The 254,977-nt window shown below is 38.7% G+C and overlaps 1 protein-coding gene and 1 long non-coding RNA gene across 8 annotated transcripts; both read right to left on the reverse strand.

Moving 5' to 3' along the window:
• Nucleotides 1-9,206: 9,206 nt before the first annotated feature.
• On the reverse strand, nucleotides 9,207-18,360 carry LOC129145313 (uncharacterized). Its single transcript, XR_008550712.1, has 3 exons — nucleotides 18,305-18,360; nucleotides 16,620-16,723; nucleotides 9,207-9,292 (listed from the first exon to the last, which is right to left on the reverse strand). It is a non-coding gene; the product is annotated as an uncharacterized LOC129145313 (long non-coding RNA).
• A 4,082-nt stretch (nucleotides 18,361-22,442) lies between these two features.
• Nucleotides 22,443-192,876, reverse strand: SLC25A13 (solute carrier family 25 member 13). Of its 7 annotated transcripts, none has more exons than XM_037508135.1 (18): nucleotides 192,729-192,876; nucleotides 165,555-165,608; nucleotides 153,859-154,001; nucleotides 123,510-123,625; nucleotides 106,908-107,047; nucleotides 89,907-90,053; nucleotides 87,700-87,838; nucleotides 86,841-86,934; nucleotides 86,563-86,647; nucleotides 83,151-83,235; nucleotides 82,517-82,675; nucleotides 71,482-71,534; nucleotides 70,075-70,155; nucleotides 51,348-51,488; nucleotides 33,878-34,016; nucleotides 24,054-24,212; nucleotides 23,869-23,959; nucleotides 22,443-23,583 (listed from the first exon to the last, which is right to left on the reverse strand). In XM_037508135.1, the coding sequence occupies exons 1-18, from the start codon at nucleotides 192,741-192,743 to the stop codon at nucleotides 23,397-23,399; spliced, it is 2,028 nt and encodes a 675-aa protein (XP_037364032.1). In that variant the 5' UTR covers nucleotides 192,744-192,876; the 3' UTR covers nucleotides 22,443-23,396. The 7 variants fall into 7 exon arrangements, with proteins under 7 accessions (XP_037364032.1, XP_054548350.1, XP_054548347.1 ...); XM_054692375.1 differs by having other exon boundaries at nucleotides 123,498-123,625; nucleotides 192,729-192,808; XM_054692372.1 differs by lacking the exon at nucleotides 192,729-192,876 and adding an exon at nucleotides 178,437-178,572 and having other exon boundaries at nucleotides 83,151-83,232; nucleotides 123,498-123,625.
• Nucleotides 192,877-254,977: the final 62,101 nt, after the last annotated feature.

Consider the following 254,977-nt stretch of genomic DNA (forward strand, 5'->3'; position numbering starts at 1 on the left):
TGGTCGTGGTGAATTATCTTATGGATACATTGTTGGATTCTGATAGCTAAAATTTTATTGAGCATTTTTGCATCAGTGTTCATTAGGGAGATTGGCCTATAGTTTTCCTTTTTTGTGTTGTCCTTATTCGGTTTTGGTATTAGTGTAATATTGGCTTCATAGAACGTGTTTGGTATTGTCCCTTCCTTCTCAATTTTTTGGAAGAGTTTGTGAAGGATAGGCACTAATTCGTCTCTGAATGTTTGGTAGAATTCATTTGTAAATCCATCAGGTCCTGGGCTTTTGTTTTGGGGAGGTTTTTAATTACCATTTCAATTTCGCTGCTTGTAATTGGTCTGTTTAGGTGTTCTATTTCTTCTTTATCTAGCTTTGGGTGATTGTAGAGTTGTAGGAATTTGTCCATCTCCTCTAGATTGTTGAACTTGTTTCCATATAACTGTTCATAGTAGTTACTGATTATTCTTTTGATTTCTGCTGTGTCCGTTGTGATTTCTCCTCTTTCATTTATGATTCTGTGTATTTGTGCTTTCTCCCTTTTTGTGAGCCTGGCTAGGGGTTTGTCTATTTTATTTATTTTTTCAAAGAACCAGCTCTTGGTTTCATTGATCTTTTGGATTGTTTTTTTAGTTTCAATTTCATTAATTTCTGCTTTGGTTTTATTATTTCTTTTCTTCTACTGGTTCTGGGGTTTTTTGTTGTTCTTTTTCTAGATCTTTGAGCTTCGAGATTAGGTTGTTTCTTTGAGTTCTTTCTTGTTTTTTGATGTGGGCTTCTATTGCTATATATTTTCCTCTTATTACTGCTTTTGCTGCATCCCATACATTTAGGATATTGGTGTCCTCCTTGTCATTCAATTCAAAGAATTTTTAATTTCTTCTTTGATCTCCTCGTTAGTCCAGTGGTCTTCCAGTAGTGTGGCTTTTAATCTCCATGAGGTAGGATAGTTCCTTGCCTTCTTTTTATGATTTATTTCTAGTTTGATGCCTTCGTGGTCAGAATAGATGGTTGGTATGATTTCAATCTTGGTGTATCTGTTGATGTTTGTCTTGTGCCCCAGTATGTGATCGATCCTGGAGAATGATCCGTGTGCGCTTGAGAAGAATGTGTACTCCGTTTTTTTTGGGTTTAGTGTTCTATAGATGTCTGTTAAGCCCAATTGCTCTAGGTCCTTATTTAGAGCTTTAGTTTCTTTACTTATTTTTTGTCTTGTTGATCTATCCATTGTTGATAGTGGTGTGTTGAAGTCTCCCACTACATATGTGTTTTCTCTGATGTCTGTTTTCAGAGAGGACAACAGTTGTCTGATATATTTTGGTGCTCTTTCGTTTGGTGAGTATATGTTAATGAGTGTTATTTCTTCTTGAAGTATTGTCCCCTTAATCATAATGTAGTGACCATTGGGGTCTCTTTTTTATTTTTTTGAGTTTGAAGTCTGTTTTATCTGATATAAGTATAGCTGTTCCTGCTTTCTTTTTTGGCCCATTTGCTTGTAGGATTGTTTTCCATCCTTTGACTTTGAGCCTATTTTTATCTTTTGTAGCTAAATGTGTTTCCTGGAGACAGCAAAAGGTTGGGTTTTGTTCTTAATCCAGGCTGCAACTCTGTGTCTTTTTATTGAAGAGTTTAGTCCATTTACATTTAGAGTTAATATTGATATGTTAGCAACTGTATTTGCCATTATGTTTGTCTTTCCTTTGATTTTATTTATTTATTCTTTTAATAACTTTTTTTTTTTTTGGTCTTCTTTCGTTGTTATTCGTCCCGCTGAGGTTCTGGCTTTAGGATTCCTTGTAGTATTTTTTGGAGTGGGGGTTTAGTCGCAATGAAATTCCGGAGTTTCTCTTTGTCTGGGAAGGTCCATATTCTTTCTTCATGGAGGAAAGAGAGCTTTGCGGGATAGAGTATTCTTGGTTGGCATCTGTTTTCTTGGAGTCTGTTGACTATGTCCCTCCACTCTCTCCTTGCCCGTAGTGTTTCTTCAGAGAAGTCTGATGTCAGCCTGATTGGTTTTCCTTTGAATGTTATCTGTTTCTTCCCTCTTGTCAGCTTCATTATTTTTTCCTTGTCCTGGATTCTTGGGAGCTTTACTATTATGTGTCTTGCTGTGTTTTTCCTTTCGTCGTGGAAGTTTGGTGTTCTTCTTGCTTCTTGTATATCAATTTTCAGCTCCTTCTTCTCATTTGGGAAGTTCTCTTCAATTATATCCATGAATATTTTCTCTGTTCCTACATCTCTCTCCTCTCCTTCTGGAATTCCTATAACTCTTATATTTCCTTTCCTCATGGAGTCAGATAGTTCCCGAAGTCTTTCTTCATTCTTTTTCCTTCGTACTTCTCTTTCCTTTTCTGTTTTGGTTCTTTTTATTTCTGTGTCTTCAAGATTACTTATTCGTTCTTCCATTTCATCTATTCTGCTTTCATTGCTTTTCCAGAGTTCTTTAGTTCCTCCATTAATTCTTTGATCTCCTGCATTTCTCTTACTTCCCTCTTTAGGGACTCAATTTCCTTCTTCTGATCTATCACTTTTTAATCATGGCAATTTTAAATTCTCTTTCTGAAGGCTCAGAAGTTCTTCCAAGTTGCTGTCGTTGCAATCTGGGGAGTGGTTTTCTTTTTGTGGTGTGCTTCTTTCCTGAGGAGTTTTTAGGTTGCGTGTGGTTCTTCTACTCCCTACTGTCTGTTTTCTAATTTGTCGTATGCGTTGGGACACTGTGTTGCTCGGACTGACTGACATCTTGGGTGAACTTCTCCGCTCCCCTCTGGCTCTTCCAGGAGCCATCTCTGTCTTCTGGGGGAGCTTTCTGCTGGTTTTAGGCAGTTTTTACTGAAGAAATGTCCCTGTTCTCAAATGGCGAAGCGGGATGCAGTCCCTGCGCCTCCGGTTTCAGGCACACTCTTCTGCGCACCCGGTCTGCCCCGGACGTGGGTGCCTGCTCCCTCTGTGGGCTCAGACTGCTGGTCGGAAGGGGCCTGGCGTGGAATAACTTCCCGGCTGGCCACTGGGTCCTCCAGAAACCTTCTGCCCTTTTCAAGCAGTCTTAAGAAATGTCCTGTTTTATAGGGTGTTAGTGACTTTTTTTTTCCTGGTCGCTAGGTGGCGCCAGAGATCTCTCCTATTGTCCTTGGGGGGCTGTTTTTCGCCTCCCCCACCCCGTGGGACAGAGAACAGAGCGGGAATGGTAGGGTACACCTCAACAGCTTTGGGGTGCTGTGTCTGCCTTGTGCCCCACCGTCGTGGAGAAACCACGCCCCGGATTTTCGTGCCCTGGGTCTCAGTTCAAAGCCCTCAGTTCCAGGACGCGGGCTGTAGCCCAGTTCAGTGGCGCGGGAATGGCGCCTTTTGCACCGCTCCCGTGCCTGGGCGCCTGGTTCCTGCTCACTCAGGGAGGGACCTTCACCTCCGTGAGGACCTCCGCGCGTCTCCCCGCAAGCCTAGGTCGTCTCCCCGCAAGCCTAGGTCGCAGGCGCGGGGACCTGGGCAGCCGCGATCCAGGTCTGCACTTGCTTTTCAAGCTCCCCGAGCGCGCCGCGTTTCCGCGCCAGCTTACCAGCAGCCCGGGCTGTGTGCGCGTCTCCCGGGGTCTTTGTTCTTCTCTAATGGCGCCCGGAGCCGTTCGCTCACCGCCGGCGGATCCTGCAGGGTTCGCCTCAGCTCCCGTTCACGGGGTGTGGTGGCTGCAATAGTTCCTTTCCACTCCCAGTCCCGCTTGCTGTGTCGTTTGTTCTTGTGGGCCGTTTTGGTTTGTTGTTTCCTCCTCTCTGCCGTTCGGAGAGTGCGGACTCTGTGGGCGGGGGAGGGGAGCAGGGTTCTGCGCTTCCTCCCTTCTAGTCCTCTTTTATGGCCACTTTCTTCTTCGGGCAGTTCGCTGGCGTCACCCGTTTATCTTCCGTGTCCCAGTTCTCACTGGGACCTGCCGCTTTTCCTCCCTATTCACTTTTTTTAATGGGAGATCTTACTCGCAGCGTCTCCTCGCCGCCATGTTGCTCCGCCCCCCTCCTCTTTTTTGTTTTTTTTAAAGATTTATTTATTTATTATTTATACAAGCACTGGGTACAGTCAGAAGCGCGGGAGGGTGAGAGAATCCACCAGAGCCAGAGAGGGGAGCAGAACAGGCAGACTGATGAAGTACACTGCTGGGGGGAGCAGCGGGCAGCAGGAGAGGTCTGCGCACCATGTGGGACCCTCCTCCGGTGGCCGGGAGCTGGGGATCGAACTGGCGCTGCAGAGGCTGCAGGCAGCTTCACAACCCAGCGCTCAACCGCTGCGCCACTGGGGAGGCCCGGCTTCTTTGGATTCTGAAGGTAACACATTCCATATTCTTTTTTTTTTTTTTTAAATAGTAAAGCTTTTTTTTTTTTTTTAAGATTTATTTATTTATTTATAAATACAAGCACTGGGTAGAGTAAGAAGCACGGGAGGGTGAGAGAATTCACCAGAGCCAGAGCAGGGAGCAGAACAGGCAGACTGACGAAGTACACTGCTGAGGGGAGCAGCGGGCAGCAGGAGAGGTCTGCGCGCCATGTGGGACCCTTGCCTGGCGGCCGGGGATGGAACTGGCGCTGCAGAGCCTGTGGGCAGCTTCGCAACCCAGTGTTCAACCGCTGCGCCACCGGAGAGGCCCACATATACCATATGCTAAGAATACTGTTTTGACCCTTATACCAGATAGAATGCAATGTTTTGGTGGAGGGCAGGGGGAGGGCAGTTTCAAATGGGAAAAAACTTTGCAACAATTCCAAACCACAATGCAAGGAGCTCTACTTCTTGGGCCATGGAACCAGTAGACGTCATGATATTGGAAATGTCAATGGTGGGGAAAGATGCAATATGGGACTTACAGTAAGCCCCCGTAAGAAATTACAACAGTGACTCATGCGACTCTGGAGGAAGGAAAGAATTGTGTGACTTTTGAGAAATAACTCCTGGCGTGTTACTGGGTCCTGAATAAAACAGAGCTCTTACTATGGGATGTAAAGATACCAGATATCCAAACACCCCCCATTATTAGATAAATCTTATCAGCCACACTAAGTCATAAAGTTGAACAGACCTAGCAGAAACCCCTTTATAAAACAGAAACTGCATTTAGAAGTTAGCATCTGAGTAGGTCCACAGGGCATGAGTAAGCTGCAAGAGCCCAATGTCACCTAATAGGATTTTACCAACACCCCTTCCCATACTTGCCTGTGTGGAATATGTACAGAGTGTGGTTCTGTACGACCAGCTGAAAAAGGGGACCAGAGGTTAGCGTACATATGGATTGACACAAGCTAGGAGTGAAAATGGAAAATGGATGACAACTACATCATAGCCATATTCAAGGGTGCCCATGAAAGACATTTAAAAGGGAAAATCCAATAGAACTAATAAAAGTTGTACACCAAGTCATCTACTTTGTGTGAAAAGAAAAGTGCCAGAGTAAGTACATAAACATACTACCATCCTCGTCCAAGTCAACATCATCTTTCTCATGAACTCTTTCAATAATTTCCTAGCTGATCTCCCTACATCAACCTTTGACCTTTCAGCATTTTTTCAACATAGCTGTTTGAGCGAAGCGGTTACAACACTGAACTCCTTAGCTCAAAATACACCAATGTCTTTCACAACATTTGGAGTAAAAGTGAAAATTATTACAGTGGCCCACAGGTCCTACACGATTTGATTTTAACTTCCTGTCTGATCTTATATTCTAGTACTGGAATCTTTACTAATTCACTCCATCTACACCAAACATGTGTAATCACAGGACCTTTCTATTAATTACTTCTTTTGTCCAGAATGCTGACAACATGGAGCTGACAAACCTTCATGCACATATTTTAAAACTTCACTCTTTAATATAATTAACATCATTCCTCTGATTGATTTTTTCTAACATTTCATCTGTGAAAATGACAGGTTCACTTAAGGCACAATGTTAATGACAATATGAAGAAGCCACAGTTAAAAGAGTAACAACAGAAGTGGAGCTTAAAAGCATCTGATGTTCCCCATTAGAAAAGGCACTGAGAATGAGGCATTAGACATTATAAATTAATTAAAATAAGAAAAAGTATATGTTTCTGTATTCTTATTAAGGTATAATTTACATACAATAATACTGTGTTTGATACAGTGTTTGATTCAACTAGTTTTAACAATTATGTACATTCATGTAACAACAGATAAAACAAGACAAAGAACATTTTCAGCACAGAAAATTTTCTAATAGTTTATTCTAGCAATCATTGTTTTGATTTCTACCTACATAGATTTATTTTGCCTGCTCCGTGATATCCCAGAGTAGATCTTATTTTCATGTCTGGATTATTTTGGTGAACATAACTTTTAACATTCATCCACCTATTATTTCACTAATATTTTACTTTTTATTGCCAACTAATATACCATCCTATTCTTATGCTGCCAGCAATTCATTTATTCATTCGCCATATGATAAGCAGTAGTGCTATTTCAGTTTTAGACCACTGTATAATGTTGCTATGCATAATCTTGTCCATTTCTTTCTGTAGCCATATGTTTTCTTAGATAAATACTATGAGTAGAATTTGGGTTTTATGGTCAAACTTCAATAAGAGATTTATAAAGTGGTTGTACCATTTCAAATTCTTTTTTAAAAAGATTTATTTATGCATACAAGAACTGGGGTACAGGTCAGAAGTACAGGAAGTGAAAGGATTCACCAGAGATAGAGTGGGGAACAGAACAGGCAGACTGACTGAAATACACTGCTGAGGGGAGCAGTGGGTGAATCAGGAGAGGTCTGCTGCGCCATGTGGGACACCCCCCTAGGTGGGGACCAAACTCGTGCTCCAGTGGTTGTGGACTGCTTCATAGTGCTGAGACTTAACACCTTGTGCCACCAGGGTGACTTCCATTTTAAATTTTAACAACACATCACAGTTATAGTAGCTCTACAGCTTGTCCACTATCTGGTACTGTTGGTCTTTTTAATTTTAATAATTTTGGTGAGTATGAAACAATATCTAGCTGTGGTTTTAGTTTTGCATATACTTGATAACTAATGATTTTGAGCTGGAGGTGTTTTTGGCCACTCTTGTATGTTTTATTATATCTTCTGTGTAAAAGCTACTCAAATATTTTGACAATTTTAAAAACTTGGACTGCTTTCTTCATTTATGCTCTAGACATTAGTCCTATTTTTCCAGTCTATGGCATGGAACTTCATTCCTTTAACAGATTATTTTGATATCCAGAAATTCAAAATTTTGTTGAAGTCCAATTTACCTATTTTTATCTTTTATGATAGCATTTTATGGTTCTTTCTAACAAATCTTTGCCTGTCACAGGTCACAAAGATACTACATTATGTTTTTTACTGGATATTGTATCGTTTTGAGCTTTTACATTTAGGTCTATACTGTATCTTAAATTAATTTTTATATATGGAAAGAAGAAAAGCTGATTTTTTTAACCTATGGATAGTCAATAGTTCTGTCAGTATTTGCCAAAAAGATTACTTTCTTCTTGACCATTAAAATAAAATTAGCAGGCCTCCCTGTTGGCTCAAGGGGTTAAGTACAGTACTGTGAAGGTATCTGCAGCCTCTGCAGCATGAGTTCGATCTCTGGCCACCCAGGGATCTACCCACATGGTGCAATAGACGTCTCCTGTCTCACCTGCTGCTCTCCTCAGCAGTGTATTTCAGTCAGTCTGCCTGTTCTGTTCCCTACTCTGTCTCTGGTCAATCCTCTCACCCCCACACCTCTAGCCTGTACCCCAGTTCTTGTATGCATAAATAAATCTTTAAAAAAATAAAATTAGCAACCTTAGTTTAAAAAAAAGTAAATTTATGATACATACATAAGTATAGTTATGGACCCACTATTTCATTTAATTAAGCAATTTGTTTATTCTTATACAATGACGTATAGTCTTGATTGTTTTCAATCTTTGCCAAGGAGCTCACGCGTGTGTTGAGACACACCTTCAGCACTCAGGCAGCTTACAACTTATCATTAGTCTTCACTTCCTGTTGCTATTTCTTTTCTGAAGAATGTCAAGCAAGGACCTTTTCAGGTCTTTCCTGAGCATGTGTACAGTTTTGAGTAAGTGTGCATTCTTCCAAATTCCAAGGAATCTGGGCTATTAAAAGCCCTTACAGACTACTCATTTCCCAGTCTGTCTCTCCAAGTTTTTGGTTATTCTGTTGTTTTCCCTGTTACTTACGACTTCAGTCAGCAATACAAAGATATTAGTCTCTGAATATTTCCTACAAATGCCCCCTAAAAATCAGCGTTAGCACTGTGCCAGTTCTAAGTGAGGTGAAATAAAGACAAGCATTTTGTGATAGTCTTCCAGGTAGGCATCAGACAGGTCAGAACAAATAATCAGAATTCCTTCTGAGTGAGGTACTTTCTGCTTCCTATAGTACCATAAATGCAAGCTGTTATTTTCAAGGGTTTCTGCTAAACTAGGTAGTAGGGGATGGGACTAAGTTAAAATGCCACAAAGTTCACTATCCTTGCTAAGAATCAGCATTTTTTCTTAGTGAATGCTACTTATTTGCTACAAATCTTTGGTTTCTTTCCAGAGTTCAAGAACAAAAGTTGATTTTGACACTTTTAGCCTTTTTTTTTGTTGTTGTTGTTGTTGCTTTTATGGAGAGACAGAATTTGGGGTGCCTTACTTTGCCATTTTAGAGATCATTCCCATCCTTTTACTTTTAATCTATCTGTGTTTCTTTACTTAGTGTTTTATAAACAGTTTAAAGTTTGGTCCTTTTAAAATGCAATTTAATAATCTCTGCCTTTAATTAGACAATTTAGTCCATGTATAATTACTGTAATTTTCAGCATAGGTGAATTTTTTTTTGTATTGTTATTTGCTTTTTATTGATTCCATTCATTTTTTATTATGATGTTCTTTCTCCCCAACCATGTTTTTGAAGGATCAAGTAATTTTCAGTATTATATTTCATTTCAACTTCTATTATTTTTAGTGATTTCATGAGAATATTCACACTTAACTTAGCTCAGACTACCTTCGGATGATGTTATACTCTACACATCCAAAAAAACTAACAAAATAATCCCATTTATCCTTTATCTGTCCGTTGTTCCCTGTTTGTAATGCATCTTCTATATTTCCTATAAATCCCATAATAATTATTTTTGCTTCAATGAAGTCTTTTAAGGATTCAAAGATTTTGTAAAGATATTTTTTAAATAAACTTACCCTAATATTTTCCTTTACTGGTCCTCTTCATTTCTTTCTGAAGCTCTGACCTTTCATCTCTCTTTGGCCTGATGAAATTCTCTTGGCATATCTAGTAATGAAATTCCATAAGAGAATAATTTTTTCAGGTTTTCTATACCTGAATATTCTTTATTTCATTTATGAAGCATGTTTTTTGGTGGGATATACATATAATTTCTTACTTGAGATTTTCTACTTCTTTAAGCATGTATTCTAAAATCATGTCTTATCTAATCCAACCAGGCTGTTACCTAATCTAAGGTCGCCAAAGTTTCCTCTTATGGTTTCTTATGGAATATTTATAGTATTAACTTTTAATATGTATACGATCCATTTTTGGGTTAATTTTGTACATTATGGAGTTGTGGACTAACTTTAGCATTTATACATATAAAATATTCCAGCATTATTTATAGGAAAAAATTGTTTTCCTCTTGAAATACCATAAAATCTCTAACAAAAATCACTTGATTACATATATGTAAGCCTATCTCTGGACTTTATTCTGTTCCATTTTGTCATGAATAATTATTTTATTTTTTTAATTGAGGCAATACTGGTTTATAATACCTAATATGATTCAAAGGTATAGGTTTACACCTCTTCAGATCTATGTTACAACATAACACCTACCACCAAAGTACCCATAATCTTCCACCATAATCCATTGGGCTCCCTTGTCCTCAGGTAGCCTTAATTCGACAGTCAGATTTCTAGCATCTATTATTGGTGTGGTTTTGTCTGACCCTTCATTTTGTCTTTATTCCACATATAAGTGAAACCACAAGGTTTCTGTCTTAATCCTCTGACTTATTTCCCTTAGCATTACCCCTCCAGTTCCATCCCCTATAGAAAACAATATGGAGGTTTCTCAAAATATTAAAAATAGATCTACTTATGATGCAGCAGTTCCACTCCTCAGTAACTATCCAAAGAATTCAAAATCACTAATTTGAGGGAATATATGCACTCCCATGTTCACTGCAGCATTCTTCATAACAGCCAAGTTATGGAAATAATTTTATTTTTTAATGTTATTGTAGTGGAAATTATTTAAATTTTATCTTTAGGTATTGTTAGTAGTATAAAGAAGTATAGTAGGTTTTTATATAATGACTTTCTAACCTATGGTGTTGCAAAATCCACTCCTTACTTCCAGCAATTATTTTTTAGATTTCTTAGAATTATCTTCTACACAATTAGAAGGTACCTTCTATACCTTTCTTAATAATTACCTTCTATACAATTAGAGACTTTTTTGCTTCTTTTCAACAACCTTTATGCTTTTTTTTTTCCTTTATTTTATTGTATTGGCTATGACATCAAGTCTTTCACATAAAGTGGTTTATTAGCTAGAAGACTTTTAATAGATACTCCTTATCACATTAAATTTTATTTCAGGTTTAGAAGACTTTTTTTAAATGGTAAAATGGCTGTTGAATTTTGTCAAATGCCTTTTCTGAATCTAATTTAAAGAATCATGAATTGGTATTGCAACAAGAACAGACACACAGACCAATGGAACCGAATAGAAAATCCAGAAATAAACCCACATATTGATGAACAACTAATCTTTGACAAAGAAGCAAAGAATATGCAATGGAGCAAAGAAAGTTTGTTCAATAAATGGTGCTGGGAAAACTGAGTTGCTACATGAAAAAGAACGAAGCTTGACTACTACCTCACACCATGCATAAAACCCAACTCAAAATGGATTAAAGAACTAGACATGAGACCTGAAACCATAAAATATATAGAAGGAAATATAGGTGAAACACTACATGACATACACCTCAGCAACATCTTTAATGACTCATTACCCAAAGCAGTGATAGCGAAGGCAAAGATAAACAGCTGGCACTACATCAAATTTTAAAGAGCTTCTGTATAGCAAAAGAGACAGTAACCAAAACAAAGAGACACCCCACCAACTGGGAGAAAATTTTTCCACACAACACTAATGATAAAGGACTGATTACAAAAATCTACAAAGAGCTGACAAGACTCAACAAAAACAAAGTAAATAATCCAGTCAAAAAATGGGTAGAAGAGCTAAAAAGAAACTTCTCCGAAGAGGAAATGCAAATGGCCAACAGGCATATGAAAAAATGTTCAACATCACTTGTAATCAGGGAAATGCAAATCAAAACTACAATGAGATACCATCTTTCACCAGTGAGAATGGCACATATTAAAAAAAACTATTAACAACAAATATTGGCAAGAATGTGGAGAAAACGGAATTCTCCTGCATCGCTGGTGGGAGTGCAAACTGGTCCAACTACTATGGAAAGCTGTGTGGAGATTCCTCAATCTGCTAAAGATGGAGCTTCCATATGATCCAGCAATTTCACAACTAGGTATTTACCCAGTAGACACAGAATCATTAATTCAAAAGGGTACCTGAACCCCGATGTTCATAGCAGCACTATTTACAATAGCTAATGAAAAATGATGTAAAAAATATATTAAAAAATAAAAAAGACTCATGATTTTTCTTTTTAACCTTTATACTGCTTTAATCAATTTTTAGTTTAACTTACATTCTTGTAATGAAACACATTTGGTCAGAATAAATTCTCCCTTTAATGTTTTTTTCCTTTTTTTTTTTAATTCATTTATAAATTTTCTTACATTGTTAATTTTTGGACAGTATTTGATTTCTCCCCTCAGATGTAGTACACATAGTTCTCCCACCACTACAGCACACATGATCCATCACCAGTTTAATTTTTTGTTTAAAAAAAGGATGTTTGTGCCTTTGTTCACAAAGAAATTTAGACTGTTTTATTATGTTATCTTCAAAAAATGAGTTGAGAAGTAATCCTTCCCCTTTTACGTTTGCTAAGATTTAAAAAAAAAGTCATTTCTTCCTTAACTACCAAAAATATTTAGGAAATGATAGAAATCAACAGAAAATGCATGTAGACTTGGATTTTTCTTTGGAACAAGATTTGTTTTAACTGAGAATTGTATTAGTTACAATTAACTTCAAGTTTTCAAGCTATCTTTTTTTCTTCAGTGAATGTGCTAGTGTCTATCTTTCCAGGAATTCATTTAATTTATAAAGTTTAACTTATCAGTATAAATTTGTTTGTAGCATTCCCCTGTTATCACTATAATGTCTATAGAAAATGTAATGGTGCTTCTGCCTTAAATTTCAGTATCAATGATTGTTTACTCTTTCATTGTAATCAGTCCAACTGATGGTCTTCAATTTTATTGATCTTTTTAAAGTACCAGATTTTGGTTTCATTGTTTTTCACTAATATTTTCCTGCTTCTAGTTCACTGATTTCTGCTTTTTTTTCCCTATCTTTTGTATATTTGGGGTTTTTTCTTTTTTCCCCTAGTTTAAGATGGATGGCTTCATAATTGATTTGAGGTGTTTCATCTTTTCTAACATAAATATTTAACGATATATAGTTATCCTTATAATTTCTTCTTTGACAACTTGGTTGCTTGATATATATTGTTTATTCTTTAACTATACAGAGAATTTCCAAATATCTTTAGTTTTGATTTCTAGTTTGGTTCTGTTGTGGCCAAAGAAAATATGTTTGATTTTGATCCTCTTAAGTTTACTGAGACTAATTTTATAGTTAGCCTTTGTAAAATCTATTTCATACTAAAGAATGTATATTTTTTAGTTGTTGAATAGACTTCTATAAATAAGAATTAGGTCGATTATTTGATCAACTTGTTTGAGTCTTCTATATAACTACTGATTGTCTACCTACCTGTTATATCAAGAGCAATGTGTTGAAATCTAGGAGCATAATTGTGGATTTCTCTATTTATCCTTTAGTTAGTTTTTGCTTCATACTTGAAAATCTTTTATCAGGCACATACACATTTATGACTTTAAGTCTCTGCTAAATTGACCCCTTTATCATTATGAAATGTTTCTCTTTAACAACAGTTTGCTTTCCAAACTCTACATTGGTTAATATAGCCAACTCCACCTTTTCTAAAATTTGTGACTGAATATCTTTCTCCATCAACATACTTTCCATCTGTGTTTTTATATTTAAGGTGAGTTTCATTAGATAGCAAAAGTTGCACTTTGCTCTTTTAAAAAAGTCTGATCTGACAAGTTCTGCCTTTTATTCAGGTATTTCAGCCATCTGCATTTAATGTGATTATCAACCCATCTACCATCTTGATCTTTACATTTTATTTGCCTCCATCTGTTTGCTTATTTTTTCCCCCTTCTTTCTCTTCTTTTGGAATATTTTTCTTTCTTCAATTTCCACTAATGTTTTATTAGTTAAATCTGCTTTTTAGTTTTGCATCTGCTTTATGGGTTTACAACACATATCCTTTATTATACTTTATGTTTGGGTAGTAATATACTATTTCATGTATAGCATAAAAACATTTTGACAATATATTTCCATTTCCCCATTCTTTTGTGCTAGTATTGTTATGTATTTTACTGCTACATATGATATAAATGTTAAAATACATCCACATTGATTTTGCTTTAAAGAGTCAATTATCTTTGAAAGAAATTTTAAAAATAAAAGTTTTTAAAAATGTATCATTTGTTTCTAATTCTTGAACTCTTCATTTCTCTGTATAGATTTAAATTTCCATCTGGCATCGTTTTCCTTTTGCACCTATCTTTAATGTTTCTTTTAGTGCAATTCCAGCAACAACATGAATTCTCTTGTCTGTCTTAATTTGCCTTTGACTATATATATATATTTTTTTTTTAAAGATTTATTTATTTATTTATACAAGCACTGGGTACAGTCAGTAGCGCGGGAGGGTGAGAGAATTCACCAGAGCCAGAGAGGGGAGCAGAACAGACAGACCGATGAAATACACTGCTGTGGGGAGCAGCAGGCGGCAGGAGAGGTCTGCGCACCATGTGGGACCCTTGCCCGGCGGCCGGGGATCTAACCGGTGCTGCACAGGCTGGGGGCAGCTTCACAGCCCAGCGCTCAACCACTGCGCCACCAGGGAGGCCCTGGCTATATATTTTTAATGGGAATATATAGTTCCTGGTTGACAGTGTTTTTTCAACCATAAAAGATGTCACTCTGTTGTTTCCTGCCTTAAATAGTTCCACCTAGAAATTGGCTCATCTTTTTCTGTAGATTATGGGGGCTTTTCCTGACTTCTTTTTTTATTTTCTGATTATTACTGGCTTTCATCATTTTCATTATGATACACATTGGTGTGATTTTCTTTATGTTTGTTTTGCATGGGCTGCAAGGAATTTTATGAATTTGTGAGTATAAAGGTTTTCTTAAACTACATATATTTTCTTAAAATATTGGAAATATTCCAGCTATTATTTCTTTACACACATTTTTTGGCTCTCTTTTCCTGGAACGTCAATACATACTTAATACTGTTCACAATTATTTAAAAATTTCTTTTGTCTTTCTGCCTCACTTCAGAGATTTTCCTTTGCTGTGCTTTCAAGATCACAGATATTCACTTCTGCACAATCTAATACGTTTTCAGTTTATTTTTCATTTCAGATACTACAATTTTTTTGTATCTTTCATTTCTCTACATATTGTATATATGTTTCCCCCTACTTTATTGATATTATGGAGTATTTATAATAGCTGTCCTAAAAACTTTGTTGCTGGAGCCATCATTTATAATTTCTAGTTCTATTTTTAGCGGATTGATTTCGATTTTTTATTTTTTGATTTTTGAGTTTTCAGTTTGTTAAGATTTAGATTTTCCTTCTTCATATAACTGGCAATTTTTATTAGATTTTTAATGTGTATTTTATGCTGTGGGTTGTAAAATTTTGTTATATTATTTTAAATAATATTGAAATGTGTCCTGACAGTTAAGTTACTTGGAATCATCTCCCTATGAGGTCTACTATTAAAGTTTGTTAAGGTCAAAACAAACTATGTTGTAGGACTAATTTTTGCTCTAACATAACTTTTTTTAAAGATTTATTTTATTTATTTATGCATACAAGAACTGGGGACTAGGCCAGAGGTACAAGGGATTCTAGGCCAAAGGTGAGAGGATGCACCAGAGACAGTGTAGGGAGCAGAACAGGAGGATCCACCGAAATATACTGCTGAGGGAGGCAGTGGGCAAGACAGGAGAGGTCTGCTGCATCATGTGGGTCAGCTTCCTGGTCAGGGATCGAACTCATGCCACAGTGGCTGGTTTGGCTGGTTTGATAGCGCTGAGACTTTAACCCCTGTGCACCAGGGAGGCCCTCAACATAATTCTTTAGATTCTACTGAATGGGGCATCCCCTAGTTGCGCAGGCAGTTAAGCACCACGCTGTGAAGCTGTCCCCAGCCTCAGCCTCTGCAGTGCCGGTTCGATCCCAGCCAGCCAGTGAGGGTCCCACATGGCGCAGCAGACCTCTCCTGTCTTGCCCGCTGCTCCCCTCAGCAGTGTATTTCGTCAGTCTGCCTGTTCTATTCCCCGCTCTGTCTCTGGTGAATCCTCTCACTCTCCCACGCATTTGGCCTGTACCCTGGTTCTTGTATAAATAAATAAATAAATCTTAAAAAAAAAAGGCTTAAAAAAAAAGATTCTACTGAATGTCCTTTGTATAGTGGAGGACTTTGCTTCTAGCGGTTTAGAATACAAACCATTTCTCCAATGTGAGCTCCAGATTTTTTCTTACCACTATTCCAGTGGTTCTTAGATCTATGTGAGATCTAAGTCTTACATAGATCAGTATGCAGCCACCGTCTTAGCAATTCTCTGCAAAACTCCAAAGTTGCCTCTCAGAGCAACTCCCTGTTGTTGGCACTCTGTCTTACAAATTATAGCTACCTTCACATCCCTGATTTCTGATCATCACCTCTTTAATTTGGGGAGACTGCTGGGCCCTGTTTGAGTTCCCCTTCCCCTGAGCCCTTGCTGGAAACTGCCTCTAGGCAGTAAACTGTGGAAGGTAGGGCTAACTTTGTTTCTTTTTTCACAGAGTTCAGAGTTCTACTTTGCCTTCTATTCAATGCTTCATGTCCACTGTATCATGTATTTTGCCTAGTTTTTTCTTGTTTTCTCTACCATTCCATCACTATCATGTGCAGAAATTGCCCAAGGGTATAATCTTTAACTGGGGCAAAAGTAAACTGAAGTGTCTAGTAAGGCCAAAGCATTTATTTTTCATTTTCGGGATTTGATGAAACATTGTTATGGTTATTTTGATATTTATTTTTAAACAGCTTTGCTAAAAGATATCTAACTTAGGCCAAATGCAATTATGCTTCTAATAACAGATATGAGTGATATTAGAAGGCTTAATTAGCTAACCAAATCAAAACACTTTCTAAATTAACTAAAAGAAAGGAATGCCATGCTTAACTTCAGGTATCAAAAAGAGAACAGATGGTTTCATAACATTCACTCTTATACAGATGAACTATTTCAAAAAAGAAAGAAATCACTTACTTTACAAGTAGTCATCACAGGTAACTTGATGTTCCAGGTCAATGTGAACTGCTTCTCCAATTAGAAAGGAGGAGGAGCACGGTGAGACAGGACAAAGGCTGCAACTGAAAGTGTGAAGAAATCTCTACTTTCCACAGGAGCAAAATTGCATAAACATCACAATAATTTCACTTCTGTCTGAAGATAAAAAAGAGGCCTGCTTCAATTTTCTTCATTGCCATTTTTCATTTCTCTGATTTTACTATAACAGCATATAAGCGTTCTGTAATAGGAGTTGGCCCAAATAAAAAGGTTACCATAAAAAGTAATCTCTTACATAAAGTGGTTAGTTGTCATAAGATACAAATTCTCAAATTGATAAATTATACCTCTATACTTAGAACTTGTGCAGGTAAATTCTACTTCATGATAGAAACTGACACTATGAAATACATGACTATTGAAAAGGGAATGAGAATATCACACACACACATAAATATTTCCCTTTTGCTCAGGAAGAAAATGCTATAAATTTTTGGTGTTGATCAGCCAGCAATCTGCTTTTATTTATACGAGAATGGGGGAAAGGGTAGCAAAATATAGTGGTAGGTATCCTCTCCTTTAACTTTAGAAGTAGCAGGAAACTTGTCGGTAATAGAGTAAGACTTTTCCACCATTAGTGGTGATGGAGATTTTTATGTCCAAAAGTAATTCCAAACCCCACATTCTGTAAACTGTCTCCATTCCATCCAGACACACTTTGAGACCAAGGACTCATAGATATTTACTTTTAACTTGGTTTTCCATTATTTCCAACTTTTGTTAAAGAATGGCATTTTCTAATTATAGTAGAGATTTTTAAGATGGCCCAATTCAGCTTGCATCATATCATGTTACACTATAGCAGTTTGTAAATCTACCTCTGCTTTTTCCATATTATCTGCCAATTTTTAACCCGTGGGGCAAATGCTTCAAGTTTACCTTAATCTTCTCTTTACCTACATTAATAGGTTGTAAAACAGTTTAAGATGAACCTCAAAAAGCTCATCTGGATCCACCCCATCCTCAGGCTTTACAATTCTATAAGACAGCAAATGTTCTTACTGTGGTAAACAAGCAAAGGTCACCCTTCCTCTCTCGCTATACTGGGAATGACACATCCGATACTGAGAACTGGGACAATTAGGAATTCTGGGGGGAAACTACCCTAAGAACGTTCTGTATTGAGCTTTGTTAACACATCGTCGTAGGGAAAGTACAGGGCTGGGCCGCCATCAGACTCTGGATTCAAATCCCAGTTCCACATTTGCTAACTGAGAGACCAGGAGACCGCTCTGAGACTTGCTTTCCTTATCTGTAGCTCAGGGGAAAGAAAAATACCTGCTTTAAGGGCTGTGGGAGAGATGAAGTGAGGTTATGCCTGGCATGTAATACCAAATGTTAAGTGAGTCTGTGGTGGGGGGGAGCGAGGGAGAGAGAGAAAGAGAAATTGTGTGTGTGTTGACATGTCCCTGACTCACTTGACAGCACTCACGAGACAGGGCGAGAGCTGGGCTAAGTGGCAGAGGATGGTGCCAGGGAGTTCTTTAATCAGTCATTATTTTCATTAGGCTGTTTTCCCATCTCGGCCTTGTAGGGCGGACTGTAGTGTGTCTTGCATAAGCCTGCTCTAGGAGCTTGAGAGCTTGAGTCTATTCCACAATTACCTGAGCCCCGTGAAACCGCGGCAAAGCCATGGCCTCCTCCTGGCGCAAAGCGAACTTCCTCAGGGCTGCCGCGGGTGGAGGCAGCCGGGCCCTGGGCGTGGCTGGGGGTGCTGAGGCCGACTCCGTGCTACAGGGTGTGGTCAGCGCGGTGACAAGAGTCTTCGTGTGCACGGGAACTTGAAGACTACAGAGGAACGCGCGGGCGCCCATGGAGCCGAAGCATAACCGGGAACATGGCCGAAGCTCCCAGCATGCACCGCGTCTGTAATTAGGCGCCCGGGGGGCCCCACCTGAGCGCAGGTGAGCCACCAGCATTGGTGAAGCTTTAGAAACGGTGGCTGCTTTGGCCAAAAGGAGTTGAAAGGAAGGGTTTGCTGCTGTCCTGATGGAGGGAAAGGAGCCCGAAGGCATACTTTGCAGAGCTGTGCATTTCCATGGAGAGGGACAGGCACACCGCCTGACTTTGAGCAGTGTGTCTTACAGAAAGGCATTTCCTCCCTGATGATCATAACTGAAATAGGAGCCAAAAAATAGTCAACATTGTGTACGTTTGATTTGCATTCGTGTTTATTTACATCTTGGTGTACATGCATGAGAGACAGGGCCTCTTCCCTCACATCTCACATGGAATGTGCAAATAAAGCTTGTGCGGTGATCAAACACAAAGAAAGTTACCTTAAAACTGCTCCACTGCAAAATCAGGCCTCCTCCAAAGGGGCAGGAGTCCTGCCCAACAGAATCAAAGCAGCAGTGGGCACTGGGAGCCCCGATGACCAGACCTGTGTGCTGGGGGTGGCTATGAGCTGGGAGCAGCAAGCCTCACACAGGCACAATTAGTGTGTCTTCTTAACTTTCCTTCTAAAGTTATTCGAGGGGACTGTGGTTTTGCCCTGAGCAAAACCCCCTTAACAGCAGGGAATCTAAAAACAAACAACATTATTTTATTAGGTTACCCCAGCAGATGAAAGCAGAGTGTTCCATTTGGACTCTTTTTCGAGTAAATTAATGCATTAGCTAAAAAGAAACCCCTCTGAAAGAGAGTAACCGTTGTCCTCTGTAGCTTCTAAAGGAAAACTTACACTGTGCTTCTAAGGACACATAAATGTTAAATGGTGAGAAGAACAGAGAAAATGAGTTGTAAGTAATTAATATCCATTGACAAGAAAAACTATTTTAATGATATATTGCAGCTCCAATGCATCACTAATTCTAAAAGACATGATTTTTTAAAAAGTATTATTTTTAACATGACCAGGAAATCAAAATATCTCAGTTTATGTGACATTTCCTGACTCAAACTAAGCAACCAATTAAAACCCATTTATATAGTTGCATTAATAAAATATATATTTACTTATGAATTCTCCATACATAAGACTGTGATTGTTTTCAGCTATGGTTTTAACTCCAGAAGTAGAAAAAGCCTGTAAAGTAAGAACCTAATAAATTGCTTATTGGAAAAAATATGTTCCTCAAAAGTCCATCTGTTCCATCAGTCCGTCCATCCATCCATCCAATCATCTATCTGTCCATCCGTGTGTCCATCCACCCATCCATCCAAATCATAACCAAAAGCCCACTAAATTCCTTGCATGTGGAACATGATCATACACAGATCTACTCATGTAGCCCAATCTGCTTTCTAACTGAAGATTATCAATATGTTCAAAGAGAAAAGTGTCTTTAGCTGCCTCAGCTGTTAAAATGAAGCAGCAAGCCCCCTGTGATCTTCATGGAAAGTAGAACTCTGGTAAGGTTGAGTTATTCCCCAAAGGTAAAGCACACAGCACACCCCTTTTGTGCACAGTACCATTTGTGGAAAGAACATTTCACTGCTCTTAGCAGGGAACGAGTCTTTTAAAAATCTTTGGAAAAATCCACATTCTGAAAGCGTTTGATTACCCAGAATTTAAAATGGGATTTTGCTCAGTGGCAAGGCTACAAATTCATCCCTACAAGTATGGCTTCTGCGGTAAAGGACACATGATGATGACATTTAGAGATGCTTTATCTAGAAAGGTTGATAAATGGGGTCACAACATGGGATTCATCAAATTCCATTTGGAATATTGAAGACTTTCCTCCTTCTACCTGAAGTATTCCAATGTGACTTGCTGAATACCTAGCCAGAGGAGGTTACAGTTTCAGGCACAATTTGTTCCTGTTTTTATTCCCTGCTCACTGAGTTATGTGCTGTTAAACATTTCCAGAAGACTGTCAAAATGTAAGCATCCTGAGGTTTACATAGGCCACACCATTAAATAACATATAAGCACAATATTTTAAACATTGTTTTCCAGCAATGGTAAATATTTTAGCTAAGTAAAAACTGAAGCTTGAAATGCAATAAGCATTTAAATGACTCCTATCTGTGCCAGAATTCTTATTTTCCCCCGTGCAACCCTGGCTGCTGGGATTAAGGCGACCCCAGGGAGCTCAGCAAATGGTTGTGGGTTATGAGGTGTAGCATGAGTTTGGCGACAGCGTGCCACCCAGCCTCAAGAAACCCAGCCACGATTGGAACCCAAGAATCAGTGTGTTCACTTTGTGGTCGGGTTCACATTTTTTTCCCTCCTTGGAAAAAAAAAAAACCCTGCTACATAAGTCAGGCCTCTCCCCCAATCCCCAAGCAATCACTACATGGACCAAGGGCAGAGCTGAAAGACTCCGGAGCTGGCAGAGCAGGGGGAGGCTGGCCCCTTTGGGTGGGTGGGCATGCATGCAGGAGTTACACGTTTTTCAGTTTCTCAGTACTAGGGAGGCAAACGGCCAACTGCATGAACAGCAGCCACAGCACTGGCAGCCTATTGTGCTGTCACTTCAGGAAGAAGAAAAACCCAGAACAAATTTGACGTGGTTTTGACCACACTGTGATTGCAGCCCTATTCAAGGATGTCACAGTCACACCACCCACTGAGCAGAACTCAGATGAAATGAGGCCTCCTTCAAAGTGTCTCAAGTCTCTGCTTATCCCCTAACAGAATAAGCCAAGGATTTTAAAGAAATACAGCCTTTTGACCATATCTTCCTTGATGTCCTGATACCTATTGCATCTCATTTACTAAAGAGAAATGCCCTCAGCTACAGGTTAAGTCCCACCAAACACCAACAGCGCCTATAGAAGATAGGGTGATGCACCATTATTGAGATTTGGGTCAGTGTTTCTATCATGAAAATTTGATCTTCAATAAAATTTTAAGCAAGCGAAGAGAAGGAAAGCAAGAGGTATACACTCAGGGACTTTTCTCCATATTCAAAGGAATAAAGCTTTAGTGCTTATTGTACCACCAGCCAAATGTCTAAGATACCTTTTGAGTTGTGTGACTGGTCTTTGAGATTAAAATATATTTGTTATTTATCACATTGCACAGGGATTGGGGGTGACAATGGGTAGAGTGAGGGGTTTTCTCTTTGGCTTTGTCATACCAAAACTGTAAAGGAAGCCAAGTGTGCATTTTCCCTTTCTCTGGTGAGGATATAACAGAGCTTCTGTTTACTTAAAAAAAAAATAATAATTCAGACATGGATGGTGCTGACATTCTGATTTTGAACATTAACTTCTGAATGTCAACCTGCTGACCTACAGCAAGATAGAGACTGAAAAATGGTTCTCTTACAGAGCGAAATTTTGGAGACTCAGAATGTGTAAAATGACTACTGAAAGATTACAACCAGTAGCCTGTTGGAGAGCATGCTTACACGAGAACCCTAAATTTTTTTCAAGACTTAGCTCTTTTCCCAAATCATTATGGTGTGGCCAAATACTACCAAATGTGAGATACAGTGGCAGGTTTTGGGAATGATAGACAAGATTAAAAAATACAATTGCCACTATTTTATATCAATTCTGATGCCCAACTATTAGTAAAATAATTCTCAAGAGGCTGACAAAGGCACTGAGATGACTAGCACGAAATGTCAGCTTGCCAGGTTCCTTGTCTTCCTCTATTGAATGCAATTTCTCTCATTCTGAACATGGCACACTTGGAAGCAAGGAATGCACTACCTTGAAAGAACAGGAGGATATATCCATGTCAACAGGTGCAAAATTTCCCTCAAAGTAAAACACAGAGTCCAAGAATGACAATTATCATAGTCATCAACCACATGACATACACAAGCACAAACAATTCCATAGCTTTAAAAATAGTTTATTTTCTTCCTCACAAACACACAAGCCTTCTGGCCATTATACAAGGTACCACAAATTAAAAGCTATTAAAGTGTGTTTGTCTTACATGATTCAAGATAAAATGGATTTTAAAAGTAAATGGGCGCCAATAACAGGGGGTTGTGTGGGGATACAGGTAGGTCCCAGTCACAGGGGCATGCATTTTTCTACATTGTTTATTGATATAGAAGAATCACCATTTGTGCATCATATGAGCAGTTACCACACTAGCACTTCCAGGAGAGAAGGGGCATCTCATAGTTTCTCTATTAATATAATAAAATGCCAAGAGCACTTCCATAAAGTACAAAGACTTCTCCCAAGTAGTCTTGGCACCAGTAACAGAATATGATTATTAAACATCTTCAATGTGGTTTTCGTTACAAAAAAAACATGTTTCACATAAGAGCTTCATAATATAATACAGAGACAGAATTAGTGCATATTTAAAATGTGAAACCAGGCTGGCTATTTCTGACAATATTTTCATTGCTTCCAGTGTTTTTTATTGCTATAAATATGCACCTAGTTTCCTACCAAGTCAAACACATGCATGAAACACTTTGCTCTGAGCACCATGATTGCCTTTTAGTAACATTCTTGGGACTGAAATCCTAGTCTAAGGAGAACAGCTCTCATTTCTATTCAGCTTCAGTTCTCCTAAATCATGTTAGTGCTGACCAAATCCCAGCCAATGTGAGATGCAAACAAAGGTTTGTGAGCAGAGGCCCAAATAATAATTACAAATAATTTCACAATGATCTGGTTATGAGAATACAAAGAAAACGAATGATTTCACTTCATAAAAAGCCTCAAATTGAATTGTAACTAGAGATGGAGATGAAAGGAATGAAATATTGCTTCATTCTGAGATGTGCATTCTTTAGCAACAGCTACAGCAATCTCCCAGCGCCAGCCCTGCTATGGGCCTCCACTGGGCACTTTTGAGGTAGATGTTGATGGCTTGAAGAGAGGTAGGTAAAGTCCAAATTTGTTTTCAATCCCTGCAAATGTTGCGACTGCCAGTTTATAGCCTCCAACATGATCAGGATTGGGAGCAGGCAGTGTGAGCCTGGATTTAGAAACCGGCTCTGATCTCACGGCTTTTCTGTAAGAAGAGAAAATAGAGTGTAAGTCTGAGTTTTGTTTTATTATTTCTTTTCACATGGTAAAGACAACATTCAAAACCTTGAAATCTACATCGTACAGGAGATGAGGAATTCTAGCAGGTCATATGCTCTCCTTTGACATGAGTTTGTAACATATTTTAGTGTTTTTCTACATTTTCTATTTTTCCACATTTTTATTTCCACTAGACTGATGCACCTTCCTCAAGGGCGACTGAGTATGAGAAGCAACTGACATTTAGCTGCAGAGTTAGCAGGATACTTACACTCCTCCAAAATCAATGTTGAACCATCGCTGTAGCAATTCATATGTCAGCAAAGTGACACCAAACTGGGGTGAGGATCGAAACACACGAGCTTTGACAAAAATGGAGAAATAACAGACATAATTAGATTTTTTAAAAATTTACCTGATACCAAGGGTTTAGTTAAGAACAAATTATTTCCATACCACCAGCTCCTTTCCACAAAGCCTTTGGGCCTTCTTGCCGCAGTATCTTCCTGAAGCAGTCTATCACTCCATTGTAAGTGGTTTGGCCAGCCCGGGCAGCCACCTGTAATCGAGTCTTGATAACATCAGCAGGGGTCACTAAAGATGCCGCAGGCATACCTGCAGGAAAGACAACACAGCGGAGGCCAGTCACATTCTCACTATATAAAAATAACTGCTATGAAATGCCGGCCATGGAAAGAAAGTAAAGAAGCTGATGAAATCAAATGCCTATTTCACTATCCTCTCTGAGAAGCACAGTGGTTGACTATCTTGTCAGCGTGATAGAGACCCCTCGACACCTACAGACACCCCTCATTTTCCCTGCCCCAAAGCACCCATTCCTTACCTTTCTAGTCTTACATAATTTTAAGGAATGATTTTGCAGTAGCACCGCTCCAAGTAGTCGAGAGCAAGTGGAAAGTTGTTTTCTTTTTCTTTTTAATTTGCCTTTCTATTGAAATCTGATCAGAAACTAGCAAAGTTATTAAGTCCGATTTTTCAGAGGTGAAGCTTGTTTGCGTTTCCTTCTCATGCTTTTCTGTGGCTGCCAGCAGTCCTGGGAGGTGCTTCTCCACACATGCAGCCACCAGCTAGCCTCCAAACCCTAAGCTCTCCAGTTACACCAGAAAAAATCTTTACTGATAGCTACATACTGTTTGTGTGTGGGGAGGGGGTGAAAGGGGAGTAGGGGGGGTGATCATAGATAGCACGTTAGGATTTCTTTTTCCTAACAGTGACATCTCTAGAAAAAATATTTGACAGAAAGCTTAAAATTTATACTGGCTGTTAATCAATGAAAAAGAAACAACAACAACAACAACAAACCCTCCCCAAATTACCAATGGGAAATTTTTCTACAGTCATTTTATCCAAAATGGGGCAGTCCATGTTTAGATTTTTAAAAGCGAGACTGTACTCAGAAGACACTGTCTCTTATGGTTTTATTACTTTTCCATTATGAACCTATTCCAAACCAAATTGGTCAAATGCAGATGCATAAATCTCTTTTGCTTTTTTTAAGGCTTAATAATTCTGTAAGAATTTCTGTCCAAACCAACGTGGTCTGGCTTACAACTACATCTCATCCTTCTAACAGACAGCTTTAAAGTTACAGTGTGTGCATGTGTGTCTGGGGAAATCTGCATGCTACACGTTTGCATTTATATGACTAAGCTGTATCTCTTCCTCGTCCATCTTTACTCGGTTGCCCAAACATTCATCTGAAGTAAGAGTTTTCATAAAATGCATCATGTTTTTGCATGTGAAAAAGCTCATTTTATATTCAGTGTTTTGCTGGATAAGTCAAACTGAATTTCCTATTAGCTTGGAGGAATTATTTTAACTTTGAGCCAAGAATTTATCCTCCAACATAATGGAAGGAAACAGAAAAATGCTTAGAAACCCACTGTGTTCACACCACTGATTTTGTTTTACTTCCTGGTTTAGAAAGAGTTTAGCAAGGCTGTCTTGCTTTAGAAATGCAATAAAACCCTCCTTACAACAGTGAGCAGGCATGTCAGAATGTGAAAGACATACAAGCAATAAAATGGGTAAAAAATGCCATTCAGATAGGATAGTTTTTATAATAGTTTCATGGTATAAAAGAGAGAAGTGTAGGGATAGGGGTGGGGTGAGAAAGAAAGATAATGATGAGTGGAATTAAAAATGTCCAAAACCCCCCTGCCATTAAAATACTTAGTAAATTGTCTGGCAAAACTGACTGGTGTCGTGAGGGTGCTAAAAACAGACAGCCTGCACAGAACCCCTTCTGGCTCCCATCTCTCCAGGGCAGAGAGCTGCGAAGACCAAGGTGGGGACTTGGGATTTCTGGTGTGGAGATTTGCTAAATTAACCTGGGGAACAGCACCAAACTGTTGATATTTAGGGCTGGGGTTGACAAAGATTACAAGTTGATTTGCTTGGTGTTCCAAAGGCTAAGACAATGTTGATCATGTTTTCAAGTTTTCTCTATTTCTATATTGGGGGAGCAAGAAGAGGATAGGACACAGGGAGGCTTCTTAGGTGTCTCAACACAGAGGAGACCAGTAGCCTATTGACTCTTCAGTGGTGAGACAAATGTAGAGCCCATGGGGCCACCCACTACCTGAGTGACAGGAATATTTTGGGATGTAAGAAAATTTTAACTCTTTAAGTTTTCTCAGACTTCAAATGATTAGATTTTTTTTTAAAGAGACCGCTTCTAAAAGTGTGTTTTTACCAGGATCGTTGATTTCATTCACATTTATTACAGATTTTGTCTGCTAGCCCAGGTTTTTATTTTCTCTGCTTCTAGTTTTTTCTTTTGATCTCTACCCTTTCCTGCTTAAACATATATATTGAGATACTATATGCATTTATTACCTAGGTGTAATATTCACAATGTGTGCAATTAATTAGCATTTACTTCTTCTAGGTGAGGTGATGATGAGGTGAGGACTTCAGTGCACTTTTACTTTTGTTCTTCCTTCCCTATAATTCTGCCTCCGAAACAACCACTCTTGTATTAATCCTTACATCGAAGTTAGCAACTCTTTAGAATGATTCTCAGGTCTGACTTTTATTTGCTGTGTATCATATAGCCCACATTTTACTCTTTCTTAAACTCTCCATTTTGCTTCTGAGAAGATCTGGTGGAGGAGTATTTGAGTTTGTGCGTGGAAGAAAGTGACTTGAGGTTTTGCCCTCCCTCCTAAATGCTAGTATGCCTGGGAATGTAATCGAGGTTCAAAACATTATCTTCTTGGCATTTTTAAGGTATCCAGGATTGTGGATGAGAAGTCAATCTTCTATTATTGATATGTTTTCTATCTCCCTTTCCTTATTTCTTTTGCAAAGGGAACTTCTGTTAAATAGATATTAGATCCCCTGCCATTATTCCTACATGTCTCTCAATTTTTTTCTGATCTTTCATCTCAATACTTCTATTCCATATTCTAGAGGTTCTTTTAATCCATGACTTTATTTCCAGATGCTTAATTTGGTCTTTGGGCATATCTACACTATTATCCAGGCTACCCATGGATTTTAAATTTTGGTAATCTTATTATAAATTTTCAAGAAAGCTTTCTTATTGATTGCTTCTTTCAGATGCCTCAAAAGGCCCTAATTACAGTTCTTAAAATTTTTCTTCTGTTCCAAGAATTGCCTGTTTTCTCTGTAATTTCCCCTATTTACTTAGCTTGATACTCCTTTTTTGTCTGAGGACCTCTGGCTGTTTATTGATCTTCAAGTTCAAAGGACAGGCTGGTTAGTGTTTAGGACGGTTCCTACCACACCCTCATCAATCTCACCCCCAGGAGCTTCCCTGAATGGACAGGTGCAATGGCTCCATGAGGGGGAGAGACCTGTTAATTGGGCACAGAGGCTAAGGTAGGCTGCCAGGATGGGGACTTGCCAAATCACTGAAATGTAGGGAGCTTCACTTTGGAAGCAAAAGGAATTATTTTCTCCTCCTCTTAGGAAGAGTGGACATCAGTTTATTATTTTCTCTGTGGTCAAGGCTGAGAATTACTGGAAGACTTGCCCTGTTTTCTATTCAGTTCCTTTCATGTGTCCTCTTGCTTAAGAATACAGCACTGGGATTTTAACCAGGCTTCAAGGCAACCTGAAGCTCCAGATAAAAAGGAGAGGATACAGGAAAAAAAAAAAAAAAAAAAGAAGAAGAAGAAGTGGATAGGACCAAGCTAACCTCACTGCAGTGAATGCGTTCTTCAACTCTTGTTAATGATTCGTCCTAAAACCTCCACTCCTCACTCCAGGCATTCTATTGTTCATTTAGAGGCTAACATTCTCTGCTTCTGTGTTTATATTAAGAGTAGTTTTTCCTGCTCATATTTTGGGTTGTGGCATATTTCAGTCCAACTTTAGAGCCGATATGGTTCTGTCTCCTGTCTTCTGAGGGCTGGTGCTAACCGTTTTATGCCAATAAGGAGTTTTGAAAAAATGTATTTTCTAACATTTTAAGGTATTTGGGAATAGAGAAGTGGTGGATGAATATGCTCAGTCTGTTACCTTCCTCTAAACTCTCTATTACTCTTTTTAAGGATCTAAGAATTTCTTTTAAATTATTTTGAGCTTCAGGGGCCTCCCTGGTGGCACAAGGAGTTAAATCGCAGCACTATGAAGCTATCCGCAGCCACTGCAGCATGAGTTCCTTCCCTGGCCAGGGAGGTGACCCACATGGCACAGCAGAAGTCTCCTGACTCACCTCCTGTTTCCCTCAGCAATGTATTTCAGTCAATCCGCATGTTCTGTTCCTGACTCTGTCTGTGGTGATTCCTCTTACCCCCCACACCTCTGGCCTGTACCCTAGTTCTTGTATGAATAAATAAATCTTTAAAAAAATAAATTATCTTAAGCTTCATATTCATATAATCAACACATTTGTGCCAACAGTATTTCTCTCTTAATAATACACATTTGTGACAGCATCATGATCAGTCACACATACACAAGACTTCATCTCAGCATATTCCATTACTTTTAAAGATATTCCTGAATTACAACTGAAGTCTAAGCAAGTAATTCAAAGAAAAGGTCATTGCTACAGTTTGACTTGTTCCTGTATCTCATCACTCTCACAATTAAAATCATGGAGTAGATCACTCCCCTCTATAAAGTTTGAGGAGTATTAGATAACCTTTATTTGATATTTTACATAAAACAAATTTACTGCCCTTCATTAATCCAAAAACAAGTTGACTGGAGGAAATTGAAATATGATTTTTTAATTTCAGGTTCCTGCTTCAATCCTCACCTTCTGACATAGTGAGACACTTTGGCCATTGAACATAAGTTCAAATATTGGTTATCCTGTGAAATAATGGTGTAGATGATTTATTTATTTAATGATTCCCAGCTTATAACTAGATAGTAAATCTAAAAAAAGTTCTCTAGGTTTTGACATACCAACAACTACCTCTGTTATATAATCTGTTAACTATCTGCATAGTTACACAAAATCAACAACCTAATTTCAAGTGAATCCAATGTTTGAAAAAAGATCATACATGAGTAACAGAAATTACTATCAGAATACACAAAGTACAATGTTATTCATTTTATACCAGTTCCATCTTATTTATAACAGGTTCAACCAAAAAATGTATATATCTATGTAAGAGATAAACTCAAAAATAAAATACAAAAGTGTCTTCTTTCCTTTTAATCTCACTGGCATCCATAAAGAATGTGGGAATCTGGGACTCCCTGGTGGTGCAGCGGTTGAGCAATGGGTTGCAAAGCTGCCCGCCGCCTCTGCAGCGCCAGTTCGATTCCCAGCTGCTCCCCGGCCACGGGAGGAGGGTCCCACATGGCGCGCAGATCTCTCCTGCCGCCCGCTGCTCCCCTCAGCAGTGTACTTTGGTCCTTCTGCCTGCTCTGCTCCCTGCTCTGGCTCTGGTGAATTCTCTCACCCTCCCGTGCTTCTGACTGTACCCAGTGCTTGTATAAATAAATAAATAAATAAATAAATCTTTAAAAAAAAAAAAGAATGTGGGAATCTGATAAAACTTCCACTCAACAGTCCCTACAAGCATGGTGCATTTTTGTACTTGTTGCTACTTCTGAACTAATGTTTTCTTGCCTTTCCGCACAGAGAATTCAGCAATCCAGCTGAGCAGGCCAGCAGGTCCCATACTTGGCAGCTGGTTGCCCAGCTCTCTCCCATGATATCAGTTAACTGCATATCACTGGATATAGATTTCTATGTTCATTATAATAAAATCCAATACTAATTTTTCTTATTCCTTGTAATACATTAGGCATTTTAATGTGGATTTCAGGTACACAACCATTTGCAAATGAGGACAGCTTCATTTTTTTTTTTTTTCCTAATATAATGCCTCTACTTCTTTTTCTTATTTTACCACATTGACTGGGACCTCCAAAATATGATTGAAAACTGAAATGATAGTACAGCTTTGCCTTATCCCTAACTTTTACAAGAATGGCAATTATAACATTTGACATTGGTTTCTGATATCTGTTATTAACAAAGTAGGTTAGTTTTCTTAGTTTTACATAGATTTGTGAAATATGCAACCATATGCTTTGTAGTTGATCTGTTTTTTGGGAAAAAAAAAAAAAACACTGATGGGACAAGTTGTCTTATATTTTTCCTATCTTATAGGGAAGGGAAGATGAGGGGAAGATGGACAATAAAATGTAAATAAACGTATAGTAAGTATGCAGCTAGCTCTGTAAATAGCCTGCAATGATCTTTATATTCTGGTATTTGCACCTCTGCCTCTGTGTCGTCTCTATGCATAACCAACAGGACCTTGTGAAAATGAAGGAGTGTGACTTTTAAGGTTAGGCCATAAAAGACATTACAGCTTCTGTTTTGCTTTCTCTCTCTCCATCCTTCTTCCCTCTTCTGCTTCCCCACCCTGACTCTGATCTTGCTCTGACCCAGCTGCCCTATGGTGAGGACATCCAAAGTAACCTATGGAGTTCCATGTGGCAAGAAACTGAGGCCTCTTGCCAATGGCCATGTGATTCAGCTGCCTGGAAAGTGAGTCCTCCCATTCAGAGAACTTGACTGTCGTCTCAGGTCAGACCTTGAGCCCGAGGCACCAGGATAAGCTCCTGAGCCACAAAAACTATGAAATGATAGTTTGTTGTTTTAACCTGGTAAGTTTTGTGGTAATTTGTAATGCCACAATAGATAACTAATTCAAATGGTATCTGGAAAAGAACTCTGAAAGACAAAAGGACTAAGATAATAGCAGCATGAGTATCTTAAATATTTCAAACCTTCAAGAATAATGTGGCAATGCCTTGAATGCAATCATATTTTTTTCCCCAGCAAACTGATTTTAGAGAATATATTTCTCTAAAGAAAATGATCCAAAATAGTGAAAAAGCCTTTCAGCATAAAGATTTTTAAAAGTAACACCACACATTTAAACTTTTCTGAGAAAAATTTAAGTATCTAAAATCGAGGATAGAATGGTATGCAGAATTTAAAGGCCATATTTACAGAGTTTTAAATGCCATATAACATTAATATTATTATTGAATATTTAAAAATATTTACTATTAGCCAAAAAACAAGCAGAGAGGGATTAAATAATTTGTGTAGGTAACACGGTTCTTTTTTTAAAATTTTTTAAACAATATTTGCTTCCCCCCACACCCTCTGATTGAGTCCCCACAGAATTTCATTCCCCAAGGCACCCATGCACCATCACCACAGTCCTCTGTGCTCCTCCCTCTTTCCTTCCCTTCTTCTAATTCCTCTCCCTCCTCCTCCCCTACAGTAATATAGGGAACCAAATAAGACATCAGTGTAAAAAAAAATAATAACAGTACAAAACACAACAAAGCAAAAACAGACAATTAGGTAACATAGTTCTAAGTGGGGAAACTGGGATTTGAACCTGGATAATCCGATGAGCAGCACCTGCCACTAAACACTTTTGCTGTGATGGTTAACAATGCTTCAGACATAATATTAAGTGAAAACCACGTATACATAGTGTGATCACAACTCTGCTAAAAACCATTCATTCAAAGGGAGGGTAATTGGCAAATTTTCTTAGAGTCATGGAGTAATAAATTTTTATTTAGCCCTTCTGATATTTTCTAAACACTCTACAATGAGCAATATTATTTTCAGAATCATTAAAAAAAAGAAAGAATAAATAAGAAAAGAGAAAAAAATTAAAAGAGAAATAAATTTTACTAGTAGTTTCTACTGCTCTGGTAGCATGCATCATGCAGGTATTTCCTACCTAGAGCTGAAATCGCTTTTGGGTAGAAGTGAAAGGCAGTATTTTTGTGTTGTAAAGAAAACAATGCTTGTAGAGGGTTCTAGACTCTGAACTGAGCATTTACTATCTGCTGGGACCTGTGCTAGGTCCTTCACGTGGGTATCTCACTTGAGCCTCACAACCACACTCTGAAGACAAAACAATGATCATCTCCATTTACAGCCAAGGAAACGAGGACTTAGAAGAGGTTAAGTAACTTGTACACAATCACATATTATTAATCATTATGTTAGTTTTCCCCATTTGGTCTTTCCTAATTTCAACTAAATAATGTGAGACAAAATGTATTACTATAAACTTTTGGTTCAAAAGCTATCATTTATGCAATGTCGAAATGGCATATAAAGGACACAGTTAATCAATGGACAGGTTGGGGATCAAAATTGAGAATTTTATATTCTAGTCTTCAAATCATGATATCTTCATGTAAGAATGGTCTCACAGCTATTTAATACAAGTAGGGTCTCTGAGCATCCAGAAAAGGACAGCCCTACTTTATATACGAATATCACTGCTTTTGAAAAAAAGAGATCAAGTATGAATTAAAGAACTGCCTCCAGGGGTTCCCAGGGCTACAGGCAGGATAGAGGTCCATGCAGAGCAAACAACTTCTCAAAGCAGGGGGTTCTCAAGAGACTCAGGCTACAAATCTATGAAAACAACACCTGTATCAAAACTGTTTGGCCAAGCATCCCATGACTGCCTTAGGGTCTGTTTACTCATTAAATGTTTGTCACCACCTGGAGAGTTAATCCAGATTGCTCCAGTCTTTCTAGTCTCTGGACAAGGAAAGGCATAAAAGAGTGAACAGATTCCTGCTGTGGGAACAATCAAAATTTCTCTAGGGATTTACATTAGGATGTAGAAGCCAGCTTCAGTATCTATTTTTTCCTATTGATATTTTCACTGTATCACTGAATAAAAGACAGTTCTCTCTATATTTAATTAACAAACACACCCTATCCCTATAACCTTACACATATAAGAAGACTCAGAATGGAACAGGCCTAAGTCAGTTCTGATTCTACCACATTTATTTAAATGATAACCACTGCTTAAATTTAGGACAAGCTTTTATACTACCCTATTTTTCTTAGACACCTTTAAGGAACAAGATTTTTAATTTTAAAAAATTTTCAACTGAACTATGCTATAAAGTGCAACTATAAAATGATCTGGAACTTGATTTGAAATCCAGTAATACCACAAAATGCACCAATTTTCCATGAGTCTTTTTCGGAGTAAGAGTTGCTTGAAAATCTAATCTGCCATAAGTAAGATTAATTTCTTTTTTTTCAGTAGCCATTCAAAGCAATCTATTGCCATCTCATAAGTACCCCGTCAAGACTACAAGCAAGTATTCCAGCACAGGAGGAGGGCAGGTAGTGTTATAGGACAGGGAGAGGGGCAGCCCAAACCCCGCAAACCTGCCTATTCTAAATGGGTTCTGCCATCCGCCGCATCAACACAAAACATATGAGACTTTAATGGGAAGGAACTTTAATAAAACTAGGAAACAATACAGGTAAGGCAAAGAGTCTAGTTTCTAAATGAAGCACCCAAAGTTACCCGTCCCCTCGTGGGTAAAAGTCCATCCAAATGGGATTGGCCCAGAACAAGGCCCCAAAGCCTGCTACAAGTCTAAAGCATCTTCCAGTGGGGACCCACAGAAAAGGGTCACAAACAACCAGACAAGCCCGGAAGGAAAAGAGCAAAATCAACATCAAGATAAAAGCTGCCATTGTCACCTCCCCACGGGTCTCACCCACATCTGTGTCACCCCGTCCACGACCAAAAGACAAGCACAGTTTCTTCACGTGTCTCTAGGCTCCACGCTCCTCCTCCAGGTCTCCTGGCTCCATCCTGCTTCCTTCCTTCCTCAGTCTCTTCTTCAGCTTCTCCCTCTTCCTGCTCAGCTCCACCCTCCCTTGGGTGGGGCAGGGAACCTCCCCCTTTCCTGGGGACCACCCTGTTACAGTAGTACAGACCTCTGGAAGAGACACTCACCAGCTATGGCACCAGCCAGGAGCAGGCTTCCAGGGCTGACTTGCCCTTCTTCATTCGCGAAGGAAGCCTTCACATGAGCATAGCATGGGAAGTAGATGGCCGAGAAAGGAATGTCCCGCAGAAAGCATGCTTTGGCACCCTTCAAGTTTGAAAAGGAAGAAAAACCACATGAAACACATATCCCATTGAGGAGATCAGCTTCTTTGGAACTTACCTCAGAACAAAATATTCCTGGAGAAGACCAAATTTGAATTCCCAAGTTGAAAGGGAACAGAAAAAAAACAACAACACCCAAGTTATGCAAGTAATAAATCTAACTTTTGTTTTTAAAAATCAATTATTTTACCAAGTTTGCATGAGCTAGACGGATAGTTTAATTTTTCTAATGGTAAGGTTTGGATGAAAATATTTTTGGAGCTGCCTGTGACATCCTTTTATGTTCTTACTGATGGCATTTCAAGGAGGATCTGTTCTGGGATGATGGGCAGTAAACAAATATGTTAGCTGTCGAGAGACGTGGTTTTGTTTTTCATACTATATGAGAATCTAGTGACAGTACTGGACAGTACTGGACACTCAAAAATCACACATATATAAAAAACTATATACCTTTTCATGAGGTTCAGGGATCTAATTTATTCACAGGCACACCCCTAACCCCCCCGGGCTGATAAAACATTGACACAAGTTTATTCTAAAGTCTTAAATATTTGCAATAATTCTTCCACATTTAAGAGCTGTGAGTACAACAATCAACAACTAGAGCAAATTTTTCACCAAATTATTTCTGGTGCCAAAGTAATGCCACATAGAAGCCTTGAGAATTGATGCATGTCCAAAAACAAACATTGTTAAAAAAAAATAGACATACATTGTGCTTAAAGTATATTAAATGGGAAGGAAGTAACCCCTTTTCAACACTTAATGATTTAATACTATTTCTTTCACAGTTATCTAATACCTAAAAATTTCCACCAAATTTAGAGATTCTTCAGAGAAAGTAATGACTCCATCTAGACACAACAGCTCCAGCCAAGCCCTGTGACATTTACTGAGGTTTAGGGATGTTAGATCTTACAATCTGTCAAAGTTCCTTTTCCACTCACTACATATCTGTTACTTTAGTCTTTGCTTTTCTGACACCAGTATTATACTCTTGATTCAAACTGAGCTTGTGGGTAATAAATCCCTTAGTCTTTTTCATATGAACCACTACTAACCTGGGTCTACTGTAACTTATTAGTTGCTTTAAACAAGTAACATAAGCAGGACTTTATGTTTAATCCTATTAAACTTCATCCTATTTTGGACCATCCTTCCAACCAGAACAAATGCTTGGAATCTGGATTCTGTCATGTTGGCTATTCCTCAGTCAACTCACCCACGGATGTGTTAAGATGCCTCTGTTCACTCTGAATGCAGATATTAAAAAAGACAGACCCACATCATTTACTATGGCCAATGAGCCCACACTTCTGTATCTTGTCTACTCCCAGACTGTTAGATGCCTAAATGAAATAAGAACCACAGTCCACCACACCCAAATCCTCATTTTACACATATGCAAATGGTTGCCTAGGACAGTTAATCAATTGCACGGGTAAGCACCATGATGTTGGCTTTCAGGGGGCAAACTTGGAGGTAGTGGCAAAGATGGGTCCAAAACTCAGAACTCCTGAGTTTTCCCACCTCCCCCAGTTTTTTCAAGGGAGAGAGTACAGGATATCACCAATATGCAAATATAGTATACACTCCTATCTTATGATTATATTAAGTTATACAAACGAGGTAGTTACTGTGTAAGGGCAACATTAGCACCCATTTGTCTATTTTCTCTTCCTCGCCTATATCCTGCCTCCAAACCTTCCTGTACAGACAATTCTGTTAGCTATTTGCAGGCCTGATTCAGGAGATATTCATATTAGACACCAAATAACCAACTCAGATCAAGTTCAGTTAATCCGTCCACTCCCTCAATATAATAAAAATCATTGCCATATTACTGACTTTCTAAGCAAATCACTTTGGAGTAATTTTTCTGGCATAACTCCTCCTCCCACAAATTCTGCTTTTTAACTAAATCCATTAGTTTCCACTTTTAACCACATCTCCAAAATCTTTGCATCTTAGAGTTGAACTAACTTCTAAATGTTTAAAAAAAAAAAATCAGGACTATTTGCCCCGATTATAAAATACTGAATGGTTATTATAAACAATATAGATGAGTATAATATTTTAAATGGCTCTTAATTTGCTCCAGCCTGAGATAATCGCTGCAGCTATTATACATGTTCTGGAGCACTTTTTTCAATAGTAATACCAACAACTATTTCCATAGTTGGAATCATGCTCATGGTGGTTCTGAGTTCTATCTTTTCTTTTCCTTAAATTCACTGTGTATTTTTTGAGGTGGGGGGAGGAGTATCGGTCAATATCTCCTTCATTCCTCAGCCATGATGTTAAATTTCCTTTTCCTTTCTATTTTTGTTCCAGAAACTAATGCCATCTTTTTCTTGGCTGTCCTATGGCACAGGTCTTCTCGAAGCTTTGTAATGATTTCACTTCCTATTTTCCTCTCCTTAGTCAACATGATTCCACTCAGGTAAAGCTACTCAATGCTCCATTCATCTGGCACATCAAGGTATACCCATCACTCTGCATCTTCTTTGATGATGCCTAAGCTGGGAACATCAGCCTTTTAAGCACCACCCCTTCATTCATTTAAAGCCCAAATACTACCCCTTCCACTGAGGATCTTTTAACTAGGAGATAGGGAGTGGCTTCCTCATGGCTCCACATTGTCTACACTGTCTCACTGCTATTCTGAATTCTCTTCATGTTCTTCTATCTACGTCAACGTAGATTCTTTCACAGTGTAAGCAAACAAGAGTCAGGAACTACAGTCTGATTAAATTTAGAAAACACTTAACAAAATCTTCAGCTGTCCGTTAAAGCCTAAGGCATGTTCCTGGTGATAGAGACTTGGTTTTGCAAATTCCCGTAAAAATAAATCACAACTAAAAAGAGAAATGATAGGCTGTGGGATATGTTGTCAATTTTCTATAAGGAAAACTCACTGATTTCTTGAAAAAGTATATTAGAAACCCAAACCAAACTTTTAGTTTTTCAAGCAAGGATATGTTATTTGTTGTCAGTATAACAGAGGTTAAAGACAAAGTAGTTGGTAAATCTGCAGTGGAATATTAAAGATAGAAAAAAAGAAGAGACAGAGATTAGCTCCTCTTATGCTATGTGGCTTCCACATGCCCAGAAGGCCATGGGAAGACACGATCTGAAATTACAGACATCCTTGCAAGAAGGAACTCTCCTTCCTTTTCTGAAATAATAACAAATCATGTATCATCGTGAGGACTGCTTAGCAAGGGGTGTCATGTGCTTTAAGAGGTCTGAAAACAGCTCCAGATGACTAAGAAAGATGAAGTGATCAAAACAAACAAACAAACAAGGGCAAATCTAAAGGAACGTGGAGTGCACTGAGAGCGATAAAAGAAAAATGGTTAGGAGTATGTTTTATTTTTCTTACCCGGGATCGGACCACTGTGGTGGAAGAAATGCAAACTAGGGTAAATATCAGACAGGTCTAGGGTTTCTGATTATTTGAGAAAAGGGAAGAAAAGGAAGTCAAGAAAGAAAAAGTTGCGGAAGAGCCACCACTCCCATTCCACAGAGGCAGGCCAGCTTTGCCAGAAAGTTAAAACATTTAAAAACTTACATGTCACAGAAGGAGATGTGAAGAACAGCTGGGACAGCGACTGTATAGCCACGTGATGAGCTGGGGAGAACTTGGTTCTGATCCCTCCTCCCACATTAAAAATACCTTTTTTGACCACCCGCATCAGGGGTTTAGATAGTCAGGAGTTTGGGCATGAATGAGGTAAAATCTGTGTAAGCCCTGTGTGAAGTTGCAACTGCAGTACAAACAGAAGGGGCAGTGCAGAGGAGGTCCTTGCCTCCCAGCCTCCCTGGCACCTGCCTGGTCCCACAGCCCGGCACCTGCCCAGGCTCTCCCCACAGCAAATCACTCTCACACCTTGGCATCAAAGCCCAATTCCCAAAGAGAGCTAACTTTGCAAAGGGTTAGAAAAAAAGGCAGAGACTTATTAAATTCCCCTAGCCTCCTTTCCCCACCACTCCCTCAGGTCTAAGGCACAAAGGCAGGTGCCAATTTGTAAGGCTGCCTCAGGCAATACCTGACCTGTGGCTCCAGTGCAATGAAAAGAGAGGCAGGATGTGAAAAAGGCTTTTAAAGTTCCAAAGGTGAAAATGCTTCTCTCCCAGATTCCTTGATAAATCCTTCACTTTGTGGTGAACACCCATTCTCCAGTCCTACATCAAAACATAAACCTGTTTGACTTGAATGCTACTTGCCCCCCCCCCTTACAATTTTGACTAAGTGAATAGCCATTCCTCACAGCAACTTTATAATAAAGGGAAACATTCTGTGCTGCCCAAAAGCTTACATCAGCAACACAAAAATAATTACTTTGGTTATTAAAAAATTAATAAATTATTAAGTGTGTGCCACCTTAAATAAATCTGTAAATGTTCTTAACCCATAAGAAAATCCACACATTTTCCAGCCTTCAGTCTTTTCTCTAAGCAGTGCTGCCTCCAGAAATCTCTAGCTGGCCCTAAATTTTCTTTGTAAACAGAGTAAGATCACCTGGGAAAATTAATAAATAGAAAATGCAATCACCAAATCTCTTGCTATTCATGCAAGCATTCCCTCTCTAAAGTGGGGAAAGTGGGGTTTCTTTGTTTAATAAAAGGCCTACTAATAACAGATAACTACAATAAAAGGCACATCAGGGAAGATCTGTATGTAAAAAAACTTGGAATCCAAACTGAGATGTAGTTTAATTATGGACTCTGGCTTGATTCCAATTCTGTATCATTTGGAAGTCTCTCCATCATCCTACTATATAAGGTCTGGGATAGGTTCTCTGAGGGTAGACCTCACTTAATTTCAAATCAGTAGTCCACAGCAGACACAGGCCAATTAGACAGGCTTAGAAGAGCTGGCCACAGTGTCACCACGGCAAAGGAATTATTTAGTTTGCCTTTTTGATGTGGACATTGTGTTGAAAGCCCAAGGAAACTTTAATCAAGTTTCAAGTTGCTGGAATCATTCATTCAAATTTACTCTGGCAACTCTGTTTGGCAGGAACTTGTCAAAAGGTATAACAGGATTTGTATTTTACACACACACACACACACACACACTCTCACACACACACTCAACTGCTATGTCTTTTTTTCTTCTTTTAAAACTCTCCATCTTGGATGGTATCACACCTGCCCAATCAATTTGAAAAAAACATAGTTCTGAAGGATGGTTGCTGATAAAGAAGTCAGGGACAGGGCAGGTCTTTTCGCATGCTAATTCCTGCTTATCCTAGCTGTACCTGCAAATACAGCTCTAAACAGACTACTTCTAATACAGGGAAAGGTAATTACATTCACAAAGGCACCTCTGTGTCGGGCCAGGCACCAGGAGCCAGCAGGTCTGGGAGACGGAGGCTTAACAGAGACTCCTGCAGTGAATGCACATTGTCTGGCATGGGGGAAAATGCCAGACTGGGGGACCCTGCAGCATTCAAGACAACAGTGGTGCACCTTGTCTGAGAAGGTTATTTAATGCTGCTGGCACCTGTAGTCAGAGCCACCCCTCTTTTCCTACCTTACAGGTTTAGAATTTATTTGGCATGTATAATTGTATATTTTGATCCTGGAGCTACAAACAATGGGCAGCATGTCATGTCTTGATCCCTTAACATTCCTCTTGGTTTTTCCCAAGCGAGTTAACCCTTGTATACACAGCCTGGCAGCACCAGTCCTGCCCAGTTAAGGGATAGTTAGGCCCCACGTGCCTGGGATTTGAACAGGGTGAGTTTCAATTTCTTGCTGAGAAATATTACGGGTGCCAAGACCTGTTATGTGATTGTGTCATTGGTGGTTAAAACCAAATAAACCAGCCAACAATGGAAGAATCAATTTCAGTGGAATTGAAATGACTTCAACTTGAATATAAAATATCAATGCCTATTATTTGGTTTCTTTTGCCCAGGGATGTTTAGGATATTGGTTTTTCTCCTTACTTTTATTGCAATTCTAACAAAACTTGCCAACTCAAGATTCTTTTGAAGGAAATGCTACTCTTATGTCGGTGCTAGTTCCCCATCATTTTCCTATTGTACACTGCTTTATCATCAATGATGTTTAGCTGGGTTGGAAATGCAGTTAATGGTCCAGACACTTATTGTATGGAATTCAGTCTCTAAGCATGCAGTCATGTCACCTTCACAAACCTAATCTGTAATAAAACATATACCATCTTTCGAATTTTTCTTCCCTTTCTTGCCTTCTTTCCCCTATCTCTCCTCTGTTTGGAAGTGGTGCAGTCTATTTCTAGTCTAAGAGTTTAACCTAGAAATTTTAACACGCACACTTAATCTACAGTTTTTGCTATCTTTACTTTGCTCCTTTACATTGCATGCAATTTAGACTACTTTAAATTATAATTAACCCCACCTTATCATTGTTATATATTAAAAAACCAGCATTATAATTGTCATTATTATTCAGGCAGTGCTATTTAAACTAAGCATTTACCATTTCCTTTGTTCTTCATTCCTCATTGCATCTCAAACCTACCATCTGTGGTCACTTTCCTTATACCCGAAGTACTGTTGAGAATTTCTTCTAGTAAGGGTCTACTACTGTCTCAGTTAGTATAAAATTTCTTTATTTTACCCTTGTTTCTGGAAGATACTTTAAAGGTTATAGAGTTCTAGATTGAAAGGCTTTTTCCTTCACACACCGAAGACAACATTCAAATGTCTTCTGCCATCTACTATTCTTGTTTGTAATTTAGCTGTGATTTCTCCTTTTTTTTTAAAGATTTATTTATGCATACAAGAACTGGGGTACAGGCCAGAGGTGTGCTGGGGGGGTGAGAGGATTCACCAGAGACAGAGTGGGGAACAGAACAGGCAGACTGACTGAAATACACTGCTGAGGGGAGCAGCGGGAGAGTCAGGAGAGGTCTGCTGCTCCATGTGGGGAGCTCCCTGGCTAGGGATCAAACTCGCACTGCAGTGGCTGCGGATAGCTTCATAGTGCTGTGTCTTAACCCCTTATGTCACCCGGGAGGCCCTTAGCTGTGATTTCAATGGTACTCTATTGAAGGAACTCTACTTTTCTCTCTGACCACTTAAGAGCTTCTCTTAGTTTTGGTGTTCAGCAGCTACACACTAATGTGTCTGGTATGGGTTATTATTATTTATTCTGTTGGGATTTGTTGTATTCCATGAATCTGTGAGTTGACAGTTCTGGAGAGATTTTAGCCATCCACTCTTCTTTCTTCCTGCTCTTCATTTTACTATTAGACTAACACATTTTATCCTCTGTCTCAATCTCTCTATTTTGAGCAATTCTCCTATCTTCCAGCTCACCAATTCTCTCTTCAGCTGTGTTTAATCTGCTATTCAATTGATAATTTTAATATTATAGATATATCCACCCTTAATTTTACAAAGCAAAGGCATTCATTTTATATTTCTAATAATTTTACAATTTTAAATCTTTGTAGGTTTAAAACACTGCCTAATGTTTTTGTTACCTCTCTTCAAAGTGTCTTGTTTCTTTCTGTAGGTTCAACTTTTTATTGTGAATTGCTCATTTCCCTTGGAACATTATTTATGAAAAGTCTTTTGAATCTGGGTTTAAGGTAGTTTCCTTTTTTTTTTTTTTTTAAAGATTTATTTATTTATTTATACAAGAACTGGGGTACAGTCAGAGGTGTGGGAGGGTGAGAGGATTCACCAGAGACAGAGTGGGGAGCAGAACAGGCAGACAGACCGAAAACACTGCTGAGGGGAGCAGCGGGTGAGGCAGGAGAGGTCTGCTGCGCCATGTGGGTTTCTCCCTGGCCGGCCAGGAATCGAAACCGGCATTGCAGAAACTGCAGACAGCTTCATAGCATGGCGCCACTGGGGAGGCCCAGGGTAGTCTCCTCTTGAGAGGATTTGTTTTACTTTTGTTAGTACTGGGTACACTACCAATTTAAAACTATTTAAGTTTCTTCCCTTTAATCCAACCTTTAAGTAGAATCATTGCATGATTTTTAATATTATTCAAAATTTCACACCATTAAATTAGATACCAACCCTTTGAGGCACATGCTAACTCTCCTTAATTTCTAAAATTCTGCTTTATAGTAAGTAAAATAAGATAAAATGACTGAAATATTAATTTTATGCCAAGATATACTTTTATGGCAAGTTATCAAGAACACACAAAATGATTTTTCAATGCACACAAATAGAAACCACGTAGAACAACAACATGGCTCCAGCTGTCACATGACTCTCTGTTTACCAGATGTGATTTGTACTGTTACTCTGGTTAATGAAACAGTTAAGAAAATAAAAGGGCCCTCTTGCCTCACAATGGATAAAATAATTTTAATTTCTATAAAGAGTTGATATAAGATCTAAGGTAACATGTTTGTATTCTAAAAGACAGAATGGCAAAAAACTAAGTTCTCCTGTAATCCCTGACATTTGAAAAATAGCATTGGGTACTAAAATCAATTAAAAAAAACAATCTTATAACTTGGTCAAAGCTATCATGTGTTCGATGATGCTTAATTGCCCTTTAAATTCTTTTTATTTCCATTTCCCTTGCACATTTACTGTCAACAAGGACACAAAACCTGCCAACCCTTCAATATCTATATTTAGCATGTAGCCTTGATTCTGAACTTCCCTCAGTCGTCAGGCATATATTCATTCCTATCTTGTCCAGCAAATCTTTATGTCACAGTTCAAATTTTAAAAAGAGATTAGTTTGATTTTGAAACCCAGTGCCCTACTTACAAGATACCGAAACCAACCAAGGTTTCCTACACTCTGTTTGAACTTAGAGTTTAAAAAAAAAATCAATCAATCAATCAATCAATAAAGTATCTTCCTCACAGGCTGCAGTAAAGATAAAGTGATATAAAGCATATATAACTTTAAACATAGGTGTGCACAGAGTAAGCACTCAATAAACATTAGCTCTAATGAGATCACACATACTTTTAGGCTTGGATCCTAGCTCTGTTTTCTGTGTCCCTTCTGTCCCATATTCAACCTTTCTTCTTCAGAGGCTTCAAATCCTTCCACCTTGGTGATTCCTCTCTGTGAGCAGACAGGAATGGTTCTCCCAAACAAAATTAAAACGAATCTCTCAACCTCCTCTTCTTACCTCTTGTTTTTAATCTTTCTTCCAGTTGCTGTATTCTTTCCCCTTAGAACCTTTATGCTTGGTGGTTTGTAAGGTTTCCCCATCCCTCTTCAGGGGTCAAGTCCTACACTCAACATGGGAACCTATGAAAAACCTGAAGAGGTAATCAGGAGACAATCTCAGTAGGGGTTATTAAGTCACCTCACCAAGTCTTGTAAGATTTCTGGGCTTCTATTCCTCAATTAGAAAGGTAACATCAGAACAAGGTATTTTTAGGTTTCGGCTGGTTCTCAAATACTATAAAATTCTAAAACTTACAGTATCACCATCCATCTAAGTCTCAAGTCAGAATACTAGGAATCTCCTTTTAATCTTTACTTTTTTCTTTTCATCACATTCTAAGACTTTGTGAGATCACATCTGAATATTCTCCAAGTATATTTCGGCTGGTTCTCAAATACTATAAAATTCTAAAACTTACAGTATTACCATCCATCTAAGTCTCAAGTCAGAATACTAGGAATCTCCTTTTAATCTTTACTTTTTTCTTTTCATCACATTCTAAGACTTTGTGAGATCACATCTGAATATTCTCCAAGTATATATCCCTTCTGTCTCCACCCTCATGGCACTACAGTTGAGGTGAACATCATTCCTTCTCTCAGCCAAAGTTACTCCTCTTCAAAACTGGTTGCCCAAGCATTGGTCTTACTCTCCCACATGGCATTCTCCACTCTGAAGTTGAATTACACTTTCTTAAACAGAAACTTGATCATGCCATTTATCTTACTTCTATCTAGTTAACTACAACTCATCTTCTGGGACCACATCTCCTCAGAAAGCCTTCTGGGGCTTTTTGCTATGAGTCAGTTCCACCTCCCCTACAACCTTGTGCACACCCCTCTGATAGCCCTTCTCCACTGTACAAATGTGGTATTCCAAGGACCTGTTTATTTTTCTGATGGCCTCACAAGATGGTTAAACTCCTTGTAAAATCATGCCTTATTGATTTATTTTCATAACCCCAGTACATAGGGCAGAACTTGCTGGGTAAATGAATGGATGCCTCTAAAACTGAGAAAGCAATCTCTCATATAATTAGCTACTTTCTTTACATTCAACTTCCCCAGTATCATGTTCTTTTTTGGTCATTACTTTCTAATTCACTCATGTTCTGTGCTCTAGTATCCTTGTTTAAACTTAGAAACACCTGCCTTTTTTTTTTTTTTTTACAAAACGTATTGAACAAATATTTATCAAATGTCTGCTTATGTGCCAACAAATGTTACAAGATAGGTGTCTGGTATCAAAGTACACTCTAGATAAGGGAGACACACACACATGCTAAAAATGTCAGATGGTGATGGGTGCTACACAGAATCCTAGAATGGGGGACAGGATAGGAAATGACCTGGTTGTCTTTTTGAGAAGGTATCTATCTGTTGGGTTAAAATATGAGATTCTAGGAAGACTAAAAAGCAAATGGGAATGAGCTTGCAGAATCAGAAAGCATCTTATCTGAGAGGCCTTCCCTGACTACCCTATTTAAAACATTGCCCTTCTGGATTATGCTCAGCAAAATAAGCCAGAAAGAAAAAGAAAAATACCGGATGGTCTCACTCATAGCAGGAATCTAGGAAACTTAAATAAGGGACCAGGAAAAAGAATAACTATAAGAAAGTGAAAATCAAAATCAACAAACAACTATGAACCAGAGACACTGTATGGGAGGTGGGGGGTGGGGAGGGGAGGGATTGGGGTCAAAATAAGGGGGTTGCAATTGTATGGGGAATATAAAAATAAAAAAAATTATATTAAAAAAAACAAAAAGCATTGCCCTTCTGATGGAGTAACACAGCATATGTCACTCTCTGTCCCACCAGACAAGCTCTCTCATTTTCTTCTTTTCCCTCTAAGCTTAATAAACCCTACTTTTTTTACATTCTGTGGGAGAACAGCTTTGCTACAAAGATAACATCAGAGTTGCTGATCACCAGATGATGGCAAAAGCAAGCTGGCATCAAACAGAATCACCAAAGGCTTCTGTTTGAAAGATGGACATGCTGACCCTTGCCCACTCCCACTTCTACTCCCTTGTAACTCTGGATAACTGCCCTGCCCTCTGCCAAAGGGCAGGGCAGTGGTTGTGGTACTTCAGACACAAGTCTGCTGCCCTCCTCAATTTGTCAACAAATTATAAGAAACTACTTTCCTTCACCTTATACAATGTTTCCTTTTATTGGCCCAGGAAACTGAGGCCTGCCAGCATCTGGGAATTACCTACTCCCAATTCCATCATGCCTTTGCCCTCATCCAGCCTCTCACCCTGCCTTCTTTCAGGTTCTTAGCACTGACTGATGTCATACATTTTTCCTTTTTTTTAAAAATTTACTTTTTTATTTTAACATTTATCATTTTTAAAATTTTTTAGACAATATTTGCTTCCCCCCACCCCCTCAGATTGAGTCCCTATAAAATTTCCTTCCCCAAGGCACCCATGCACCATCACCACAGTCCCCTGTGCTCCTCCCTCCCTCCCTCTGATCCCTCTCCCTCCTCCTCCCCTGCAGTATATCTCTGGTTCATACTTGTCTGTTTTTGCTTTGCTGTATTTTGTACTGTTATTAAAGAATGGCACATATCAAAAAAACAAGCAGCAACAAATGTTGGTGAGGATGCGGTGAAAAAGGAACTTGCAGCACTATTTACAATAGGTAAAACCTGGAAACAACCCAAATGCCCAAAAATAGATGACTGGATCAAGAAGATGTGGTGTATATACACAATGGAATATTATTCAGCAATCAAAAAAGATAAACTCATGCCATTCGCAGCAACGTGGATGGAGCTAGAAGGAATTATGCTCAGTGAAATAAGCCAGAAGGAAAAAGAAAAATATTGGAGGGTTTCACTTATAACAGGACTATTGGGGAACCAAATAAGACATCTGTTTTTGTTTTCTTGATGGCAGACTTTTTCCACCCACCAAACTGTGACAGCAACTTGGTTTTTCAGAGTAACATCCTAAATGTTTAGAATAGTGCTCAGCACAGAGATAGTCTCACCAGGAGTATGTTGAGTGAATAAATTCATCTGATTTACATTTTTAATGGCTCACTCTGGCTGTGGTGGGGACAATGGATTTGGGGCAATCTACAATCAAGAAACAGAAACCCATGAGGAGGTTTTCACTGAAAGACTTTTCACTGAAGTCCAGATGAAAGGGTGACAACGGCAGCTATGGTGGTAATAAAATCATGGAAGTTTCCGTGATGTTAGAAAATTAGCATGGCATTTTGTCTTCAAAATAATGACTAAGCATTACTTTCACTGTTTACCTTGTGCGGGTAAACATAAGCTCTCAGAAAGAGATATATTTAAAAGCTGCTAAAAAATTACTCTTATGTACTTGTATATTACCAAGATAAAATTGATAAACTGAGGCAATTGGACAAAATCTCCGTCACTAAAAATTGCGTACATTCCTTGATCTAACAATTTCATTGCTAGGAATGTATCATTTGTATGTACTTACAAAAATATCTCAAAATATATGTAGGGATATTAACCCTGTCACTGCTTGTAATATCCACAAACTGAAAAACCAAAAAACAAAAAAAACACAAACCATCAATAGGATACCACTTTAAAAAACTTTAAAAAATTATACAGCTATTAAATAAGATGTGGAAAGAGTTTTAAGACATATTGTGTTTGGAAAGATTCTATTGTATTAAAACACACACAACACATTGATATTTTCAAGGGTTTAATTTGTGATGTACAGAAGGCTTTTTATTCTTAAGTATATCAAATAAATAAAAGCAGTGGTTATTCTTTGAAGAGCATGGTTATTCTTTGAATAAACCTTTTAAGGTTTATTTATTTATGCATACAAGAAATGGGATACAGGCCAGAGTTGTTAGGGTGAGAGGACTCACCAGAGACAGAGTGGGGAACAGAACAGGCAGATTGGCTGAAACATATTGCTGAGAGGAGCAGCGGGTGAGGCAGGAGAGGTCTGCTGCGCCATGTGGGCAGCTCCCTGGCCGGGGATCGAACTCCTGCTACAGTGGCTTTGGACAGCTTCGTAGGCTGCGTCTTAACCCCTTGTGCCACCAGGGAGGCCTGAGAATTTTACTTTCTTTCACATACCTGAGTTACTTGATTTTTTGGAAACACAAACTTGTATTTTATTTCTAAAAAACAAACAATATCCCTTTGAGAAAACTAACAAAATAAACAAGAATGAATGAAATATCATTATTTGCTTTCTGATTTTATGGACAGTAGCTCTAACCATTCAGTTACATACACACTATGAATGAATACATATACAGGACATGTACGTATGTGGACAAAAGATTGTATTTGAATACTCTGTCAACTACAGTGAGGCAAAACACACGGCTTTGATTGGAACACAGTAGAGACAGTAGAGATAATCCTAAGTATCTCTCCATGGAGAGCCAATGCTTAATTTGTCATGTTATAATCTGGCACCGGTGTTCAACAATGCTTGATAGACCCTCCTTGTCACTGCTTCACTGATCAGATTCTGCCCTCAAAGAGACACACAATACTCTATTGCTTCTTAATGAAGCATCTTTTAGTTACATTAGCTGTACTTCCACTTAATGTTAACTGATAAGTTTATTCTATCCCTAAGGTTATAAGCCATCCTTTCATTAAAGCTCTGTTGGTTCCTTCGGAAAAAAGTAGATATTTCTCTTACAGAATTTATTTTACTTATGTTCCACAGGCTTATGCAAGGAAACTAAAGTTACTTAGTCAAAGGGAAATAAATTTTCATACATTCTTAAGAAAAGTAGTACAAACTGCAGATGAAAACAACAACAACATCCAAAGAGTTCTTTCAAAGACAATTAATTATCCTGCCTTTACTTCAATAACCTATTTACTCTGAGCTATAACTAAATCTCTCTAAATGTTACCAAAAGAGAAGGGCTTTGTTTACATAGTCCACTGTATCTGCTCCATACTATTTCTAACCCCAGGAATGTGAAATGTTTACACCATCCACTTTTTTTTTTTTCAGTTGTAAATGTATTTCTAAAGAAAAAATTCTAATTGCCATTTACTGGGAAATCACAGCATAGTAGGATATTTTGCAAGTCAATTCAGGGGAAAAATAGAGAGCCCAGTTAGCCCAATTTAGGTAAGGTTAAGCACTGCAGGCCTAAACACACATACAGAGCCAACCACTCACACCTCCTGGGGCCTGCATTGTAATGTTAACAACAGCAAACAGAGGGCCCCAGTAGAGGAGAATGAAGATTACCTGTCTGTCGTAACTAACTCTAAGACAGAAGTTCTCCTTTTTAAAGACCTACAGCTTTTGAAGTATTAGGTCACTCCAGGTCATCTGCCTTTGCCTACCCAACTAAGACTAGAAACAGAACAGCCTGACTACTAAAGAGCCCTCCTGAAGCAAAAACACATCAAACTGCAGCAATACTAAAGCCAAGATGCTCCTACAAGGATGGCTCTTGAATTGCTGAAGTGATTGCTGACCTGGAAGGGTAAGGCAGGCGAGCCTGGAGAAGAAAGGTCCACAAGAAACAAAGCCTGAGGCTGGAGGCTGGGATACCATAAACGATAACCAGAGGTGGTAATGCCAGAGCTGATCTGACTGAATTGAGAGGTGAACGCAGATGAATGAGGTCCAGGCTGACAGGTCTCAGTGAATGTAACTGATGATACCAATGGCTAGCAGAAAGGAGACTGCCAGGTCAAGCTCTCACAATGAAATCAAGTTTCCAGCAGCTCAAAGTGTAAGGACTTCACTTGGTAATTACCAATACACCAAAAGCAGCATTTTGTAAGGAAGCACCAAGCCCTGTGGAATGCCTCTGAACTAGATTAAACCACCAGACTAGTAATTAAACTAACTTTATATGGGAGAGGTCTCTTGCTCAAACTTGAGCAATCCTGCTCATTTCAGGAAAGCAATTTTAGCACAAAAGTGGAAACAAGAAACTTCTGAGCCTTAATTTCAGCTCAGATACCATCGTTGGCAGCCTCTGTTCTCCTAACTACAAAATCAGGAGACCAGCTACTTCCAAGAGGTGTTAAAAAGGATTAAGATTATGAAATACTGTGAAGATGAAAAGGACTAAGTCTCAGTCTTGTATCATTTGCAGGTAGTTTAACAGTCTCTGTTTCTGTGTCAGCAAACAAGTTTTTACCATTTTATCCATCCAGACATTTCGATAGCAGTCACTGCCACAGAACCTAAGTGCTTTTTACCAGACAGCCCGTTGAAAGACTGCTTGGCATCTTGTCAAAATGACATGCTGCTACATCGTGTTATAGTCTGCAAGAGTCTAAAAATTTAGAAAAGGAGATAATTTTTCCTCAAATTGATCAATGCTATGCCTCACGACAAAGCTGTTTATTTCTTGCTGCTGGATAATGATTTGGTACGTGAAGTAAGTGTATTACTGTGTTCTGCCACACAATCAGATTGTGCATTTTACTGCCACTTAAAAAGAAATCAGCATGTTTATTCCTAGACATTACATATACATAATATATAAAGCAAGCCCCCCCCAAAAAAAAAACACTAACCCCAGAAAAGAAAGCATCATACTCTATTTGAGCCTTACAAAGGCCCAGCAGCATGTTCTTCTAATCGCTTGACCTGAGAGGTACGACGAACTGGTTGGGAAAGGAAAATTTGCCTGAAACAACCTCAGTTATTGTTAACAGTGGATGCTTGCCAAGGTTACCTACAAAACTTGAGTTGAAAAGAAAAGGGTAGGGTCTCCCTGGTGGCACAAGGGGTTAAGCACCACATTATGAAGCAATCCACAGCCTTTGCAGCACAAGTTTGATTCCTGGCCGGCCAGGGAACAACCCACATGGTGCAGCAGACCTCTCCTGTCTCGCCCGCTGCTCCCCCAGCAGTGTATTTCAGTCAGTCTGCCTGTTCTGCTCCCCACTCTGTCTCTGGTGAATCCTCTCACCCCCCGCAACTCTGACCTGTACCCCAGCTCTTGTATGCATAAATAAATAAATCTTAAAAAAAAAAAAAAAGAAAAGGTAAAAAAGTATTCCTGGGGATAGGAACTCGAAAATGCTGTGCTGAATGTTTAGGTTCACTTTAAAAAATTAGCAGTGTGGTAAGCTGGGGCCAGTTCTATTCATGCAGGATGAACTGGGAATAGAAAAAAAGAAAACAACTGTCCCAATGTTATGTGACAAAGTTTCCAGGGACAATATACTGCGCATGAAAAATGCTGTCTTGGGATAAAAAAGATGATGTACTCTGCAAGACTGTGCAAGCAACTGATGAAAAAAGTGGATTAGGAGGTGATCCGTGCACTGATTTAAAATTCATCTGAAGAGTTTCAATAAACTATTTCTTGATATATGTGCTGAAAAGCAGTATTAATTTTATATAGCAGGATTTTATCTATTTATGTGTAAATAAATTAAAAACTATTTTAAGTAGACATTTGACTCCCCCGTCCCTCCCCATCCCTAAAGGCTTACTTAATGAAGCTGGCTCTAAAAAATTATTTTTGAATCTTGTCAGTGAAAAATGGTGAACACAATATGTTTGACAGAGGCTTAGAGCCATGCAAAGATGATGCTCATTCTAGTATATCCCATGACTGTTTTGGTACGAAGTATGAATGATGAATTTCACGAATTTTCTTAAAGTTATGTTTTGCAATTATTCTGAAACACTATTTTCTAAATGATAAATGGTTAAGATTCAAGATAACTACAACAAGGCACACATATTGATAATGGCTGTAATGTATAGAATTAGAAAATAAATCTACCATCTGGGATGGGCATCTCTTGAAACTGAGCTCACCAAATCTTCTGAAAAAAGATGTCCCTGGGATCCTTGTCTCTGTTATTCATGAGGAGCATTAAGAATTAGGTTTTCTTATCAACAGCAAATCCAAATAAAGCTCCTGCCAGTGTTGCTGCAAAGAGCTGTGTAGTGAAACATCCAGTGGGCATGATTCACATCATAGTCATCCTTGATTTGCCTATTTCTTAATTTTTTGGCAGATGCCAGGAAGAGCACCTCCTTCTAACTGGCAGGAAGGTGTCCAATGGGTTCCAGGAGAACAGCTTCTCTAGGCATAGAAATATGAGGAACCTATTTCACGTTGATGAGCAGTTTCCAGTTTAGGAGATGAGCACATCAGCACAAAGCAACTAAAAGGAAAATTACCTTGTAGATTCCAAAGAACCCCAGGTCCTTTAAGACAGACAGGGCACTGACTCGGGGACCAGTAGTTATTTCTCCAGCCACTTGCAAACGAATCTTGACTATTTCCAAAGGATTTGTGAAAATCACCTGGGAACCTCCTGCCTAAAAAAAGAGAAAAAGAAAACATTAGGATCAAAGTAGGGTTAATGGTAAAGCAGATCAGGAAGAAATGAAAGATTATACTAAACTGGGCTCAGAATATTCTGTCTTCAAGAGACTGTAGTTTCAGTCCTTGTCCCATCAATTAAAACACAGCGATTATGCATTTGAATCAAAACACAGTTACTGCTTAGGAGGTCTTGAGTAAAAAAACTCCTTTTCCGTTCAGCAGAGGTTGAAAGAAGGCAAAAACCAGTTCTTCTATTGGTCTCACCAAAGTCCTTACACTAAAATGACAGATTCCTTCATATACAAACAACCGTCTCCACTGGGTTCAGAGTCAAGGGCACAAAGCCAGCAATAAAATGACATAGTATCCGATATGGTACCCAAATAAAGAGACACAGATCTGCCTAACAAAACAGGAGAGGGCAGGGTAGGCAAAGATTCTCCCATGATGGACTTTATAATTCTGGCAGTGAATAAAAAATTGCCAGAGAACATATAAACATAGATGAGAGCTGATTTTTCTTCTAGAAACTCAGGTCAATCATCAAACACCTTTTCATGGAGTTACAAATTCTTACAATTTTACTTATATGTTACCTGTACCTAGAATTGTTCTTTTCATAATAGATAAACATTAAAGTAGTAAAAATATGCATTAAATCAATTATGGTCCAGACTTTGAACAATGTGTGTTATTTCATTCCAGCAGTGGCTGGGTGCCACACCTCCGAGATCATCAGTGGAAATCTTTAAAGAGCACTATAAGGGAAATTTTAAGCTGGTTATTTTGAAGCTAAGCCTATATTTATTATAAGCAATTATATTCTTTCCTGCTGTACTCCAACTTGTTATTCCTTGTCACAAATACATTAAATTTTTATGTCATCCAAAGTAAACATACAGTATAATTCAGAATCTTTATTATACAGTGATGTCACCAAACCAAATTGCAGATATGATACTGACATTTTACAACTTAGTAGATACTACCTGGGGAACAGGCACAATTTAGGTCAATATCATACAAAACTATTTCTTGCTAGATTCTCTGATTCTCTTAACCAATATAGGCATCCTCACAAAACAACCTGTTAACTAATCAAACAATTTCAAGGATGATCTTTGAAGCACTGCTTATAATACATGGAAATAAAAATAATAAACAGTATAAACAGCCAGAGATAAGGGATAGATTAAATGAATTTGAGTTGGACTGTCCAATGAGATAGTGTGCTGCCAATAAAATTAATGTGGAAAATCTTCTACATCTACTGTCAGATTAAAGCTCTCATACATTTACATGATGTACACCTTTCCCCCTTACCAGCCCTCACCATCAAGTAGAAAACACCAATATGATACTTGGGAGGTGTTGCATTTTTAATTTCTTCTACATAAAACATGGGTTACAGCTATAAAGAAAAAGTAATACTTCTGCATAATTTAGCTAATAAAAATAGCAACATTAACCAAAAAAAAAGAAAGAAAATTGTTCATCCATTAACTCGCTAAATCAAATTGTTTCCCATTTTTACCCACCTGATACATTTTTCAAGACACACTTTTCTTAAAACAGATGAAGACTTTCCCTCCCTCCACATGTTAGAACTGTGCAGAGGGCAGACATGTTCTCCCCTACACAGGCTGCCACACAGAGGCCTCTCCTAGCTCTACTATGTGTTATCCAACACCTTCTGGTCTCCTATGTGACCTAAAGACTGGCCCCAGAATGTTTTAAGAAAGATCCTTCTAAAGTGGAAGTACAGTACGAGGTGACCCCTGCAGCCGCTGGAGTGTTCCGTCCACATGAGGACATTGTGCTCCCACTGTTCCTCAGAACAGCTAGCTATGTTCTGCTCCTGTGCTGTTGTGACCTGCAGGTAGAGAGAGAGAGACCCAACACCGTCCCCCACTCCCAGCCCCACCCCATGTGCAGTCCTTGAGTGTCTTGTGGGTTTGCACCTGTGTCTTTCCAAAGACACTGAAGGAGATGTTCAGGGTTGGCAGAATGAGGAGATGAATGGACGTGGCCTACTAACAGTGCTAAAGGGCACTGTAAGGGTTATGTCTGTACTTCTGGACCAGAGCTAAGTTGCAAAAATGAAGGAAAATTAAAAATTAAAAAATTGTTTGATAGGGACAGAATTGCTGAGAAAGATTTGCTGAGTTGAAATTAGCCTGAAGGCCATTATTCAGAAGTTCACAAGTGGGTAAGACCACCTCTTCCAAGGGTAGGATGTCAAGCAGAGAGCACAGGAACAGAACAGAAACACAACGCATACACACCATGCACTGCCAATGGTGGGTAAGGAGGCAGCTGAGTGTCACACACGAAGACCGAGGCTCAGTCAGTTTGTAGAAGTATGGAACTTACTATGTGCAGACCAGAGACAGTGCGTGCACTGCAGCCAGTTCAGTACTCAGACAGCAGTTACTCCAACATATTGCTTTCTTTTCCTCTATCCCCTACATTGATGATTCCCTTTCCTGACTGCATGTTACAATCACTTAATAAGCTTTTAAAAAGTAATGACTTTAGACCCACTCACTGAATGAGTGTATCTGCCCCTAAAGCAAAACAAACAAACAAACAAAAAGCCTTTCCTATGTGACTAAAATATGAGATGAAAGTTGACGATCACTTTATTTCAGTTAGATCCTTTTCAATTCTGAGCGGCTACTCATACACTTATTTAAACTGAGATCTCTAGTGCCAGTTTCCACATTGTCTCAGAAAGTAGATTTAATGTTTTACATCTGATCCCTTGAAAATGTATACTTGTCCAAGTGTTACCATTATTAAAGGGTATGATTTTTAGGTACAGAATTTTTGTCTTATTTTCTTAAATTGTTACTAACACCTGTAAGAGCTGTTAATGTCATATACAATCAAAGAAGAACTTATCCTCAATTCCCTGACCCCCAAACCAATCATTGGATACCAATATTTTTTAGCCTAATAAAGTGAATTCTAATTAACAAGCATGGTGCAAAAGTCAAATCCACTCCAGCAAAGTGCAGGAAACTAAAGCAACAAGAAGAAAGAGTGTAGTGATACCAGGAAAAAATAATGACACATCCATTATTTGTGGTGGACGCAGAAAGAAAGAACCTATAGATTCAAAATGGCATATTGTAGAGGTGCCAGAGATGAATCGGTCCTTTGGAGTCAAGCTGGAAGGAAATGACAGACTCCAAGGCACCATGAGAAGATGCTTATCATCAGATGCACAGTCTGGGTATCACCACGCCTGGATCACTGAGCAGCACACTGCCTGTGGCTCTTCTGATTCCTGGACTATTGTCCATTCACAGTACCTTGCCCGTGTCTTGCCTTCGCAGAGATCAAAGACAGCCGAAATGCAGACAGGGGACAGGGACACCTATTGTGCCAGTGTCTTTGTGTCCCTCATCGCTTGAGAGCTCTGGCTGTGTGAAGATTCTGGTTTTTTGTGTGTGCAATTTTGTCACAAATCATTTTCTATGACTTTCTGAAATCTGTAGCTGGGAGGACAGAGGAAGATTTTCCATACTAGAACTGACTCCAGGTAGCATACCATACTTACAACAGAGACACTAATTTCTCCACTGGTTTCTTGGATAGTTTTTGTTACAAACACCTCAGATATTCCCCAATATCTGGATCCATCTAAAGAGAAACACATACACCCTACCACAGACTCACATCTGTTAGTTGATCATTCATTCACATATTTCACCAAATATATGTAAGTAATTGTGTTTAAAGTTTGTCCTCGGAACTGTACACAATATGAGAAAACACTCCTGTTCTCAAGGAGCTGAAAATAGGAGAAGAGGTAATAGTCATTAACATTCATTAGATACTATTAATGTATTGCTTTGCATCTATTACTTGTCTTGGTCCATACAAGGAGAATTTATTTCCAATTTTATGTAAGAAGAAATACTGAGGCATAAAAAAAAAAAAATCCAAGGAACAGTTCTGTGTTGAACTGTATTCCACCAAATGGCATACATTAAATTTTAATCCTCAGTACTTTAGAATGTGACTGTATTTGGTGATGGGGCCTTTAAAGAGGTAATTAAGGAAAAATAAGGTCATATGGGTAGGTCCTAATTCAATGTGATTGTTGTCCTTATAAGAAATGAGATACAGACGCATGTTTGTACAAAGAAAAGATCATGTGAGGACTCAGCAAGAAGGTGGCTATCTGTAATTGGAGTGAGGTCTCAGAAGAAATCAACTATGCCAAAACCCAACCTCTACAAAGGCGAGAAAATAAACTTCTGTTGTTTAAGTCATGTAGTCTATGGTATTTTTTATGGCAACACTAGCAAACTACCATAGCCACTTACCTAGGACTTCACAGTCAGCAAGCATAAGATTCTCTACCGAGTTTGATAAACATATCTTACAAAGAGAAAATGTGGCACACAAAAAAATATAATTTTAAAACATAGTAAGAGTTAAGTTCCAGACAACTGGCCATGGCATTTCAAAGGAGGGCAAGGTTTCTGCTGGATGGGATAATCTGGGGGAGGTGGCAAGGCCTATAAAAAGCACATCAGTTGGTAACTGAAGTTATAATGAGCATTTAGGTAATCCAGGCAAAGACAGGCACAAAGGCACAGTGATTTATATTTGCCACATTTATAGGGTAACAGACCCAGCACCATATCTGTCCTGTGAAATTTTAATAAGAATAATTATGAGATCAAGCTTATCATTCACTAGCATTTACTGAGTGCTTATGTACCAGGCATTGTGCTAAGAGCTTTTAAGAATTTTCTCTTTTGTCCTCATAGCACTGTAAAGTAGCTAACAATATCATCCCAGCTTTATAAGTGAGCAAATCTACCCTAAAAAGGGTTATGTAACTAGCTTGAGGTCACACAGCTAGAATGGAGGAAAGTGGATTCAAAGGTGGACCTGCTGGGCACCAGACCTGAGCACTTGCGCTGCTTACTGTGACAGCAGGGAAAAATGAACTGTTCATTAAAGAAGTCTTGGGTGGAGTATGAGCAAGGAGAGCTGAAAGTAAGACTACTATTGCCAAACTATGGAAGGCAGAGAATGTCACTGTGAAGAATAGGGTTGCATACTGGAGATGGGGTGTGTGTGTGTGTGTTTGTGTGTGTGCATGTGTGTGAGTGTGTGTGTGTGTAGGGGGCAGTTGGAGGGGAGCTGGTAAATAAAGTTTAGACATTGGAGAGTGTGTTGCTTAGTACCTATGCCCCGGGGAGATGACAGGGCTGAGGAAGAGGAAGAATTTATTAGGGAGAGAGCCCTGAGGTGCGAATAACAATTAGGGTTTTAGGAGATGAGTTGAGAGACAGAAAAAGCCAGAATTAGAACAATTACATCAGTAATGAGGTGGGGGTAGGTGGGTGAGTAATGGATGCACTAGAAATCAGCGGGGCTTGGTTGCTGGATAAGGTACAGAAAGAGTGGGTAGGGTCAAAGAAGAATCCAGGTTTTGCATTTGTGTAGGGGGAACAAAAGGACATAAAGAGAAATATGACACATCCAGCAGGCAATGAAAGGGACTGACACAGAGAAGAGGGTGTCATCCCAATACATGCTAACTCAAAGCAGGAGCTTATATGGGGTGGAAGGAAGCTGAGAAACTAAGAGCAGCAACCTAAGAGGTGATGAGACACTTCAGCTCTACTCTGCAGTGTGTAGCAACCTAGGCAGAAAGTCAGGAAAGGGGCTTCCGAAAGGAAGAGGGGCAGCAATGAAATAGTTAGTCCAGGGAAGCAACTCCAGCACATGGGGTGGGATGTGATGGGGCTCCCTGGGAAATGCATAGCAAGGAATAAGAGAGAGCTTGTGTGATTTATACTTTCAAGGGAAGAGAAAAAGGAGAGAATGATAGTCATTTATGGAGGCCAACAAAAGAGAATGCAATCAAGAAGAAAAGAGCTAGGGAGAGTGAAAAGATAAAACAGAGCTGGGACAATTATGTTATGCTTGAGCAAAACAGCACAAGTTTTGAGTAGAGGAGAAGGAGAGGAAGGCAGAGCAGGAATGTGCTCTAATGACACACACTGCGTTGTGGGATAATTTTTTTTCGGAACAGAAACTGACGATTGTCCTTGCTATTTATGCTTCAATGATTCAGTAAAATAGAATCAAATGGATGCGACTTTGGCACAAGGACACATCACTGAAGTTCTGAAGTATAAAATCCCATTCAACTACAGTGACAAAAGACCCTTCAGAATCAGCAGGAAAATAATATTGTGGATCTCCAGAAGGATTATGGTGATCTGCCATGCAGACGAGAAGACGAAGGGGCTAATGTCCTCAAAAGATGAATCAAGTACTACTGCATTCTATCCATGCTATATGAAACGAACAGACTGGAAGACACCACCACGGGTGAGGGTTTGTTTAAACACCAGGACTGTAGATCTGCACCTGACCCAAGGGGTCCAGAGTCAAAGCAAATTTTCTACAAACTGCCTACCACGTGCACAGAACATAGGCAAGGGATGATTGTTCACACTATCATTGTTCACACATGATTGTTCACACTATCAGACTCTACCAGTCTGTGAGAATGTCTTATTGCCACAGCCCTAGTATTGCAAATCAGCATCACTGTACCTTCAACTTTCATTGGGGTTTTTTTTTTTTAAGGAACTTAAACATTACATCTTCTAAAGAGAAATATGGAACTGTTCAGCAAAAACATCTTACACACAACTTGTTTTATTTTTACCAGTGGGGTTAACAGGAATTTCCTAACAAGAAATCTATAGAACTAAAATGAAGGAAAATGAAAAAATTTTTAAGGGACATAAAGGGCTTGTTCTGAGCCCTTACACTTACAAAGTATTGTTCTCAGACTGGGAGACTCGATGTTATAAAGATGTCAATTTGTCTATAATGATTTGTCTTGATTGTCTGTAATCAATTTGTTTAAAGTGGTTTAAGATGCAAATGTAGAAAATGTCAATTTTCCTATAAATGAATATGAGTCCCAAATATTTTAAATGTGGCAATTTTCCCCCATAATTTTAAAATTCAAAGCAATCCTTCTAAATAAAATTTCAACAAATTGCTCTGAGGAAGCTTGAAGACAGGAATATGCTGGACAAACAAAATATCAAAGGGAGAATTGTGTGTCAATACACATGAATACATATTTCATGGTAATTTTTACAGTTTAGTTCAGGAATAAATAAACAAAAAGACCCAGATATGCAGTCACTGGGAGCCTTGGAAAGGAACAGAAGTGCTGTGTAGTGGCACAATCAGTGGTAAACAGACCCTCTTCTATCTGTAACTCCTGCTACCTCTTTGCCAAATCACTTATCTGCCATTGTGGTTCCTAATCATTTTTTCTTTAAAAGATGATGAAGGATGCTTTTGATCTACTTTCATATTCACTGCATCAACTGTGAAGTGGACATCAGTCTTTCTGGGAGAGTGTCTATTGGTCTCAGTTTCCCAGAGTTCTTGTCTTTTTATTTTTTGTTGAGTATGTAATTAACTAAGAGGTCTCATAGGCTAGAAGAACTTGAGACTGAAGTAGACGACTACAGGGATGTCAGGATCTTGTAGTGTAACATTCAATGGCTGGTATGAGAATTCTCTCTGACCAGTTTTGTACATTTTTTTTAGTCTTTATTTTGAAGCCATTGTTCACAATCTATCCTAGTATTGGACTCCATTGTTTCTTTCCACTTGGGTGCTTCCCCCCAGCTTTCCTTTCTCATATCTTTGCATCCTATTCTTCTGACCTTTATGGGATGTCCAATCTGGATACAGCCTTTTCCTCTTGTCTGTGGCTCTCACCTGTGGGTACCATTTCCACAGAGCTCTCCAATATTGCATTTAACATACATCTATCTTCCAGATTCTTTTCTGGAAGGATGTGGTTTCCCAAGTACTGGATGGGGGTAGTCATCTTGAGAGTCACTTCTCAAGAAATGACTGCCCCATGAGTGTGACCAGAAAGAAGATACAGTTCTTTGAGCGACTAAAGCCCTGCAAATCCTTTCTCCTCTTATCCTGGGGAAATGAGAGCCATTTATTGAGTACCTCTGAGAGAGCAGGCACTGTGCTAAACCATTCACAAACATTATCTCCTTCATGCTGATACAGGTTATAGATCTCATTCTGCACAGAATTCTTTCCAAGAGAGAGGCAGATTTTGAGCCAGGCTGGTCTGATTCTGAACCCAACTTCAGACTATTACTTTCATTTGCCAATTGCTAAAAGGCGGTGCTTAAAAAAATAAAAGATTCATTTTCAGTTTTTCTTATTTAAATAGAGTATCTGCCTGTGTTTTTGGCTAGATTTTAGAGAACCTCTGTCTAGAAGAAATAAATAAAGGATTCAGAAACACTAAAGTACATCAAAAAATATAGCAGAGAGTTATTTTTCCAAGAATCATATAATCGATATTCATCAGATGCATCAAAATTTTCTTTGTAGATTAGTCAATAAATCATAAGAAAACCAGCACTAAAATCCCTGATTAATGCTAAAACTATATCCATAAGGAATACTTTAGTCTCAGAAATATGTAACCAGTAAACTATTTTTGATTTTATTCAAATAGACTTATCAAGTAATTATATTGGTAGAGGTTTTACCTAAATATAGCAGAGTAGTTCAGGATAGTAGTAACTGAATCAGATAGATATGTATTTTAATTCAGGCTTTATCCTTTCCTTATATGTCCTTTCCTTATATGCCCAGTTCTTCAAACTATCCGGCTTAGATTTCTCACTTATAACATAAAGATGACATCACTTCACAGACTCACAGAAAGGACTAAATAAGTGTCTAATTGGGTAAATTGGGGGGCACTACTGGGCATCAGTATAGAACTCTGGGTGACAGTCTAAGCATTAGCAAACTTCTTAGTCTAGTCACTCCATACTTTTTCCATCTATAAAACGGGCATATTGAAGGTAATGCTCTGCATGATTTCAACACGTATCCACTGTGTGCCAACTCTACAGCAGGATTCCCACCCTCCCAGGACTAAGGGAAAATGTGTACGTGAAGCAGCTATCCCAGTGCCCAGCACACCCTAGTGCTCAATCAATGGGAATGACTACCTAACAAATAGATGACAGAACTCAGCTTAGGTGAATTCAGTCTACCAAATTCCTTCAAAATCAGTACAAACAAATTCTCAAATTTTTCTTTCCCTAGAAACCTTTAAATCAAACTTCCTTATTGAGGAAAGCACAGTTATACTAAGGACTGACAGGAAGTAGTTGCGTCAGCTAAAAAATAAAAAAATGAAAAGGACTCACCTCAGTGAGTGATGGGTGAGATAGCAGAGCTCAAGAGAACTAGATGGTTTTAATGTAAACTCATTTGATTTTACTTAAATTCAAGCTGACATTCAGTGAAATGTATTTTTAATTTGGAGAACCTTTTGTTATAGAGAAATGGTGTCCTACTGTAAGAGCTGGTACAGATGACAGTGGCCAGATAATGACTATAGAGCTTAGTTCACTGTGCTCAGGCACGGTCTCTGGTGTTCCATTCAGGTCGAACTGCCTCCGACACTGGCAAATCTCTGTGGAAATGCACAGCACTGGTCACAGAAGGACTGAGAGGGAGATCGGCTGGGTTGTAGCTGATCTCCTGCTGCTAAAAATGAAGCACAGTCCATAGTCCATGTCCTCCTGACTAGGTAAGAAGACTGGGGAGTGAAAGGCAACACAAATGTCCTTAATGTTTAAGATAAACATCTGATGTTTTGGACCTTTAAAACAGTCCCAAGTGAACGCTGGATGCCTCATGTTGCTACCAATAAAAATGAAAATTCGCATTGCTGTATGAGTTTTAGCTGTTGTGATGGCTGTCTAAAGCCCATGATCTTCATAAACCCACCTTTGCATCCAGTAGGGCTGGGACTAATAGCAAGGGAAATGGTCCTGTGGAAGCTGAAGTATGTCAGAATGCAGCCCAAGCACCAAGTTTCTCAAAGAACAGGGTTCTAGAAATACAGAGCATCATTATTTCCAAATGCTCTAATTTTTCACACAACACAGTCCTTATGGCTCAAAGGAAAATAAAGGTTTTTTTCCCTTCTAATAGCCCCTCTCTCTGAAATGGGCTACGTCTGAAATGTGGAACCTGAAATGTGTCTGTGTCACAACTTTTGCTCACTGCCCAGAAGCTATTCTATGCTTGCTTTTCTTTCGCACAAATTACCACTGAAATTATAACGAATGATTTCCTTCATTATTAACACTTCTGATTCGGCATAGGTAACTTTAATGGAGGAAGTGATATATCTGTTTCGTTTTTAAATCAGAATTTCATGAAATCAAGTATTTAGAAAGGCAATATAATCCAGACTCATACTGTACTACCTAATTTCTCTAAGTACTACAAATAAAATGACACTCGCTAAAATGACTTTAACATACTTTAGGTCTAATAATCATGAACAAGTAGGTTTTAAAGTTCCATGTGCCTTAAAAGTGACCTGCCAAGGCTGTTGGGTCATTGCTGTAACTATAGGAACAATCAGCACCTAAATACATTTATCTACAGGACCAACTCGGGAGCTCCAGTTCATATTTCCCCATAATCATTTTCTTTCTCCTATTGTAAACTAAACTAACCTTTCTCCAATATTTCTCTACTAACCAAGATAATATCCCTGAACATACTTTCTTCAGGATCTGGGGAAGCAAGTCAAAAGATTTCAAAAGAAGAGAAAGCAACTGTCTGGGCAACAGTTTTGAGAATAGTCAGAAAATATTAACAGTCTTGCATTAAAAAAAAATTAGTTCTGTCATCAATCTGTTGTCCAAACGAAAACAGCAGTGTATTTTTTTTAACATAGTGTAATTCCTGCTATATTTTATAATGAAAGCATTAAATATAACTGTAATTTAACCACCTCCTTTTAATTTGAATTCACATGGTAGATACTTATAGCTACTTAAAAAATTAAGTGGCAAAATGTATATGAAGAATATGTGTCTTGATATTTTAATTATGCTCAGTTGAATGTATTCAGATTTAAAGTGCTTCTCACAAATGACATGTGCTAAGAATATCTAATTGCACACTGACATTCTAAAATGTGTGCTTACATGTCAAAAATAGATTAATGTGAAGTTATGGAATATGACTTTTTTAAACTAAACCCAAATATATTATTTTGATTATTCGGCTACAAATAAAATTGTAACCCAAAAACTGTCTACACTAGTAAATGTCTACAGATTTATGTTACATATAAATTGAATATTCAAGTGATAATCATATTTGATATTTGAATAAATTGGAAAATAAAGATTTCTTAGGAAATCTAGCATCAACTATGGTCCATTCACTTTCTTACTAACTCAATGCTAAATGGAGAAACGAAAATAATCCAACACACATAAAGTATTATCAACATTAACATAAAGATCATAGGTACAAAAGCAGTAATTAGCAAAGATTTAGAAATTCAACAAACTCTCAGAGAATCCGGCTAACATTAGACCAGGAGGCCACTCATGCCACTCATTTTTGAAGAGAAAATGTCAGATCCATTGCTGCAATAAGGAAACTGAGTGTTTACTCCAAATTAAGAAAAGAACTTTTATCTTAACCTTTAGCATTAAGGGCTGAATTGTGTCCCTCCAAAATCCATATGGTATACTCCTAACCCTGTACTTCAAGACGTGACCGATTTTGGAGACAGTGCCTTTCAAGACGTAATTAAGGTAAAATGAGGTTATCTGGCTGTGCCTTCATATGACTGAGTCCTCCTCCATAAGAGGAGGAAATCAGGAAACAGACAACACATAGACTATGGGGCAACCATATGAGGATGGAGCAAGAAGACAGCCATCTGCAAGCAAGAGAGAGAGGTTTTAGATGAACACCAAAACTGCAGACCTCTTGATTTTGGAATTCAAGCATCCAAAATTGTAAAAAAATAAATTTCTGTTGTTCAAGCCATGTGGTCTGTAATATTTTGTTATGGCAACCCTGGCAAAATAATATACTTAATTAAACTGACTAAATGCACAGCTTTAAACATGAAGCAATATAGGACTTTCCACCTTTGAGTTCATGTATAAATTAAGCTCTTAAATGAAAGAAAAAAATCTGTAACAAGATTATTAAGAACTTGGAAAAGAGAACAGATTTTACCATTTAATTATTTTGGAGTATATATTGAAATTTCCTATTTTTAATTTCTTTTTTTTTTTTCATATTTATGCATACAAGAACTGAGGTACAGGCTCGAGGTATGGGTGGTGAGAGGATTCACCAGAGACAGCGTGGGGAACAGAACAGGCAGACTGACTGAAACACACTGCTGAGGGGAGCAGTGGGCAAGACAGGAGAGGTCTGCTGTGCCATGTGGGCTGCAGAGGCTGTGGATAGCTTCACAGTGCTGTGCTTAACCCTTGCACCACCAGGAAGGCCCTATTCTGAATTTCTTAACTACATGGTAAGACAGAAAAGGCTACTCTGCTTACATATTTTACAAATATTATTTTATATCTTCAACTTCAGAGGATCTTAAATAGGCCTACAAAACTCTGGTCAAGAAACCAAGGCAGAATCTGTTTGACTGACATTAAAAAGCAATTAAGTTACAGACCTGTCAAATATGTTCACATTTGGGTTCTGCCTGTTATACATGTCTATTTTGACTACTATGACCAAAATCATTTAATGATTTACAGACCTTCAATGTCTAATGTACCTTAACTATATGAAAGCTGTGACCCAATCTTTCTTCATATTTCATATCATAACAAACCCCTCCCTTATTTATTAGAAAACCAGAAGGATGGCCCAACATTTGGACTATGTTGAGTCCAAACAACTCTGAGACATTTCTGAAAAAGGAAAAGAGAAGAACAGAGAAAAGAAACATATGGCTGGCTCAGTGTCTATTGTGACTCAGACTTTCCCTAATAAGATGACATTTCTGAGCCTCCAAAGGCAGTCCTCAGCCAGGTAGAGCATCAGACATATGAACCCGTAGTGCCATGAAATATTTCTTTCATTTTGTACCCAAATTCAAGCAGAAGTTTGGAGAAAGAACTTTCCATAGAATCAGGCATGTCGCAAGATTCCCATTGCAGTCCAGGACCTTAGTCCCATTCCCTAGAAGACTAGCTGTGCGAGCAGTGATGGAGCATCTCAGAAACCTCCAAAATTAGATACTGCGAGTTGACACTTTTTGCTCTTGTTAGGCTCTTTTTCTTTTTTCACTTTATTTTTTTAGAGTAGTTTTAGATTCATAAGAAAATTGAGAGAGAAGTACAGAGATTTCCCATAAATCTCCTGTTCCACACATGTATAAATTCCCCCTTAATCGACAACTTCCCCCACACAGGACACAAATGATGAACAGATTCATCACAATTGATGAATCTATGGGATGTAGGATGAACCTAAATCATCATCATCCAAAGTTCACAGTTTACAGTAGGATTCAGCATCAGTGTTGCACATTCCATGAGTTTGAATAAATACATAGATATGTATCTACCATGATAATACCATGCCAAGTTGTCTCACTACTGTAAAGAGTCTCTGTGCTCTACCTATCCACCCCTCCCTCACCATAAACCATGAAAATCTTTTATTGTTTCCATCACTTTACCTTTTCTAGAATGGCCCATTGTTGGAATCAAAGTTTGTAGCCTTTTCAGATTGGCTTCTTTCACTATGTACTTATACATTTTAAGTTCTTTCTAAGTCTCCATAAGGCTTGATAGCTTATTTTTTTAAGGACTGAGTAATAGTCCATTATCCAGATGTACCACAGGTGATATGTCTAATTACTGAAGGACACTTTATTTGCTTCCAACTTTTGGCAATTACAAATAAAGCTGGTTTAAACATCCTGATACAGCTTTTGGTTAAAACTGTGTGTTTTTTAACTTTTGGGGCAAATATGAAGAAGTGCAATTGCTGGATCATATGGTAAGAGCATGTTCAGTTTTTAAAAAACTTCCAATATTTTCTGAGGTCGCTCTACCATACTGTATTCTTCACCAGTAATATAAGGGAGTTCTTACTGTACCGCATCATCAACAGCATTTGCTGTTTTCAGTGTCTCAAATTTTAGTTATTCTAATAGGTATGTAACAGTATCTCATTGCTACTTGCTCCTTTTTGCTAAGTCTTTCTTTTGTATCTCTTCATGATTCTCACATAATTTCATATCAATCATTCAATATCTTTTCTACTAAAATTATAAGCAATAATAAATAAACCATAACAAAAGCTCAAGTTTTTTTTTACCTTTACCCTGTTCTTAAGGTTCTGAATATATTTGGTGGTTGTTGCCGTTCTTAGAAACAAAGAAAAATAAAATAGTAGCTTCATAAAGGCTGGTTCTACTACTGAGAGATCATGGAAGATTTTTCTTGTGAACTGTTTTCAATATGTAGCTATATAGGCAAGCTTAATGCTACTCCATCAATTCATTCACCTACCTCTATTATTTTTTAAAGATTTATTTACTTATGCATATAATAACTGGGGTACAGGCCAGAGATGTGGGAGTGAGAGGATTCATCAGAGACAGAGTAGGGAGCAGAACAGGCAGATTGACTGAAATATACTGCTGAGACGAGGAGTGGGTGAGTCAGGCGAGGTCTGTTACGCCATGTGGGTCACGAGTGAGGCATCTTGGACATTCACTGCAATGCACTGCAATCAAACCTTCAGATGACTCCAGTCCCAGTCACTATCTGCCTAAAACCATATGGAGACCCAAATGAGAAATGCCTCGCTGAGCCCAGTCAACCCACAGAACCATGAGAGATACAACAAGAAATTGCTGTTTGAAGCCATTATATTTTAGGAGGACTTACTGTACAGCAATTGGTAATAGTAACACCCTTCTTCCTCAATGGAGAAGCACTAAAACTGTTTCCATGGGTAGGAGGGGACAAGGCTGAAGTAAAGCAGACGGGAACCATGTGTGTTAGCAGTGAGGAGGGTTACCGTTTTAGATTTGCTCTGTTTTGGAATGAGTTTAAATTATGACTGAAAAAAATGATTATAGTTTAGGGAAGAAATCCCAAGTTACCAAAATCATGGTTTAATACACTATTCCAAAATATCTATATAAAATCCTTTAAATCCACAAATCCAAACATGCTCACTCATACCACATTACAACATCTGAAAATAGTACTCCCATTTACTATTCTTTTCTGACAAACAAAGCACTAAGTTTTACTAATAGGAAAAAGCAAAGGCATCAATCTGGAAATTACACAGGTTGTTTCTACTCTATTGGGTGAGAATGAGGCATCCAATAGCAAACACTGCTATTGCTAAGGATACACTCCGATGCAATAAAAAGGATGAAAACAAGCACCAGTAGGGTTATCTCCTGTGAGGCAAGGGCAGGAAAGCAAGGATAGGTACTCAAGATTTAAGTTTGACATCTTAAGCTAATTGGTAGGCACATGGTTGCCATTATCTTTTTGATTTTTAGAATAATACATATTAACTACAATGAACATGACGTTAAAAAAAAGTTACCTCTAATAAAAAGTTACTGGATACACAGGTGAACAAACAGGCATAAAAATATCACACATATGGGAATCACCATAATAATTTAGGGTCACACTTACTTGCAAGGAAGAGCAATTAAAGATTGCTCTTGATTCCATGATTTTCCCAATGGTGATATTCTCACCAATCCCTTTTAGAATCAGTGACTTGAGCATATCAATTATTTTTCCCATTTAAAATAAATATAAACTCCCAAAGCATTAGCTGTATTTACACATGCACACACACAAATGTAGGCATGTATGTATTTGTGTGTGCATCTCAATGACAAAATATTGAGGGCCCATTATCAAAGGACTATTGTTCAAAAGCATATTCACTTGTCAAAACTCCTACAACTACAAGCTTCATTTAGAAAGTAAAAGAGCAACTTTTGGAGAAAATATAAACCACAAAGAACTTTTCAAACTCAGGTTTTGTAAACTGCAGTCTCACAATCTAGCTTGGTTTTAGACTGCACTGAACATAACACTATTATTGTGTGAACCAATAAAAATGCTCAGAAAACTAAACTCAAAATTTTAACAGTTTTCTAAACTAAAATTAATCTCAGTGCCAAAAACAAGTTTGAAAATAAAGCTGAATCATCCTTTTATATACAGCAATGAAACAAAATATTTTTGTAATCTCTTCAGTTACAGATATTATTATATCAACAATAAATTAAGAATGGGGTTAATATTACTTTTTCAGCGCTAATTATTTTTTCTCCAAGTTTATTATCACTTCTGTTGTTTTCATGTAATAATATATAATAAAAACAGACTATTAAGTTGAGCTAGTTGCTATGAAGGTAATGAGACAAAGACTTCACTGCGTATTTTCCCTTTTTGGAGAAAACATAAAAAGTCTTCTTCAAAGAAATGAGCAGCTTTGGTTACAAGTGCAAAAGTCAGCCATGTGTATTAATTCTCAGCAATAATGAATAAGGTGAGCTCCCCAGGGACTTAAAAGTCAATGCCTCGCAATGCTTGGGTGAGCTAAGACATGGAACGCTCACATGACACACAACCATTCAAAACTCTTTGTATTTCCAATCAGATGGACAAGGCTGTGGAACTCACAGTGACTTTCCTAGGTGTGCAAATGGATCCAAAGTCTACAAACAGAAATGCTGCTACTACTTAAAAAATCCACATTTCAAAAAAGCATTCAACCCTCTACTCACAGACGGAAAGGAGCCTGGATTGATTGCTGCCTACAGAATTGCCTACCTGAAAAATAAATTCTTACTTCTTATAGGAATGACTGGAAAAAAAAAGGGGGGGGGGCACAAAACAGGAGACCTGAAACACTGAGGACCACTGTCTACCCACCTTGGAGATGAAGGATGGCAAACCTCATTTCACAGATATTTTAAGTAGGTGTAAAGCCAAGTGGCTCCAATTTTAAGCCTGTGTTTAGATCAGGTTTGAAAAAGGACTACATCTCTTTACAATAACTTCTGATGCCAATCTGTGCTTTGTGTTTGAAATGGGCGACCACATGTGAGAAAACAAGACCACCTACGGCAGACAATACACGCCACAACCCATCTCCTTGGCACCCAGATCCGTGTGCAGGCAAAATGCTTTCATTAAAAAGAAAGTAAATCTCAAGACTATTGCCAAAATCTTGAGTAGTACCACATAATTAATTTCACACTTCAAATTCTTCTTACAGAGATATATAATCATGTCTTTTCAGCAGGTCTAAAACCTAACTTGAAAAAAAAAAAAAACAAAAAACACAAATCCATCTGACCTACTGAAATGCCCAGCTATTTCAGACCCCCTCACCAGTCTGAAAGACTGTCTGGACAGAGCCTATGGTGTGCCTACTTAAAATCTAGCTACTCAAAAAGAAATTATAATTGCTTTAAATAAAGAGTATGTACTAGCAAGAGCAGTTTCTGCTAATATTCTTTTTGACAATTATTGTGTGCCCTTTTTATTTAGGACATTAAAGGCTCCCTTTTTTCGCCCTGAATGCTCCTAAAGTTACAGAACAAGGGGACTCTACCTGGCCTTCTCTGACAGGTCAGTGATCAAACAGAAAGGGAGTCAGGCAAGAGCCCAATTCCTCCCATCTCCTAAGAATTACCAGGAGCTGGATCTTCCTACCGCCGGCTACATTCAAGGAACAGTGATTCAGAGTTAGGCAGGACAATAAACCCTTTCCAAACAAGTGTTTCATATTCTCAAGTGTATCCCCAACTTCTAAGCTCAGTGATTTTCAAGAAAAAAATATCTTATGAGTATCATTTCCAGCACAGAGGAGGCTAATTTTTAAAAGATATGGTCATCTTACTTATAAGAAACCAAGTTTAGATAAAAAATATACCAATACTATATACAAATACCATATTGTCCTAGTGATCAAAGCCCATTTATTTAACTAACCTTATCTTTAAATAGCACCAGTCTTTGTATAAATGTTTAATTTACTTAAAGTATTTACATTCACATGAATAAACCTGTATGAGAAAGAAAACAAGGCATAATGTTTTGCTCAGCTTAAGAACAAGATGCAGGTTGTCCATTCATGTAAAGACATAATCATTCCAAGCACTTTTGACAATGCAAAGCACACTCAGCCAGTTATTCCCCAAAGGCCTTTTTCCAGAAGCACTGGGAAGCTTGAAGAGCTGCCGGCACTTGAAAAATAAAGCAAAGCAGAGAGCTATGGCTGCTGACTTCGAACTACACATTTTAGTGCCTGACCCAGCAGAGGGTGCCATGAGGAAAGAATGTATAAAAATTAACTTTAGAAAAGGTTAGCAAAGATTTTTCAAAGGCCAAACACTTCTGCTGCCAGTGACTTCCATTGCATTACCAACCGCAAGCAATGACGAGTCGAACAGGCATGACTTATCAGGCAATTAGATCAGGAACATTTACCCTTCCACCTCAGGAACGGTTCGCCTGTCTAGGAAAGCCGAGTTGCCCTAGTAGACGCTGCCCTTGTACAGGATCTGTGGTTAAACAGAAGCCTTAGTCCACACTTGTTTATCACGGTTGTGATCTGCATGTGAAACAAGTCTCTTTGATGGGGAGATGTGCAAATGGTACTTACACAGCCTCCAGCCAGAATTTCTGCTGCAAGTGGAAGTGAACCATCTTTGTTCGTACATTTATCCCTCACAAAATCATTCACCTTGAAGAAAAATATTTATAGAAGCTGATGAAAAATATAAAGAAAGCCATTAAACAAATATAAATATATATGAAAATGTTATTTTTGTCAGTCTATTGGAGTAGTCACAAACTGAATAAATTAACAGATTTTAAATGTTGAGAAATGGCTCTTAATGGCATAGGTGCAATTTTTAAAAGGTCGATGCATATATTCCCAATATTTCAGGAGAAAAATGAAAAAATAGAAGGCTTATAAGGCAAAAATTCAAATATGTCCTTCAATTACAATTGCATGAGATATGTAACAAGAGACAAAATAAAACCACATGTTTATAGTTCAAAAACTACTTTATAAGGTTTGATTAAAAGTCACTTCAAGTTTTCTAATAAGATTTAATCTAAAATAGCACTTATCATTGAGATAAATTTAAGGTTTTTCAGCTTAGTAGAAATTTCATATCTAAAAAACTCTCAAGGGTTCTCAAAGAACATCAATAGCATTAATTAATTAAGTATAACATTCTCAAAAATGGTACACACTACAAGCAATTTTAAAAATCAATCATGTTTTTGGAAGACACAAGCCAGAGAGGCTCAGCTGTCCTAAAGTCACATAACATGAAGATAGAAGAATGTCAGGCAGCAAGGCTACACAGCCCAATCTAAGACTTGTGTTTAACTGTCTGGGGCTTCATGACCTTGGTGGCATAAATGCAGTATCTACCCACTCTATACACACTGATTTACCACCTACCATCTCTCAGCTGAGACCAGGCACTGGAGGAACAAACTTCTGGAGGATGAACTTCAACTAGAGTTCACATCACTCAACATGTGGTTTAGCAAATACTTTGAGAATATATTCTAAGCATGAATTCTATAAACAACATGTGTAAGTGAATGAACACACGCTTTAGAGTCAGAAAAATCTGATTTTGAATTCTGTTTTTCCACTCACGAATCGTGTGAACACAGGTAAATACTTAAACCATTTGGACTTTCCATATTTGTAAACTATGGGTCATACTTTGCTGGAGATTCAAAAGTAGAGTTGAATATTCATAAACAGTAGGGAGTGAAGGAAATTTAGGTGCTGCTGCTGCCACTATGAAAATGTTGATGGTGGTAGTGAAGGTAACCATCAAAAATTTTCTTTAAATATATCATCATATTTTTGGATGTTCAGTGTTAAATGGGAAGTAATAAAAAGCTGTGTGCTGAGTTCCCTATATTCAAGTTAGCTGGCACCCCTGAGAAACACAAGTCTGATGTTTCACGTAAGACTATCTGACAGATTCTTAAGTGCAAACCCCTTTAATAAGAAGTATCAACTCAAAAGACTTACTGTAAGTTTTATGGCCTTCTCTGGGGCTACACCCAGTAACTGTGGCAACAGACCTAAAAACAACAAAAAGTAGAAGTATATTAAATAAATTAGCATTAACTAAATAAATCAGCAGCTCTAAAGAGGGGATCACCATCTAAAAACTGGGGCAATCTTTGCTGCAATTTTCTGCTATTACCTTTAATGAGAATACTTGAAATGGAATGTGTAAGTACTAATGTCTAACAGCCACATCAGGACCAAATAAATTCCCTTCCACATTCTGGATCATTTGCACTTTTGGTGAATCAACAGTATTAGTGATATAGGAAATCTCATTATTGCACAACTTTGCTCTATTCCTTCCAGCCTCATAAATAAGTGGATTTTAGTGAACATACATTTTTTTCCTCTAATACTCTTCTCATTCCCTCACCTCTATATCCCCACATTTTATTCATTCATTCATTTAGCAACTCTGACTTTGTGATAAGCACCACACAACCAAGGTACTTGCTCTGAATGGTCCTGGGTATAGGAAGAGGTGAGGCCTTTCTGAAGGGGCAGCTTGGTAAAAATACAGATTAGGAACAAGTCTGGCATGTTAAAAAATGAAGCAGGCACAGAAGACGGAGGAGAAGCTATAGCCACATGATAGGCCAACATGAGCTTGATTTATTCTATGTTAGATGAGAATTAGAGACTTTTAATCAGGAGGAGAGTGATGTGCCAATTCATATTTTTAAAAAACTGCTGTGTAGAAAACAGAACATTCTGATCATAAAAGGGTCACTTTCTAGAAAGACGGTTGTAACAGTAATGGAGCTACAGATCTGAACCAAAAAGTGCTGTTATTTTCATTTGCTGTTTTCAAGAAAATAAAATCAAAGACAAATGACTTTCCTTGGAGATTCACACTAAGTTAATCCCAAGGATCAGGATGTGTCCTTCCCCGTGTCATATCACTCTCCTTGAAAAGGGTCTCATGGTATTATCCATCATCAGTTAGCACAATTTTCTAGTTCATATATTCTAGAAGGTCTACTTGCAGCCTCTTCTGAGTGAACAGTCCTGCACGGTGTCTTCTTCAAGATGCAGCCTACAGCCAAAGTCATTCGGTTGACTAATCAAGGTTGTAAGTCTCCAGACTGTGGGTGTGTTTTACTGAGTAGCAGAGTTTCAAACACAATTTGAGTTTATTGTAAAGACAAACAGATCAACTGAGCAATCTGACAGCCTGGGCTTCTTTCTGACATCACAGCAAATTGCTCCAATAGGGTGCACCTCACTCTTTGGGCAGGATCCATGTGCATCAGTTCACCTCTGTCCCCACCAGCCCTTACTGACATGCAATAAGGACATAGCCCCGGGGCCACTCATTTTTCTTGCTCTGTTGATATCCTCCACAAGAGAGAAATGTTTCTCTGTGCCCAGAATTCTATGAACAGGTAGACACTAAATGATCAAGAAAGTTCCATGTGTTAGGAAAAATGGGATAAATCTCATTTCATTGTGAAACTGCATGATGAATAGGATCTGATACAAATAAAATTTTTCTTACAAACAAAACAAAACAACCGAATCTGGTGACCTAAGGGTTAAGTCTCAGCACTATCATCCCTGTGGCCTGATGTGATTTCTGCCTAGAGAGCTAATCTACATATGGCACAGGAGACCTCTCCAGTCTCAGCCTCTGTTCCCCTCAGCAGTGTATTTCAGTAAATCTCCCTGTTCTGTTCCCCACTCTGTCTCCGGTGAATCCTCTCACCCACTGCACCTCTGGCCTGTACCCCAGTTCTTGTATGCATAAATAATAAATAAATCTTAAAAAAAAAAAAACACTCTCTCCTCCTAAACTATACTGACTTATATTATCTATGCCATAAGATAATACATATAATATTAGAAGAATAGCTTTATTATTACTTTATTAAACTATAATTTCTATAAATAAAATGCTGGGATAAGCCGTTTAAACTACACCTTAACATTTATAATTTTCATTTTACTCTCTGCATTCGGGTCAAGTACCAAAATGTTTAGTTAAATATTTACTTGCTAGATGTTATTTTTCTCATCATTAAATTGTAGACCAAAACCATGGATCGGCTGAAAGCACTGTGATTTAAATGATGATCTCTTGTCTCTATAACTACCCTGTGACACTCTTTTTAAATGACTAATAAAAAACAGCTCACAGAGCCAAATGACTACAGTGTTAGATATGATCACTGCAGTCTGCCTTTTAAGCTATCGAGATTTGTCTTTCTCGTTATAAATTTGGTAATGCACTGTGAACAGAAAAAAAAAGAAAAAAGAAAACCCTGTATTTAAGGCTAACTAGAGGGAAACAAATATTTATTTGTTCAGCAAACATTTACCAAATGCCTTCTGTGTGCTTGGTACTGAAAGCAATTGGAATAAATAAGCAGATCTCTGGAGAAATTCTGTTTAGAGAAAAAGAGGAACTCTAAGTGTCTGTGAGTGCCAGAAAGGGGACAAACCATCTACCAAACAGAGTGGTGAGCAAAGTACTATGGGAACACAGTGAAGAAAACTAGTTATTCTGCCTGCAGGGAGGAGAAAAGCATCAAAAGAGGAGCTACTTGACCTGAGTCTTTAAGGATAAGCAGAAGTTCACTGGAAAAAAAGAAGCATGAGCGGAAGAGAAAGCAAGGTGGTACAGGCAGAGGGAAGAGTATGTGCAAAGGCACCAATACTTCAAGATCATGGCATATTCAGGATTGAGGTAAGATCATAGACCTTGTAACAAATAAAGGTAATGATAATGACAACAACCAATATTTAGGGGCTATTACTACATGCTAGGCACTATTCTATGTGCTTTATATAAATTAACACATTTAATCCATATAAAAGTAAGTCAATAATAACTCAGTGCATGTTATTTTCATCCCCACTAACAGGTGAAGAAACTGAGGCAGACTTTGTGGGTGGGCTTAAGTCCTCTCAGCTATTAAGTGTGTGAGTGAGATTCAATCGAGGCAGTCTGGCTCTGGGTGCTACCTGGTACACTGCACTGCTGCTCTGCAGCCACACTAAGGAGCTTGGTCCAAATTCTGTAGCTGCTCAGGGTTCTAGAGGTGCAGGCCAAAAGGCAAAGGCAGAGATCGGAGACAAAGGACAGTATTTAAAGTAACATAACCAGAAGGCCTGAGTTTCACTGAATATAGTTTAAATGAAAAACTTCAAGTCAGAATAAATCCCAAGTACAAATCTTATGACTGGGCCAGAAAGTACAACTCTTGTGGTGAGTACCTTGGCTAAATAGGGAAACAATGGTGGCTGTGTATGACAATCTGAGAGCCACTACAGACGTTGGCCTTGGCACCAATCGTCCTGGGGAAACATCCTTCAGGAGGGATTATGATCTGTGGGACACTGAAAAGTCACACATCTGGGAATTTCAATAAGCTTCCTAGTACCTTGATCTCAGAGGAAGAAGGGAAGGGGATATGGGGTTTGGTAATGTCGAAAACAGTCAGTCTTGTGAAGGCACTTCAATATGATCGTGCTGAAGTTTAATGTACATATATGTTTGACATCTGGATAACTCAGCAGAAAAATTAGGTTTCTAACATAAGATGTTTCTGTTGGATTCTGGAAATTCATTTTAACTATTAAAAACAGAGAATGGATGTGTGTGTGTTGTTTTTAACTTCTCAAAACAGCAGTCTATTTTCCAACAGCCCCAAATGAAATTTATTAGTGTGGTTAGTTTTCTAATCTTCTCTTTTTAGTTCAGCTCCATCAGCACATATGGCAATGCTTCCTTGGCAAACTTTACCAGAAGGCTGCTAATGCGAGAAAAGATTTAAAAGGTACAACATTAATGTTGTATTTTGTCTTCAAATTTCATGGGATTGAGATATAAATCACACTATCCCCTCTGATTCCAGTCCCCTTTGCAATTCAGTGAGAACTGGGGCTAGAGGTGTGGGAACTGAGCATCAGGAACTTCCAACTTAAACCAACTTCAGCTTTATACCATACCCCTACAGGCAGTTCCCATGGGGAATGCACAGCTACTCTGTACTTATGAACTTTTTGGAAATGAAATTCTGAGCTCTCAGAGTTGGAAGGGACTTTGAAAGAAACTCATGAATAATTAAAGCTATTTATTTCCAAAGGCTTGGCCAAAAAATGAATGGCCTGGAGCATGGGCTTTGGAGGTAGAAAGACTTGGAAGGTTGGTATCCTAGATCTGCATCTCTCCCATGCTGAGCGATCTCAGGGTCATTATTCTTTGAACTCTAGGTCTGACATTGGTACAACGTGGATGCTAATTGTGATCATTGGTTTATTATGGTAATTATGAGTGAATATGTACAAAGATGCCATTCACAACCCTCATTTTGTATTCCAAAACTGTGTTGTTACTTGCTACCTACCTGTTCAAGGGATATTTTCTTTTAAAAGATTTTATTTATTTTTGCATAGAAGAACTGGGGTGCAGGCCAGAGGTGCGAGGAGGTGAGAAGATTCACCAGAGACAAAGTGGGGAGCAGAAGAGGCAGGTACACTAAAATACACTGCTAAGGGGAGCCACAGGCCAGACAAGAGAGGTCTGCTGCGCCATGTGCGTCCGTGGCAAGGGATTGAACTCAGGCCTTCACATTTGCAGCGCTGAGACTTAACCCCTAGGCCAGCAGGGAATCACTTTCCAGGGTACCTTTGATTCCCTTCTTCAATACAAAAGGAAATTCAGCCTATATAGGCTTCCTAGTCCAGCATCAGGTAAGGACTATAATGCTGTCCCCATGGTATCATGCTCAGCTTAGAACTGTCCCTAAGCAGTGAGGATAGATCTGGTCTGATAGTATCTAGTGGCCCTGCTAACTTATTAAGGCAAAGTAAAACAGACATAACAACACATCTTCAACTACATTTTTAAGTGAAAGTAAAATATTTTAGCTAAGAACTTATACATCTTTATCCTCTAATGATATGCAACTTTTTATAATGTGATTTCTCTTGAGTGGCAGAAGGGCCAGGTGATTAAAAGCATGGCGTCTGGAGTCAGGCTGCTGGATGCAAATTCTGAGTCTGCTTTTTATTAGCTGTGTAACTGTGGGCATGTTTCCCAATCTCCTTAGGCCTCAGCTTCCACATCTGTGAAATGGAGATAAACATGGTTCCATCTTTACAGGGCAGTTCTGAAGAGGAAATGAGTTAATATATACAACGTCTCAGAACAATACCACGCACATAGTACATAAATACTACAGAAGAGGTGTTTTTAGTTGTGTTTTCTGTTTATGAAGCTCAATATCACCATCATCATCATCACTATCCTCCTCCCTCTCAATGGAATCTAGAGGCTAACACCCTGTCCCAAGTCACTACTCAGTGACTATGCAGTGGCATCAGAGCTAAATTCAGGCCTACCCTACTCTCAAACAGAGCTCTCCATGCCTATTGTTCGGCTCTCCTCTGCTCTGTGGAGTGGACTTAGTGCTCCAGCTTTCTTCTCAGCTCTAGAAAGGCATTCCTTCCAGCCAGACTGTTCTGCAACTATTCCCTGGACCCTGGTTCATGCTGAGCCAATATCCTGAACTGACTGTTCCTTTCACATGAATGGTGGTACACTTCCCCCTCTTTGCAGATCTTGCATATTAGGCTTTTTAAGGCACTGAATACCAAATCCGAGATGATGGACCAAATCCGAGTTGATGGGGGAACAAGTGAGTCAGGGGGCAGAGCAGGAAGAGGGTGAGGGAAAGCAGTGGGGTGGGTCCGAGTGGATGGTCCATAGACAAAGCAGCAGGAGTCCCAGAAGACCATGCTGGACAAGTCGAGTAGGAGCACAGATAGAGATGGGCCACAACAGAAGAAACTTGATAACCAAGATAGCATTTCTGTCTTAAGTCAGACTCACATGTTCAAGAGTGGTCAGTCAGCTCTGAGAACCATAACTTACAGCACATAAAGTTGGGTAGAAAGCACTGAGGGTAGACACAAGCAATAGAGTTTGGGAGGGGGAGTTAACACACGAGACACACCTATTCTGTAGCAAGAGCCACATTCAGCACTTTTTTGTGTTATCTAGTTTCAACCCGGAGGCAAGCCCTCTGACGTTTAAATTCTTACCCTCCTGACCTCATCATTGAGGCCACAACACGGGGCCCCCTCTTCCCAGAGAGCCCTTCTGCTTTCAACATCAGATTAACCTTCATTCGGGAGCTATCAGCACTCTGAAGGCCCTCCCTCACAGCTTTTATTCCTGCTCCTATTTCCATGGCCTTCTCTCTTCACTTGGTCAAGCATTCTTTCCTCCCTGCTCCTCCTCCCATTTGTCTGTACGCTTTTGACTCAAGTTGCCCTTAGGCATGAGGCCGCTCTACCTGCCCGACTACACTATCCCCTTTCACAACCTCATGATCCAGTTCTCCACCCTAAGGGAACTGTACAGAGAAGCTGGGGAAGTGGGGGGTAGGAGGCAAAGGCAGAACTTAGCATCTAACTGCTTATTTATCTGGGTTAAATGTTTTATTCAAAATATGAAGAACCATCAATTACCTCAGCTATGGCTCAGGATGCCTTTGGGAGACTGAGTGGGAAAGCATAAATGAATGATACTGATTATGATCTAGAAAAAAAAATAGTTCCTTTGACCCCTCCTCTATTTGGGGGCTCTCCAGAAGTAAAGATCACTGGGAAGAAGGAGCATATCCTCACATTCAGTTTTTCATCTAAACAGCTCAAGCCTCTGACAACACCCCTACATACCTTAGTTTGACTTTGCTGCCTGAGTCTCGTTATTATAACAGCCTTCACTCATTGGAGAGTTCTGAAGATTTGATTATCTAGCTCATGAACTTTCTGAGTCTTTTGTTCATTTTTGCTGGGTTTCCTATTACCAAATTTCTGCATTTTGACCAAAAACTGCACCTTAATATCCTAAAGAAAATGTGCATAAGTTGGTTGAGAAAACAAGATTCAGACCATTTCACTTTGGTCTCCTTAAAAGCTCTGGCGGACAAGATGAACACCCACGACTCAGTGCAGTTCACAGATAACTGTGGCTTGTTCCAGGACACATGTGTTCAATCATTTTGAAACTTCATTTTATTTTGATGTATGAATATTTACCTTTGATTTTATCTGCAGGAATTAGGCAAGTAGAAGCTGACTGCAGGTTCATAGAGTTTGAACACTCCCTTCCACAGAACCTTAACTACAAGAAGAGACCTAAAGCTTAACCCAGCTATCTGACAAAAAAGTCCCTTCTAGAATGCAAAGGTATCAATAACTTCCTGAGATATCACTGTTATATCCTCTAGATGTCACCTTGAGAACATTCCAGGATGGAAAAGGACTGTTTTTGAACCACACAGACAACTTAAAATTCACACTTCTAAAACTTTGCATATCTGGATCAATGGGCTGATTAAAAATTTTTTTTTTTTTGCTAATTATCTTAAAGATTAAGTAGTGTTCCTTATTAAGTTTAATTCATAAAATGATCTAGTTTCTCTTTGACAGGTTTTCTTTAGGGTTTCTCCCACCAAGAGAAACACAAAAACCCTCTCTTAAGAAGTAGTTCCTATGGACCTAATTTCTCTTGAATACAACATTCTTCCCTGAAGAGCCTCCTGAAAACATTTTCCAGTTTCTAAAGCTGTTCATCTTCATTACCTGAAGCATTTGAGGGAGGAGAGTGTAGAAAAGTTTCAAGGTAGAAATTAGTTATTCCTGGAACCTTAAGAGCTTTTAATTATGGATGGTTGCCCAATCAATTGTTTCTCTTTAATATGCCAAGACTATAACAGGCCAATAACCCACTCATTTGGTCATTCAGTTCATTCAATCCGAATGAGCTGTCAGGTAATTCATTAAGGATTTCAAGCAGCTGAGTGCATTCAATCAATCTGGAGACTGGGGAGGATAGAGAAAAACTTTTACAAGTGATTTAAGGGAAACTTGGAATTCCGGGTGTTATTTCTCTTAATAAAAGATTTAGTTTGGGGTCTGATTTTCAAAATTTTCAGAAAAACCTGGGGCAATCATTTTCTTGTTAAGAAAGTGTTCTGCAATACAGAAAAAGTTTGCAGAGCCAGACTGATAGGATGCCCGAGACAATCTTTTTTAACAACTTAACCTTACTTTCCAAAAATAGGAGACTCCTAGAGACAAAGAACAGACAGGAAGCCCATGAAGGAACCAACTCACAAAAGTGCAATTACTGTGGCTCCCTGAGGCATGGCACTAGGTGCTAAGAAGACAAGCTCTACCTATCCCCACAGCTGTGTGAGAGGTCTCTTCTGTCCTATGGGGCAGTGACTCAAACGTGCTCCCTGATCACCCCTGGATCACTTCCAGGACTGTGCGCAGATCCTGGCAAGTGCTGGAGAAAGGAAAAAGAAAGACAACTTTTGGTGAAATGTGGAAGAAGAACCTTCACTTAAGCAGTTCCACAAGGAACTACTTCTAAATACAAAAACAGTTTCCTATTAGAGATGTGTATCTTGTTATAAGAAGGGAAAAAAGAGAGATGCTTAGTAACCTTACAATAAGGACACCTACTGGAAGCATCTTCTTTCAGGGTCAATTGCCACTATTTCTCCAAAATAAAGATACGGGTAATTTTAGAATGGGAGAGAGGCCTGCTATGTGACCTTTATGTAAACTTTCCAAATTATACTATTCAGGAAATATTAGCAATTATATATCACTTGATGCAGAAAAATTACATGTTAAACAAAACTCCGTAACTGGGAAAAATAAGCTCAGTATTTCGAAACGTGTTTATAAATCAGAGCTGTACTCTGACTCAGATGTTGCCAGGTGAAGTATTATCAGTAGCAATTCTAAATTCTCAAAATTAACGGCCTTCTTCTGGACTAATAAAATTTTAAAGCAATACAATTCATTTAATGAGAAATGTGCAAAGAACCACACATCGAGCATTTTATATTTTGACTTTGTGCTTAAGAGTTAGAACACTGATTCCCAGAAATAGTTCAGTGAATTGGGCTGCAATCAATTCAGAGTAGGAATAAATCATTTAGGAAGCAAGACTGTAAATCATTTTTTAAAACCTGATCTGTTGATCGTCTTTTTGCTCTCAAGACCCAGACTAGAGAACAGAACTAAACTAAGTTTTTACAAAACAGTGTTTTATGGGTAATCTTTTGTTTTAAAATCATCTACTGGAAAAGATAAGAAATCAAGGAGAAATGAAAGTAGGTGATTCTCAGAACTCTACTCATCATCCTCTAACAGAGGAACCCTTAGGTTCAGGCACCCTAAGATATAGTGTCAGAAAAAAGGTGAGACGCTGTCTCTGGTGTTCAAATGAGACTTGGTATCTATCCCACTCTTTACCTGAAGAGTCAAAACCAGTAACTTGCACCTCGCAAATGTCTCTTGAAACACTAGGAGGTTTATGGGGTGACTTATATTAATTCAGCATTCAGTACTCAGTACTTTTTAAGCTTTCTGTCTAAAGGGTCAACAGGACAGGTTGAACAGGGAAAGCCAGATGAAACCAAGAATCAAGAATCAAGGTCCAAGAAGAAAGAGAAGGGACTCAGCATTAAAAGCAAAACAGGTGAACACAAGCATATAAGAGAAGACACCAGCAGGACAAAGAGCATTTCTCACAATTCCGAAGGCACCCTCGACACCTAAACCGACACCAAGGAAAGCCCATAAAAGCAGTTTGTAGAGCAATGCCAACGCTTTGCTTGTCCAACTGAGGTCAGGGCTCTCGCTGCAGAAAGCAACTCCTGGTGAATGGGTAAGGTGGTCACTTCTGCCCAAATCACTGCAAAGCAGGAACAGTGACATTAACCTTGTGCTACTTGGGAGACGTTTCAATTGTGAGGTTTGTTGTCACCAGGAGGGAAAAGTATTTCAACTGGAAGGCAGTGACCCTGTAAGGGTCATCATCAATCACCTAGGGTCAAAGACCTTCCCAATTGTAAGAAGAGGCAGGGGGTAAGGGAAAGAGGGCAGAGAGAAGATCAAAAGCCCTTTGATGGGGTTATCTACCTACACAATAGAACCTGCAAAATGGAACTCTCTGGAGTTTGAAACCTCCCAGATTCTAAGGTGAGAGATTTCAAGAGGGATTTAAAAAAAAAAAAAACAAACTTGGATTCTTAAGATGAAGAATGAAGTCAGCAGATGGCAGAAGAGGCCTAGAGGCACAGGTATTAATATGGCTGCCAGTTTCAAGGTTTGTAACAGCAGAGAACCTAATATTATTTTCTTCTTCTACAGTATTAGTGGTAGAAAGGAAGAAACCCTGCTACCTTTGTAGTTGCCAAATGGCAAAGTAGCTCCACTTGAACTGCCAGTGGTACTAGATTTTAGCTGCTGCAAATACACTTATTTGTCTTCTCTTTGTACAATGCAATCACAAAGAGGGAGGCTGGGAAGTAGTCTTCGCTCTTCAGTACAACCACTGGAAAAGCAGTCAGGGTCTGCAGGACCCTTTCTATTAGTGATGACACATTCTTTGCTACTGTTATGTTGCTTGATGAACCTTAGAAGATTAAAGGCAATGCTGGATACAGAGGACTCTCCTGGTTAGAGGGGTGTGGATCAACTTCATTGGGTATAGACTCAGAGGAAGAGAAGGGGCAAATTTAACTCAGAAAGAAGCTCCACTGAATTCCTGGTTACTCACTTGATGCACTTTTTTGTAGTATTTTCAAAAAGAATCATTAATATCGAGTAGAATCTATCCTATCCCCGGGATGCCTTTCCCTATTAGCTGGTGAGTGGAGTTATTTCAGGAACACAAACAATACGAGCCTTTTAAAAACTCACTGAAGATGTTTATAAAAATAATTATTTTAAGAAATAAAACATACTACAGAGCAATATAAATGGCTTTCAGATTATGAGCTGTTTTGATTAGCCATGCCCTAGATGCCTGCAGCCTACTCCCATTAGCATGGATAATTGAGAATCTGCTGTATTTCCATTTTAACGCAGTCTCTCTAATACATTTCAGGCATTCAGATGGAAAACCAAACCTCTGATTATTATTTCACCTTACATGAATTTAGCACAAGGCACTAACCTCTATATAGTCCAAAGAAGCCTTCATAGCGTAGCACTTTCTTAAAACAGTCAAAGCTGTTTTTATACATTAGTTCTCCCACAAAAGAGCCAGTTGATCTTTGGTTCTGCATTCGAGTTTTTACAAGATCAATAGGATACACAGCAGTGGCTCCAACAGCTAAAATCAAATGATATCAATATTTCAGAAGGATTAAGGTTAATCAGGAGGAAAGAGGGAGGTGGTTTAAAGTCAAAGAGAAGACCAATAAAAGAATGAAATTTTGCATGTACAGATTATAAATCTTTACTAACTTTTGATACCTTAATTAACAATTGTGGATTTTCAAGTGTCTCCTAATAAAAGGATGTCACAGACAGTTAAAAAGCCCATCACTAGAGCCTAACCCCATTATTAACCTGACTTTAGAAAGCCTATCTACAGATACACAAGAGCAAAAGTCACTCCCATGACCCTGATCATGCACAGGCATGGGAAAAATGTGCCTTTTGCTCTTGTCCCATCTCATGAACACAGACTGGTAACTGGTTTGGGGAAAGACTAGACACATCTTGTCTTTTAACATTTCAAGGTGAAAATAAGAAAAAGAATAGAAGAATGAAAATAAAACATTTTTCACTTATTCATGACTAACCTCCAGCAATAGAACCCAGACCAAACCTATAGGCCGACTCTGCAACTTGTAGAAGAACTGGTCGAGATGAATCGACTGAGGACTTCTTTGCATGCACAGGAATTGGAGAACAGCAATGCAGGGGACAGAAAAGAGGACAGAGCAAAATTGAGCACATGTTATTTGAAAATCACCCAATGGGCTCTAAATTCATGATGTAACTTAGAATGTCAAAGAGGAAAGTAGGGTTAGATACTTTAAGTGCTTATTAATGAAAGGTTATTACTGCTATTACTATTTAAAATCTAATCGAACATAATGAAAGCCATTATGTACCCCTCAAAAAACACTATAAACCTATCTTCAAATGCTTGGTTCTCAGTAGTGAGCAAGGAGATACAAATTTAAAAACATTAATGAGACATCATTCTTAATCAAAGTGGTAGAATTTTGCATATTTTATATATATATATATATATATATATATATATATATATATATACACACACACACATATACAGCAATTCCCAACTTGGCAAGAGTTGATAAAAATGGTGCTTCTCAAACCTGCTATTTAATCAAATATAAAATAAAGGGGAACTTGGTAATAACGGTCAAACTCTTAAATGTATATAATCTCTGATCCTGCAATTCTAAGACAAGGAGACAAAGTTAGCTAAAAAATAAATCATGTATGAAAAGCCAGGATCAAGCAATGTGAAAAGCAGTACTGTTTTAAGAGCAAAAACTCTGAGAATAACCTAATTGTCCAATAATTGAGGATTATTGCAAATAGCATAGCCTTTAAATTAAATAATATGTCACTAAATATGACATTGGTAAATAATACATGATGAGAAGTAAAATACTCATCCGGTATTATAAGTGAAAACAGATAAAAAAAGAATATGGCAGATAGACAAGGAATTCATGACATGATTCTCTTTACCTTTCAGTATTTGAAATATTTCTTGATCATCTTTAACAAATGTTAAGGACTATGTGCAACATGTTCTGTTTTTTTAAAATTAGTTATTGGTGTAAATTGATAAAATACATGTTACAAACACATATATACAACTAACATTATGGCTATTCCACCATCCAGAGGTATTTAGAATATTTACAGTGGCTACAACAAGAGGGGGTTGTATTATAGGAGATTGTGACTATCTCATTTAGTCCATCTTTTCTAAATTCATACTTTTGGTTAGTCTGTTATTTTGTTTTTTTTTAATCTATTATCTTTACAGTATCTTTTATGACAGCAATTTCTCTGTCTACATAAATAAAGTAGTAATTTTATGTCACACAGAATTATCAAATGAGGGTGGCATACAGTTAGTGCTTAATAAATTAACTGCTGAGTGAATAAATACATTCAATAACATTTGTTTTTCCAAAAGTCATGATAATTAAAATTGGTGAACAATGAAAATAATTGCCATCCCCAGCTATCAACCCACTGAATTTTAGTGGCTGTCAATGTAACACAATTCTAATATGAGATCATTTGGAATTTCCTTCAAAGCCATTTAACTGAAAATAATCTTACACAGAAAAACGCATTTTTAAGAATGTAAAAGACTTCCACAAATTCCATGGGGTGTTTCCAACTCTACCCTAGCACAGAAAGAAGCAATAGTAACTCCATGTTGACAGATACACCCATAAGAATGACCCTGTTTTATTTACATGAATATAAATATGCAGTACTAGGGAAGTTCTGGCATCAAAAGATAAGTGAAAATACTTTGGAAATAATAAGGCGGGGGGTGGGGAAGTGGAAGGGAGAAACCACTTTGACAAATTCCTTATTTCAAAGATAAAGTAAATGACATCCCAGACTTTTAAAAACTTTTTTTGAGCTAGAAACACAGTCTGCTCATGAGATGAGACCAGAGAGGCTACAATTCCTTTGCTCCGGTATGGAGCCAGGGTGTCAGGCAGCCCACAGGGTGATGACCTCCCTCGCTGGGGCCTGTCAGTGTTGCCCAGTCCCTGGGGATTGCAGGGTAAAGCATATTCCAGACAAATACGCTGTGAATCACTCTAAACTTCTAAGCAGCAGCCAATCATTTCCTGTTTTAAATCTCACCAATCCATTCTAACCCTTTCATAGCTGTATCAATGAGCACCCATCAGAAACTCTCAAAAGCTGCAGACGGTGGAAGGGAAAAAACGTGGGCTATCACTGCCAGCTAGAAAATAAGCAGAATCTAAGAAAAACAAAAATGAAGGAAAAAAACCTATCTGCTTTTTCTTAATTCCCAAATTTCTACCGCAGTTAATAGCACAGAGCCAGAGACTCTCTAGCAAGCAGTGTTTAAAAATCAAAGGGAAGGGAGAGCAAGGTTGCCTCCACCTCTGCCTGGGACTATACAGTTCTCTCCCCGGCTGGCTTCCTCTTTTAACAACAGCTGCTGGTTTTCCAGAGGTGCCTAGTTTGGATTTACTGAGTGCACACCCACTACTTTGAGTTATACACTGCACACAAAATTCAGCCACTGCATTCGGGTGGGAAAGAACTGGAAGGAGGGGGTCCTGGCTCAAGGCCTGCCAGTCCTAAAAATGTAGCCCGCATCAACCCATTGTGGTCACACTGGCGTCTCCGCGCAGACCCAGAGCTCCGAGCCAAAAACTGCTAAGTCTCTCGGGATTCAGAGATGGCTTCGCCTTAAAGGAGGTATTTTTCTAAAACGACGACGCTCGTCTGTGAGTGGATTTATTTTACAAACATCATGTAAGCACAACACACACTCTGAAGGCTTTTATTCTCTAATCCTGATCTATAGAAAGTCGGGCAAGAGTTAAATGAGGAGGTCCCATGTCTTAAGTTTCTGACTCCCACAACTTCAAGAGATCGGTTTCTGTTAACCATAAAATAAAATTTAGCATTCCTCAAATTGTTTCCACATAACTTATGAATCCTTTCACAGAGAAAATAGGTCTAAAAGCCTTCAAACTATGACTCCAGACTAAACAAAATTATCTCATTTTGATATTCAGAGAAACGGAAGGCATGGCAGTTAGACAATGTGCGGACCGAGTGCCTTTCTGCCGAGCAGATGCAGCTTTCATTTAGGAGTGCACCGCAGGGCCAGGGACAGCGACACCAAAACAGGAATATGCTCCTCTCAAGAACAGATTTAGGGAAAATGAAAAGATCTGCCTATTTTTGGAGTGTTAGACTTCCAATGCAGTTGGGAAATCAGCCCATCTCTGAAAGAAACAAGCAAATGCCAATTATCTGTTAATCAGAACATTCCCAGGTAATTTCTCTTTTCAGCCTTTTGTGATTGTCTTGATTTTTGGGTGCAAAATGGAAAGACAGCAGGTCAGCTACCAATGCCAAAAAGGTAATCACAAATGAGAAGTGTTGGTGTATTCTACTAAGAGCCACGGAAAATATGGTTTTTTCCTTCTTGCCCACCTGCCTCTGGGTCTCAGCCAAGTTGAAAGGTAGAGTTCCCTCTTCCAGAGGAGCAATTCGTTCAATGTCTGCTAAGGTCATACGTCTGGAGGGGAAAAACAAACAAAAGCAGCAACAAAATACCAATTTATTAAAATTCACAATATGGAATTTTAAAACATTCCCTTTTTTATTTCAGAGTTGTCTTATTTTCTCAAAGATTGCTGAACTCCCCTGCTAACCTTCTTTTATTAAGCTAATTAAAAAAAGAAAAGAAAAAAAATGAGAGGCCAACTTACCCCCGTGGTTCATATAAATCTGCTAACTGAAACAAGATGTCAACTTCCATGGGTGTAACCTGACCAAATTTCTGAGCTGCCAGAACAAACTCCTCTGTATGGAAAAAGAGTTAAAAGGGAAAGATTCAAGAAGGAATAGCCACTAAGTCTTGCACTAACTCAAGGCACTGGAATGAGTGACTATCACAGAACTTTATTATAATTATCGGTCCTAGAATTCTACTCCATCCAATTAGGGCAACATTTTTGCGGTGCTTTCATTCATTAGAAAGAGTATGCATCATGTGTTCGCTGATGTTGGCTTTGAAATACTAGTGTCATCAGAAGCCTTAACTAAATGACACAGGAGAAGGTCATTCAAACTGCAGGTCAGGGAAAAAAATGAGAAAGCAGAAATGAAATTTTGTTTGTATGGATCTCAAAAGGTTAATGAAGCTGTGGAATTCCTAAGGGAATTCTCTATTTTAAAAATTCCCATTGAAATGCTGATAATAACTTGCTCCAAGATTGTAGGTCAACTCATATTGTCACCAACATAAGTTTATGGAATTCTTCATGTGTTTCTGAAGGCCACTTTTGAGGTTGTCAATTTAGCTCAGATTTTAGTAGAATTTGAAAATATTTAAGAAATTCCACATGGTTCCCTAATTCAATGGCTGTCTTCAATTTATTTAAAACTGACTAAAGACTGTTTTGTTTGCTTTGGTTTGAGCAAGGGATGGAGAACACATATGTACCATATAGTTAATATATGTCAATGGGATAGAAAATCTCTCCATAAAATCTTGGTTGTCTTCTTCCCCTAATAATAATACACCAAGATATTTGTAGACAAGAATTCAGATTTATTCTCACTCACCCTTAGTCACCTCTACATCTTTCCTGCTGCCAGCCAGAGTACTGTAGATCTTTCTAATGAGTTCCATGTTGTTAAGGAGCGAGTTAAATCCATTAAAATAGGAGAAACTAACTTGATGGGACGTGGTACCACCAGCAGCCTTGAGTAAGTTAAAAATAAGACAGGAGAAGAAAAATAAACAAAGGGATTTATAGGATGAAGAAGATTCAGAAGTACATATATCAAATGTTACTTTTGGAAGTAATCAAGAACACTTGGATAAGAAGAAATGGCCATAAGTATTTTTCTTTCACATTAAAAAAAAAGCTATAAATGATTTTTAGAAGTAACTGCAACTAATCATGACCAGAACTTGTCCTCTACACACACAACTCCTAGAAAACTAAATAAATACATGTGTAGGATTATAACAGGACCAGTAGTAATTTACAGAGTTCAAATTTCAATAGAAAATGTTTTATAAGCTTGCTTATTTCATCTAATGAGCAATTCTTAAAGGCTCATATATGCAAAATTATACACATGTACACATGTGGGTGCTTAGATATACAGAAGTATATTATACCAACACAAATATACTATACAAAGTGAACAATCTAACATTAATATCACAACTTGTCATGTTATTATAACTAGTAATAAATAATCATTTAAGTGCAGACTTTACATTAGTAGGATTTCCAGCAAACAAGCGCATTATGGTGAAATTATGAGATGTCATATGCTTTGATGGGGGTTAAGACTGAATTCTGATAATCAGAATTTGCAAGAAACCGTATTTCCTCACAAGGAACAAGGGAGACAGACAGCATGTCCATTCTGAATGGAACTTCAGTTTGGGGTTTCAAATTCAATCCTTCCCTAACAAGGCAAAATAGTTTTATTAGGAAAGCACTTCTTTATAAGGTAACTACATAAATCTTCACTTAGTAATCATTTAAAATAGCTGACATGAGCGTTTAGAATGGAGTTAAGGGAGGGGGGCCAAGAAAAGGAACTAGATTAACAACACAGTGCCAGAATGGAAAAGGCCTTGTGAGAATGCCATGTCTCCAGAAAGAGGCACCAGGAAAAAAGGAAAAATGAAAAGCTATCCTGAATTCCTGCCTAAGGTGAGCATTGTGAAAAACTCAGATATGATGAAAACACTGAAAAAGTCCTCTCTCTGGGATTAAAAACAAAGTTACCATTGAGTAATGATTCCCAAATCTGAATGACCTGCAGGATCATCTAGGAAACTTTAGAAATTAGATTTTAGGACCTCACCACCCACACTTAGTGATTGAGCAGGCTTGGAAAAGACCACAGGATGTGCATTTTTAATAGTTTTCCCAGTGATTCTTATGCACTTTGACCAAGGTTTGGGAACCACCACCATAGAATGCTCCAGGACACCCTGTATCCATGGTTAGGACAGTGGCTGGAAATCCACTAGGACAGATGCTCCCGGACACAGGACAGCAAGGGTCCCACCTCTCACATGTGCCACTATCATCTCACATGTGCATGTTGAATGAAAAAAAAAAAAAAAAAAAAGCATAGGCTTTAGAGTTTCTGTTCTACTGATGACTCAAACAGACCTACCTGTACGCTTTCATTTTTTTTTAAAGATTTATTTTTATTTTTATATAAGAACCAGGGTACAGGCCAGATGCGTGGGAGGGTGAGGGGATTCACCAGAGATAGAGCGGGGAACAGAACAGGCAGACTGAAGAAATACTGAGGGGAGCAGTGGGCAAATCAGGAGAGGTCTGCTGCTCCATGTGGGATTCTCGCAGGCTGGTGGGGATCGAACCCGCACTGCAGAGGCCGCAGACAGCTTCACAGTGCAGCGCCCAACAGCCTGCACCACCAGGGAGGCCCCTACTTTTTAAATTTTTTGCCTTGCAGAATAGATGAAAGCGAAGACTAGCATTTAACATACCTCAAAATATATAGCAAAGCTAAAATGAGGCCATACATTTGTTTTTCCTTTTTTAAAATCAGTTTGGTTTCTTTAATATAGTCCATATTATCCAGATAACAAATTACCTTGCTCACTAAAATTAGCCAAAACATACTCTTTGTAGACTTGGGAATGTATATGACCACAATGTTAGTGTTTTAAACAGAAAAAAAAAACGCTACTTTATTTATAGGAATTGTTCTATAATTCCTTATGAAGTCAGGTAGAATAAACTACTTTATCAGGGCAAGGTACAACTTACAGCTACGAGGCATTCTTCCACAAAGGGTGTCAACACATGGGGGCGGATGGTGACCATGATGTCTCGAAAGTCTATGGCTGTGACTCTTCCCGTCTTGGCACTATCCCTTTGCACAAAGGCCTGCTTTGCATGCTCCAGTTGTATTTCCTGCAAATAAAGATGAAATCCTTAACTTATAGTTCTCACTTAATTACTATAAATGACAGCTCCATTTCAAGCCAGGGTGAAGAAATCTAGTTGACATCTTGATTTAACAAGCCCCAGCCCTGTCTCCAAACTACTGTCTCCTTCCAAAGAGAGAACTTCGTTCAGATCAGTGAACATGTCTTGAGGAGGTGCACTCCACCTTAAATCTCTTACCCAAGGAAACCAAATCACTTCCATGCTCTGCTAGAGTCCAAGCACACAAAGAAAATAAAGACTGGAATGAAGTTTGGTAGGCTCAACAATCTGGCCAAATCCAGCTTAAGTGATGCAGGTGATCAAAGGAAAAAAAAAAAAACCACCTACAAGGACATTAACTTCTGTCCAAAGAAGAGAGAAAAAAATCTTAAAGGTAATAATAACCTGGTACACAAAAGGTGATATAACACGAGGATGAAAAGGGCAGTTCTCTAGAAATGCTATTCCTCTCACACCACCTTAATTCTACCAATATTTGGGTCAGGTGAAACCTGGGGGTGCTCTCTGGTCCCCACCCTCTCTCATCCTATTTGATGAGGGTGGCCCCTTCTACCCAAGGCCATGACAATCAAAAATATCTCCAGACAGAGCCATATGCCCCTACTGAAGACCACTGCTCTAGAATTAGGAGTTGGCCGGTATGCGGGTCAGAGGGAACACAATTGGGGCAGTACTATTGGATGAGTGTTTTCATCCATATGATCTCAAGACAGAAGGCCCAATCTTAGGTTTCTAGTATTAATCCCAGGGGTATCCACAAAATAAAACAGCCTTGCATCAAAACCTATCTTCCATGGAGAGGCATCCCTTTTGCAAAAGAGCATCTATCATTTTCCTCATGACACACTGCCCTATTCCCAAATATGCGAGTGTGAGAGCAAATCTCTGCAGTTAAAATACATCACTGATGTGGCTCTCACAAACTTCAAGTTATTTAAATGAAAAGAAGTTTTATTAGATTATATGATATTGAAGAATTAATTGTTTAAACTTTGGTGAAATAATGATATAGCTGTATAAAAACTAATTGCCCTTGTGAAGTAGACCAAAATTAAGTATGAGAGACTTACATGAGTCTGAGAATGTTTCTAACTCCCTTTTCTTCCCTGAAAAAGGTGGGGAGATGAAGGAAAACAGATTACTCATAATAATTGAAACTGGATAATGGGGACATGCTGGGTCAGTGTACTTTTCTCTATATTTTTGTGTACTGCAAAAGTGTCTATGATAAAAACTTAAAAAAGACAATATAAAGTTAAGAAGCAGAGTTCTTAATCTATTCACAAGCCTCATCTCAGTTAAAGCATTTGCCAGTTTGGGGCTAGCTTGCCACTACTAAAACTCTCTTTGAGACCCTAATCTTTCAGTGCCTCCTCCACTCACTCCTTACCTGAGAAGCAAGTATCAGCCCTCCTCACTGTACCTTCCCAGGTAAAGGCCTCCCTTCCCAATAGCTTAAAGATTTCTTGCAAGGCTGGACTCCCAGGTCCCATCCCTCACTCTCATCTGCTAGACTAGAACTTCTAATTGCTTAGAGAACACATTCAGGTAGGTATTTTATAAAGGCAACAAAACTCCATGCCACTAAATCCACTATTAAATGCTGTTCCACCTGCCCTCAAGTCTGGTCCCTTTCCTCTGTTCAAAGCTTAATTACTGCCATGTTGTTTTTCTGATCATTTACCCAAGAAATACGTCATCTTCAGTTTTTCAAAATCCCTTTCCCCAGGGTAAAAAAGCAGTTACCTAAGTTAACCAACTAAGTCACTTGGACTTTGAAAGTTCACTCAAACGATCTCTAACTTCTCACCCCTGATGTCACTGGTTCCGGCCATCCACAGACCTCCCCTGAAGTACCACCATGGGCTCAACTGTCAGAGTGGCACTTCTCTGACTTCTGCAGGCCACTTTGTACACATCAATAGCTGCCTTTTAGAATCTCAGCTCTGACCTCAATCCTCCTCCACAGAAGCCTTCAACCGTCTTTCATCATAAAGATTCATCCCAGAAGCACAGCACTCAAGATCTAGAGGGAGCAACTCAGCCTCATCTCCAGTACCTCAGGTCAGCCCTGCCAGACCCTCCCCACAGCTGGGTCTTTGTACACACTCCTCCGTCTACCTGGCACAGCCGTGCCTCTTCCTCCAGCTCCTCCAGGTTTAGCTCAAATGTCAGCACATATGTAAATATAACTAGGCTTCTGAACTGAAAATAACTGATCAGAGTTCACGTGACACACCCCCCCAACCCTAAACCTTAATTATAAGACTTGTCTTATTTCATCTTACATGAAAACCAGTTGTTTACATTCCTAACTCTTTCCTACCTTGCCAGGGGAGAGACTACGTTGTGTTCACCCCAGGTATGGCGTGAATGCTTTAGATCTAGCAGACACTCAATAAACAGAAGACATACTCATCAGTGTCAGGTACTCTATCCAACAAACCGAATGAACAAATCATGACCTATTGAACAAAAAGGGGTTCTCTGTACAAGTGCCTTCAATTTAAGAGGAAGGAAAAAATGGATTGCTAAACATCCTGTAGTGAAAAATGACCACAGTATGTATTCAATTGAAAGTAAATGAACAGTCTCCTTTGAATTGCCAGACCCACTGCTAAAGCCATCATGAGTGACGATTACTCTCAACAATGGTGGAAGGTATGTTCAGTTGAGAGTAGAAGGTATGTTTAGTTATTTACCATTTCCCCTAGTTTAAAACTCAAATTGGGTCTTGGGGCCCCTCAAAATGTCATTAAAAAAACAACATCATTTTCACTGTCCACCCCATCTCCTCAGAAAGGAGGAAGCTGGAACATATCTGAAACACCAAATTGGAAAATGAACACCAAAGTGGGGGCCCATGCTTACTCCGCAGGCCAGGAGTTGTGTCTGTAATGGTGTCAGCACACATTCCTGTCCCTGCACTTCCACAATGAAACCCTCCCTAGCAGGGACCCTTGATCATGAAACAAGAAATACTCCCAACCTCAAAGATGAACAACTGGACACCATCTTTTCAACAGTGCTTCAAGATTAGGCACATTGTGGATCTATATAGTTCTCTAAATAGTAGGATATATGAAAACACTTAGTTAGGTATTTCCCCAACTTTAGAAGCAGCTGGCTGTAGTTCACCTCCTAAGAAATACCTGTTTATGTCATTTCTTCTTTTGAGTGAAGAAATGAAACTATTAACCATCACAACTGCCACAACAGCGACATCTAGTGAGCATGGATTAGGTGTCAGACACCGCTCTGATGTACATCATAAGGATCACCCACCTAATGCTCACAGCAACACTGTGCACTGGTCCTATTGTTAACCTCCTGGCAGCAGCTGAAGAAACTGAGGTCTCACAGACAGCAGCAAAGCAGGAATTCAGACCCAGACAGTGCCACCCCACTTATATGCCGCTAACACTTCACTATACTGCATGGGGGTGCCTGAGTAATTTCTACTACTGCCAGGAATTTGATTACAAAATAGATTTGACACTTAAGAATCTTAATAGCTATGAAAAGAGAAAAATTCAATTTGCTTTTAAATTATTCTTAGTGCTCTAGATTTTTCTGTCACCTATTTTCATGAGAAAACAATTCCTAAAAGTTTCTCATAAAGGCAGCCGTCTTCTGTGCCCTCAGCACACCAAGAAAGTTCTAGCAACAATAGAGAGACCATGGAGGAGAGAGAGCAAATCTAAAAGGCAGCCTTCTGCCCTTACTATATGTCTTCTTGTGACTCTGAGAGACCAAGAAGACAGGTAAAGAAGAATACTTAATTCAAAAATGAATGACCTTTGAAATTAACTACCAGGTTTACTATTTAAAAAATCAAAGTTCTGGGCCTCCCTGGTGGTGCAGCAGTTGAGTGCTGGGTTGCAAAGCTGCCCGTGGCCTCTGCAGCACCGGTTCGATCCCCAGCTGCTCCCCGGCCACCGGAGGAGGGTCCCACATGGCGCGCAGACCTCTTCTGCCGCCCGCTGCTCCCCTCAGCAGTGTACTTCGGTCCTTCTGCCTGCTCTGCTCCCTGCTCTGGCTCTGGTGAATTCTCTCACCCTCCTGCGCTTCTGACTGTACCCAGTGCTTGTATGTATGTATGTATGTATAAATCAATCAATCAATAAATAAATCTTTAAAAAAATAAAAAAAAATAAAAAATCAAAGTTCTGTACTGGTACCTGTAAAGCTATTTAAGGAAAACTGAGGGTTACTGAGACAGGAATGGTTCCTACATCTGAACTCAGAAGGACAAAACTGGGGCAGAGCATTTCAGAATGCATGAAATATGGTGTATATAACATTATGATCATTACAGTCCAAAATGAAAATCATTACATACATGCAAGAGAGGGAGCAGTGGGAGAAGCAACAAGTACAAATTGCATTTAAACTTAATGTATAATTGCAACAGGTTAAAAAAGAAAAGACTGGTGCTCTGAAGTTCTTTAAAAAAAACAATCAGTGGAGAGAAAACAGAGGGATCAGATCTTAGCATAAAACACAGAAGAATTTCACCTCAGAGCCACACAGCAGTGAAATGGGCTACCTTGCAAAGTAACAGATTTCCTGTTACTGAAAATATTTGTTCAACTCCAGGCTGAGGAACATATGTGAAGTAGTTTGTTTTATTTATTTCAATAGAAGGTGTTATGAAAGCAGTATGTTGCACAATTTGACAAAAATCTGAGTTTTGGAACAGGATTGGGCAGAGCCCAAATAATCAGTCATAACACTGTCAGCCGGGTAGGTTTAGGGGGAATGTGCTTGCATCTGAGAGCATTACATTCTCTCCTCCACAAACAAGGCCCAGAAACACCTACTGTGTTGGGTTGTAAAAACTAGCCGTTACGCATGACAGACAAGTAATAAATGACCCCTCTGACTTTTGTCTACGTGAATGGTTAAAAGACCTTTGAAATCTCTTCCAATATTAGTTGAGCCTTTTCAAACAAATCACTTAGTGAGGAGCAGCATTCTGTTGAGACATTTTGAACTAGTCACAGGAACACAGAGATGAAGACAAGATAGATAGAGCATAACAACATGAGCTGAATGCTTAAACACAACAGTTTTGTCAAGAACTTCAGAAACAGCATTTCATTTAAGCCTCACAATAATTCTGGGAAGCAATCATTATTACTTTCATCTTACGGAGGGGCTCCTTGAAGCTCAGGGATGCTAAGGAACAGGTCCAAAATCACATGGCCAAGAAATAACACAACTGAGATTTCTACTAATAACCAAGGTCTGATTTCAAAACAACTACTACCACTAATTTATGCTGAATTGGGTAAAATCATAAGAGGGTCATAAGTAGATCTGAAGGATAACTGGAAAAGAGATTTTAAGAAAAGTATTTTTGACTTGCAAACAAAAATGGAGCAAGGTATATCTTAAAGAAATCTTACCTTGGATGATGGGGGAGATAGGAGACTCTACCTACCACAAAGCAAAACATTTAACAGTAAATGTTAAAAGAAATAGAAGAAGACACAAAGAAATGGAAAGACAGCCCCTGCTCATGGATTGGAAGAATAAACATTATTAAAATGGCCATCCTACCAAAAGCAATATACAGATTCAATGCTATTCCAATCAAAATTTCAATGTCATTCTTCAAAGAAATAGAACAATTATTGATGAAATTCATATGGAATCACAAAAAACCCCAAATAGCCAAAGCTCTCCTGAAAAAAAGAGAAGGGAATGGAGGCATCACACTCCCAGACTTCAAACTCTACTACAAAGCCATAATCATCAAAACTGCATGGTATTGGAACAAGAACAGACATACAGACCAATGGAATCGAATAGAAAATCCAGAAATAAACCCACAGATTTATGGTCAACTAATCTTTGACAAAGGAGCAAAGACTATGCATTGGAGCAAAGAAAGTTTGTTCAATAAATGGTGCTGGGAAAACTGGGTCGCTACATGCAAAAGAATGAAGCTTGACCACTACCTCACACCATACACAAAAATCAACTCAAAATGGATTAAAGAACTAGACATAAGACCTGAAACCATAAAATATATAGAAGGAAATATAGGCGAAACACTACGTGATTTGCACATCAAAGACATCTTTACAGACACATCACCCAAAGCAGTGATAGTGAAGGCAAAGATAAACAGCTGGGACTACATCAAATTAAAGAGCTTCTGTACAGCAAAAGAGACAATAACAAAAACAAAGAGAAACCCCACCAACTGGGAGAACATTTTTGCACACAACACTAATGATAAAGGACTGATCACAAAAATCTGCAAAGAGCTGATGAAACTCAGCAACAACAAAGAAAATAATCCAGTCAAAAAATGGGCAGAAGAGCTAAAAAGAAACTTCTCTGAAGAGGAAATGCAAATGGCCAACAGGCATATGAAAAAATGTTCAACATCACTTGTAATCAGGGAAATGCAAATCAAAACTACCATGAAATACCATCTTACACCAGTGAGAATGGCACATATTAAAAAAACTAGCAACAACAAATGTTGGCGAGGGTGTGGAGAAAAAGGAATTCTTCTGCACTGCTGGTGGGAGTGCAAACTGGTCCAACCACTATGGAGAGCTGTGTGGAGATTTCTGAACCTACTAAACATAGAGCTTCCATATGATCCAGCAATTCCACTTCTAGGTATTTACCCAAAGGACACAGAAACATCAATTCCAAAGAACACCTGCACCCCTATGTTTATAGCAGCACTATTTACAATAGCTAAGCTTTGGAAACAGCCCAAATGCCCAAAAATAGATGACTGGATCAAGAAGATGTGGTACATATATACCATGGAATATTACTCAGCATTCAAAAAAGATAAACACATGCAATGTGCAGCAACATGGATGGCGCTTGGAAGGGATCATGCTCAGCGAAATAAGCCAGGAAGAAAAAGAAAAATACCGGATGGTCTCACTCATAGCAGGAATCTAGAAAACTTAAATAAGGGACCAGGAAAATGAATAACTATAAGAAAGTGAAAATCAAAATCAACAAAAAACTATGAACCAGAGACACTTTTTGGGGGGTGAGGGGTGGGAGGAGAGGGATTGGGTCAGAATGGGGGGGCTGCAATTGTATGGGGAATATAAAAATAAAATTTAGTATTTAAAAAAAATAAAAAATAAAATGATTCTAATGACAAAAAAATAAAGAAAATATGAAAAAAAAAATTTAACAGTAAAGAAATAAGGTGGCCAACCAAAATGAGAAGTGTGGAGTGAGAAGAGTTTAAGTTATAAATCTTATATATAAATCTTATAGATAACAGGTAGAAGTACAAATGTAGGAAATGTTGGTAATAGGATGTTAGGGAGAAACCCAAAGGCTAAGTGTTATTAGGTGCGTGCCATCCTCCAGAGACTGCTGTGTTTTGAATTCATGGATTTGAATCATCCCAATAACTGTATCAGGTAGGGCTGATCATCACCTCCATCTTACAGATGAAAAGTGATGTAAAGAGTAGATGAGGGTCACATGACATTAAGGATGAAACTGGGTATGCACCGGGTGGCTTGGCTCTGAAGTCGCAATCTGAACCTACAAGGACTGCCTGTTCTTTTAGAGGGAGGCATACCCCAAACCACAAGAAAATAACAGTTGTGAAAATAGATTAAATCAGCCCGCAGAACATACAATGAGCAAGCAGACAACAGAAATAGAACTGATACCTAAGTGTAGACAGAACATAAAATTGAGGATCTGAGTGAGGCCTTGTCAAAATCCCAAAAGATGGCACACCTCTGAGCATGCCCAAATGAAAAGGCCTATTAACTGCTGCAGTGTCGGAGACCAAAGAGAAAGGGCCCCTCCTTCACCTGAGGCCAGAAGGTCCCGGAGCATGGAGCTGTGCAGCCCTCTCGGGCAGTTCTGCGCAAACACATGAAAGGAGGCCCAATTTCTCTTTAATATTTGCCAGTGAACTGTTTTCTGTTCCCTCTATTCTGGTGCATGATGATTAATGGAATAGGCTTTTATTGCAGCAGTTTCCAACAACTTCAACACACCCATTCAGATTGCTGTCGGGGGAAAAAAAAGCCAAACTCTTCAAAATTGCTAGCTGTACAGAAATAAACGTATATAGGGGTTAGACCACTTTAGGCCCAATGTTCATGCTTCTAATAGCTGCAGGCCTATCATTTCCTTAATAATCTCCAATTGTCAAGTGGGTATTTTTGAATGCAAAAACTCTCTCCACCTTTATTCAGACATGCAAGTTTGTGCTTCAGCCTGAGAACAATTTATCAGGAACCAAAAGAAGAAAAAAAAAATAGACCAATAGACCCTCATAACAAGCAGCAGATCCAGATGATTTGTATTATAAACACCAAAAGGGACCCCTGGGTAGTTTGCATTTTTGTGCTTTGTACCATTTTGAAATTTTAAAAATTGAAAACTTCAATAAAAGCATGGAGCCACCAGTAAGGAAATGATACAAAAGAACTTCCATTTAGGAATGACGGTAAAAAATATTCTAGGGAAAATGCAGGTAACTTACGAAAACTAGGAACAAAATATAATACTTTCTTTAAGAAAATATGCTATCACATGTAGTCCAATTTCAAATATACTCTGTATTACTTCAAGTATCAGTACTCATATGGCTTATTTGATATGTGTATTTTATAATCTTACACTAATTTAGAGGGAAAATTATGATTAAAATAAAGAACGACGTATTTTTCAACAGAGAAAATATGGAAATTAGCAATGAAATAATAAGTAGAGAGATGAGTAGTTTCCATTCTAAACATTTTTTGTGCTACACATTTCAGTCCATGCAGTCAGATGCTCAGGGTTCAGGGTGAGATTTCATTGCCAGCTCACTGGGTGACGCTTTAATTCAAAGCGTCTTTAGAAGAGGCATGTGGGACAGCATGCACAGCAACACCTTGACAGAAACCGAGTACAGAGCTTTTCCATTTCAGTTTCCCCATTCTTGTGATTTAACAGTAAACTTCGCAGTGGTTACCAGCCAGGGAAATATGGAGTGTTCATTTTTACCAGGATATTACTACAAGAGCCTGCACAACAGGCTGCTGAACTAAACAGCAAGCCAGCTAACAGCACGGACACAACAGCAAGCATGCATTCTGATTCCTTGCCCAGAGCAGTGCAAATAAAACACGTCCTGCATCGAAAGCTTCAATGACCAGTATATTACCACACTTCTGGTCACCCGTTGTCAAACTCGCAATGACTTCCATTTGGACACAAAACACAATCAAATCTATTGGAGGAGCTGACAGTAATCCAGATTAGCCATTTTTATTAATTATTTCACTTTGGAATATCAAGTGGTGCTGTGCATTATGAAGTAGTAGCAAAGCTGTACTGCAGACCGCATCTGGTCCAACTTAAAATCAACATAAAAAGCACTCACATGTTAAAAATGCAAATATAATCATGGTCTCTGGCTACTAAAGATCCATGGTCTAGATACTTTTAACTAATACAGATGGCAAGTTGGGGGACAAAGGGCAGGCACAAATGGCTCAGGTTACTCAAGGCTAAGCAGGAACCTTGTTAGCTGTTCACTATTATATTTTAGGAAGTTTTATAGCAAATAACTTTTTTGACTAACACCTAAAATGTTTTTTATCAGTTCTAAACCTTATAAATTTTATGTTGCCCTGTTTTCTTTTGTTTGGTGATGGTTGGTGATAGGGAACAATTTCTTTTTTTTAACACATAGAGCATTTTATGTTGAAATTTTTGCCTTGTATCAGGATGCCACAAAAAAATATAGTAGCAAGTCTTTTTTTTTTTTTTAAAGATTCATTTATTTATTTATACAAGCATTGGGTACAGTCAGAAGTGCGGGAGGGTGAGAGAATTCACCAGAGCCAGAGCGGGGAATAGAACAGGCAGACTGATGAAATACACTGCTGAGGGGAGCAGCAGGTCTGCGTGCCATGTGGGACCCTCGCCAGTGGCCAGGGATCGAACCGGCACTGCAGAGGCTACAGGCAGGTTCGTAGCTCAGCACTCAACCACTGCGCCACCAGGGGAGGCCCAGTAGCAAGTCTTAAGTGATGGTGACTTACAGAGTAGAGCTAACTGGAAGCTTGAACCTCTGGCTCTAGGGGGATGGCAACCCTGCATTAGAGGACAGAGGTTGCCAGAGTCTTACCTTCTAGGGCTCAGATCCTGAATAACTAACATGTCTGTTTTATACAGACAAGAGGTGAACTTGTACTTGAGGCAAACCATAAGTCAAAATTAAAAACAAAACAGGTCAATTTGATTTAACACAAAGAACCAAAATCAGTCAGTTGCATTACTATATGCTTTGGCATTCAAGAAGGTTGTCATGGGGTTCACGTGCCTCACCAATATGCACCGCCAGCCCACTAGACACAGCCCTGGTTCCCAGGCTCTAGTCCCAGCTCTGTCAACTATGATTCACCTTTCTGAATTTCATCATCTTTTTCTGACAAAGGGAGTACCTGAATAAAGTATGGTAAAACACTCACACTTTGTAATTAGGGATCTCTTACGGTAAAACAATAAATCTTACTTTGTGATTATGGTCCAGTTACTTCATTCTTAAACTCTATTTGATGAGACGACACTAGAGAGGATTTTTTACCTCCACTAGCTTCCAAGTCAGCTATCCTTTCCTTGGCTAACTAATGGAACTCCAACTTGAAACTCTGGCCTCTCCACCAATTTTTTTAATGTATCTATTTTTTTAAAAGTACCCTTTTTAAAAGATTTATTTATTTATGCATAGAATAACTGGGGGGTAGGCCAGTGTTGCAGGGTGGGGGATAGGCTGGGAGGTGAAAGGATTCACCAGAGACAGAGTGGGGAACAGAATAGGCAGATCTACTGAAATACTCTGCTACAGGGAGCAGTGGGCAACACAGGAGAGGTCTGCTGTGCCATGTGGGTTAGCTCCCTGGCCGAGGATCAAACTCAGGTGGTAGTGGTGATAGCACTGAGACAACCCCTCCACCACCAGGGAGGCCTCTCTCCACCAATTTAGAGTGTTACTCACTTCTGGGTAATTCCTCCTCTGAGAGCAGTATGAGGAAGGCCTTCAGAAACAGAAGAAATGGACTGCCTTCATTAAATGGGGAAGAGAATTCCTCGGAAATGCCCTATGGGCCAGAATTCTGGGAGGTTCCAGTAGTATCATATTAATTCTAAGGAACTAAAAAAGGAAGAAATAACCCAACAACACATATGTGAACAGTGACATGTCAAGTACCACTCTGTAGCCGCTAATAAAAACTCTCTTTCCCTGTGCTCCTCATTTGAGTAAAACAACACTATTTTCCCCATTTGCAGAAGCCTAAAACCCAGGAATCAGTCATGAATCCTGCACCTCCCTAACTGTCTCCATGATAGTCGATCACCAAGTCTTTTCAGAACTATCCCTTGAACTTCTCTTGAACCATCTACTTATGCTCATTACCATGGCCCTACAACCCTGGCATTGTTTCTCTCTTAGAGAGTAACCAATTAGACTCTCTCCCCTCAGCCTTTTCTCACATACCAGGCAGATAGCTCCTTTTAAAACACAAATCTGCTCAAGTTTGTCTCTCCAAGCTTCCTATCATTCTTACAGTGAAGACCTGAAGACTGGATTCCACACTTTTAACAGTCAGGGTCATGCGGTCCACATTTCCCAGTGTGTGGTCCCTAACCCATCCGGAGTATCACAATTCAGGATGCTTGTTGGAAAGAGCATTTCTTACGCCCTATCCAGAACGACTGAATCATACTCCTAGGGAGAAGGAGGCCCAGGACTCTATACGTCTAAGTAATCATCTCAGAAAAATTTTACACTAAAATTTGAAAAAATAAACTGCTTGAGATCTAGGAAAATTAAAATCAATTTCAATTCCACTTTTCTGATGTTGAACAAATCCATAAAATTTCTCCAAGCTTCTGTGTGTTCATCTTTCATAGAGAACTGATAGCAATTACTTAACACATAGGGTGATTAGAAGGATAAACACAAGTAAAAGCACCTTCTAAGCTGGAAAATGCTACACGTGGAGGAGTTAATAGCAACTGTTCTCTAGTTAACAAGCATATTGCTCTTGAGAACAAGCCTAGACTTTTCAATGCTGTGATTGGGGCATTTGAAAATGCATATGTATAGATTATTTTAAAAGTGTAACCATAAGCTGTGAAATATATACCCATAATTATAAAATATTATCAAAAAGTAATTGGAAATGACACTAACATGCACACCTACTAAGGGCTTTCTTATCATATCTGGCAATTAGTGGACTTAGAGACAATGCAACATAGAGATAATAGCATCATATTTTTCAATCCCCCACACATCTGTGATCCCATGGAAGAAGCTTAGTTCTAGAGCAGTGCTCTCTATTCTTCTGAGAACCAAATGAAAGTATTTTCCCTGGAAAATTGCCTTTAAGTGCAAATTCTTACCTTAAAGTCTGCTTATTTTTTTGCAAATAGCAGAGGAAAATGATAATTATTTCTCAGGGTATTAAGGGGACACTATTATCGAAATATTTAAAAGCACTTTGTAAATTATAAAGATTACTTGCTTCTATTATTATTTCTTTTTTTGAGAGTGACTCTTAGTGTTGACTTTACAGAATAATTTGGCTCAAAAGTTGAAGAGGCCTTTCACAGTTGCTTAAAATGCCAACCCAGTAAGAAATGGGTAATGCATCTGAAAAGACATTTCTCCAAAGAAGATACACAAGAGGCCAACAAGCACATGAAAAGATGCTTGACATTATTAGCCATTAAGGAAACACAAATCAAAACCATAAATGAGATACCACTACGGGCCACTGAAGTGAAAGGCCTCGTGTAAAATAGGACAGTTAAATAGTCAACCTTATGCTGATAACTGCCTATTTACATTTATATTTTGGATGACTTCTCTAACCAATCTTTGAATGTTGTTTTCAGCTTACATCTGCCACAAGGATTTATGCTCCAGATTTATTTAAGGGAGGGTTTTTGCTACAAAAGAGTAACCTCGCAGGGCGAACATTTTATACCTGCTTGCAGTTGTTCTTTTGAGCTATCAGGCAAATAAATACAAGAACCCTTAGACTTGTACACTCTAAATGTCTCAAAATTGCTATCTCTGTACCTCTTGGCCCTTTGCACAAGGTCTTTCTATAAACCCTGCACACTGAGCAAACACTGCCCAGTTGGGTGGTTTGCCCCACTGGAGTAATAATCACAGCATACACATACACACAAAACTTGCAAATAGGGTACAGAGTTTTATTTTAATGTCATTTATGAACAGATCCATCACCTATAAAATGGGAAAATTTCTCCAAATTGTTTTCTAAGTCATTCAGCATATTAAAATCCTTTTTTCAACTAGCAACCATAAAAATCAGAGCTTTGCTCTAGGAACTGTGAGAAGTTATATGGAAAGGTTCATAGAATATTACAAAACATACATATCCACATACCGATCCATATATAAACTGCTATCACATTCATACACATATGTTATCATGCACAAAGTTCAGTGAGGTATGAGGACTGTGGCACCACTTCCTTCTGAAATCCTTCCCCAAGTAGGAAGAAGTCTTTGTAATATTGCTACTTGCTTCAACACTATCATTTGGACACAGAAAACAAAGAAAGAGAGTTAGCTCAAAGACTATCAAATGGATTCACTACTTTATGATTTTTATTTTTTATTTTATTTATTTTTTTAAAGATTTATTTATTTATACAAGAACCAGGGTATAGGCCAGATGTGTAGGAGGGTGAGAGGATTCACCAGAGACAGAGCAAGGAACATAACAGGTCGATGAGCCGAAGTACACTGCTGAGGGGAGCAGCAGGTGAGACAGGAGAGGTCTGCCGCGCCATGTGGGTATCTCCCTGGGCAGCCGGGAATCAAACCTGCGCTGCTGAGGATGTGAACAGCTTCACAGTGCAGCGCTCAACCATCTGCGCCACCAGGGAGGCCCACTACTTTATGATTTTTATGACCAAAGCACAAAAATGGCAAACTAGCATTCCAACTGTCTCTATGACCAGCACCACCTCAGGCAGTGGGCAGCCCATCCAGCCCACACACCAACGAACATGTGAACACACAAACCATAGTCACATATGACTTATAAACAAACTCACACTTAAATAGAGAAGACACAACACCTATAAATGAAGAAAAAAGAAATATGATCTTGCAGAGAATGGCACTGCCCACCAATCACAAACACATCTACATTACTTAAACATGGGTTTGACACACAAGTGTGAGGCTGCCACTGGCTGGGACCAACCTGAACTAACTTCTAGGATCATCACTGGGACAAGCACTGTTTTCTCAATTTTTTTTTTTAATCGCAGCAACACTGGTTTACAATATTGTAAGTATAGGAAGTGTAGGGTCCCTCCCTTTAGGCACACCCACCACAGTGCACCCACCACCAAATCACCCATAGTCTCTTGACACCACACAGGCCCCCTGAAACTACAAGCTCCTCTTCTCAGTTGTCCCCACAGCTGCTCCTCTTCCTCAGGGGACAGGCAGCAGCATGCACAATGCCAGACCTTTCAGGTCTCAAGCAGCCACACATCTGCTTTCACAATCTTGGCGCCAGCCTGGGAGCTGGTGCCTGTTTCTGAGCCCTGCCCTAGAGCAGAAAGGCGGGCACATGCTTGACAAAGCAAGGGCCTGAAATGTAGGAGATTAAGTTCTCTTATATCTTTAGGAAGTTCCCTGTATCCAGAAAAGAGCCCAAAGGAAGCAAACAAAGCATTTGAAGTAGAGGTCTGAAGCTCTACCTGCATTAAGAGTTCAAAGGCAGCAAAGGAGATATTTGAACGTAGAGGGGGGCTAGGGGTTAGAGAGAGAAGCAAGGATAGACAGACATCAAGACTGACATTTCACTGGCATTCATATAAAGTCTATCGTGTTACAACCATTCATTCCTTTACATCTGGGCCTGGAGTGAGACACAAAAGCAAGGCCCTAACCTAGATAATTATCTACCATACCCATTTTAATCTAGTAAACGTTTAGCACTTGCATTCTGGCTACAAAGTCAAAATCATCCCATGGAGGACACTGTGAAATTAAAGAATGGAGTCAAATACAAGTGAATGCCCTACAAGTTGCAGCTGGAAACAAACAGCAGTCCCTGAGTCATCTAATCTTTGACTCTGGCTTCTCCACATCTCTAGAAAGGCCTAGAAGCCGCTGTGAGTGGTTTACAGACTACTCAATTCAGCATAATTGATACTTGCTTAAAGGGAAATGCGATCATCCTTACTATCGCTAACATCCCATTAAGACTAAAAGTTAATTAGGCTGTGTTCCATAAAGTCAATTTGAAGCATTTGTCTCAATAGCATTATTGTAATTATTCCTCATCAAAATGACTATCACCTCCTACTGCACGCCAGTGTCTTATGTAAACAACAGCAAAAATCCAACAACTCACATTCCATTCTCCACCTGAGTTATTTAAGTTATTTAAGTTTATGTTTATATAGAATTGAAAATAGGGAATCACAGACATTAACATGCATTAAAAAATGCAAAGGCAAGTTGAGGACATCTTGTTTTAAGTTTCCCAAGACCAAGAAAATATGAGCAAGCTAAATAACCTGGCTACACTTCTGTATTATAACAATTCCAGTAAAAGTCCAAAAGAAAAGCACCTACTAAAGTCAACCTATTACATAAAAGTGGGCCTCACAAGATGCTGACAGAGGAGCAAGGGACACAATGCACATGACTGCACCCTGGGACCTTCCACTACTACCCGTAACAATTTCCAACCACTCCTTAGAAGGTTCTGGATAGGGGTTGGGGACATGAAAGCAGCGGAGCCACCAGGAAATGCACTGACAACATAACTGGTGACAAACAACAAAGACGATGCCCTGGCAACTTTTCCCACAGATCCAGAATTTAAACATAGCAAACCAATGTCCTTAAATGAGTCTTTTAAAACATTACATTTAATAACAAAATTTAAATTTATTTTGTTAGGAAACAAAATAAATTCATAAATCCAGAAGAAGTGAGTCGTTTGTCCTATAAAACTACAAATCGTAGAGTTATTGACCTCTCATGACTTAATGCTAACACTGGAATTAAAACATTAAAAAAGTATGCTTCATAATGAAGAGGGAACAGTAATCATATTTTGTTACTACTTCCATCAGCATCATTGGTGGCCCAATTATATGATTATAATTAGGGAGGGAAAGAAAGGTAGGAGGGACTGGGCCAGAGAAAATGCACCCAGGAATTAGATACTCCCACAGTTCAACCCTGGATATGGACAGCAAGCGCCTCTCAAACATGGCTGCAGAGCAGAAGCACCTGGGAAGCTTTAAACATCCCACAGCGCAGGAGTCTAACCTCTCTACCCCCTCCATCAAATAAAATCTCTAAAAAGGAGACTTAAGCAACAATAGTTTTTAATTTACCTCCCCAGGTAATTCCAGACCCTGTGCCTTGTCTGTTAAAGAACTCAGGTGAAATGATTCTATGCTTCGATGCTGATGGTGAGCTCTCCATTTCTCAGGGGAAAACAAAATTAAATTAGTCAGCAGTAGTGGAACCAAATATAAGAGTTCCCCTTCTAATTCTGGCCCTCCTGACTTCTGAGCAAATCACTTGATTTCCTGGGACCTCAATTTGCATTTCTGTTAAACTCAAAGGGTTTCTAAGTCACAGAGTTCACTTAATCCTATGGTTTCTACATTCTAATAAAGAAATATTTTCAAATGGGATAGTTTGGTCAGGGTTAGCAAGTCTGAGTTAAGTCAGGATCCCAATTTTACTAATTTACTCTATATAATTTTAAATATTAGACCCACCAGTAAAAACTGAGTGAATTCCGCATATGTCAGGTGTCTTTTTCTTTCTTTTCCAAAATGTAGTTGCACAAATTCTGAATCCCAGTTAAATGGAATATGCTGGTGAATTGTGGTCTGTCCAAAAACTTGCTTAACATCCTCTGGAAAGAGAAAAGAAAGGTTGATTAAAACAAAACAAGCTGGTTTCCTCCTTATAAAATCTATTATTTTTATTTTTTTTTTAGAGGCATGTTTTATTTATTTGTTTGTTTGTTTGTACATGCACTGGGTATAGTCAGAAGCAGCGCGGGAGGGTGAGAGAATTCACCAGAGCCAGAGCTGGGAGCAGAGCAGGCAGAAGGACCGAAATACACTGCTGAGGGGAGCAGCGGGCGGCAGGAGAGGTCTGCGCTCCATGTGGGACCCTCCTCCAGTGGCCGGGGAGCAGCCGGGGATGGAACCAGCGCCTCAGAGGCCGCGGGTAGTTTCGCAACCCAGCGCTCAACGGCTGTGCCAGCCACCGGGGAGGCCCATAAAATCTATTATTAAAGGAACATTGCTACCTTATTAGGAAATGCAACTCAACTTGAAAAACCCACACAGATTATAAGATCGTGATAGAAATAAAATTCAGAATCCTCATGGAATCAGTCAAGAAATAAAAATTGCTAATTCCACCAAACAAAATAAAGAGGTGCAAAAAGGCCTTAAAGTAGGAAAACAAACTAAAGCAATAAGCTAAATCCAATATCACCAACTCATTTGTTTTGTTTCAACATACATTCTTTTCTAGGCATAGGGGATATAACTGAATCTTTAGTGGCAGGAAAGACACAAAGAAACACATATAGCACATTACAGCTCTTAAATATAGTCCTTTATCAAGTTAGCAGAAAGTTTTTAAGGATTTTGCAATCAGATGACTAAAACCTGAAGCGCATATTCAACATCACTAAGACTCTGTTTGAGCTTTAAACAATCCTGTTGTTAATCAAATCACACTTGCAAATGAAGGTGAAGGTTCCTGTATTCCTCCTTCCTCACTTTGGAAGACATTGTAGTATCACCTCAGGTCAATAACCTTCTCTGCTTAGGAGGCACAAGTAGTTTTCTCACTTAACATCTGATTGGTTAGGATTTCTCCATGCCTGTAAGTCACTGAGAGGTATGACTATATAGCTGGAAAATCAGAAAATAAAAGCCAATTTTCAAACTCTGCTCTGTACTTTGGCTCCCATGGGAAATTCCTTGAGTTTTACCACAAGGCTCCAGAAGTTAACCATAAGGCTGCCATAGCACTAAACCCTTGCCATTCCGTCATCTTTCTAAACCAAACATGTAGTCCTGGAGAGGAAAGAGGAGACACAAAAAGTTCTAGTCTTTTGGTTACTTACTTGGTTCATTTAACTATACACACACACACAGAGACACACATACATACATACATATATGTGTGTCTGTGTGTGTGTGTATATATATATATATATATATATATATAATAAAACTGAAATAACTGATTAGCTGAGGGTTTCCAGTCAAGCACCATTTGACAGATTTATCATTAACTTAAAAAGAGTTCAAAGGTATCTCCTAGTCTAAAACACAAGGTCTTAAAATCTCAGCACTAGGTGGTCATCTGGACACAGACATAAAATAGGCTAGCACTAAAATATGAAAAAAAAAGCACTAGATACGCATTTGGGGTATTTAAAGTCTATTTTTCTTACTTTAGCCTTTCTTCTTGGAATTGAAAACAAATTGAAATGCTTATCTCTTAAAGTAAAGTGTAAGTATTGCTATTTCAGTCCGTGCCAAACAATCCATGTTTGGAAGGTCAATCAAATAATGGTGAATTATTTAAAGCAAGACTTGACCAAATAAGCACAAGAATCCTTTCTGTGTGGGACTTTGCCTTCTCCGCAAAACGTTTCCAGTCTAAAAGCCTGCTGTCTTTTTTTTTTTTTAAATCATTACAGATTAACAGACAATTATAAAATGACAATTGTTTCTTTGTTAAAGAAAAGCTCAAAAAGCCAGCATATTTCTCCTAAAGTTAATAAACTTTCCAGCTTATGGAACATGACTGTAGAGGAAAAGGTTGGGATTTTTAGGAAATGGGGGACAGAGAACATGATCTTGTGTAGACAAAGTAGCATGTCCTCGAACAACAGAATATTATTCATCAATAAAAGGGACTATAGCTGTTACATGCTACAATGTAGATGAACCTTGAAAATTATGCTAAGAAGTCGGTATATTATATGATTCCATTTACATGAAATGTCCAGAACAGGCAAACAACAGCAGACAGCAGATTAGTGATCGCCTAGATCTGATGGGATTGCTAGAAAATGTTCAAAAATTGAATGTGGCAATGACTACACAAATCTTAATATACTAAAAATTACAGAATTATCTACTTGAAATGAGTGACATACAGTTCAGTCAAGCTTGTTTTTTCAAACCTGGTACTGTCAGATCAGTCTCTTCCCAATGGGTGTCATTAGCCAAATTACCTACCCTGACTCAACTCTCTCAATCTGTAAGATGGGAATAAAACATCATCCTAAAGGCTCTGGATCTAAGTGTGCCTACTGCAATGTTCTAAACAAAGTACGTGACCATTAAAATGGCAAAGCTCCAAAATCAAAAGCTTTAGTTATAATGAAAATTGCTATCTGGGTACCAAATATTTACAAATGATACAAAGAAAAATCAGGCACAGTGTGATTTGGAAATATCATATTTATACATTTCTCAAAAAGCAATAATTTTCCTCAAATATTTAAAATCCATCCTTCTCTTAGCTCATAGACCAAAATTTTGAATGAAAAGTGATCAAAAACTAAGTAATTTTCCATTATGTTTCTGAAAGTATGAAATTAAGAAAGATTAAGAACCTCCACTCTTTACTTTGAAGATCTTTCAGATACTAGAAATATTTAATTGGCAAATTACTTGCACATGCCATTAAGTGGTTAGACTGAATTTGTTTTTACAAATTCTATGGGCTCTTATTCCTTAACCTCCACTGCACTATAATCTGAAATCATCAAGGTCTTCACTTATGCAAATTTTAACTTTCTAGGTTTTTGTTTCCATACAGAATAACTAAATTAATGCACTTTAATTTCTAAAAGATTCACTTTTTGAAGCTGCAAATCAAAGAAAACAAGTTTCCCATTAAAATAAAAAAGGTTCATCAAGCTGTATTATTTCAAACACTGAACCATAATATCTCTCACAGATCTTAAAAATTTCATTAATACAATAAACACAAAAAGGATGTTTCTGTTAAACCCAAAAGTATATCCCTCTTGGATGCAAAAAGACACTCACTATATAGCCGCACTTATTTCTGACCAGCTTCACTGGGGTGCTTCTTTCCAATATGTGCTAAATCCTCATAGAAAGTTGCGGTTTTGCTCTGAGGGAAAAAATATTCTATCCTGCTGATATGGTTAACAACAGCTTATATGGCCATCGTCTTTTAAGCAGGGAGCAAAAGACAAATTGTTGAATTCGTAAGTTAAATAACATAATAGACTAAGTGGATGCAGACCTATCTCTACTGCCACAAGCTCCAACATCAAGGTTGCCATTTCAAACCCTTTTGACAAGTGCCTTTTTATATTAATCACAGTTAAGGGTCTGAAGAGGAAAGAAGTATTCTGGCTACAATTCAGATTCGCTCAAGGAAGTTCTAGGGGGAAAATGGATGCCATTAAAACACAGTAAGTACAGAGCAAGTACTTCACACATGAAGCCCTTCTCATTAAAACTGAGTTCTTTATAAGTGCCTGTAAACTTGTTTGTATTACTATTCTGAACATGTAGGTACAGTGGTGTTAAATATCTTTCAAAAAAATAAAGCATACATAGCCACGCGTGCACTGGGCAAGTAGAGCTGAATATTATTTTAAAATCATATATGCTATTGGCTATGTAAAATTAAGACTTTGGGGTGGAACTACTGTGATATGAGTTCATGTGGCATCCTAGAAATAAACACTGTCCTTCCAGAAGCACCAGAAGACACGGTGGTGGTTCCTATGAAACCCAGCACCTCCCGTCTCTGGACCTCCTTCTACATCTACCAAAGAAAGCAATAAATTACACTAGGCATTGTTCAACTGCACTGCCAACCATATTCACTTGCTCAAAATATTCCCAAGCCCCACACCCAAAGATTTTGATTCAGCAGGTTTGAGATGGAGCTAGAGAGTCCACAGTTGTAATGAACAACTCCCCCCTCCCCCAATCAGAAACCATCATCTGCCTTATTCATAAGAATTGTTCCTATTTTAAAATCTGATGGCTCTATAAGTTCTCAAGATTAACACACTACTTAAGTCATCAAGGTAAATGTTGGTTAACTACAACAAAAAGGTTAAAGGCCAGCAGACATTTAGCCCTAGATATTAATCTTCTATCATATGCATTAGCTAAACCAACAGCAAGAGAGGCCACTGAGGTGTTTTCAATCTATCTCCTAGAAAAATTTATTTGCAATTGAATAGAATAAATCATTAGCAGCCTTTCATAATTGTGAAAAGTAAGTCAGCTAAAATGGTGAGTGGAGTCATACCCCAGACTGTGGTCACTTTCCAGATGTATAAGCTTGCTTTAATCATCTGGTGTGTTAATTATTGTTAACTTTCATCACTACTAGAAAAGAACACAATCAAAAAACTCCAACTCTTTGAAATTCTAAAAGCAGTAGAAAGAACCCTAATTCATTCTTTAAATGCAAGTGTAACATCTATATTGTTTAAAAAACCAATTTCCTAAGCTAGTTTCCTTAGACGGATGTTATCAAAAATAATTTTCTTGCAAAAGCATTAACATACATTTAACCCTACTTAAATGCTTCAAGAGCAGATGTACTACAAATGCACACCCACAGTGATCCCATATTAGTATAAAACTGTTTTATTTCAATTAAAATGTCTAACTATCCACCCCCAACATATACCTAAACTGTAATTTTCTCTGAGAACTTCCAATATGTTCTTGATTTTGTTTCCTTTATCAACCTATCAGAGCAAAAACTGCCTTGCAACTGTTGGAAGAAATCAGTCATTAGCAGCAAGATTACAGCAAATTTTCCAATTTAGAAAAACTGTATTTTTATCTCTCTCTCATACTGAAAGAATAATGGTATAATTTTACTATTTTTAAATGAGCAGTACAGTTTAAAATAGTCAAATTTTCTCAGTGCTCCAAGTTTTTGGATTTACTGTTAGCTTTCTGTTCTCTGCACCTCCTTTCTATTCACAAGTTCTCTTTATCTTAAGTGCACTCATGTACACACACACACACACACACACACACACACACACCCCACCCCCAGGGGCAGAAGCTCCCAATTGGGCCTGTCTACACCCTGATAGTCTAAAGAGCAGTTAACCTTCAGGCAGTAGTTAACTAAGGAGTGACTTCACATGGTTATTGTGATTTACTCTTCAATTGACATTCTTCCACCTTCTCAACAGGCCTGCTCCCCCTGCAGCCCACCCCCCCCCCATTTTTAAAATGGAGCGATGAAGTAGCAAAAAGTACAATATTTTAGCCATTTGAGCATGGACGATTCTCAAATTATCCCACCAACTGGAAGTGCTCTCTGATACTACTATCTTTCAAAATTGAAGCCATTATGGTCAATCGTGCAAATCTGTATTTAGCTTTTCGTAAATAGTGGATTTTTGACCCAATGAACTGGAACAGCTCTGAGCAGTCCCTAGGACCACAGACAAGCCATTCAACACACAGCCATGCCTCAAATCTTAACAATGTTGATGTTCTTTACTTTCAAAGAGCAAAAAAGAACACACCTTTCTTATTCAGAATCCTTATTCTCTATTCGAATATGTACAGGCATAAGAAAATATATTCAGTTTCCAAAATAAAATGCAATAAAATCTCACTCTAGGGCTGTAAGTTTCTTTCACCACAAGAACACATTTTTATGAAATGCCCAAATAGGAATCAATATTAACAAAGAACATTTCCTTAAATAATGTTCCTCTTGACTCTTAATCATTTTCCTCCCTCTGTCATCTTCCTGAATATTTCATTTTCCAAATGTCTTTACAAAGATAACAAAAAAAATAAACATCTTTCCAGTACACTTAAAAAATCATGGCTAAAGTTTTTGGCATCTTCTAGTATAATATTGACATTGCTTATATTTAACATATTATTATTTATTGCTTATATGTTGTTTATATTTAACATTAAATTTGGGTGCTTACCTGCAAAACTACTCATTTCCATACTTTTTAGCTCTCATCATTTCCTGCAACCTGAATCAAAAGACTGAAGTGGATTGTTCCCATTTATTTCCTCACCCCAGAGCAAAGCAACTTCATTTTCATCACAGCAGGTGTTCCTGGACAAATACCTAAGTGACCCCAGAAAAATGCCCTCCAAACACCAACATGTCAGAGAATTAACTAGAGAAGGACATTAGAAATCGCCTCATTGGTTCTGTGGATTTCGTTTGGGTGTTATGTACAAAAGAAAGGTCCTGTTCCAGTAAGTCCGACAAAGTTAAATAGATTTATTTTTTTTTGCAGGATACTCAGAGTCTTAATAAACTAGAAATTTTAGGCTTTATGATCGTCTAATGGGAGAACCCATTTTCATACAACACTTACTAACAAAAACAGGAAAAACCACTTTAAAGTACCCAAGCTGACAGTATCGTACAACAGTGAAGATTAAAGGATAAGAGGCCACTGTAGTTTCCAATAAAAGAGCAAGATCAGGCTAGTTTCTTCTGGACTCCAGGTCAACCACCAGAACAGCAAGCCAGCTGAAGCCTCCCGGTGTGACACAAGGCACGGTTTGCCTTACAATATGAAGTTTCTAACAGTCGTATTGGAAAGCCTTAAAGAAGATGTATATGTCCACTCATTCACATGCCCCACTATAAAAAGCAGTCCTTATCTTTTTGACAAATCACTGGACCCTTTGAGATTTCCACAAAGTAAATGCTCATTTATGCATACTACTATCATCAATTGTGGCCAAATTATGGGCTGACACTTATTCAGAACCCCAGAGTTGGGAACCCCTTTCTTGAAAGTCCTATTAACAACTGCAGTCCTACACACATCACCACCACTGCTGCTGCCACCACCACCTTGGTAATGAAATTGGGTGATTATATTCATACAGTAAGAATGGTAACTTTTAAATTGCATATAAAACATAGCTCATAAAATTTTGTTACTGAACTGAAAAAGATAAAGTCTAAGAGAAGAAAAAACATTCAATCGCATTATGCAAATATAAATGTTATATTTTAACTTAAGGAAGTGCTATAACATAGGACATACTGTGAATTTTCAGGAGGACGATTATGACTTTCACTAGACAAAATAAGATTCAGGTCCCCCTCTACTGTTGAAAGAGGCTGTTAGAGTCACCTATTGCAAAAGCAACAGCTGAAAAAATGTGAAAAAATAGGAATAGTTAATGTTAAATCAGTGTCATGAAAACACTACTCACTGGTGGATGAACAGTAGTTTTAAAAGTTTTTATTATTTTTTTTTTCCTTGTATCATTGTTCATTTTGGTACACTCTTTGATTTCTCTCCTCAGGTGGACTCCCCATAATTCTCCCACCATCGTGGCACCCGTGACCATCACCATAGTACCTTGTGCTTTTCCCTTCCATGTTTAGACCCTTCTTTCTCCCATTCCCATCCTGTATGCCTTACATCTATGGTTTGCCTGCCAGTTTCGTCTTTTGAACTAAGTATTTGAGATAAACAGTTTCATTAAACTCATACGTAAAAACTCAAAATGAAAATGCTCTTCAAGCATCATTTAATGGAAAACACCGGAAAATGAAAGTGTCTGGGAAACTACCACTCACGAGGTGTCTGTACGAACCTGCCAGAGGCCAGGAAAGTCCTTTGACACCTGACTTGGGGTTCCTCCACTCACAAAATAGGAGTGATCACCAGCTGCTGCACAGAAGTGCTGGGAAGCAGGGAGGCCGCTGTTTTGCCCCATTCCTATCAACCCAACAAAACTCATCTTTTCTAAGTATTACTTGATCCTGTGCCCATCCTCCAAAGAATGCTGCAGGACTCCCAATGGTCTCTATCACATAACACCTCCTGCTCAGTGGTGTGTGTGTGTGTGTGTGTGTGTGTGTGTCTCGGGGGTGGGGAGAGGGGGGAGATATGGTGGGGGTGCTCCATCACAGGGCCCCCTCTCTGCCAGTGCCCATGTCTCTAGCTGTATAGCTCAGTCCTGGGCTTTCTCCACTATGCTCAGCCTGTACCAAGACCACCTTCCCACACCTTCCACCACTTTGATTCTCCCCTCCACTCAGAATTCCATTCATATCAAAAGAAGCTTTCCTGTGTAAAGCCCACATCAAGTCATTTCAAAACTACCTGTATATCTTCAATTCTTGGAGGCAACTTTCTATGTACACTGAGAACTCCAATCCTGGACCACTCTTCTAATTCCCACTATGGTCATAAAGTAACAGCTTAATTAATCTAATAGCTAACTGTTCTTTACTTCTTCATGAAAAACGATTAAACACCAGATGCCCCTAACACCAGATGCAGATGAAACCACAGTGAGCGGAGTGATCCTCTCTTGGGCCCAGGGCACAGAGCACGAAACCGCCAGAGGGAGGCAGTACCGCACAGCGAGAACACTTGCCATCACCAGGTTGCCACCTGGGCTTCACCATGGACATGAGTGGCCTAGTTACTTAACTTCCCCCAGGTCATTTCCTCATCAGAAAAACAAGAATTACAAAAGTACTGACCTCCCAGGTAGTGAGGATTAAGTAATAAATTACATACAAAGCATTTAGCCCAGGAGCAGGTATGCAGTAGTGATGAACAAACTTAAACTTCTTTCTCTCTAGAGACCATGCAAACCACAAGCTTCTGCAGCAGAACAAACTCAAAAGCTGTGACCCGGTTGGTCCTTCTTTCTTACGTTGATGTTGATCCCCCTTTAACCCCACAGCCAATCAAGTCAAGTCATGTAGACTCTTTCTCAGAATGGCCCTAGGGGCTTCCAGAGATGAGTCCAGTCCAGGCCTCCATTACTTTCCCCTAGACTGTCACAGCACCCCCAAGTGACTGTCACCTCTAAGTCTTCCTGCAGCACAACCCATATCTTATAGCATGGCATACTGGTGTTGATCTAATTTCAGATACTTTTAAATCTACTCCATTTCTCCTATCCTCACCTGTTATACATTATAGATAGTAAATCTTGATGTCATACATAAGTGTATATGTATGTGTATATATATATTTGCATTTATTTTATATGTTTAAATATACAGCATATTTTACTGTCTTTTTCCATAAAATGTATAGTTTCTGAAGAGAGGAATATTTCAGTCTTGTCACTGCAGTATCTTCACTCTCACACATGGTAATCAATCAAATTAGAGCCTTATCTTTACTTATTATCTCAACCAGTGAAATGGCTTCTTACAATTACTGAATTTCTACCTCTCAAATTGCATATTTACATTCCTATTTGACATTCTCAGTTATACAAGCAGGATCAAACACATATACAAAAGTGACACCCTACTTTCTGCCCCCCTCCACCCTAACATGCCCACAAGCCTCCCATTCTTGGTTGATAAATCCACCCTCCCAGTGGTCTAGTCAAAGATTTTGGAGTCATTTTTGCCTCCTCTCTCCTTTCACATTCCAGATCCAATGCGAAAGTAAAGTCAATTGATTCTCTCCAAAATATATCCAGAAATTAACTCCTTCTTCCCAACTCCACTGCTACCCATATTCACATTCTGGTCCAAGCCACTATGATCTCTCACCTGGATAACTACCAACAGTGTTTTATTCTCTTTTCACTCTGATCCTTCAGAGGTCTATTCTCAACACAACAGTCAGAGTGATACTGTTAAAACATAAACTAGATCAACCTGAGGTGGGAGGTCCTATACTTCTAATACACAAACAAGATGTAAACCAATGCTACCTCAATAAAAATAAATATATAAACCAGATCATATCACTCCTCTGGTTTAAAAAAACCCTAATGGCTTTGGGGCCCAAGTCCTAACCTTAACCTACAGGGTCCTACCTGAACAAATCTGAGCTCCCCTCCTACTTGTTTCTCCCCATCCTACTCAGTTCACATGTCTCCCTCCTTATTGTTCCTCAAATGTGCCAAAAACACTCCAGTCTTCAAACATGGGCTATAGTCATTCCTTTGTTCTGAGACATTCTTTCCCCTTCTGTATCCCCATAACTATAACACCTTTCCTTCAACTCTTTCAAATCTATTCACCTAAAGTCACTTTCTACATGATGACAAGTCTGAATATACTACTTAAGATAGAGGTCCACTGCCCAGATCTATTCCAGAATTCCTGATCCCTCTTATCATACTCTATTTTCTCCATATATCATCTAACAAACTGTGTAACTTCTTTATTATGTGTGTTTATTTTGTTCCCCCTGCTAGATTGACAGCTTCAAGAGAGGAAATATTTGTTTTATTTATCATGTATCTCAAGTGATTAGAACAGATGTGGTACATAACAGTTGCTCAATAAATGTCTGCTGAATTAATCTGTGGGATAAATACATGCATCTGTGGAATGAAAAAAATTAAGTAATCTCTTTCTCAGATATTTAAGGTCATCTTTATCAGGATTTTAATTTACCTTCATGTTGTACTCTTCCCTGAGTTCCAGTCACAAGACCGCCCCGTGAGGCCCATCCCCCACCACAGTCCCTCCACTGTGCTCACATGGTCTCCCCATCTCAAACCTGCCTATCTCCATCCACTTCCAGGTCTATTTTTGAACATCGACAAATTTTGTCTGCAAGAGTCTTGAAAATTTTTATGAACTTCCTTTTTAAGCCATGAGGAGGCTCACCACCTTAAAAGATGGACCTGGGTCTGTCTTACTTTTGAAAGCAAGCAACACTTAGCAAAGTATTTTACACTAAACAAATGCTAGGTACAGTTGCAAAACCTCCTTTGACAGATGGGGAAAGAGCCCATCTGCTGGTAAGGATGGGATGGTCAGGTATTCACTGACCCAGTGAATCCTGGCTCTCAATCCAGTTCTCTTTAAATAACACCACCCTGTTTGCCAGAACCTTTACTCACACTCCAGCCCTGTATCCTATCACAGGAGAGAGTCCTAGAACATACAAAATTCCTAATTGCAAACAGCTGTGAACATATGCAGTAGGATTTGGGAGAAAAAGTGCCACATTTATCTCACACCATCATACTGCCACCTGCAACCAGGCTTAATCATTTTGAAAGGTTGAAGGCAGTTAAGGGTTCACTGGAGACAATCAGGCCTAACTGGATTTCTTGGAACACAGACACATCTACCACCTACATCTTAAAGAATAAAGAGGAGCACTTACCAGATATCAAGGCTTACTATAAAGCTGTAGTAGTGCAGACAGTATAGCACTAGTAGTTCTAGGTGAAAAAGATATCCATGGGGAGGCTGGGGAGAGTTTGACCCCCACTAAATGCATAACAAAAAAGTTCTAGGAACACTAAAATCTAAATCTGAAAGGAAAACAAAAACCCAAAAAGAATATAGGAGAATATTTTCATGATTTGAGGGTAAACAAAGATCTCTAAACAGGACATAAAAAGCACTACCCATAAAAGAAAATGCTGATAATTTGTACCAACACTGATAATTTGTAAAATTAAGAACTGATATTTCTCAAGACTCCAATAACAGAACATATAAGTCACAGAGTAAAGATGTCTGTGAAGTAGATAACCCACACAGGCCTTTTATCTAGAAAACAGGCATACCACCACAGGAGACATACAAATTGACAAGAAGTGTATTTTTAAAAGTTATATACCCCATTAATAATCATGAAAATAAAAATTAAAGTCACACAGTGAGGTATCGCTAAAATAAAAGTAGTTGGTGGACCTCCCCTGGTGGTGCAGCAGTTGAGCACTGGGTTGCGAGGCTGCCCACAGCCTCTGCAGCGCCAGTTCGATCCCTGGCCACTGGCGAGGGTCCCACCAAAAAAAAAAAAAAAAAAAGAAAGTAGTTGGTCAAGTGTTGTCATAGACCTGGAATAATTGGAACTCTCTGAAAATGAACTGGTCTGATCACTTTGGAAACTGACTGATAAAAACATTTCCTATGACCCAAAATTCAAAAATTCCGAGAAATTCCTACAAATACACACACACATACACACATACAAAAATGTAAAATACAACATTTGCAACAGCTAAAGCTGGAAATATGCAAATGTCTATCAACAGAACGAGAAGATAAATTAGGATGGGATCAAAGAGATATTATATAGCAAAGAAAGAGACTAAACATCCTGTAAAGGTGCTAGCTTTTAATTACACAAATCTAGGCAGTATCGTCTACGACACATCTAGGCTATATGATATAATATTGGGACCATCATCACATATGAAGTTTGCCATTAAGCAGAATGTCATCAAGTGACATGTAAAAGAAAAAAAAAGATAAAAACAATTACTATTATATAAAATAGGTTACAATGTAAAATTCAGAACAATTTTTTCCTCTACATATACAGAATCACAAATTAATAACTAGAATTCTCACTTTATAATGCTTTCCTGTTATATACCTGTTGGTATCTCAAAATACAAAAATCAGGCATCAAAATAAGAAAACATGATGAGAACAAGAGTATTGGAGATACATTTTCGCTCAAAGGAAACAGGAGAATATAATGAGCTAGATATCAAAGAGATAAAATTGGCCTAATCAAGATCTTTTCATTGTAGCAAACATAGGGAGTGATCTAGACAGGAAAAAATGGTAAATATAAACAAAGCCTCAGAGAACACAGGGCAAGGTCTTACTGAAGTGTGACACTCGATTATATGCCCCTTTACTCCATCTGATTTTTGTTTAGTGTGTAGCAGAATCAGCCTTAGTGGAACTTGAACACCGCCAGCTTACTGACAAACACTGGTGCTGACGGAGCGTAGTCATCGAAGCCCTGCTTCAAACAGGCTCCGATGTGGAAACCCAATATACAAACAGATAAAGAGTGTAACCACTCCCCTCCTCCCCACTGAATGAAAGGCAGCCTGGCTGACCCCGGGGATCTGAGTCCATCCCTGCAGCCCACAACATGAACCTGTCTTGGTGCAAACACAAGGCTCTCGATACCACATCTGACTGAGACAATCGGAAAGGCGAGACAGCCCATCCTCTCTCACCACCTGCACTTACCTTTCCCAAAGATGCATACTCAGGTAGACAGCCTTCTGAAACGCAAAAAGGTTATTCTTGGGAAGGATTTACAGGGACTGAAGGCAGCACCCATGGTCAGAGTGCAAGTACATTCACCTCAAAAAGACTCACAAAAACAGCCAGTCAAGTCACACATAGACTGGCATGATCTAAAACTGTGGCTTTATGAGAGCAGAATTGACGGGATAAGTCCTTTTTTTGGTCCAACTCATTTTTATTTATTTATTTTTTTATCTTTTCAACGCCATATGAGTTCCTGGAAAACACAGTTTTTCTACAAAGATACCTACTGTCACAACACTCATTAGGCAGCCTACCCCACCCTCCCATACGCTTTTAAGTTACTTGGGCAAAGACTGTTCTGATAGCACCTACATTTGATGACTCTACCCCACCCTATGAGAAATAGTAAAGGAGAGTTATTATTTTGCAATTTGATGGCCATTGGGGTAACTTCTTTATATTATGACTATCTCTTTCAGATTAATCCTAAATAGGGATTAATGGCTCACTTGTTTATGTTTTGTGAGACAAACAAAACTGCCAATGGAAGAAGGGTCTTGGAAGGAAGCAATGCATTCTTCTGTAACAGCTATATGCAAATGATGATGCAACCAGAATTTCAACTCTTTGGAAGCTGCAATTTTTCATTTCCATCTCTTATTCCTTCAGAGACAAACCAATGTTCAAATAACAAAGATGACAAGCAAACCACTGGCTAACTGGTCAGTAGTTAAGTTGCAAGTTAAAAATAAAGGGCTTCCCAAAAAAACAAAAGAAGGAAAGAAGAAAAAAATTCTCTTTTGTTCTCTCAAGCTGCTTTTTTTTAAAATATTATTTTTATAAAGGCCTTTATTTCCCACCTTTTTAGGTGGTAGATCTATTAATCCTCATATAGTTCTGTAAGACAGCCATTACATCCCTGATTTCACAGGAAAGGAAACTAAGGTTTAGAAAATTGAAATGCCTTCTTCATCAACAAACTCCTAATAAGAAGTAGAAACAGGACTCTTACACCATCACCTGCTTCTACACCTCAAAGATGACTCATTTCCTGCCTGTGCTTTTTCACCTGTTTTATTCTTCTAATCACAGTAACAAGTATGTACCTCTCTGGACCCCTGAAATGTCTTCCTTCCTCCACCAGGGCTGGTGGTATGGCTGGAGCCACCAACTTCCCTGCCACACACTGGCAGGACTTCATTCCCAGGAAGGGAAGACTGGCTAGAATGAAGGAAAACACCTGCAGTACATGTCTCAGCCCACCATCTCTCTCCCAGCTTTCTCCCATTCCTCTATCCCCACTTGCTGTGGAAGAAGATGTGAAAGAAAACGCCAGAGCTGAACTCACTCAAACTTACTGGATTGTCTTTGCTCATCTCAAGGAAATGCTACCATAACATTTTCATCAAACTGGATTCCACCGGGTACTTCAATACCACCAGGAGCTAGAGGCTCATTTATAATGAAGATTTCAATGGCAGGCATTTTTTACTGGTGCTCCATTGAAAAGTTATGATTACAGTGATGCTAAGAGGAATTAAGTGATGGACAAGGAAATAAATGAATCATTCTAGGCATTTAAAAATGTTAAATAATCCCCAGAAAGCATTAGTGAGAAGCAGCTGGGCTTCTAGATTATATGAAACAAAACCTATTTTGCTGCTGCCCTCCCTGATATAGCCTAAAAGACTTGGCCATGTCAAAAGATCACAGAGAAATGGGTGAAGGGGATGAGGGCTGTTAGAGTAAATCTATTATACTGCTTTACCTATACTTGATGTGGTTATTATCTTCATTTCTGATAAGGAAAATGAGAACCTGAGAGGATAATTAACTTGGTTCAGAGACAAAAGTGGCAGAGCTGGAAAGTGGCTAAGAGTCTCTAAGAACTATTTCCAGAATACATGGTGCTGTATTACACCATCTGTATTTCCCCCACCCCATCTGTACATTTCCCACAAACCATCAAATTAGACAAGCCCAAAGGTCTGAGTGAATCAGAAACTAGGAACAAAAACATTTAAAATGGGCACATTAGCCATCTCCTCTGGAAGGGCAACCTGTATGCAAAAAAGGGCTCCCAAATTCTCCACAGACAATAGTCTCTATAAGACGCATATGACATATTCAGGACACGAGATGGTCCAAGGGAAATGTTACATTTTGCCAAATCTTTGTTTGGAGGCCAATTTATTTTTTATAAAGTAAATGCCATTGCCCCCTACTTCCTGGTCTTCCCTTTCTTCTAAAACTTAAAATATTGCAAGGCTTTCTGTAGCTCTGCTGCTAATCTTGGTGAAGATGATTTGGTCTTTTAAATTAAAGAAGGCAGCAGCTCTGCAAGCAGTGCCAACACAGCTGTGGTGGAACAGTGTTCAGAGGAACAGGCTCTTCATTTATCACCCTCAACTAACACCTCAGGCAGAGCCTGTGGTCTCAGCTATTCCATGAGGACCAGGTAAGGACAACAAGTACAGCAAATTACATGAGTAGCTTCCATTCATGGAAAACTTATTAACTTCTTCATTCTGGCAGTAGACAGCCCTATCGATTATGAAGGGGATGGACAGAAGTCTGTCTACTTCTCAAATTCCACAACCCTGTGAAAAGATCATGCCACATCCTCCCTTATCTTAAAACCAAGCCAGATGTCTTATTTGGTTCCCCTATATTCCTGCTATAAGTAAAACCATCCTATATTTTTCTTTTTCCTTCTGGCTTATTTCACTGAGCATAATTCCTTCTAGCTCCATCCACGTTGCTGCAAATGGCATGAGTTTATCTTTTTTGATTGCGGAGTAATATTCCATTGTATATATATGCCACATCTTCTTGATCCAGTCATCTATTTTTGGGCATTTGGGTTTAAGACATCAGTGTAAAAAGATAATAACAATACAAAACACAACAAAACAAAAACGGACAATTATAAATCAGAGACATCCTGTAAGGGAGGAGGCGGGACAGGGATCAGAGGGAGGGAGAGAGGAGCTCAGGGGGCTGTGGTGATGGTGCATGGGTGCCTTGGTGAAGGAAATTCAATGGGGACTACACCTGGAGGGGCGGGGAAGGGGGTGGGAAGCAAATATTATTTAAAAATGAACAATTATGTAAACAAAAATAAATAAATTAATTAAAAAAACCAAGCTAGAGAATCAAAACTACTTAGCCAGAAATGAATCCTTTTTAAATAGGAAGGCATTTGAACTAAAGCACAAAATTAATGAGTTATCTTTGTTAGGAAGAATATACTAACAATCATTTCCATACACTATACGGATGTGTGTGGGGGGGATGTTCACACATACCAGCACTTATGTAACTGCACACGCACTCACCACGTCCCTTACCAAAAGTAACTTCTCCTTTGCCAGCTTTGTCAAACAGCTGAAAGGCCACCATAAACAAAGCATCCGGTGCACACAGGACAGATTCAAATGCTACAAATTCTTGAAATGATATTAATCTGCAACACAAAACAAGCACAAAACAGAAACTCAGTAATTTGTGGAAAACAAAAGCACACACAAATATATACTAATGAAAAAAAAAAAACAACAACAGAATATTATTGTCAAATATAAAATTAAAAATTAAAAATACTTTCAAACACTTAGCATTTCTGTTTACATATAGTGGACTGAAATGATGATATACAGAATCTAAAGGGCTATGATAATAAGTTAAACATAACCATTTGACCCAAAATACCATTTTTGTTTCAGATTCAGACTTGGCTTTAGGCGTGCTGTTGTATTCTAAAAATAATACTTACAAACATTAGATTAAGATGTGATTGTGGAAAAGCAAAGTAAAGCAGATTTGTCATTCATTAATACTTCCACGCAATATTTTAAAAATGATTCATGAGATTCATCCATTACTGCTATCTAAAAGGACTGAATGATGGTGATATGGAGGATACAGGAAGAATACAGATAAATCAGATGTAAAATTGACCCCCAAGGGACTTTCAGTCTAGTAAGGCAGAAATAGCAGCACACAGGAAGGACAAATCACACGACAGGAACAATACGATGCTAAGAGAATTCTGGTAGGAAATCAAAGACAACTACCACACAAATGGGAATGTAAGTTGGGCCTTCAAGAAAGAGTGAAACTCATATGTTTCGTGATGGACAAGGTACAGAGGGTACTTTAAACAGAGGAAACACTGGAGAGAGCCAGGTTCACGAGAGCTTAGAAGCATACAAGGAAAATGGTGAGGACACAACTTTGGATAGTAGAGGGCACAAAAGAGAACGCTGTGAAAAAATACTGGAAACACAGGACCAGAGGTGACTTTGAGGTCAAGGGGGCCTGGTCAATCTTCTCTAGGAAGCAGGGAGTGATTCAAGCGTCTGAGCAAGGTCAGGACATGATCACATGTGTCCTTCAGGAAGAGCACAACAGGCCGCAGATGCTTTGACTTCTAAGAAGTAAACAGATCCATAAAAGCTTTTCCAGGAATGGTCTTTGCCACTATTTTGTGTTTTTAAATGTCCACACATCCAATGATACATTGAGATAGTTCACGTGTCTGGAAGATAGTTATACAGGTAAGAAAGAAAATGTTTCTTTCTGCATGCTCTGCATATTTCACAGAACATTTCATTACTTCTGAACAGCTAAGAAAGCACATTTTTATACAAAGTAAGTTAACTAAGCCCTTTTCTAGTATGTCACCTGATTATACTAATGTCATAAAGGAGAAACTGCATGGTGGTTCAATATGCTATATTGTATCATTCACAATCCAAAACACCTCCTTATGCATAGGAACATCTAGAAACAGCATTTGTTACAGGACAGTACCTATCCAGAACAGTTGTCCTATTTCACTGGGAAACCTAGGTTTAAGCAACACTGGCAAAGGGGAAGGCAGACAAATTTGAGTCACACATTCTTGGCTGGCCTCAAGGAGATTACGAACTGTCAGGGGAAGAAGAAGAATTATATGCATATATATCAACTAGAATGCAAGGGCTGAAAGTCAAAACTAGAAGAAATCAAGCACTATGGCGCACAAAAGGAAAAGTGGTTCAATTTGCCTAGAACTGAGGAATGTTTCATGCAGGTGTGGCATTTAAAGGACAGATTTTAAAGTTGGAAAGATCTTAGACATCAACTTCCTTATTTTACCTTTGAGAAAATTAGAAGGTTATGACTGTAAGGTGAGTTTCTGGCATTTTGGGCCATAAACCAGGTGTCCTAATTTCCATTTAGCTGAGATAGAATTCTAGCTGGCTTGCAAAGATGAAAAGAAGAAAGAAAGGAGGAGAGAGGGCATTCCCCAATGGGGAAAGGCAGAGCAAAGTTCACAGGTGAAGACTTATGGGGACCCACTCTGTGTCTACAAGATCACCAGAGAGGCAATGCAGTAGGACCAGGAATGCCAGCCACCCATAGAAAACCTGTAAGACCAAGTTACACAATCTTGACTTTCATGCCAAGAGTGAGAAGTCACTGAAGGCTTTGGGGTTAATAAATATTAGATTCAGATCTTTGTTTCTGATAAGGAACTGAAGTGAAAGAAAAATCTAGCAGAGGGAAAACAAGATGTGGGCTGTTTAGCCTGGCAGTAGGAGCCTAATCCAGAGCTAGAGCACTGAGAATCAGAAAAGGGAAAAGGTCCGAGAAATACAGTGACAGCAGGAATTACAAAACTTGGTCCCAAAACTTCTAAGTTGTATAACTGAGTGGGAGGATGATAATATCACCAAAATTAAAGAATAAAAAAGAGAAAGAGAAAGAGGACTTGTGACAGGGTAAGACCAAGTCTGACTCGTAAATGTGAGGTACCAGGGACAATGAAGCATTGTGTCCAACAGGAAACCAAATGGACCAGTATGGAACCCAGGAAAGAAAAGAGGCTAACATGGATAGAATAGTGCTCCTACCCTGCCCCACCTAAAATAGTTCTCATTGCAGTCCTTTCTACTTCAGAATGTCATCTTATTTGGAAATAGGGTTGTTGTTGCAAGTGTAATTAGTTAAGATGGTCTTTGACAGAATCAGGCAAGCACCTATTTCAATATGACTTATTAAAAAGGGAAGTTTGGACACAGACATGCACACAGGGAGAAGCCCAGTGAAAAGGAAGCCGGAGGTGAGAGGGAGGCTTATAAAAACCAAGGAAGACCAGAGATTGCCAGCAAAACACCAGAAGCTGGGGGAGAGGGGCACCACAGGTTCTCCCCGACAGCTCCTAAAGGTACCATGCTGCTGCTGACATCCTGATTGCAGGCTTCAGAGATGACACATATCTGTTGTTTTTTTAAGCCACCTAGTTTGCAGTACTTTGTTAGGACAGCCTGCACAAACTAACAAGGAGGCCAATATCGGAAACACAGATTTGGGAGTTTTCAAAGAAAGGCTACTTAAAGCTGTGGAAGAACCTGCCCAGAAGCATTTCCATTAGGGGTGATGCTCCCCACACTCACCATCACAGCAGCATGGACGGGAAATGTGTTTCTATTTCTGATTGTTTACTTTCTTCTCGCCACCAGCCCTCACACCCACTACCCCTACTGAGGGGGCATCACCAACCACACAGCGACACTGCCCAGCAGCTTAAGTTGCTGGCAGTTTGTCCAGGCAGAAAACAATTATATTTGCTAAGTTATCCCTGCACAGACATTAGGTTTAAAGCAAACCACACAGTGCTACCTACAAAAAGCACATTAAAAAAATTAATCGCACGAATAAAGAACAGCTTAAATACAATGAAAAGAACATCTAACCTCTCTCAAAATAGTATAAGAAACCTGAAGATTATCTATATGCATGAACAAATCCTCCTCTGGCAATGTCATTGTGGTTTCATAACCATAACTGGCCAATGAATGCACTGGTATTTTAGGCACGTTACAGATACCAAAAAGGTATGTAATTTGGTAATCCTGTTAGATACAAGTATACATCTATGTAGGAGGCACGCAGGTAAACCATGAAATCATAACGTCTTACTGTTCATCAAGATCATTTCGGGTTTTCAAGGTAATCTGACTAGAACACTATCAGAATAATTACATGGTACTATATTCATTTACAGCAGGCTATCTAAAAACATTTATAAACATATATAGTTTTTTTTATATAAACAGTTCTTTAGTCTTGCTTTACAGATTTAATGGGTATTAGCAGAAGTTACAACAAAGAATACAAGCTTAATCAAGTTCAGACCTGGCTGGTGAGCTCACTCAGTTCCTTTTCCACCCTTACCTTCCAATGCTTCTTTGACAATTAGACGCCCTTTAAAACAAATCACATAACTCTGATGAGCTCTGACTAGTACCTAAGGAACAGTACTTGACACTCCAGTATGAGCCACCACTAGTGGCTCACCTACAGCCACTAATAGTAGAACTTGGGTCAGCGACACACAAGCAGAGGAGTTACCTGCTCACAGGCCTATGGCACTCAGATCTAGGGAGAGCGGTTTCTAAGGACCCCATTCCATGACTCTGAGGCTACCAGAGATTTTTTTTTTTTTTAAGCAAGTCATGTTTGTTTTCCAAATCACTGGAGTTACTGTTCTTTCTGAAAGCCATTTATTACAGCAGCAACTTTACAGCTCCTTTAAAGTTCAGATAAAACACTGCACTCTACTATCAAATACTGAGCCAAAGAGTAAAGGGATTAAAAGTGGATTACAAATCTGTACACTATGCTTGGGGCAATGTAAGATCATATATCTCCTGAACACACAGACACTAAAAGGATACATGCCAAAATGATGACCTAAAGTAGTATAACCCAGTTCTCCCCACCCCAACTCAACTTTACAAGGGACAGCTCTGAGCTTGGAGATACTCAGAACAGAGTATGTGGACAAAAAAATATATCCTGCAAAAAGTCTTTAAGGGATACAAAAGAACTGGAGATAAGTTACTCAAAGAATTCTGAAAAGATCGCTAAATCTCCCCTCCTACAAGAAAGGAGGAGGCAGAGAAAGTCAGTGAAATTAGGAACAGGACATCAGAGGGAAGCCAGGACAAATGGAAAAGAATGTCTGCCCGGCAGGAGAGGTCAAATGTGATCAAGGAGAGTTGGAGGCGGGAAGGGAGGGCCAACCACCAGAGTGGGGTCTCAGCGTCTCCTCAGGCTGGACATGGGCCAGTGCTAAGAACACACAGAAGTGCAATCTCTGCTTCCTATGAAACGGTTGTCTAGGGGGACAGAGAGCCAGGAAGCCAAAAGGAACCCTGGAGACAAAGAGCCACAAGTAGTGCGGACCCAAGCAGTGGGCGGTGTGTGCTCACATCAGGACAGGAGACAAAGATCTGAAATTTTTAGTGACATGAATTTGTACTTCAGACTGTTTAACCAGGATGTTCAGTGAATTGAAGGGAAAGGAGTTGGGGAGATGTGTTGGCTGAACCCAGGAAAAGCCGTGAGGACCTGAGGAATAAAGAAGAGCTCCTCATGGCAACGAGACGGATGTGTGTGGCGCTGGGCTATCGGAGGACAATTTGACAACACAGCAGGAGCCTAAAGTTGCCTTCACCCCTTAACATCAGAATCCCACTTGTAGGAACATATCCAAAAGAAATTATTGAGTGTGTACAAACTTCTATCAACAGGGATGCTCATACAGCATCAATAACAACAGTAAAAAAAGGTAAACCACCTCCATAGGTGACTGACTAAAGGAACATTCATACCTAGGACTACTCGCCAAGTATTAAAATTTTATAAACATAAAAGTTCATGTTATCAAGTAAAAATTCAGTTAAACAAATGTATATAAACAACCCCATATTGTTAAAAGTAGACAAAAATAAAATTTTATACAACACAGCACAATGAGGTATTGGCAGTGGTTATTTCCAAGTAGTTAAATTATTATAAGTTTAAGCTTTTGCTCTTTCCTGCTCATATTTTCTAATCTTCTCCATCATACACATAATGTATTATATTTGTAATGTGAAGAAAATAAAACTTTACATGAAACAAAACAGCAAAGGACCTGAAACTTGAGTAGTAGTGGAAGGAGACTAAGAAGTTGAGGGGGAAGGGAGGAAGTGGGTTAAAAAAAAAATGAAGGCAAGAGTCACAGAACTCTGGCTACCCAAGGTGGATAACATCCAGTTCTCTTCCTCCCTGCTGTTGCTTATTCTTGCTCAGCAGTGGCTTATACCCCATGTGGTCCCTTTCATCTCCTGCTTGGCTCCTATCTCCAGGCCAACTCTGCGGCTATGAAAGTTTAAGCAACTGCACATAAGGATCTGATCTGTTCATACTTCAGGAAGTCTGGTCGTAGACAATGCACCATATCAAAATTCAATTACCACTTTTACTTAAGGTTCCTAACCGCAAGAGTGATTTGCAAAAATAACTTCTTCTTATAACCTTCTTCCGTGTGTTACAACAGAAGCCAAACAATTGTTCAGGATTAATGGCGGAGATAAAAGTAAAATCTAACTCCAAAAACAGAGTTCCAACCACCAGACCACCCAGGTACAAGTAACTATGAATGCTAAGGGGGAAAAAAAAAAAAAACAAAAAACCCAGAACTGGGTTCTCCTATGATCACCAATTTATCAAAGAGCTTTAGCCCCCATGATTTTAACATCTTTATTAGCTTTTGGGGCTTTCTAGCTCTTTTATCTTCCTCCCAAATACCCTGCAAATCTATACAGTTCAGGCCACCAAGCACATGTGTACGCTGCACCTATTATATGCCAGGCAATGCCCTAGGCATTAAGGAGACCATAAACTTAAGGAAGGCTGACAAAATCCATGTCCTCAAGGAATTACATCCTAATGGACAAGGCAGGCAGTAAGCACAAACACATGGACAGAAAGAAGATGACTACTATACTGCTATAGACAGGATAACATCTAGGGATGCTTTAAAGCCTTGCTTCTCACTCCCCGTGGACCTACCGAATTAACTTGAGGAGACCTAAGCAGCCATTTGTTTTTGTAAACTTCTCAAGTGATTCCACCTTGCAGGCCAGGCTTAAGAATGATAGGGTTGAGAGAGAGGAAGCTGCTTTATCTAAAGTGGTCTGGAACTACTTCTTAGGAGGAGGTGGCGTCAAGATGTGAATGATGAAAAGAAAGAAGCACTGGGAGGGCCTGAAGGGGGTTTTGGACAGAAGTAACCTCAGCACCAGGGCCAATACCAAGATGAACCCGTCTTGGCAGGGTCCATGGGGCAGGGAGACACCAGAGGAGTTGTCTGGCAGGAAAGCAGAGGAAGGGGAAAGTGCGGAAGGAGGTGGGATGAAGGAACATGCAGGGGTGGTGTGACCTCACTGAGGGAACACCAGGGACAAGGTGGAGCCTGGTGTTCAGGGTGCAGCAGTCAGTTCCCTCAGAAGTAGCTGCAGTGGCTTGGGGCTGGGTTGTAGCAGGAGCAATATAAATGAGAAGTGGTAAAATTCAGGTTACATTTCTCTTGACTGGGGTAGTGTTGGTGGGGGTTGGGGTGGGGAATGGGGAAGGCTTGTCCTAGAAGTCATAGCAGTTTCTAAAGCTCAGAGGCAAGTCAGGGGCCTACTGGGGTGGCCTAGGGCAGCGGGGGTTATAGCAGCCAGAAGCAGAGTGGAGGCCCTGAAGGAGGAAACCATAAATAAATACTTTATTTAATATGCTATTAGATGGTCAGTGAGCAAACAAATTAAGCCTCACAGTCCAATTACCTAACTGTGCCACAGTTGTTCTTATTAACATGCTCTAGAAAGAGACAATGGCCTATTACCAAATCTTATACTCTAAATCTTATACTCTTATACTCATATACTCCAATATGTGGAAAGAGATCCAAGTGTTAGTTTTCCTCTGCCCAATGGCTGAACAACCTTGCTGGGTGAGCTGGAGCAGACCTCCTTTCCTGACCTATAAAAAGGTGTTCTCTCTGATGCTTTCCACTCTATAATCCCATGTCTCCCACTTCAGGTAATGGTGAGCCATCCCGTGCCCATCTGGCTCTTCCACCCGCCTGGCATTCCCTGAGTGCATCTGTTCTGAGGCCAGCTGGGCTGCTCGGCGCAGGCATGCACTGGGGTTCAAGTCTCACTGCAGCTTTTGCCAAGGGCCTATTTAAATTCACTGACTCCAATGAAATCTGGCAGATTGAATATTGTTCAAACAAGCAGGCTACTGCCTGGCTTTAAAAACCTATTAAAGATTTTATTAGCAATTTTACTGTATTGTTATCATGAATTTCAGCTATAAATACCACCTCTGCAAATATCGCTGGTTCCATATTGCCAAAAGATGATAAATGTTTAGGTTCTCCTAACTGCTAGCTTAACTTGGCAGGTGACAGACCATACTTCCAGATCGACCTGTCCTGGGCTGCCTCACAGTTCACACCAAGCAGCACTCAAGCCACCCAAGGTCAAGGGTGCCAACTAGTGGTTTATAGGGGGCATTCCTGTGCCTCCAACATTTTCTTTCTTATCAAAGGGATCAACACATTTAACAGGTGTAATTCATCCCTATCCCACATTTATTCTGATAATAGTTATTTAATTACACTACAAAATTCCTTTCACCTATGCATCCACTTACACCTCATTCCTCTTCCTCTCTTGTTAAACAACCACTATGTGTTACCTCAGGAGAACCTATCCTCATGACTTAACATCTCCCTCTAGCCCCATCTTTTAACCTTTGAGTTCTAAGAAAGTTTGTGGCCATCCCCCATAAGAAGTGGTACAATACTAAAGAAAAGAGCGCTCCATGCTTTTTAAAACTAGAGACAAATCATATTTTTGATCTTTGCAAGTCTCTATATGAATGTCCTGTTATTTCCTAAATACTAATAGATGTCAAAAATAAATAAAAAGCTATCTTATTATACTGTTGTTGCTTTGTGTAGTTACCAATATTAACCGCAGAATTTAATAACATTCATCACAAATATACTATATTTAACAATATTGTGCATCATTTTGAGAAGTACACAAAGATTCAAAGTTTTTTAAAAGGAAACATATACTAAGTGAAAAACATGAACAACTCATTTTAACTTGGGGATTGCCTTTGGGGGATGACAAAACCTTGCGGGAGGGGCAGGAGGCAAGCAGTGGTAAACCATTTTTGGGAAATCAACTTAGGTGAGGCAAACATAAATCTCGGCTTCCTATATTTCCCTTTGTTCTTTTAATTAAGGTTGAATAAGAAGACTTCAACTTTATTAAAATGGTAATTAACAGAAGCATTAAGCTATACAGATGCTATTTTATCATGATGCACACCTGAAACTTATTAAATGTTATAATGCAATGTTGCATGCATTAAAAAGTGCTTAAGTAAATAAAAATAAAAAAGCAAAAGAAAATGGTAAATGAAGGATCGTGGGGGAATAACCTGCAGACAACAAACCAGTAAGTGAAAATCCAGCAAGGACACAAATTGTCAGCTAACATTTTTTCAGTGCCCGTGGTGTGCTGGTTGGTCACTGCATGATGTAGCAGGTCGCCTGTTAGATTGCACTGCACAGCAGCTCCTTTCAATGTTTCTTGTGGAGCGCACTCTGCCAAATCCTTTGTGTATGTGACTTCAGTCTCCAGTCTGATCGCTCCCTTGGTTTACAGCTAAAATGCATATAAAGAAACTTTCCACTCGAGATTCTGACCTAAACAGAAGACAGCTTGAGGAACAGAACTGTCCCTTGTAGACTTCCAGCAGCAGCCCACATCACCTACGGATGTTCTTTGCTCAAAACATTATTTTAAAATACCAAAAATTGATTGAGTTGAATGATCTTTTACTAGGAACACAATGTCTTTCCCAATGTGTTTTTCTAACTCTCTGAAGCAAGGTAATGATGATTAAAATGGTATTCGAAAACAAGTAAAGGGCATCTAAGAACAGACACAAAAGTGACAGAAATGAATGTGCTACATTTTTGTGTCTGTCAATGCCAGATCCCTAGTTAGTCACTCTGTTAAAAAAAAAAAAAATCAAAATTAATAAGTAATCTAAATTAAAAAAAAATACATGAAGTCAAGTTTTACTGATTCCTCTTCAAGAAACACATAAACATTTATTTTCCATTCAGTTATAAATCGTACATTTTGGATACACACCAAAAACCTTTTTTGATGTGATCATAACATAAGGCCCTGACAAAGCAAAAGTTAAATGACTGAAATAGCCTTTATTTTTAAAAATAAAATTATTCATGGTGTAGGCAAGAAGAAATAAAAGTGCAGAGGCTTGAGCCAATATATCACATACACACACCAAAAAAAAAAAGCCAACATTAATATCTGCTGTGCCAGCTGAATTCAAATTAACCCAATTTTACATGTTAATTAAACCAGTTATTTTCTTCTTATTGTATTTTTGCTTCTTAAATAGTAGAGTCTACAAGTGATTCCCAACAGACTCGTTCCAACAACAATGACGTATTCATTTACTTCTATTATGACCATACAATACAGTAACTGAGCAGTAATTTTTCACAGTCAATTACATGTGTGGTTCTTTATGCTTAAAGATGCTGAAATAATGTGTACTATAGAGCCATATGCCTGAATCTCGAGTCTGCCTGAGGCAGTTGCCTGGGTAACACATTTTCTCTCCGGTTTAGCATAACCCTTCATTGAATATCATTAGATGTCATTAAGTAGCAAACATTAACATGAACTTCAATACACTGCTTAGGTAGAGTCATTTTATCCATGTAAACAAGTGCTCCATCATTTATAAGAAGCTTAAAATGGATTATGATTTTCTGTATTTAAGACCATGAAAAAGAAAAAAAAAAAGTATCCACATGTTGATTCCAAATTGAATTTGCAGAAATTTCCAATAACATAAGAGAACTCGGAAATTCAGAAGTAACACTTCTCATCAATAGGGTTACACTAGTCAATGTAAGCAATTTTTGATTAGGTTTTTAAAATTTGCTCAAAGTTGAAAATTAATTCCATCAGCTGCCATCTCAGACCATCAGTTTTATCCTCTTCTAACAAGCAGGAGAGAAAGTACTTGAGTTCAGTAAAGAACTTGATTTTAAAGAATAAATTGCTTAAAAATCAAGGCATATAGTAGTAAAGAGAAAGTATAGACTGTATCATGCATTATTTAGGATGCTTTAAATATTAAAAACTTAATGAAATGTTATCTAGTTTTAGAAATGGCAATCTGTGGTTTATACAGGATGTTCTAGAGTAATGCCTACATTAGGAGTCAATCATTCCCAGTAATCTCCATCAGTCTTCCACCCATGCCACCCCAAACAAATAGCCAACTCTGCTTGTGCTATAAACACATTCTCCAGTTCAGGTTCCCCTCTTCCACCTTCCCAACCAGACTGGCACTCATAAACCATGGAATTATGAATTTTCTGAGATACATCATCGTGCCATTTAAACCTAAACTCAGCCTATAAATAATTACAATTTGTTCTCTATCATTTGCATGAGAAAGGGTCTCCAAGTTTTCAATGTTGATCTTATAAGAAAAGAAAATGAATCATCAACTGTCACTGCCACCTGCAACATGCTTTTTCACCTTTCCCATTATAGCAAGCATCCAAAAACTGTATGTCAGGGCAGAAGAATTCATTGAGGTTTGGAAGGCAGCCCCCAAACTGTCCACAGTCAACCTAAGAGTAACTAAAGAGAAAGCACTAACAGGAATACATGAGTTCTTCCTTCTTCACACACCTATTTGCTAATCTAAAATAAGATACAAATAGCCACACAAAATGAAGAGATTTAACCTGGGGAGGCCATGCCTCTTCTTCCCACTGGTCCACAAATATTTATGTAGCTATTTACAAAATTCAATAAAGCCTTAATCACCATGCTCAGTCAGTCAAGGGGCTGAGATGTAGTTGACAAAGAAAAAATTATGATATTAAGTGTATACTTCATTTTAGATTCAGCAGTCTGCTCTAAAATGAGGTGAATCATGAGAAACAAATTGATAGCAAGGCTGGATCATTAAGCAAAACATTTCAAGACAGACTGGGATCACTGCAGACTCAATAACATCTTTGATGCTTCCATAAAAATTTGTGTTCTGAACAATTATCTAAGATACTCTAGGGGTTCAAATAAAAATTAAAACTAAATTATATATAACTGGGAAAAGGAGCCTAATACTTGAAGAAAGATTGTTAATTGAAATTGAATTAAAAAGTAATTTCTGCTTAAAATATTTATGTAAGTAGTGTTTCTAGGTTTTACCCAGCATCCAAAACAAACTAAACGCTATTTCCATCCCTATCCTCAACACAGTAAATTAACATTTACTACATGAATATAATTTGCTTAAGAACTGGTACAAAATCTGGTAAAGAAAAAACATATTTCTCAGGTTTAATTATGTTTGGTATTCAAATAATCATGAACAAAATACAATGAATTTCACCTATTAACAGGCCACCCATGAAATGTAGATTATTATTAAAATAACCAAAAGCAGGGCCTCCCCGGTGGCGCAGTGGTTGAACTCTGGGTTGCGAAGCTAACCTCAGCCTCTGCAGCACCAGTTCGATCCCCGGCCACCGGGCGAGGGTCCCACATGGCGCGCAGCCCTCTCCTGCCTCCTGCTGCTCCCCTCAGCAGTGTACTTCCTTGTTCTGTTCCCCGCTCTGGTTCTGGTGAAATCTCTCACCCTCCTGCGCTTCTGACTGTACCCAGTGCTTGCATAAATAAATAAATTAATTAAAAAAAATAAAAATAAAAAATAAAATAACCAAAAGCATTTATTATAACTGGGTCAAGTCTACCTAGGTATATATTTAATTTTTTTTATCTAGAAGAATCTATACAAATGTTGAAAAATAGGTATGAACAGAAAAATGATCTGTTCAACATGTTTCCACATCCCAATCCACACTATCTCTGCATTCATTAGCAAGTCCTATTTCTAAAAGTCTCATAACAATACTAAGCTTTTTTTAAAGCAGGCAATTACAACACAGAGCAGCAATTGTAAAGAATAATCAAAATTAGAAACTGTTGGGAGTACTTTATATTTTTGCAAAAGCAAATTAAGCTACAAGACTTTTGAGACTCTCTTGCTTTTTCTAGGTACAATTATTGCTAATTGTGGAAAAGCAAAATCAGCGTTTTTAATTTTCAGTAAGTTGGTTACAATTTTACTTCCTGACTTAAAAAAAAACAAAAAATAGAAAAAAAAATCCCTAAAAACTCTAGAAACACCCATCAGGAAATCTTAAAGCCATAGAAACAGATTCAATATGAACTACATGTTCAGCCAAGCCTCAGTTCTTTCAAAGCTTTTCCACAGATAGAAAGGCAATGCCATTAGTGAATTTTTAAAAATTATATTCTAAATTAATAACTGGAAAAAAGAAGATATATGGTTGCACTTATTAAGCCTGCTGTAGAAAAGTGTAACTTACCAGACCATCTGCAGAGATGGTATGAATAGACACTAAGGGGGATGGGAGTCAGCACCCAGTGGTATCTGTTTAAAGTCTTGGCACCTGCTTCTAATACCCAGACTTCACAGGGTGCTGAAAGAGAAGGGCAGGAGTCTCAAAAAGGATCAAGAGCCTAATCCTATGGGTAGTTTCCATGATACAAAGAATTCCTCAGAGTAATTTCACAAAATTAGAATGACCCCAAACTACTGTGGTACCAGCCTATTTGAAGGGGATAAAAGTGAAAACAGGAGAAGAAAATAGGTTTGCTAAAAGTTTCAGCAACTGTTACCTAGACAGACTGCATAAATTGTTACAGTGCTCTTGGGAGAAAAATGACAACCAGGGATTTTAACATGTTGAATTTTAATACTGAAACAGAAAGAGACCCTGAGAATCTTGTTTCCTTGTCATCTTAATAATACCTCACATACTCACGGCATTTTATGTGTCCAATCCATTCAAATTCATTTAAAAGGTATTGATGGAGTGCTATTATGTGCCAACTACACTGCTAAGGTCTGCAGATTCAGCAGTGGGAAAAAAGAGACAAAATCCCTGTCTTCAAGGAGCTTACAGGCAAGTGTGTATGAGAAGGTGGAGGGAGAGACAATAAAGTAATGAATAAAAGTCTTACATTCCATGATAACCATTATGAGAAACACCACAGAAACACCCAAGTAAAAGGGGAAAAGGAGTGTTACAGGTATAATCTAACATAATAAGTCCAAAATATAATTAAAATAAAATAGCAAGCTAAAGGACAGCTCCCCTAAGAAGCTGAGTAAATGTCCTGGGGGAAGAGGAAGGGCTAAGGACTGCAGGTGAGACTAAGAATGGTTCGTTCAAGATGCAGTAAGAAGACTAATGGGAATGGAACGGAAGAACATCAAGAGATGAAGTAGGAGTAAAGGAAGGGGGGAGTTGGCACTGTTAAGGGCTTGATGGCTTGGGCAACGCAGTGAGGACTATTGCTTTTACACTGAGTGAAACAGGGAACCATAAAGTATGGTAAGCCAGACAGAGATCCAAGGTAGATTTTATATCAGGACCACTGGCTGAATAGAGTGAAGGGAAGCAAAAGCAGAGGCAGGGAGACCAATCAGGAGGCTATTACACTAATCAGAGTGATAGTCATGACTTGCACAATGGCAGCAGCAGCAGAGGTGGTAAGATGTGGTCACATTCGGGATATAGGGTAACATTCCTCCATAATGATAGACATAGGATCAAAAGTACTAAATCACAGAAAATGCCAGGTTCTACTGTTGGCAGTTCAAGTATTTTCCAGGAGTGAATATGAAAGAGAAGCCAACTGGGGGCACACACCAATGCCCAGTTGCACTGCATCTGAGTGTGCAATGCTATAGAGTAAATTAATGAGATTTTTAGTATTTTTTCTCCCTTTTTGGGGGGGTCATTTAATAGTTTTACTAAAAATGTACATTTAGATGAATCTGAAGGGAAAATAAAAGTGAAGGAGAACTACAGTGGTATGTACATGTGTTACCCTGTTGTCCCTTTTAAGCATCTTTACCAGCAGCTGATGCATCGCCACCTTTTCTGGTGTGGGCTGAGCAAGGGCTCTACACTATAAATCAACATGGTAAGTCTTTTTCTAAGCATCGCCTAAAGGCATGCCCTGGTCAGAGAGGCTCCAACAGTCAGTTTTTCAGAGAAAAACTGTCAGTTTTTTAAGTTTATGAACTTAAAATTGGATATTTCTTTATAGTTTGTCCTGTGCACCCTTCAGAAACAAGACCAAGTAATTGAGCTTGTCTAAGAGTTGCCACTGGAACTTTTCTTATATTGGAGGCTTGGGTCCTTCACCTCTGGGACCCAAGACTATTTCCAGGTAGAGAGGGTCAGAATCAAGTTAAATTGTAGGACGCCCTAATTGTAGGACATCTTAGTGCCACAGGACTGCTTGATGTGGAAAAATATACAGACATGTTTGGTGACATGAAATGTTCTTTGTGAGTAAGGAGAGACACGCAGGAGGAAGTGAATTTTTCTTGCTTGGGATCTTACCAAGAGCAGACTCAGTAGAGCAGTGGCAGAAAACCTAGGGAGAGTGGAATCCAGCACGAATGGGCAGAGAGGAACTGTAGAGGGGCCAGAAGAGACAACACGCTAGATGAACTTTGCAGACAGAAGTTGGGCAGAAACCTGGGCTGGGGGAGGGGGAGGGAGAGGTAGCAGAATCTTGAGAAGTTTTTCTTAATATGGGAGGCATACTGGAAGGTTCATGAGCTGCCAGGAAAGATCCCGGTCATGGGAAATAAGAGGGTGAGAATGCAGGAGAGAGAGAAGGATTGCTGGAAGTAAAGTGAGAAGGAAAAGCATACAGATGTTATTTCATTGGGTAACAAAACACAAGTGTTCACAGAGCAAGAAATAACCCTGTTTAATCGGATGAGAAAGTTGACTCAGAGAGGTTTGGTCACTTCTTTAAGATCCCAGAGCTTTGAAGAGACTTAGTAAGATATTAAATGTGGTTTTTTCATCCACTATCAGTATATCTTCCATCGCATGATGCTTTTCCCATTTAAACAATCTGCTCTGAGGGCAGCAGCTACCAGAGAAAGGAGAAGGTGGATGAGACATGTAACAATGAAGCACTACTCCTATGTGAGTGGACAAGGGAGACATCTAGCCTTGGAGGTGTTTGGTACAAGAAAGAAGGGAAACAATAGGAAATAAAATATCCTGAATGAAAGTTGATCTAGTTCATGATGGTGTATCCAGTTTTCTTGACAAGAACCCTAGTAATAGATGGTCTTGAGAAATATTCTTATGATTCAAGTAATGTAAGCATTAAAAGCAACGGTACCCAAACTTTACTGGGAAAATGATTCAAAATGTATATTCTCATACTATGCAGCCATTAAAATGAATGAAAATTTCTTTACATATTTATACAGAATCATTAGTATAGTTAAGTAACAAAGCAAGCATGTATGTGCATGCATGTGTGTCTCCTGTAGACTAATATTACACTCATATTGTGATGGTTAGTTTTATGTATCAACTTGGCTGGGACCCAGGATTAACCATGTCCAGATTAAACATTACTTCTGGGTGTGTCTGAAGGAGTATATGCAGACATGATTGGCATTTAAATTAGTGGACTGAGTAAAACAGCTTGCCCGTGCCAACTCGGATGGGCATCATGCAGTCCCTTGGGGAACTGAACAGAATAAAAAGGCAGAGGAAAGAATTTACTCTCTCTGCCTGGCTGAGCTGGGATAGTCATCGTATTGCTCTCAAACTGGAACTTACACTTATGGCTTTTCAGGTTCTTAGATCTTCAGATTCAGACTGAACTACATCACTGACTTCCCTGGATCTTCAGCTTGCAGACAGCAGACAGTAGGGCTTCTTAGCCTCCCCAATCACATAAACCAATTTCCCTACTAAATCTCTTCCACACTCTCCTCCCCCTATCTCTCTCTCAATCTCTCTCTCTCTCTCTAATCTCCTATTGGCTCTGCTTCTCTGGAGAGCCCTGAAAAACACACATGTCCATGTGCATATTATATATATGAACACACACATATATAGCCTATGCACATGTATTTAAAGGAGTACATACATCTATATATATATATGTTTACAAAGCTGCCTTTTGGACATAAGTGAGGAGAGAAATATGATTATGAATATATATACATACCAATATACTTATAATGGGGGAAGAAATATCCTGTGGAGGAAAACTCCAAAACTAAAGGAAAATGGAGTAACCTAAAAAGTGGGAGTGGGCCTCCCTGGTGGCACAAGTGGTTAAAACGCATCCTATGAAGCTGTCCGCAGCCTCTGCAGCATGAATTTGATTCCCGGCAGCCAGGGAGCAACCCACATGGTGCAGCAGATCTCTCCTGTCTCACCCGCTGCTCCCCTCAGCAGTGTGCTTCGGTCAGTCTGCCTGTTCTGTTCTCCACTCTGTCTCTGGTGAATCCTCTCACACCCCCCACCCAACACCTCTGGCCTGTACCCCAGCTCTTGTATGCATAAATAAATAAATCTTAAAAAAACATAAAATAAAAAGTAGGAGTAAGGAAACAGGGTGAAGGGGACAGGCATATCAGGTCAAACTTCTCTGGGTATACCAAGCTCCTGTTATATAGATTTGACTTGGGAAACATATGTTTTACATATTCAGAAATTAAATTAAGTCTAAAAGAAAAAAAGCAATCCCTAAAAATTAAAAACAAACTGAAACGAATGAACCTAACCATATATCAAGTTGGTGGCAAAACCACACAGAGAAATGAATTATTTCAAATAACCTTAGAACACAGTATTTTAACTGTATATATTTAGTGGGATATAATCTAAGCACAAATAGAGCTGAAAAGAAATCTTAAACTTCATTCAGTATCTAATTATTAGCAGTAACACTGGTGTTATTATTTTGAATATATCCCATGTATAGCAAATATGTAATTCAATGAATGTTGCTGGTAACCAAGATTTTGATGAAAGAGTAGAGATAAATACAGAAATAAAAAGATTCTTTGAACTTAATTTTGTCAATTTAGTTTAAGTTTGAATTCGAAATACCAGTATGAACTGAAGTTTCCTCAACTTCTCCACCCCTACTAGCCATTGAAAATGTTTTAAAGCAATGGCAACTCAAAAATAAGAAACACATCTCAAACCCATATCGTGGCCTCTAAATATAACTGCCCATGGAAAAGAATAAGGACTCCATGGAAAAGTAGTTGATTCCCAGTCTGGAGTAAGAATACATTAAATAACATCTTGTTTTGTCAGAAAGCAAGAAAGCTATCAAACATTAATTGAAACTATCAAAAAAGGACAAAGGAAAACATATAAAAAGTTTCCCACTGGCCAAAGATAAATATAACTGAGTAAAACATGTCAAATGTATTTTTTTAAAAAACTATGAACTCATAATACTCAGTGTTAAAAAAAAAAAGGTCTCCATTCCCACACACACACATACAAAAAAAAAAAACCCTAATTCATTGAATCCTTGGAAGTTATTACAGTAGCAACTCTTTATGATGAAAATTGGCTCAGATCAAGGAAGTAATCTGGTCAACTCCTGTTCCTAACCCAACACCCCCCAACCTCCAGAAATCCAGACCCATACATCTAACAACCTAACTTCTCCAATTGCATGTTGAACAGGCACCTCAGTATAAACAAGTCCTAAAGAATTCTTAGTTTTGCTTCCAAATCTACTCCTTCTCCTAGAATTCCCTCCATTGCTTAAACTGCTCTCTTCCATAACTCATGTTCAATTTATCAAGGAAACCCCAACCCCAACCACTTCTTACCATCGCCACAACAAGCCTGCTAGTCTTCTTCCTTTCTTCCACTGTTGCTACTTCATTCTCTTCTCTACAAATCAGTCAGGAAGATCCTTTCAAAATTTAATTCAGATCAGGTTCATCCTATACTCAAAACTCTCCAAAGTCTTCTACTACAACTTAGAATAAAATTCTACAAGATATATATACTCTGGCCCTTGGACACCATTATGACGGCTCTACTTCCCTGCTCACCACTGCTCTCTCACCAAAATGGTTTCCGTGTTGATTCTCAAACACGCAAACACCCTCCAGCTTCAGGTTCTCGGCATCTGTTATTCTCTCTACCTAGAAAGCTGAACTCAGATTCTCACATGGCTCACTTGCTAATGAGATCCCTTTTCAGAGGTCATTTTTTAAGAGATCCTACCTGCCCACCCTACAAACCACAGTATTCCAGAGTCCACAGTCACTCACCAACTCCTCTGGCTTTAACAGATACCCGCCCCTATAGTACATGTCTATGACTCACATTGTCTATTTGCTATATGAGAGCAAAGGCTTATTGCTTGTTTAGAACAGTGCCTGGCATATATGGGCCTCCCTGGTGGCCTAGGGGTCAAGTCTCAGCTCTACCATAGCTACTGCCTGAGTTCGATCCCTGGCCAGGGAGCTGACCCACATATGGCTCAGCAGACCTCACCTGTCTCGCCCGCTGCTCCCCTCAGCAGTGTATTTCAGCAAATCCGAATCTGCCTGTTTCTGCTCCCCACTTTATCACTGGTGAATCCTCTCATCCCCTGCACCTCTGGCCCACACCCACACTTCTATGCAAAAAAAAAAAAAAAAAAAAAAAACCCAAAAACAGTGCCTGGCACATAGATTGATATTTGTTAAATAAATTAACTGAAATTAACCTGGATTTTCTTGCATTAAGGTTCTTGCAGATGTGTAAAACAGACCATTTTACCTTACCATACATCCTTTATTACAAAGACTAAGTTGCTTTATAATTTCTATAAAAATTAAACAGTGGTCTTATCCCTTCTTACTTTTTCAGACTGAAGATCCCAAAATCTTTACATTAGATTGAGAGAAGCCTCACCGTCAAAAACCTTCATTAAAGTCTGAGAATCTCACCTATTTACTAGGAAGTGACTCATTGACAAGTACGCCACAATCAATGGGAATATTAATAGGTACTAAATCCCCTCACGTTTTCCTTTAGGAATTCCTCACAGCTTAGTGCAAAGACTGTTTTAATTTAAGCAACTGCCACATCCTGTGCCTATGACACTGACATTGGTACAGAAATAGATGTGCACAGAGCCAGGAAATAGCTGACATTTGATTTTCTTTCTTTTAAAATTTTAGATTTGAGTTTAAAATGCCTATGGTGCAGAAAAAGTAAGACCAGACAACCAAACAAGGGAAAAGGAATAGAGTTTGCTCTTTCAAATATTTTCTGAGCACCTTGACATGCTAGAATGTGGAAAAATGGTTGGTATTGTAAGTGGCCTAATAAAGATAAGACTTCTGAGAATATGGTTTGCAATGGCACCCCAAGGTTGTCTAAGAATAGTAGAGGGGAAACCTGTTTCAAAAACTTTCGCTGGTTTAAAAAAAAAAGTGAGAAACTTGAGGATGACAGTTGGGGTAACTCTCACAGAGGTTTTTGGTCCACCTTAAGTTGGACAAATAATTAGTCCCAGGGGTAAAGAATCTTGCAAAGGACCTCAGCACTTCTAAGCAAAGACACATGCAAAGTACTTATGCACAGCTCCATTTTTAATATTTTTATCTATATGAAGGAAGTTTCTCAGTAGAATAGACTGGGCACAAGTCAAAAGGAACTAGGTTCAAATCCTAGTTCTACTACTCACTATCTATAATATGACTGAGTAAATTATCTAAATTTTGATACTGTACCTCCCTTTGTAGGTACATGGTGAGAGTACCTAATTTGAGGGTTTTTTTTTAAAGATTTATTTATTTATGCATACAAGAGCTGGGGTACAGGCCAGAGGTGTGGGGGTGGAGGTGAGAGGTTTCACCAGAGACAGAGAGGGGAACAGAACAGGCAAATCGACTGAAGTACACTGCTAAGGGGAGCAGTGGGTGAGTCAAGAGAGGTCTGCTGCACTATGTGGGTAACTCCCTGGCCGGGGATCGAACTCATGCTGCAGTGGTTGCAGATTGCTTCATAGGCTGCGTCTTAACCCCTTGCACCACCAGGGAGGCTCTAATTTGTGGATTTATAAAATAAGGATTAAATAAAATGGGTGGAAATTGCTAGCATCAGATCTGAAACGCTGTACATGCTCAGAAGCTATCTGTTTCCTTTACCCACTGACTTAGCCCTCTAGTGAGAAACATCAGCTGAACTCTAGTCCCACAGAATATTTTTGCTTTAGAAGTTATTCAAGTGATAATAATATTGTCCCTTCCCAGCACGCCCCCCTCTCAGCAAAGATTCCTCTCTCCCAGAAATCATAATCTAGAGTTCACCAAAACTAATTCACTCACAGCTCACCCTTTATTACCCACAGGTAATCCCTACAGGGTTCTACACGCCCTCTATTCTTTCACCACCTCCCAGAAACCTTTCCACAGTGCCCTCTGGAATTCACAGTGCATGGTGAGCAAAATCTCACACTCAACCTCCTCTCCAAAGGGATTCCTTTCAGAGGAATGATACGTAAATATCCCTTCACATTCTTGCTGTAACCAATATCCGGCTCTTCTGAGGCTAACGCTTGCTTCTGCCGTCCCTCTTAAGCAGTGATGGACTTTCCTCTGCAGTCCAGGAGTGCACCAGGTTTAAATGTAGGGTAGGTATATTCCTCCTTCCTCACAGCTCTTCCAAGCTTCCATCCTTCTGAAGCTCCCACTTAAATACTCACATCATCGGACTCACTACACCACCCAGCAGCCCTCCTTGTTTCGTCACCTTATAATTCCGAATTTGCGTTCCCCTCCCCCTGACCATGCTTAGCTCCTGGTTCAGAGACTGTTCTCCAACCCTGCTCCTGACTTAATTCTCAATATTTTCAGTGTGCTGATCATTCAAACACTGAGGCCTCCCATTACTTGAAAGATCTTCCAATATGCCCGTCTCCACCCTTTTTCAGTCACTCACTCCAAGGCTCAGACTCCAGACTTCTGCCATTTCCAGTAACTGCAATACTCCTTACACTTTACTTCATGATTCTCACTGTCCTCAGTGACTTCACAGTCTTCAACCACAACAAAATCTACACAATTCCTTAAGTTTATCATCTTTCTCACTGTCTCCTACCCTGAGGTCCTCTCTTTGCTCTTCCAGTTTCAATCTCTGGCTGATCAGTACCATGCTCTCTTTCATGCCCTCACCTCCTTGGCACCGCTTCTACGCTCGATTAGTCCATCACCAAAGCCCTCAAACCTGGCTATATGGAACACTTCCCACTCCATGACAAGAGCTAAGCAGCTGACTTCATCTGAAAACACACAGCCACACTCACTGGTCTCTGAATTTCATGACCACAAACCCTTAGGTGGGCCCTGCCTAGTAGTCATGCTAGGTGCCCTTGTCCGTTCACCCTCGCAGTCTAGATGATGACTATTTAGTACATTCTCATCTCTCAAATTGCCAAAACCTTACTTGCATATTTCTTCTCATCAATATCCTAGACAAAACCCAAGGAAACAAGAAAACTGCCCCCAGGCCCTTGTACCACATCTCTACCGCTGTTATTTTTCTAGCTCAGTGTTTCTCAAACTTTTGGATCTCGGAACTCCTTTACATGTTTATGAATTATTAAGGACTTACAAGGAGCTTTTCTTAATGTGGATTATTCTTATCATATTTTCTATGTTAGAAATTAAAAAGGATACATTTTTAAAATATTAATTCATTAAAAAATGAATAAACCTAGTCCATGGTGATATAAATATATCTGTATGAAAAATAATTATATATTCTAAGGCAAAAATATATTGTGAGTAAAAAAGCGATTTTATGTCTTTGTAAATATCTTAAAAGTCTAACTTAATGGAAGACAACTGCATTCAATCTGTTAAAATTTCATTGAAGGAAAGAAGGATTTCAGCCTCATATAAATTCACAGTTAGAAATGGAAGAATTATTTTAATAGCCTTTTTAGATAATTGTGAATATTCTTCTATGACACAACAAATCTCAACCACTGATAGCTTCCTTTTTAAAAAAAGTTAATAGGGGCACCAACTTATTTTTCCAAAACTTGGTAAATAAAAGGAAAGTATAGAGCATTCAAGTGATAGTTTTTTAAAGATTAGAAACTGAAATTGTATCAGAGAACTTTTCTCACTGTTATATTAAAATCCAGAATCTATCTTGCACTTTGTATAGACCTTTTATCCACACAGGATTCTGTAACAGCCTGTACTGACCAACTGGAAAACATGTGTCCCTAACTTACACAGATCTTCCAAATGTTGGCACATTTACACTATATGAAAATATAATCACATTCATTAATATCACCACTATTTATATCAGGAAAGTCTAAGTATCAGGAAACTGTCATATGAAAATTTCAGTTTGTTCATATAAAAATGATGTTCCATGAAAAATATAGCAAATTCAGGAAGTAACTCAAAACTACTGCTCAAGCTTCCTCAGACCACCTGGCAGAAAGCAGGGGCTGTGCTCATGCACAATTCCCATTTAGTGAGTCCCAATTTTTAAATGCCATGTACTCAAGGGTGAGATTTAATAAAAATTCAATAACTTTTACTGCTTCTTCAAGGACATTCTGAAGTGGAATTGGATTTATAATTTTTATTCTTATTCTTGTTACTGTGAATGCCCGGTAGTGAAGAGCATGATGACCACTCACCCTGCTTGGCCCGGTGTCACCGCTCAGCTGGCGTGAGCACATCAGCAGCCCTACCCACTGCTGCCTTCAGATCCAGCCATTCAAATACAACACATGGAAAATGCTCAAGTCTCAGGATTATTGTGAAAATAAATGTGACTGTAGGCATTCCTGACAAATTCTCAGACTCCCAGGGATCCAGTGACCACACTGTAAGAGCAGCTGTTCTGGATGAACTCTCCATGCTCCTGCAAGAGGTCACCTCCTTCTCAGACAATGCATCAGGTATTTCTTCCTTTTCTCTCCTACATCGTCAACTTTCTCCACTCTCTATGGAGTCTTTGCCACTAGCATACATTATGCTGTTATCTATCCATCTTCAAAAAGCCACCCTCCTCCTCCCCATCCAGCCATGGCCCCATTTCTTGCCTTTCCTTTACAGAAAAACTCTCCAGAAGAGGGCCTGGCATGGTATGCAGGAGTAGAGGCAAGGGGAGGAGGGCTCTCCGTACATATGAATGAGAAGTGAAATCAGCACCCACTCATTAATCAACCCGTTCTGGAATTAAAAAGAAAAATAAACCCAGGCACCTGACATTCCTAAAGGTTTTCTAATATACCAGCAACATAATACAAACCTGTTTAAGAATTCTTTTTAATTTACTCCTTGCAGACAGTGTCTAGCCACCACATTGCACACACCCCCCTATGATTTCAGACATCAAATATTAACACAAAGTGAGTAATGCAAAAAGAAAGGGGGTTAATCAGACATCTTGAGAGAAAGAAAAAAATAACACTGATTCAATGAGAGCTGCTAATGAGGCTTTTTGTTTTGGTAGATTAATTTGGGAGTCTGATGACTAAGAAGAAAATGTAAGCGTCTCAGGTGACTGCTGTTGATTATTATCAAGTTTTTTTTTTTTTAATTAAAGAGATACCTTTGCTTAATTCTATAGTTTATGAATTTCAGATATTTGTCTGAACTCTGTGTCCACCCTAGTAGTATGGAAAAGTTTCCTCATTAGCAAATTGAAAGACCTCTTCTTATTGATTCTGGATTAAATTTGACAGATGATGAGCATTTGAGACTGTGAACTGCTGATGTTTAAATACATTACCCTAATACTCTTTAAGCATTGCCAATTGTAAACCTCATTAACTCCCAGCATGTGGCCAAGGCCTGGATTTCTTCGCTACAGCCTCACAAAGTGAAAACAGGTATATAAAAATGATTTTATCATCAACAACATTATTATATCCTCCTTCACCTTGTGAAGTATTTTAAAGGCCATATTTTTTCCCTAGACAGATAAAAAGCAAACACAAGAAAGGGAGAACACACTATTTACAGAGTCACACATTTTAAAACCCTAGATTTCACTTTTTCTCTTTTTGATATCCTTACTCCTCATGCCTGAAAGTGAGTATCATTCCAGGTCTGATTCTCTGTATTCTGAAGAGAAAGTAGGGATGCTGATTACAGGGCTATCATTTCAACTCAACAGAACTGAAGGGCAAGGGAGTAAGTTAGATGTATCAGCTGGGCACTAAGAAATCAGGATTTCAGAACTTTCCTTTTCCAAAAGAAGAGCCAACTGTTGTCCTCACATAGGGTGCAAAGAGATTCCATACCTGAGAGGGAGAATATGTATGTAGTTAATTCATACATGATTCCAGGAAACTGATTAGATGCCAGAGTCACCCAGTGCCCGGACCGGACAGGCTGGGCATGGACTTAGAAACAGTAGAAGCATCCTGAGCTCAAGGCTGGCCACCCATCTCTTAGCTTATGCCAGAGAGGAAGTTCAGGTATCAGGGGAAATAGCCTTTAACCTAGTCCTCTCAGTTAATAACTGAGACATAGGTTAATAACAAAAGCAAACCACAAATAGAAACACAGACCCAAAGCTCAAAGGACACACACAAAACTTTTTTACATTGTAAACGGTCATGTGAACAATGTATAAAACTACACTCAGGTGACATAAAAAAAAAAGCTTCATTTCCTCTTTAAACAAAAATATAATAATGATAATCAAATCTAAAAGATACATCAAAAAAATCAAACAAGTCAAACAGTATCAGGCAACTCGCACTGTTTAGCTAAGGTAAGAAGTCTAGGCCCTGAGACCTACTTGCTTCTCCACAGAGGTGGTGGTGACAAGTTCTCCCAGCCCGCGAGGCCATCAAAAAAAAAAAGCTTCCAAGTCCTGAGCAGTCTCTTTTCATCTCCCTCAAGAAACCATAAATTGATGAAGCCCACTACTAACTTGATTAAAACAATGAAATGGGGAAATCTCAACATAACAATCAAAGGGAAAGGTGGAACAGTCAAATTAACCATGATCAATAGTGGAATGTTGTTGCATAGTCAACTCATGCCAGTCCAGTACCCTGATTCGCATCACCCACGATAGCTCTCCCTGGATGGTAAAATGAAGACCCCAATCCTTAATATGAAATCTAAGTTCCTACACAGTCTGACCTCCGCCTCTGTCTTCCACCATCATGCCCTGAACTTTCCATGCTCTAGGCATACTGGTCTCTGCATTTCAGAATGTGACTAGGGCCTTTGCAACCACTGTTGCCTGTCTACAATGCTGTCTGCTCTCTCCCACCCTCTTTTACTACCACCCCTTGCCCACACACACACTCCTAGAGCTCAAATCTCATAGGGGAATCCTTCTTGACCTTCCAGAACTCATGAAACCCCTTCATTATCTCTCATACCATGCCCTTCCTTCATTGTACTTTACACATCAGCTCACATATATTTGTGGTGCTCTGATTAAATTTAGAAGCTCCAAGAGGGCAAGCACTATGTGATTTCCACCCACCATGTGACCTTCAATCAGGCACAGACAGTGGATTCTGTGCTGAATGACTGACTGGACAGCACGGGAGGCTAATCAAGTCACAATCTCATGAATTACTACATTAGAACCAAGGGAGCTCCAGGAAAAAATTAGCCTTTTGCCCCGAGTCCATGCAGCACACATGTATTTAACTTCCATGCCTGGAGTTGAGCTCAACTCTACCCAGAGCTGAAATTGCTGGGCAGGGCAGTAACCTCATGGAGGAGCAGGGGTCTCTAATGACTGGATCTAGTCAAAGGCTCCCAGTGGAAAACAGCTGTTTTCAGACTGATTTACCTGTCTCCCCCAAATTCTTTGTAACTAGAGGCTTTTTAATTCCCCAGAGAAAATAACTACGTGGTGACAGGCTACTAAGGTTGTGTAACAAATTGAATGGCTTAACACAACAGAAGTTCATTCTATCTCAACCCTGGAGAACAGAGATTCAAAATCAAGCTGTCAGCAGAGCTGTACTCCCTCAAAAGGGAGGTTCTTTAGGGGACAGTCTTTCCTTGTCTCTTCCAGCTTCTTCTTCCACATATCCCCTGGATAATGGTCATATCACTCCTCTATGCCCTCACCGCCTCCTGCTCTTGTCAATATCTGTTAAATCTCTCTCTGCCTCTGCTACCTATGATAGCATTTAAGGCACAGATAACCAGGGTAATTTCTTCATCTCAAGATCCTTAATTTGACCACATCAGCAAAGACACATTTTCCAAATAAGATCACATTTCCAACTTACAAGGATTATGACTTACTATCTTTCAGTAGCCATTATTTAGCCTACTATAGTGAATAACCAGAATTTGAAGTACAGTGTCCATCCCCAAATACTCTTGGGCTTTCATAACATAAAAGGATAACAAGTCCTTCTTAGAAGAATTATTCTAGTTAAATTAACATGAAACAAAGACCAGATATTGGACTGGACACTGGAGATACTCAAATATACAGAAATGGTCCTTGCACTCAAGAAAGCATAGCTAGCAGACCAAAACCTATCAAAAAACTAGAACTTGCCAATTCACTGTGACAACTGGGTCAGCAGTGCTACCATATTTTCAAACCCTAAGGCTGTCAATCTGCAAATAGTTTTTCAAATTTTAATGAAGTTATGGACTCAAATCCCTTCAGTCAGGCAGGGTAGGAGATGACAATGCAGAAGAGCCTGGTCAGATGAATGGAGGCCACACCAGCGCTTTCCCATTGTTTGCTGTGTCTGTGGAACTTCCATTGGCCAACATGTGGCTTCTGTCCTGAAAAGTTTTCAAGGAACAGTAGTTGATTTGGGAGGATGATGTGTGACTTGTTAACTTGACAAATGTTTCCAAAGAAAGGGAAAGGAAGGGGAAATGAAAGCATTTGCAGTTTTACATTGAGACAGATGTATGGTTATACCTATTTTGAAGTACTGAGGAGCTGTGCACCAGGGTTAGGCTTAGAGAAAATGGCAAGTGAACTTCTGAAGGGGCCAAGTATGAGCCCAAACACTGGCCTATGCTACCAGCACAACAAGGGTAAATGCCTCGGATGTGTTCTTCAACTTGCTTGCTCTTTTTGAAAAGAAATATCCAATATGTATAGTAAAACATAAAATATTTCTACTTTTAGTCCCAGGAATCCTTCTCTAAGTTCTTCTAAGGAAGTATTTAAACAGAAAGGGAAAATACCAAATGGATAAAGATATTCAGATCAATATTATCCAGTGTAAAAAACTAAAAATTTAAATAACTTTATAAGGGAATGATTTCATAGTTAGATTAATTTGATAGAAAGTGACAAAGCTATCTAACATTGTTAATATGAACAGCAGAAGGAAACATTAAAATTGATTGATATGCTCTAAAAATTATTACAATGATCTCAAATTCTTAAAACTACTGATGCAAGTTAACTAGTCATGGAAGATAACAAAAAAATTCAAAATATTTGTGTGATGGTGAGATAATAAATGGTATTTTCCCTTCTGGAATGAGGCATTTATTGTTAATACTGTATTTGCAACTGAAAAAATGAGTTAGTCATAAGGCAAAGAATTGGGCCATCTAAGGTTTTCTCTGTCACAGTATAACCTGAAATTTAAGATAATACAAATTCTGAAAGAAAATGTCAAGTTAAAAGAGGATTGTGAGATTATGAGGGAAAAGGCAGGTCAGAACAATAAAAAGATCAAGGTTGTTGGAATCAGAAAAGCCTGGTCACCTTCTGGCAGCAAACTGCTTGATTACTGAATGCCTCAATTATCTCACATGCGAAACTGGGAAAACAAAGCCAATACTTCAGATTTGTTATAAACTTTGGAAAAAATATACTTATATTATATAGTTTAATTCATGTCATATCATATAATATCAAAAGTTACTAATAAAATGTCTTACTTTCTTGGCATCTAATGCATTTAAGGTTGAAAATTCATAGGTTGTATGTGAAAAAGCATGTGTTCATGGCAGTAAAGATAGAAAAAACAGCAAAGTATACTAGAAGGTATTATCAATTACATAAAATTAATGCCCATAACTGTATTAATGTCATTAGAAATAAAAATGGTTCACCAAGATGACAAAACCAAATTAAAAAATCCTTCTATTCTAAATTTAAATAGAAAATGTGATTTGAACTTTTGATTTTTTAAAAGTATATTTCCCCATTCTTCACTGAAGTCAAAATAATAGTAATAGGTCAGTACCCACTTCTTTATATCTAAGTACCATTTCTAATTAGAAGGAACCAGGGATTATGAAATAAAATTGGTTTCCATACAATGGGAATATATGGCAGACACCACCTTCACCAGTGGTTCACCAAGCAGCATCAAGGCAAAAACAACATGCCTCCAAAGGAGATATGATTGGAAGTACAGAATCTCTCCTAACTTATTTACCCAAACAATTAACATGAACTGTCATTGGGAAGCAAGTAGACAACTCCACAACATGGGATCTTCAAGAAAATAAGTGGTCTGGATTTTAAAGGTCAGTGTTATGAACAAACAATAAAAGGGTATGTTCTAGATCTAAAGAGTTATAACAACTAGATGTAACACAACAACCTTGACTGGATTCTGGATTAAAAACAAAAAACAAAATGCCACTTAAAGTGGGGAGTGTGTTGAGAGATCTGGTATACTTGAGTGTGGACTGGATATTAGATGATGTTTGACAAGACTAGTAACTCTTCTTAATATGATTATGACACATGGTGTGGTGGTTATGAAAGAGGATGTGCTTATTTGTAGAAGATAAATTCTAAAGTGTTGCAATGTCCACAATTTAGCCAAAAAAGGAAATTACCTGCATATGCTTGTGTATAGAAAGCATATGGATAAAAGAAAGCTCACAGGTGGCAAAATGTTAACAGTCAATCGAAGTGAAGTTACATTTTGGACATTCATTGTACTCTTTCCATTCTTGTAGTTCAAAAAAATTTAACCTATCAAGAAAATAATTCATCTCACACTGAGTCAAATAATCTGAGTTGCATGCAGCCTGGTCACATTTCTTAGCATCATAAGCACAGGGGTGTTGCTCAGAAAAGTATCTACCAGAATTTCTGTGTTTTAGCTAGATTTTCTTGCATGGACTATAGTGAATTATATCTCAGTCTCTCCACCTGCTAAGACTTTACATTTTCCTATCCAGCAAAGAATTCCACCTTGGATGGAGGTTCTTGCCAATTATACTTGGCTACTAGAGGACGGTGGTGTTCACATCAGCCAGAGTCTGGGCACAAAATTCCACACTAATGGTAAAAACCAAGCGTAATCTTAAAAAGATTAGGTAATTCTCCCTTTAAAAATGTAAACAGAGAAGACTGATGGGTTGGGGGAGGTCTGGAGGGAGAATCCAAAGGTATTTTGCAAAGTGTCCTCTTGAATTTTGGATGGTTCAGTCTTTCTCTTCCAGCTTCGGCAGAACACCTTTCTTAGAGATTTGCAATCATCATATTATTCTGGCATAGCATTTAATCACATGAGATTTAAAAGTTTTTTTGAGCAGAAAGAAAATGAAACAGTTAATATTCATAGATAAATTTTATATTTACTCAAAAGTTTTACAGTTGCCTTGAAAAGAACTTACAAACGTGCACATATCTTCACATTCATCAACTACAATAGTTGTGAAACTACAAATAGTTCTTTAAGCTATGTAAAAAAAAAAAAATTGCACATATCAAATCCCCAGTTGTAATGAGAACACTGAAATGTTAAGGATGTATATCTAAAATAATATATTTGTTGCAATGGGTCAAGAAAATGCTGAGAGATGGAAGGTATACAATGATTTCCAGATCATGAAAATAACAGAAAGCTGTTTCAAACAAAAAAATTAAATAATTAAAAATAAACATACCCATCTTTAGTCTGATCCACCACACCACTTAAAAGTTCCACAGTTTTTGGATTAGGCTGGCTTTCTCCAAAAATGTTCAAATATCGAGTGACGAAGTCATTGGGAGACATGAAAAATTCACCATTTTTTTCAATGCTTGCATACTGTGTTAAAAAAGAGAGAGAAACATATTTTATCCTCAAAACTATATAATCATGAGATCTTCGCGTGAAAAAACTGAAAGTAGTTAAAGGATGAAATATCAGGTATTATAATAAACTCTTTACAAGGACAGTTATTTCCCATCATGTCAAAAAAATAACAAAAGTCTGCCAAGTTTTGTTTATCTACCCACGGCTCTCAATGGGGGGCAACCTGATCTGTTTGTCCAGCTTACAAACACCAATGTTCCCTAGCAGCCAAGTACAACCTCTGAGAAGTAGCCTTTGTCTATATGCTCCCTGCCTCTTTCCGAAGAATCTTCTAGGGTTACAATTCCTCTGTTTGGAGGGCATTAGGTGGTGTCTGAAGATAATTTGATTGTCATAACTTGGGAGAAGGAGGTGAGTTACCGGCATCTACTTGGTAGAGGCCAGGGATGCTAATAACAGTCCCACAGTGAACAAGACAGTTCTTACAACCGAGTGATCCAACTCACAATATCTATAATGCTGATGCTGAGAGACTCTGGTTGATAGATATTTGGAAATACAGTCTAAGCCTTGTCCTTCAACAAGGGCATATTGGTTTTTGGTTTTATGTTTTTGGTTGTTTTTGTTTTGTTTTGTTTTTTTAAGTAGAATTAATTATGAAGTCATAGATGAAAACAAGCTAATTCTTTGGCCCCATTTCTGCTCCAAGGGCATCAACGATACAAGAAAGATTGATAAACAGGTAAAGTTGGAAAACAAACTATATTAACTGTGTGGTTTCTTCTGGAATTTTGTGGATGCAAATATGAAATGTTGCTTCAGTTAGTATCTTCTCCATCCTAGAGCAGCAATGGCCAGTGAAAATTAAATGCATGCCATCACGGTTCCCCCATGTGAGTGCGGGTGTGATTCATTCCGGCTCACACATTCCTATTCTGTGAATGCCCATGATCTTAGGAAATATTGAGAAATATTTGGGGATCATGTGGTATCCTTATTGAGCAGGAAAGGACCTCAGAATCTGGGAATGGAACAGTGATTTAGGGCTGTGGAGGTGGGGACAGGGAGCTACAAGAAGGGCTAATGGGGTGACAGAAACCAATCTGATGGCCCCAGTGATGGCGGAGCACAGGAGAGTAACTTGCATAATGATGGCCTCTCAGTTCCCTCTGTAACCCCAGAGTTGAGTCCTACTGAAACTATTTTTTTAAAGTCACTTTTTATTCCTACATTTTAATTCCAAAGCAGGAGAAGCTCTTGTTTAATTACTCATCTTTGGAATCCCTTCAGGCCTGGGTTATCTCTGCTTCTTCCCACCTGTTTGACCTCAAGTAAGCAGCTAGACTTTCTGGGCCTCTGGCTCCCCTGTAAAATGGGCATAAGATTGATGCCAGAAATAACTGAATAATCATGTGATATACTCAGCAAAATATCCTGTACACAAGAAGCTCTTAAAAGTTTTGCATTATTGTTTTTTTTTAAACATTTTCTTAGTATGGTACAAAATAAAAACTCAAAGATTGCCCAATAACCTTGCTATTCTTCAGTCAGAATTGAACTAAACTTTTGGAAAGCATTTAAGAATCAATCACATTTTGATTTTCCTAACTGAGGCAAGACGAGTATGAAGAAAATGTTACTGTTAATTACAATCTTATAATTTAGAGATATACTTATAGTTGCTCGTAGTAGTGAATAATTTATTTAAAAACAAAATTTAGCTTTTTTCCCACCAACAGACATTTACATTTTTTAATAAAGCCTTTCTGGGGTATTTTTAAATAAAACTAATGTAACCAGTTTTATATATAGCATTTGACTCAATTCCTGGCAACTTGCAAAGGCTAGACTCCTGGAAGAAAAATTTGTTGAGTCAAAGGAGAAGGAACTTTCAGACTCTTCATACTTATTATCACACTGCTCTCCAGAAAAGACTGTACCAATTTACACTCCCACCAGCAGTGAGTGTACATGCCCTTTCCCCCCTTTGTCCATCATGTTTGTTGCAAATACTTTTCCGGTTTGATATTTTTATATAATTGAGCCTGTAGATTTTTTTCTCCTTTACAGTTTCTTCCATTACCTTTAAGTATAGAAAATAATCCTTTCTTATCTCAAAATTAAATATTCACCCAGATTTTCTCTTAGTTTTCTTTTTAAGTACATTTTGATTTCACATCTATATATAACTTTAAATGGTACTTTATTTTTAATGGGGTTTGAAGGAAGAAATCTACAGTTTTGTTTCCCACGAGTGAGTGCCAGGATGGACAGACCATTCTTGTCATCACTACAGTAGGAAATGCTTCAGGACTTTCCTTGTCAATTAACCTGCTGACTCTTGCAAGATCATACGCACCTTAACTGCTGTAAGTAGAGAGCACACTTGTGGTGAGGAATTTTTCCTGTCTTTCTTAGTGTTCAAGTTCCTGGGCTGATGCCTGCCTGGCAGGCAGTGAATTATGTTCAGCAAATACTTGTCAAATGAATGAAAGATAAAATATTGTATTACTTCCTTCTTGTAAGTTCACTTGGTCATGTTCACTCTCTGTCCCCAAAAGACCTTTGGAATCATTGTCAGGTTGCTATATAACATAAAAAAAAATTCCAGAGGAAATGCAAAATAAAGCTATAATGCAACACCACTCCTCATGCACAAGATAATCAAAAGAAATAACAAGTGCTGGCAAAAATGGGGAGTAAATCTGACACTGGTGGTAGGAGAGTCAACTTGTGAACCACTTTAGAAAACTGCTTGGAAATATCTTCGATATAACTCAGCAATTTCAATCATAAGTACATCTACAATACACACATGCAGAGGTATATAGAGATATACATCCACTCACCAAAAAATATGCTTTAGCAATTTAATGACCACAACAGTATTGTTGAGGGGGAAAAACGGAAAATAACTCAAAAGTCAACCAACAGCAATAAAAAGAAAAAAAACTAACACTAATTACACATGAAAATAACAATGAATCTTACAACTAAAGCAACAGTAAAATAAATTAGACAGATGAATATATGTGTATGATTCTATCTATATTGGACTAAAAGCCAAGTAAAGCTAATGAATATTGACAGATGACATCTGGTCACCCTTGGGAGGGTGAGTGCTGACTAACAGGTTATCAGAGGGCTTTTGGGGTGCTGGTTACAGTAGTTTGATCCCTTTGTGTACCCTTACGATTTATGCACTTGATTCATAGCTCAATAAATAGTGAGCATTGAAAAAATCACTGAGCGATTTTATCTGCTTCATTTTTTTAGATGTGAGAAGTCATCTCTTAAATATAACATGTTAACATTGGCACAGAAAACACAATTTTCTTTTCAAAACCAGTTCATCACTAAAGCTAGAATTGTCTGCTTGTGATCGCAGTAAATATATCATCCTTAGATGTTGGAATGATGTAAATCATAAAAATACATTGACAAAGGTAGCTCTGGAGTCTTGCAGCAGTGAAGAGAGGGTCCCATATCTTTAAAATCTAATTTAATCCTTCCTTGGGAATAAATTTTACAAGTGACCTGAAGTCTCTCTCCTTTACAATTTTTTGCAGGTTTTAATATGAGTAAACAAATACAAAAATTACACAATGGGAAGACAATTGAGAATTCCTAGCACAATCCAAAAAAACAGTTATTTTCATGGTTAATTTTATTTGTCAATTTGATTGGCCATAGGGTGACCAAATTAAACATTTCCAGCTGTGTCTGTGAGGGTGCTTTAGGGTAAGATTTGAGACCAAGGACTCGGTAAAACAGATTACTCTCCCCAAAGTAAACATGCATCATCCAATACACACTGAGGGCCTGAATAGAACACAAGGATGAGGAATTAGGAAGTGAACCCCCTTTCTCTTGCCTATTGGGACAATGAGCTCTTGCTTGAGCTGAGACATCTCATCTCTTCTTCGACCCAGATTTACACATCTGTTGTTAGGCTTCTGACTCAAACTGAATTATACTGTAGCTTACTCATGTCTCCAGCTTGCAGATCCTGAGACTTCTCAGTCTCTCCAATTGATCGAATGAGCCAATTCCCCATAATGAATCTCATTAAATAAATAAATAGGTATGTAGAAATGGACCATGAAAGTTGACATCTGTGGAGTCATTTTAAAAATAGAGTCGATCAATTGTTACCAAGAAAGTACACTACTTCTCTCACTTGAACTGGGTCAAAGAATCTTTGGACTGGGCCAAAATGCAATTGATTTAAGAAACAATCAACCAAACAATTGCTTGAAAAATCATCCAGAGCTTGAGGACTTTTTGCCAGAAAATAGAATAAGTAATCAATTATGTGTAGCCACGTACTTTTCAGCTCTTTAAACACCAATTAACTCTTCCTTTTCACTAAACCACTTAGCTCATCCTCCACTCTTCTTTGCTTAAAAATCTCCAACTTTGTCCCTTGTCAGCATGTAAAATGAGTACCTCAAACTGTAATTCATTGAACCTAAATAAATGTACTTGTGCCTTCTAATGGCCTCCTGAATTAGAGTAAGCTAACAAGACAGATATAGATATATAGAGATATAAATATATAGACCTCTACTGGTTTTGTTTCTCTGGAGAACTCTAATAAGCTAATTGTCATCACCAAGAAACATCACCTCACCCAATGAATATAATAGCAAAGAGAGTCAGAAAAGGAATCTATCACTATATGCTCAGAAGGTAGGGGTCCTATCTGACCTGCTCACCAACAGTCATTTCATAAACACCCATAATCATCAGTTGTCCAATTTTTGCCACAAATCATTCACTTCTTAGGGCTGAAGGGCAAATTCTCCTTGACTATTTTCCAGTCACTAAAAAACATTTTACACACCAGATTCACTGGATCTGACCATTCTTTACCCCATTTGGAATAAAATAATTAAAAATTTGAGTACAAATTGAGTATCTTATATTAAGTAATTACTGTTCATTTTATTAGGTTCACAATAGTATCATGGCCATTAAGGAAATTATCTTATGACTTGAAACTGTATGCTTAATGTGTTTAGGGTGAATTATGATGATATCTAATGTATGCTGAAATATATTAGTAAATACATACATGTGAAACTAATGTATGTACTAGCATGATATTTATTTATATTAGGTGGCTGGTTATGTGGGTGCTTACTGTACTATTATTTTCTGTGCTTTTCTAAATTATTAATTTGTAAATAGCAAAATGTTGAAATTGTAATTAAGGAAAAAACAAAAATGTAATTAAGAATCAGAAACGGTCAATTAATAAATATGTTGTTGATCAAAGAAATGAAAATTTAAAAGAAGATATAACTTCAAGAAAACAGGTGTAAAGGTTTTTGTTTCTGCTTCTGTAGTTTTAAAATAATAACCTGAATCAATCACATAAAGTGTCATAATATCCCGTAATGTGGAGAAATGCAAACTTCCATTCTACTATCCAAAACATGTAATGATAAAACTTGCATGCATGGCGGGCTGCTAAGAGGCAGTGTAAGGGAGCAAAATCTGAATCCTGAAAATCTGTCTTTTTTTAAGAGATATTCATGTATATAAAGAAAAATAACCCTGTCTTCTTCTGTGTCCAGAGAAAACCTAATCTCCTTAACTTTTATCAATGGAGGAAGGAGTACCCTAACTCTGCACAACTGTGCTGTCCTTTTTGGGGTTACTTTCAACAGCCAACCACCCCACCACATGTCTTTTGTCTCTAGCTGAAGATATTTAAGGAGGTGACTGAAGCCATTTTGTGGAATCACTCACTTTCACTGGGTACCTCCCACGTATATAGGAGGTATACATGTTACACTAAACTTTGTTCATTCCTTTTCCTCTTGTCAATTTATCTGTTGTTTATCTGTTGTTTATCTGTTTATTTGCCAGTCTAGAAGAACTCAGGGGTATACACAAAGATTTCTCTTCTATCCCTGCAGCATCAAAAGTCTTTAAATGTTCTAAACTCAATCTTTAATCCAAGGATGCCTCTAAAATGAATTTATCTGAAAAAAAATGCTAGCTTCATTCAAAAATGTAAGTACAAAGGTATTCATTACAATGATGTTATGATATCAGAGCAAAGCAGATGACTAAATTGCAATCGTTTGAAGTTGTTAGATTAATTATACATAAACAACCATATGCAAGCATATAAAGTAGCAATAAAAATACTGTAGAAATGCACTCAATTATAGGAAAAAGTATTCATAGCATTATTAGATAAAGAAAAACAATGATCCTAAACAGTATTTTACCCCTCCTGTTAGGGAGAAAACCCTACAGATTCAGAGAAAAGGAGATGGATGGATGGATGGATGGATGGATGGATGGATGGATGGATGGATGGATGGATGGACAGATGGATGGGTAGTTGGGTGGGTAGGTGGATGGATGGCTAGTCAGTTAAAAGTCACAAGTTACTTTTCTTCACACACACCTACTTTTTAAATTTTCATCAATTGAGTAAGAACTGGTTCATCCTAAGAAAGTTTTTCAAAATAGGACTTAACTCTTGTCCTGATTTAGCTTTTAACCCACATGGTGCAGCAGACCTCTCCTGACTCGCCCACTGCTCCCCTCAGCAGTGTATTTCAATCTGTCTGTCTGTTCCCCACTCTGTCTCTGGTGAATCCTCTCACCCTCCGCACCTCTGGCCTGTACCCCAGTTCTTGTATGCATAAATAAATGAATCGTTTAAATCTATATATATTTTACTTTTGTTAATAATGAATAATTACAAAAATCCAAGATCAATACATTACATATTACCATTATAATTTGTAATATAACCTACTTTCCTTTTTACTCAGTTTCCCCTCTTCCACTAAAGATACTCAGTTACTTCTGGCTCTACATTTCTAAACAGTACACATCAACTCCTTTGCTCTCTCTTGAGCTATTGGTTTCCTCAATATCCCCATTCTTGTTACTGACACCTGTTTTCTCTTGTCCATAATACGAGATTAGTCATTTTCATCCACTTCCCTTTCTCTAACTTCCCTTTCTCAATTCCCACTCCCACCACAATCCTAATAATCAAGTTCTTAGGGTTTCACCCAAGTATTATACCCAAGTTTGCCCAACTCATGGCCTTGTTATACCAATCAAATCTCAAGCTCACATCCCCATGTCACTAGATTACTCAAAAAACCTTCTCTGGCTTCCTAATGGTTAGCAGAAATGCTAAGTCCCAAGTTAACCTTCTAATTTTTTCATCCACACCAAGGCAGAGTCTTTGGCACAGGGCTGAAGTTCAATAAACATTTGAAGAATGAGTAAGAATTCTTCAACAGGAGAGGACGTTTGCTTCCAAAACCATCTCCAGATCTTCTCTGGAATGCTGTATTCTTCCCTGGATGCCAGTCCAGTCTCCTGTTCCCCACACATCTCCAGCTTCCACTATGTTTAAAGACTCCTCTAGTTACTTCTCCAAAGAACCTTCTCTGATCACCTCACCCCACCACCAAGAGGATCGATCCCTCTTTTCCATTTCTTGTTTGTATTAGCCACACATGCAGATCCTGGGATTAGGTTGATTTTCTTTTTCACCTGTCATGTGCATGTAAACCTAGTCTCCTATATAAAATCTGAGCTCCTTTAAGACAAGGTTATTTCTTGTATTTCTCTTGCACATCCTACTCATCATAGAGTATCAAGATATTTTATTTAAACTGCAAGCTCTCAAAAGACACCTTTTAAATGAATATGAAGCAACACCAAAAGCATGATGCAGACACACAAAAAACATACCAATTTAGGTCATAAATGAAACTGACTACCAAAGACTTTAACTTCCACATCCAGGATAAACATTACCCTCCAATTATTATAAGAACGGCTTGCATAATGAAATTCAAGTATCCTTGGCTGGAAACAGGAATGTTTTACACCACGTCTCACCCTACCTACCATTCCAGTACCATCACCTGTGATTCCAGGTTCCAGGATGCCCCTATGACCAGCTAGTCCCTCCACACACCTGGTACTTTGTCAGTTCATTGCTTCACCTATACAGTTTTCTTGGCCTGGGATCATCTTCCTTTCACCCAAAACCTTCCCCTAACTTCTCCATCTGATAAATACCTATTCATTGTCAAGTCCAGCTTAACATTACCACTTCTCTGTAATTTTAATGACCCTCTCCAGGAAGATGAAATTAGTCCCACATCATCTTCCTGCCAAGCTATATAACGCTTACCAACCAAACTATGTTTTTTTGTTGTTGTTGTTGTTGTTTGTTTTACAATGACTTACAAATGAAGTAAGATACTTAAGGGCAATAACCATGATTTAAGCATCTTTATACCTCCTATACTGAACACTGTACAAAACACACTATAACAACTTTGAAAATAGTGGGAATGGGGGAGAGAGGAATTGGCTTTAACTCTTCTCAAAAGCATCAATTAAAAAAAGCCAGAATTAGAACCATTTTATCCCTCCAGGACCCTTCTTCCCTTATCTGTCATGGATGCTCAGTTTCTCTTTCCTGCTCCCAGGACATGGGTGCAAAGGGCATAATGATGCTGCTCTGCAATGCCCCCAAACTACAAAGAACCCTTGCTAACTACTTTAGCACAGATCAAGTTAGGATATTTATTAGGGAGAAAAATCAAGTCAGAAAGAAGTCACAGAGAATCAGCAAAGTAGTCAGGTTTACAGAGTGCTTACTGCTGATCCATACTTAACTAAAAAGCCCAGCCACCGCAGAGACGTGCCTGGCACAGCCCCCACGGCGCCTCCTTCCCTATTCTTCCCCCACCACAACACCGTCTGCGGTAGATGGTAAACAAGAGATCCTCAGCAAGCGGAGCCAAGGTGGATTTGTGTGGGCACCAAACTATTCATGCCTGATGAGATCACCAGAACCTTTGCCAGATCCACAATCCCTTCTAGAAACTGCTGATCACTATTTTCTTTGGGGACGTTTTCCCATACACCATCCCCTGGAACTCTAAGTCACATGGGACTCTCACTCAGAAGCCAAATAGTTGTAGCCACACCAAGCAAAGACAGCACTTCTGTATCTGGTCCCGAAGGTTTCCTCTCAGGATTCAGGCCCACATACACAGGAACTCTGCGGCTGGCTCTCCAGAACTCCGCATGGAACTCTTTCTCTCCCTAGGTGTACCTGACCAATCCAGTTCACCCTAGTATAGATATGCCTGAGACAGAGAGTGGATGTAGCTTCTGGAAAAGACACATTATTCCAATAGTCTTAACTTCTTCTCTCCAGCCATATGGGCTTCAAAAGGTGGACACAGCTTTTACCAGGCACCTTTCTAATAGATCACCACAAAAGACCAGTAAGTATCCAAGATGTACATCTATTGAGAACTCTAAGGTGTTTCCATTTCTTGTCAGAGGGATGCCTGCAAGTATTGTTCGCCTAGAAAAGCAGAAGATAACAGACAGGTCCTAGGTTCCAGGAGTGATTTAATATTTTGTTAGCTCATGTTAAGAACTCTACATATGTTCTAGGTTCTTTGACCACCCACTCAGGTGCTCTTCTGCTGGTGTCTTACGATATAGAGCTTATATATATGTACTAAAAATTTCTTTGGTTCCTTCATCCACACCTCATCCCAATCACAGTGGCCCCTCATGCACAGAAGACACTAGTCTAGGTAAGAAACAAATGTTTCTCTATTTTCTGGATTTTCATCATCCTGTTGCTTTTCCACCTGTGAATCACTAGTCTGCACTGTCCTTTCTGGGCTAAAAATAAATTAAAAAACAAAAAAAACAAAAACTGCTTTCTTATATAGAAGCCAAACTTCGTTACTATTTTATCCTTTTTTCCTCCACCCAAAGTTATTCATGTTTTTAATCATTTCCTTTTGAAGTCTGTCTCTCTTGGATTTGAACTATTAAATTTCAAGCATTTGCTCATATCTAATGCATATCAGGTCCTGGACACTTTCATGTACGTTTTCTCATTGAATCTTTCCAAGCTTTTGTAATTTCTTTTTTTTTTTTTTTAAGATTTATTTATTTATTTATTTGTTTATTTATTTATTCAAGCAGTGGGTACAGTCAGAAGCGCAGGAGGGTGAGAGAATTCACCAGAGCCAGAGCGGAGAACATAACAGGCAGACTGACGAAGTACACTGCTGAGGGGAGCAGTGGGCGGCAGGCGGCAGAGAGGTCTACGCACCATGTGGGACCCTCACCGGTGGCCGGGGATCGAACCAGCACTGCAGAGGCTTCAGGCAGCTTCGCAACCCAGCGCTCAACCGCTGCGCCACCGGGGAGGCCCCTTTTGCAATTTCTTATTATGAAAATGTTCAAACATGTAGAAAGTAGAGAGGACAGTATATAATAAGCCCAATATTCCATTTCCCAACAATGATTAAAAAATATGAATACCTCTGGGTGGAGGAAGAAAAGGATAAATTAGTAAAGAAGTTTGGATTCTATAGAAGAAAGCAGGGTTTTTTTTATAAATTTATTTTTAGCCCAGAAAGGACAGCACAAGAATTATCATCTAGCTGCCCACTCATTTCTCCCACTCCAAAAAAACTGGATTATTTAAAAGCAAATTTCAGACATCATAATTCCATCTGTAAATACTTCAATGTCTACCTCTAAGAGAAAAATCAGAATGCCATTAGCTGGTCTAAAAATCAACTGATAACAATTCCTTGATAAACCTGTCAGTGTTCAAATGCCCTGATTTCTCCAGATCTTTTTAATAGTAACATATTTTGATGAGGAATGTGATACTCACAGAATTAATCATTTCCTAGGCCACATACTTGGTACATCACAGGAGAACATCAGGTTTCTCACTTGAAGTCTTGGTTTTCTTTACTTACAGCACAGCTGTCTATTTATAATATTCAGAAGGGAGCAGATATAAATCTTTCTAAATTATCTTTACAAAAGAGGCCTTCTTGCTTTTTGAATAATTTAATTCCAGTTATTCTCAGTGTTTGAGATCTGAGGTGGTTTTACTACAGTTTTAATCATGCACGGCCCAATATCACAAAGTAGGTGAAGGGATAAGAAGCTAAGGAAGTAAACATTGTACAGTGTCTATTATGATCTAGCATCTACAATAACTGATACTGAGGTCTCTTCAGAAGTCACCACTGTTGGAATAAAACGATGATGATGATGATGATGATATGACAACAACAATGGGCTTCAACCAAGGAGAGACAAAATGCGTCCTCGCTGGATAAATGAAGGATGATAAAGATGTTTACAAAAAGTTTTATAAGTTTTAGGAGAAAAAGCATATCATCAAACTGCACAGGTCAATCCTGAAAAGGTAAATGGGTTATGAGACTAAATCCCTAAGGAACTCCATTTCAATACCCGATACCTTATGAGATAAAATAAATTAAAATTTAAACTATGTTACCATCACAAACAATGGTCTATACATTTCCAGAATGTTTTAAAAAACAGATATAATTGTAAAGGATCTCTTTCTAAAATCTTAAGTAAAAATACTTTGGGGGATTTTAAAAAAACATAACAATGAAATAGGGAGCTGCTTGAAAATAATCTTTAAAAGTTACAGAACACAAATCAAAAAAGAAACAAAATAGATTCCTTTATACTGACCTTAAAAAATATTGTTCTAAGCTCAGCTGGATCTGCTCTCTTGGTTAAAGCCACCTATAAATAAACATAAAAATGTTTATATTATTAGAACAAAGCTGAAAAATCAAGCTAGCAGACTGAAAGAAAATAAACTCCAGGTTAGAAATTAGTGGATTTCGTTTTTGTACCTAACGCACCAAATTTCCCCAGTGCATAACCTACTCCCTGGATTTTAAATTAGACTCCTTATGTGGCTTCTGGAATGATAACATTCAATGCATGAAACCAGTAAAGCTCCTAATCTGGCTTAATATATATCTTTTTTTTTTTTCAAAAAAAAGAAAAAGAAGTAGAAAAAGAAAGAAAAGTTGAAACAGATTTGTAACCACATGGCACTTTTTCACTATACTCTAGGGTGACCCATACCCTTTCACAGGGGAATATTGAATATTAAGTACAATTTGCTTGTTAACTGTATAAGAGAACACAATTCTTAAAGGAGTTAAGTGAACAAGGCAAATCATATTAACAAACAGAAGGGAATTACTTCCAACAGCTCCACCATGAAGAGGTATGAATGCTTAATTATCCGGGCATGCCCAGTGCAGTGTCCACTTCTTCCTGACTTATAACTTAAGAAATTAGAAGTCTCCAAAGGTATGACTATTATTCCCCCCATTCTAGAAATACAAGGGACTGTGGTTACCTTCCAAGAGCAAAATTTGACAGATTAGCTCAGAATAGGTGTTATGCTTAATTCTCCAGCCCACAAAGTCCAAAAACATCACTGGGGAAAAAGCAAGGCAAACTTGAACATGGCTGCCCCAGGCCAACACAAAAGAGTCCTTATGTGGAACCAAACAGTGGGCTTATTCACCATCTCATCACCCAATCCTGCTGGCAAAAACCGTCATGAGACTGAATTCTCACCAAGCACAGCGTCACCCCCGATACAGCCAAGAAGGGGTTCCTGGAACCACCCCAACACTGGAGCCATGTCCCTATCCATGGGGAGATTTATGCAAATTGTTCTAAATCCCTCCATGTTTGCAAAGGCTCTTCTGAGATCTTTGGACAATGTGTTCTCTGTGTCTATATATGGAACTGCCTGAGCTCCTTGGCTTGCCACTGTCAGGAATAATTTTATTAACTTGTCACTGCAATGGGGTATCCTTTCTGAGACCAGTTGGTGGTCACCTTGTTCCCAAAACAGGACTGATAACTCTTCTAATCATAGTTGAGTGCTTATAACTACCAATGCTATTTATAGCCATGAAAAATTTTTAATCTTTTTAAAAACCTGAATTAGTGTTCTTTGCTGTTCAATTAAACAGGAAAAAACAGACTGCCATCTGACCTAAGACTGATGATAGTGATGGCCTAAAGTTTTCAGGAGATGATTCCCTCCTTACAGGTCTATATTCTGAGAAAAGTGGGGTGAACACTACTGGGGAACACAAGCCAGCATAAAAATGCCACCATCCTCTTCCACCCAAGTTCCACACCTCAAGACGCTACATAAATAACTTCTTTTTTAAGGCATATATGGTGACCCCAGATTATTAGCTGGTTTTCCTTTTAAAAGCGAAGGAATGTTTCCACAAAGTAAACTATTCTTATTCTATCTGAATACCACATCCTTTAAAATCTAATTAATTCACTATGCCATGCACTTCATAAAGCCTTCCTGAGCAAGTTCACTATTTCAGAGTGAACTTTCCCTGCCCTACTTCCCACAGCATTCTTCTACTACTATTTTACTGTGGCTAAAATGCACATTCAATGCTCACCACCGGGACGATACTCAGAGAGAAACAAAGCTTTCACTTTGTTAACTCACCCAGGGTCCAGGGCACAGAAGAAAAAAATCCATACAGTGAACTGACACATATAACTCATATCACCTAATATGTATAAAACACTTTACATTTTTCAAAGCATGTCTATTACCTCACTGGATCCCCACTGCAAATCTGAGTCACATGTAGAAATGAGTGTTGCCCCTAATTTACAGGAGGGGAAACTAAGGCTCAGAGGGATCAACTATTTCCCTAGAAGTGCTTACATTTCTATGGGTTTGAGAGCAGATCCCATATCTTCTATCTTCTACCCTGTTACCTTTTCTTTTTTTCTTTTTTAAAAGATTTTATTTATTTATTTATACAAGCACTGGGTACAGTCAGAAGCACGGGAGGATGAGAGAATTCACCAGAGCCAGAGCGGGGAGCAGAACAGGCAGAGTGACGAAATATACTGCTGAGGGGAGCAGTGGGCAGCAGGAAAGGTCTGCGTGCCATGTGGGACCCTCGCCGGGGGCTGGGGATCTAACCAGCGCTGCAGAGGCTGCAGGCAGCTTCGCAGCCCAGCGCTCAACCTCTGCACCACCAGGGGAGGCCCTACCCTGTTACCTTTTCACTGAGTCATATTATTGGCAGCTTCAAAGTGGCCATAATTAATATAATATAGGTTATGTCTAGAAATCAAGAAGATCCCAATTTCTTCTAACAAAACCAGTTTATTATGTCCATGCAGTGCTGTGTTTAAGAACACAGCTTTACTATCACAGACTGCCCTCAACTGGGAAGCAGGCCTAACCTCCAAACTCACTGGCTGTGCAACCCTGAGTTGGTCCCAGACCTCTCAAACTCATTTTCCTTATCTATAAAATGGGAAGTCCTGGATGGTTGCAACATGCCAGGGATAATCATACAAAGTGCTTAGCACCAAAGAGGGACACAGTTAAAGCTCTCAAACAATGTTATTTGTTACTTGTATTATTTATTGAAAGGTCTATCTTTTTAATTCCTAAAAAATTCTAAATGAAGAGTAACCTGGCTTATAAACTTAAAGGACAATCTTACCATCTTATCATTATTTACCTGAATTTGCATTTATATGAACAGGTTCCACCCAAAAGCAAAATTTTTATATCAACAGTATTACATAAAGTAGCTGGTTTCCAAGCATAACTGGGTACTATATCACCAAGAAGGAAAAGGTTTCTTTGCAGATGATTATGAAATATTCCTATTTGCAATTTAATCAACACAACAATTTTACAATCAGATAACATTTACTCCAAGCTAAGCTTAACAGAAATAGACAGGAAATGGGGTTAGAATTGGAAAAACTACACATTATATACTTTGTCCATACAGTGGAAACATCTACCTTTATTTAACTTTAGTATGGAATTTTCAGGCCAATTCCATAAATCTATGCTTCAAATGGCAACATCTAAGGATCTATGAATATGTAAAATTTTTGACAAGGCAAACATTAGATATAATAGCTTAAATAAGTTATCAGTAGTATTTACAAAACATATATACTAACGAGGTAGAGGCAATAAATAAAAACAACAACAAAACTTCAATGAATGGTTTTAAAAGAGAGTTAGGGAGATGAGTGGCAAGGAGAACAGAAAATTATCTTTTGGAACAAATAAATTCACTCTCATTTAATGCACTAGTGCAGCCAAAGATAGGAGGGCCCCAGAAAAGATATTCAACATGTAGGTTTATTTTAAAAACAGTTTTCTTACATAGGAAACTAGCTGAAGCTATAAGTTCAATAATTTAATTGCAGTTTTACAGAACTATATAATCAAAGTGCTTGCTAGTCTACCAAGGGCAGTGGGGACATACATACACAAGAAAACCTATATTAAACCTATATAAAATATAAAATAAATAAGGATACTAACTTGAGGAAGAAAATACAAAGAAAAGCTTTCACACTGGGAAGCTCTGGAGAGGCAAGACCATGATATCCTTGAAGATATCTGAGTCTTCTATATTCCCAGCTCCGGCAAAGATCGGAAATGCTCCCAAAATGTTAATTAAAGAAGAAGGTCTTCCAAGTAAACAAAAATCAGATCTTCACAATGAAAATAAGTAGCTTCCTTTAAACCAGTAGTTTTCAGTGTGTGGTTACTGCATCATCAGCATCATCTGGGCACTTCTAGAAATACAAATTATCACATCCACATATTGAATCAGAAACAGCAATCTAGAGCTAACAAGTTCTCCAGGTGATCCTGATACTATTAAAATTTAAGAACCACAGTGCTAGCTAATGTCCACATATATCTGATTATGACTGAGGTTCTCAGCTCCAGTCGCACACTAGAGTCACCTGAGAAGTCCTGAAGTTTTATCAATACCAAGATCAGTCATATTAGAATGCAAAGGCCAAGTGAATTAGAATCTCTGGAACAGCTTTCTTTAAAGGTCCATCATGAAGTTATAATGTTTGGCTGGTTTGAGAACTACTGGGTTAGAGCCCAAGGTCCCACCCTCAGCGGACACTTGACCAACTGTACAACACAGACTTCACTCAGTAGTATTTCCCCATCACCCTTCCAAACCTGAATGGTTTGAAAGCCAAGACAAGCACTGGCTTACCCTGAAAAATTTTACTGTCATGATATAATTACTAATATTAGTTATGAAAGAAAAACCAGAAGTAGCAGCTCATGAAAAGCAGATATGATGTGTGGGTGTGGGTGCGCATGTGTGTGCATATGTGTGTGTGTGTGCATGCAGAGACAGCAAACACAGGAAGGAGAAGGAGAAATGTTCCTGTATGGCCCTTGCACCTGAGAAAGTATAGTAGGTGGACCTGAAGTTCAGTGGAAAGCGCTACGCAATAAAACCTAACAACTTAGACACCAAGGCAAACCTCTCTTCCTAGTTATTGTCCTATACTACAGAGACCATAAAGTCAAACCTATATTTCCCAGACTCCCTTGCAGCTATGTGGCCTGGATGCTATCAATTAAATGAGGTTGTGTGAGATTTGGAAAGCAAAATTTTGGTAGGAAAGATTTGGAAGCTGAGAACTGAGTTTCTGCTGTTTCTGCCAGCAAGCATTATCATTGGAAGTGTCCGATTTTCCTGTGGCAACCCCCTGCCTGTGTCATTTGGCAGGAAGATTCATGACTCTATAAGAGACAACTGCTCTCTTGGTGGCCTGTTCTGCTGTGAGGTTCTGGAAATCATTCCTGAGAGCCCAAACTAAAGTCTGTTTCTTCACTTTCCCAACAAATTCTGAAAGCCATTTAATACCCTGTAATAAATCTCCCTCTGCTTAAACCAGCTAGAAGGGATTCTGTTCTCTGCAAGTGAACCTTGACTGATACAATCAGTAATTGCAAAAGAAAGTTTGGAATTCCCCAAAACCACAGTTACTATTAGCTCAAAAGGAAGAAAGCAAGAGGTATATCATCGAATTTGAGAAAAATAATTTTTTATTGAAATCATGGAGTCACTTATTCCTCATAACAGTTTCCCTAATTCTAATAAATGAAGAGCAGTACTTATGAAAAGCTACTGAGATATAAATTAGTGTACAAACAAATGCCATGTTAAGCAATCTTCAAACCACAACATTTTTGTGTAATCAACCCTCAAAAGTCCATATCACTCAACAGCTGACTTACAAAGCATTAGACACCACAAATGTTAACCTGCCAGGTAATTACATAGGTAGGTCATTTCAGGGTGCTGGAAATGTTTATCAGAAGGATTCAGTAAATTGTGAAGTGTGTTGGATTTAACTCTCCATTGTTGTGGATAAACATTAAACACCTATAAAGCCAGCACCATTAAATTCTGACATTAAGAAGTAGACTATAACAGTTAAGAAATGAATGGTAGTGTTTTAGCTGTAGGCTGTTTTATGCCAAAATAGCTTTAAACCCACTAATTTTAGATTTCATTATTTTTGTTATTAAGCTAAGGCAAACATTCCAGTACAGATTCCCAAGGGTAAAACCTGACAAGAGATAGTAAGAGTCTTTTCTGAAACAAATATTTTTCTGTTCATATTTGCAACTCTCCAGAGAAACAGACGATGCTTTGTCACCCCAACATAGTCAGACGTCACCAGCTTTATAGAGCAAAGATTTGGACCGCAGTATGCTGCAAACTTTGTAACCTTGAAAAACTCAGCTAACATATCCAAGTTTTAGTTTCCTATCTATAAAATAGCAAAATGACAATATCTACCTATTTCATAAACTTACCTTGAGGACCAATTAGAATGAAGAAAAAGTGTTCTGTGAATCCTGAAATGATAACAGTCACTATTAGCTACTCTTAAAAATATATAAACTAGGAAAAAAGCTATGTGACATTTCTAATCCCAAATATAATAGGAGGCAAAGAGGTCCAACATGAATTCAACTTAGAAAGCAACAACAAAAGATGACATATTAGGAAAAAGTTTATTACATTCTACTGGATAATTACAGTCCTGTTAAGAAGACTGGATAATCAGTTTGAGGCCAAGGCTCTACCAATGATGCCCCAAAATTATTTCAGAATCAATAGGTGAGAAATCTTCCCAGGATCCCACACCACAAGCAGGTTGCTTCAGCTGTCTGTTGGGTGAGCTGATATGGAAATGTCACACACAAGCACTTCTTCATGTTGCCCTCTGACAAATCAAAGGCTCAGCAGTGAGCATCTAATGGGCAGAGCTAGATTGTGAGCCTATAACCCAGCCACAAGGGAAAATGGGGATTGAACTCTTACTCCTACATTCAGAGAGGCAGGCTGTATATTTTTTGCTAATATAAAAAGGTTAGCAAAAGTTGACAGGAAGACTTCTGGTCTCCAGCCTAGCATGTAAAAAGCTTGGAAGAAGCCACTCCTTCCTAACAAGTATACAGAAGAAAAACTCAGGAATCAATATCTTTTCTGAGATCTTAGAGAATTAAGGTCATAAGGAAAATCACTGACCTCAAAAAAGGAGAGGCAGAATGGCAGAACCAGAAAATCACAACTTACCACAGCAGACATCCATGAGCTAAAACAAACACCTGAGGGAATCAGTGTCAGAGTAGGAAAACCTACACCATACATGCCAAATTGCTAGAGTCTCACTGTGGACAAGACCAAGATTTTAGAACTCTGCAGCCTAGACATCAGGCTTCCCTACTTTTGTGAATTTTACTTCCTGGAAGTCAGTCCAGTTCTCACTGTGAGTATTAGAGAAAACTTGCCTTGCACTTCCAGCTGGAGGAGAGGTGAAGGAGCCACTTTGAAATACACTAGCACAGTCTATTCTTTATAACAAGGCATGCCCTAAGGAAAAATGATGTATTAGTTAGTCTAACCTGCCAGAGCATTATTATCAGAACTAAAGTAACGTGAAGGAAGGGAAATATCCAACTCCAGCCATCTCTAACCATCCTCTCCCACCTAAGAAGAAAAATCCAACAAAAGACATTTGGTGAAGTGTACACTGACCAGGAACACAGGCTCTCTCTAAAAGACTAAGATCTCATCAGAGGGCTACAGGACATACCTTGCATTTTTCAAAGTCTACTTAAAATAGTTCCTTTTACCCAGTACATCATGATGTACCCAGTAGATCATCTCTAGCTTATCATGAAAAAAAAATTATAAGGCATACAAACAGCAATAAAGACAATTTGAAGAGACAGAATCATCATCAAACCAGACTCAGACAATGGCAGCTATGTTGAAATGATAAGGCCAGGAATTTAAAATTGATTAATATACTGAGAGCTCTAACAGATAAAGTAGACAGCATGCAAGGACAGATAGACAATGTAAGACACAGATGAAAATTCTAACAAAAAACCAAGGGACCTGCCTGGCCTAAGGGTTGAGTTTCAGTGCTATCAACACTATGTCCTGAGTTGGATCCCTGGCCAGAGAGCTAACCCATGTGGCACAGCAGACCTCTCCTGTGTTGCCCACTGCTTCCCTCAGCAGTGTATTTCAGTAAATCCGCCTGTTCTGCTCCTTACTCTGTCTCTGGTGTACCCTCTCCCTGCCCCTGGCCTAAATCCCAGTTCTTTTATGCAAAAATAAATAAATAAATCTTATAAAATATGCTACATCAAAAATACTGCAATGGTAAGGAAAAATGCCTTTGATGGGCTTATTAACTGATTGGACATAACTGATGAGAGTATCTCTTAGTTTGAGGATATTTTAATGAGAAGCCTCAAAAGCTAAAATGCAAAGAGGAAAAATTTGTTTAAATCAGAAAAGAATATCCAGTAACTGTGAGACAACTACAAAAGTTATAACATGCATGCAGTAAGTAGAGAAAGTAGCAGGAGGAGTATCTGAAGCAATAATGATTGAAAAATTTTCCAAATCAATGTCAGACACCAAACTACAAATCCAGAAAGATCAGAGAACACCAAGTAAGATAAACAATAATGTCTTTAAATGTCAATGGTCTAAACATATCAATTAATTAAAAGACAGAAAATGTAGAATATCTCTCTCTCTCTCTCATACACACACACACGCACACACACGCATACACACAAACACATGCCCAACTGCATACTATCTATAGGAAACCCACTTAAAATATAAAGACACAGGGCCTCCCTGGTGGCGCAGGCGGTTGAGCACTGCACTGTGAAGCTGTCCACAGCCTCTATAGCGTGCGTTTGATCCCGGCCGGCTGGCGACAATCCCACATGGCAAAGCAGACCTCTCCTGTCTCACCCGCTGCTCCCCTTAGCAGTGTATTTCATCAGTCTGCCTGGTCTGTTCCCAGCTCTGTCTCTGGTGAATCCTCTTACCCTCCCATGCATCTGGCCTGTACCCAGGTTCTTGTATAAAAACAAATAAATCTTAAAATATATATATACATAAAGACACAAAAATAAATGAATGGACAAAGATGTATCGTATACATCCTAATTAAAATAATGTAGAAATAGTGATCTTAATTTCCAGAGCTCTTTTTAAAGCAAGGAAGGTTAGCAAGGATAAAGAGGGGATAATAATAACAAAAGAGTCAATTCTCCAAGAAGATATATCAATCATCTAAAAATAGACCTGCACAAATATAGTCAACTGATCACTGTTTGACAAAGGAGCAAAGATAGTCTTTTCAACTAAAGGTGCTGAAACAACTGGGTACCCACATGCAAAAAGGGATGATTCCAAACATAGACATTACACCCTTCACAAAAATGAACTCAAAACAGATTACAGAACGTTGTGTAAAGTTCCTAAAAGATAGCATAGGAGAAAACCTAGATGCCCTTGAGTTTGGCAATGACCTTTTAGATATAATACCCAAGGTGTGCTCTATGAAAAAAATAATTGATATTCTGGGATTCTTTAAAATAGAAATGTGTTCTGGGCAAAAGATACTGACTAAAGAATGAACAGATAAGCCAAAGACTGAGATAAGTATTTGTGAAATATGTAAGTCGGTTATAAAGAACTGTTATCTAAAATATACAAGGAACTCTTAAAACACAATTAGAAAATAAACATTAAGTCCATTAAAAATGTGCAAGGACCTTAATAGATACCTCCTCCCAAAAGATAAACAGCAAATAAACTTATGAAAAAATGCTCCCCATCCAAGGTATCCGGGAAATGCAAATTAAAACAACAAGATACCATTACATAGCTATTAGAATGGTCAAAATGCTGAACACTGACAGCACCAAACTCTGGTAAGGATGTGAAGTAACAGGAACTATCATTCATTGCTGGTGGGAATACAAAATGGTACAGCTGCTTTGGAAGACAGATCAACAGTTTCTTTAAAACTAAGCTTTGGGCATCCCAGGTGGTGCAGTGGTTAAGTGCTGGCTTGCAAAGCTGTCTGCAGCCTCTGCAATGCCTGTTCCATCCCCGGCCACCTGGCGAGGGTCCCACATGGCGCGCAGACCTCTCCTGCCGCCCACTGTTCCCCTCAGCAGTGTACTTCGTCAGTCTGCCTTCTCTGCTCTGCTCTCCGCTCTGGCTCTAGTAAATTCTCTCACCCTCCGGTGCTTCTGACTGTACCCAGTGCTTGTATAAATAAATAAAATTAAAAATATATAAAAAATGAGATAATATATTAAAAAAAAAACTAAGCATGCTTTTACCATATAACCTAGCATTTATACGCCTTCGTATTTACTCAAAGGAAATGAAAACATCTATCTATATAAAAACCTGCACATGGGTGTTTACAGTGGATTTATTCATTGTCAAATTTGGAAGCAAACAAGATGTTTTTCCAGTCAGTAAATAGACTGTGTGCCATAAACTGTGATATCTAGATAGTGGAATATTATTTAGCACCAAAAAAGAGCTATAAGCCATAAGAAAACATGGAGAAACCCGAAATACTTATTACTAACTTCTGAAAGAAGTCAAACTGAAAAGACCACATACAGTATGATTCCAACTGTGTGACATTCTGAAAAAGCTAAAACTAGAGAGTCAGGAATAAAGACCAGTGGTTGCCAAGTATAAGGAGGTAGGGAAGAAGAACAGGCAGAGCACAGGGGAACTATAGCACAGTGAAAGTACTCTTCATGATATTAAATGGTGAAAACATATCATTATAAAATTGGTCCCAAACAATAGAATGCACAACTCTAAGAGTGTACTCTAAATTTACCATGGAATTTACATGATAATTATGTGTCAATGCAGTTTCAGCAACTGCAACAAATGTGCCCCTCTAGTGGGATAATAATGAAGGAGGCCAGTCACATGTGGGGCAGAGGAATAGAGGAAATCTCTATACCTTCCTCTCTATTTTTGCTGTGAGCCTAAAATTGTTCAAAAAAAAAAAAAAAAAAGTCTATTTGGGAAAAAAAACCAAAAGGATCAGGGATAGCCAGGACCAATAAAATGAACATGGTTAGGTGGAGTCACCAAGTGCTCACCAGCCTGTGAGCACAATCTTCCTTTCTTTTCAGCAAATCCTTGAAACAGGTTGAATTCTGTCCCTTTCCAGTTGAGTAAACTGCAGGTCAAACAGGCTGATCTGCTCCAAGCCCATATCTTTTCCACATGGCTATAAGGTTGTCTTGGACCTGAGTTTTTCAAACTTGACCCTGGGTTTCTCAACTTGGCCCCAGGAATGTTCTGAGTTAGATCGTTCTTTGTTGCAGAAGGCTATCTAATGCACTGTATGATGTTTAACAAACACACTTGGCCTCTAACTACTAGATGTGTTACAGGGCAACCCCGATATAAAACGGGTTGCCTGACTGTGGGTCCTCCCCGGCATGCTTAAAGGGGACTTAAACTGCAGGCACACACAAAAAGGTTAACAAAAGGTTTATTTACAAGGGAAAGGGAAATGAGGAAATAAACAATTCAGGGAGAGAGAGAGAGAGAGATAAATTCTTAAATGTGTCCTACCTGTTCTGCTGACCTGGAATCCCAAATGACCCACCGAGACCAAACCTGCCTGGCCAAGAGCACAAGCCAAGAGAGAGTAAGACCCCACTAACATGGCTGGTTATATTCATAAACAGAGAAAATGGCTGCTTAATTCCACCCCGTAGGTCCTCACAACCTCCCTTTGGGGATCATGGGATTTTTAGTTCCTGGTGTCTTTATGGAGTGAGGTGGCATCCACAAAGTCTATATGCAGTTTGCTCAGGACATCCTCTTCCCCTAACAGATGCAGTGGCATTCTCTCTCTTCCCAAATGTAACAACCAAAAATGTCTCCCAGGGGGACAAAACTCCCCTACCTCCAATTGAGAATCAAAGCTCTAGAGGATGTTATTCCATTTGCTCATTCATGCGACACATTCACCTATGGGGAGCCTACCATTTACCAGTCATGCATTAGGAGACAATGTCAAATGAACCAGAGACCCTGTCCCACCTGGGGAATGACAGACTTAGCAATGAGTGGTAGGCACAAAGTGCATGGCAATACATGCTATCACAAGGTAGAGTGGTGACCAAACTAAGACCATAATGATGCTGAAGTTGGGGGCCACTGAGGTAAAGTCTTTGAAGGTGGATCGTTTGTTACTGGCTATAGCAATAACAACAAAGAAATTTTATTGGGCCCTAATACTATGCTAGGCATGGTGCAAAAGGCTTTACATCTGATCTCATTTAAACATCAATAAAGGTATTTAAGGTAACGAGCCATTAATATCTACACTTCTCAGATGAAGAAATTGAAGGATTTAAAACACTCTTCTTAAATGATCAGTAGTAAATCAGAGCCAAATATGACCCTAACCCCAGGTTGTCTTGACAGTCATTCTTTTTTTTTTTTAAGATTTATATATTTATTTATGCATACAAGAATTGAGGTACAGGCCAGAGGTGTGGGGGTGGGGTGAGATGATTCACCAGATACAGACTGGGGAACAGAACAGGCAGACTGACTGAAATACACTGCTGAGGGGAGCAGCAGGCAAGACAGGAGAGGTCTGCTGCGCCATGTGGGTAGCTCCCTGGGGCCAGAGATCGAACTCATGCTGCAGAGGCTGCGGATAGCTTCACAGTGCTGTGCTTAACCCCTTGAGCCATCAGGAAGGCCCTGTCTTGACATTCATTCTAATAACTTCAGGAAGTGCTAGGAGTTTGGTAGGCAAAGAGATATCTTTATAAGTCATGCCACTGGACAACAGTTCAGCTGAAAGCAACTTAAATGTGTTTTTGATAGACATTCTAATACATAAATGCCCATAGTTCAGCAGAAGGCAGACCTGCCTAATGCAGAATATTATCTCCAATATTATATGCTGAACTCAGTCTCAAATTTTTTAAAACATCAAGGTTACAGCATAATTAGGAACCAGCTGCAATTGTAATTACTGCTCCCAATATAATTTATTACATATTAGCAAGTGTCAAATTACTACTGCTCCTTAAATGAATAAAAACTGATTGTGCTGTTCTGAAGACTGGGATGTATGTTCCTGATAGGGAACAAAGGAAGAGAAAAAGTATATGACATATTTATAAAGTGCTGAAAGGTTCTACTTAGAAGATCACAAGTTGCTGGAGCCCAGATAATGCCACAGGAAGTTAAAATGGCTTCTGAGAGAGAATAGCTAACTTAATAAATGCAGAGAAAGAGAAAGGAGCAAATCAAAGGACAATAGAAAAGTTGCTTCCACAAAATAACACCCTACCTGTTCAAAATTTTGCTGCACATCAACTTCATATGCCTGAAGTATAGACAAGAAGCCGGCAGGAGACAAAAGGAAAAGCGAGGAGACCTCACACATCCAGGATCCTCATCACAAATTCACTCTCCTCTGCCCTTTCACTTTAAGTCAAAATAACTGCAGATGGGCCAAATTTAATCTGAGAGAAACAGACTGATAGAGTACCAGAAACGCATGAGTTACTTAACTTAAGTGGCAAAGCTTTGTTAAAACCTGACAAACCAGAATTCATATAACACAGAAGCCATAAGGGAAAAGATGAAGAAATATGTAACATACACATATTTTAAAGAATCAAAAATAAGTATGAACTACCAAAATATCAAACAAGTAAAAAAAGGGGGGGGGGGCAACAGACAGGACAAAGGGCCAAGTTTCCTAACTCAAAAGTGCTTTTGGAACAAATGAATGTGAAAAGGCAAATAACCCAGCAGAAAATTGGGCAAAGGTCAAGGCCAGGCTTTTCTCAATTTGCTGGTGGTCAAAATGGGCAAACAGAAATGCCAAGAACCACCATAAAAAAGAGAACCTGGGCTGAAATTTTACTTCTCGAACTGAGATGGGACATGATGGAAAGAAGGTGGGGTCCTCAAATGCAGAGTCAACATGAACCTGCAATAAAAGAAGGGTGTGAAGGCTCAGAAGAACTCAAAGGCCTTGCCAGCAGGCCTGGCAGAATCAGATTAAAAGACCAGCCTTTCCTTTCCTTGCCTGGGACTAGACAAACTGGCTGGGACTGCTGGGAATGTTTCCCTATAATGCTCTCGGCCTTTCTTAGTCCACAGGGAGCACATTTCTCCAGGCATCTCCTGTTGCAACGGCCTCTCCGGAGTCATGGAGATTCATCTACCTTGGGACAGGCCCATCCCTGCCAAGGCTTGTTCTGCAACTATGATTCTCCATCGTGTACTCTTGGAAATTACCCACACACAGTTCCTCAAGTACTTGCATGTTATTATTATTTATTTTGGTGGGATATGGAGGGACTGAGAAAATGGTTTATTAGAAAAAGAGAAAAGTGTCCAACAAGCCACTCACTGAGCAGAAAATCTCCCTTTCATTTTTCCAAGGCATGCCTTATAAATGAACAATTCAACCGAGTGTCTGAATGTTATGTAATAGGTTCTTTGAGGGCCAACTGTTATCTGCAGAAGGTTCCCGTACTCAGCAGTTTAAAATCTAACAGGAAAACAAAATAGATATTTAAAAAAAGGACAATTCTCCTTCAGAATCGCCACATGATTATCTCACCTAAGGCAATTTTAAAATGATGCCACATCTGCTATGAACTGAACTATGTATCCCCAAAATTTATGTGTCAAAATCCTAACCCCCAGTACTTCAAAATGTGCTTACCTATAGAGACAGGACCTTTAAAGAGGTAATTCGAGTAAAATGAACACATTAAGGTAGACCCTAATCCATTAGTATTGGTATCCTCACAAGAAAAGGAAGCAGGACACAGAAACACAGAGGGAAGATCATGTAAAGACAGGGAGAGGGTTATCTACAAGCCAAAGAGAAAGGCTTTCAGAAGTCAACCCACCCAAGACCTTGACTTTGGACTTAGTTTGCAAGAAAAGAAATTTGTGAGAAATTAAATTTGTGAGAAAATAAATTTCTGTTGTTAAGTCCCTCAGCCTATGGTACTTTGCTATAGAAGTCATAACATATGAATCCAGTGTCATTTAGTGTACAATAAGCTGCTCCCATTGGGTCATTCTTTAATTTATTAATGTTGGATCCTGGTCCAAGCATTGCATTTGGTCATCACGTCTCTTTGGGAGTCTCCTTTAATCTAGCCTTTTCATTCATAACACTGACATTTTGGAGTCATACCAGAGGTCTTATAAAATGTCAGGGTTTGTCTGATTGTTTCTTCATGATTAGTTTCAGATTTAATGTTTTTTTGGCAAGAATTCTCCAAAGGCAATGTTGTATGCCTCCCATTGCATCACATCAGTTGGGACAATGCTAGCTTATCCTATTTCCTGATGAGGTTAAGTCGGACTATAGATTGAGGCAGAATTCTCCATTGTAAAGGTGCTTTTTTCCTCCTTATTATTAGTAAGTAATTTACAGAGAGATACTTTGAGACAATGGGAATTCCAACAATCTTTTACCAAAAGGTTTTAACATCCATTGAGAATCCTTGCCTGAGTCAATTATTACTTTGCAGGTTGCGAAAGGATTTTGTTTCCTAATTCTATCATACTTTCTATATTTAACATTCTTTGGTAAATAAGACCTTTACCTCTCCACTTCATTTCACTTTGACTCTGCTGCAGGAATAATAATAATAATCACTTATTAAGGAATCATGGATTTTTAAAAATTCAATGTCATTTTGCAATTCATCTGTTTTTATTGTGCTAAAACACACCTAAAATTTAATACTTTAACCATTTTAAATGTTCAATTCAGTCCCATTACATACATTCACAATGCTGCAAAATCATCACTACTATTCATTTCTCATCATACCAAACAGTATCTCTACACACAGTAATTGCTATCTAATTGACTTTAATAGCCATTTTTTGGTGATACCTGTGATATAACTCATTTATATGTGTGTGTACTATGTACATATACATTTATATATGTATTCAGTAGCCCCCCCACATACACACATTATCCACAGAATACATACCAAGATCACCAGCAGATGCCTGAAACTTTAAATACTACCAAATCCTATGTATACTGTTTTTCTCGTACATACTTATATGGTAAAGTTTAATTTATAAATTAGACACAGCAAAAGATTAAAAACAATAGCTAATAAAATAGAACAATTGTAATTTACTACAATAAAAATGATGTGAATGTGGTCTCTCTTTTTCAAAATATTTGAATGTGCGTAATATTTTCAGATTGTATGTAATATTTGACTATGGGGAACTGGAACCATATTAAACAAAATGACAGATAACAAGGGACTACTGTTTATATACCTATATGTATAATGTGTGTATCCACACACACTCACAAGTGTGTGTACTTAAAGACCGAAAATCACATTTAACTCAATGTACCAGAAAGAACAACTGTTAACATTAAAACTTAGCCAACTAAAATAAACCAGTATGCAAAAAGCTGATGGACAGAAAGGCAACATCCAAACCCACTGGTAAAATCAAACCTCACAGGAAATGGGTAGGACCATGTGCCGCCTGATGTGAATACTCAGTTCAAGTCCCTGTCACTTGAGAGAGGCACCCAGCACCGCCTAGGATGAATTTTAGCCAAAGACAAAAAATGAAAATAAAAAAGACCCCCTAACTTAATTAAGCCTCTAGATCTAGGTATCACTTGTCGGGAAAAATTGGAGCCAGAGGAACACTAGGGGGATGCAATCCAAAGTACGGAAATGACCAGAAAGATGACCCAGTTCTCTCATCAAATAAACTGCAAAGAAACAACAAAAGAGGAACACGACAATCTGTAAAGTAACACAATTTAAAAGACAAAGCAGGGGGCCTCCCTGGTGGCGCAAGGAGTTAAGACACAGCACTGTGAGGCTGCCGCAGCCACTGCAGCATGAGTTTGATCCCAGGACAGGGAGGTGACCCACATGGAGAGGCAGACCTCTCCTGACTCTCCTGCTGCAAGTGTATTTCAGTGTATTTCAGTCAGTCTGCCTATTCTGTTCCTCACTCTGTCTCTGGTAAGCCCTCTCACCCCCCACATCTCTGGCCTGTACCCCAGTTCTTGTATGCATAAATAGATAAATCTTTAAAAAAAATAAAACATAAAAGACAAAACAACCACATGCCTTGAGTGGACTGAAAGTTGATTAGAACAAACCAACAGTAAAAACTGCAAACTTAGGACATGCGTTTTAACATCCTTAAAGGTGCTTCTTCTGTTCTTAAAATTAAAGGGACAAAAACCAACAAAATCTGCCTACTGATATACAGGCCACTAAGCGTTCTTGTCTCTCAGGAACCCCAAGTTAAGCAAACAAATAAACAGGCGCCTTTCTTTCTTATTACACTGTTGCCAAAGCGTTAGGGCTAGGAATGTCAGCAGCAGCTGGCTGTGTTCCAGTCACAAACCACTGTGAAGGATATGAGAAGGGAATGAGTGTGAGGTAATACTGGAAAAGTCAGGTAACAGCCAAGACTAAGGAGGCCTTAGTTGGCTGAAGAGTTTAAATTTCATTCTGCAGGCAACATGAAGCCACAGTGTGGAGCAAGGTAAATTATAGAGGACAATGTTATACAGTGTTTATGTGCAAGGGCTCTCGAGTCAAAATGCCTATGTCCGCATCTTAGCTCTGCTACCTACAAGCTGTGTGACCTTGGACAAGTCACTTCACCTCTCTGTGCCTCAGGAGATTTAACCTCTCTGTAATGAGTTTCCCATTTGTATAATGCAGACAACAGCTCTTGCATGTCATAGGATTATTGTGAAAAATTAAATTACTTCATATAGTTGATGCTCGGATAAGTGCCTGGCTTTTATTAAGTGTTATAAAAGCATTAACTGCTGTTATTGCTCTTTGATAACCTTTCTGAGCCTAAAATTTCTTATCTACCAAATGAGGTTATCAACTGTTCCCTTGTTGATGATTATAAAGGCCAAATGATGAAGTTTGAATCTTCCTATTATCTGGTTATTTTAATCCTGATACATTGTGAGTTCTTGAAAATAAGCCCAAAAGCTGACTCACTTGGGGAAGCCCAGAATTTAGAATAGGAGCTGGCAAATAGATGCTATCAATAACACTTCACTATATTTACTCTAACTGTTAAGAGCTGTATTCATGAACATAGTACTTGTATTAATATGGCCATAAGAGCCAATCTTAGGAGATTCCTTTGACAGTCACTGACAGAATGAGGAGGGAAATACAGGGAAGAAACCAAAGGCAAGAACAGCTTGTAAATTTCAGCAACTTTGTAGCTAAATGTAATGAGAAGCTCCACTTTAAAAAAGGAGGCAGGACACAACTGCTCCAGTGACTTGAAAGGTACTAAAGGACCCAGCTTTATTCCTGCCCACATCTAAATTCCTGCCCATGCTGTCTCTACTGGCTACCTACAACAGCAGAACTGAACTAACTGGAAACTGAAGTAGGAAACTTCAGTGGTAAGAGAAATATGAGGAATGACCAAGAAGATAAATTTAGTTGTAGGTAAACAGAGTTTGATATATCTTTGAGATAGACAAGTTGAGATTTCCAATGAGCAACTGAAAACAAAAAGCTGGCACTGGAGAGAGTTGCCTGGGCTGCAGATTAAAGGAAGTTTTCACCTTCAGAAGGAAGAGGATACCAGGCAAGGATCTGGGGGAGCAGAAAAGAAGCCCACAAAGGAGAATAAAGGAGTGAAATGAGCACTCAGAGGCCAACCATGAGACGTCATGAAGACTGATGGAAGGTATTCCAGAAAGAAAGGGGAGGTACACTTGGTCCCATAGACCGGAAATACGAACAGCCAACAGATTTAGAAAAGAGGTCACTGGTGACCCTTAGGAGAATGTGGGGGGAAAAAAAAAAAGAACAGGTATTAAGCTCATTTTCAGGAAAATTCAGAAATTTTACCCAAATTTCAGTATAGGTAGGTAGTAAAGAAATGGAGAAAAGAATACCCCTGTATAATAATCACATATTCCCTTACATAATAATTCAGAGATGTGTTCTAAAATGATACCCTGGACCCAATGTGGAATCAAAATTAGCTTTTAGATCCTTGAAATTATACTGTATTTTATCACTATGTATTTAATTCTGCAAAAAGTTTGACTAAGTCAAAAGGTGTTACTCTTTTAGTTTAGTAAAGCAGCTACATTTAATGATGCAATAATGTGTGTTCCAGACCAATATTCTTCAAACTGTAATGTGCACACAGTCCTCCAGGGATCTAGTTTAAATGCAGATTCTGATGCAACTGGCCTGGGAAAAGGGCCAAAGATGCTGTCTTTCTAGCAAGTTTTCAAGTAAAACCAATGATGTTGGATCTTGGGCCAAAAACTTCTAATAGCAAGGCTCCAGAAAGACGACTCAGATAACGTGGCTCTGGAAGCTGCCTCACTGGCTAACTATTTTGATAACTATTTAGTGGATTTCGAGCTTTAAAAGAGGACATCATCCCCTAATATTACTTCAGTTGAAAATAAATAAAATTAAAAAATAAAATAAAGCACATTATGTTTTGCACAGGAAGATCAAATAATGGCTATGTCCCCTAGTTTTCAGTTAGGTGAGTCTCCAAAAGACATCTCTTGACATTCCTATGGCACGTCTTAATTCCCAAGTGCTTTCATTCTTTATATGTCATTGATTCATCACAGATGTCACAGATGGTCCTTGTTGTCTGTTCTAGGGTGATACCAAGCACCCCTATGGTCAATGGGTGCTCCACATTCTCACCACAAATGGAAGCAACATGCCTATTTATAGCCCAGATTCTCGTGCCTTCTAGTCCATGGTTCTTTCACTAAACCATTACTGATTTCTTTTTTAATTCTGGCACCTCTTCTATAGGAGAAAGAGTGGTGCTGGGCTGACAGCAGGAGAGTCCTCTGCAGCTCAGCCTACAACAGTGACCAGAATCAGACAGATGCAAATCACATCATGTCCAACTCAGAAAAACTGTTAAACACCTGGGGCTACAGACATGTTCAAATCAGGCTTACAATGGGGCTCAGAACACTCTACCCCAAAATATGGCACCGTGACATACTGAATACCTTAAGCTGAAGAAATATCAGGTACAGGAAGGTCACTCTGACACCTCTCGCCCCCCCCCCCACACACACACCCTTCTGCCTTGAAACAGGTCATGAAATTTCCACAGGAAAGTACTTTCCCTGTAGTGGTGGAAGGAGACATTCTTATCACCACACCCAACCAGGTGTGGGTGATCTGGGGTCAAGAAAACTTGACACAGGAACCTTGTCCAACTACCCTTATCTTCCTACTTACTTCTTGACTTTTTACACCCTCTAGCCCAAATCCCCTGTCTGGTCAATTCTGCACAAATTTACTATTTCCCTATCTAACAGATATAAAAACTTCCTGCTCTGGTTGCTTCTTTGGGTTTTTAGGCCCTTGTGAAAGCTCCCATGTACTTGTATAAAAATTCACTAAAATTTGTATACTTTTCTCCTGTTGATTTGTCTTTGTCAGGTTAATTTTCAGACCCAGTGAGGGACCCTAAGAGGGTCTAAGGAAAACCTTTGCCTCCCCCACACTTATTTTTCCAATTATCTTACAAACTGTATTGTAAACATCTTATGCAAAAGACAGCTTACCATAAATCAGTAAGTCTATCTTGAAATATCTGACTCTCATATCAAGTCAACAGTTTTCATGGATAACATGTGGAAACTGTGACTACATATGGAAATCAAGGCAAAGTTACCACGCTAATAACAATCATTAAACAGTGGTTTATTTAGGTTGAATTGCTAAGAATTTCAACATTGCCAACTCGGCTATGTTGTCAGTACCTTAAGTCAAAGGGACCCATCCGGGCCTATTTTCACTCATGCAAACTGCAGAGCAAATTTCCAAAGGAAATAGTTGAGTGCACGTACTCGATCTTTTAAACATTTTCAATCAACAAACCAGACCACCATTGTACAAAGCAGTCACTGGGAATGATTCTGACTAGCAGACCAGAGCCATCAGTTAACCAGGTCAGCATGACCCAACGCAAAGATCCGATTAAACAGGTCATGGAATAAAAAGGTTTCTTATATAGTTGTTAAATACTTTACTAATGCAATTCTATCACTGCAACAAAACTCATTCTCCTTACACCCCCCACCCCTCCCCAGCAGAACCTCTGTGCCCACACCCACTCAAAGGCATCCAAGGATAATATGGTGGGAAGGACAGGTGTTTATGAAGCAGCAGTGGCTGAGCAAGAACAGTCCGCATTCAGCAGGCCTAAACCTCATAAATAGTAAGAACAGGAGAAGGAATGATTCAACTTAAGAATCTAATAAAAGGCCACAGGACAAAAGGTGAAAGAGGTGGAAGAAGTAAGAGTTCCTCTGGCAATTTTGTAAAAGAACTCAATATTCAGGGCCTCCCCGGTGGCGCAGCGGTTGAGCGCTGGGTTGCGAAGCTGCCCGCGGCCTCTGCGGCGCCGGTTCGATCCCCGGCTGCTCCCCGGCCACCGGAGGAGGATCCCACATGGTGCGCAGACCTCTCCTGCCACCCGCTGCTCCCCTCAGCAGTGTACTTCAGCCCTTCTGCCTGCTCTGCTCCCCGCTCTGGCTCTGGTGAATTCTCTCACCCTCCCGCGCTTCTGACTGTACCCAGTGCATGTATAAACAAGACAAACAAATATAATAAATAAATAAATAAAAACATGCCTCTATAAAAAAAAAAAAAAAAAAAAAAAGAACTCAATATTCAGAAAGACCCTGAGTTTCTGAGTTTTACAATTTTACAATTTTGTAAAAGAACTCAATATTCAGAAAGACCCTGAAAAACTCTGAGTTTCTCATAATACACAATGAATGGCTTTTAAATTTCCACACACCTGCTCATCTGTCCTCCCCCTGACTCCTCACCCCAGTTCTCTATCTGCTGACCAACACTGAGAAGTCATGTGACCTAACTGGGAAACACTGACAGCACATGGGTACTGGATGAGGTCAGTAAAAACCTAACTAACTAGCAGGGAGAGGTTGCAAGACCAGGTTAGTCTTTGCAACCTTTCACTCTCAGGTATCTACGGTGGCACAGCAAACCAAGGAGACTTCAAGGCGCATGCATCAATTTGATGACAAAACCTATAATCTAGAACAATTACAAACTGTATAAACTTGATGTCTATGTCTAAGGTGATAGGAGGCAGCCGAGTTCAGTTGAAAAAGGAATCATCAAGAAAGAAAAAATCTTGTAGGAACTCCTACATGTCCTTCAACTGAACTGACATGCTAGGGATTTTCTTTTATCTCACTGCATTCCTTCTTTATCCCAAGGAGCCTCCAGTGGATCACCTGAGGCAAAGAGAATAAAAACAGACTACAGCAGTGGCTGTAAACCTCAGATGCACATTCCACTCACCTGGGGAGTTTTTAAAGACTTTGAGGCTCAAGATTTGGGCCCAAATGCAATTAAATCAGAACCTCTGGCATGAGATCCAGGCATCAGCATTTTTATACTTGTCCACATGACTATGTGCTGAGAACCCTCACTTACAACAGGGTCATGAGCAAAGGTATTTCAAGGAAATGTGATACAATTATGAATTTTCCTAGAGTCCATGTCTTCACCTGGTAAGGGGACAAGCTACTAAGATGAGGATCATCTTGTCATAGAAATCCCAAGATCCATCTAGTGCCATCAAATTAAGAAAATTCAAACATAAGTGGATCCACAAAAATTTTCCATGATCATGGCAGCACAAAGGGAAATGTTTTCTTCTTCATGCCTAGCACAAAAACTGGTCTGCTTTGTTGATATTCTGATACCACCAAATACCCAGTAGTTTTTTTCCATCACTGAGAGAAGAGGCTCAATTTGAAGAATATCTTTAACAAATTCAATCACATTTTACCCTCAATAACAAACATCTCGAGAGTGTATTATCACAGATGAGAAACATGAAAAGGAAGTGTTATAGGGCGAAGGAGATTAAGTGTATTGCCTAAGTCCTAAGCCATGAACATGGGGTGAAAATTTTTATAAAGGTATATGACTGTGATACTTGCACAACTCTGTAAAAATACTAGAAACTCTCTAAGCATACCATTGAACTGTTCACTTTAAGTGGGTAAACTGTATGGTATATGAAACACAGTTCAATGAAACTTTTAAAAGAAAAGGTATATGCAACTCCTGGTCTGTGCATCTGGTTCAAATGTCACTTAACGAATAAACTCTGCAACAAAGCCATAAACTGAGTGTTAACGCATTTTACAGATACAAATGCTGGACTGGGATGACAGGGAAATTTACAAGTCCATAACTGATGGTGAGTGAATACTCACGTGTACCTTTGCAAGTAGAGCTCTTTTTTTTAGGCCTGGGAGGGTAGGGTAAATGTTAAGAGCAGAGATTTTAAACACAGGCTAATAGGGCTCAAATCCAGGCTATTATCACTTACAGGGCAACCCAGAGAAATTATCTAACTTTTGAGGACCTCAGGTTTCTCACCTGTAAAATGGAGAGAGAAATAGAGAGCGCCTACTTCTTTGTTGTTATCACTGAGTTATTAGTTGTAAAACACTTGGAAAAGTGCCTGGCACATAAGTATAGTAGTGGTTCTTAAATGAAAGTCTGGTTTACGCTGATGCATTTTAATTTTTCCTCCTATCTCCCCACCATTCCCATATACTCTGGTTCTCCACATGTTCAACTACCAGGCAGTCCAAGGGTAGAGAGGGTAAGAATACAGACTCTGGAGCCAGACACCTGGACATGAATCCCAGCTCCTTCACTTCCTAATTATTAGTCCTTAGGCCTCTGATATCACCTCTTGGTATCTCAGAGTCTTCATCTGTAAAATAGAGATGAGAGTATGCAACTCATGGGACTGTGAGAAGGATTAAGTGAATTAATCATGAAATGCATTTAGAAAGAGCAACTAAGGATAGAGTGCTTACTAGATGTGTAAGCTGCTATTTCACTGCTTTTATTACCTGCCATTCCCTAAATGTAGCATGCGCTCTCGCCTCTCGCCACTCACACTTTTCCTATAACTGGAAGAGGTCTTTCTTCTTTCCCCAACCATTCCTTTTGAAATACAACCACCTTTGGGCCTCCCCTGGTGGCACAGCGGTTGAGTGCTGGGTTGCAAAGCTGCCCCGCATCCTCTGCAGTACCGGTTCGATCCCCGCCTACCAGCAGGACATGGCACGCAGACCAGACCTCTCCTGCCGCCTGCTGCTCCCCTCAGCAGTGTATTTCTTTGTCAGTCTGCCTGTTCTGTTCCCCGCTCTGGCTCTGGTGAGTTCTCTCGCCCTCCCGCGCTTCTGATTGTACCCAGTGCTTGTATAAATAAATAAATAAATCTTTAAAAAAAAAAAAAAGAAAAAAGAAAAGAAATACAACCTCCTTTAAGGAATTTCCTTCTCTCACATCCACAGAAATAGATACTTTACCTGAATTATTATGACACTTATTATGACCCTTATATTATGACACTAGTCCTAATGAGGGGACTCTTTAGGAACGAACCCACGATATGGTTCTGGATTTCCTGGAAGCCACAATGAAGCCCAATTCAATTTTGCATCCTCAGTTTGGTCCCATTTGGAATATTACAAAGAATTCGACATGCAGTGAAGTCAGTCGATAATTATAGCAACAGTTCATCCAAGAATACGAAGTGTACTTGTCCAACAAACCAAATTTTCTTATATGAATGCTTTAATTTGTCCCCAAATTTCTTTCTTTTAGTTCTAGGCTAATTTCATTCAAAGACCAAAGAAACTAAGAATAAAAGGTTCAAGTGATCAAGAAACTGCTAGATGTAGCTAAGTTGATCCAGAAAATACCAAGACTGTTTAAATACTCACACAATTCAGCACAGTGATGCTGGAGTTCACCTACAGTTGTGAGCCCCAGATTCTTGGCCCAGTTTCTTAGATGGTCCTTTGGGTGGGCTTCTTTTCTAGTAAGACTCCTCAAGTTTTAAAAACGGATAGCAATCCTACCGCCAGATGAAATCTTTAAGCTATGGCTCCATGTTCAACACAGCAGTATGGAATAGCTATGATCCAGGAAAAAAGCAAACATGGCTTTTAACTGGATTGCTTAGCCCTAACTAGTAGCTGAGGAAAACAACTAAACAAGGGGCATCTTTAGACTAAGGTACAGCTCATTTAAAAAAATTTTTAAAAGATTTATTTATTTATGCATATAAGAGCTGGGGTACAGGCCAGAGGTGTGTGTGGAGTGGGGAAGGGTTGACAGGATTCACCAGAGACAGAGTGGGGAACAGAACAGGCAGATTGACTGAAATACACTGCTAAGGGGAGCAGCAGGCAAGTCAGGAGAGGTCTGCTGTGCCATGTGGGTAGTTCCCTGGCTGGGGATCGAACTCATGCTGCAGTGGCTGTAGACAGCTTCATAGGTTGTGTCTCAACCTCTTGCGCCACCAGGGAGGCCCTCATTTAAAAATCTTAAGACTACACTTACTGCACTGCCCTTGACCTATAACAAGGGACATTAAGAAATGGTGTTATGATGGCAGTTTGCTCACATCTCAAAGGACATGGAGAAACTGTCCTCAGCAGTACAAGGAGATTTCTCCCCAAGTAAATGACACCCTTGGTCATCTCTCCACTTTGGTTCCTAGATAATGCAGTCACCTCTAGCAAGTACATCCTTATTTCCTGCTAACTTTAGTCCTGCCTTCATAATCTTACTTTTCCTTTATCCTGTTTTTCTCATCTACTCTGACTTGATTTTTGCTATGTCCTGTGGTACTGTATATATCTCTTCAGGATTTCTGATGGATCAGGTGATATACATACTTGCCTGAAAAGACATGAGTTTAAATGAATAAACCAAAACATGAGTTCCCAAAGAGTAAAAATGAAATGTTTCATTTTCTCTGACTCTCACTACTTGGCGAAAATTAAACTGTCCTAATTGATATGTGACACTTTAATAAAAATACAACCAAAAAACTAAATCTGCTTCCATGTCACTTATTTTACTTCACACTAGTTAATCAGTATTATCTTATACTCCAATTATATGCATATTCATCAATTTAAGTTCCACAATTACTTTATCTCCAAATTAAGTAAAATTATTTAATTCTCCAGCAGATATGAAAATGACAGTCAAGTATGGGTATCAGCTCCCACCCACTCTCTTGGAAGAAGTCACCTAGAGGGAATGAATTCATAACAAAGCTTATACTTCCTCAATATGCAAATTTAACATGAAGAAAAGGTCAAGGGTGATAGGGTTTGAAAGGGTTAATGTATCAACAGAATCTACCTACATGTTCTCTCTCTCTCTCTCACACACACACACACACACACACACACACACACACACACATGCCAGAGCACACTCTTGACATGGAACTCAAGAGTAATTACAGAAAAGAAAGGCTACTTAGGCCACATAGTCTTAGAACATTAAGAAGCTTGCGGATTTGGGGAGCTGGAGAACTTAAGTCATAGAACAGCATTTAAATATATTTGTCTGCTTACAATTTCCATTGCAAATGTGATTAGTTTGCGTGAATAAATAGGAATATGATGTGTTGGCCATGTTTTCCTCTTGAGGGTTATCACAGAGTTTTGATTAAGGACAAATGTCTGAAATGTTGGGTATATTTAAGTTCACTGCACTTAAAATGAGCTAAGAAGTTGTATAGGCTTGATTAAAGGGTTGCCTTCGTGAACTTAAAATTAAAAGCAATAAATTCCAGTGATTCAAGTGATTGGGACTTGAATGTATGTATTCTGCCAGAAAAGTTGAAGTGGAGTCCAAAGAGGCTGAAATGGTGTCCAGGTTTCCAGAATCGGTGAAAGAGGAAAGGTCAGGTTGTCAGAGCTGCCTTTCCTCTGGGTTAGTGAATGAGTCACATTACACAGAATTCCTTTTAAGTAGAACTTCACAGGAGTTACAGGCTCCCAGGACAATCTATTTTGTCATTTCTAAAAACGAAGCCTCTCAAACGCTCAGAGGCCGGTATGTAAGTGTTGTCAGATGGGGAGATGGGGAAGGAGGATGAGGGGGAGGGACAGAAGGTGGGGTTCCTCTGTAGTTTGCAAGCACTCAGGCGGGCTAACTCTCCCTAGCCTTTCCAAAACGGAAGTCAAGGTGACTTCCCCACCCGCGGGAGGGCGGAGTCTTTGAAACCTAATAGGCTCAGGCTTCAGCCAGGGCTGTGTTCCCTAGAAGCAGGCCGAGTAAACAACCCGGGTCAAGAGCAAAAAGTGCGTTGGGGTGGCTGCAAGGGCCGGCCCACCCCGAGCCCTCCTCCGCCCGGCGCGCTGGGCCCCAGTCCCGCCAGCTCCTCCTCGCCGGCCTTGGCTCGGTCCCCGGGTGCCGTGGCGGCACCGGCTCCTTCCCGGGCCAAGTGGGAGGATCCAGCCGGCAAAGTTTCTGCTACAAGGTCTGGCCTCGGTCCCCGCAGGGGCCGCAAGTACCTCCCGGGAGAGCAGGTCGCCTCCCTCCCGCGGCTGCAAGGTGGATCTGCTGCCCGCCCGCCCCCTGTGCTGCTGGCTCCCGGGTGCCCCGGCCGGGCACGTGAGAGCCGAGTCTCCAGCCGAGGGCCGGGTCCCGCCGGGGCGCTGCCCGGGGCGGCGGGCACTTACCTTGGCGGCCGCCATGCTTCGCCCCGGGTGCGGGCGGCTGCGGGGCCGCTGCAACTCGCTCGCTCTGCGGGCCCGCGCGGCTCACTTCCCGTCCCGGCGGCGGCTGGGGCGGCGATACAGCCCGGCAGCGTGCGCGCCCGGCCTGCCTCCCCACGCCCTCCCGCCGGCGCGGGTCATGCGGGCGCCGCCAGCCCATTGGCTGGGCCGGGGCTGGGCCGCCCGGGCGCGCGTGATCCGACCGGCCTCTGCCCGGAGGCCCAGGCGGGCCCAGGTCCGGGGGCGGTGGACAGCGAGGCGGCCTGTGACCCCGGCTGCGCTGTCCAGCAGCGGCGACCTCTGGGGCGAGGGCCGCGGGGTGGTGGCGGGAGACAAGATGGTATCCTGGGCGCAGGTGGCCTCGCCTGGGAAGCCTCCAGCTTCTGCTGGACCCTGAGGCTATTCCTGGGCCCTCGAGACCCACGGGAGGGCACACAGCCTGGCTAAATTGAGAAGTCCACTCGTTGGCACATGTTTAGCCAGGTTTTCCTTGTTGGCTCCTTATCAAAGGACTTCCACTGCATGGTGCAGAAAGCCTTTGATGCAAAAACATTGATCAGATAGCAAAGTAATGTCACTGACACGCCTACCTATTATAGGTCAAATCTAGTCAATGTTCAGTACCAAACAGAAGTGTAGAGTGTAGGACCTACCCGTGTTTGTGGGGCTACTTGATTTCAGTCTTGCCTATTAGGAAGGTAGAAGTCTAAAGATCCCCCATTCCGACCCCTAGGAGTGGGTAGATAGGGTAGAAGGGGTCAACTGTAATGTAGGATTGTTAGGGGGAAAAGGATATCCCAAAGCAAATTCCATATAGGCTTTGTGGACTCCACCCCCACCCCAGGTCAAAGCCAAAGACACTGGGAACTCCAAATCCCATCACCACCAAAGGGAAGGTGGCTGGGACCTGAGGGTGGGGTTAAGCAGCCAGGTGGATACAAAAGGCAGACACGTGGGCTTTGGGGGCTCTCTCCATTTTGGGCTCTCGGCCAGCTTGCAGCGTCCGGTCAGCTCTGAGAGTGACTTTGGGTTTCCAGGTCGTCGGATCGGGTAGGACGCATTAAAGACTTTATTTCCCTATTTTCTCCCTGAGTTGTACATTTTCCTTATTTCTTTTTCTCTTGTAAATAAACCTTTTATTAACCCTTTTGTGTGTGTCTGTAGTAGAGTATTCATAAGTCCCTTTAAAGCGCGCGGGTGAGGACCCACAGCCAGGAACCCGTTTAATATCGGGGCTGCTCTATAACAGGATGAAGAATAAAATTAGATTTTTGCTGGTGGATTTAAAGTAGTATATGTCGATATTGATTTATAATGATGCACCCCTGAAACTTACATGATGTTGTACTGCAATGTTACTTCAATTAAAAAAAAAATTCAAAAATAAAAAAGTTTAAAGATTCCCCCCAGATAGGCCCCACTAAAATAAATAGGTCAAATTTTAAATTGAAAAAAATAAATAAATATATCATCTCCAGGGTTCTTATTTCTCTTCATCAAAATTTCATTCATTTCTCTCTGTCATCAAAACAATGGTGGTCAGGGGGAAGGGCTTTAAATGTTTTGTGGATTATGGATATAATCTACCAGCAAAGGTGTTTATGACTAATTATTTTAATTAATCAACACTGGTTGAATTCCTACTATAGGCTGGGCACTATGAAAAGTGCTGGGAACACCACAAGGACTTAAGAAATAATCCCAGCCCTTAAAGAGTTTAAAGGCCAGTGGCAAGACAGGCACATAAATAAATCATTTGTATATAACTTGTTAAGTCAACACCAGTTTCCAGGGTACTGTGGGAACACTGAGAACTGGGGAAGCCTCTTAGAAAAGACGATGCCTAAGCTGAATGCAGGAAAGTGGCTGTGTACTAGTCTAGTGAGGTGTGGGAGAAGGGTATGCCAGCCAGAGAAAATAAAGAGGCAGGAGGCCCCAAATTAATGGGGAGCTAGAGCAAGGTATGAAGGTGGTTGGTCATGAATGGTTACTGGATCTGTCGACAGGTTGGAAGAAGAATCTGGATGGCTAGGAAGGAAGCATGTCACGGGACTGTGTCGGGTGCCATGCTGAAGGGTGTGTGCCTTCACTGCAGGGCTTTAAGGCAGAAAGTGTCATGGCTAGGTTCACATATTGAAGGATAGCTCTGCTTGAAGTGGGGAAGATGGAGCATGAAACTATTGTAATATCCAGACAAGACAAGCTAAGGACCTGAAACCAGAGATGGGATAGGACTAGCAAATACCAAGGGGGTAAAATTAGTCAGTAGTGATGAGTTGATTATATGTGGGGGTGGGAGAGAGAAAGGGATTGGCATTCTGGCTTGCACGCTCCTAACATGAATGTTGCAAAGACAAGGGGAGTGCTTCAAGGTGTGTGTATCTATTAGGAAAGTGTATATGTGCAATAGACAAATGATACTGAAGAGGCCAAAGAAAGAATCTTTTCGAAACAGAGGAACTGATTAACACTGAGATCTAACAAAGCCCTGAAAGATTTGAATATGTAGCTAAGCAGAGGACAAAAACAAAGCAAAGAGTGAAAGAGTAAAGACAAAAGCAAACACAGTAGAATTTATAGAGAAAAGATGACAGGAAAGGAGTCTAAAACTCACATGGAGAAGTGGTCCCATCTGCTATAAAGGGATTTAAGAGGGGCAGAAAAAAATACAACTGCATATAATCAAAGTCATATCATATGCTGAAACTTATACCTGTTAACCACTCATATCCTCCCTTACCCATGTCCCTGGCAGCCACCATTCTATTTCCTGTCTCTAGAAATTCTTGATTACTCTGGATACCTCATAGCCTACAGGATTTGTCTTTTTGTGACTGGCTTATTATTCACTTAGCATAATAATATCCTAAGGGCTCATCCATTTTAGTGCATGTATCAGAATTTCTTTGTGCTTTAGAATTGAGTAATATCCCATTCATTTAAAAAAAGAAGAAGAAGAATCAAGAATGTTAGATTTCTTAGCGAAATCTTGGAAAAATTTTGGGAATCATAGTAATGTCCCAAAAACACTCATAATCTATGGCCTGCATTAGTCACCATTAACATTTTACTGTATTTTATTCAAGTCTTGAGGTTTTGTGTGTCTGGGTAGAGCAAGAGTCATACTTTTAACTGGAAATGCAAGGACTCAAATTCTGTGTCTAAGTTTCCTATGGCTTCTCGAACAAAGCCACCACATATCTGGTGACTTATAACAACAGAATTTTATTCTCTTAGAATTCTGGAGATCAGAATTCTGAAATGAGTCTTATGGAGCCAAAATCAAGGTGTCATTCACAATGTGCTCTCTCCAGAGACTTTAGGGGAGGATATGTTTCATTCTCTTTTCCAGGGGGCTCATGGCCCCTTCTTCTAGCTTCACAGCAACATATATAGCACTTTCTCTCTGGGCCTCTGCTTCCCTCACACGACCTCATTTGTCTATGAGCTCCCTTTCTCTCCTTCTTATAAGGACACTTGTGATGGCATTCAGGGTCTACCCAGATAATCCAGAATAATTTCTTCACCTCCAGGTCCCTACTGTACTCACATCTGCAAAGTCTCTGACATATATAGCGATGTGGGAACTCTGGTATGAGGATGTGGATACCTTTAAGGGGGCCTTTAGCCAACCTACCAATCCTGCCACACTATGGGCACAGTGTATTCCACATGGATAAAGTATATTTTCATACATATTTGGAGTGAGTCTCAATTACATTTCCCTCTTCATTCTAGAATTTCCCCAAATATGAAGTTTCCAAAAACATAAACCATCACAAGCCTCAAAATTAATAACTCAAAGTTGCTCCTTGGCTTCTACTTGCCCTGCAAACAGTAGTGTGTGATGTGAAACATCATCTGAAGACAAAATATAAATTGGCGGGGCACCTGCCATTCTGCCCACCTCTGTCCTCTGCTCCCTACTTCCATATTATTTAAAAGTAGCTGACTACTGTTAATTTCACTGAATTTTCACTACAGAGCCCCTATGATGGGTTGAGTTATATCCCCCAAAGTTCCAATCTACATTGCATCACAAGTGACTTATCTGTAAATGAGTCTGCAATTAGTTAAGGTGCAATGAGATCATACTGGAGCAGGGTATATTCTAAATCCACTGTGACTGGTATCCTTGTAAGACACAGACACACGAGGAGGATGCCATGTGATGAAAAGGCAGAGATCAGAGAGGTGCAGCTGAAAGCCAAGGAACTCCAAGGATCCACACCACCACCAGATGTGGACAAGAGCAGAAATGAGTGTCTCATAGGGAGCATGGCCCTGCTGCCACCTTGACTTGTGACTTCTAGCCTTCAGAAATCTGAGAGAATAAATATCAGTTGTTTGAAGCCACCCGTTCATGGTACTTTGTGCAGAAAATCTGAGAAAGCTAATAGAGGCCCTAAAGTCACCTGTATCAGATGCTAACCTGGCCTGCTGGGAAAGCAGCCAAGCCAAATCATGGGGGAAGCACATGAGCTAACAACACATGAGCTAACAACACAGCCTGAGCACAAACCCAAGCCCCAGGAGTTCAGAAGCATGAGCAGCACGTCCTTCTCTGAGCTTTCACCTTTCCCAGAGAAGCTAGGCCTTGTAAATGCCCTTTGGCCATGCTCTTAAACTGCCTTTACTTCAGCTCCATTAAAAACAAACAAGCAAACAAAAGATATAGCTACCACTACCAGCAAGCTCCCCAGATTAGACTGGGGGAGAGGGCAACCAGCATTAAAAGGCTTGCAAAGCAACTCATCTACAAGAAATTCTATGTATCTAACAATGAATCACAATAATGATCCTTTGTAGAAATTGTATTTTGCAAATATGCCAGGCCTGATAAAGGAGCTATGTGATAATGCAAAAGGAGCACTGTGTAAATGAAGAGCTCCAAGTTTTGACCTTGCAGCTGAGTCAGCAAGTCAAGTACATAGCCCCTCTGTGGCAGTCATTTATTTCTGGAATCCTGCCCAGTATCAGATCAAGCATGATAATGCTTTCTTGAGAGTGATAAGAGGCAGGTCAAAAATGAATGTGAGCTAACTTCTTAGTTAATGCAAATGAGAAAGCTCTGTGAACATTTTTAGAGTTAAAAAGGAACACAAAAGAGGAGAGAAAAAAAAGTCAGAACAAGAAAATGAAGTTTTTGTTCGATCATAAGTGTAATTGAAAGCAAATCGCCAAACTCTGAGATAGAGTGCTCTGAGAGCAAGGCCTTGGACAGCAAGTTTCTGAGAACAGAGCACGTATTCACAAGCACCTCTCCCATTTCAGAACACTGGTGGACCCTTAGTTTCACCAAACATAAAACATGAGCATGAGTTACCCCCAAATTTAAGTGGAGCCATAATAGCAACTATTGAGGATCTGCTGGGGAAAAGGAATCACAATTACTCACTTCATAATATAATTCCTCATAGTGTCTTGATCAATAGCCAAATACCCCAATTCAGTGATAAGTGATTAAATTAACAAGCACTAGAATTAGATAGAATTTTGCAGGAGGCAAAGAAAAGCTCTAAAATCTGATCTAGCCACTACAAATTTGGGGATGAATACATATTTCCAATTTCAAATCAAGTCCTCAACCCTCAACCTTCAATGTTTACTGGTAAGAATACCTTAAATTGGTATTGTGGTGACAGATGACATACAGTGCCTCCAAGGGCTCTCAGGTGAAAGTATTGTGTGATTGGCTTATAAGAATATGTTATAAATAATAATCCTGGTGCAAGAGGGCCAGAGCAGCTGTCCAACTCTAATATCCCATGTTTTGCAGATTATCCTTCTTGCACAGATAAACACCATCCATGCCTAGGCTCACTACCTCAGTGTCTTTCAAAGGCAGGAAAATGGTGTTGGGGGAGGGACGGAGGGAAGGAGGTAGATAAATTTAGAAGAATTGGAAAATCTACTTTTGAAGATGGAAATTACCACTCAGGAAGGTAGAGGACTTGAAAGTGCTTGAATATTTAACAACCTATTACTCTTAGCTCTCTGTTTCAAATTAGAAGACACTGGACCAGACCGTTCATGACTGAACTTGTCAGTTGGACACAATTACAATTGCAGCCTTGGGGCCACCAGCTTTTGTGGCACTTAATCTTCCTGCTGCTACTATCTCAGCCCATCGGAGTCCACTGTTGGAAGTAGAGCACATTCACCATCCAAGGACTTGCAGGTGGCAGAGCTGATTCCCTTTGTTGTAAAGCAGCAAAAAAAAAAAGTGTTTAAACATCAAATTCGTATGTTAAAGTAAAACTCACCAGCTTCAAGAGTGGCAGGAGAATTCCTCTATTAGGATGTCTAAGCTTTGCTCTCTGAGGATCCACATGATGTAGCCCCTTCAACCCCTCTCTCAGCTCCTTCCATACCTTACTTCCTGGCTGCCTTCAGTTCCTCAAAGGTCAAGTGTTCCTTGAACCAAGGTCTTTGTACTTGCTGTTCCCTCCATCTGGAATACTGGCCAGCACCTCTCCTAGTGAGATACTCAGGGGCCTTCCCTGACCCCACCTTTCTAAAGAGGGGATCTCCTTGTTCTGCATCCTTTTTTTGTTCTTTTTCACACTTATCACAGTAATTACTTTTGTTTATTTTTTTACCTTTGGTATAAAGAAATGATTTAGGAAACGGAGATTAGAGTTAGATGGGAAAAGGGAAAGACCTGTAGTTCTGGGATAGATTCTGGGGAATAACTTGATTCGTGAATTCTATCAACATTGTGAAAAATAAGTGACTTGAGATTTGATGTAAGAGAGAGAGGGTCGGGGACCTAGATTCTAGTTCTAATACCATTCTGCCAGTTAGCAACTAAATTGCCGTGGTCAAATCACTTTCCCTCTCTAGGACTTAGTTTTCTTCACCAATAAAATAAATGCAATTGATTTTGCAGAAGCTCAGTCAAACCTGGACATTCTATGTTTTTCTCCCAATTCACTTCAACAGTCATACAGTGAGTCAACCTGAGACATGAAGTGGGATAGGAAGTCATTACCTTTGACAAGGGTGGCTTGGGGGGTGGAAATGTATTAAGGACAGTGATAACTCCTGTACTTAAGTTGCAAGTGGTCCTTTTTTTTTTTTTTAAGATTTATTTTATCTATACAAGAGCCAGGATACAGGCCAGATGCGCGAGAGGGTGAGAGGATTCACCAGAGACAGAGCCGGGAACAGAACAGGCAGATTGACAAAACACACTGTTGAGGGGAGCAGCAGGCAAGACAGGAGAGGTCTGCTCGCCATGTGGGTTGCTCTGAGGCCGATGGGGATCGAACCGGCACTGCAGAGTCTGCGGAAAGCTTCACAGCGCTGCGCTCAACCACCTGGACCACCAGGAAGGCCCCGCAAGTGGTCCTTTATTAAGGAAGCAAAACTCCACTTGATCTAGTCATGTACCCTCGCAAGATTCATAGGTCCGACAGGTGACTACCTTCTCCATGTAGCAAAGCAAAATGTATATGTTCTCCTTCAATGGGTGTGTCACAATCTTTGATGGATAATGTGACTAAACCCCCTGGTTAAATGTAGATAGTTAAGGGGCCTCCCTGGTGGCACAAGGGGTTATGCAGCACTATGAAGCTATCTGCAGCCTCTGCAGCAGGAGTTCAATCCCCAGCCAGGGAGCTACCCACATGGCACAACAGACCTCTCCTGTATCACCTGCTGCTCCCCTCAGCAGTGTATTTCAGTCAGTCTGCCTGTTCTGCTCCCCACTCTGTCTCTGGTGAATCCTCTCACCCCCTGCATCTCTGGCCTGCACCCCAGTTCTTGAATGCATAAATAAATAAATAAATCTTTAAAAATAAATAAATAAATAAATGTAGATAGTTAGCCACCACCAGATATTTACATTTTTAGAAGACCAGTCTAATGGGACATGGAACTTTTGCTGTCCAATGTCATAACCAGGAGCTACATGGGGCTATTGACACCAGAGATATGTTTAGTGTTAACTGAGATGTTCTAAAAATATAAAATACACATTGGATTGTGAAGGTTTTAGAATGGAAAAGCAGCTGCAAAATATCTTGTTAAACAAGTTTTATATTTTTAACATGTTGAAAAAGCAATAATCTGGACATATTGGGCTAAATAAAATATTTTCTTAAAATTAACTTCATGTTTTACTAACATTTTAAATGTGGCTAGTAGGTAATTTTAAATACCTAGTGGCTTAAATTATATTGCTATTAAATAGTGCTGGTTTACAGCTAGAGTTACATGTGTGTGTGTTTGTGTGTGAAGACAGAGAGAAAGAGAGAGAGTCAAGAAGCCAATTAGCCTAATGTGTCTTTAATTTGGACTCAGTTGAAACATTAGGTAGCAAGCTAAGAAAAGTTCCACAATGACAAGACACTAGCTGGAGTTAAAATCTAGTGAGATAAAAATCTAGAATTTTTTTTTTAACACATGACTTAACATAAAGATAGGGCATGATGAATTGGGTAGGAGGGCCAGGGCAGTGTAGGAGTCCAAGGACTTAGGTAATATTCTATTATCTGACCCCTCAAAATTGCATTGCCTATTGTAGTTTCTCACTGCTGAAGAGAGTTATAAATGCAGGAGAAATGATAAAATGAGCCCCATAGTGTATTATTATTATTATTTTTTTTTTATAGGCAATGCCTGCATTTTATTTTTTATTTTTATTATTTTTTTAAAGATTTATTTATTTATTTGTTTGTTTATTTATACAAGCACTGGGTACAGTCAGAAGCGCGGGAGGGTGAGAGAATTCACCAGAGCCAGAGCGGGGAGCAGAGCAGGCAGAAGGACCGAAGTACACTGCTGAGGGGAGCAGCGGGCGGCAGGAGAGGTCTGAGCGCCATGTGGGACCCTCCTCCGGTGGCCGGGGAGCAGCCGGGGATCGAACCAGCGCTGCAGAGGCTGCGGGCAGCTTCGCAACCCAGTGCTCAACCGCTGCGCCACCGGGGAGGCCCCCATAGTGTATTAAATGAAGATTGAATCTTAGTATAAATTATTTATGTAGTTATAGGACTTCCATTGTATTAGATAAGGAAGTTTTTAAAGTTTGATTATATTATGAGTAGTTGTAATGATGCAGAGAAAACAGAGAAGAAAAATAAAATTCCTCTATATTCCCCTAACCCAACAATAACTATTTTAAAGTAATTTTTCCAGTGTTTTTCTTTATGCATATGGGTTATGTGTTATAAAGATGTGTTATGCTATAGGGATAACACAATTCTTATATCTTATTGTCTCATCATGTTAGCATGTCATTAACTATTCTTGAAAAACATACCTATGATTGTCTACCAAATATGGCATCATAATTTGCCAACACTTTAACCACTTCTGATGACCTAAGTCATTTATCATTTTTATCAATACAAGTTATATGTGATGGATATTTTTGTACATCAAATTTTTTCTGTATTTCTGAGGAAATTGAAAGAAGTTTATAAAAGTCATTATGGAGAATGCAAAAGTCATTAAGAGTTAGTCTAAGATGCATTTTGTTGTTGTTAATGGAAGGAGTCAATTGAATCAATTGATTTTTAAGTTTTCTTCCCACCCTGAAGTTTTAGGTCTTACTCTCAGAAAAACTTATTTTTCATTCTTTGATATTATGTCATGAAAATATAGACAGGTGTTTTTAGTTTCTTGTACTATAGATGACTTAGGACAATTTGACTTTCCATAGCACTTTCTGAAATAGCTTCCCTTTGCACTGACTATACATCAATTTGCTCTATCTCAAATTTCATGTTAAAATGACTGTATCTACTAAGGCAAATATTTAAGGTGCATTAAAATTTAAAATAACAATAAATATCAAATACACTGAAATCAACTGTTATGTAGTGTAATGGTCTGAGGTTTTAACCTACTTGCAAGTTAACACGACTCATGGATGTTGGCAGAAGACATGAGACTTCTGGGTCAGAGACAAAGCACAGTTTACTGCTTAGAGTAATAGCAACAGTCAGAATGTCATCTTGGTTTCCCCAAGCTCCAGCTCTCACAGAATGACACAAAGTGGGCCAGATGATACCTGTGCATGCAATGGATTGCATTTCATGATAGAAGCCCTGAATTAGGGAATCTGAATCTTTTAAAAAGACATTAAGCATGCACTTCAATGCCTAGGAGCGTCCGAATTTGTTAAACAAATGTCCTAATAAAAAAAGTCATCAAACCCTCTGTTCACAAAACTGTTCAATAATGCAAGAGACCTGTGGAGAATTATCTTTCATGTGAGTATGTAGTATTAGGAACGAATTAGAATCTATCTGTACTTTTTATTCATGGAGCTGTTGTTTTCTATAGGACCAACCTGAGACCTTTTTTAGTCCAACATAATGTAATCTTTTTCCATCTTTTATAACACTAGAAGTTAATGACTACATCAATAAGCTTCCAAGCAACCCATCAGACTGTATCAGTAAAGTTGTCTGGTCCCCTCTAGATATCAGACACCTTTGGTTCACTTCCATAGTTAGAGAAAGGGAAAACCATCACTGCTCTGCCAGCAAGATTGCGAGTGTTTCTGAAACAGATAAAGGGATCCACTCTCTCTCTTCTGGGGCATAAAATGGAGTAATACCCCAGAACTCCATTAAGCTCTTTACATTGACATCTATTGAAATTGGCTGAAATGCCATCTATTGAAATTGGCTGATCACCAGGAATAATCTAAAAAGAGGTCTCGCCAAAAAGGGGATTTTGCTCCCTAAGGGAAAAGTCTTCATAACATTGGCATGAATAAGTTATGAAAAGCCTTCACAACTGAAAGAGACATAATCATCATTCATGTATAACAGATTTGTTTATTCTGTAAAGATTCATTTCAGTTGATTAATTATCAGTATCTGCTGATGGTGGGGGTAACAAGTCTGCTCTGATGAGAGAATTATTGAAGTACATGCTTAGAATATTTATCACTGAGCACGTATTGTATAAACTTAGCATATTTATCATGTTCTTTCTGTATGGGCCCTTGCCTCCTCAAAATAGATTATAAACAGTATTGCCCATGTGATAGATACTTTCCCTTCCTGACATGACACTCTACTCTTTATAGAGACATGTATTGTTTTATATATACTACAATCGCCCCTAGTATAAATGTATGAATTTGTAAGCAATTCTTGCATTTTTTTTGAGCCTTAGGCTGAGTTACTCTGAAATAGAAAGCAAAATGTCATCTCTCGTCACATGAAGTTTGATCTTTTACCAACAAATCCCCGGTAGTACAACCACTATATAAAAGAAAAATGAAAATTTTTGTAAATTAAAATCTAGCATTTTTAGTGAAAGTGACAATTTATATTAATGTTAAATCAATATTCTTCAGCATCTAGATGTAATAATCTTCAAAGAAACTTTTCCTTCCTATTTATTAAACATGATAGTAAGAACTACTATTTATTGATTCCCTGTTATATGTTAGACACTGAGATAGATGCTTTAAATGTGCTTTGTCATTTAATCTCCTCCACCATTGAGGCTGAGATTATTATCTCCTCACTATAATCTAGGTAAGTAAGGCATTAAAGAGACTGTGTCACTTGCCTGATACACTTGTTTTTTTATGTGACCAAGTTGGGATTCAAACTGCTCTCTGCTTCCTGAGTTGGAACTCTCACTAAAACTGGGCTGCTCTCTATCTGGTACTTAGGCAACACTACTTTATCAGGAGTCAAAAGATCGGGATTGTGATCCCCGCCTCAATAATATTTGGATAGTTTCACCTTCTCCTGAATTCCAGTTTCCCCATATTCTCATCTCATTTCATCCACTCATATATCTTCAGTGTCTGACTCTCAAATTATTACCTCTTGCCTTGTCTCTCTTTAGCTTCAGTTTCAAGGTAATTATTTATTTTCCTCCTTGTCTTCAATAATTGAATATGTCCAAAATGGACATTTCAACCAGCTCAATACATATTGATCTCCAATAGTCAATGAAGAGCACTATCAGGCATCTTGTAGCCCAAACCAGAAACACAGGAGTCATCCTTAACACCTCTCTTACCCTCGGCCCCTGCATCCATTCGATTATTGTACAATCAAGAGTGCAAGATTCCACCATGGAAATAACTTCTCTCCACCTATACCACTGTGGTAGTATGATCACCTCTCCTAAGGATTTCTGGTAATCTCTTAATTGATCTCCCTGCCTCCAGCTTCATTTTTCTCAACACCATTCTCCAACCTGTACCCAAAGTGAGCTTGCAAAAATCCAGAACTTGTCAGACCACTCTTTTACTCAGAATGTTTTAATAGCTCTCCATTGACCTTGGATAAATTCTCAAAACCTTGCCATCTCTTACTGGCTCCTATCTACCACTTCAGCCTCATCTCTTGCTACCTGCTTTGGGCAATCTCTGCTTTAATCAAGTTGAACTAATTTTAGTTTCTTCAATGCTCCTCTCACTCTGTTGCCTTTGTTCTTCTCAAATTTTGTTCATTCTAACATGGGGAAGATGTTTCTCTATTCTAACTGCTCTCTCATTTTTCCTCTAAAATGATTTCTTTCTAAATGCCACATGGAAAGAAGATAGCAGAGTTTCAGAATTTGGTCCCATTTAGGAACACCCTAGGCTTTCTGTTTTCTATCATTATTCCTATCCTATCATTTCTTCAATTTGTAGGTAGCATTGATACCTGCTCTACTCAAAGGAATCAAGTCCTTTTGTTTCCCTCTTGAACCTCTCAAATATTTGAAAATATAATTGGATCATAACAAACAGAAAATAGCTATGAACTTTTTAAATAAGCAGTTTTCCCACAGTAAAGTTGATCTCTACTTGATTAAGATGACTGATGATTTATGTTGGGGTGTAGTTGGCTCAGCAGTTGCCATCAGGCCTAAGTTGCATAGGACTCATGATATCAAGTGTTACCATATTCCTGACACTCACGGACAGATGAAATCAAAGGCTACTATTTTCTTTATTGCTATTAAGCCTTAGCATTTTTCATGCTCCTAAAACTTGTCAGAAACTCTCAGACATCTTGAAGCTTGATGTAGCCACATGGAGCTATATGAAGCCCCATTGTTTATGGATCACTTTCTCTTCCATTTTCTCCCTCTTGTGACTTTTTCCATCATTTTTCAGCTACAGAAAAATGCATTCAAAAGATTATAAACAGCAGTTGGTAATCAGTGCATAACAGCTTTCTGTGTATAATACAATCATTAGGTGTACATTAGACATTTGGCATAATAAGAACACTGTCACTGTAATATAACTCTGTCAAAGTACCAATGCCTCCTGCTTTGAAAATACACAGATCAATTTGGTATCCCCTATGGATGGGAAGCAGTACAACTGCATGGTATTACTCTGTGACAAAGTTCAATTGATTTTGCTTATCAAATTCTGAAGAAAGACAATAGTGCAAAGGTGCTAAAATACCAATTTCTCTTATATGCTATTTAACATCCTTTGATCTCCTTTTTGAAGCTTTATTCTGGATGCTTTCAGGATAATTTGAGCATGATTTTAAATCAGGCCCATAGCTTATACTAGAGAATTAGTGAGAAATTTTGTGTTGTTGAGTATTGAACATGTCTCAATTAAAACTAATGATGCATTACTTATATGAAATATCCAGGAAAGACAATTCAATAGAGAAAAAAGTTAATTAGTGGTTACCTAGGACTGAAGATAGGAATATAGATTGAATGCAAATAGGAATAAGGGATCTTTAGTGGGTAATGTGATTGTTTTAAGAGTGAAATTTAGTAATCCTTATAAAACAGTGAATTTATTAAAAACCATTGCCTTGCATATTTAAAATGAGTTAATTTTGTAGTATGTAGGTCATAACTTAATAGTGATGCTTAAAAAATAAATAACCAACTGACTATCCTGTTACTTATGATTTACTTATGATACTTTACTTTTGTGATCCTGTTTACATATGTCCATAAAACAAATTCTGCCAGTATGATTGATGCACCAAAGGGATGTTTATTTAAATTTTTCATAGACTCCACTAAGTTTCTTTCAAAATTTATTCTATATTTTATTCTTTTACCTATGACTCTATCCATTTCTCCCTGATAGGTAATGGAGACCTTTGATATTATTAATCTTACATGTCTTCAATACTGTGGGAAAATGTGATTTTTTTTTATTACTGGACTATTCAAATCATCTTCCTTTATTTTTTTCTTTATTGAGGTAACATGTTTTAACCATTTTAAATATCTTTTTGGTCATTTGTATTTCTTTGTGAATAACATATCCTTTATTCATTTTAAAAACTGGATAGCTTGTCACTTCCTTATTGTCTTGTACAATCTTATATATTTATTCATGTTAATTTTTTCTGTTATATACACAGTGAATGTTTTTTGCTAGTCCAGTAGTGAACAAACTATAGCTCATGAGCCAAACCCACCCTCTGTTTGTTTTTCACTTTTGAACTTAATATTTTATACTTTGAATAATTATAGATTCACATAAAATTACAAAGATAGTACAAGAAGATACCATGTATGCTTCCCCCAGTTTCCCCTAGTGGATACATTTTATATAATTACAGTATAACATCAAAGACAGGAAATTCATATTGACACTGTGCGTGCGTGCGTGCGTGCGGGTGCACACGCATACAAAAGCCCATGTGTGTTCTATGCCCTTTCATCAAATGTTCAGATTCGCTGACCTGCCACCTCAATCAAGACACAGAAATGTCATATTATCACAAAGATCTCCCTCATGCTACACATTTGTACTCTCAAGCCATGCCTCTATTTCCAGCCATCCCAAACCCTTAACCACTAATCTGTTCCCTCTCTCTGCAATTTTGTCATTTTGAGAATGTTATATAAATGGAATCATCCAAGATATGTCCTCTGAGAATGACTTTCTTCACTCAGCATAATACACTTGAGAACCATCTAAGTTGTTGTATATATCAAGAGTTTGTTTTTATTGCTGAGTAGAGTCGTCCATGTTATGGATGAGTCCATCACCTGTTTTTATTTTTTTTTATTTATTTTTTTTTTTAAATATTAAATTTTATTTTTATATTCCCCCATACAATTGCAAACGCCCCATTCTGACCCCAATCCTTCCCCTCCCGCCCCCCACCCCCCAAAAAGTGTCTCTGGTTCATAGTTTTTTGTTGATTTTGATTTTCACTTTCTTATATTCATTTTCCTGGTCCCTTATTTAAGTTTTCTAGATTCCTGCTATGAGTGAGACCATCCAGTATTTTTCTTTTTCTTTTTGGCTTATTTCGCTGAGCATGATCCCTTCCAGTGCCATCCATGTTGCTGCAAATTGCATGTGTTTATCTTTTTTGAATGCTGAGTAATATTCCATGGTATATATGTACCACATCTTCTTGATCCAGTCATCTATTTTTGGGCATTTGGGTTGTTTCCAAAGCTTAGCTATTGTAAACAGTGCTGCTATAAACATAGGAGTGCAGGTGCTCTTTGGAATTGATGTTTCTGCATCACCTGTTTTTAAATGACCTGTGCACTAAAAATGATTTCTACATTTTTACATGGTTGAAAAAAATCAAAAGATAAATAATATTTTATGAGGGGCCTCCTCTGGTGGTGCAGCGGTTGAGCGCTGGGCTGCAAAGCTGCCCGCAGCCTCTGTAGCGCCGGTTCTATCCTGGCCACTGGCGAGGGTCCCACGTAGCGCTCAGACTTCTCCTGCCGCCCACTGCTCCCCTCAGCAGTGTATTTCGTCAGTCTGCCTGTTCTGTTCCCCGCTCTGGCTCTGGTGAATTCTCTCACCCTCCCGCGCTTCTGACTGTACCCAGTGCTAGTATAAATATTAAAAAAAAAAAAATTTATGAGACTTGAAATCATCACATGAAAATCAAATTTCAGTGCCCTTAAATATTTTTCAGAAAGCAGCCACTCTTACTTGCTTGTGTGTTGTCTAATCTTCAATGAGAAGAGAACAAATTTCCCTCTCATTTAAGGACCAGTGATTGACTCTCCATTACCTGAGGCTGGAACTTTAATCTAAAACACAAGTCTCTCAGGGCTGTTGTGAGAAATATTTAAGAAACAAAGTAGATACATAGAAGGGACTCTATAACTATGACATGCCTTTCTTCCTGACTTCATCCCTTAAACTGGTATTTATAACATACAGCTGTATAGCTATATACAGAAGCATTCAATAAATAATTATGAATTCAACTGCATCCAGTAGTCCTAGAGACACAGATTCCACTCTCATATATACTTACATACTTGGCAAAATATATGCTGGGGTTTGTATTTCTAACTGAGGGAGGCTGACATTCATCCACAGGCCTTCACTGATGGATCCCCACTGTTAAACAGTCTGAATTATTTTCCAAGGGTTTGAAGTTGGCTTCTGTTGCCTTGTGAGAACCCAGGAATTACATCCCCCCTACTGTGCCTACTGAGGTTCCATGAGGGTCTCAGCAGGCAAGCTGGTAAGTCAGACTTGTACCCCAGGGCAGGCTGTGCTGCAGTTAACAGCAGCCTCTAGCCATTACTCATCAGAAATCATAAGCACTCTCCAGGGGTCTATCCTTCCAAACATGACTCCACAGACTATTCTTGAATTTCTCACCTCTCCAAAAGGAAAATGGCCCTATCATAGATTCCTGGGTAGCTGGGGAGAGAAACATGGGGAGAGATGCCATATTTGTGACCTTTAGCTCTGGGTGGCGGGGGGAGAGGGGTTGGATTTTCTGAAAGATTGCATCATATGAGGGAATTACAGACGATAACTCCCCACCCTCCCCACCCCCAGTTCTGGCTTCAGGATTGGGACTGCTACATAATTTCTTTATATTTGAGAAGCAGAGGAAAAGAGACATATCTGTTCCTACATTGTAATAACTCACCATTTATATCTGCAAAGAATCAAGGGACTTGATTCTTCTTAATTATTGCCCAGCCCAACTGGGGAAAATTCAGAATGAGACTGATTGTTTTTGTGTATTGAGTTAGATGGAAGAGACACAAGACACAGCACTTTTAGATGTTAGAAAGAAAATCTGGCATATTGTTTAACTTCATAATTTGATATTTGGCAGGTCAAATCTGTCTTTCCAGTCAGCTTCAATGTAAGGTGCTGGAAAGAAGAGGTGGAAAAATATGAGGTTTGGAGCTTATGTCAAGAAAGGTAGAGGAAAAAATGAACAATAAAAAATTTTATGCTGATGCACAGTGTTAAAAATTTTTTTAAAAATGTAGTGTGCCCATCTTGATCACAGAGTCATTGTTTCCCTGTACTTCTGCCCTTTTACAGTACCTCCCCCAGACCATATTTAGTTAGTTAGGAGAAACTCCTAACTAAGCTCCGAAAACCTTTTTTTTTTTTTTTTTTTTTTTTTTTCTGGCTGGGGTCCATTCCCTTGAAGAAAAATGGGCAAAGGGAAACCCTAAGTGACAGAATCTGGTTTGGCAAATCATTTCAGCACTGAGCAGAAACTGGGAAAGGACTCAGTAGATGTGGAAAGCAAAGCTCTTCAAAATAAGATAACTTAACTCCAGTGACTCCTGATGAGGAAAGTTCCGGAAACCATCTGGTTTCGTAAAAATTGCCTTGAATAGTGAAAAGCATCAGACCTAAGTTATCATTTTGAGACATTATATTGAGTGGTTTATTTTGTGTACACTAGAGGACCTTGTATGCTTTTTTTCATTTAATTATCACAACCCATAGCATAGATCTCATTGTCCCCATTTTATTTATGAGAAAATAACTTTAGAGAAATTAAATAATAATGCCCTGAATTTAAAGCTGCTGCTCTTCACCATTGTTCCCATGATGACTTTTTTCAAAAAGACTTCTATTTGCGGGCCTCCGTAGTGGCGCAGGCGGTTGAGCGCCTCATGGTGAATCTGATAGCAGCCTCTGCAGCACTGGTTCCATCCCAGCTGGCCAGCAAGGGTCCCACACTGCGGGGCAGCGGGGCAGACCTCTCCTGCCTCGCTCGCTGCTCCCCTCAGCAGTGTATTTCGTCAGTCTGCCTGTTCTGTCCCCTGCTTTGTCTCTGGTGAATCCTCTCACCCTCCCGCTCATCTGGCCTGTACCCCAGCACTTGTATAAATAAAAAATAAATCTTTAAATAAAAAAAGACTTCTATTTGCAGTTTAATTACTCAAAAACAGGAGGGATTAGTGTCAAAATAAGGGGGGGGTGTGGGAATTGTATGGGGAATATAACCAAGATGAAAATGCATACATTGGGCAAAAATGAAAAATGATGTAAAAAATATATAAAATAAAATAATAAATAAATAAATATATTCCATAGCTTGCTAACAAAAATATTCAATAAATCACGATACCCTCCAAACAATTACTCAAAAACGATCTTATGATCATTATTCACTGTTACTCCATGTGATTGGACTGAGATCTCGGTGTCAGGAGCTGCATTTTCACTTGTCTCCATCCCAAGGCTTTGCATGTACCTGGCACATAGCAGATTCCTAAGAACATATCAGGATGTATACTGTGTTCCTGGTTTCTGCTATCATCAATTAAAGTCAAATAATTTCAAAAATATTATTAGTAATTTCTTCACTAAGTGGGGCTCAACTTGAGACACACCTATATTTCTGAGGCATTGTTGAGGAAGGAACTACCACATATATCAATTCAATAACACTTTCAACTAGAAAGAAGTATGAGAAGAAAACATTGCAAGTTGGTGGGAATGTAGAATGGCACAACCCCTATGGCAAGCAGTATGGAGTTTTCCAAAAAGACTAAAGATGGATCTGCCATATGATCTAGCAATTCCACTCCTAGGTATCTACCTAAAGAACACAAAAAAACATGAATTTGAAAGGAAACTTGCACTCTTGTAAACAGCACTGTTTACAATAGCCAAGCTATGGAAACAACCTAAATGCCACACAACAGATGAGTGGATAAAGATGTGGTGTATGTCTATCCTGGAATATTACTCAGAAGTCAAAGGATAAACTCATGCCATTTGCAGCAGCATGGATGGATTTAGAAGAGGTAATGGTAAGTCAAATAAGTCAGAAGGAGAAAGATAAATATTGGATGGTGTTACTAGTATATGGAATGTAGAGAGTCAAACTAAGAAACAGAGAAAACAACTTTAAAAAAGCTAACTCTAAAAACTGACTATAGAACTGAAACATTCAAAGGGGGAGGGAAGGAAGAGTGGGAACAAAGAAGAATGGAAATACAAAAGACTACTGTGGTGGACTACAGGTGATTTGGTGCCAGGTAATTTATGGTGGCAAAACCTGATGGGGAGACTCTGTTACCACAATTAAAGGAATAAATTATTTTAAAAATGAATTAAATGGGAAAAAAATCTTTTGTTATCTTTTCAGATATTAGCCAAGCATAAGTGGTGTGTGTGGTGTTTCTTTAACCAAAGAACCAAAGTTCAAAGTTCTATAACTTCTTATTTCATTTAACCTAAATTTTCATATAAATATAGCTATATGAACATTCTTCATTATTTTGTTGTTGTGAAGTCTGAATATATAAAAAAGAATATATAAAATGTATATTAATGAAAAATTGTCTCAAATTCTGTCTGGAAAAGAACCTTTTGCATGAAGTAATTAACAGTATATTCCAGGATATATTTTTTAACTTCCTATTTTGAAAACATTTCAAATACACAAAAAACCTGCAAGAGTAATACAGAGATACTACATATGCCCATTACCTAGATTAACCAATGTTTAACATTTTGTAACTTTTGTTTTCATTTGTTTCTCTCTTCTAGTGTTATATAATTATTTGTAATTATTAGTCACTTTGTAAGGATTCCGTGCTTATTTCCTAAATCAAGAATATCCCTTAGACATCACTGCAGTTATAAAATTTAGGGCATTTAACATTATTAACATAGCAGCAATATATATTCTAATTTATAGTCCCAATTACAGTTTTGTCATTGGTTCCTATTATGTCCTATAATAACCCTTCCTCCTCCAACAGTTCAGGATCCAATCCAGGATCATGTATGGTTTTTATTTGTAATGTCTTTATTCTACCTTAATCTGGAATAGTTCCTAAATCTTTCTTTGCTTTCATGACACTAGGAATGTGGAGCCAGTTACATTAAAATTTTTCCTCATTTTGGGGTTTGCGAAGCTGGGTTAAAACTTTGTCAAGGGATACATATTTGGCACCTGAGAAATAAAGAGGGGGAAGTGGAAAACTGGATTACCATGGACCAATTTCACAGAATTCAAAATATATTATAGGTCTGCCCCTATATCTATCTATTACACTGACCCCAATAACAGCACCATTTAATAACAGAGGAAACTAACAATTGTTGAGTGCCTGTTGTTTGCTAGGAGTAATCATAGGGATTTTATTTCCATTTTTTCCTCATAATAACAGAATGAGACTACTAGTATTGCTTCTATTTTATAGATGTGGGAACCTGGAGCAGAAGTGGTTAAATAAATTACTTTCCCAGAACACACAGAGAATAAATGATGCTCAACTCCATATTTCCAAACTTTCACTTTCAATTATAGCATGGTCTCTAAAATGCCTTTCTTTTGGTATCATTGTTATAGGTTTTTAATTCCTGTAATAAACATCACTCAAAATTTTCTAAGAAATATTTTCTCAAGCACAATCATTGTTCACTTGACTTACCACCAGCTAGTACTATCCTCACTCTTGAAACTAGTTATTCACATGACTTTTGAGATACGCTGTCTCTTGTTTCTTCTCATTTCTTTGCTTTTATATGAGACCCAGGGCTCACTCTGGATCCTGTTCTTGTCCAGTCACACTTGTTTCTTGTTGCTCCCAGCTGGCTTCTTGCATTTGCATGTTATCTCCATGCTCACATTATATCTCCAGCTTAAACCACTCCCTTGAACTCCCAATGAGAATATCCAGGTGTCAAATCAACATTTCTCTTGTAATAGAGGATAGACATCTCAAACTTAGCACAAAGTTGAACTTCTGATTCTGTCCACCAAAATCTGCCTTTTCTGTAGTCTTCCTTCTCTTAGAAAATGAAGACTCCAATTTTGTAGTTGCTCAATTGGAAACGTTTGAGTTATTATTTATTGTTGACTCTCTTAGAACCCTCATTCAGCCCATAAGGAAATCTAATTCCACTGGCCTCACTTTCTAAATATATCCAGAAGTGTCTACTTCTCATTACCTCTCTTCTTATCCTCCTGGTTCAAGATATGACTACTCACTGAGGTATTGCAGTAAACCCCCCGTCTGGTGTCCCTGCTTCTCCCATTGCTTGCTTTGCTCTATCTTTAACACAGCAGCCAAAGTGATGCTGAAACATAAGTCTGATGACATTCCTTTTCTGAAGATGGCCTCTCTTACTCTTTATCCTGTTGTTCATGGGCTCCCAGACACTCTGGTCACCTTGCAGTTTCTAGAACATGCTAAGGACACTTCTGTGCCATGACTTTGCACTTGCTGCTCTTTCTACCTGGACTTCTCTTCCTCCAGAAACCTATCTGGCTCACTTCCTCACCTCTTTCAGGTCACCTCTTTAGAGGATTATCCTAAATACCCTATTCTAAATTCCCCCACGCCAAGTGCTCCATTCTTCTTACCTGTTTTAGTTTTCTTCTAATCCTTTAGCATTATTTAACAGTTTCTATTATACTCTTCTTAATTTTTGTGTCTATAGTTCTTTAAGCTGGAGGGTCCATGAAGGTATGAATTCATAGGTTTTGTTCAGTGCTATATTTTCAGTGCCTATATATCCATATCTCTGGCATAGTATCGGTACTCAACAAGTGTTTATTATAAGAATGAAAGGCTACCTGAGTAAATTCTCTAGCTTATTCACAGATTGATTTTTTTTTTTTTAAAGAGGATGCTCATTTGTCTGGGGAAGTTCTAAATATCTGTCTATTCAAGTATCTGGCTTAAGGAAGTTTGAATTTCTTTCTTTTTTGAAGAGGCTGGGAAGTACATATAGCTATAGATAAATGATATGATTTCTGATTTAAAAAGTAATGTAATTATTGTAGGAAATATGGAAAATGCACAAAAAAAATTAACTTGCAATCCAACTACCCAGAGACTGGTAACATTTTGGTAAACTTCTTTCCAGACACATTTCATTTTAGCAACATTTTATTTTCAAGTGTCTTTATCCCCATGACAAGGATGAAACAAACAAACTGAGGAACTCAAAGCTGATTGTGGTTTCATGCTTATAGCAAAATGCTTTCCTCACAGTTCCCTAACAGCCACAAGCACATCCATGGAATTTTTGGGCGCTACTATTTTCCTTTTCCAGGAAAGCATGCTATAATTTCGATATTTACATTACCAAATCTTCCACTGAAGAATCTCCCTTCTAAAGTGACCTCAGAATTCCCAGGAAACTAAATATTTGGAATTTGTAAAATTTAGATTGATTAATATTATGACCTACTCATTGGACTAAAGCCAGAAGCATGGGATTCTAGTCCCAGTTCAACAACTGGCTGGCTGTCATACTCTTTTAACGATGGGTTCCATACTTAGAAATTGGAGATAATAGCATCTGCCTCACAATTTACTGTGAGGATCATATACACTAATAGAGACATGTTTTTAATCCTATTGTAAAGGTCAATACAAGTTTAAGGGATTAGAATTGCAATTAAAGTGTGGTAGATTTTAGAATGGCGACAACATAATGGAACAGACGTGCCACAACTCCTAACAAACCCAGAGAGAAAGGCTAACAAGAACTAGCAGGGTTTCCCATTCTAGTCCTAGAGCATTTTCTAATCATGGGCATACACTTTTCCCACCAGAACATGGACTTCTAAATGAGATAACCCTCTCCCTATTCATGATGTATCCCTATTACTTATCACAGTGATTCTCAAAATAAACTATTTTTCATATTTGACTCAAAAATAAAATACCAAGTCAATGAAAATTAACAAGGAACTATAAACCAGAGATATACTACCGGGGGTGGGAGGAGGAAGGGAGCAGGATCAAAACAAGGGTGGTGGGAATTGTATGGGGACTATAACCACGCTAAAAATGCATACATTGTGCAAAAATGAAAAAGGATGTAAAAATATATAAAATTAAAAAATAACATACCACAGTAAACTTATTAGTGATGTGAATGGTTTTACATATATTAATACAAATACAGCAAAAGATAGTAGAACGTGACCTAGATTGAGTACTGTGTTCTAGTTCAACCTATAGGTAACCAAATATACAGTGATCAAGTCAGTTTCTTCATCTGTTGGTGGATGGATGATATCTAAGGTCCCTCTTAGCCTCAAAACTTTGTGAACTTTGCCTCTTGCAATGATAGACGCAATCTTGGGTAAAACTATTTTTTGAAAAAAGGGATTGAGTAAATCATTAGCTTAATCTATACTTGCCTTAAAAAAACAAGCTTCAGTTCTCTGTACTGTGGGATCATATTTGGAATTTGTTAAATCATTAACAGTTGGTTGTTTACTATTTAGAATGTAACAATACTCTTGATGTTCCTTAATTATCATGTGCGTTTTAAAAATGAGTTCTGAACCTCTTCTCTGCCTAATTAAAGCTCATTGAAAATTTGTTGAATTTTAAAGAAACATTTGATTTGCAAAAATAAGTCATACTCCAGTAACCTTCAGAATTTCACAAAGGACCCATAAGACATTAAAAAAGACCTATAAGGTGATGTGAATGAAAGCTGAGTCTTGAACAAAATATGGAGAAAATTTGGAAAACATCTTTTTCAAACTACTCTTTTTTTCTCACAAATTCCCATTGATGGTATTTATTTTGCTATGTGTACAGACATTTATTGTCCTATTTAAAAGTCTATGAAATTTCTGTAAACCCCCCAAATTAATTGAATCACTTTGCAAATCATGAATAAATCAATCTGTGGTAATGTCAACTGGTTGAACTCACCAGAAAAAGCAGTGAAAGAAAAATAGAGATTTATTTTCTCACAAAGATAGGGTTTGTTCAACATTTATCTCTTCCTACTAATCAGTTAAATGCTCTTAGAGTTATTCATTCTTGAATATATCGCCTTTGTAATGGGTAGGTCTGATTCATATATTGTTGATTTGTGAATTAATGAAAACACATTTCTCTTCTAGGAATGTCTCCTACAAATATACTTATTTAAGTGAGCAAAAATAGATGCTCATTACAACATTGTTTATACTAATAAAAGACTGGAAGAAAGTTCAATACATCTAAATAGGGGTTGAACAGGTTAAATTAAGGTCTATTTCTACAAAAAAAATAGGATGCAGATGTTAAAAAGAGATATTTTTTGATGGAAAATTATCTCTAAAATATTTTACCAAGTGAAAAAAGAAAGGTGCAAAACACCGTGTGTAGTATGCTGCTCCTACTTGTAAACAAGTGTGCATACCCATTTGCATACATTATCTCTGTAAGGACACATAAAAAAATTGGTAGTGATAGTTGCCTCATTTTTCTTAACCTTGTATATGGATTGTTATTTCAACTAAATTTATTAAAGTTTTTGATTATTCTTCATTATATCATATTATTAACAAGCACTTCCCCTGTACTTTAGTATGCTAGATATTGTGGTTTTGACACTTCACTTGATTTTACCTTTTATTTTTTTGGTCTCATAGAGCTTATAATCTGATTTGGAAGTGATCAATTTCTTCCAGCTGTTTGTTAGATTCTAATATGAATTCATTGCCCTAAAATACCAAAAAATCCTTTGAATTAGTTTTTATTCAATGAGACTATGTCTCTAATGAAAAGATATTTTATATCTAAATACCCATACTGCACTTTGGAAAATAGAAACATTTTTAACTAATTGAAATTTAAAATTTTAAATAATTTTTACTAATATTAAAATTCAATTCAAATCTAAGATCATTAACTTTTGAAAACCCCACAATATCATCACATCATCTTCCATTTATTACACATAAGTAAATTGAGCAGGAGCAGTAGCTGACAAGGAGATAACATACACTGTAATTGATTGATGTCCAGACAAGAATAAATATTTCAGCTAAGTAAAACAAAAGATCCAAACTTAGCTGAGCTGTCAGTCAGAAAGCATAGGAACTTGGTGAAATTGGTATTTACTGCCTTTCTTAGGCAATATACAAATATGTGTTTGTCAATATACAAATATACTCAGATCATTGCTTACCCTGGATTATTATTTTATGTATTTTCACCTTTTCTCTGATTCTACTGAAAACATGTAAGTTGTTATTTTTTGTAAATAAAAAGGTACAAGAAAAGATACATATCAATATGGAACCTATCACCAAGGAAACCAAAAATTTTTAAATTCAGAATTAGAGGAAAATTAAGGACTTAGGAATGGTAAAAACAGATTGTCTTGTGTTTATCAATATAATTCTATAGCCTATTTGTCATAACTATTTAAAAACAATGATTCCTAAATATGTATACATATTAATAGAAAGATTTACTATTAACAGAAGTCATTATGGTTGACACTCTAGTATTCATTTCATCCCAGTTCATTCATTTATGCCAATTATGAAAATTCCACATGTTTTGCTGTCAGTTGCCCCTGAAATGAGCCTGTGACACATTTCTAGTCAATGAGGTAAAAAGGGCCTTCTGCTGGAATATTAAGGGAGTTTCCCTAGTCAAAAGAGAAAACTGGAGAAAGGATGCTTTTTTCTTGCATTTATTATTTCATGTCTTCTATACAACAATCCCCAACTCTCAGAAACTTAACAAGGATATAGTTCTTGCTCATACTGCATGTCCATCATAGGTTAGCAGGGGCAAGTTCTCTATGTTTTTTTCACAGAGAGATGCAAAATAAAAGAGTGTCCTTTTTTGAATGTTTCCTTTTAGGTATTTTGATAAGTGAAGGGGAACATGGTAAATAATGCACCTGCAATAAATGGCTTTATCTGGAAATGATGCATGCTGGTTTGCTCACATGTCATTATACAGAGCAATCCACATAGCCAAAGCTAACCTGAGGGAGGTACCAGGTGGTCATTATGGACATATTTGTCATGAACATGAAAGGGAAGAGGCAGTTAATGACAGGTCAGATGGATGAAAAAGATGTATGTAAGTATAGAAAGAACTGAAAAAAATAGTTAACAAGGTGTGTCTGTTATATATGCACATATTTGGCAAACCTGACTCTGAAAATAGAAATATTTTTAATTGATTTTTAAATATATACCATAAATTAACTATTTGTTATATTATATAATAAAACAAAAAATTCAATAAACTCCAAAATGTAGAAACAATATAGCCAATGCTATATGCAACAATCATAAAAAAATTATAAACTAACTCATGAAAAAATTTTTCTTCTAACTAGAATTTAAAACATTTTCTTTCAAACAACTTCTGGGTCAACAAAGTATCCAAACTATTCAATAAACAACAAAGTTTCTATAAAAGAACAATAATGAGAATACTAGCTATGCATACATTTGGGATAGAAGTAAAGCAGCCTATCTCAAAAACCTACTACTCAATAGCTCAAAGTAATTTGACTAGAAAAATTCAAAGAGTAAATAACTAATAAAGTTTTAGCACCTGGCTAAAGAAGTGAAAAGTGAAATACAGTAAGTGGAAGGGATTGATAGTAAAATAATTAGTGATTTAAAACACAGAAAATAAAGAAATACAAAAAAGTGCTTTAAAACATGAGGTAAGTTCACCAAAAGAGAACACAAAACAAACAAAAGGAGAAATAATCCAGAATAAGGGCAATTAAGATAATCATAAGAGAACACTTCATTCAGTTCTGTGAATATATATTTGAAAACGTGGATGGACAGAATAATTTTTTTTTTTCTGAGGAAAATACAGTATATCAAAACTGACATCAGAAGACATGGAAAAATCTAAGTAAAATAATTTTCTGAAGAAATAGAAAAGTAATAAAGAAAAGCTCCAGGTTCATGGAAAATTAAACCAAAACTTTAAAGGATAATGATATTGATGCTATTTCAAGAGCCCACAGTATTTTTTAAAAAGTACTATTCCAAATTATTTTTATGAAGTAAATGCTATTGAGTCTAAAATCTGACTTTTTGTAAAAAAAAAAAAAAAAGTCCTCTCAACCAATTTCACTTGTAAATATTGATACTAAACTAGTAACATATTTTAAGAGTTAAGGTATCATTAGCAAGGGGAGTCCATTCCATAAATCAATGACACTTCTATGTTAAACAAATGACTAAGTTGGGAGAACTACATGCGTTGCTTAACCACATTTTGGTTAATGGCAAGCCCCGTATTCAGCCGTGATCCCAAAAAGCTAAACATATAGCTTATATACCATATAGCTTAGGTGTGCAGTTGGGTAATAGTCTACCTAGCTTTGTGCAATTACACTCTGATATTTGTGCCGTGACTAAATGACCTAACAATACATTTCTCAGAGCAATCTCTCCATTGTTAATTTATACACGACTGTAACTAGAAGAATCACATGATCATCTCCATAAAGGCTAAACAGGAACCTGACAAAATTCAGCAATTATTTTTCACACACACAAAAAAACATTTAATTAAATAAGAATAGATAGATATTTTCTTCACATAATATAAATATATGTTTTAGCCCAAAGCCAGCATCTGTATGAATGGGAAACACTGGAGTCATTCCAAGAAGATCATAAATAGCTCACGTTCTAGGGTCATTTCAAAAAAACTTTGTAAAAGAGGTAACAGTGCAATTAAATAAGATTTAAACTTTGGAAAGGAAGAGTTAAAACATTCATCAATACAAGAGCTGACAAATATTGTATTATCTACACAAATGAATATGATACAACAAGGAAATTGTGTGTATAATATGGCTGAATTTTAAAACATGTGCAACAATAACAGGAATGCATATGGCATGATTCTATTTACAAAAATATCAAATCAGACAAAACTGTATAATAGTTTATAGTCAGCAAAGGAATAAATAGCACAAAATTCTGCATAATGGTTAAGGAGGGCAGTGAGGGGCACATTGCGATCTTCTAGGAGTACAAGTAATGTCCAATTTCTTAAACCATGTGGTCGATGCATAGGTTTTAATTTATTGCTCCTTCATCTAGACATTCATTATGTCCTCTCCCTACATGTTTTCACAATACAACAAAGTTTTGATATCTTTGCTTGTAATAAAGTAGAACTTATATTGAGTGTGTTTCAAAATGTCAAAATAATGAGGACATCGATATATCATACATTGGATTTAGAAAATACTAATGTTAGCTGACACATACAAGTAACTGTGATGGCATTTCAGACTTCTAAAAGCTGAGTCATCAGCAAACGAAAGGTGGATTTTAAAAAGCTGGACAAGAATATTTAAGATGGAATAAGAGAGGATAAAAATATTCTTGCTGGAACATAAAATTAGTGAACTGATCAAGAATTACAGATTTGCTGTCTTTAGTTTTTACTTTTCCCCACTTAACTTTTCTCCTCTGTAAATAGTTCCTATTTTAAAAAAAACTACCAACATATCTAAGAAATGAACAATTTATCTAATCAATGGTCATGTTTAATTGTCTCATAATGTAACAAATGATTTAAAAGCAGTTAAATAAGAATCCAAGTAAAATGTTACATACTGCAATGGGTTGGTACATCTTTTAAATCTCTTTTAACCCAGGGGTTTCACTTTTGTTTTTATTTAAATTGCAACTTAGTTATTAAGAGTTTTCCCTTTACTTACCTACAGTCTGGTTTTATTCATAGCATCCCACTGGTATTAGTTGACATGTTCCTCTGTCATTTGTAGTTTCTGTAAATTAGAATGTTGATTTAGAGAAGTTGTTTTCAAAGGGTGATCCAGAACCATAGCTTACAGCGTTGGGGAACTTGTTGGAAATGCAAATTATTGAATCTTACCCACAGGCATATGGAATCAGAAACTGTGGGCTTGCGGTCCACCAATCTGTGGTTTAACAAGCTTCCATGTGATTCTGATTCTGCTGATGTTTGCAAACAGCCTACCTGGGGGGATTAGTAAGTATCAGATTTGATGCTTTTTGTTCAGACTACTTTATAACGGTGGTGTGTACTTTCAAAAGACATATAATATCTGATTGTCTTTCTTTTTTGGCCATTTGTGTATAAATCCATGAGTATGCTAAAGATTGGAAGACAAAGGTATTAATTCTTTCATTCCTTCTTCATTGATATAGCCTTCATCTTCTGTTTAATAACTGTCACCCTCAATTTCAACTTCACCAAAAGTAGAAAGAATTGCATTATAATCTTTCCATGGAGTCATCAGTTTTTAACATTTTGAAACATTGCTTTTACTCTTCTGCACTCTCTCTCTACACACACATAGACACACACACACACACACACACACACACACACCCTATACATGTATTTGAAAAAAAAAAATACAGGTTCAGACATGACCTTTCCCCCCCAAATAGTTCAGCATGTATTTCTTAAGAATGAAGATAGTCTCCTATAAAACCATCCAGGAAATTTGATTTTGATTTAATAATATCTAATACTGAGTTCATGTTCAAATTTTCCAGTTGTCCCAAAAATATTCTCATTGCAGTTATTTCTGATTCAGAATTCAATAAAAAAATTATACACTACCTATGGTTATCATGTCTATTTTATTTCCTTTAATCAGGAATAGTGCCTCTCCTCTTTGTTTTTCAAAGAGTAAGAGACAATCACTTTGAGAATGTTTCATAACTGGACTTGTTTGGTTGTTTTCTTGTGATTATATTCAGGTCAAATATTTTAGTGAGAATGCTGTATTTCCACAGCATCATGCCAACAGTCATATTTGGACTTTGTGTCCAATAACTGGGGATGCTATATTTGAGCACTTGGTTAAGGCAGTAACCACCAGATTTTCTGTTGTGAAAGGACAATTCATTTTATGATTTTTTTAACTGGTTCTATTTAATGTAACAGCATATAATGATAATATTTAACGAGACTTGCCATTATCATAAAACGGATTTAAAATCTAGCCTATTACACTGGTGAATGGATGGTGGGAATTTCACGGGGACTATAACCGAGATGAAATGCATACATTGTACAAAAATGAAAAATGACATAAACATATATATAAAATTAAAAAAAAAATCCAGCCTATAACTCTCCAAACATCTACATGGAACACAGCCTACTCTCTTTATCCAAGCCATCATGAAATTCACTCAGGAGTCAAGAGATTTTTTCTTAGCAAAAATACCTCTGTTGAAATTTTTGGTTTTATTCTGTTTTAAATAGATTTATTTATTTATGCATACATGAACTGGGGTACAGGGCAGAGGTATGGGGGGGGTGAGAGAATTCACCAGAGACAGAGTGGGTAGGTAACAGAACAGGCAAACTGACTGAAACACACTGCTGAGGGGAGCAGCAGGCAAGACAGGACAGGTCTGCTGTGCCAAGTGGGCAGCTCCCTGGCCAGCCCGGGATAGAATTCATGTTGCAGAGGCTGTGGATAGCTTCACAGTGCTGTGCTTAACCCCTTGTGCCACCAGGGAGACCCTTGTTCTTATTCTTTTATCTCCATCAAAACGTTAATCATATGAATGTTTATACTCCATTTTCTAAAAACTTTGCAAGATTTAATTATTTCAGGCTTATAAGGTAAAGGAGAACAATTTTTGTATAAAATCACAGTATGTATATATATTCTGTAATATATATTGTGTAATATATATGTTTTGTTATATATATATATATGTATAAAGTCTGGGTAGAGTTTTAGTCTCTGGAGGAAACACCGTCTCTCTTCTTAAATTCTCAATATTCAATACCAAAATTCTTTCCTTCACTCTGTATATGTTTTAAGTAATACTTGTTATGACTAGAAACTGTGTATATTGTGGTAGTTCATACTGTGAAATGATTCCCTTACTCTACATGGAGCTTTGGAAAATGACCCTCATTGCTTTGATGTTTGAGGCCCATTCCTCGCCTACTTTATTAATCACATCATTTCAGATGTAAGTTTGTTTTGATTTCCAGTTCTGCCCCACTGTTTCCTTAGTTGTTTTTCCTCACTCATCTTTTCTTCTCAGTCCTTCCTTGAGTGTTTGTTGTGCGTGCACACAAGTAAATCGCATGCTAGAGAAGAGGATGAATCTTTTCCAATTGAATTACCTGCCAAGAATATTTTGCATTAATAACATATTCATATATTTGGATAATCTGGGCTTGCAACTATTTCTGTTAATAACAAATCTGCTACAAGATACGAGACTATCTTTAGTAAAACGAGCTAAAAATTATAGTTTGGTATAATCTTAATCTTACAGACTTAATATAAGCAGGGCGTATATGTATAACTAACCTCACCTCAGGTTTTGTGTCATAGACAGACCTTGACTAGAGCTGAATGCCATCAAGGCCCAGTATCAGAGTTGCATGTTCTGGTTAGGGACCTTTTCCCAGGCCTCTTATGTTAGCTCTTTTTTCTGTTCTCTATCACACTGTAGTCTATACTACCCCATCCTGCGGTCTTTTGGGTTTCTTGCAAGTTTGTAGCCGGCATTGGAAATTACAAGCAAAATTATTTTTTATTTAAGGACACCAGACCAGTCTTTTTAAATAGAGTGTATTATTTGGCTTGCAATACTATTTTTCATGCCCCATCACACTTTTCTACATGGCAGTGGAGAAAGGAAATGTAGCAGGAAATGATGTGGGCCAAAACTACTGTGGGATAGCCGTGGGAGGGCTGACAGGCAGTTTACTGGGGCTTAGCACCGAGTGCCCTTGGCTGGCTGACAGGGTCAGGTTGGAGACCCCATACTTAACCTGATGGGGTAGAACTAGGGCAGGCATGGTGAAAATGGTCTGGGAGTCTGGAGTTCTCCATAGAGTCCACAACAGACTTCTGAGACATTCCTATGACCAACTCTTTCTCAGAAGTCACTCCCTCAGATTCCACAGGGTGGCTGCCTTCCCCTCCTCCAGCAGTGCATGAGGTGGTCTTAGGCTTCTCCCGTGTGTTTGTTCAGCTGCTGTGGGTCTACTATCCCAAGAGAGCAGGCCCAACAGAGAAATCATGTGATCATTGTGTCCAATAGAATATCTTGGCCGTGCATGACAGTAAACAACCTTGCAATACCTGAATGTAAATAACATAACTTCTTTATTGTCTGGGTTTCGGTAAATATGCTCTTTTATAAGCTGACTATGTTTTTTGACTCTATTTACCCCTCCAGAGATGAATACTGATCGTCCTTCAAGTCATTTTTTAAAAAGGAGACTGAGACCTTTCAACACACTTTATTCTTAACAGCCGCTCAAACTTTTTTGGTTAAATGTCTTTTACAATGTACTATAAAAATAAAAACAGTCACCACTGTCTCCTGGCACATGCCAACACATTACTGTCTTTTTATTTTTCCTCTTTGGTCAATTTAGAGTCACTACTTTTGAGAAAAAGAGAAGACTTTATATTTGTTCAGAACAAAAGTCCAGTGTCAACAAAATGCAACACAAAGGAATTCAGTTAGTTTATATTTTGAAGTTTAGTTCCCTCTACAGAAAAGACAGACTGGCATTGGCATATGACCTGACTGAATGTGAGACATCAGACCATAGACCTTTATTATCAATCCTTTCCTGTTTTTATTTACTAACAAACTCTTAGATAGAGGCCTCTCTGGTGGCACAAGGGGTTAAATCGCAGCACTATGAAGCTATCTGCAGCCACTGCAGCACTAATTAGATCCCCGGCCAGGGAGGTGACCCGCATGGTGCAGCAGACCTCTCCTGTCTCACCTGCTGATCCCTTCAGCAGTGTATTTCAGTCAATCTACCTGTTCTGTTCCCCACTCTGTCTCTGGTGAATCCTTTCCCCCCGGTACCTCTGGCCAATACCCCAGTTCGTGTATGCATAAATAAATAAATCTTTTAAAAAAACCTTATAGATAGAAGAAACAAGCCTTCAGCATCGTTTATTTGGCCTTCAATACATCTAAAGTATGAGAATTTTATATGTTTGGTAAATGATTTGCCTACTACATAACAGTTCCCATGCCGTAATTTCTTTTTTAAAAGGCACATTTCTGGGGTGAAGAGATAAGTTAATTTATGGGTCATGTTTTCAACTTCCAAATTTACCAGTTTGTGGTCTATTTTTTTTTTTTTTTTTTTATATAGAGGCATGTTTTCTTTCTTTCTTTCTTTGTTTTTGTTTATACATGCACTGGGTACTGGGTACAGTCAGAAGTGCGGGAGGGTGAGAGAATTCACCAGAGTCAGAGCAGGGAGCAGAGCAGGCAGAAGGACCGAAGTACACTGCTGAGGGGAGCAGCGGGCGGCAGGAGAGGTCTGCGCGCCATGTGGGACCCTCCTCCGGTGGCCGGGGAGCAGCAGGGGATCAAACCGGCGCCGCAGAGGCCGCGGGCAGCTTTGCAACCCAGCGCTCAACCGCTGCGCCACCGGGGAGGCCCAATTTGTGGTCTATTTTTTAACGAATGTAATTTACATTATCACTGGGAGGCAGATGTTGAAGACAACTCAGCCACTTTTACTCTGGGTTCCTGAATGTTCCTCATGCAGCAGATTTAGCAACTGGAAATGTTCACCTCAGACTGATACATGATGGAGAAATTGATTGACTTGCTTCTTTAAGGCACTACAATTTTTGGGGGGTGGTGGTGACATGAGGTTTCTTTGATGCAACCATTTTTTACCCTCATGGACAGAAATGTGTGTATGTGCCTACACCATACAGGATACAAAGTGCTTGGATAACAGCCTTCTGAACTCATCTTGGAAGTGACACATTTAATGTTATAAAATAGGAAGTATCACATGTTACTTCTCAATGATGAACACCTGAATTTTGTATCATGTTATAATGCAATGCTATTTCAATAAAATAAAAATGGGATCTATTGTAGTATCCATGCTCTATTTGTAAAGCAAAGGAATCTCATGTAGCTCCATAACAAATGTGAATTTGGACCTTGATTTCCCCCTGATGACATAGCGAGGATGATGATCCTCATAAGGCTAAAATCTCAGCTCAGGTTAGCATATAACTATGTGAATAGTAATAAGCAGCCAGGAGAATCTTTCTAAGGTGCTCAAAATACAGAAAATAAAAATACACTGTGAAGTTTATACTTTCTAGTTCAGTAAAATATATATAACTCTCTTGGTAGAATGTGAGTTTGGTCATTCTTCAAAGATAATTTTATTGTCTTCATAACTGTATATTGGCTCCTAAATTAATCTACTTTCCTTAGGATTCTGATGTCAAATGAGGGTAAGAGAAACAGCAGAATCTATCAGGAATTTCTATTTTACTTTCATACAAAATGCACAGCAGACAACCACAGAATCATTGCTCTTCAAGGCGCAGAGAGGACTAAATTATCTGAAGCACTACCCTACTCTCTTCAGTTTTATAGATGAAGACGTAAAGGCAGAGACTGCTCAAGTCTCTCTGTGCAACAGGGTGGAGCAGAGGCAAAATAATCCTTGGAAACATTACTTGGGCTTATATACTGATAAATAACTGCTGATATGGTATGATATGAAATGATCTTGAAAAGCCAATATTCTCCCACTATTTTGCCAAGCTGACTGAAATATCTGCGCCTAACAAAGAACACCTGTCCCACCCAAAAAAGCTATCACACTAGCAATAGCCTGCTGACGACACACCCACATACATGTATCTTTTCAGGTTAGCACACAGGAAGGATGAATGTTGATTGTGGGGAGGCAATGCTATAAGACATTCAGTGTACGGAGTAAGGATGGAAATATCGTTAAAACTGATCATGTCAACAAGGAATCCAGATAGGGAAAGAAGAAATAAAACTATTACTATGTGCAGATGATATGATAATATACATAGAGAATCCTAAAAATTCCATAGAAAAACTACTCAAAATAATCAACCAGTCCAGTAAAGTAGCAGGATACAAAATCAACACTCAAAAGTCAGCAGCCTTCCTATACACAATCAATCTGATAAGGAAAGAAGAAATCAAGAAAACCATCCCTTTTATAATAGAAACAAAAAAATTAAATACTTGGGAATAAACCTAACAAAAGAGGTGAAAGACCTATACAAAGAAAATTATGAAACATTGTTAAAAGAAATAGAAGAAGACACAGAGAAATGGAAAGACATCCTCTGCTCATGGATTGGAATAATTAACATTATTAAAATGTCCATCCTCCCAAAAGCAATATACAGATTCAATGCTATTCCAATAAAAATCTCAATGACATTCTTCAAAGAAATAGAAAAAATACTGATGAAATTCATATGGAACCACAAGAAACCACAAATAGCCAAAGTCCTACTGATGAAAACAAAGGAGAAAGGAGGCATCACACTTCCAAACTTCAAGCTATACTACAAAGCCATAACAATTAAAACAGTTCGGTATTGGAACAAAAACACACACACAGACCAATGGAACCAAATAGAGAGGCAGAAATAAAACCACACTTACATAGACAACTGATCTTTGACAAAGGAGCAAATAATATGCAATGGAATATGGACAGTTTGTTCAATAAATGGTGCTGGGAAAACTGGACCACCACATGCAAAAAAATGAAACTAGACCACTACCTTTCACTGTGCACAAAAAATCAACTCAAAATGGATAAAGGAACTGGACATAAGACCTGAAACCATAAAATACATAGAAGAAAATATAGGTAAAACACTACAAGACATATATCGCAATAACATCTTTAAAGACCCATCACCCAAAGCAAAGAAAGTCAAGGAAAAGAAAAGCACCTGGGATTACATCAAACTGAAAAGCTTCTGCACAGCAAAAGAGGCATTAACCAAAACAGAGAGACACCCCACTGATTTGGAAAAAATCTTTGCACTCCAGTCAACTGATAAGGGACTGATCACAAAGATATACAAAGAACTCACAGGACTACTCAGCAAAAACAAAATAAACAATCCAGTCAAGAAATGGGCAGAAGAACTCAGAAGACATTTCTCCAAAGAGGAAATGCAAATGGCCAACAGGCATATGAAAAAATATTCAACATCACTTACAATCAGGGAAATGCAAATTAAAACCACATTGAGAGGGCCTCCCCGGTGGTGCAGCGGTTGAGCGCTGGGTTGCGAAGCTGCCCGCAGCCTCTGCAGCGCCGATTCGATCCCCGGCTGCTCCCCGGCCACCACCGGAGGAGGGTCCTGCATGGCGCGCAGACCTCTCCTGCCGCCCGCTGCTCCCCTCAGCAGTGTACTTTGTCACTCTGCCTGTCCTGGCTCTGGTGAATTCTTTCACCCTCCCACGCTTCTGACTGTACCCAGTGCTTGTATAAATAAACAAACAAATAAATAAATAAATCTTTAAAAATAAATAAATAAATAAATAAACCCACATTGAGATATCACCTTACACCAGTAAGAATGGCACATATAAAAAAAAAACAAGCAACAACAAATGTTGGGGAGGATGTGGTGAAAAAGGAACTCTCCTACATTGCTGGTGAGAGTGCAAACAGGTCCATCCACTGTGAAAAGCTGTCTGGAGTTTCCTCAGTCTACTAAAAATGGAGCTACCATATGACCCAGCAATTCTACTACTAGGGATCTACCCAAAGGACACTAAAACATTGATTCAAAAGAACACCGTACCCCTATGTTTATTGCAGCACTATTTACAATAGGTAAAACCTGGAAATAACCCAAATGCCCAAAAATAGATGACTGGATCAAGAAGATGTGGTATACATACATAATGGAATACTATTCAGCAATCAAAAAAGATAAACTCATGCCATCATAGCAACATGGCTGGAACTAGAAGAAATTATGCTCAGTGAAATAAGCCAGGAGGAAAAAGAAAATTATCGTATGGTTTCACTGATAGCAGGAACATAGGGGAACTAAATAAGACATCTGTGTGAAAAAAATAACAGTACAAAACACAACAAAGCAAAAACGGACAATTATAAATCAGAGATATACTGCAAGGGAGGGTGAGGGAGAGAGATCAGAGGGAGGGAGGCCACGTGGGAACTGAGGTGATGGTGCACGGGTGCATTGGTGAAGGAAACTCTATGGGAACTACACCTGGGAGGGTGGGGGGAAGCAAATATTATTTAAAAATGAACAATGATGTAAAAAATTTTATAAATAAATAAATAAAGTAATTTTTTAAAAATAAAAAAGTGGGATAAAATATATAAATTTAATCATGTCAAATATATAAGATTTTTAAGGGCCCTGGACTCCTGGAAGTTGGGCCCCTAAAACAGAGTAGCACTGATAATAAAAGAAAAAAAAAAGACTGCCAATAAAAAAGTCCATGTCAGCTGCATATTTTTGCTTAGAAACAAGTCTTTATATAATAAAAAAAACTATTAGAATGGGTATAAGTGTGTTTTCTGCATTTCTAGTTGTATAACATGAAGGGAGGATATGAGGTTAACTATAGTTTATGACACTAGTGAAACCAATTCCCTTTTATAGGACCTAGTAAATTATGAATATTTTACATATTGTATCTCAAATAATCATTTCAATAACATTTGTAGTAAGCATTGTAATTATACTTAACTTGTGTTGCACTGATACATTTATTTATTAAGCTACCTACTATTTTTTGAACACCTTACATGTACCAGGCTAAAGACAGCACAATGAATGAAGCATCTCTGCTTTTGAGGACTATAGACAGATAAGGAGGCCTTCTGGTTTATAACCTTGAGAGTATTCAGCTACCTGGGACTCCAAAAAAATCTGAATATTTTAAAAGTTTGGTAGGAATGACTTTGCTTTAGAGGACTATCTGAAGGCTAGTTGGAAGTATGTATCATTTAAGAATATCTGGAAAGTTTCATATTTAGAGGAAGTGGATGTGGGAAATGCCAGCGAGGCTGAGGTCTTGAATTCAATTCTGTCCAAACTAAGATTATTACCCTTGAAACAGATTTGTTGCAATATGGTTTAATTCAAATGCCAGTACTAATAATCTCTGATAGCTCCCCATTTCTGTTTTATTATTATTACCAAACTTATGTTACCATTCAGAAGCTAGTATTACACCATAGGATCATTCGCAAAGCCAAACTGAAGGTCTTCAGACACACGAGACCTAGGAATGTGAAAAGCCAACCCCAGTCTCCTGGAACTAAATAAACCCACAACTGAGCTCAGATTTGCAAAACCCAGCAAGCAGAGCAGACAGCCCAGAATGGGAGCAGGCCAAATACATTTCCCAGACCTGTGAAGTAACCAGCCATTATTCACCAGTAAAGAGGTTTTGGTTAACTGGGAAGGCAAGCAAACAATCAGAGCTCCTTGGCCCAGCAAGACCAAAACAAAAAAACTTTATCTCTAGCTATACTGCTGAAGTTTCAGTGTGACCTATTTACTGAACAAAATGCAGTTCTGAGCGCTGTCCACTTTAATAACAGAGATTAACAAAAGTGGACTTCAGTTTTCTGCAAGACTCAGTCACTCCTGATAGTTGAAATTAGACTTAACTGCAGTACTTGAGAGATCTGAAGGAGTTAATGTCACTGCCTCAGTTATAGTTAGGGACTGACAACTGCCACATGGCCATGTACTAACACTGAATCAAAGAGGAAATCAAGATGTAAAATTGTGTTGGTTTTGGTGTAGTCTTTGCTCACCTTTCTCCTCTTTTCCCCTCACTTGGTTCTCTCTCTCTCTCTCTCTTTGTGTGTGTGTGTGTGTGTCTGTGTGAGCACACACATGCCTGCTCTGTGCATGCCATGGATCTTCTTGTGGTTCATGCATGCATATGGAACGCTTGTCAGAATAATCTTTGTAAATTCATAAAATGAAACAGCATTACAAATGAAACAAGTGTGATAAAATAGTTATCAAAATATTAAAATGAGATCAAATTCATGATATATTTATATGTGTTTCTTTATTAATATATTAAAAACATGTAGGTTATATCTACAAATTGCCATCTTTCAAAGTAGTGATGAGCACAGAGGATCTTTTGAGATGCTGTAACACCATATTGTGATATTAAAAAAAATTACGATTTCTGTGGGTGATAGTTACAGGCACTCTTAATACTACTGTGGCCTGTTGCTGATATTCATAAATAAGTAGATGCTAAATTTTTATTAGACATTTACATTTGTAAAAGTAAAGCATATATTTTTATCATCTAATAAAGAGATATGCAATATATATAGCATATACATGTATAAATAAAAATTATGTTATGTAAATAAAGAAATATCTCCCCCTCCTTTCAGGTTCAAAGATCCCCAAATTACACTCTGGGCTCCATGTTAAGATCTGCTGGTCAATCAGTCAAGTCTATTCTTCATCTTACACTAGACACTGCAAACTAGTAACCTATTTATCAAGTGTGGTTCACAGACTTATTCGATGGGAGTTGCCAATGTAAAAACATTTGATATATTATATGTAAATGTCCAAATCTATGGCTTCCTTGGGAACACTAGAATTTATGGCAATATTGGTCTAAATACAACATGACAGAAATTGGTTGGGACACAGTAGAAACTATTCCATGTGCACAGGACATAGGCCCTCCTCCTGCTGTAGGGTCCAACTGGCTCAATTCACACTTGTTTAGCCATCATAGGCATAGGCTTGTAGCCACTGCTTAGCCTGACTTACACAGTGGTGGATACACTCTCATTTACTCCTATATCCTAGGACCAGTTCAGTGCCTGACAGTGGATAGGTATGCAATTGTTGTTTTACAATAAATGCATTCAAAGTTGCTCATAATAGTAATAATAATAATAGTAATGTTCCCTACATTTATTACTCTAAAACAACTTACATTATTTTTTTAATTGGCAATAATTTTTTGAATTAGAAATTGTTTTTATCCCACTGTGTAGATGAGGAAACAGCCTCCTGCCCTTGTTTTTCTCCATAATTATGAGTTTCTGTGTAGTTTGCGGTCAAAATCCTTAAAAGGGATGCTTTTGTCTGATAAGGTGGATTGCTTCTGTTTCTTAATTTACAGTTTTGTTTCTTTTATCTTTGCCCTCTTAAAGGGGCAGCACCTCTTCATGTTATGACGAATGTTGCTTGGCATAGTAGGCAGAGTACTGGACTAAGGGTTAGGAGAACTAGGCTCTGAAACAAGTGATTTAGCCTTCCTGAATTTTAATTTTTTATTTGCAGATCGGGGTATATGGTGTTAATGTTTACTCCATTTTTTCCTCTATTGACTTTTTATTCAACCACAGTTAATTTTCTAAGAATCTTTCCTTGGGAGGTCAGGTTGCACTAAGGGTAGCAGTCCTTAATTTTGAGTTTCCCTACAAGCATTCCTGCCATAGAATTCATGCATTCATTCAGTGAATGAATATTTATTGAGTGCTATGATAGGCAGAAAGATGTTGCCCAAATATATTTATGTCCTAATCCCTAAAACCTGGGAATATGTTAGGTTACATGGGATGTTACGGTCTGAATTATGATCCCCCCAAAATTCATATTTGAATTCCTAACCTCAGTGTGACTCAATGTGTATTCAGATATGATGCCTTTAAGGAGGCAATTAAGTTTAAATGAGGCCATAATAGGAAGCCTTAATCTGATAGGATATATATCCTTTTATGAAGAGGAACTAACACTGTGGGTATAGAGAGGGAAGGTTTGTGAGCACACAGCAAAAAGGTAGTTGTCCATAAGCCAGGAAGAGAGGTCAAACTAATGCAGCCACTACCTTGATCTTCGACTTTGGCTTCCAGAACCAAGAAAAAATAAATTTGTGTTGTTTAAGTCACCCAGCATGTTTTTGGAAGCCCTGGCTGACTAATACAATGGCAGGGCAGATTTGAGTTTGCAGATGATATTAAGGTTTCTATTCAGATAACCTTATAATTGGGAGATGACCCTAGATTTTCTAGATGGACCCAACATAATCACAAAGGGCCTTAAGAGGGAGGCAGAAAATAGAGAACCAGACAGATGAAATTGTGAGAATGACTATGCCTGATATTGCTGACTTTTAAATTTAGAGGAACAGGCCACAAACCAAGGAATATGGGTAGCCTCTAGAAGCTGGAGAAGGTAAGAAAACATCCTTCTTGAGAGTCTCTAAGAGTACCAGTATGCTGACAACTTCATTTTAGTTTAGTGAGATCCAATTCAGCCTTCTGATCACCAGAACTATGAGATAATATAATTGTGATGTTCTAAGTTACTAACTTTTGGTAATTTATTACAGTAGCAATTGGAAACTAATACAAGTACCTGCTAGGTGCAGGGATGGTGTAGGAAACTTACTAAATTTGTGTATTTAGGAGAATGTTACCAAGAGGGAGACAGAAGAGTTTTCTTGCTTCAATCCTGAGAGGAACATCTAACAGTTAACCAGAGGACACTACACAAGAGAATTTCTTAGATTGGGAAGAAAATGAAGTGTTCCTTGGACATCAGAGACTAGCATACTGCATGGTGGAGACCTGGAGGAGATTCACAGAATGGGAGGTAGGTGGAAAAAGACATGCAAACGGTGGTCCAGTGCAGGAGATGGGATGGCAGGGCAGCCAGCTCAGTCAGGGGCACTGGGGAGAGAAAGAACTGGAATAGTGCAGAGATATGTACTTTTGGAGAGGGAAATACAAATGGAGGAATGCAGTACCTCATGCAGGCAGATATATGCTAAGGAAAAGAACAGAAAATTCTAGACTACACTCCTCCTACATTCATTACTTGAAACAGATACTGACTCATGAAATGTACTATCAATGCAGAGACTTCCAAGATCTAGAACTTCAGGAGAAGAGGGCTATCAGAGGCACCATAAACATGAGCCAGCCACTGCCCACCCCCACATTACCACCAGTGACTGGACCCCTGCAGTCTATTTCACCCACTACTGAATCAGCAACTGCAAAAACATATCTCAGTTGCTTCAGAATCTGCAAAGGCCAAAAAAGTTAAATCAATTCAAATTAAACCACAACACCACTTGTGAGAAAAATAAAAGTTGCTCAACTCTCTAAGTTACTGCTATAGATATATTAAATTTTACTTAATATAGTAAATTTTATTTAAAGTAGTAAAATGGGTAGATAAAAAAATATAACACATGGCAACTCAAGATCTCAAGGAAATATGATATAGTAAAGAGAGCACAATTCTCCAGAATTTAACCAAAAAGACATGGAAGATTTCATCTATCAGATAGAGTTCAAAATTGGTATAATAAACACAAAGCAAAACAAGAAAAATCAGAAAGGCAAGTCAAAGTGACATAAGAGAGATAAGAAAAGCTAATCAAGGAAATATAAGGAAAATTCAGAAAAGCAAATGAATGAGCTCAGAGGAAAATTTAATTAACAGAAGGTAAAAATTGCCATTTTAAATAAATAAATAACAGACTCAGAATGTAATAGTTTCAATAAATGAGATCAAGAACTTGGGATAAAGATATGGAAGCAGAATAGACCAAACTGAGGACTGAATCAGAGCCCACAAAGAAAATAAAACACAAAAAAACAAAGGGGAAGAAGAGGGGAAAATATGATTTTAAAAAATGTAGAAAGCACATCAAAAATTATCCAACTCCATTAGGAAAGGCAACATAAAGATAATGGGTATTTCAGAAGGAAAAGGGCAGGGGGAACAATACAAAACTTATTCAAAGAAATAATGGAGGAAAACTTCCAATATCTGGGGAAGGAACTGTTAGGGGGAAAGGATGTCCTGAGATAATCTCATACAGGCTTTGTGGACTCCACCCCCACTCCAGACTAAAGCCATCAGGACATTGGGAAAGACAAATCCCATCACCACCAAGGGGAGGGTGGCTGGGACCTGAGGGTGGAGTTGGGCAGCCAGGTTGGATATAAAAACCAAACACGTGGGCCTTGCTCGCTCTCTGGCTCGCGATCGCTCGCCTCCTGGCTTCACCGCTCCTGGCTGGCGGCCAACTCTGAGAGCGCCATTTTGGGATTCCTGATCGGCGGATCGGGTAGGACGCATTTAAAACTTTGTCTCCCACTTTTCTCCCAGAGCTGTACATTTCCTCATTTCCCTTTCCCTTGTAAATAAACCTTTTATTAACCTTTCATGTGTGCCTGCAGTAGAGCATTGATAAGTCCTTTTAAGCGCACGGGTGAGGACCCACAGTCAGGCACCCTGTTTTGTATCGGGGTTGCTCTACAACAGAACTAAATATGCTAATCCATGAAACTAGAAGAATATCTGGTTACATAAATGCAATGAGACTGACATCAGACACGTAGTACAGAAACTACCAAGATTTCCATACAAAGAAAATATTGAAGGGGGAAATGCAGGTAAGTTATAAAGATACTCCCAGCAAGCTTTCATCAGACTTTTCAGCACTCTATAGACAAGAACAGTATCCTGCAACTCTTGGATTTGAGGGAGAAATAAATGCCTTCCCATACAAACAAAAAATGAAATAGTGTGGCAACATTAAAGAAATGTTGAAATTTAAGAGAAGAAAATCTATCTAAATTTAAGAGAAGAAAATCCATGAAAACTGAACAAGGAATAAATAGATAGAATGTACCAAGACAAAATGGCAGCAGCATATATCAACAATCACTCTAATGTAAATGGATTTGTTATAGGACAGGGAGAGGGGCAGCCCAAACCCCGCAAACCTGCCTATTCTAAATGGGTTCTGCCATCCGCCGCATCAACACAAAACATATGACACTTTAATGGGAAGGATCTTTAATAAAAACTAGGAAACAATACAGGTGAGGCAAAGAGTCTAGTTTCTAAATGAAGCACCCAAAGTTACCCATCCCCTCGTGGGTAAAACTCCATCCATATGGGGTCGGCCCAGAGCAAGGCCCCAAAGCCTGCCACAAGTCTAAAACATCTTCCAGTGGGGACCCACAGAAAAGGGTCACAAACAACCAGACAAGCCCGGAAGGAAAAGAGCAAAATCAACATCAAGATAAAAGCTGCCATTGTCACCTCCCCACGGGTCTCACCCACATCTGTGTCACCTAGTCCACGACCAAAAGACAAGCGCAGTTTCTTCACGTGTCTCTAGGCTCCATGTGCCTCCTCCAGGTCTCCTTGCTCCATCCTGCTTCCTTCCTTAGTCTCTTCTGCAGCTTCTCCTCTTCCTGCTCAGCTCCACCCTCCCTTGGGTGGGGCAGGGAACCTCCCCCTTTCCTGGGGACCACCCTGTTGCAGATTAAATTTACTTATCAAAAAACATGGAAAGATTGGTTAGATCAGTAAACAAAACACAACAGCCTGCTATCTCTAAAAGACCTAACTGAGCTCCAAAGATAAACATAGACTCAAAGTAAAAAGTTGGAAAATGATCCTACAAGCAAATGACATCTGAAAATGAAGGGACAGTCATACACGATAAAATAGACTTCTAGAGAGGGGGGCGGAGCAACATGGCGGCGAGGAGACGCTGCGAGTAAGATCTCCCATTAAAAAAAGTTAATAGGGAGGAAAAGCGGCAGGTCCCAGTGAGAACCGGGACACGGAAGATAAATGGGTGACGCCAGCGAACTGCCCGAAGAAGAAAGTGGCCATAAAAGAGGACTAGAAGGGAGGGAAGCGCAGAACCCTGCTCCCCTCCCCCGCCCACAGAGGCGGCACTCTCCGACCGGCAGAGAGGAGGAAAACAACACACTAAAACGACCAACAAGAACAAACGACGCAGCAAGCAGGACTGGGAGTAGAAAGGAACTATTGCAGCCACCACACCCCGTGAACGGGAGCTGTGGAGAATTCTGCAGGATTCGCCGCAGAGGTGAGCTCCAGGCGCCATTAAAGAGAGACCCCGCCCCCGGGGAGGAGGCCAGGACCAGCACACAGCCCCGGGCCGCCAGGTAAGCTTGCGCGGAAAAGCGGCGCGCTGGAAAAGCAGACGCGGATCGGGATCGGGATTGCGCAGAAAGGCGGCGCAGAGTGGAAACGGGATCGCGCGGAAAAGCAGAGCGGTTGAAAAAGCAGTGCGGTTGAAAAGCAAATGCGGATCTGGATTGGATCGCAGCTGCCCAGGTCCCCGCGCCTGCGACCTAGGCTTGCGGGGAGACGCGCGGAGGCCCTCACCGTGTGAGCAGGAACCAGGCGCCCAGGCACGGGAGCGGGATTCAAAAGGCGCCATTCCCGCGCCACTGAACTGGGCTACAGCCCGCGTCCTGGAACTGAGGGCTTTGGAACTGAGACTCGGGGCACGAAATTAGGGGCGTGCGTTCCCCACGACGGTGGGGCACAAGGCAGACACAGCACCCCAAAGCCGTTGAGGTGTACCCTACCATCCCCGCTCTGTTCCCTGTCCCACGGGGTGGATAATCAGCTCCCCAAGGGCTCTAGGAGAGATCTCTGGCGCCACCTAGCGACTTGAAACCAGCAGAGGCTCCTGAAGGAGCTAGTGGCCAGCTGGGGAGTTAGCCCACGCTGGGCCCCTTCCGACCAGTAGTCTGAGCCCACAGGGGGAGCGAGCACCCACAGCCGGGGCAGACCAGGTGCGCAGAAGAGTGTGCCTGAGACTGGACGCGCAGGGAGTGTGTCCCACATCACCATTTTAAAACAGGGACATTTCTTCAGTAAAGACTACCTACAGAAGGCTTCCTCAGGAGCCAGAGGTGAGTGGGGGAAGTTCGCCCATGCCAGACCCCCTCTGGCCTGCAGTCCAAGCCCAGAGGGGGAGCAGGAACCCACCGCCGGGGCAGACCAGGCGCACAGGGGAGTGTGTCCCCACATCGGCATTTTAGAACAGGGACCTTTCTCCAGTAAAAACTGCTTGAAACTGACAGATGACTCCTGGAGGAACCAGAGGGGAGTGGAGAAGCTCACCCAAGATGCCGGCCAGTCCCAACAACACAGTATCCCAACGCATACGGCAAATTAGAAAACAGACAGTAGGGAGGAGAAGAACCACACGCAACCTAGCTACTCCCCAGGGAAAAAGCACACCACAAAAAGAAAACCAGCCCCCAGATTGCAACGACAGTAACTTGGAAGAACTTATGAGCCTTCCAGAAAGAGAATTTAAAATTGCTGTGATTAAAAAACTGACAGAAGTCATAAAGGAAAACAATGATAAGGGAAAAATAATCAACGATCAGAAGAATGAAATTGAGTCCCTAAAGAGGGAAGTAAAAGAAATGCAGGAGATCAAAGAATTAATGGAAGAACTAAAGAATTCTGGGAAAAGCAATGAAAGCAGAATAGATGAAATGGAAGAACGAATAAGTTCTCTTGAAGACACAGAAATAAAAAGAACCAAAACAGAAAAGGAAAGAGAAGTACGAAGGAAAAAGAACGAAGAAAGACTACGGGAACTATCTGACTCCATGAGGAAAGGAAATATAAGAGTTATAGGAATACCAGAAGGAGAGGAGAGAGAAGTAGGAACAGAGAAAATTTTCAAAGAGATAATTGAAGAGAACTTCCCAAATGTGAAGAAGGAGCTGAAAATTGATATACAAGAAGCAAGAAGAACACCAAACTTCCATGACGAAAGGAAAAATACAGCAAGACACATAATAGTAAAGCTCCCAAGAATCCAGGACAAGGAAAAAATAATGAAGCTGGCAAGAGGGAAGAAACAGATAACATTCAAAGGAAAGCCAATCAGGCTGACATCAGACTTCTCCGAAGAAACACTACGGGCAAGGAGAGAGTGGAGGGACATAGTCAACAGACTCCAAGAAAACAGATGCCAACCAAGAATACTCTATCCCGCAAAGCTCTCCTTCCTCTTTGAAGAAAGAATATGGACCTTCTCAGACAAACAGAAACTCCGGAATTTCATTACAACTAAACCCCCACTCCAAAAAATACTACAAGGAGTTCTAAAGCCAGAACCTCAGAGGGATGAATAACAATGAAAGAAGGCCAAAAAAAAAAAAAAAGGTTATTAAAAGAATAAATAAATAAAATCAAAGGAAAGACAAACACAATGGCAAATACAGATGTTAACATATCAATATTAACTCTAAATGTAAATGGACTAAACTCTTCAATAAAAAGACACAGAGTTGCAGCCTGGATTAAGAAACAAAATCCAACCTTTTGCTGTCTCCAGGAAACACATTTAGCTACAAAAGATAAAAATAGGCTCAAAGTTAAAGGATGGAAAACAATCCTACAAGCAAATGGACCAAAAAAGAAAGCAGGAACAGCTATACTTATATCAGATAAAACAGATTTCAAACTCAAAGAGATAAAAAGAGACCCCAATGGTCACTACATTATGATCAAGGGGACAATACTTCAAGAAGAAATAACACTCATTAACATATACTCACCAAACGAAGGAGCACCAAAATATATCAGACAACTGTTGTCCTCTCTGAAAACAGACATCAGAGAAAACACATATGTAGTGGGAGACTTCAACACACCACTATCAACAATGGATAGATCAACAAGACAAAAAATAAGTAAAGAAACCAAAGCTCTAAATAAGGACCTAGAGCAATTGGCTTAACAGACATCTATAGAACACTAAACCCCAAAAAAACGGAGTACACATTTTTCTCAAGCGCACATGGATCATTCTCCAGGATCGATCACATACTGGGGCACAAGACAAACATCAACAGATACACCAAGATTGAAATCATATCAACCATCTTTTCTGACCATGAAGGCATCAAACTAGAAATAAACCATAAAAAGAAGGCAAGGAACTTTCCTACCTCATGGAGATTAAAAACCACACTACTGGAAGACCACTGGACTAATGAGGAGATCAAAGAAGAAATTAAAAAATTTTTTGAATTGAACGACAAGGAGGACACCAATATCCTAAATGTATGGGATTTAGCAAAAGCAGTAATAAGAGGAAAATATATAGCAATAGAAGCTCACATCAAGAAACAAGAAAGAACTCAAAGAAACAACCTAATCTCGAAGCTCAAAGATCTAGAAAAAGAACAACAAAAAAACCCCAGAACCAGTAGAAGAAAAGAAATAATAAAAACCAAAGCAGAAATAAATGAAATTGAAACTAAAAAAAACAATCCAAAAGATCAATGAAACCAAGAGCTGGTTCTTTGAAAAAATCAATAAAATAGACAAACCCCTAGCCAGGCTCACAAAGGAAAAAAGGGAGAAAGCACAAATAAACAGGATCATCAATGAAAGAGGAGAAATCACAACGGACACAGCAGAAATCAAAAGAATAATGAGTAACTACTATGAACAGTTATATGGAAACAAGTTTAACAATCTAGAGGAGATGGACAAATTCCTACAACTCTACAATCACCCAAAGCTAGATAAAGAAGAAATAGAACACCTAAACAGACCAATTACAAGCAGCGAAATTGAAATGGTAATCAAAAACCTCCCCAAAAACAAAAGCCCAGGACCTGATGGATTTACAAATGAATTCTACCAAACATTCAGAGACGAATTAGTGCCTATCCTTCACAAACTCTTCCAAAAAATTGAGAAGGAAGGGATAATACCAAACACGTTCTATGAAGCCAACATTACACTAATACCAAAACCGAACAAGGACAACACAAAAAAGGAAAACTACAGGCCAATCTCCCTAATGAACACTGATGCAAAAATGCTCAATAAAATTTTAGCTATCAGAATCCAACAATGTATCCATAAGATAATTCACCACGACCAAGTAGGACTCATTCCAGGGACACAAGGATGGTTTAACATCCGAAAATCAATCAACGTTATCCAACACATCAACAAAAAGAAACATAAAAACCATATGATAATATCAATAGATGCTGAGAAAGCTTTCGACAAAGTGCAACACCCATTCATGATAAAAGCCCTTGAAATTCTTGGGATACAAGGAACATACCTCAACATCATAAAGGCCATCTATGACAAGCCAACAGCCAGTATCATTCTCAATGGTGAAAAGCTGAAAGCAATTCCATTAAGATCTGGAACAAGACAAGGATGCCCATTCTCACCACTGCTTTTCAATATAATACTGGAAGTCCTAGCCAGAGCAATAAGACAAGAGAAAGACATCCAAGGAATCCAAATAGGAAAAGAAGAAGTCAAACTATCACTATTTGCAGATGATATGATATTATACATAGAGAACCCCAAAAACTCCACAGAAAAACTAATTCAACTCATCAGTCAGTTCAGTAAAGTGGCAGGATACAAAATCAACACGCAAAAGTCAGTAGCCTTCCTATACACAAACAATAAATCTGAAGAAGAAATCAAAAAAACCATCCCTTTTGTTATTGAAACAAAAAAAATCAAATATTTGGGAATAAATCTAACAAAAGAGGTAAAGGACCTATACAAAGAAAACTATAAAACACTGTTAAAAGAAATAGAAGAAGACACAAAGAAATGGAAAGACATCCCCTGCTCATGGATTGGAAGAATAAACATTATTAAAATGGCCATCCTTCCAAAAGCAATATACAGATTCAATGCTATTCCAATCAAAATTTCAATGTCATTCTTCAAAGAAATAGAACAATTATTGATGAAATTCATATGGAATCCAAAAAACCCCGAATAGCCAAAGCTCTCCTGAAAAAAAAAGAAGGGAATGGAGGCATCACACTCCCAGACTTCAAACTATACTACAAAGCCATAATCATCAAAACTGCATGGTATTGGAACAAGAACAGACATACAGACCAATGGAATCGAATAGAAAATCCAGAAATAAACCCACAGATTTATGGTCAACTAATCTTTGACAAAGGAGCAAAGACTATGCATTGGAGCAAAGAAAGTTTGTTCAATAAATGGTGCTGGGAAAACTGGGTCGCTACATGCAAAAGAATGAAGCTTGACCACTACCTCACACCATACACAAAAATCAACTCAAAATGGATTAAAGAACTAGACATAAGACCTGAAACCATAAAATATATAGAAGGAAATATAGGCGAAACACTACGTGATTTGCACATCAAAGACATCTTTACAGACACATCACCCAAAGCAGTGATAGTGAAGGCAAAGATAAACAGCTGGGACTACATCAAATTAAAGAGCTTCTGTACAGCAAAAGAGACAATAACAAAAACAAAGAGAAACCCCACCAACTGGGAGAACCTTTTTGCACCCAACACTAATGATAAAGGACTGATCACAAAAATCTGCAAAGAGCTGACAAGACTCAACAACAACAAAGAAAATAATCCAGTCAAAAAATGGGTAGAAGAGCTAAAAAGAAACTTCTCTGAAGAGGAAATGCAAATGGCCAACAGGCATATGAAAAAATGTTCAACATCACTTGTCATCAGGGAAATGCAAATCAAAGCTACCATGAGATACCATCTTACACCAGTGAGAATGGCACATATTAAAAAAACTAGCAACAACAAATGTTGGCGAGGGTGTGGAGAAAAAGGAACTCTTCTGCACTGATGGTGGGAGTGCAAACTGGTCCAACCACTATGGAAAGCTGTGTGGAGATTTCTGGACCTACTAAACATAGAACTTCCATATGATCCAGCAATTCCACTCCTAGGTATTTACCCAAAAGACACAGAAACATCAATTCCAAAGAGCACCTGCACCCCTATGTTTACAGCAGCACTGTTTACAATAGCTAAGCTTTGGAAACAACCCAAATGCCCAAAAATGGATGACTGGATCAAGAAGATGTGATACATATATACCATGGAATATTACTCAGCATTCAAAAAAGATAAACACATGCAATTTGCAGCAACATGGATGGCGCTGGAAGGGATCATGCTCAGCGAAATAAGCCAAAAAGAAAAAGAAAAATACCGGATGGTCTCACTCATAACAGGAATCTAGAAAACTTAAATAAGGGACCAGGAAAAATGAATAACTTTAAGAAAGTGAAAATCAAAATCAACAAAAAACTATGAACCAGAGACACTTTTAGGGGGGCGGGGGCGGGAGGGGAGGGATTGGGGTCAGAATCGGGGGGCTGCAATTGTATGGGGAATATAACAATAAAATTTATTATTTAAAAAAAAATAGACTTCTAGCTAAAAAAGTTAATAAGAGACAGGGATGGACATTATATAACAATTAAGGGAAAAGTACATCAGGAAGACACAATACACACCAATATATTTGCACCACACAAGGAGAAACAAAATATATAAAAGAGTCATTAAGAAACCTAAAAACAGACATTGAGAGTAACAGAATAATAGTAGGGGACTTCAACACCCCACTTACAGTGGTTGACAGAACAGCAGACAGAAAAAATCAACAAGAAAACAACAGTCTTAAACAAAGAATTAGAGCAAGTGGTCTTGAGAGTCACTTAGAGGGCATTGCACCCCTCCCCCCAAAATGAGTTCACATTTATCTCAAGTGTATGTGAAACATAATCTTAAGACTAGACTACATGTTGGGTCACGAAACAGGCATCAATACATTCATGAAGAATGAAATAACATCAAGTATCTTCTCTGATCACAATGGTAACAAACTAGAAATCCCTACAAAAAGTAAGGGGGCTGGCAAGGTGAGACCCTCATAGTGAAGGTAGACCTTTCTGGACTCCAGCCCCATTTTCACACCACTGACATCGCAGACTCCTTGTATTACAACCCTTGCATGCCATGAACCACACATCCTGAAAGGTGCTTCCGGAAAGGAGGAAGGAATAGCACAGCCATTGTGGAAGCGGGAGAAGAAACAGAAGACAGGAGGGCAGGTTTCTCCTGGTCTTCGGTCTTTGTAGCTATAGCACTTTGAACCCAGCTCTCTTTAGAGACAATGACCGTCATCATCTTGGCCCTCTGGTGGATTGAGCTTGTACATAGCACATTTGGAACCCTGCGCTCTCCTCTCCCTTTGGGCCCTGCCTGGCATTCTTACCAGTATGAGCCTTGGAGTTGCTCTCTTGACAGTTCTTTTTTGTGAGCTGTGACTGCTTAACTGTGGACCATGGCTATGAGGCTGAACTGGTTCCCATGAAGGCATGATCAGGAGTTTGTGTTTTGAAACATTTCTTCTTTCTCTCTCTCAGTACCCTTTGAATTTTTCACGAGTTAAAAGTCTTTAAGCACACTAGAGATTAGTCACTTTGCCTTGATGCATGTAGTTGGCACACCTTAGAACAGGCAACAGGAGTTTTCTGCCTTAACGGTTTGGGGTCTGTAGGCATCCTTGGTATCAGTCTTGGTTCCCTGACTGAGTTCCAGTCTTCTGATAACATGGTTAATCTTTACCACAAAAATAGAAGCTTCTAGTTGGCAAGTGCTATGTCTTATTCATTCATAAAGTCAGCACCTACAAATGCCTAGTACAAAAGAAGCAGCAAAACAGGGGAAGGAAGAGCAGAAGGGACAGGGGAGATGAACCATGGTGCTACAGTGGTAGGAGAACTATAGGGACAACACCTGAGGGGAGAAATAAAACAATCTCCAAAAATTAACAATGATGTAAGAAAATAAATTAATTAATTAAACAAAAGAAGCAATAAAAAACTGATGGAATTCTTCAATCCCTGTATCACACTGGTCTGCATGATGATCAAGTGGTTAGTAGTTGTTTTAACACTATCTGTTTTCTGCTTTCAGACCTTTTTTGCTTTCAGACCATGATCACAACTCAAGAGTATTAGAGATGGCAGGGACTTCAAAGTGTGGAGTACTTTTAAAAAAGCCAACAAACTATTTTAAATAATAATTTTCAGTAATAGTTTGGAGTACTCACTATTTCATTTTTTCACCATTTAATATAAAAGTAAAGGATTATTTCTTATCTAGAGTAAAAATTTTCTTTTTTTCTCACTTCTTTCAAGGTCCTCTTTAAGTTAAATTAAATTCAGCTTAGTTAAGCCTCAAGAATAATTTGAATCTTGGTTGTATGTGATAATTTTTCAATTTGTGAAGGCAATTCCTTACACCTACCTAAATTTTTTTTATAATCTTTTTTTATAATCTGGACAAATAATCCACATGTAATTACATCTTTCTCATAGGAGCTCCTTGCCATTATGCCTATTCTAGTCTGGATACAATCTCTTTATTAATGATTCTTTTCAAATGCAGTGCCTAGTTTGAAATATAGTTTCCAGATGTTGTCTGACCAGCTCAATGGTAAACAGGCTATTATCTCCCTTGATCTGTATATGATCCCATGTAGCCTGCATCAGTTTTGTAGAAAGAGGAAAGCAACCTATTCATTCATATTCATTTTGTAGTCAAGCAAATCCTGCTTTTTTTCCTCACCTGTTAAATTGAGCTTTCTCAGTTCTATACATGAACCATTGATTATTTGATCTCAAGAGCACAAAATTCGCCTAACCCTTTTCAGAATTATGGTACTCATATACTTTCCTTCAGCCTAATGAATTAATTTAGAATTATGATTCTATCATGTTAAGTATTAATAGTTTCTCCTCAATTAAACGCAACAAACATTTATTGGAAAATCAATAAGTGTCTAGAAATCACTTAATGCATTGGATCATCTCCAAAATCAACAGTGTACGTTGCTATCCAAGTGATTATGTATTTGATCACAAGATAGATCATGACTTGAGTCTTTCCTAGAAAATGTTACTGATTCATTAATCAACACTCTTTCGGTATTTTCAGACTGAATCATGACAACCACGTAGCCTTATCTAGTCTCCATTTCTTCCCCTTGGTCCTTTTCCTTATTCTGAAACTTTGCCAAATACCTTTTTGAAATCCAAGAACATATATTGCTACATGGTGGCATAATTCTTAAAAAGGAAATGTATTTAGAATTGGTACTTTGATGCTCAATAGCACCAATTCCCGAGTGACTTGTATTAGAACAGATTCGTCCTCTCTCCCTCCCTTTCCACTCCTTTCTTAGATAGGTTTCAAATAAATAAAATAATAGTAAGTCAGTTCTGAAAATGAAAGAAAATAAAATCTAATCTAACTGAAAAAACCCTTTTTTCAGAGAAAAGAGAGTTTGGGGCTGGAGAAACTGATAACAGAAATAAACTGATCGATGGAAAAGGAAATCTAAGTCGAATTTCTAAGAAAGAAAAGTGAAGTAGTACCATTTCTAGTTCTTAGTTTGTAATTTTCCAAGCAGTCACAAAGGGTCTATCCAGAGAGCTCAGCACAGGGCATCACAGCAAGGAGGGCCTTGTATGGAGTTGTCTTAGCAACAGCTCATTTAGTGCCTCACTTAGCTAGGCAGGAAAGTGAGAGCAGCTTCGAGGAATGTGCTGAACTTTGCAAGAGATTGGTTTCCCATTTTCAGGAAAGTTAAAGTAAAATTTCCTCAATGTATATGATATTCTTATTTCTAAGCTTTTTCGTTCAAAAAGAATTGGCTTGAGCAATGTTCTGAAAAATAGTGGTGAAAAGCCTTAATGACATAACCAGACAGTTCAAAGTTCTGTTCTATTAAACAAAGTTCAGTTACTATGTTATGATACGGACCTGCTGTGCACTGGCTGCCCAACTGGAATGCAATGATGACTGGTCTCTGCCTTCCGTCCACTTACCTAACACTCATCTCTTTCATCCAGCTGCTAAAGTCATTTTTCTAAAGTGAAATTCTGCTCCAAGGCTTTGTTTAAAATGTTTTGATGATTCCTATTGTCTTTGGGCTAAGAGCTAAACATCTTAACATACCTTACCTATGGGCATTCTCTTCCTCCAACCCTCCTCTACTACCTCCAATCCTCCTCCTCTATCTACTGACATTTCTTGATTCCATCAAATTCCCTCTTGCTTCCTTCACCTGCTCCTCTTTATGCTTGGGATACCCTCCCTATATCTCCATCTAATCTCTTAGATCTCAAAGTCATCATCCACTTCCCCCAGGAGACTTCCCCAAATTCTCTCCCCCCTTCCATTGTGTGCATAGTACTCATAGATAGTATTATTTTGTAAAAAGAATGTTTTAAGAATATAAAAGTCTATAGGGTTGCACAGGATTCCTAAAACTTCTACCCATTATAGCGATTTATGCTAATGAGAAGCTCATTTAATGACCATGGTTAACTGGCAGGTTCAGAATACTTTTACAGCGTATGTCTATGAAGGACAAGAGATTACAGAAGCACCAGGGTCTCTGAGAGCTCTGTGCATTTCCTCTGTGAGTATTACAACTAGAACTAGCAGCTCGATCTTTGCAGTCATCTTCCCCAGCCTGTGCCCTGTTATTCATGCTTAAAGGTACAGTTTTTATAGAGCCTTCTGAGTTCCTTTCAGTCAAAACTAATTCTCTCATCATTACTGCTTACCTTACCCAAATTTTATTTAGGAAAACACAGCAAGTTTTCATTCCTCTTCATTCATTTATTAAAAAGAGGCGCCCTTAAGGAAAAAGGTTATCTCAGCACTTTGTAATGGTTTAAAGCACTTAAGCCACGTTATACTGGATTAAAAAAAAATCACTTAGTTTCACTCAGGAACCCTCTACTAGTAATAAAAAAGCTTTTGTAACAGTTTTCATTGGCTATTAGAGTTCTAATCTACAAGTATAGTGCACATAGTCTGACTTCTCCTGTGCTTATTGGTTTCTACTCAGACTCCACTTTACAAACCTTTAGTTCTACACCTTCATGTAGTTTACTATCTTGGATGTTCTTCCTTCCCTATCTCAGTCAAATTCCTACCTGTCTTCAAGGATCATCTTAAATGCCATGTTCTGTGAAGCCATCCTGGTTTGCTGATCAGGGTGTGATCTCCCTCCTTTGACTTCCCATCTTTGTCCCCAATGTCATTTGATTAGATAGTTATAGGGCACATGGCTTTTTCTTTTAATAGTGCTGTTAAAAAACAAAGCTTTGAATAAATCGAGAAATCTAATTGGTTTCATTAAACAATTTATGAGTGGAACAGTATCCCATGTAGCAAATAGAAGAGCTCTGGAAGGGCCTGCATGGGATGGAAAGTTTTTAGAGTAGGAAAGAGGATGTGGCAAGGTTATTAGCAAAAGAAAAGGAAGATTATTTCAAGTAAGGTGCAGGCAAGGGGTGCTATCATACAGATTACCTCACAAATTCTGTCCAAGAAACTCCAGATTGATTGGTTTAAAATTCCACTTTTAGGAGAGGCTAAAACCTAACTGTAATTAGTTTAGGTTTTAAGTCTTGGAGGACTTCATTTGGGCTCCCCACCCCCAACAGCCTTCATTATTTCTGCATAACTTTCCTTCCAACTAAATGAGTTTCCTTCAAAACAGGGTCTCATCTTATTTTTTGTATTTACTATGGCTCCTAAAATAGAGTCTGGTGCAGATGATTACTAAATATTAGTTGAATGATAAAAAAGAAAGGTAGGTACTCAATAAGCATCTGTTGAACTAATCACAGAAATTTCCAGTCACTGAATGACTTAGGTATTTTTTGGGACTTTATGGAACCCATACCAGAACTGCAAGTTGTGATCAACTTCTTGAGATCTTTCCCTTCTTGAAAGTACCCACTGAGATAGTCAGCTCCCAATAAGAATGAATGATAATAGCTTGAGAGCTACAGGCAGAGCATCAGACTGGGAAGGCAGAGTATTTTTTTACCATCCTCTCTCAGATCCTGAGGTGTAGGGGGGCTCATCTACTTTTACTTGATGGCCCAAGAAGAGATTCCTTTCTATAGATGTCTCTTATGGAGAAAGAACAGTCATTTACTTTTAAGCTTCCAAATTCCTCCCCTCTCTCAATTCAGAGTGCAGCTTGGCTGGGACCCTTGCATAATAATGCATCTTTAGATTTCTAGGAGAGGGTTTGTTTCAGAAAACTTTCTGCCAATATGGTTTGGCCAGAAAACCCATGAACTGATATTATAAAGGAGCAAGAAGGGTGAGGAAAATGATCATATGAGCAAGAAGGAAGAATTAGGAATTGTGTCAGCAATTTCACAGTGAACGAGATCCTTGTAGAAATAGAAGATGTCATGCTTATCTCATTAAACAAAACTCTTCTTTGCCTTAGTAGAATGGCTGTTCTTATAGAGTGAATGTCTGTGTTAATTACAAACACACTTCCATTTTCTCTTTATTCTTTTACTTCACTAAATTACCATATCAGCAACATACACACCATGTATGTATGCTAATGCAGTAAAGACAGCATTTCCAAGGGTTGGCCTCTTGCTTCATCTGTGAGGGTCATACATGTGTGTTGACATTGTGATACTTCATCAGTCTGTATGCTTAGGACTTATACACTTTTTTGTCTGATGTTATGTTTCAATAATGTAATTTATTAGACAGACAAATTCAATGGAGGCCTGACATTCAGCAAAAACAAAGGTAGGCAACCAAATTGTGAGCTAGAAAATGAGGCCACATATCCTTACAGAACTGAGCACAGAAGCAAATATTGTTTAAAAACGAATAGTGATGTAAAAAATTTTGAAAAATAATTAAAAAAAAAAAAAGGAAGTGTTTATGAAAAAAAAAAAAAAAAAGAACAGAGCACAAGCGATACATGCTTGAACAGAAGTTAAGAGACTTGGATAAGAGATCTGCAAGTTTGCTTACTGACACATGGTTCCCCAGGGGGGATCAGAAGGAATCATAGAGATAATAAAGGAGATCCTCATGTAAGGGACAGAATTAACACTTGAAGGAGGAAATAAGCTCTCAGATGGAAAGGAAAGCACCATGTGCCAAACATGATGAAGCAGCCCCCAAATTATCTCCTTTTGATACATTATAGATAAAATAAATTACAAAAGCTACTACAGAATATCAAAATAGATAACTCACTGACTTCTTACCTGAAATAACAATTGAGAGAAGACAATGAAGCAAAATCTTTAGAGTACTGAATGAAGATGTAGTCATGGTAGGGGAGGGTCCCTAACTGAAGCATGGGGTTGTCAAGAATTTAAAAAGTGCTAAACAGGTTTGAGATGATGTGTTCAGGGAGAAAGAGAGGAACTGTTTTAGAAGTTGAAAGGAAGAATCAGAGAAGGAGGCAAGCAAGATGAGCATTGAGTCTGTGTGGGATTTTAGGATAGGAAGATGCTGAAGAATGTTCCAGGCTTAAGGACCAATATGAAAGGAAACGAAAGCTGGGGGCTCAGCAAGTGGTGACAAGGTGGTAATTGCTCTTCTGAGAAAGTCCAAGTCCTTAATGTTCTTCTGCCTACAGTATGCCTGGGAAATTGAGTGGAAAATATTTTCACACATTTGTACCAAAACACAGGCCATACATGTCTTTTAGTGTGGCAACTTTGATATTTTTGGATCCAGAAAAAAAAAATAACAGTGGTGGAAAGGGTCAAGGGAAGGGTGCCTTTAACCATGTTAAGGGCAGAGGCACTGCTGGAGATTGGATGAGAGGCTAGGATATGAGTGGTTTTCTGACTACACTGACAAATACAGCAAAAAGCTTTTTAAAGGGCTTGCTACATCTCCAAGCAGTGTAGAAAGGGTACCAATGAAAGAGTTCACTGAGAATGTTTTTATTTTAGTGGGGTTAATGAAGTAATGCTTGAAAAACCTCCTGAATTAAAAGAAAAAAAAAAGACAAAACCCAAATGAACAAACCGAAAACCCTGTTATTGTAGCATTTTTACTCCTTATTTGGCAAATCAATAAATCTCTCTGCTCCTCAGTGACCTCAGTGATGAGATGTCACCACCCTGATCTATTTTGTGGGATTATTTTGAGAATCTGAGCAGATAACATAAGTGATGGGGAATGGAGAAAAAATTTAGACTCTACAGAGACACAGAAGGAAACCGTTCTTTTAGAACACATTTTTAAAATGTGACAAGATTGGTCCCTCAGAAGAGGTGACCCAGGGCACTAAGATGTCAGAGAGTACAAAGCTCAGTTTCCAGGGTGATTTCGATACAAAATGCAGGCTGCGAGCAAATTTAGTTCAGGCAAACTATGAGAGCAGTGTGGGCACGGAACCAGTTTTGGAGGTACGATTGGAGACACATATGGAAAGGAATTATTTGATTTTTAAAAATAGTGTGGGAACTGCACCAAGACTTTCTACTTTGGTCTGGAGATGGTGATTATGGGTGAACTTAGAAGGGAAGAACGAAATGGGGGAAAGAACCTAAATGAACCCTTTTCTGGAACTGTCATGGCATAATTTGCATGTTCAAACCCTGGGGTTCCACCATGCTACAGTGAACTTGTTCAATTACTTTCCTATGTTTGTGAACCTTGACACAGATGTGTTGGATGAAGTGCCCAAAGGGAAAGGATCAGGCCCAAGGTGTGTGCAAGGACATGTGAGAATCACTCATAAAACTACAACTTTGTAGGAGCCTTCCCTCTTGACATAACTCTGTCCAGAACCCATTCTGGAAATAGGCATGTAAACATCCTTGGGAATTCTTACATGCACTTTGAATTATCTGCTGGCTTCTCAGCTCCAAGAAGTCTAGACCAGTTGCACTTCCCCTTAAGGGTCATTAAGAAAAACAGTTTGTTTTTTGATTGTCACACTGGTTGGGGGCCATTATTAACATTTACTGGGCAGATGTTAAGACTATCAACTTTATGCAAGTTTGGGACAATTCTGCACAATGAAAATTGTTCTGTACCCCATGTTTTCAATATCCAACTGAAGAGTCGTTAATTGGGACAAGCCTATGTCCAAGCATTCAAACTAACAACCTAACTCCATTTTACATACAAGCCCAATGTATTTATTACATGGTGCCAATACACCTAAATTTTCTCAGAATGAAATTTTATGCCTGTTCATAACTTTTTTTAAGGAGTTGATTTGAAATTTTGCATAAGTGTTGGAAAACTGAAACATTGCTCATGACATTTAATGGTCTATGTAACACGTTTGTCTTGGTTTGTATCTGTAGTTGAATTCAAAGGTGATTCTCCAACCAAATAACAGTTTCTGACTCCTTCATTATATCTTCCAATGTAGTTATTCCCAAGTAAATGGGAATACACATGATTTTATTAAAAATCATTCTTTTTATTTCTAATTTATGTAATGGTTAAGACATTCCCTTGACTTAAAAAAATATTGAATGTATAAACATAGGTTGCTTTGCTAATGATTTCATTTTAGGATAGTGAAGGGAACTTAACAAAATATTTATTGCAAAAAGGTTGCATTAGACCCACTGGGATGGAAAAACAATAGACCAAAAGGTGTCAGAAAAGGGAGGAGTGTGAATGTGGGTTGTGTTAAATGCCCATTGCCTACTCATTCTCTCCCTCCCCAGTTTGACTGAAGGAAAGTTACAACACTTAAGTCAAGGATGGCCAAAATAGTGCCTTTAGTGGACCGGAGTGCCTCATTGTACCTTTGACCTTTGTTTTTAAGACAGGAGTCTGTCAGTTCACAATGCCAGGAAATCTAAATGAAATACAAAACCAAAACCCAGAACCTCTTTGGGTTCCCAGACAGCAAAGGAATGTCTTCCAAGTGCTCAGGACACTGTATAGGAAGAAAAACCAGGTAAGATCAGAGACCTTCAAAAAAAAAAAAAAAATCAGAAAACAAAGGTTGCAAATAAGGAAGTAGATAAAAATTTTGATTGTTAACAGGTAAATGTTTGTCTTTTTTTAGGAATGAAATTTGGATACATGCATGGACCTTGAAAACATTATGCTCATAATAATTCCAACACTGAAGAACAAATATTGCATGATTCCAGCTCACATAATATATCTAGACTAGGCAAATTCACATAAGAAGGAAGAAAGGGTTTGGGAGGGGTGGGAATGGGGAGTCATTATTTAATGGGTAGAGATTTATTTTATCGGAGATGATAAAAACTGTTTTGGGTTTAAGTGGTGCTAATCACACAACATTGCGAGTGCATTTAATGCCACCAAATTGTACATTTAAAGTGGCTAGAATGATGAATACTTTTTCAGATATTTTTTCACCACAATAAAAATTAATTCAAAAACAAAAACTTTTAATTTAAAAAGGAAAAAAATGCCTTTCTTCTTAAGTTCAACCTTCTAGTATAGTTCTATTCCTGGAGTCTGTGGATTTTTGAATCTTTAAGCCTTCCTACTTATATCCTTTTCTTTCTAACTCTGATATAAAGCCAAAAACACCATTTAATCATGGTGAGAATTAAAAAAGAACAAGAAAGCCCTTCAAAGGAAACTTTCAGATCATTGTTTACTCTCACATCTCCAAATGCCGCTTTTAAAATAAAGCAGAAAAGACGACTGTTTGACATATATGGAAGATTTATCATTCTCCAAATAAATTTTAATGAATGCAAACAGCCTTAAACTCCTTTTCTTGGGCTGACTTGCCTGATACTCCCTCTGAAAGCAGTTTAATTTCTTTGAGCAATCAGAGGCTGCGTGCTTGCTGACACAATCACACACATGACCATTTCCTTTTGGCAGGAAAAAAGGTCATAAAAAATAAGTTGAACTACTCCAATATCTAATTTGGGGGTTTGGTTTGGTTTTCTAGCTAATTTTTTCTTAACTAAAACCAGTTTTCTAAAAATTATCATTTTTCCAGATACTTGTCCTTATAATCTTTCATCCGAAGAGCAGATTTCCACTCTGTGGATAGAGAATCAGGGAAACACAAAGTGTAAACAGAGCTCGGGGCACTTGTGGTTCTGCAGGGGGACAGCCAGGCTGAGTGTCCTCCCAGCTTCCCCTGCTGGCTCTTCAGTCTCTCTGAGCCCATGATAGATATCTCGTTCCAAACACAGTGTGGTCTGTGGAAGTCCAACTGGACCACACTGTGTTTGGAACGAGATATCTATCTTCATAGCTTCGTTACCCTGTGAATGAAAAATGTATATCTAGATAACATTAGCCTGAGATGTAACACCTCTTTGTTCTACTAGTCAAAGTGGACCATTAAATATACTCGGAGGGGCAGACAGGCATGTGCTGAGCACTGCATGGAACTGCTGACCTGGGCGTTTCCACCACAGGTCAGAGGCCAGCAGAGGTGGTATCAGCCTCTAGATCACCTGGGCAGTGCAATAGAAACTTCAAAAAAACCCTGCCTTCTCAGGGACATCAAAGTTATTTTTTTCTTTTTTAATTTTATGGGTAAAGCAAATAATACAGTCTTTGTGTTTTATCGGAAAAGTTAATGAAGTTTACTTCTTCAGAACTTGGAGTGAATAGTAAACAAAATTATGTTGTCACTCTCGCTGGAGTACATCCAGTGCTGTCACATTAAACAAACTTTATTTCTTCTCATGGGAATACAGCGCTTGGTGGCTCGTGCAGAAAGCGCTGAAAACTACAATAATATGATGTGTTTGGAGCCATGTGTGATGGGAAAGACTGCAGAATTTTAAGTGTTTGCCATATTAAGACCTGTAGGGAAACTGATTTGGAGCCAACCCGTTTGTCAATGGGGACTTTGCTGGAAATGCTGTGGGACCGGCTCAGCACTCAAGTCTCTCACAGCCAGAGAACAGGCATCGGAGCAGCACGGAGAGGCCTGGCACTTCCCTGAGGGGCAGAAC

The sequence above is a fragment of the Talpa occidentalis genome, unplaced genomic scaffold, assembly GCF_014898055.3.
Source record: "Talpa occidentalis isolate TD23 unplaced genomic scaffold, MPIMG_talOcc4v2.1, whole genome shotgun sequence".
Classification (NCBI taxonomy): domain Eukaryota; kingdom Metazoa; phylum Chordata; class Mammalia; order Eulipotyphla; family Talpidae; genus Talpa; species Talpa occidentalis.

Excerpts from the sequence above, each read along its gene's own strand:
- SLC25A13 (XM_054692371.1), bottom strand. The coding sequence starts at position 178,532 with ATGTGTGAGGTCTCCTCGCTTTTCCTTTTGTCTCCTGCCGGCTTCTTG. Across the intron at positions 83,236-86,562 it reads TGGCTGAGACCCAGAGGCAG|AAGTCCTCAGTCGATTCATC; the intron begins GTGGGCAAGAAG and ends GTGCATGCAAAG. Across the intron at positions 70,156-71,481 it reads AGAAGGCCATAAAACTTACA|GTGAATGATTTTGTGAGGGA; the intron begins GTAAGTCTTTTG and ends TTTTTCTTCAAG.